This window comes from Petromyzon marinus, chromosome 17, assembly GCF_048934315.1.
Source record: "Petromyzon marinus isolate PM22_M1 ecotype Great Lakes invasive population chromosome 17, UKy_Petmar_22M1.pri1.0, whole genome shotgun sequence".
NCBI lineage: Eukaryota > Metazoa > Chordata > Hyperoartia > Petromyzontiformes > Petromyzontidae > Petromyzon > Petromyzon marinus.
Genome location: NC_133683.1, coordinates 10,613,480 through 10,819,379, shown reverse-complemented (window position 1 = coordinate 10,819,379; position 205,900 = coordinate 10,613,480). Strand labels below are relative to the sequence as shown.

The 205,900-nt window shown below is 51.3% G+C and overlaps 6 protein-coding genes across 22 annotated transcripts; 4 read left to right on the top strand and 2 right to left on the bottom strand.

Moving 5' to 3' along the window:
• Positions 1–15,678: 15,678 nt before the first annotated feature.
• On the top strand, positions 15,679–30,335 carry NPAS4 (neuronal PAS domain protein 4; the record flags this gene model as incomplete). The annotated part of the gene is made up of 8 exons (XM_076067747.1): positions 15,679–20,811; positions 21,462–22,582; positions 24,252–24,424; positions 25,311–25,410; positions 25,872–26,232; positions 27,789–27,898; positions 28,257–28,386; positions 28,886–30,335. Coding segments are annotated over exons 2-8 (2,628 nt in total), but the record flags the coding sequence as incomplete, so codon positions are not given.
• A 4,487-nt stretch (positions 30,336–34,822) lies between these two features.
• Positions 34,823–123,988, bottom strand: HECTD1 (HECT domain E3 ubiquitin protein ligase 1). 13 transcript variants are annotated; one of them, XM_076067608.1, is made up of 44 exons: positions 123,782–123,988; positions 112,526–112,701; positions 108,350–108,584; positions 101,806–102,033; positions 100,087–100,374; positions 99,612–99,882; positions 99,013–99,089; positions 98,592–98,690; positions 98,224–98,338; positions 97,464–97,638; positions 96,086–96,224; positions 94,987–95,157; positions 94,670–94,747; positions 92,399–92,624; positions 91,644–91,742; positions 91,295–91,558; positions 90,145–90,203; positions 84,753–84,887; positions 83,594–83,740; positions 80,291–80,385; positions 79,633–79,738; positions 78,393–78,527; positions 75,735–75,874; positions 73,809–74,132; positions 72,350–72,516; positions 71,647–71,823; positions 70,499–71,401; positions 66,914–67,138; positions 60,198–60,331; positions 58,999–59,155; positions 57,478–57,700; positions 56,413–56,470; positions 52,889–53,071; positions 50,488–50,701; positions 49,086–49,165; positions 48,101–48,228; positions 46,181–46,382; positions 43,958–44,092; positions 42,116–42,735; positions 41,258–41,336; positions 40,280–40,373; positions 39,634–39,784; positions 37,963–38,107; positions 34,823–36,639 (listed from the first exon to the last, which is right to left on the bottom strand). In XM_076067608.1, exons 2-44 carry the CDS (start codon positions 112,663–112,665, stop codon positions 36,502–36,504), a joined length of 7,959 nt encoding a protein of 2,652 aa, XP_075923723.1. In that variant the 5' UTR covers positions 112,666–112,701; positions 123,782–123,988; the 3' UTR covers positions 34,823–36,501. The 13 variants fall into 13 exon arrangements, with proteins under 13 accessions (XP_075923723.1, XP_075923721.1, XP_075923724.1 ...); XM_076067606.1 differs by having other exon boundaries at positions 49,086–49,168; positions 123,782–123,987; XM_076067609.1 differs by having other exon boundaries at positions 49,086–49,168; positions 66,941–67,138; positions 123,782–123,987.
• Positions 123,989–127,863: 3,875 nt separating this feature from the next.
• NDUFAB1 (NADH:ubiquinone oxidoreductase subunit AB1) lies at positions 127,864–133,194 on the top strand. The gene is made up of 5 exons (XM_032956191.2): positions 127,864–128,110; positions 129,086–129,208; positions 131,165–131,252; positions 131,721–131,833; positions 132,856–133,194. The coding sequence occupies exons 1-4, from the start codon at positions 127,940–127,942 to the stop codon at positions 131,810–131,812; spliced, it is 474 nt and encodes a 157-aa protein (XP_032812082.2). The 5' UTR covers positions 127,864–127,939; the 3' UTR covers positions 131,813–131,833; positions 132,856–133,194.
• Positions 133,195–135,191: 1,997 nt separating this feature from the next.
• On the top strand, positions 135,192–149,087 carry LOC116943357 (adenosine deaminase domain-containing protein 1-like). Of its 4 annotated transcripts, none has more exons than XM_076067602.1 (10): positions 135,192–135,592; positions 138,405–138,606; positions 140,563–140,736; positions 141,434–141,655; positions 141,854–142,030; positions 144,297–144,423; positions 144,678–144,839; positions 145,171–145,436; positions 147,080–147,320; positions 147,867–149,087. In XM_076067602.1, exons 2-10 carry the CDS (start codon positions 138,540–138,542, stop codon positions 148,159–148,161), a joined length of 1,731 nt encoding a protein of 576 aa, XP_075923717.1. In that variant the 5' UTR covers positions 135,192–135,592; positions 138,405–138,539; the 3' UTR covers positions 148,162–149,087. The 4 variants fall into 4 exon arrangements, with proteins under 4 accessions (XP_075923717.1, XP_075923720.1, XP_075923718.1 ...); XM_076067605.1 differs by lacking the exon at positions 135,192–135,592 and adding an exon at positions 135,639–135,732; XM_076067603.1 differs by lacking the exon at positions 135,192–135,592 and adding an exon at positions 135,739–135,878.
• A 3,319-nt stretch (positions 149,088–152,406) lies between these two features.
• On the top strand, positions 152,407–187,288 carry PNLDC1 (PARN like ribonuclease domain containing exonuclease 1). Its single transcript, XM_032956193.2, has 19 exons — positions 152,407–152,650; positions 159,288–159,339; positions 160,345–160,418; positions 161,126–161,165; positions 161,503–161,626; positions 164,780–164,868; positions 168,672–168,775; positions 171,682–171,758; positions 172,996–173,133; positions 174,415–174,484; positions 175,784–175,869; positions 176,497–176,561; positions 179,326–179,387; positions 180,269–180,322; positions 182,165–182,207; positions 184,009–184,108; positions 186,174–186,364; positions 186,645–186,743; positions 186,959–187,288. The coding sequence occupies exons 1-19, from the start codon at positions 152,572–152,574 to the stop codon at positions 187,026–187,028; spliced, it is 1,617 nt and encodes a 538-aa protein (XP_032812084.2). The 5' UTR covers positions 152,407–152,571; the 3' UTR covers positions 187,029–187,288.
• A 1,582-nt stretch (positions 187,289–188,870) lies between these two features.
• Positions 188,871–204,678, bottom strand: LOC116943134 (putative RNA-binding protein 46). Of its 2 annotated transcripts, XM_076067600.1 has the most exons (10): positions 204,548–204,678; positions 201,326–201,483; positions 200,570–200,868; positions 199,006–199,174; positions 196,462–196,790; positions 194,634–194,678; positions 192,688–192,838; positions 191,315–191,529; positions 190,179–190,284; positions 188,871–189,955 (listed from the first exon to the last, which is right to left on the bottom strand). In XM_076067600.1, exons 2-10 carry the CDS (start codon positions 201,420–201,422, stop codon positions 189,804–189,806), a joined length of 1,563 nt encoding a protein of 520 aa, XP_075923715.1. In that variant the 5' UTR covers positions 201,423–201,483; positions 204,548–204,678; the 3' UTR covers positions 188,871–189,803. The 2 variants fall into 2 exon arrangements, with proteins under 2 accessions (XP_075923715.1, XP_075923716.1); XM_076067601.1 differs by lacking the exon at positions 194,634–194,678.
• Positions 204,679–205,900: the final 1,222 nt, after the last annotated feature.

Sequence of the window (205,900 nt, the reverse complement as noted above, 5' to 3'; positions counted from 1 at the left end):
CAAATCAATTTATAACATTTTTGACATGCGTTTTTCTGAATTTTCTTGTTGTTATTCTGTCTCTGACTGTTCAAATAAACCTACCATTAAAATTAAAGACTGATCATTTCTTTGTCAGTGGGCAAACGTACAAAATCAGCAGGGGATCAAATACTTTGTTTCCCTCACTGTACATGGTGGACGCTGTTTGTCTCTTTTGCCGAGTGGGTTCCCTTAATCTTCACTGCGCCAGCCAGTCGCCATCGGTTGTGGCACTTCTTCACGTTCTGCTAGCACTGCGCTCAACAGCAGTTTTCCACCATCGGACGTGGTCTTCCGCCACTCTCCGAAATTGTGTACATATGTACGTTAAACTTCTTTCGCACCGTACGTAGCCAACCGTGCTAATCGGAGGTGCGGGGGAAGGACAACAACAACACTAAAACACAAAAAGCTGTTTTAAAGAAATGAGTCTTCAATCTAGAGTTAGAAAGTGCACAGCTCCAATGGGCTTCCTAATGCCAGAAGGAAGAGAGCGTTCCAGACGACTTCAGAAGCACATCCGAAAGCGCGGGATGCAGTGACCGTCTTTGTTCGGTGGCCTAGCCAATAGACGCTGCTAGGATGACCGGAATTCACTCGATGATGTATGTTCATTGATGAGATTAGCGAGGTATTGCACTTTGCGTGCAATGAGTGCGCCTTTGTAACACAACGCGCTGGCTTCATTCCATCCATTTCACAATTATCTCCAGCCTCTTTTGCTCAAGATATGGGCGCTCAAAAACGTGTTTTCCACCCGGCACTAGGAGATCCATGCGATAGACAAAGACACGATTTCCATGCAAAGCACCGCTGCATTGCACGGGTTCTTGCCGATGCCCTGTTTCAAGCAGCGAGGGAAGTGAGCACTCTCTCTGCTGCCCATACAATACCTTCTCAAGCCCGCTCTCCAGTGATGGCAACACCTTGCACACGACGGACAGCAACAGTTGCGCCTCCTGCACCTTCAAGTTCAGGATCTCCGGGAGGCGTTTGCATCTACATCCTCAAGCTCCCGCGGGGTAACCAAGGGGCCGTGCATAAATGATGTCACGCACCTAGGGGGGAGGGGGGGGGTCAGACATTTGTGACGATGTGTGACGAGCGGCGGGGGGGGCGGGGTTGAGAAATGTGACGTCACATCAAAATGCGCAACATTAAATAAATATAGACAACACGTTCTACTTAATTAAATAGACTTGTTAATACATGTTTTCTCTTCTTTGGTTCTTTCGGTAAAGTCACGTAGAATGAGAATAAAATAATAAATTGATAAAATAAAATAACACAATAATATTCTCACGACGTTTCGGCCACAACACAAGCGGCCTTCATCAGGTGAAGGGACGAGACTGTCTGGTAGGACAGTCTCGTCCTTATTCTCATTCTACGTGACTTTACCGAAAGAACCAAAGAAGATGAATAATTGCAGTCACGAAAGCTTTAAATCGAAATAAAAATGTTTTCTCCTACAATGACAATAGTTTAAAACGATTTGAAGCATGTTTTCTTTTGGGGGGGGGGGGGGGGCAGAGCTTTATGACGTCATATTTGAGAGGGGGGGGATCTGACTTTTTGTGACGCCGTGTGACGGAGGGGGGGGGGGGGGGTAAAAAAATCGTCCAAAATCGCGTGACGTCATTTATGGACGGCCCCCAACCCGGCAGCGAGATGCCAGAACATCAAACTGCCATCTTTTTTCTTGCCAGCTGGTTCGCGCGCCCTTGGGGTTTGACTCCAATGAATCCGCCACTGGATGATTAGGACGAGCTCCGCTTTACTCTTTGGTTCTATTCGGCAAAGTCACGGCACCTTAATCCCTCTCACACAGCTTAAAGGTCGCGGTCTGAGCTTGGCTCTGTCTCACTCCAGCGCAGTCTTCGAGACAGTCTCGTCCCTTCACCTGATGAAGGCCGCTTGTGTTGTGGCCGAAACGTCGTGATTTTTGTTGTTTTATTTTTTTACCTACGTGACTTTACCGAATAGAACCAAACAGCATGGATCCTTGCAGTCACGAAAGCTTCAAATCTAGAGCTTCACTTTACCCATCCGCTCGCTCATCCGCACCTCTTATTTCCCTTGCAGAGACAAATGCGGAAATGTTGGATGCATTTGTTGCAAGAACCAGGGGATTTACGCCCTCTGTGGATGCGCTTCTCTACTGCTGCCCTGCCCGAAGTGGGACCAGACACGGCGCATCGGCTTCTGCCTTCGCTATTCCCCCACCGGAATCTAAACCCACAACCTCGTGTCAACCAGGCGAGGTAGTTAACATCTCACCACCGTTGACATGGAACTCAACGCCGGCGTGTGTGGCGTGATTGCCACAGGGATTTAAAAAAAAAATCCTGGAAATACCATGAAACGGCACTTGTGTGCTGGGAGCACACAAGTGAATATATAACATGCTTCAGGGGGATACCCCAAGGGGTACGTTCAGAGCACATTTGCCATGGCTTGCCATGTTATGGCGCGCGATACAAATTGTCGTTACGATTCTCACCAGTGCCATTTCAGCGCTGTGACCTCTGAGCCAACCCATTCATCTCCAAAGATTAACTTGTGTAACAAAAAAATTATTGGAATTGGCCTTACACGACGCTAAACGATGTTAAATTTGATGTAAAAATTTAGGGTAAAAGAGAGCAGGCTTGGAAACAGCCACTTGAGAGTCGTCTCTTAGTGCAACGAGTCAACAAACTTAGCAGGCGAATAGACTTTTGTGAAGAGGTCAAGGAGCGTGTTTTGGTTCAGAACGCCGAGTGTACAGACGCGAACAATACATTAAAATGTAACTGGTCATTTATAGAAGGTGAGCACATAATGTAACCCGTTATTTTACAGCCATTTCCATTTGTCAAGACCGATCTATTGTTAGGCTGCTTTCATTTGCGCATGAGTCATCATGATGAGTCATAAGAACATCGAGTCTTTAATCCTGCATGCATAGACAAACACCCATATACGCACCGATACATACACATGCAGGCACACATACATATACAATGGAACCCTTTGACTGTCAGGGCAAGTGCTGTAAGTGAGCACTTGGGAAGGTCGGCACGGCACACGAGGAGGTGGGTGGCGAACACCACATCACCCAGTGGTAATGATTGTTTGTTGGTGTAGTTGTGTGTCGTTAATGTGATTATGTCTGTTAATGTGTGTGTAGTGGGTACAAATGGAGAGAGAGTTTTCTTTGGAGGCAACACGTTTATTATAACAATAACAGTAGCAATCCCTAACACAAAGGGGTAATGGCCCCTTCCACCCGATACCCTAAGGAGGTACCTCCTCCAGGCTAGCGTGACCTACACACTGGGAGAATAGCTCAAATAATGGTCCTCCAGCTAGCGGGACCTAGGGAGGCTATCTCTGACCCGACCCAGCCAAGGTCCTCGGGTCCTATCCACGGGGCTAATCGGACCTGACCCAGCCAAGGTCCTCGGCTCCAAGTCTTCAGGGTGGCTTCTTCAAGTCTTCGAGTGGACGACAACTGCCGGACCCGTTCAGGGGTCCGGCTTTTATACACGGTCCCAGCTCACTCCGCCTCTAGCCACGCCTTCCTTCTGGAGCCTTCAAGAGGGACCTGGAGTGTGACGTCATCCCCCCAGCCCTCTCTTTGGGGTCTGGGGTCTGCACCTCCGGTCACGATCCTCCCTGGGAGTTACCTGGGCCCAACGGCCCGACTTCGTCCAGACTATCTGGTTCAGCCTCTCTTCCGCCCCCTGTTAACACGGGGCTGGTAACAAGTGACCCAAATACCCCAGCCCACCTGTACAAAAAGTACACTATATACAAATATACACAAGAAGAACAATGGCGCACGCGCGACCGCACACGCCCCACCCCCTCAGCACACGCGCAAGCCATAGCAACGATGACGCGTCCGACCGTCAGCAAGATAAAGGTAAGGAAGGCCACCGACCGAGACGACCCGTCCAACGCGAAGGTAAGCGCGTGGTGTGGAGCGTCTGAGAGTATGGGGGGGGCCACGAAAACCGAAGAGTCTTAGAGCGGGTCCGCGTCGCTGGACCATCGTAAGAGTTAGGGGGGTTCGGTGGTGGGTCAACAGAGACCGGCCCTGCCCGGGGAACATCCGGCCGGGCGGGTGAACGCTCAATGAAGCCTCCGCGGCCGGCGTGGACGACCGCGGAGGCTTCATTCTTGCGGCATCTGGAGGTGCAACGACACGACTCTGCTGAGGGTTAGGCTCCGTGGACACGCAACCCGGCTCGTCGGACACATCACACACGCGGCCCCTGCGTTGTGGAGGTGAAGTGAGAATGCGCGGCACGATAAAGGGTTTGAGGCGCGACGGGTGGACATACAAACACCGCCTGCCCCATTGAACTTTAATACACTGGGGGCGGACAACCTGGACGATGTCGACAGCGCCCCCCCTGGGCCTGAGCCACTTTGGTGACGTCGCCAAAGGCCCCTGGGGGCAATGAAGCCAGGCCTTGTCCCCTTTGACCCACCCATGTCCGGATGCACGGAGGCCCTGCAACCGCTCGTTAGCCAGTTGCCATGAACTAGAATTTTCTTTGGCGGCCTCCCGTGCTTCGGCCAACTTTTGAATGTTCAACCGCATGTGGTCCATTATTTTTTACTTTGAGGCGGGCGGTTTGATGCGCAGCTGTACCTCCACGGGGGGTTGACATCCCTGCCGTACATCAAATAGAACGGCGAATAGCCAGTTTCCGCGTGAGTTGTCATCCAGTACGTGGCCAGGACCCCAGGTATCTGTAAATCCCAATCGAGTTGCGATTCGCTCACTTGATGGCACAGCATGGAGGTGAGCATCTTTTGCAGGCACTCAACCATACCATCCATTTGCGGGTGATATGGTGAAGTACGAATTTTCTGCATGCCCAGCAGGTTGTACACATCCCGCAGCAAGGTGGATGAAAAACATTTTCCCTGGCCGGTCAGCAGCCGCTCGGGAGCACCCTTGTCCAGGACATAGCCCGTGAGAAAGGCCTCGGTGATGACTGGTTGGGGAGTGGCCAGGCCATAGGCCAGTGTGTGAAATATTCCACCCCAACCAGCAGGTATTTGTTACCCCGAAGAGTGGCGGGAAAGAGCCCAAGGATGTCCATCGTGACAAGTTCATTGATGCGGGACACCTTAATGGACTGCAAGGGCAGGCAAGACGGCCTAACTGGCGGCTTCCGCCGTGCGCACTGAACGCAGCCCTGCAGAAAGTCGGCCACATCCCTTGCCATGCCCGGCCAGAAAAGTCTAACTGGAGCCTGGCAAGGGTTTTATGCACCCCTGTTCTGCCTCACGGCAGGTGTGGGGATGTGCGTACACAGGAATTTCCTGGATTGATGTTCAGTTTGGTCACGTGACCAGGAAGTTACGTTTTAAGATTCCCTAAGCCATGCGGCAGGGTATCAGCCATTACACAGAGTACAAAATGGAGGCACAAATAGCGTCTCAGTGGAGACAGGTGCATCTGTTCATTGTGGGACTTTAAGAAACATTGTCTGTAAGTTCGCTTATGTTCTTATAATACTGGGAATGCTGTTATAATGTTAGGATGGCCGTTATAATGCTGTAAATGCCGTTATAATGCTGTTACATTGATATGATAAATATGAGGCCTAGTTAACAACGAAGCCTGCCTCTTGCATTATTGTGAATGTTACTTGTAATTGAATAAGTCGAGTCAGGCTTGTACCCATGTAACTTTATTGCGATCTTGAGAGCAAGGATGACAAAATATCTCATCCACAGTTCAGTGTTATGTGCAGTGCTGTACATTTAGGCTTGAGTATGGTGATTAAATGATGTGCCCTTATTTAACAGAGTAGCTTATTCTCTTGTATAGCTATTCAGTACTAATGTAGGTGCCTGATCCATCCAGGATCTATTGTTGAGTTTCATGTTATCTAAGACAATGTTATGATGCTATAGTGCTCATTCATTGTATTGATATTCCAAGTATTAACAGATGCTGTATTTTGTGCTGTGTTTTTCCATCAGTTTTACCTCGTTCAATTCATAAAATACGTTTGGAGTCGGATGTTCACCCTGGCTCTGAAGGTTTATTGAATGCGAGGTTATCTACTTGTACAGTGGTGCAACGCAGCACACAGCAAGGCCGAGACAACCCCTAAGTGCAACAGCCGCTCGTGGATAGCCCAAACAGCCTTGCCCCGCAGGGCAGTAGGCACAACAATTTTTTATTGGCGCGAGCTGCCGTCCCATTTCATTAAGAAGCCGTCGCGCAGGATGACAGACGCAAAGCCTTCGCGACTCTTCACCCCATCGGACTGCCCGCCGCGGCGATGTAACTTGATAAGGTAAGTATCCTCCATTTTCAGGCGTCCCCAATCAGCGAGGTTCAGGCTGAGCATCGCATCCCGTGCGACCGTCCCGTCAGTCTCCACTGAGGGACCCACCCCTGAGGGAACCACCTCAGCCGCTGCAGCGAGGAGCGGGGGCAAGCTAACAACTGGCTGCCCGCAATGCCCCGAGCCCAGGAAACACGCGCACTTTTCGCCCGTCGGCAGTCGCGATAAGGCGTCGACATTAGAGTGTTGGGTGCCCTTACGGTAGGTAACCGTGAACGCATAGTCCTGGAGGACCTCGAGCCAGCGAGAGAGTTGACCGGATGGCTGGTCAACTCATAACGCGTATTGCAGTACCGCGTGGTCCGAGTGCACGGTGAAACGTCTGCCATTTAAATATGGCCGGTACTTAATATTCTTAGCTCTTTCGGTAAAGTCACGTTGAAGGGAAACAATAAAATAATAAAATATATATAAAACAAAGCTACCCATACGAATGCTTATCTGAAACCGGATTCCCACCACCATCCATCACAGAAGAATTCTCTCATCAAGACTCTGTACCATAGAGCCCAATGCATATCCGACCAGGAACACATAGGCAGTGAACTCAAGCACGTACACCAAGCTCTTAAGGCTAATGGTTACTCCGACTATTAATCCGCAAAGCTATCACTCAAACCATGAAGAAGGACCCTCTTGAGGAGCCTTTCAAAACCATCACTTTACCCTACATTGCGGGGATCACAAAAAAAGATCTCCAAAATTTTGAATAAACACAAGATCTAGGTCCGTTTCAACACATTACATAAAATCCGTGATCTGGTTCCATCTGTAAAAGATGTGATTCCGGACATACAGTACCCTGGTGTCTACAAACTAAGTTGCCTCTGTGGTAGTAGTTACATTGGAGAAACCAAACGCCATGTCTCGGACCGCATTCGTGAACACAAAGCAGACCTTAAACACGGTAGGACCAACACCTCGGCCGTGGCAGATCATTGTTATAATTCAGTAGGCTCACATGACATTGACTTTTCCAAGACAGAGGTTCTTTGTAAGCCATCTGGCTACCATGAGAGATTCGTTCATGAGGCTATCCACATATACAAGCACAGAGACAATTTCAACCGAGAAGATGGATTCTGGCTTAGCAATCATTGGAAAGATTTGATTAACCATTTCAGGTCTTAATTGATTGTTCACGCTTACAGTGGCTTTCAGACAGCATACATTAATTTTTCGTCTCCCCCCTCATCTTTTCAGAACATAGATAGACTAGTCCTTCTAAATAAACTGCCAAATCGCTGCGCGTGGCGCTGACGGTTTTTAATAAAGAAATACCTCGTTTTAAAAATAAATAAATTAATGCAAACCGACACACCTGATGACGACCGTTTGTGTTATGGTCGAAACGTCGTGAGAATTTTTTTATTGTTTTATATATATTTTATTATTTTATTGTTTCCCTTCAACGTGACTTTACAGAAAGAGCTAAGAATATGAATTACTGCAGTCACAAAAGCTTTAAATCAAAATGTCTGGTACTGTTGTACAAAGAAGATGATGGCCAGCAGCTCACGGCGAGTAACGCAATAGCGTTGCTCCGCTGGAGACAACACCCTGCTGCCATATGCAACAAGGCATTCGACCCTGTTGATGACCTGTAACAATACTCCGCCAATGCCGGTGTTGCTGGCATCTGTGTCGAGAATGAATGGCACGGAAAAGTTGAGGTAGCATAGGGGAGGGGCATTTACCAATGCGTCGCAAAGTGAGTTAAACGTGGCCTCATCCTCCTCCCCCCAATGGAACTTTTTCCCCTTGGCCATCAGCGCATGGAGAGGCTTGGCTATGGATGCAAAACCTACCACGAAGCGTCGATAATATGACGCGAATCCGGTAAAACTTTGCACTTCCCCCACTAATGTGGGGGTCGGCCATGTACGAACATAATTCGTCTTTTCCAGGTCAGTGGCAATGCCCGACTGGCTGACAATATGTCCAAGGTAACGCACAGATTCACGCAAGAGGTGGCATTTTTGTGGTTTGAATTTAAGGTTTGCTGCTCGCATTTTAACAAAGACGGCCCTCAAGTGCTCCAGATGTTCCTCGAATGTGCGGCTGATCATCTAAATATATTAGGTATGAGTCCCACTGAAGCCCAGCGAGGACCAGTTCCATCAACCGCTGGAACGTCGCTGGAGCCGAGTGGAGGCCCATGGGCAGCCGATTAAATTCATAAAGGCCCTGCGGTGTACGGAAAGCGGTCTTTGATTTTGATGCCTCGTCCAGGGGCAATTGCCAATATCCGGACAAAAGGTCCAACGTTGAAAAATAACGTGCCCCCGATAAGGCGTCCAGTGACCCGTCAATATGAGGAAGTGGATACGTGCCTGCCACCGAAATTGTATTCAACCTACGGAAATCTAAGCAAAATCTTAAGCTGCCATCATGCTTTTTAACGAGAACAATTGGGGCCCCCCATGAACTGGTGGATGGAGAAATGATGTCCGCAGCTAGCATGTCATTTACGGCCAACCGGAGATGCTCTTTTTCAGCCGGGCTCAAGCGAAAAGGGTTCTGCCGGATGGGAGCGGCGTCACCCGTGTTAATATGATGGCTCAGCAATTTAGTTCGCCCAATGTCAAATTTACTTTTACTAAAAACATCGGAAAATTATCGTAATAGCATGCGCAATTTACCCCTCTGGGAATCAGACAGGTTGCTAGCCGCCGAGCAAAGCGAATCCAACCATCGTTCATCGAGTGCGGTTGTGACCGAGGTACAGCTCCAACGTGGCCCACAACCGAATCCCCCTGGAGCGCTGGCGTTGCGTGAGCGAGCACGGTACCCTGTGGTATGACGGTTGTTCGCAACCCGGCATTCAAGACCTGGATGAAGGGATCCCTGTCACTAGATGCCAGAGTCTGTGCCGTGACCAGCTCCAACCCTAGAACCGCAGTATTTGAAGGACCAAACAGGATACCCCCCGCCGTCGCCCCCGAATCGAGAGGTTTACGTAGCCGAAGGGGAACTAACATCTGATCACCCGGCGGAATGCGCACCGTCCAGGATGACAACGCCTGAACGGTAGCGTAGGCCGTGCGCAACCGAGTGGAGGAGGGCAGGAATGACATACGCCAGCCGGAGAGGAGTTCAATGCAACCCTGGTCGATCAGAATTTTGATAGGCATTTTACCTAAGAGATCTGTTCCCAGTAAGCACGGAACGGCGAGGGACGAGGGGACTAGAATGGGGCCCATCAATTTTACATCACCAATACAAATCTCCAAAGTTCAACACACATACGTTGATTCTGAGTCGACGCGGGGGAGGCCCAGGACCGGTGCAGATAATTACCGTGACTGGTGTTGGCCTTGAGCGGGAATGGAACTCGTGTGGCCGGGTTCGTAGCGCTGACCACGACTACTACCGCTGCCCACACACGCATGCAAATCAAACGTCCACAGGGACGCAAGGTGGCATCCTGCCACTCTTCGATTCCACTGCTACCAAGACCCTCGTGCAGCAGTCGCCGTCGAGCTCACGACAAATCAGAACAAACCCCCGACAACACGATGAGCACGCGGCAATTCTCGTTACGGCCGGTGGCGAATACAACAAGAACACAAATCCCCGACTGAGGATTCACGCACATTTAGAAGTAACTTCTCACCGACAGACGTCGGCTCGTTATTCACGTCTGTGCACGACAGTCGGAATTTGCTGCTCTCATCGCTTTCTGGGGGACAGATAGAGGGCCGTCCATAAATGACGTCACGCGATTTTGGAGGATTTTTGACCCCCCTCCCCCCTCGTCACACGGAACACGGCGTCACAAAAAGTCAGACCCCCCCCTCAAATATGACGTCACAAAGCTCTTCCGCTCCCCCCCCCCCCAAAAAAAAATATGTAAAACATGCTTCAAATCGCTTTAAACTATTGTTATTGTGCGTATTTGATGTGGCGCTGCACTCTGATGTTGTAGGAGAAAACATTTATTAACAAGTCTATTTAATTAAGTAGAACGTGTTGTCTATATTTATTTATAAAGTTGCGCATTTTTACGTGACGTCACATTTCTCAACCCCCCCCCCCCTCGTCACAAATGTCTGACCCCCCCCCCCCCAGGTGCGTGACGTCATTTATGGACGACACTATGTGTGTGTGTACACTGTGTGTGTGTACTATGTGCACTATGTGTGTACTGTGTGTGTACACTATGTGTGTGTACTGTGTGTACACTGTGTGTGTACTGTGTGTGTACTATGTGTCTGTACTGTGTGTGTGTACTATGTGTATACACTATGTGTGTGTACACTATGTGTGTACTGTGTGTGTACTATATGTGTACTATGTGTGTGTACACTAAGTGTGTGTACTATGTGTGTACTGTGTGTGTACTATGTGTGTGTACTGTGTGTGTACTATGTGTGTACTGTGTGTACTATGTGTGTGTACACTGTGTGTGTACTGTGTGTGTATATACTATGTGTGTGTACTGTGTGTACACTGTGTGTGTACTATGTGTGTACACTATGTGTGTACTGTGTGTGTACTATGTGTGTGTACTGTGTGTGTACTATGTGTGTGTACTATGTGTGTACACTATGTGTGTGTACACTATGTGTGTGTACTATGTGTGTACTATGTGCACTGTGTGTACTGTGTGTGTACTATGTGTGTGCACTGTGTGTGTACTATGTGTGTATACACTGTGTGTGTACTGTGTGTGTACTATGTGTGTACACTATGTGTACTGTGTGTACTATGTGTGTACACTATGTGTACTGTGTGTGTACTGTGTGTGTACTGTGTGTACTATGTGTGTGGAGTGTGTGTACTGTGTGTGTACACTATGTGTGTACTATGTGTGTGTACTGTGTGTGTACTGTGTGTACTATGTGTGTGTACACTGTGTGTGTATTGTGTGTGTACTATGTGTGTGTACTATGTGTGTACTATGTGTGTGTCCTGTGTGTGTACTATATGTGTGCACTGTGTGTACTGTGTGTACTATGTGTGTGCACTGTGTGTGTACTATGTGTGTATACGCTGTGTGTGTACTGTGTGTGTGTACTATGTGTGTGCTATGTGTGTGGAGTGTGTGTACTGTGTGTGTACTGTGTGTGTACTATGTGTGTGTACACTGTGTGTGTATTGTGTGTGTACTATGTGTGTGTACTATGTGTGTACTATGTGTGTGTACTGTGTGTGTACGATGTGTGTGTACTGTGTGTACTGTGTGTGTACTATGTGTGTACGATGTGTGTGTACTGTGTGTGTACTATGTCTATACACTATGTGTGTGTACACTGTGTGTGTACTGTGTGTACTGTGTGTGTACTATGTGTGTGTACTATGTGTGTGTACTATGTGTGTACACTATGTGTGTACTATGTGTACTGTGTGTGTACTGTGTGTACTATGTGTGAACTGTGTGTGTACTATGTGTGTGTACACTGTATGTACACTATGTGTGTGTACTGTGTGTGTACTATGTGTACTGTGTGTACTATGTGTGTCCACTATGTGTGTACTGTGTGTGTACTATGTGTGTGTACTACGTGTGTACACTATGTGTGTGTACTGTGTGTGTACTATGTGTGTAGACTATGTGTGTGTACTATGTGTGTACTGTGTGTGTGTACTGTGTGTGTACTATGTGTGTACTGTGTGTGTACTATGTGAGTACACTGTGTGTGTATTGTTTGTGTACTATGTGTGCGTACACTATGTGTGTGTACTGTGTGTGTACTGTGTGTGTACTATGTGTATACACTGTGTGTGTGCACTATGTGTGTACTGTGTGTGTACTGTGTGTGCACACTATGTGTGTGTACTGTGTGTGTACACTATGTGTGTGTACTGTGTGTGTACTGTGTTTGTACTTTGTGTCTGTACTGTGTGTGTATTATGTGTGCACTATGTGTGTACTGTGTGTGTACTGTGTGTACTGTGTGTGTACTATGTGTGTACTATGTGTGTACTGTGTGTGTGTACTGGGTGTGTACTATGCGTCTGTACTGTGTGTGTATTATGTGTGTGCACTATATGTATACTGTGTGTACTATGCGTGTACTGTGTGTGTGTACTGTGTGTGTACTATGTGTCTGTACTGTGTGTGTATTATGTGTGTACACTATGTGTGTGTACTGTGTGTGTACTATGTGTATACTGTGTGTACTATGCGTGTACTGTGTGTGTGTACTGTGTGTGTACTATGTGTCTGTACTGTGTGTGTATTATGTGTGTACACTATGTGTGTGTACTGTTGTGTGTGTACTATGTGTATACACTATGTGTGTACACTATGTGTGTACTGTGTGTGTACAATGTATGTACTATGTGTGTGTACACTATGTGTGTGTACTATGTGTGTACTATGTGTGTGTACACTATGTGTGTACTATGTGTATGTACACTATGTGTGTGTACTATGTGTGTACACTATGTGTGTACTGTGTGTGTACTATGTGCGTGTACTGTGTATGTACTGTGTGTACTATGTGTGTGTACACTGTGTGTGTACTGTGTGTGTACACTATGTGTGTACTGTGTGTACACTGTGTGTGTACTATGTGTGTATACTATGTGTGTACTGTGTGTGTACTATGTGTGTGTACTGTGTGTGTACTATGTGTGTACACTATGTGTGTGTACACTATGTGTGTGTACTCTGTGTGTGCTATGTGTACTGTGTATACTGTGCGTACTATGTGTGTGCACTGTGTGTGTACTATGTGTGTGTACACTGTGTGTTTACTGTGTGTGTACACTATGTGTGTGTACTGTGTGTACACTGTGTGTGTACTGTGTGTGTACACTATGTGTGTGTACTGTGTGTGTACTATGTGTATACACTATGTGTGTACACTATGTGTGTACTGTGTGTGTACTATGTGTGTATTATGTGTGTGTACACTATGTGTGTGTACTATGTGTGTACACTATGTGTGTACTGTGTGTACTGTGTGTGTAATATGTGTGTACACTATGTGTGTACTGTGTGTGTACTATGTGTGTGTACACTATGTGTGTACACTATGTGTGTGTACTGTGTGTATACTATGTGTACTGTGTGTGTACTATGTGTGTACACTATGTGCGTACTGTGTGCGTACTATGTGTGTGTACACTATGTGTGTGTACTGTGTGTGTACTATGTGTACTGTGTGTGTACTATGTGTGTACACTATGTGTGTACTGTGTGTGTACTATGTGTGCGTACACTGTGTGTGTACTGTGTGTGTGTACTATGTGTATACACTATGTGTGTGCACTATGTGTGTACTGTGTGTACTGTGTTTGTGTACTGTGTGTACTGCTTGTACACTATGTGTGTGTACTGTGTGTACACTGTGTGTGTACTTTGTGTGTGCTATGTGTGTGTACTGTGTGTGTGTGTACTGTGTGTGTGCTATGTGTGTACTGTGTGTGTGTACTGTGTGTGTACTATGTGTCTGTACTGTGTATATTATGTGTCTGCACTATGTGTACTGTGTGTACTGTGTGTATACTATGTGTGTACTGTGTGTGTGCACTGTGTGTGTACTATGTGTCTGTACTGTGTGTGTATTATGTGTGTCCACTACGTGTGTACTGCGTGTGTACCATGTGTGTACTGTGTGTGTGTACTGTGTGTGTACTATGTGTCTGTACTATGTGTGTATTATGTGTCTACACTATGTGTGTGTACTATGTGTGTAGACTATGTGTGTACTGTGTGTGTACTATGTGTGTGTACTGTGTGTGTGTACTATGTGTATACACTATGTGTGTGTAGACTATGTGTGTACTGTGTGTGTACTATGTGTGTACTATGTGTGTACTATGTGTGTGTACTGTGTGTGTGTACTCTGTGTACTATGTGTGTGTACTGTGTGTGTACTATGTGTGTGTATTATATGCGTACACTGTGTGTGTACTCTATGTGTGTACCGTATGTGTACACTATATATGTGTCATGTATGTACTATGTGTGTGTACACTGTGTGTGTACTGTGTGTGTACTATGTGTGTGTACTGTGTGTACTTCGTGCTGTGCTATTCTGCTCTTTAACACGCAGTGCTTTCGCGACCAATATTATCCACAATGAAAGTTTTTGTTTGTGGGTTTAGATCGTGTAAGTATAAATCTGTCGTTAAACCCAGGAAGACTTCTTCACATTTCTGACCAGCGAAACGTCGGACTCGAATTGTTAACGTTGTTGGTTTACTCTCCAACACACCGGTGTGCTGAATTAGTAACTGACTGGCGCGTTTTGTTTAGTGACAACCCTTAACTGATGATTGGTTGTGTCGGGTGGTGGTGGCGGGGTTGAAACGACGCATTTATATTGACCCGATTAAAAAAAAACCTTCTATGATGGATATCGTCTCCTGCTTCAAGTTTCCCTGCTTGTAGTGTCGCTGGGACGGTTCGAGCAACAGCAGCAGCAGCAGCAACAGCTGAAGCCATAGTGACAGCTGCTGCTGTTAATACTGCGGTTTAAACGACCGCTTGCACGTGATGGCACTGCTGTTGCTGTTGTTGTTGAGTCGATTATGGTGATTTTGCTTGCTAGCAAAAGGGAGCTTTATCGCTCATCGGATTTCTCCGGGAAGAAAAAACGATCCTGATCATTCTGTTATGATGATAATTCTGTTGTCGCTGCTGCTAATAATGTTGCTGGTGATGATTATGACGAATCCGCTATTGCCGCTACTGCTGATGCTAATGCCGATGTTGTTGTACGCGTGTGATTTAAATTCCCTTCCCGTCCCATCTCACCAGACCCCCCCCCCCCGCACCACACTCCTCCCCCATCACCCCCTCACCCTCTTAATATTGTGAATGAATCAACCCCTTCCCCCCCCCCACCCTCTTAATATTGTGAATGAATCAACCCCTGCCCCCCCCCCCACCCTCTTAATATTGTGACTGAATCAACCCCTGCCCCCCCCCCACCCTCTTAATATTGTGAATGAATCAACCCCTACCACCCCCCCCCCCACCCTCTTAATATTGTGAATGAATCAACCCCTGCCCCCCCCCCACCCTCTTAATATTGTGAATGAATCAACCCCTGCCCCCCCCCCCACCCTCTTAATATTGTGAATGAATCAACCCCTACCACCCCCCCCCCACCCTCTTAATATTGTGAATGAATCAACCCCTACCACCCCCCCCCCACCCTCTTAATATTGTGAATGAATCAACCCCCCCCCTCACCCAATTTCCCACCCTGCGGAGGTCTCTCGAGAGGCAGTGACGCCCGTGGTGACGTAGGGAGGGGGGGCGCATGGCAACAGGAGAGGAGCCCCCACGCGTCTCTCCGTATAAAGCGAGACGTGACCGGGGGGATTGTGTGTGGCGCGCGCGCGGTGTGTGTGGTGTGTGTGGTGTGTGTGGTGTGTGTGTGGTGTGTGTGGTGTGTGTGGTGTGTGTGTGGTGTGTGTGGTGTGTGCGGTGTGTGTGGTGTGTGTGGTGTGTGTGGTGTGTGTGTGGTGTGTGCGGTGTGTGTGGTGTGTGTGTGGTGTGTGTGGTGTGTGCGGTGTGTGTGTGGTGTGCGTGGTGTGTGTGGTGTGTGTGTGGTGTGTGTGTGGTGTGTGTGTGGTGTGTCTGTGTGTGTGGTGTGTGTGTGTGGTGTGTGTGGTGTGTGTGTGTGTGGTGTGTGTGTGGTGTGTGTGTGGTGTGTGTGTGGTGTGTCTGTGTGTGTGGTGTGTGTGTGTGGGGTGTGTGTGTGGTGTGTGTAGTGTGTGTGTGGTGTGTGTGGTGTGTGTGGTGTGTGTGTGGTGTGTGTGTGGTGTGTGTGTGGTGTGTCTGTGTGTGTGGTGTGTGTGGTGTGTGTGTGGTGTGTCTGTGTGTGTGGTGTGTGTGTGTGGTGTGTGTGGTGTGTGTGTGGTGTGTGTGTGGTGTGTGTGTGGTGTGTGTGTGGTGTGTCTGTGTGTGTGGTGTGTATGTGTGGGGTGTGTGTGTGGTGTGTGTAGTGTGTGTGTGGTGTGTGTGGTGTGTGTGGTGTGTGTGTGGTGTGTGTGTGGTGTGTGTGTGGTGTGTCTGTGTGTGTGGTGTGTGTGTGGTGTGTGTGGTGTGTGTGTGGTGTGTGTGTAGTGTGTGTGTGTGGTGTGTGTGTAGTGTGTGTGTGTGGTGTGTGGTGTGTGTGTGGTGTAGTGTGCGTGGTGTGTGTAGTGTGTGGTGTGTGTGGTGTGTGCGGTGTGTGCGGTGTGTGCGGTGTGTGTGGTGTGTGTGGTGTGTGTGGTGTGTGTAGTGTGTGTGGTGTGTGTGGTGTGCGTGGTGTGTGTGTGGTGTAGTGTGCGTGGTGTGTGTGGTGTGTGTGTGGTGTGTGTGTGTGGTGTGCATGGTGTGTGCGGTGTTTGTGTGTGGTGTGTGCGGTGTGTGTGTGATGTGTGTGGTGTGTGTGGTGTGTGTAGTGTGTGTGGTGTGTGTGGTGTGCGTGGTGTGTGTGTGGTGTAGTGTGCGTGGTCTGTGTGGTGTGTGTGTGTGTGGTGTGTGTGTGCGGTGTGTGTGGTGTGCATGGTATGTGCGGTGTGTGTGGTGTGTGTGGTGTGGTGTGTGGTGTGTGTGTGGTGTGTGCGGTGTGTGTGGTGTGTGCGGTGTGTGTGGTGTGTGTGGTGTGTGTGGTGTGTGTGGTGTGTGTGGTGTGTGTGGTGTGTGTAGTGTGTGTGGTGTGTGTGGTGTGTGTGGTGTTCGTGGTGTGTGTGTGGTGTAGTGTGCGTGGTGTGTGTGATGTATGTGTGTGTGGTGTGTGTGTGCGGTGTGTGTGGTATGCATGGGGTGTGCGGTGTTTGTGTGTGGTGTGTGCGCTGTGTGTGTGTGGTGTGTGTGGTGTGTGTGTGGTGTGTGTGGTGTGTGTGGTGTGTGTGTGGTGTGTGTGTGGTGTGTGTGTGGTGTGTGTGTGGTGTGTGTGTGTGTGGTGTGTGTGGTGTGTGTGTGGTGTGTGTGGTGTGTGTGGTGTGTGTAGTGTGCGCGGTGTGTGCGGTGTGTGTGGTGTGTGTGTGGGGTGTGTGGTGTGTGTGTAGTGTGTGTGGTGTGTGTGTGGTGTGTGCGGTGTGTGTGCGGTGTGTGCGGTGTGTGTGGTGTGTGCGGTGTGTGTGGTGTGCGTGGGGTGTGTGGTGTGTGTGTGTGGTGTGTGCGGTGTGTGTGGTGTGGTGTGTGTGGTGTGTGTAGTGTGTGTGGTGTGTGTGGTGTGTGTGGTGTGTGTGTGGTGTGTGTGGTGTGTGTGTGGTGTGCGTAGTGTGTGCGGTGTGTGCGGTGTGTGCGGGGTGTGTGATGTGTGTAGTGTGTGGTGTGTGTAGTGTGTGTGGTGTGTGTGGCGTGCGTGGTGTGTGTGTGGTGTAGTGTGCGTGGTGTGTGTGGTGTGTGTGTGGTGTGTGTGTGGTGTGCATGGTGTGTGCGGTGTTTGTGTGTGGTGTGTGCGGTGTGTGTGTGATGTGTGTGGTGTGTGTGGTGTGTGTAGTGTGTGTGGTGTGTGTGGTGTGCGTGGTGTGCGTGGTGTGTGTGGTGCGTGCGGTGTGTGTGGTGTGTGTGTGGTGTGCGTGGTGTGTGTGGTGTGTGTGGTGTGTGTGGTGTGTGTGGTGTGTGCGGTGTGTGTGGTGTGTGTGGTGTGTGTGGTGTGTGTGGTGTGCGTGGTGTGTGTGGTGTGTGCGGTGTGTGTGTGTGGTGTGTGCGGTGTGTGCGGTGTGGTGTGTGTGGTGTGCATGGTGTGTGTGGTGTGTGCGTATGTACAGAGACCCACACCACACACACGCACTCACTCACGTCTCTCGGTGTGTGCGTGTGTGTGCCTTTTGTGTCCTTGTCAATGTCTATCTGCATGTCTGTTAAGGCTGTACGTTGGGAATCATTGTCAATGTCTATACTGTGTTTGTCTGCGTGTTGATGCATCCATATCTGTATTATACAAACACACACGTCTGTCTGTGTGTGAATGTGAGGAGATACAGACACATAACAATTGCGTTTCGGGAAATTGTCCTTCATTACCCGAACCACCGCAGCTACGTGCTATGAAGAAGGGCCATTTCCCGAAACGGCGACTATGTTGCCATTAACTTTGCTTCTGCACCATTGCCAACGCAGCACCCACAGCATCACCAACTCTGTATGTGTGTCATTTCTCGCTAACAGCACTTGCCCCAACAGTGTGTTAAGCTGCGTGTATGTCTGGGTATCTTTAAATATGTGTGTATGTCTATATAAATGTGTATTCAATTGTCTAAGCATGTACATGTACACATGTTAGTAGGTTTGTACGTATAGAGCATGCCTTTGAGTACAACTGAACTGTATACGTATGCTATTCATAGCTATATTATGTCTAAAGATACGTATGTGTCTAAATATATGTGTGTGTCTTCCATCATAGGTGCTCGCAAACAGCACTTGCTCAAACAGTCTGTTAAAAGGCTATACGGGGGATCTTTATCTTTGTGTCAGTGTGTGGGCGAGTGGTGGTGCAGTGGGCAGCGTACTGCACCACAAACCCGGCCACCCGAGTTTGATTCCCGCTCACAGCCACAACATCAGTGACGAATATCTCAACCGGTAGGGTGCCTCCCCCTCCCCCTAGGTCGACTCAGCCTTAAATAAATACCTGGTGCGTTGTGTGTAAACGTCAGCCACTGGAGAGACTAAAGCGACTGAGCGTTCTGCTGGCCACCCACCCCAGCACGTTACACTGCCCAGGGACATCAGCCATCCAGTGTTTTTTGCGGAAGCCTTAAATAGGTTCAAGACTCGAGGCGTCGAGGCGTCATTGCTGCCCCTGCGCTATCGGTGAAACTCAACGATTAACGCCCCGCGTCGTAATATTCGGGGTCTCTACAATCAGCAGAGTCCACTTCAACTTTCTTAGCACCTGCCCCTTAGAAACCATCTCTAGACCTTACCGCTCAAGACTCCTGCTTATATCGATATACAGACTACTGCTGCTGCTGCTGCTACTCCGCAGGTTGCTGTTAGCAAAGTACTTAATCAAAGCGTGGTGCGGTCACCGCCACACCACGCCCGACCGCCTTCGTCTCCCCCAGTGGCGATGACGTTCATAGCAGCAGCAGCACCGCCACGTTCTCAATTTAGGCTGAGTTGACCTAAAGGCATCACGAGCTTACATTCATATTTACATTTCCACCAGAGACAATCAGTATCGTGGTTCGGAATTGAACCCAGGTCACCGACTCGTGTCTTTATTACTGTGTCTGTTTATCGCTGAAGTTGTTGATGTTGTTGTTGTTGTTTGTGCTAAATCTCGCAACTGACAGCAACATGCCAAGCTGCCCACGGTTCTTTGCTGTCAAAGGTCGTATTGATTGACCTGGGTCCCTCGTGCTCACACCTACACAGACGCGAGCTCGCAAAGCAAAACACCGCGCACGTGTGTACAGGGCACGTGTCTGTGCGTATATCGCTAAGGGAGCGGTGGCGCAGTGGTTAGTGCACTGCGCTACCCACCCGGCGACCTGAGTTCGATTCCCCCTCACGGCTAACACCGGTGACGCTTATCTGAACCGGTCTTGGGCCTCCCCTAGGTCGACTCAGCCTTATATGAGTACCTGGTGCGGTGTGTAAACATCAGCACTGGGGAGATAAAGGTGACCTGGCGCTGTATTGGCCACCCAACTCCTTAGTGTGCCCTGTTGGCCTTTATAGGTTCTCGTTGACGGCACTTGCCCCAATAGTCTGTTAACGGCTATACGGGGGATCGTTCTATTCATGTGGATTCGTCAGTGTGTGTGTGTGATCATGTGTATCTGTGTGTACACGTTTTTATGCCACCATGCCAGTGTGTGTTGATGACTTATTGTACATGTAGGTGTCATGGAGTGTGTGTTGATATGTACGTCTTTGTTGTGTATGGATCAGTGGTTGGCTGAGTTGTGTTTATGCAATTGTGTGAATCTTACCAATTTAACACGTAGGCTTTCGCGACCATAATAGAGGGGTTTTTTTTAGGTTAGATCGCGTAAATATATAAATGTGTCGTTAAAACCCGCCACCACCCGACACAGCCAACTAGTAAGGGTTGTCACAGAAACAGAACGTGGCCAATTCGCCACTAGTACAGCACTAACCGGTGTGTTGGAGAGGCGAGCCACAACATTTACAATCTGAGTACGACGTTTCTGTTTACGTGACAACCCTTACCAGTTGGCGATTTTGGTTTTACGCGATCTAACCCCCCCCAAAAAAACCCTCTATTATGGATGAGTCATGCCAGTCTGTGCCATTGTCAGTGTGTTGGTGTGTTTGGGCAATTGCGTGCGTGTGTTATATCTATCCACGTTATGCATACGCGCGTGTGTGTGGTTATTGAGGTTCTCGCGCTGTGCAGAGTCAAAACGGTTATCGGAACCTGCGCCTGTTTCTCCCCAGCTTTACAAGAGTAGCGCGTGCGGCGCGGTGCAGATCAGCGCCGGGAAGACAAAGACGGCCGGGCGTGATGATGATCATACCACCGCTCCTCGCGTGCCATTTCGACCAAAATAGGTGCTCGCTGACAGCACTGACCTTGCACTCTTCAAGCCTGTGCTGACGACAATGCCGTGCGCGTGCCCCATTCAGCACCACGGACAGCTCCGCGCTGTTGGCCCGCGTCCTGCGATCTGTCTTAACCAGCGGCGTACAATTCCACGTTATTATGACCGGGGTACACTTATATTTTAAATGTCATACCACAACAACAACGATGAGTCGTAACGTTACAGAAGAGCGTTGTAACACAGCCTGCACCGGGAGAGTGCTTGTTTGACAAATGCGAAATTACGATAATGATGATGTTGGTGATGATGTTGGTGATGATGGTGATTTTGATCACGGGTGATGGGGCTTGCATGGACCTTCTCTGTACACGCTTGCGTGCCATGTAGCGGGTTTTTTCGGTATATTCCGATTCCTGCCATAGGAATGTGTAATTTCCACCACTCGACCTGGTTTTTTTTTAATCTTCCTTGTCGCATCATTTGCCTTTCGGCCCCATGTCTCCCTTGCAAAAGAGACCGCGGTCTGGAATCGCTGAACCTGATTTATCATTTGCGCTCTCTCTCTCACCTCTCGGTCTATGGGTGGCGCGATTCACACACAACCCCGTGCCCTGCCGCATCCCTAACTCCTTCACCTCCCCCACTCCACAATCACAGCTCGCGCCGTGCCCCCCCCCCCCCCAGCCCCGTAGCCGTCCTCTCCACGTAGCAGCAGCTCTCTCGTCATTCCTCGCTCACTCCCCACCTCTACCCGCCCTCCCCTCCCACCCACTCCTCGTGCAGCATCAACATCCCCACGTGCGGCTCCCACTATAAAAGCTCGGCCGAGCGCGCGAGCCCGGAGCAAGGAGCTGCATCATCGATATCGAGACAGCTGCACGCGAGACCCCCTCCCCCGACCCCAATGCGTAGACCGCGGGTCCCCTCCTGGTCCCCCTCGCTGAACGCGGCCTCCCACGAACTTCAACTTAGCGCAACCGCCTCCAGCCACTACCTAATAATAGCACAACCTCCACCCACTACCTAATAATACCACCACCATCTCCACCACCAACTACCTAATAATACCACCACCATCTCCACCACCCACTACCTAATAATACCACCACCATCTCCACCACCCACTACCTAATAATACCACCACCATCTCCACCACCCACTAACTAATAATACCACCACCATCTCCTCCTCCACCCACTACCTCATAATAGCACCACCACCCACACCTTGAATTACACAACCACCACCTACCAGCCGATGATACCACCACCAACTCCCGAATACCACCGCCTCTACTACCTTGCATCATAACACCACCACAGCTCCAACCACCACCTGCCCACACTCTTTAACTCCCGCCATCACCTCCTCCTTTCGAACACCGCCACCACCACCACCAACCATCGCCACCGCCGTCTCCATCGCCAGGTTCTCCTCGCTGCTGGAGACCTGGGCTCCCAGCGCAGCAGTCCCCATGGCCCGATCCCCTCCGGGTGCTCTCACTGTGCCCACGGCCATCCAAGCGCAGCCGGGAGGAGGGAACTCACCGCCGCAGTCTGAGCCGCCTCCAGTTAGGCACCACCACCACCAGCAGCAGCAGCAGCAGCCTCGCTCCACCAAAGGCGCGTCGAAGGCTCGCAGGGATCTGATCAACGCCGAGATTCGGAGAATCCGTGAGCTGCTGCCGCTGAGTGATGCGGACAAAGCTCGACTCTCGTACCTGCACGTCATGGCGCTGGCGTGCGTGTACACGCGGAGGGGACTCGCCTTCCCTGCGGGTGAGTGTGCGGGGTGAGTGTGCGCGGGTGAGTTTGCGTGGCGAGCAAGTGAGTGTGAGCGAGTGTATCGGTGAGAGCGGAGTGCTCTTCAGTGCTCGCTAACAGAACTTGCCCTAAACGCGTGCGAGCGGAGTGTGGTGTGGGTGCGGTGGCGCAGTGCTGCGGCCACACTCGGCGACCCCAGATCGATTTCCCGTTCACGGCCGTCATTGACCGATTACCCGGTGCGATGTGTAAACATCGCCATGAGGAAGACAAAGGCGTCCGGGCAAAGGTGTTGGGTCACCCACCCCCTCGTGCGCCGTGCCGGCCTTCATAGGTCCTCGCTTACAGCACTTGCCCCTACAGTCAGTGAAAGCCTATAGGGGATACCTTTGTATTTGTGAGTGTGTACATGAGTGAACTATGGGAGTGGTAGTGTAGCGGTTAGGGCGCTGCGATACGAACTCGGCCACCTGAGTTCGATTCCCGCTCACGGCGAACACCATTGACGATTATCTGAACCGGTCCTAGGCTTCCTCCCCTATGTCGACTCAATCTGAAAGGAGTACCTGGTGCGGTGTGTAAACATCTCCGCTGGGGAGACAAAGGCGGCCGGGCGCTGCCCCCTCGCGTGCCGTGCCGGCCTTCAGAGGTGCTCGCAAACAGCACTTGCCCCAACAGTCTGTTAAGGCTATACGGAGGATCTTTGTAATTGTTCGTGTGTAAATGACAATTTGGGGGGCGCGTGTGTTGGTAGGTGAGGTATGCGCACGAGGATGAGCACGCATTGGGTGTATGGGAAGTGTGAGGCGCGGTGGTGCTGTGGTTAGTGTGCTTCACTCCAAACTCGGCATTCAGAGTTCGATTCCCGCTCACGACCAAATAACGAGTGGTGAATATTTGAACCGCTGATGGGCCTCCCCATAGGTCGACTCAGCCTTCAATGAATACCTGCTTCAGTGTGGTAAACGTGAGCCCTGGGGAGACAAAGGCGGCCGGTCTCGGTGATTGAGACGTCACCCCTCGCGTGCAGTTTCAGCCTTAAGTAGGTGCTCGCTATCAGCACTGGCCCCAGCAATCTATGCAGGGTACACAATAAATCTTCGCATATCGTTTGCTAAGCGTGTAACTATGGCCGCGTGCTTCAGTGGGCACCTACTGGCGATGTGAGAGTCACTCAACAAGCCAGCCTAGCTGGGCACATGAGTTCGAATCCGAGTTTAGGTCACCCGCGATGAGAGCAAGTCGGCAGGCCCCCACTGCCGGCGACGAGCCAGGCAGGGCACGTGGCCACGTTTGTTGACGTGGCGAGGTGCTCTCCTCACCGTTCGCGAATGTAATTACACCCGACTGGAAATTCCACATTGCTTAGGTGAGGGGCCATATCCAGCATAATTGTGGTCTTCAAATGAAAATGATCGGCCACAGCAGATTAATGGTGGTGGTGATTATGATGCTGCTGAGGATGACAGTGTTGGTGATTTTGAGTATCATGATTACGATTGTCGTGATGCCGATGTTCATGGTGGTGGCAATGATAATGACAAACTCAATTGCTGTTCACTTTAATCAGCCAGACTCGGCTGGCTTGTCAATGCCCATCTCAATGAAAAAAAATATCAACGTGCTGCTATTCACCCCCCCCCCCTTCCCTCTATTCCATGCCTCCCTCTGGCTGACGGAGAAGGCTGGAGCGGAGAAGGAGCGAGGCGAGTTGGAGGAGATGGAGAAGACTCTGCATGGGGGGCAGTCGCTCCGGGATGGAGCCACTCGCTGCCCGGCTTCGTGCTCGTGATGACCCGGGAGGCACGCCTCATCTACCTCTCGGACAACGTGAGCGACGTCCTGGGATACTCCATGGTGAGGCGTCGCGTTTCCTCACGTGTAGGAGCCATCATCATCATCATCGTTATCATCGTCGCGTTCTCCATCGCCAGATCGAGCACGAGTTATCATCATATCTATGGGATACCATTTTGACAGTATCAAAATGATGAAGAAAAATAAGAATAGGTTTTTACCCTTTCTGGCAATGAAACAGGTGTTACGATGTTTAAAACACCAGAGAGAAACCTTTTGCAAGGTATCTATTGCACTGTTCGCCCTTTCGACGTTCTCTGGCCGAGCACCCGTGAGAGAGACTGGGTCATACAGAAGGTTGCCGTCTCTGGCGTAGCCCAATCGATTTCAAAGACAATGCCAGTACATTCTTATCGGAGCATGTTTCTTTGGACGTTTCATGTGTGGTTAATGCAGACTTGATGCCTTCCAAAAGGTTTCTATTTGCTGTCTGAACATCCGAACATCACCTGTTTTATTGGCACAAAGGGTAAACCTATTCTGAGTGTCGTAATTTGCGTCATCGTCAGCAGAAGCAGCAGCAGCAACAACAGTGTTAGTATCATCGTCAGCACTATCGACATGATTTTCATGAGCGGCATAAGCCATAGGTATCACCATCACCAGCATAAGTCACCACACCTGACCCTGTGACCCTTGTGACCCGAGTGATCCGTGTGACCTCCGTAACCCATGTGACCTCCGTAACCCATGTGACCTCCGTAACCCACGTGACCTCCGTAACCCATGTGACCTCCGTAACCCACGTGACCTCCGTAACCCATGTGACCTCCGTAACCCATGTGACCTCCGTAACCCACGTGACCCATTCTACCAATGGTACCCGTGTGACCTGTGGATCGGTGGAGCGAGATGCTGACCGTCGCGGCTGCTCTAACCCGTTCAGGTGGACCTGGTCGCACAGGGGGACAGCTTCTACGACATCGTCGACGAGGAGGACCGGGCGCAGGTGCAGGCCAAGCTGCAGGGGCACGGCGAGTGCACAGGTGAGAGAGCGACCATCGTCATCATCGTCATCATCATCATCATCAATGCTATAAACTTCATCCTCATGATCATTGCCATCAATCATCTCGAGTACCGCCTTCAAAACCGCCACCATCATCACCATCATCATCATCACGACCAAACAAAGACAAAGTTTCCCCCCGATAGCCTTAACAGACTGTTGGGGGCAAGTGCTGTTCGACAGCACGGTCGGTGGCCATCACCACGCCCGACCGCTTTCGTCTCCCCAGTTGGCGTTGTTTACAACACACCGCACCAGCGACTCATTTGACGGCTGAGTCGACCTAAGTGAGGAAGCCCAGGACCGGTTCAGATAATATAATCGTCACCAGTGTTGTTGGCCGCGAGCGGGAATAGTGAACTCTGTTCCCTCCGGGTTCGTGGGCGCAGAGCGCGCTAACCGCTGCGCCTCCGCTCCCTCGCCCTCCCTCGCACGCAGAGGTCTCCTTCGTGTGCCGCGTGAGTACGGCGAGGGCGCTCCGCCGGCAGGGCTCCAACCGCGCCCTTGCCGTGCGCTCGCGCTCGGCCCCCGCCCCGCCGGGCTGCGCGTGGCAGCAGCAGCAGCGGCGGCAGCTCCTGTGGCTGCTGTGCTGCCCGGCCGAGGACGTCAATGCCGCCGGCTCTCAGCTGCGAAGTCGCCTCGCCGCCGCCGCCTCCTCCTCCTCCTCGTCGTCGTCGTCTCCCCACGGCCACCAGCAGCAGCAGCAGCTACTACAGCCGCAGCCGCAGCAGCGGTGGCAGGAGAATGGCTTCGCGTCCAGTCACTCTCGAGACATGCGCTGGATCTCCGCCGAGCGCAGGTGAGAGAGGAGGATGAGGCGGAGGTACGCACATTCTGGGGATTCCCCACCGATCATCGTCTCTCGTTGCCGAGATCCTTCGACAAATAACCTTCGCTCAATCCGACAAACGTGTTGTTGTTGTTGTTGCGTACTCTTTGTCGATTACAATCGTTGACGTCGGTGCCGTTTGTTGCTGGCCGCGTGACGTGTTGGGCCATTGGGCCCTGTGCTAAGCAACTGTGTTAAACATTTTTTTTAACACATAATATATATACAGGGTGGCCCTAAAGTCAGGACACGTAGGTTTATTATATTTATTTTAACAAATGATCAAACTGACATGCATTAACATTAATGCATGCATGAGTTCTCTTTTGAAATTAATTTAGGACTTTTTAAATATTTTAACGTGAATAAATTCTTTATTTGTCTGCATTCATTCGGAGTTCCTGATCGAGTTTTGTAAATGTCATCTGAAGAGGAAGAAGAGAAAATAGATGTTGATAATGCGAATAGATTAAACATTAACTTAAAGAAGAAACAATTAAGAATGTTTTAATGCCAATGTGAAAATAAAGTAAACACCCTATCTGTCCTGGCTTTCGGACCATCCGGTATACACTCATACATTCACAAATACACACTGCTACACACACACCCTGGCCTGGTGTGTGACCTGGCGTGTGACCTGGCCTGGTGTGTGACCTGACGTGGTGTGTGACCTGACGTGGTGTGTGACCTGACGTGGTGTGTGACCTGACGTGGTGTGTGACCTGGCCTGGCGTGTGACCTGGCCTGGTGTGTGACCTGACGTGGTGTGTGACCTGGCGTGTGACCTGGCCTGGTGTGTGACCTGGCCTGGCGTGTGACCTGGCCTGGTGTGTGACCTGACGTGGTGTGTGACCTGGCGTGTGACCTGGCCTGGTGTGTGACCTGACGTGGTGTGTGACCTGGCCTGGTGTGTGACCTGACGTGGTGTGTGACCTGGCCTGGTGTGTGACCTGGCCTGGTGTGTGACCTGGTCTGGTGTGTGACCTGGTCTGGTGTGTGACCTAGCCTGGCGTGTGACCTGGCGTGGTGTGTGACCTGGCGTGGTGTGTGACCTGGCGTGGTGTGTGACCTGGCGTGGTGTGTGACCTGGCGTGGTGTGTGACCTGGCGTGGTGTGTGACCTGGCGTGGTGTGTGACCTGGCGTGGTGTGTGACCTGGCGTGGCATGTGACCTGGCGTGGTGTGTGACCTGGCGTGGCGTGTGACCTGACCTGGCATGTGACCTGGCCTGGTGTGTGACCTGGCCTGGCGTGTGACCTGGCGTGGTGTGTGACCTGGCGTGGCGTGTGACCTGACCTGGCATGTGACCTGGCCTGGTGTGTGACCTGGCGTGGCATGTGACCTGGCGTGGTGTGTGACCTGGCGTGGGGTGGCTCTGTCGCAGCGTGGTGTGTGACCTGGCCTGGTGTGTGACCTGGCCTGGTGTGTGACCTGGCCTGGTGTGTGACCTGGCGTGGTGTGTGACCTGGCGTGGTGTGTGACCTGGCCTGGTGTGTGACCTGGCGTGGTGTGGCTCTGTCGCAGCGTGGTGTACCATCTGGAGTACGAGGCCCAGGAGCTCGTGGGGAAGTCGTGGTACCAACTCCTGCACCCAGAGGACGTGGCCCACGCCACCTCCCAGCACAGCATTTTGGGTGAGCCCTCCACGGTCACCACACGGAGGGATTGGGACCCGTCACAGCAGCAGTGACCAACCGGGCACTGTGTCTCACTATCAAAACAGGGCTCTGTCCTGGTGTTGAGGCTGTGGGTCAATGTTGAGGCTTTTGGGTCAGTGTTGAGACTGTGGGTCAGTGTAGAGGCTGTGCGTCAGTGTTGAGGCTGTGAGTCGATATTAAAGCTGAGTCAGTTTTGAGGCTGTGGGTCAGTGTTGATATTGTGGGTCAGTGTTAAGGCTGTGGGTCAGTGTTACGGTTAAGCTGCCATTGGAATGAGCCATGTCTGATTTATTGACCTATTTAACTCTGGGATTGTACATTTCCTCTCGTTCAGTTCAGAGCCGCGACTCGTGTGAGGCGCGGATGATCGTTCGGCTGCAGAGGAAGAGCGGGGACTGCAGCTGGGTCCTGGTGACAGCTCAGCTGCAAGACGACGTCATATTTTGCGACAACCTCATGATCAGGTGAGAGCTGCACATCATCAAACCGCGGTGCTCTTGATCTCTTCCACGCCGGTATCCATTCTGACTTCCACTGAGTCAAAGGCGGGGAACATTTTGATCATCGAGAGCCGAATAGGACTTTGAAAGTAACCTGTGGCGAGCAAAGGAGGCATTTACACAAGTCAAAGGCACACACGCGCACACACAAAGACAAAGGTCCCCCGTAAAGGCTTAACAGACTGTTGGGGCGAGGGCTGAAGTGCTGTTCGCGAGCACCTATGAAGGCCGGCACGATACACAAGGGGGTTGGTGGCCAGCACCATGCCCGACAGCCTTTGTTATCCCCAATGACAATGTTTACACACCACACCAGCTGCAGATGAGCGTAGTTTGTGGGGCGTTTTTGAAGTGGCGGGCCTCGCGTGGCCATGGCCGTGGGCCGTATGCTGCCCCGCGGGCCCATCAACGCGACTGACGGCACCCCCCCCCCCCGCCCCTGCGCGCCCTCCTCCTCTTGCAGCGAGGCGGAGGCCACGAACCTCCGTGGTGCCGTCGGCCTGGCCCCGCGTCCCGTCGCGTTGGGCCCATTCCACGGCGGCTTCGGGCCATCGGCGGACGCCTTGGAAGAGCCGCCGATCGGCCCCGCGGGCGTCGACGTGGCGGCCCCGCTGATGGAGCCCCTGGCGGACACGCTGGCGGACACGCTGGTGGACGCGCTGGTGGACACGCTGGTGGACACGCTGTCGGAGACGTTGGCGGAGACGATGGCGGAACCGCTGAGCGTGCAGCTCACGGGGCACCAGGTCGAGACGTCGTCCGTCGTTTCCACCGCGGCGTCACTGCTGCTCGTGGCCTCCCCGGTTCCTCATCAGACTGCGGCGCCCTGCACGGCCACCGCCGCCGCCCCCTCCTCCTCCTCCTCCTCGCCCCCCGACGTCGCCGAGATCCTGCGCACCTTGGAGGTCGGCCTGCCCGGCTGCAGGAAGCGCAAGCGGTCCGAGGACATCGCGAACCCCACGCGCCACCACCCCGAGATGGGGCTCTACTGTCCGCCCCAGCCCCTGCGGAAGATTCGTCCTCAACTTCATCATCATCATCACCACCAGCAGCAGCAGCATCAGTTCCAGACCCCAGTGTGGAGCGAGCGAATGTTGGCAAGCGCGAAGCATCAGCCGGAGTCGTCGCCCGGCGGGCTGCAGTGCACGCCGCCCTACACCCCGGAGAAGGCCTCCACCTTCCTGTTCAACCCGTGCGACGTGGCCGCCCGCCAGCAGAGCTTCGTGCCGCCCTCGCCGAGCCCCGGTGTGTACGATCAGCTGCCCCCCACGCCCGACAGCCCCTTGACCTCCGCCGTGGCCTCGTGCCGCTCCCTGCCGCCCATCAGCACCTTCGGGGGCGGGCGGCGAGCGCCGGGCGCGCCGCACGCCACCCGCGGCCCCCACGCGTACTCCGAGGCGGAGAGGGAGCACATCAACGTGCTCGCGCGGCAGATCAGCACGCTGGCCGAGACCTTCGACTCGTACATGCGCGCCGCCGGCGGCGGCGGCGGCGGCGGCAGAGGGACTCAGAGGCAGGAGGGCGAGGAGCTGAAAGCGTCGCACACGAGGCTCTTCCTGTCGGGCCGCAGCTCCTCTCTCCCCGAGACTCGCTCCGGGTGGCGGGAGACGCAGACCGACTGCTCCGGGGAGCTCGCCGGAGTCGGCATAGGCGGTGGCGGCGGCGGCGGCGGCGGCAGTGCGCCCCCCTCGCTGCTGCTGCCGCCGCCGCCACCTTGCAAGCGTTGGAGGAGTCTGGACTTCTCCATAGTGCCCGAGCTGGAAGAGGGCCCCTCGTCGTCATCCGTCGACCGAGAGGTCGTGTTCGACGCTCTGCTCAAGGACATCGTGGACCTGCAGGAGAATGAAGCGGCGGCGGTGGAGGAGGAGGGGGTCGCGGGAATCATGTCGGCAGGAGGAGGAGGAGGAGGCGGGGGAGGGGAGGGGTCGGGTGGGCCGTGCGTTGTCGAGGAGCCCCAGGCCGCTGCAGCGAGCTCCCCGTGTTTTGGGCTTCGTGCGTCTGAGTTGTATCAACTCGCCGAGGGCAGCTCGCCGCACCACGCGCCAGGTCAGCCACTCGTCCGGTCGCGAGGATTCTGGGAAACGTTCAGAGCGGGGTAGGGGGGGTTCTTAGATTGGTTGTCATTCGAGAGCTGTATTTCAACCGCGCTCTCGAGAGAGATCCGAACACTCGCGTCGCAAAAGGGTTCGCGACACACATTGGCGGATGTTACCGTTACCGTGACATCGCACGCCCTATTCAAGGCCCAAGACCTGGAGGACATTTTCACAATTCTGGCAACTGCCTGATGATGCTGATTGTAACTTACCAGCGAAACGTCCGCAAACAATTGTTAAATGTTGTGACGATGCTCACCAACAACAGCACTACCGGTGGTGCTGATGCAGAATGGAAATATTTGTACTGGAGGAATCCGATGAGCTATAAAGCTCTTTTTTCATAGATGTCCAGTAGGGGCGGGTCAGAATGTTACAACAACAAACAATACAACAACACGATAGGGGAGCAAAGTGTAGGCAATGTAAACAAATCACTTTTAAAAAATATTAAAATAACAGCAAACCATTTTTGATCTTACCAGGTAAAGCCCACTGAGATATTCACTTCATTTGTTGTTCACGTGACAACTTTATTAATGGGCCCGTGTCGGGTGGAGGAGGGTTTTACGACGGGGTGGTCGAGGCGATTCAGCCGGATCCGCCGACAGATAAAAACTGGGGACTCAAGTGGCAACGTCCGCGTGGTTCGATGCATTTAGCGTGGCACGCGAGAGTCAAATTGAATCGCGCAGACGTGCGGGCAAAGAAAACTCGACAAACGCCGACGGGTGACGAGTTCAGTCCACATTCGTCCCCCATAGAGGTCGATCGGTGTGCGTGATGTCACGTGTCGGTGCTGTTGTTACCTCTTAAAAAGGTCTTCTGTTTTCAGACAATAATACTGACAATACTAATTCCTGTTTTTTTTCTTCTTTATCGTTCCAGGTGGAAGCCCAAAGGAACGACCATTCTGAAATAAGTCTCTTGACTTACAGGCTGTGGAGTATGGCATATTGCCATGGACTAGCAGACACCGGTTTTATCCCTGTGCCCTGGAAACAGTAGTTTCTGGTTAGGGAAATAGGGACCTGTCTGTACGTATGTACGTACGTGTGTGTGTGCGTGTGCTGCGTCTTTGTGTACATTGCGAGCTGTGCGTGCGGTGGTTGTGTTTTCGTAGGCTGCGTAAGGGTGGGCAAGCGACGTTAGTGAGCACCCATTTAGACGTTGCCAGCACCATTCACGCCCGGCCGCCTTTGCCTCCACGGTGTTGAAGTTTTACACGCCCGCCGCTTTAAGTACTCGGTTAAGGCTGAAGTCGATTTAGCAGAGGCCCAGGGTGAGTCCAAGACGCCGCTTGCCCACAGATGTCACCCGTGGCTGGGGAATGAGCCCAGCTCCTGGGAAAGCAGTGCGGATTACAAAACCGCTCTGGCGTAATTCTCTCCCATGAACTGGGGAATCTTTTGTCTAGGCGATCGCTGTCGGCCATTGCATCCCCTACTATGCAGTTCAAGACTTAAACAGGGAATATATTGTGTGTGTGACCGTTTGTCTTTATAGTCTTTGTGCAAGTTCTACTGCAACAAAACCACACACACACACAAAGCGGATTGTGTCAATATGTGCAGTATGTACATAGTAATTGACACCGTTTGTCAGTCCACTGCTGGATGAAAGTACGCAAGACGTATGTATAATATGAGATACCCTGATTATTGTGGCCGCATACGTACGCACGCACACACGTGCCCCGACACGCTGGATTCGTTTGGCACTCGATTGAGAGGCCAGTCGACACGTGGCGTATACGCGCTGCGAACGAACCGTGCGATTTACGCACGTGTATAGAACTCTACGGTCAACCGAATTTAATGCTTAACTTTTTAATATACATGCATAAACGTGTGTGTATATATAAAAACGCATTAACAAATCGTATTGAAATATTTTCAAGGATTTATTTATTTGAAAAACTATAAATAAAAAAAAACCCGCCCTCGAACAGATGCTGCTGCTGCTGCTGCTGCGTGGCACCGTAGACGCCAAGCCCCGGAGCGGGGAGGTCGCTATCGGATAGCGCTTTGTCGTCTCTCTCCGCTGTTCGGGGAGTGTGGCGGTGACGGTGGTGGTGGCGGTGACGGTGGCGGTGACGGTGACGGTGGCGGGTTCACACGCTCGCACACGCGGCTCGCCTACTGGACACCTGTGAACAAAGAGCGCTTCATAGCTTATCGGATTCCTCCAGTTGAAATCAACTTTCCGATTCCCGATTCGCCCTGCTTCGGGGGGGTAGCGCCGTAGCACGGCGCGAGGGCTCCGCTCGCCGTTTGTAAAAGTTCTAATCCTGGTACGAAGGTCGGCTCGCCATCCGACCTTATCATCATGATCATCAAACACGTTGGCCTTAGCGCATCAACTACGTGCTATGAAGCAAGGGCCATTGCCCAAAATGTCGCAGATTATACATTACGCCCTTTAAGGCCACACAGTGTTGTTGTTGTTGTTGACACGGAATGCGTCCATGGGTTTTTGTTATTTGTGCACCACTGCCGACTCAGCAGCAGCATCACCACCACCACCAAGTAATTTGTTTACTCATCCTTACAGGATTGATAGCATTGTGCGTGAGTGTGAAGTTAACACTTGGTGGGCTGGTGAGACTGGACACCCCTTTCCCGTGGCAATGTGGGGATCTCCAATTTTTTCCATGACAGTGCGTATAAGTTTGACGCGTTCAAAACATTCGAACCGCTTTCGATCGTTTCGGCCGATTGACACATCCCTCCGTACGCCATTCGGTTGCAATGAAACGCAAGTGCCGCGAGCGACTCCTCCGAGGCGAGTCTTGACGTCGCGAGAATGTGGGGCGACCCAAGGGCTTCGTAGCGTACAAGTGAAGTTGTTGGGTTAACCTCGTGCATTTTCACGTCCCGCTGTGGGCTGGCCAGCTGGCGGCCGCTGGTTCAGCTCCAGAGGCCGCATTTGCCAAAGGCGTCGCTCGTTTGTGCGCCCGAGCGGAAATATTTTGTGGACAGCCGTTCGGAGCGGTCAGGTGAATTCGAACTTCGTGAAGAAGACTAACCCGATGGCCGAGGGCCGTGCATCGACCCAATAAGCAAAACTCACAACTTGCCTCCGTGTTAAATAGTTCTTCGTGATAAGATATATTTTTTGTAAAAAAAAAGTGTAAATGTATACCCAAAAAGACTATTACGGACTATCGAATATTTTTTTGTTGACAGATTATCGTGGATATCGTATATTTATATGTATTGCCACATGGTGACGGATCGAAATAAACATTATATATTATGAACAAGCATGCGTGATGCAAGACTGCTCGTTTTAATTGTCGGTGTTGCATCGCATTTTGAGAGCAACGGCATGCTAACCGTAACCCAAAGGGCCCAAATGCAGCCAAATCGCCTAATTGAGGCCACGCTTACACAACCCCCGAGCATCCGGGTCTTGGAGGGGCCCCGAAACCTTTTTCCACTGCGCAACCGAGCCACCCCGACGCAGCTCGAGAGGCCAGGTCCGCTATTCCGCTGCAGGAGTTGCACTGCCGACGTCGCCCGCGGCAAACGAGCGCCGATGGGTGCAGGCGAATGCGGCGATGCCACGTCCTCGCCACACACCCACGAGCAACGAATGTGGTGTTAGCCCAGCGCCCCCCCCCCCCACGAGTCATATTTAGATGCCTTGATTTAGAGACCAGCGTGTATATCACGGCTTGGTTCTGGTTCGGCACGGCAAATAGACGGCGGGAAAGCCATCCCTGTACCGCGCAAGCGCCCTGCACAAGCGCGGCATGCATGTGGCCAGTGGGAATGGGGCAGGAGGCGCCACCACCTGCTTAGTTGTCCCCATCAGGCCACACCTGCAGCCGCCAGAGAATCTCTCTAGAAGGGCATGACCTATATGTCCAGGTCAACACATTCATCAATAACACTGTGGGCCCCATAATAATAATAATAAATAAGGTGACGTTTCCGGCACGGTGTTATTTGACGAATGCGTCTAGTTTTGTTGTTAATTGCGGCTGTGCACCCGTGCCAACCCAGCAGCAGCAGCAGCAGCTTAACCAAATAATGTTTTTGTTTCCGGACGGGCGCGGTTTTGTGACACCGCGCTACCCACGCGCGGCAGAGCGTTGGGTGATGGTGGCTGGAGGAGGAAGACGCCGGCGGTTAGAGTAAACACCAGGGCCGCCAAAGAAAAGCCTCCGTGCCGCCCCAGGCCGTCCCTTGTCCCACCGTTATATTCGGGCATCTTGAGGTGGCAGTCGTTATTTAGACGAAAATCACACATCCAAATGCTACTCTCTTTCACAAACGGCACAAAATCGGACGGAAAAGAACACGTTAAAGTAGTTTATTGCTGACAAAATACAGCAATCCCACTGTCAACGAAATGCAAATCAGTTACCACCATTCTTAAAACACATGCGAGTGTTGCGGCAAAAAAGCCCAAACGACTGATACTGTTCTGACCGTTCGTGTGAGAATATACGTTGGGGCGTCACGCTTTTTATTGTGCATTTGAGGTCACTGCATTCGTGTTAGCTATCCTAGTTTTAATACGCCGCCGTACTCGCCGATGTGGATGTCTTCTCAACGTCGAGATAACGAGACGGCGGAGGCCGAGCCCCTAATCACCGGCTCGCACTGCGACCAGCGTGGAACAGAATTCACAGGCACGCACGGTGGTGCCGCGGCTGGTGGCGCCACCGCGCAACGGAAAAAAAAAACATTTGAATTGCGTCGGTTCCGCGGTAGAGGTCTCGACTCGCAACGGGAAGAGGTCGGTCACAAGGTCAAATCCTAGATCTGGGATCAACTCGGCCTTATTGCCAATGCACCTCTGGGGGTTGAAATAATACGTACCAAATTAATTAAAACTATTTTTAATTTTACTCGGTAAGGCCCACTGAGCCTATGTAGCTCTTTTGCAGGAGCGACCTGGCCACAGATGACAGCTCAACTAAGTGGCTTATCAAGTGGAAATTTATAGCAGCCAAATACTCTAAACGCATATTTATTCTAAATGTGGAGGGAAAAACCGGAGGATCCGGATAAAAAATCCACGCCACCACGGGAAGAACACGCAAACTCCAAATATACAGCAGGTGCCAGGGTCAGAATCGAACCCACAACCTCCTGCATACCAGGCGAGGGAGTTAACATCTCCTCGCCACCGTGGCGCCCTTATTGTGGACAGCCAAGAGCGCTTGTCGCGTAGCTATACGAACGCTCAACCTGAGCGTGTCTGATTGCTACCACCGGCTCCAGGCCACTCCAAATGCTCACGTGACCACAAACACACCGTGACTTTACAAGCTCTTTGACATTAGGTACAGGAGGAAGGCCTCACCACTGAGCCTCAAGGCTTTCCTTAAAGTCTTGCATCAGGATGTTCCACCAATTTAATTTTCCATCGTCGTCGTCAACCTTCTACTTCTGAAGCCAGGTCAATAAAAAGAAATACCACCACATTGTGGGAAAACAACAGTGGTCATCCGATAAGCAGATGGTCTCCTGTCATAGAAACGTGGAGTTACCACCGCAGACTCAAAACCACCCAAGTGCTCAAATATTTTTGAGTATGGAGGCACTTTTTACTTTTTTTGAAGGAAACAATTTCGTGATTAAATTACGACGTCTAATGTAAACTAAACAAACGGCAAGAATGCGTGATTAAAAGGGACTTGGCAATCCCAGATAACGATACCGAGAAACAAGCGGTGAACAATCCTCAATTCTTTATAGCAGAAGGCGAGTGTCATACACATAACGGTGGGCGTGTGCACGCAGCCTGTATTGCCGTTCAAACGTTCAGGCTTGGACTGCGTTGAGAAATACTCGTGACGAGCAAGCCCAGGGCAACAGCTATCGATACAGGAATCCTACAGCAGGAGTTTCACCAGAGATACACATTCCCCACCACGCCCCCCCCCCCAACCTCTTTCTTTACTGCATCGATGATGACCCCTTCCCCACCACCTCCGCCATGTACACGCACCCCCCCCTCCCTCCCCTCAGTTGAGATGGAAACCCTTCTCGATGGTCGCCGACAGAAGCCTCTCCCGCATGATTTCCTCTGACGAATATTCGGGCAGTTTGAGGTAGTGGACGCAGGTGTTCACCGACGGGAAGCTGCCGTCCGTCGCGTCGACCTGCGCACGGAAGCACAGACGACGCACGGCTCTCGTGAGAAAGACAACAGGCCCACGGGGGGGTGAAGAAGTGCGGGTGGGTGGCGGCGGTGGCGGCGGCTGTCCGACGGAGAGACTCGGGGCCGTAGGAATGTGGAATTTCACGACTACTGGGTCACGGTGTGCCAGTGAAGGTGGGCATCGACCCATTGGTTCAAGTGAAAAAAGTGAGGTTTTAGTTAACGTCTTGCCTTTATTTGGATGAATGATGATGATCATGGTAGTTATTCCAATTAACAAATACAACTACAAGCTAGTTTTATTTCACCAGGTAAGGCCCACTAAGCCAATATAGCTCTATTGCACAAGTGACCTGGCTGTCACAAACGATAGCGCAACTAAGTGGTCTATCATGTGGAAGTTTACAGCAGCCAAATACGATAAACACACGTTGATTCTTTATATGGAGGGGAAAACCGGAGGACCCGGAGAAAATCCACGCAACCACAGGGAGACAGACGCGCAATCTCCAAATAAACAGCAGGCGTCAAGGTCGGGATCGAACTCACGACCTCCTGAATACCAGGCGAGGTAGTTAACATCTCGCCACCGTGGCGCCCATGTTGTAGTAATGAATCGAAATTCTCCCTCGGGAAAAAGGGACCTTGTGTCTAAATAGGCCCGTCAGCTGGCAATGGATGAGCTTATGTCACCGATCGTTCGGCCGCGGTGGCTAGGAGCGTTTCACGCTCTCCATTTGGAGCGGGTGGCCTCGCGGTCGGCGCTGGACGCACGGCTACTCGGCAGGCAGCCGTGGTCGTGCGGTTTCGCTTTCTGTGCGCTTTTGCGGGGGAAAAACCTGCATCGGTGCATCGTCAGGGTCGGGATCGAACCCACGAACTCCCGTGCACAGGGCGATGGAGATGGAGTCTCCTGGCCACCTTGGCGCCCCATCGTCCTAGCCCAGGAGCCGCAGATTGCCTGAAGCTTAACTATAATTTAAAGTAAAGATTTTTTGATTCATTATAGCAGGGAATGGGTCACTACGGAACGTCTTGGCAACGACAAAATGTACAGTCAAACTATATTGTTAAATAACAAGCGAGGGGAAAATACACGAAATCGACGCAGTTAATGCCATCACCCATTTTGTTTATTTAAATCGGAATTTGTTTGTCACCTGCCGTATACCCGCTGCGTTTGCGTCCGTGTACCAGGTAGCTCTGCTGGTGACGCGGCTCTCAAACAGTTCTTGGTCAAAGACAAAAACAAAATGCCTCTTCTTCCTTTAATGGTTTGTTGCCGACCCCCGTCCTAGCCAATGGGCTCTCCCGGCGCACTCACCTTGCGCACGATGGTGAGCCGGGGGTGCAGGTTAGCGAGGCCGCCGGGAGGCAGCGACGAGCAGCCGGTGGTGAACTGGAGGAACGCCTTCCTCTCTTGGGCCGACATTCCGCACAGCACGTTCACAAACCTGAGGAAGCCGGGGCTGCAAGGAGGGAGGACGGGCCAACGTTCAAACGCGCGTGATAACCGGGGATGGCGGCGGCGGCGGTGGCTAACGCTGCACGTGGCTGCCTCCAATCCAGCAGTGCGGTAGTAGCGGCGCGGGTTGGTGGATGGCAGCACGAATGATCAAATGTTGCGAGATTATCCTCCCCGTGGACATTGAGGAAGTGCCATGCCCTGGCTTGCCAGCAGAATGTATTACAGAAAAGTTTGGACTATTATCATCTGTCACCTTCTCTATGGGACATACAGGGTGGCCCATAAGCCTGGAATCGTAGTGAAAAATAAATAATTCATTTTTTTTTTATTTCTGCAGGCCCAAGATGTCTGAGTAAGCAAGAACGAGTCCAGATAATTCTACTCCTAGGAAATCGGAGTCAGGGGGGAGGTCGCTGTTGAATTTAACAGACTGCATCCAGACCGCGGGCCAATAACTCAAGAGCTGTGTTAGTCTTTCCTATGATTCCAGACTTTGGGGACACCCTGTAAAGTGTTTCCCCCTCGCATGCATTGGTTTTGTCCGGATGTTCTGGTTCTCTCTCAATGTAAAAAACCCTCACCATTGGCCAAACACCTCTTCATACACAGGGAACTACAAAGGAATCACTGGCGCCGACTTACCGACTTGGCAGCCTTTGCAGCTTGGATCTGCGGTTTCTACTCGGCAATTGTGAGACGCAATTTCCACGAGCGACGACGCTGCGTAAAATGAATCGTTATTTACTTTTTAACAATTTCGAACCGAGTGCGGCTACAGCTGCGGGAAGTCTGAATCTCTGCAGGTCGTTCGTCGGAACTGCTTTCAGGGTCCCGTGTGTTTTTCGGTCTCACGCGATTTTGCTTCGGATTTGCCCTGACGAACAGCCCCAAATAAAAATGTATTTCGTCCCGGGACGACGAACGTGTGACGCATCTTTGTCTGTCATTTACCAACCGTGTTCGTTGTTTTCTGTACTAACATGGGACATTGGCGTTTGCGACCAGAGCTTCCTCGTAAAAGAAACACGCATCTCAATGGGCATGGGCTCTAGCCGGGGGAGGGGGGGGGGGTACATTCAGTGGGCAGAGCGCACTGAACGTGGCGCTACAAGGTGGAAGAATAAGAAAATGAATCGTCATGGGATATTAGAATCAGAATATGTATTTATACTCGGGGAATCCAATGAGCTATGAAGCTCTTTTTCACAGATGTCCAGTATGGAGAGTATGTGGCGGGGGGGGGGGGGGGTGTCGAATCCCTTCGTGCGGAATGGTGGCGCTGTGGTTAAAGTACTTGAGTCGGAATGCGAGGGCTTACGAGTTCTGATCTTGGCCCAATCATCCCTCCAGAGTCGACAAAAATTCGTCCCATTTTGTGGGAAGTCAACGGCGGTCATCGGATGGATGGAGACGACAATTCCTTACCGCGGAACTTTTAACCGCTGCCCCCGCTGACCTCCAATGGAGGCGAGCGTCACCTCACGGCGGTGTGCGCAGGGCGGGGAGGGTGGGAGTAGACACGCTCACCTCTCCCTCGTGTATCCCAGCTTGGGCTCCGTGTAGTTGGTGATGTCGTCCGCCGTCCACGACGGACACTGGTCCCCGCACAGGATGAGCTGCACTTCTTCGGGGCTGAAGGAGCTCAGCTTCTCCATGGGGTACACGCGGTTGAAGCCGTCTTGCAAGGAGACACGGCGGCAGTGACACGCGCGCGCGCGTGCGTTGAGAACGACGCGACGGACAAAAGCGACGCGCGACGCTCGTAAAACTAACCGCTATTGTTTATTCATCATTTTAAATATTTAACTTGCTAAATCTGAAATTAATTGGCCGCATTTGTTCAGGCGACAACTTTATTAATCGGCCGCGTCGGTTGGAGGAGGGTCGACGACACAACACATTTTACTCGCGCGATCGAGCCAAAAGTCTGTGATGAATAGCAATACTGGGGGTGAAAGCCTACGCGTGTTGATCTTTAGTCACTTTCCCCTAAAGCTAACAACCGTTTAAAATTTACCACCAATCTTCACGCCACCTATCTCTCACCGTTTTATCGACGGCCTTCCGTCTCGTTGTCGGCAAGCGTCTTATTGACGCACGGTATCGTTATACTGTACGTGCATTGTCACGTCAATAATGGCATTAGCCTAGACGGACGAGCAAGAACTTATACCTCTGAAGGCGTCGACTTGTTTCCGAATGCCGGAGTGGAGGCAAAAGTCGAACATCAGGTCCACGTACTCCTCGGCGTTCTCCAACGTCACAATCTGCCGGGGAAAATTGAGATGTAACAATTATTGTTGCTATTATCGTACAAGTACGGTCCCCCCTCTTGTTAATCCACTCCCCATGTCACGCGGGCTATGGGGGTTTATTTGGCTGTAAGCGCCACGGTGGTTAATGCCGGTTGGCGACGGCTTCTTCTTCTTATCGTCGTTTCTTCTTCTTCTTCATCACCTTCTTCTTCACCTTCTCCTCCTCCTCCTCTTCCTCCTTCTTCTTCTTCTCTGTGTATGGAAATTCCCGAGGCCATCACATGGCTTACAAACTTAAACCTGGGCGTATAATTTAGACATACTTGCCATTTCTTAAGAACTGCATTTCCTTTAGAACCGTTTTTGTGTTTAGTTTGCTGTCCTTCCCCCGGCACCTCTGATTAGCACAGCTTGCTACCTACGGTGCAAAGGAAGTCCACCATACGTACATATGTATGCTCGAAGAAGGCTCTTTCTCCGGCGAAACTTGATCACGGCTCTATGTTGAGGTGAGACGATCGCTGCTGTTGCCGCTACAGCTGTCCCTCCGGGAGCTGCGTGCACTGGGCACTCGCTGGCGATGTGGCTCATGGACCGTGCCTCGCTGCGTTTGCAGAGCGGCAAGGTCCAGGATGCTCCCCACTTATTTTGGACATTTCGCCAAGGCGCTCATGCAGTTGTTCCGTTCTATCCATGCGCGTGGAAATGTGTTGTTGTTGTTGTTGTTGTTCAGGAGCTAATTGGCCAACGCCGGGCCCCGACATGACCCAGAAGAAACCAATTACGATTCATAACAATTGGTCGTGAACGCCTACGTAAACAAAATCAAAATCAGAGCCGTTTGCATTTTTTGAAGTTCATTCATGATCGCCGCCGCCGACGAGCGCCGCGCTCACCTCGTCTTCCCCGCAAGACTTGAGGTCGTAGGCGGCGAAGCCGTGCACCTTGGACGACGGGCAAAACTGGAAGTTTAACCTGCGGGGGGAGGAAACAAGAGCGGAGATTTTCCCAGTTGGCAGCAGATTGCACGTCGGATTTCGCGACCGACATCACGATCCATTGCCCAGAAACGACCAAGGGATTAATCGCCAGCGATTATGCTCTCAGGCCGAGGTCGAGGCTGGCGACTGAAATAGCAACGCAGAATTTCAAACCGGTAGCTCAGCTGCTTCAACAGGAGATGGGCGCTGCCCCCCCCAGTGCTCGCTTACGAAGAGAGACCGCTTGCACCTGGCCACCAAAAACAAGCACCCCGCACCTCCTCCGATTCCCCGCACCTTCGATTAGCGGGATTGGCTAGGTAGGGTGCGAAAGAAGTTCAACATACAGACATAGACTCACACAGAAAACCCACAGACTCACAGAGAGACCTACAGACTCACGCAGAGAACCGTAGTTTGTTGTCCTTCCGCCGCACCACCGATTAGCACGGTTGGCAACGTATGGTGCGAAACAAGTTCAACATACATTCAGCACATATGTCCCCGTCAAACATTCCTCACCGTCGTCATCTTCCACCCTATCACCATCCTCGCTCGCTGGTGCTTCCCCCGCCGCTGTGCCGCGAGTTGAATGATTCACTCGGAAATCTGGCCGAGCGGAGCGGCGTAGAGGGAGAACGCCCCCCCCCCCCGGCCCCCCCCCGCACCCCCACACCGCACAGCCTTAAAACGCCAAACCGCGAACGTCACGGCGAATGTAAACCGGGCACCGCGGGAGACACAAACAACTTTTTAAAAAATCGCATCTCGTACCCAAGGTCTTCAATGGCCACCGGAGTTCCCGTGCCCGTCGAGTTGTTGAGCATGAGCTCCTGCAGCATGGTGTTGCGCTCGTCCTCCGACAGGGACCTGTTGCCGAGGATCTGCTTCCGCTTGATCGCCAGCTCCTTGAGCTCCTTGAGGAAGCGCGCGCGGTGAGGGTTGATGACCGCCATGTCCTCCCAGCCCAGGATGCCGTGGAACCACGCGGGCGCACGCGGCTTCGGCGGGTCCAGAATGAACTCGGACTTGGAGTCGTCCTCCAGGCTGCCGACCGACAGCGTGTCGGGGGGACCCTCCTCGAGCGACGCCTCGGAGGCCACCTCGCACGGCCGGAGGTCGCCGTCGTGCGGGTCGCCGTGCTCGTAGAGCGGCTTGCACGCGGCGCCGCTGACGTCGCCGTTGCACATGAGCCTGAAGAAGGGCCGCGACAGGGGGATGTCCACCAGGCGGTTGTCCTGCACGCACTTGGCGAGGAAGATGCCGAGGAAGAAGAAGAGCTTGACGACGCGCTCCACCTCTTCGCTGTCCTGCGGGAGCGGCGCCGGGAAGAGGCCGCTCAGGTGCTGCACGTAGAAGCCCTGCGGCTTCACGCCGTCGCCGAGGTCCACCTGCTGATGTTGGGAGGGGTGGTGGGGGGGGCGCGGGGGGGGGGGGCCAACAGTGGTGAGCGACCGACCGCGGTGGATCGATACGAGCTCACCGTGTCAACGTTGTCGTCACCATCATCGTCGTCGTTGTCAGTTAAGAGGCGTAACGGATCCAGTGATTCCATGGATTAATATCATTTCGCTTAAGCTTGTGATGTACACACGTCGAACTGAACGTGTAAACATTGACGTCGTGAGATTTGTACGTTGTATGCAATGGGTTCTTTCGTGTTATCCCCACGGAAGCCTCTACAGGCTACTACTATATTCACTACAATGTTAAACACGGCACAAGCCCAACACTTAAAATAAGTAGGTTTTCTCTTAGTGTCACTGTTCCTCAAAAAGTGATGAGTAACCGTGCAGACGGTGCTGGCATTACGAGCGTGGAGACTCGCAATCGGATGGTTTCGAGTTCAAATCCTGCTCGGGGGTTGACTGAACCAATAATCATTCTTTCCGCAGTCAATAAAATAAACACCACTTTGTGGGAATTCAACACTGGCCCCACCATGGGAATGTGGAATTTCCACCAGAAGCTCTGCGCTGCCAATGGAGCTTGACACCGCGCCCTTGTCATTCGAGCACGAAGAGCTTCTTCGATTACCTCGGACAGCGCCCTCGCTCGTCACATCAAACCCTACAGGCACGGACTCGAGTTCATTCCCGACAGCGATTGGAACTCGCACACTTTCCACTCCGTGAGTCAAAACGACTTGACCACGGTGCTATCCAGCAGGAGTAGTGACTACAGCGTCGTCACACGTGTCATTCCCAATGCCGGGGGGGGGTCCAGAGCCTTGGATCTCAATCCATTCCGGTCCCTCGTTTTCTTGCAAAGTGCCATGCTTTGTCTGTTCCTTGCCAACCGAAGCACTCAAAAGTGCATTAAACCACAAGATGCTCACGTCTTTTTTCCTCCCTTTCCATTTCTTTTTTGTTTGCCCTCAATCTCACCAGCAGAAAGTTGCGCAAGACTTCGCAAAGCTCACCCGGGGGGTCTGACCGCAGGGCCCCATAAGCGTTGCCCTTCTTTATCGCTGTAAACTTTCTAAGCCGACGACGTTCCCCGAACCAAGCAGCAGCATCCACGGCCGCTTTGTCAAGACGCCTTCTGCATGCGGGAAATTATTAACGGTGGGCACAGGACGCGGGGGGGGAGGGGGGGGGAGGGGGGGGCACCTACCAGGTTCTGAGCATTGGCAAGGTCGTCGTCACACAGCCACATTCCCAGGCTCTTCCTCTGGAACTCTGCGGCCACGAGGGCGTAGAATTCCAGCGTGGGACCCAGCCCCGTGCCCTCCTCGCCAATGAATTCCACCTGGAGAAACGGAGCGAGTCAACAAGAGACCACGGTCACAGCTCAGAAACTCTTCGCACCCCCATGGCGCCGTCGAGACTGACTTTTGAGACGCGTTTCTCTGTGCAGTGATTACACTCGATCATCCGTGGTCATGGGGGGTCGGGGGAGCAGGGGGGCGGGGGTGGGGGGGGGGATATTGGCCCGCATAAAACAATTATATGGATATTACTAAAACGTACAGTTGTATTTTTCGGAACCCATTTGCGAAGAACACAGGAACAAAACAAGGACGTGACAGATAAGGAGATAAGGAAGTCAACGTTTCTTGAATTGAGCATGATTTTAAGAGCCCGGGGAAAAGCGACGATGGGAGGGAATTCTAATTAGGCTATAAAACGAGGTTTTGTACCTTTGTAAAAACTAGTTTCTATCGTCCATGCTGCTGGCCACCAGTCCAATGTCATTCTTAACATTAGGCCGGTGGCCTGCAGCATAGGACGAGGATGTTTATTGTGCAGCTTGCGTAGAATATCAACACTTTAAAGTTCTCGAACTGTTGACATGGCACGTGTATGTTTACTCCTGTAAGTTGGTGGTCTCGCGGACACGTGACGATTGATTGAGGGAATGAGCAAAAAAGAATCATTAGTCAAAGTGCACTCACTGGATTGTTACGTTATATTTTCTATCGTGCTATGTTTGTGGAAGATTCGTGCTTACTATTCCCGTAGGCTCATGGGTCAGACTGAATGTGACCGAACGATGGAGGAAAAGGCGTTGGCAAGGCGGAATCAACCGCGAAATTAAACGCAGTGTGCACAAGACGCAAACAAGTGAGGAGGGGTAAGTAACAAAAAAGACACGGGCAGAGCAGAACACACAGGCAAGAAGACAAACAAGGGAGTGAACCAGAATTGCGACAAATTCATCGACACGGAGCAGCGAAGTGGCGGAGAAGGGAGGGGTGGAACCGCTGGTGCCCACTTCCTGGAGACAGTGTACAGCAGTGTTCTTCATCAAGTATCAGGAGAGGCGGGGGGCACTTTCGCAGACAGGCCTACACATCGAAACCGTTGGGGTTTGACAACAGCACGACGGGGGTGTTGTCACGTGTTGTTGTTGTGTATTGTGTCGGGGGGGGGCGCACGTCAGGGGACCGCACTAAAGGCCACCAAGGGGCCACCAGTGGCCCGCGGGCCTTGCAATGAAGAACACTGCCCTACTGTCTCATCCGCACTGCGCTTTCAAGTATCGAGCTGCTGGTCATCTCACTCTTCTCCCCCCCCCCTCTGCTTCTTCGCCTTGCACAGCTCCACTCTGGAATTCTCTCCTCCTGTTATCGTCTCTTCCTCCCCCCCCCCCTACCCCACAAGCACTTATAATAACCTTGCGGAATTCACCAAACGTGTTCGATCTGATATATTACAACTCCGATGGTGCTTTAAGGACGCGTCGGCTTTCGCAAACAACGTCGTGGACCGCAACCCATTTTTTGGGTCGAAACGCACGAGTAAAATGTGTGTCGACACAGCCAATTCATAAAGCTGTCACGTGGAACAAAACGTGGCCAAATCGATCACCGCTTCGGAACGCGAGCGGTGCGCACAACGTTTAACGATCATTTGGATGAAGACGTTTCCGCTACGAGCTACACGAGGCAGTTTTCCCGCATTGTTGCCGGTGGTCCTGTATGTTTGCTGGCCCCCTTGACGTTGCATATCTTTAAGCCTGCGCTTCGACAGTGTTTAACCATAAAAGACTCAATGTTTAAACACGAGTCATCAAACAAAGACGGCCACCTCATTGCTTCGCTTTCCGATGCGCTCTTGCGGCCGCCTGGAACGCTCTTCCGTCGGACATTAGGAAGCCACTGGACCTATGCACTTTTAAATCATCATCATCATCATGTCGATTGACAAAACTCATTTCTTTAGAACTGCTTTTTTGTGTTTAGTTTGTTGTCCTCCACCCACACCACCAATGAGCGCGGTTGGCTACGTACGGTGCGAAAGAAGTTCCACATACATACAAGCACACTAGTCCGCAGCTAATAATGTCGTGTACTGGCAGGGGGTCCGGGGGGGGTCACGCGGGGTTGCACCGTACCTCCAACACGGACTTGCGCTCCGCGTGAACCTGCATGACGTTCTCGGCCCAGTCCATGAGGGACTCCCCGCGCGGAACCTTCACCCGCTCGTGCTTGAGCCGCCCCACGCGGAACTCGTTGGGGTCGTCGCGGCGCGCCGACGAGCTCACGCGCGCGCGGTCAACGGCCGACTCGCGCTTGTTCTGGATCCACACCACGGCCCTGCGCACAGCACGGCCGCCGCACGTCACTCACGGTCAACGCCGCCACGTCACTCACGGTCAACGCAGGCAACGCCACGTCACTCACGGTCAACGCCGCCACGTCACTCACGGTCAACGCCACATCACTCACGGCCAACGCAGGCAACGCCGCCGCACGTCACTCACGGTCAACGCCGCCACGTCACTCACGGTCAACGCAGGCAACGCCACGTCACTCACGGTCAACGCCACGTCACTCACGGTCAACGCAGTCAACGCCGCCGCTACGTCACTCACGGTCAACGCAGTCAACGCCGCCGCTACGTCACTCACGGTCAACGCAGGCAACGCCACGTCACTCACGGTCAACGCCACCACGTTACTCACGGTCAACACAGGCAACGCCACGTCACTCACGGTCAACGTCACGTCACTCACGGTCAACGCAGGCAACGCCACGTCACTCACGGTCAACGTCACGTCACTCACGGTCAACACAGGCAACGCCACGTCACTCACGGTCAACGTCACGTCACTCACGGTCAACGCAGGCAACGCCACGTCACTCACGGTCAACGCCGCCGCTACGTCACTCACGGTCAACGCAGGCAACGCCGCACGACACTCACGCTCGCTCAGGAACCACGGCGGAATCAGATTTTAAGGCTAAAACTGTCATCGCCCCAAACTTGTCTTTGGAGACAGGAGAAACAGCAACCAGCCATCTCGTTAATATAAATCACGTTCTCGCACATGTCCTGCTACGCACCGCAAATGTATTTCTTGAGGGAATAAAAAATAATTTGTACAATTTAAGGTGGGTGCATTACAAATCATCACCGAGCGCATATCATGTCTTAGTTATTGCGTTATATTTCCATACATAACGGTGTATGTTAAAAAAGCAGCAGCGTGTGGGGTGATCCGCAAAATGTCTGGAGGTTGAAAAGAGGTCCCCCCGAACACCAAAAAGGTTGGGAACGTCTCGGTCTAGGGAGACCACGAGAGAGCAATGTGACAGTCTAGTGCTGCCGTAGCCAATCCACCAGGCACTGCGATCCACCACAAAGCTATGACCAACAAAAACACAAGACAAAGTACTATCGCCATCTATTGGTAGAAGTTATTATTAGTTATTTTTATATACGAATTCTTAGTCGGGGATTTTTTTTTACTTGGCAACGTTGTCAGCTTATGTTGAAGAGTCCGTACACATTTGCCCCGAGATCCACAAAAAATGTTTATATATTTAGCAATCCGCGTAATAATGGCCACTGTTGGTCTAGTGCAGGCGTCGGCAAGCTGTGGCTCTTTTTAAGGACTGCTTCGTGACGTTATTTATGAAGGACCACCGTCGCTCGTATTCACGCACGCTGCAGCTCTTTAAATATAACGGCGGTTTTTTTTTTACCGAATTCGAAGCAAAAAAGGCTCTTCTTGTTATTTCGGTTGCCAACCGCCTGGGCAAAGTGTATTAAGACCCCCATCACAGACAAGTTCTATAACAATCGACCGTCTCGACTCCAAACTGACAGTGGTGGCAAAAGGGAACCTCCTCTAAGTCCCAGCGTTGTGGGACCCCCGAGAGTCTGCACGACTACGGCTACCAGCTCGGTCCAGCGGCGATGACACCACGAACGCGTGGAGAGGGGGGTGGGGGGCGAGCAGCGACTGCCGCGCGCCACGACGCAGATCTCCGATCTCCCCGCGCGACGGCAGTGGGCCAGCGCGACTCGCCTCGACACGCCGAACGCGGTGCACGTGAAGAAGAGCTGCCGCGTCTCGAAGGGGATGAGGAAGGGGCACTTGCTGGTCAGCTGCTCGCACCAGTCGGGCAACGCGCCGCTCGTCAGCGCCAGCGGCTCCTGCGGACAGAGACGGGCGGGGCGGGTGAGACCGGTGCCCGGCTGACAAAGCGGGCGCGTGGCGATTCACCCGCTCCTCGACGTGACCCCGGCGAACTGGTCACGGTCGAAGTCGTCAACGTTTGATATGCGAATTGATTTCGCCGCCTCGCCTGTACGGTGCGTTTCGTACATCGAGTCTTGGTCGTTCTATCTGGAACATTCGAAATGGTTGCAATGGATCATGTCGGCAACTTGGGTTAATGTGAGGACACGGCCAACAGATCATGATACACAGCCTACAGATCATGATACACAGTCACAACATTGCGCTGTTATTTCTCAAGTTCAATAAAACATTTGTTGATTTAAAAACATAATCAAATAATAAAGTCACCAGACGATGTTATTTTTAACAGACCACTCGCGGATCTCCCCGCACCTCCGATTAGCACGGTTGGCTACGAACGGCACGAAATAAGTTCAATAAACACACATACGGATCGAGTTATTTCTGAAACCTCGCGTAATCGGTACTCATAAAGCCACCCTGTAAACACTAAGAAGTGCGATTTAAATGCAATCAAAACATTTCATGACAAAAAGATACTATTCACAATTTCAAACATTCACGTAAAAAAAATATATATTTTTTTTGCAATGAACAGAAAACTAAAATAAAATGCACCTCCCTGCTCCAATGATATGGAGGGACTACCAAATCTTCTTGGCTGCTGGCCTTGAGCCAATGGTGGAAATTGCACATTGCTATGGTGGGGGTCCCATCTCTCTGTGAGGCGACAAATGTTGACGACTTCGCACAGAAGAAAACTGGGCGAGGGAGGTGGGTGGGTGGGAGAGGAGTGAATATCAGGCACCTCGATTTGTTGCAATATTTTGGTCGTTAACTTCTTACTCGCGAATTCTTCCGCAGACACGTTGAAGCTCTGGCCGAGACCTTCTGCAGGGAAGACGAAACATTTCGTGAAAAACGAACGTGGACACATTTCTGGCACACACAAACCCCCCCCCCGCCCCCGGACACGCGACGACGAAGCTTTGGCGCTCGCACTGGACAGCTCGGAACGAGCGGCCTTAACCCACATCGGCAAGAGATCGTCCGTTCAACACGTAGGCTTTCGCGAACAAACATTATTAATGAGAAAGGTTTTTGGGTTAGATTGGGTAAGTATAAATGTGTCGTAACCCACTACCTACCCGACAGCCAGTAAGGTTTTTCCCGTAAACAAATTTGCCAGAATTCTGGCAAATCGCCCGACGATGCTGGTTGATGTGATTACCAGCGAAACGTCGGACTACTCAAATTGTAAATGTTGTGGATTTACTCTCCCACACACCGGTGGGCTGAAGTAGTAACTAATCATCATCAGATGATGATTGCTCGTGTTGCAGTCGAAACGTCGTGAGAATTTTATTGTTTTATATTTGTATTATTTTATTGTGTTCCCTTCTACGTGACTTTACCGAAAGAACCAAGAATATGAATCCCTGCAGTCACGAAAGCTTTAAATTATAAATTTAATAATAATTATTTATTTCTCCAGGAAAGCCACACTAAGTTGTAGGAGTCTCTTTCAGGAAGGTCCTGCATTGGGCTTTTATTTCAAGACACTTTTAGCCAATTAACCGAAATAAAATCTAAACTAAAATAACTTTTTGGATGATTTTACCGTGTTATAGTTAAATAACTATAACACAATCCCCCATTCAGATGGAAACAGATGGAAAATAGTCCAACTGCTGTATTGCCTTCTCCTGGGGAGCCAGGGTGTGGCATCTCCTTGGCACCCACGGGAAGGGATTTTCACATTTGTGTGATCGACCAATCCTTGCTGCTGCCACCACAGTGCTGGATTACAGGCGACCACGTGCAGCAGCATAGCAATCAATGCATGGCACACGAAGCAGTGATTTTGGCTGGCACTGTGCCCAATCACCTTTGCCATTATCTTTCCACTGAACATTTTCTCCGGCCCACAGCCACATGTGCCCGACTGCCTACAACACAGACCTCACTGCAAGCGTCTCAGGCCTAACAAATCCGATACTCGAGGGAACATCCTGTCAAATCAAGGGCCCCCGCTTCATGCTCAGGTCCACAAGCGTCTATTTTTATTCAATCAATGGACAAAGCCGAGGTGTGTGCGTGACGTGTGGAAACCTTGATTCGGCCCTTAGTAAGGAGGACGTTCCCCCCACCCCCATCCTGGCCACGGCGCCGCACGGCCAGGTTTCCCGTGCCCGCCGCGTGACGCTCACCCATGCCGTGGCTGCAGCTGGAGTACGGGTCCTTGGCGATGCTGTAGAGAACTCGCAGGAGCTGTAGGACGTCCTCCACCGCGCACATGTTCTGACTAGAGCCGGCCTTGGCCTGAGGCTGCTCACAGGGAAGACTTAAGATCTGATTGTCGTGCAGCCGCACGGCGGGTTTGTGGGACGCAGGGCACGTCCTGTACGTCTGCCCACAAAACTCCTAGAACGGAGAGAAACGTCACAAGTCGGGCGGGCGGTCATCCCTCAATGCCGCACGACGCCGCCTTGATCGCCGTTCGCGAGCGCCACTCGTCAACACGGAAGCAACAAGCGGTGTAGCGCCGGTGCGACTATTGGGCGCCTCTTAACCCTTTGGACGCAGCCCTTCGTGCGAGCGACCTGGAATTATACCTTTGGCATGGATACACATTACATTACCTTGTACAAGACGGTTATCGTTTCATTACATAAAGCAATTGATAAGTCATCATTTCTGAGTGAATGCACATTGCTGCCGTGTACAGATCTTCCAGACCTGACCACGGAAAGCACGTGCAACAATGTTTCAGCGCTGCATGCGAGGGGTTAAAAGCAGGCTTGGACGCACGAGAAAAGCCATCGGGGCCCGGTGCTGCTGTTTGCACACTGCGCCACCAGGTGACCAGGGAGGGCACAGACCAGGTTCAGACGGCGCTCGCCACCGACGGTTACCCGTGGCCGGGAACCGAACCCAGGTTGGTGGATTAGAGGGACGGCGTAGGAAGCGATGCACTACCGCCGTGCGCACGCAAAAGGCACGATGGGGCAAAGGTTGCCCACCGGTCAGCAGCTGTAATGACGCGAGCGAGGGATGGCATGATAGATGCGTCAGCACTGTCGCCCAGCACACCCTGACACGACCAAGGCGTTGAATGAAACCGTTTATTAAAAAAAAAACTGTAACCTATTTTTATTTTTACCAAGTAAAGCCCACCGAGCTATATGGCTCTTTTTCAGAAGTGAACTGGCCACAAATGATAGAGCAGTCAAGCGGCTTGTCGTCACGTGCAAACTGATAGCCGAATATTCAGAACGCATGTTCATTCTAAACGTAGAGGGAAAAACCGGAGGACCCCGGACAGAAATCCACGCAACCACGGGGAGAACATGCAAACTCCAAATATACAACAGGCATCAAGGGTCGGGATCGAACCCGCGACCTCCTGCACACCAGGCGAGGTAATTAACATCTCCGAGCCACAGTGGCACCTCTCCTATGACGGTGTAACAAATAGGGGAGGGGGGCAGCCGTGTGTCGGTGGGACTGGCAGTAAGAAGTGTTTCTTTAGGGGAAGGCACTGAGAGGGTTTGGGAGGGGGGAGGGGAGGAAGCTAGAGCAAAGAGAAGCGAGATAAACGGTTTGGCGAGGGTATGATCAAGGATTTCGCAGAGAGACAATCATAGTAGGAGGAGGAGGACCCGAGACTTGGAACAGGGTGAGGGGATTTGGCGGTGTGAACAAGGTGCTTTACGGTAGGGAATTCCAGACGGTGGGTGGGTGGGTGGTGGGGGGGGGGGCAGTTGTGGAGAAGCAGAAACTTCCCGTTTGAGGAGCAGAGGCTGACCGAGGGTTTCGGTCAACCTCTGCATTTCACAGGTCCTGACACGCGCTCGGCTGAAGATGACCAAGCAGGGTCGCTCGTTGACGCGACCCAAGGGGCGACCCCGCTCGATCACGATAATTTTGCTCTTTGTTTTTTGTTGTTGTTGCTTTTAAACCTCGAATCCAGTAGATTCTGATTGCGCCACTGACATCGCAATATGACATGTGACGGAGACAGGTTTCAGGTTTCATTTGGAGCTCTCGCGCAGAGGCGGATTCTGTGGCAAAGCGACCGACCGTCATGAAACGATCTCCGGTGCGTGACGTGTGCACACCTTTTTAAAGTTCCGAACACAGACAAATTGCCTCTCTCATTCACATTGGTTGGCACCAGGGCTTAATTTCAGGTTGGGTGTGTCCGGGTCAGTGAGCCAGAAAAAAATCCCTTTCGACAGGCACACCGCGTCGAGTTTGCCTCTCGCTCTGGACGGCGGCTCCCAGTCACATGCCTCCCCCCTCCTATCCACTCGTGATCCAGAACACATTTAGTGAGAAATTAAGCCCCCTGGGTGAGAAGACATCGGCATTTATTCCAGTGCAAGGGGTGCTCGCCACATAGCAAATGAAACCTGACGTTTCCTCTTCTTGCTAATGACAAAGCTTACAGCTCTCGTGTCATGCGACCCCCCCCCCAGGCAGACACACACAGCCCGGCTACAGTTTATGTACAAGAATGTATTCACAAGAGCTCGAGCCGTTTGTTTTATTTACGTCGCTTCTAGCTTTAGACGTTATTAAATCAAGGACACGGTAGTCTTTTCATACCTTGTACGCGGAAATTAGCTGCGAGCAATTGCGGTTCTTTCGAATGTTCTTGCTTGCACCTGTTAACTTCCACGTCCGTAAAAAATGAGTGTCACAACTTTTCTGCAAGAACGTTATGAGTTCGTTTTTGGGGAGGTGATCAGTGCCCAGATAGCGCTCCACATATTCCACAGACCAGCAACCCTACGGGGGAAGACAACAATAACAGGCAACAACACGGCAAGAGTTGACAGCTGCTGTCAAGGGCTGGGAATGGAAAGGGAGCTCTGCGCCAGGAGGGGAACCACCCCCTTGGTTTGGCGCTGGGAGGATGGACAACTGCTGATGGCTGCTGCGCCTTCTACTCCTGCTATGTAAGTATGCTGAACTTATTTTACACCGTACTAAGCCAACCGTGCTCATCGGGGGTGCGATCTGCGACCACTCCGATGCAGTGTGGGTGAAATGCTCCCACGCACCACTTGACTTCCGGACCACCAGCTCCTGAACGCTATCAATCGCGCCGGGCCGGCAGCGTGTGCCGTAACCTGGCGTTTTTTTTTACAACACCTAAAGGTCAAAGGGCACCGAGCCACAAGACCCCCTCTCGTGCGTTACTTTAGTTCTCTTGCGTCTTGGCTTATTTCTTAGAGACGAGACGGCGTTTCTCCTGTATCTGGTCAGCGGTAATATTCCGCGTGTACGTACGCGTCTCTGCTGTGCGGAGGATTTCGCGTCCACAGGGTACACCGTGCGAATACCGATATCAAAAATAAAAGCTGTCCAGATGCATGAAAACTGTAAAAAAAAAAAGTTATTTACTTCTGTAGTTTTTTTTCTCTCTCAAATAAATATGCGACAAAGCGTGTTTGATGGAATTGATCATAATTAATCGGGGGCCAACAGGTTTGTGGGTGGGTGAGCGGGTTGAGGGGGGCAATGGAGGAGGGGTGGGGCTGGCGGGGGAGTGGGCAGGGCCAGAGGGAAGTGGGTGGGACTAGTGGGAAGTGGGTGGGAACAACAGGAAGTGGGTGGGGCCAAGAGGAGAAGGGGCGACGCCTGCTTTCAAAATCACGTGCAGGGGTACGCACTGTGTGTGCGCGCGCGTGCCACCGGTGACGATTATCTGAAACGGTCCTGGGCCACCCCTAGGTCGACTCAGTCTCAAATGAGTACCTGGTGCGATGTGCAAACATCGCCACTGGGGAGACAAAGGCGGTCGGGCGTGGTGCTGGCCACCCACCCCCTCGTGTACCGTGCCGGCCTTCATAGGTGGTGCTCGCTAACAGCACTTGCCCCTACAGTCTGTTACAGGCTACACGGGGGATCATTGTTGTCACATCTGCGAGACTGCAGAGAGGGTCAAAGTTGTGTGATAATGGCTGCGTCGGGCAAAAAAATACTAAATCATTCTATTTTACCAGCTAAAGCCCACTGAGCTAAAAGCTATTTTTCTGAGGCGACCTGGCCACACGCGATTGCTCATCGCAGTGGCTTTATCATCATGCGTGGGAATTTATAGCAACAGCCAAAACAATCCAATCGCATGTTTTTAAATGTTAGACGGCGAAACTGAGGAAAATCCATGTGGCCACCACAGGGAGGGAGAGAACATGCGATCTCCGTATACTTAGGCATTGTCTGGGTATGGGATCGAACCAACGAACTCCTGCGTACCAGGTGAGGAAGAAAACATCTCAGCACCTGCATGACTTTCTGAGCGGTAAACAATCATTCGGTGGGGTAGCGACACCAACGCTACCCCACCGAACCATCTGTGCGCCACTGTGGCACTAAGAGATGCGGTTGGTGGATTGCGAGATGTTTGGGATCAATGGATCTCAAAGAGATGGGAGATGGTGGAAGACTTAAGAGAGATGAATGGTGTAAATGTTCTGTGCATTACTAATACCGCCAGCACCACCAAGATAAACACCAGAACTAAAATGTATATGTTGTATAGCATAACTCTATGCTATACTGTACACAAAGACAAATATCCCCTATAAAGCCTTTTAACAGACTGCTGGAGCAAGTGCTGTTAAGCGAGCACCTATAAGTGGGAAAGGGCAGTGAAGTTTTTAGCGCTCTGCACTGCGAACCCGCGCGTTGAGTTGAATTCCCACTCACGAGCAATAACAGCGGCGAATAGTTGAAACGGTCCTGGCCCCTCCCCTAGGTCGACTCAGCCTTAAATGAGTACCTGGTTTGTTGTGTAAACATCAGCACTGGGGTAACAAAGGCTGTGGTGGTGGCCACCCACTCCCTCTCCGTGTGCTGTAGCAGCCTTTAAAGATGCTCACTATACACGGTATATGAACACTAATACCACAACATATACTTGCTTCCCGACGCTTGCGAAAAAACTTGGGATCCCTTTGGAGGAAAAGGTGTACCAGCTTTAAACATTCAGGCTTGGCCTGCCTACGATCCATCCAGGGTTCAAAGACGCTGGATTGTACAAAGAGCTACGAGATTGTTAAAACACCAGGACCAGTCCAATCAGGTGAGGTCCTCCACGAGGCGAGGCTCCGTTGGCTGGGTCACGTACCCCGCATGCCAAAGCAGCTTCTGTTTGGCCGAACGGAAGGGGCTAGAGAAAAGATGGGCTGATGTCGTTACGGGAACATTTGGAGTTGATTGGACTTTCCGAAGACTGGTACGAGGAGTGTCAGCATCAGCCTCTGTGGAGGAGGCTCGTGAAGGACGCTGCCACTGGGCAGTTGGAGGCAGCCGCCCTCCAACAAGAAAGGAGGGCGGAGGAGCGAAGCTCACAACAACGAGCGGAGCCACAAGGTGGCGAATTGAGAAGCACGGGAGTGCCATCCGATAGTCATCTCGGTCATCCAACCCATACCACCTGGGTCCGTTCCATAAATCCCGCGAGCCCTCGACACTTTCACGCGGCCTCAAACTGCAGCTAGCCTGGCACAGTTCCTGCAGAGATGTCACCGTCGCTTGGTGGCAAATGGCAGCTGGTGTTGCGTAAAGTACGTGTGCGCATGTCACCACGTGTCTGCCCGTGTACACGTGTAACGAGGGAGACAAAGGCGGTCAAGCGTGGCGTTGGCCACTCACCCCCCTCGTGTGCTTTTCCAGCATTCGTAGGTGCTCGCGCGAACAGCCCTTGCCCCAACAGTCTGTTGTTAAGGCTATACGGGGGACCTTTGTCTTTGTGCGTATACACGTCTGTATAAACGCATCTCAGACAGCGTGTGCATCGACAGGCGCGCATCGATGCACACAGACGGCGCGCGCCGAGGAGTGCGCGGACGGCAGATTCACCGGGCGGGAGGATGGTCAAAGGTGGTGGGGGGGGGGGATGGAGGAAGGAAAGGGGGTGTAAGGGTGGCACACTTCGGTTAAAGTTCAACTCGGCCTGCAAAGTCGTCAGTGTCCACGAGCACGCTCGGCAGCCCGTGCCTAGAGGGGGGGGGGGGGGGGGGGGGGGGGCGAGTAACAGGAGCCCGCGTGACGTCACGCAGCATGCCGCAGCTGCCTTGTGAAGCGAAACACGGGACACGCGCCAGCACGGGGCTACTCACGGATTTGTCCTCGTCGTCCTTGTCTTTGTTCGACGTTTTGAGTTCGCTGTACACGATCCTTCACGTGACGAGGAGCGGAGGGAGGGGGGTGGGGGGGGGGAAGAAACCGCACCTCCGATCAGCACGGTTGGCTACGTACGGTGCGAAAGAAGTTTAGCTTACATACAGCGAAAGACCCAAAGAATATGAACGTTACATGCATTTTAATACATCGCGATAATAATTACAACAAATGACAGCGACTTTCTACAAGGTACACAGATCGCTTTACATCACAAAATAAGTAAATATAACCGCTGGTGATGGTAAGAAGGCAAGAGGCGTCAGAGTGAATTTACGAACGCGGCTCTCGTTCAGTTCATGGAACCGCCCAATGCAAGAGAACCACGTGTGGCCACACCATGTGTGTAAGACACCGAGCAGGCGAATTCCTGCTGGACATCCGTGAATAATAAAGAGCTTCACAACTCATAAGATTCCCCCAGGCTGAGTAAAGATTTTGACTGCGATGTCACTATCACACGAGTTATGCGCCGCCCTCCCCTGCTGCTACTCTGCTGCCGACGGAGCAGCGGCCCCCCCCGATTGCTCACGATTCTTAATCGCTGCGGAGGATCTTTTGTCAAGCCGGCGCGAGAAAAGCCTCACTAGCTGATCGTAAAACGATGACAAACCACGTTAGTGACGGATCATTTAAATATTGGTAGCTACTGTGAGACTTCCAGGCTGTGAGTGGTGGCCCAGAAAAACGGCTGTTGCAGGGATGGGTTCATCAAACCAATCTGTGCGGACCGTTGCCATCCCCCCGCGTACGCGTCGCGAGTTTACTCCGTGGTATTCTGGCTTGCTCTCCACAGGCATTGAAGAGAAACCCTTCCCGAAAAAAAACGCGTCTTGGATCCCAGTGAGGCTTTGCTGCACGACCTATTTTGCTATTATTGACAACTCCAATGGCGGTTTTGAGCTAGTGGCGTTAAAGCTACGGCGCCGGCGCCACCCGACCGACCGCCTTGCCACGCTCACGAGCGTGGAAACGGGCGCGCTCGCACAAGCCGACACACGTACGTGTACGTGGGCTCCCAGATGCGTTTCAGTTTTTCCGTTTTGACGTCGCCATTGCTCGTCTGCTCCAGCAGCTTCTGGACACAGGCAAAGATGGTGGCTCTCGGAGACGAGAAGGGTAGGTCAATATCCTGGGTTGTTCCCAGGCCCGAGGCTTTCAAAGTGATGGCTAGCTGTGGAGAGGCGCTCGATTCCATCTCCTCGATCAGCTCTGAGTGCGGCGTGCCTGTAAACGACAAACGAAGGAGTTGCGGTGACGGCTTCGACACCTCGCGTACGTCACGCACCTCTCAGGCAGGCTTTGATGGGCGCCCACCACGCATGTTGAGCAGGTGCCCTAGGCTGCTATGGTGCCACGCTGTCAGCAGGAGGCTACGCAGCAAAATTAATTGCCGTCCACTATTATGCCCCAACATCTATGCTCCCATCATCTGCCAGGATAAGGCAAGGGCAAATAACCCCCGCATAGCCTGCACGGCATGGGGAGGCCCTCATCCAGCAGTGGACTGACAAAAGGGGCTGTACGTGTACATTCTCAATTCCATCGTACGTCTCAAGAAGTCTTCGATATATTATCCACGAGGCCAAAAATAGCGTGCGTGGCGCTATCACAGCTCCCGCACTATATACCAACTGTGAATACCCACGTCGTAGGGCTGGGGTATTACCACCTCTGTGCAGCATGAAACTCAACCGCCCATCGCAGTGTGGGCCCAGCATTCATCGTCGCCGGCGGCCCTTAAGCCTGGGGCATAAAATCCACATTTATATGGCGGGCATAATAAGGGAGATCAGTATCGAGTCCATCTGCGACCAACATTTTTACTCGCGGCCGTTCGTTTGACCGAGTCCAGGTTCCCTAATCACAGCTCCACCCGGCTGCACAATTTGTCCAGGCCAAACAATCCCAAGGCTGGAGTTGTGGCACAGCTGTTAGCGGCAATGCGCTACAAATCAGGCCACCCGAGTTTCGATTCCCGGCCATTGGCTATCCACCAGCGACGAGTGACATCTGAACCGGTGCCCAGAACATGAGCGGACACGACGAGGGGAGGGGCCTCCTTCGTCCAGCAGTGTTTTACCAATGGCCTCTAAATTATTATTATTATTACGACAGTAATTCCCAGGTTTATGTCATGGGTTGATGCGTTCCTGAAAGGTGCGACGGACGAATATCGAAACGACGTCAATCGAAAGCCATTTACAGGGTAGTGGGTGGAGGCGAAGGCCGAGGAGGTGACGGATACGAGAAAGGACGGACGATAATGGTGTCGGCGACGGAAGTGTGGGTTGAGGCGACGCAAATCAGGTCGTCGTATTATTTCTTTAGAACTACTTTGCGTGTTTAGTTTGTTGTCCTTCCCCCGCACCGCCGATTCGCACGGATGGCTCCATACGGTGCGAAAGAAGTTCAACAGGCATAGGTACTTACAGTAAAGTGACGTCATTTGCGAAACGACGTAAATCCGGGGTATTACTGTATTGTCACCATTACACAGGTCTAGATTGCACTGCGTCGGTTACCTGGAGGTGGGATTTCAAGATCCGTGGTTTGCTGAACGTTGGTGCGACCAGGCCTTGGATCAAAGGCCGGAACAAGGGCGGAGAACTGTCGCTTCAGGACAAAGTCGTCATCCCACATGCGTCTGCGTCCACTCCGCACCTCATATTCCTCCTCCTCCTAAAAACAAAACGGAGATGAGAATCTCACCGCGACAGACGGACCCGCTCAACAAGGTTTATTCATATTCTTTGGGTCTTTCGGTAAAGTGAAGTATATAGGTTCAAAGAAAATAACAAAAAATAACAAATATTTCTCTGGACCTATCTACGTGACTTTACCGAAAGACCCAAAGAATATGAATTCCTGCAGTCACGAAAGCTTTAAGTCAAGAATTCAGATTTATTCAGAATGTTGTAAACAGCCAAGCGCTTTCGTTATCATCATCACGATCCATGGCCAGCTAACCCGTAAGTGTCCACTGCATATTTCGTCATTTGTTTCCACTTTCCTCTGTCTTGTGCCAACATGCTCAAGTAGTGCCACATCTTTCTGGCACCAATCTCTCGTGTCGTTGTCAAGAGAGTATCTGTAAAAGGTCTCCCCGTCTTTTCCTTATCACCCAAAGTCAAAGTATCCCCCCACTCGGTGATACAAATAGGGCAAGTGCCCACATCGTCGTGTTACAGCCCTGGCAGCTGGTGGTGGAAATTCCACATTGCCATGTCAGAGGCCTGTCTTAATGTGGACGACTGTTGACTATTTCAAAGGTGGCAGTTATTTTACTGATCCCAGATTTTAAAAAACAAAGTGCCCTTTTATTATCACGATGCTGCTATTGACATCTGCATTCGATATGGAAAGTGTCAGACTGTACTTGGTAATTAACATCATAACGAGGAGACAAAGTTATACATAACGAGCATGAGACAGTTCTCATCTACATTTTTCGCCCTGAGGCAGCGGCGGTAATTCCACATTCCCATGACGGGGTGGGGGGGAGGGAGGGAGCTACTCCACAGGTTAATCGTTGCCATCTCACAAAGTGGTCCACTATTTTATGGACCACCAAAGGTGATGATGATGAAGATGACGATGGGAACGAGCCCTCAACGAGGATTTGAACTCACGACCTTCGGAATTATTCGTGAACTCTTAAACCACAACGCCACCTGGCTGGGACCGCATTTTGACGCGACACCAAAATATAAAACACACGCACCATGACCTCTTCGAACTCCTGGTCTTCACGATTCTCGTCCTCATTCTCATCGTCCTCCTCGTCTGGCTCTGGCAAATCATCCTCGTCCTCTAACTCGGCAAGCAGCGTGCCTGCACGGCAGCTGTCCAAAAAGTCTGCGGGCGGCGGGGGAGGGGAAATGCGGACAGGAACGCACACGGTGCGGTAAAGCACACGCGCGGGCTTACCTTGAACGTGTGCGATGATATCACGGCGCCGTTACACAGTCGCTCGGAAGCCATGTCAGGACATCACTATATACATATATCTATATTGAAAAATATAGCAACATTTTTGTTTTACCAGTCTCTTCCCCAGTCTCTTCCCCACCCCCGTCTCTCTCTCTCTCTCTCTGTCACACGCACAACACACATTCATCTCCCGTACAGCCCGCACAAAGGCTGCTGGGCTAAGCGCCGTTAGACTGCACTTCTTGAAGCAGGTACGGCACCGTGAGGGGAAGGTGATGTGGCCAGCAACACAAACTGCCGGCTTTGTCTCCCCCAGCGCTGACGCTTAACACGCCGCACCGGGTACTCATGCAAGGCCGAATTAATCTAGGGGAAAGTCCCAGAAGACAGTTCTGATACGGTGGCCAGGAGTCAACCACGCGCACGCACCCACCCACCTACCTACTCGGACACGCACACACACACAGGCAGCCTCGGGCACCCACCCACCTGCACAGGTATGCACACACACAGGCTCATGCACGCACCCGCAAAGCGATAACAGACATATAGGAACAAGTGGCTGGTTGCATGAAAGACCTTAAGTGATTTGTATCACTAAGCTGGCACTGCTGTGTCTAATTAACCGAAGTAATATTACTACACGCCGTCTGCTTGACAGTGGACGTTAAAAATCCCTTGACGTCGGAGCAGGCCATTTGGGTGGCCAGCGGGCACGGTCCAAATTTGCCAAAAATTCGAAAAATCGCCCCACAGAAATCACTGCCCCCTCCCTTCCCTCATGGCAGCCCGTCACCTGCAGGCCCGGCGCCGAGTCGCCTTGTCCCCGCGCAGGGACAGCTGTCACTGGGGGTGCCCTTTAAACGTCTGAGATGCGATTTCAAGGTGTTTTTGAGTCCCTTCGGCATTTTAGCGAGCGACGTGTAGTACATGCTCAGGTTGCTTTACATTGTCACTTTACTTATTTACTTCTTCCTCGATTTGCATTTCCATGGCGACGTTGTTGTCACGTGACGAGGGATTTCCGCTCCGAATTCTCACAGTGAGCAGAGGGCAGCACACCGTGTCGGAGAGCGGCCCCGAAAGACGGCGCCACAGAACTAGGAAGAGAAGTTAACGGGCCTCGATAACCACACCAGCGCCTAAACCTTTCACGTGCCCCACATACAGCGAGGGGAAAAAAAAGTATTTGATCCCCTGCTGATTTTGTACGCTTGCCCACTGACAAAGAAATGATCAGTCTATAATTTTAATGGTAGGTTTATTTGAACAGTGATAGACAGAATAACAACAAAAAAATCCATAAAAACGCATGTCAAAAATGTTATAAATTGATTTGCATTTTAATGAGGGAAATAAGTATTTGACCCCTCTGCAAAACATGACTTAGTACTTGGTGGCAAAAGCCTTGTGGGCAATCAGAGGTCAGACGTTTCTTGTAGTTGGCCACCAGGTTTGCACACATCTCAGGAGGGATTTTGTCCCACTCCTCTTTGCAGATCTTCTCCAAGTCATTAAGGTTTCGAGGCTGACGTTTGGCAACTCGAACCTTCAGCTCCCTCCACAGATTTTCTATGGGATTAAGGTCTGGAGACTGGCTAGGCCACTCCAGGACCTTAATATGCTTCTTCTTGAGCCACTCCTTTGTTGCCTTGGCCGTGTGTTTTGGGTCATTGTCATGCTGGAATACCCATCCACGACCCATTTTCAATGCCCTGGCTGAGGGAAGGAGGTTCTCACCAAAGATTTGACGGTACATGGCCCCGTCCATCGTCCCTTTTATGCGGTCAAGTTGTCCTGTCCCTTTAGCAGAAAAACACCCCCAAAGCATAATGTTTCCACCTCCATGTTTGACGGTGGGGATGGTGTTCTTGGGGTCATAGTCAGCATTCCTCCTCCTCCAAACACGGCGAGTTGAGTTGATGCCAAAGAGCTCCATTTTGGTCTCATCTGACCACAAAACTTTCACCCAGTTGTCCTCTGAATCATTCAGATGTTCATTGGCAAACTTCAGACGGGCATGTATATGTGCTTTCTTGAGCAGGGGGACCTTGCGGGCGCTGCAGGATTTCAGTCCTTCACGGCGTAGTGTGTTACCAATTGTTTTCTTGGTGACTATGGTCCCAGCTGCCTTGAGATCATTGACAAGATCCTCCCGTGTAGTTCTGGGCTGATTCCTCACCGTTCTCATGATCATTGCAACTCCACGAGGTGAGATCTTGCATGGAGCCCCAGGCCGAGGGAGATTGACAGTTCTTTTGTGTTTCTTCCATTTGCGAATAATCGCACCAACTGTTGTCACCTTCTCACCAAACTGCTTGGCAATGGTCTTGTAGCCCATTCCATCCTTGTGTAGGTCTACAATCTTGTCCCTGACATCCTTGGAGAGCTCTTTGGTCTTGGCCATGGTGGAGAGTTTGGAATCTGATTGCTTCTGTGGACAGGTGTCTTTTATACAGGTAACAAGCTTGTTACCTGTATAAAAGACACCTGGGAGCCAGAAATCTTTCTGACTCAGAGGGGGTCAAATACTTATTTCCCTCATTAAAATGAAAATCAATTTATAACATTTTTGACATGCGTTTTTCTGGTTATTTTTGCTGTTTTTCTGTCTCTCACTGTTCAAATAAACCTACCATTAAAATTATAGACTGATCATTTCTTTGTCAATGGGCAAACGTACAAAATCAGCAGGGGATCAAATACGTTTTTCACTCACTGTACGCTGTTTAATGTAGATCAAACAAACCAAATTCATTCATTCCTCAGCAGTGGAATATTCCAATTTTAATACGTGGAGTCATTAAGTGACCTCGCTGAGACTATTAATTCTAAACATTTGGGCCAGCTATAAAATTTAACACAAAGGCGGACTTTCACTGCAGGTATTTATGCAAACAGCCACGTATTACGTACGCATTTGGCGAATATTGTGACATCAAACCCATCCGGCAAGCGACACTGCGGTTACAGCACTCGACTCACAATAACAAGGTTATAAGTTCAAATCCTGGGTCAGGGGTCGACTACACACAACATCCCTCCGAGATCGATAGAATGAGTACCACCATTTACAAGGTCAACAGAAGTTGCTTTATGTAAAGACCGGCCCCTGTCAAGGGAATGTGTAATTTCCACCACTGGCTCAGGGCCACACAAATCGAAACTAATGTCACCGGCGTACGTTGCTTGAGCAGGAAGACACTCTGACTTCGTGATAAATCCCGGCGAGTGTTGGTTCGTCTGAGGGAGCGATATCTCAACGCAAATCCAAGCACGCTTAGTGGCTCGCGTTAAACCGCGTTGCTGTTTTTGCCCGGGCATGAATCTCAGGTCACACACGCAACAACGGGGCAAGGCACATTTTTTTTTTTTAAATCTAGATTGAAAACTAATTTATTTTTCTGTTTGGTTTCGTGTCCTTCTCCCGCACCTCCGATGAGCACGGTTAGCTACGTACGGTGCGAAAGAAGTTCAACATGCATACTCACTTCAAATGACCACACTCGTAATCTGAGTCGAAGGGGCCACGTTTTTTTCCATAGCCGCGAGAGGCCAACAGAGAAACCATGCCGGATCAGCGCAAAACGCTTGTTTTTTGTTGCGCAACATTAAGCAGAGACCTACGGGCAAATAAACCGGGAACGTGCCCACTAGCGTCAGATCGAAGCTAAGCGAGTTCGAGCCCGCTACCGCACTCGGATGGGTGACCACCGTGCACGCCAGCTTGTTTTTCACAGCAGGCGGCGGGCTTTGAGGGCCGAGCTACGTTGTGGGACACGGAGGACGTCGCAGAAAAAAAGCTATTGTTGCTCCGTACTTATACGCTACCCCGTCTGCGCAACTGCCTTCACCTTCCGCACTGCCCAGTGTTTGGTGAAGTATGGTTAAACAAATCTCCGCACCCCCCCCCCCCACCCACCCATGCCCGCCACAGCATGTGGTGACCTTCGTCCGGAAGCGGACCGACAGTTTAGTTGTGGAATATGCGACGGGCAGCGTTCGCCGCGCTTGAGCGGAGACCACGACACTAATTCCCGATGGTGTTTTCTGTGCCGGAATTTCGTGTGGAATTCATTGAGCTGCTCACTGTGGAGAGCCTGACCTTTGCGGAGAGAGACCCAGCACAAACGAGTCTGAACACCTTGTCGGCACGTATAGCCAGGGCATCGCATAAACAATGAACAAAGCGATGTTACTTTCAACAAAATCTTGTATCCGACAAGAGTGGACGTCACATTTGTTAAGAAATTAACGTCAATGACGCTGAAAAATCGACAAGCTACTCAAAGGTCAAAGTGTCTCTCGGCTCAAACGAGCAATGGAAGCAGCCCCCTCTGGCGGTAGGCCTCAGCCAGTGGTGGACATTCCACATTCCTATGGAAGGGGCCAGTGACTCCATAGGACAACCACTTGCCAACAGGTTATCGGCGACCCTAAAATATCAGACGATACCTGTTTCAATGAATAGCTGTGGCAATGTTGCATAAAATCCAACAGCGATTGAAGCAGTCATTTAATTTTATATACCCTTCCTGCTCACCATTACTATTACAATTATAACACTATATACCAAAAGCTCAAAGCTGTCCTACACACAAGCACTTTCAATTCAATCGAACCTGTGTGCATCCATCAGCGTTGCAGCGTTATCATTTATCACGATATGATATCAAGTTTCAAGATGCCAGGATTATCGTTATGTCAGTTTCCCATAACTTTGTGATCAACTAATTTTTTTACGGCAGTATTTTTGTGCTTTGCTGGACTTCCAACGCAAAGAATTAGAGAACCCTTCAAAGTTTTTCGATTGCAGTTAGCTCAACGTAATCCTGCCCAAAGCATTTTAATCGCTGCAAATGTAGCGCCGATAAAAGGCGGTGAACAAACCCGTAATTATTTAAGAGAATTGGTTAAGAATTTGACGACGCCAATCTCCAATTGCTCAGCGCATATTAAAAACGTCAGCAAAACCCTAATCTATCCAGCCGGGGTGCCTCTGGTGACTCTCACGTGGGCAAAAGTTTACAAGTTCACATCCCAGTTCAAGTTCTCCCTGCTCAAGAATACAAACGGGGGCACCGCCCTATCCAGCCATCCTATTGTTGGTTGGTTGGTCCTGAACTGGTGGTGGAAATCCACATTCCCGTTGTGGACGCAAAGTGACTTCGCTTCGGCCAAGTGGTACTCGTTTGATAAGACTCCGGAAGGGCGTGATCATGATGGTGGTGGGCCGAGTTGACCCGTAACCGGGATTTGAACTTGCAACCTTCCCACCGCTGAATTGAAAGTGGAACGATTTTAAAATGCACAGTGAGAACATTGCATAGAAGTGCTTTCACCGCCGCACTAGGGTTAAGGCAGCGGTGGGCTCAAGTGGACCGCCGAGCTGTGAAGATGTCACATCTCCGTAGGCATTTTCCGCTTACATTTATCAGTATTTTATCGATGCCAACACTCGCTGCCATTTGAGCAAAAATTGTTATCGGTTAAATTCACCTGAAGTACTTCATGCTAAATAGTAATTGTGAAGTCGTACAGATTACGTTACGTGCGGGATTAAAGTGAATTACACCGCCTCGAGCAATCGTTAATCACGGCGATCACTTTTCAAGAGCAATGATCCCAATACTGGCAATGTGTGATAAAAATACAATTAAGTCTGAAGTATGTGGACTGCACCACCTTCAGTGGGTAGAGTAACGTGAAACTTAACGTCAGTTCGATATCATGTGCATCGCGGCACACACGTGCATTACAGTGAAGGCGGAATTGAAGCTTTAATCGTTGGTTTTAGTGACGAATGGGTCAAAAGCAATAGAACTTAAACCACGCGGCACGGGGCCGAAGCTCATCTCCAATTGACGACCCTGAGCCAGCGGTGGAAGATCCACATTCCCATGGCGGAGAGCCAGTCAAGCCATGGTACAACAACCACTGCTGACTTCCAACAAAGTGGTAATGGACTTTAAGCAACCCCGGAGGGCCGACGTTGGTGAGTTGGCCCAATCGATCGGGACTCGCAACATCTATTAATACGAATAAAAGTGCCAATTGTTCACTCGGTAAAGTCTCAGAGTCCCAAGACAATTTGTCAGGAGGGTCCCGCAAGTGGAATGTTTGGCCAGCATCATAAAGGAGCGTTTGGCTCTGCGTGGGATGATAACCGGAGAACCCGGAAATAAACCAAGCATGCGTACGTGGGGAATGCCACTCCAGTACTGCCATCTCCTGACCACCTCGCGGCCCTACAAACTACAACACCTGGCAAGCGCTGGTGGTCACCCATCCAAGCGCAGGCTCAAATCCCAGCTTAGCTTGTGAAATCCGACGAGATCACGTGCAAATCAGGGCGATTGGTTAAGCAGGCTCTTAAGCAGGCGTGCCTACGAACTGGCACACGGCATTGGAAGAAGGCAATGTGGTTTTGTATCGGGTACCAACAGGAGAGAGAGAGAGAGAGGTAATATAAAGAGAGTAGGTGTATCGATCCTAGACGGAGCCTACCATATAGCGAAAATTCGGCTTCCTGACCTGTGTCGCTCTCACTAGAGGTGGTGGACGTCAAACTTGTCGTCAGCGTGTTACTGAGCGACTGGCTGACTGACAAACCTGTGGGCGCAGCCGTTACATTACTGCTGCTCGTCACGCTAGTGGTGGACAGCGTCACAGTGGACGTTGTGCCCGCAGCAGTTAAATTTGGAAAGCTCTGGGCTCCGCTAAGGGGAGAAGCTGCAAGAGAAGGAGAACACAAAAAATACGTGTTTACACGGGCTCGCGTCACGCCACGCGTTCTCGACACAGAACCAACTCGGCGGCAGTTGCGACACAAATCGGCGCGCGCGCGCGACATCACCGATTAATAATGGACTCGCGCAAGGGGGCGGATGGGGGTGGGGGCGCGCGACCCCAACCGGCCACCGTTAAAAAAATATATATGTGTATGTATTCACGAGCGATTTAACTACGCGCAGGAGACGCCACCCTTCAGGCTAACAAACAAGACGGGACGAGTCAGAACGCACGAGGACAAGACGATACGCAAACGAGGCAAAAAAATAATCAAAATCTTGCAATCATGACATCGAGTCGCGGTGGCGGACAGGGGGTGGCAAATCATTACAATGCCCGCAAGAGCGATTAAAATATATCACCGACGTGGCCCTTAAACGTTCAAACAGATTACAAGTCACCAGAGTGTCTTCTTGCTCAAGCAAGCAAAGGGAGGGGGGGGGGGTTATAAGCAGGCACCAAGTCTGTGGTGGAAATTCCACATTCGCCAAGGCAGGAGCCGGTATATATATGGAAAATAACCACTGTTGACGTCACACAAAGCGGAACTCATTTTAGGGTCCCACAAGAGATAACTGGTCGAGTAGATTCCCCATCAGGATTTGAACTCTCAGCTTTCCTATTTGAGTTAGGGGTATACACGCATATAGATTTCCATAACCACGTACATACAATCACATTTAGTCACAGCGTCACTCCGATCAAACAAGCACAGTGCAGCACTCATTTCCACAGGTGACCCTGAGCCTGTGGTGGTAAAATCCACATTCCCACGGGTGAGGGCCAGTCTCTCCGCAGACCGACCACTGTTGACTTCCCGCATTGTAGCACTCATTATATAGACCCCACCCCCCGCCCCCCACCACCAAAATGGCAGCGGTGGTAGCTGTGTCAATACAAGCACAGAAACAGCGGGTATATTTATTTTACAGAGAGAGGCAGTCGGCCTTGAACCCGAACAGGGGGGCAGATGACAGGTCAGGCGACGGAGGGAAGGGAGGAGTTCCAGTGTCTCAAGAGTACACATTACAACGGGCAACGCGCGCACCACTAGGACGGGGAGGGTAGGACACTCGCAGGAGCGTATGCACGCAGACGCCGCCGAACGGGCGGATTTTGACCGCTGCTGCCGCCGCCGCCTCGTGTTGCTCGTACAAACACACGGTGGCGGTGAGAACATACGCGCACTTCGCGTAGCTGCACGCCCGGGCTGAGCGTCGCCGGCCGTCGCACCCCAAGCCACAGCCACTGCGGCACGAACACTGATGTCACTTGCTGGGCTACGTTAATGGGCAGCTACGGGCAGTGCAGAAACATCCAATCGTTGCACTGTACTTCTACGATGCTCGTGTTCAGTGTGGTGAAGTTGAGGCAAAATGAGCCACACGAGACGTCATCTCCAAAGCCAACGACGCTAGAGGTCGTGGATTCGATCCCAAAACCTGACGATGCCCATTGTGGTCGGGCGGATTGCCGCCCGGGTCCTCCGATTTTGCCCTCCACGTTTAGGAACGGCATGCGTTCAGATTTTTTTGGCTGCGGATACAAATTCCCATGCGTTTATGATGCAAGCCGCTTCGATGAACTATCGTGTGTGGCCTGACCACCGCTGAAAAATGAGCTACAAATTAATACCAAATCGGCCAAGATCAAGGGGTCAACACGGCCGATGCCGCTGATGCTTGCCTTCTGCTACGAGATATCTCTGGTCAACCAGATGCTGCCCGATCTCCCCCAAGGCACTATTATAACCTCACATTCCACCGCTGGCAGGGCTTGAGGTCCTGCCACTTGGTCGCCAGCCTCTGGGTGCCCCCATTCCAGTGCCCGTCTCGGCCAAGGTGCCCTACAATGGCTGCACTTCACGAAGATCGTCTACGGCCCTGTTTTTCGGCCGCCACGATCATTTTGTGAACGTCACAGCTGCCGGCAGAAATAAGGAACGCGACACTTGCGTTTACCGGGAATATACATTAAAAAAAACTCTTCGGTTGGGGTATGTCATTGATACGCACGGATGACGCACGCGAGCCTACGAGTTATTTATGTAGCGGCAAACATGACACGACTGAAATACGGTGCCTTGCCGCTCAATAAAAGCACGGGCCGGGGCGCTTACTTCCATCGGTGGTCTCAAGTCAGTTGTGTAAAACAATCCACATTACTATGGCAGGAACAGTATATCCAGTAGGGAAAAAAAACCCCCACTGTGTTCACATCCCAATGGCTCGAGCAAAAGTAAGAGTGGGTTAAATCAACCGTGGAACGAGATTTGAATTCGCGACTCCCATTGGTGCGAGTCTGGCACAGGCCCGCCAAGCCCACGCGCGTGGCGATGTTAGAAAACACGCTGACCGGAGCAGTCGTTAAGAGGAACTCACAGCTGGAACTAAGTCCATTCAAATCCCAGCCAGGATAAATTCAGTTCTGCGGAATCGATAACAATGAGCACGACCCCCCCCCCCCGCCCCACCCCCTGCAAGATGTCAACAGTGGTCAGATCTTAAAGAGATAAAAGACCGGCCTCTGCCATAGGAATGCGGAGTCTCTAACACGGAGATGACGAGTGTTGCCCTCTTGCTCAAGTGAACAAGGGAGACATTGTTTTATTCACCTGCTACAATAACCTATTGAAAATCAAATTATTAATACGATGCGGCAACGAACATGACGGACAAACAATGTGCTGGAATAAATCACGTTATTCTGAAAGCTGTAAAAGCCTCGCTGAGCCAGAAACCTACTGGAGGAGGACCCTGCATTGGGGGGCCCTGCATGTGGGACACAGGCCCACCTGCTGTAATCCCATCGTCTGGGCACGTCGCAGCCCAAATGGATTAGAATCTCGCATAAAACCACGTCCTCTGCATGATACACCAACCCTCGCCTCCAAAGCGCTGGGCCACATGACGCACAGCTCATTGGCTTGCTTGATTAAATCCTCGTCTATTTAGTGTCACACTCCGCGGAGCCACTGCGGGTCAACATTCAATCTCATCTGCACTTCCCACGGCAGATCTGCCCACTACATTTGTAAGTGGAAATTCTCGGTCCAGCATGCGATTGTGGAGACACTGACCAGATCATCAAGCACACAGTAGTCTACGGGTGTCTGTGCAAACCTATGGAACCAGTGAAATCTGAATATTCAATGGAGGGGGGCATTGACGCAACCTGCCGCACATCAACCGAAGCCATGTCCTTGCTAACCAATCCGACATTGCCTTGCAAGTCGGTATTCATCAAGCAACACACACACACACACATAGGCACATCCCAGTCGCGTACGCGCCCACTCACTTGCTGCACTGGTGACGTTCCTGCCCAGAGTGTTAGTGGTATTGTCACTGCTGCTGCGACTCAGGTTCATGTTGTTGGTGGCGTTGGTGCGGGCAATGTTGGCCACCCTGCGCACGAACGACTCCATGAGGCTGGAGGCCTCGCGCGATGACAGGTTGGGCACGCTGGCGCTGGAGCTCATGGGTGCCCCGGCCGCCATGAGCGCGCTCACGGACAGCCGGTTCGTCACGAGCGAGCCCAGCGGCCGCTGCGGAGTGCCGCCCTCCTTGTTGGATGGCTCCGACACGGAGCTCACGTCGGGCGAGCTCACGCTCACCACGTTGAGCGCGATGCCGCTCGCCTCGCCGCCACCGCGCTCTCCGGCGTCGATCGCCCCCTCGTCGCCGCCGCCGGCGGGCAGGCCAGAGCCTGTCGTCTCCTGCACCGTGTCCGCCGACGCCTCCGAGCCGGTCTCCGACACGGGCAGCGACTCGGTGCTGGACAGCACCACGAAGGTCTGGGGGCCCTCGGTGCAGGAGACCGCGAGGAGCTCGCCCGAGCTGCCCTTCCGCTCCTGAAGCTCGGCGGGGCACGGCTTGCCGTGACGCAGCGCGGAGTGCGTCATCTCGTCCGCACGGGCACCCATCCCGCAGGCGGCGGCCAAGCCCAGCGCGTCGGTGCTGCTGCCGGCGCTGCACACCGAGCTGCCGCTGCTCTTCCGGCTGCCGGCCATGGCCGACTTCTCCTGGCTGTTGTTCTTCAGGAGGTTGCTCCACGACTGCGTTGCCCCGGACAGCGCGAGCAGCTTCGGCGACACCGAGATCTCCGGATCGTAGCTCGGAGCCAATTTCAGGTCGAATTTCCCCTCGGCGCCCATGCGGTACGAGTTGGATCCGCCGGCGTCCCACGTGACGTCAATCCACCCTGCGGAGTGCAAGGCCAAGCCCGGTTACGGATGACGTTTCACCAGATTTCAAGCTAAGGAGGCCCGAGCCTCAACTTTGCTTGAATGGGTGATAAAAACGTGCATAATGTGGCGCGTCATGGGGCTTTGGTGGATAGTTGGCAAAAATTGCTATTCAAGAAATAACAAAAAGGTAGTTTTGAATTTTAAGAGGGGCGGCGGGATGATGCGAGGCGATGGCGGGGGCCATTTGTCCGCCACGCACCGTTGTGGAGCTCCCCGGTGACGGTGCCATCCCCCGGGGGGTTGCCGTCCTGGTCGCGCCACTTCCAGTCGATGCCCCGCACCACACGAGCGCCCGGCACCAGGTACTTGAGGATCTGAGACCTCAGCAGCCGGCGCTGACGCCTAAGGTTGGCCTCCTGCTCCTTCGCCGCTTTGCCTGCGCCGCAACGGAGCCACAGAGAGACGATGACGCCGGTCAGTCTGGCCGGCCTCTTCTGCACCGAGCGTGAATCGTCCCGCGTTCACAGCCCTGAGATGAGCGGTTGATATTCCACACTCTCATGATAGGAGCCTGTGTCTGCCACTGTTGATAAAATCGATTGACTGCAGAGAGGGAGTCAAGTGCAACAAGAACTCCCCTTGAAAGAAATTGGACAAACAACCCAAGGCAGGACTCGCACAAAGCACGGCGTTTCTTGTACGGATAGCTAGGTACCGATAATAACTAATTGATGACAATTATTGTTGCACAGGAGCTGAAGATCTGAACTTTATCACTCATCGGATTCCTCCAGTACGAACGTTCTTATTCTTCAGTTGAGCGAGGTTATTCGACGACTGTGTACGGGGTTCACTTGCAAGTTAAGTAAAATTAACATCGCGGTCTGCGGCACGCAGGATCTCCCCCCCCCCCCCCCCCCAAACGAGGCCCCTACCCCCCAGCACCCGGCTTATCCACTCACCCAGCTGATCCTCGCACACGCCTGTGACCGTGCCGTATATCTCGAAGCCAGACAGGGACAGGTAGTGGGTCTGCCCGCTCGCGTTCTTCCCCATCTGCTTCAGGCGAACGTGCCTCCAGCCCTGCTTCTCATCCTTCGGAGACTCAAGTGGCCAAGTGGCTGTAGACCTGGCAGGAACAGACAGACAGACGTGACGACCGCGTTATTATTAATACGATCACAATGCACGCGTCGTGAAGCCAACGCCGGACGACAGTCTCCTCGCACCATATCGGGCACGGAGGTTTCTTTCACCCTACCTCACCATGTCAGGGTTCTCCGTCCAGGTTGGTGAAGGTGGGCAGCATAGACGCTGGAGCAGAGTACAGTACAACAACGGATGTTACTGCATTGTCCCTGGCTGACAACGTAACCCCGCGGGGCTGCCTGTAACGCCCGTTAGGGCATGGTGGTCAACCCGTGCGAGCACAAGCGAGGCTCAACCCCACTCAGCTTCCGAGAAAAAAACACACGTTTGGGCTCATTCAGGATGGAACGCTCCATAGCAGCAGCAGCAGCAGCAGCACGACTCACAAACCTCTTCTCTACACCAAGGACCAGGACCGTTATTGCCTTGGCGTCGTTTCGCCACGGCTGCCACCGTATGCATCTCCGCTCCTATCATCTTGCACTACTGCTCATGGTGGGACTCTCCACCGCAGCAGCAGCAGCAGCGTGACTCACAACCTGCTCCTCCTCCTCTCTACAACAAGGACCGGGACCCGTCACTGCCGAGCGTCTTTTCTCAGTGGCAGCCCCCGCCGTCTGGAATGCGGCCATCGTCGTCATCATCGTCGTCATCATCGTCGTCGTCATCGTCCCACTGCTGCACGTCCGCAGCAGCAGCAGCGTTAGATGTGCACCGAATTTTAAGAGACACTTGAGGGCCCCACAACGTTTGCCCTGGCTTTTGAGTGACGCCGAGCTTGGCTCCGCATCTCAGTCACAGTCATTTAAGTCCGTGAAATATTGTGCACATTCAAAATTGCATGACTACTCTGGAAATAATGAGAACCGGGAATGCATTTCGGACGACATTTCACCGCGATGAGCAGCGTGAATCGGTGAAGGAAAAGCACGACAACCCGGTTCACATATCAATCACTGCGGAAATTAATCAGGAACGGAACCTCAGGTAACACTCGGTCCACAGTGCAGTGCACTAATAACCAGCGGTGCTAACGGACACTACAAAACTCCCAACGCATTATAATGGGGTGCTGCTGCTACTGCTGCCTCCTTAGCAGTGGTGCGCAACTCGAATAACAAAAACACCCAACGCATTCGTCAATAACGGGCAAACGATAATCAAGACGTGGCGGACGGTGCAGTCGATTACCGCAGGTCATACGGCGCACATGGCAGCAACGCCATGTCGCGGGAAAAGAAGTTCAACGTACATATAAGCGGGACCCCTTACCCTGGCTCGTTGAGTGCGCAGTCGTCACTGTGGGTGTAGAGCGTCGTCCAGTTCTGTCCGTCCTTGGACACCTGGAAGAGCCAGTTGCGCAGGGCGGAGCGGCCGTAGCCCCGCGCGTGTCTCAGCGAGTACGCCGTGGGGATCAGCCAGAGGCCCAGGTCGATGGCAAACCAGGCGCTCTTGTCGTCGTTGGTGTGGCAGTTCAAGGCCGAGCTGTCCCGGTTGAGGATGTCCTCCAGGCGGCCGTACGGGAGGTTGCGGCCCTCCGACGAGCTGACCACGACCAGTCCGTAGGCGGCCGGGTTCACCCACTCGTAGGCGGTTCTGCCGCAAGAAGATCGGGTGGCACGCGTTGATTTGTTGATTAAATCCCCATGAGAATTTATTTTTTTCACGACATATCATTTACGTGCACTGCATCGCACGTGCAGGGTTTTTGCTGATTCGATATGCAAATGTTACCTTGAGTTAACTAACATACAAAATGCACAGTATTTTGTATGAATAAAATATACAAGTATTTTATTGACCAAGTAAAGCCCACCGAGCTATCAGTTATTTTTCAGAGGTGACCTGACCACACATGATAGCTCATCCAAGTGGCTTATATAATCATCACGCGTGGGAATTTATAGGAGCAGCCAAATAATCTACACGCACATTTCTAAATGCGGAGGGTAAAACCGGAGGACACGGAGGGAAAAAAAACAACACACGACCATGGGGAGAGAGTGAACACGCAAACTCCAAGCATACAACAGGATTCGTTAGAGTACGGGATCGAACCAACGATCTCCTGCGCACCAGGTGAGGGAGACAACATCTCGCCACCGCGGCGTGACCCCGTGCAGTAGAATCGTGACCCAGTATCGTTACAATTCCCAAAATTGCCAGGGGTGGGAATGTTGCACGCCTGCTGTTCACCCTATTGCGCCTAGACACGCATGTAACTGCTCCAAGAGAAATCAGGCAGCACCTAATTAAGGTGTTATCGCTGGGGTTGCCACCCCTGAGGTACAACAAAAACTGGGACATGTCATGGGAAGAAGAATCATCTCACAAGGCCGGAAGAAGGGAGACCAACGTGCTAATGCATCGCCGCGTTATTGTTACACAACTGAGAAAAACAACTGTCCCAGGAAGACATTGAGATATCCCTGAAATGGCAGCTGCCTCCTTAATCAAGAGGATGATCCTGCGAGAATCAGGATAGGTGGCAACCGCAGGTGGTAGTAGAATGGCCGTATTTACCGATACGCTTTCACCGATTTTTACCTGCAAACTCTTGACAGGACCGCAATCCCTCCACTACGATTCATTTGAAAATTTGCCAATTCAGATCGATGCGTGTTTCTTCATGCGGTTACCGGTAATGGGAACAAAAAGGTCACTCTCGCGGGGCGGTGGTGGCTACGCTGCACATGGCCCGCAATTGTCTAGCACTGTGGAGGTAGCAGCAAGTTTTGGTGGATCACACACAGATGTTGTGAAACTCCTTTCCCGTGGGTGCCAAGGAGGTGCAATTCTCCTGGCTTTCCAGGAGAAGGCAGTGCAGCAAGTGGACTAATCGCCATCTGTTTCCATCCGCACGGTGATAGTGTGTTGCCCCCTTCGTGCAAGGCGCGGGTTTTCCCCCCACGATCCAGTTCCCTCCAACTTGTATAAAAAAACGCAACTCGTCATTACTTAGTTAAAAACATCTTTACGAAACAAAAACCCAATGCAGCGCGAGCCTACTGAATAACAGTCCTACGGACTTCGGTGTGACTTTCCTGGATAAATACGTTTAAAAAAAGTTCCAGCAACTGCCATTTTTGGCCAGGTTTGCTCGCCATTGCCAAAGGGATTCTTAGCTCGATGAGCCTCACGCGAAATCATCCAACCGACCGGGCGACCGATTTTAAACCTCGCACGTTATAACCTCACCTCGCGTTGGTGCCGATCCAAAATACGATGCCGTTCTCATCGAAGTCGTGCTGGTGCCTGAAGACGAAGGTCTGCCCCTCCCGTAGCTTCCGCACAAACGCAAATGAGGACCTGTCGTAGTCATACCACTGCTTGGCGACCTGTGGGGGGGGGGGGAGGGCGGGGGGGTAAAGGTCGCTTGCTTAATCCGAAAACGCACGAACGAGACATGCTCAGATACACATACACACAAAGATCCCGTGTAAACGCCTTAACAGACTGCTGGGGCAGGTGCTGTTTGCGAGCACCTATGGAGGCTGGAACGGCACGCGAGTGTGGTGGGTGGCCAGCACCAAGCATGGCCGCCTTTGTCTCCCCAGTGGCGATGTTTACACACCGCACCAAGTACTCATTTGCAGGCGGAGTCGACCTAGGGGAAGCCCAGGACCGGTTCAGATAATCGTCACTGGTGTTGGTCATGAGCGGGAATCAAACTCAGGTTGCCGGGTTCATAGCGCAGCGTGCTAACCACTACACTACCGCTCCTCACTAGATATATATTAGATAAATACACATCTAGTGTATATATAGATATATACACACAGACATAAGAGGAATCCTCCACCCCAAGTTGTTGCTGCATTATGCATTGTTTTGCATAATCATCCTCCATTAATGGGTAACATATTTCCTTAGAAGTCTAACGTTTAGCATATGCGTTCTTTATTAAAATTACGCAAAACGTTTCTGAGGGCAATTTTTTAACCAGGAACGCACACGGCGCAAACGGAATATTTTGCAGCGCAACACCACACTGTACGTGTGAAGCAGTGTAGCAGCGTGGCACCCAAAATCCAAATGCCACGTGGTCAGCCTCTGTCTGCCAGCCCGCCATTGCGTGTGGTTCTCATAGCGTTAGGCGATTGATTTAAAAAGTGCAAAGTGCCTAAAAGGATGAGTGCAAAACGCACAGTAAATGACGATGTTGCCTCTGGCAATAAAAGGTGAAAGGAAAAGTATTCATCTAGAGGTTTTAATCAGAAGTTTTAAAGCGGGTGCAAAGGCAGTCGATATTAGCCAGAATGCTTGGCCTACCCTCGACCTCAGTGGGAACTATTTCAGCTAATGCGGAGAAAATTCTAGAACGTGCTCAAAATGTGGCACCTTTAACTGCCAATAAATTAACTCAAACCGCAGATGTTGAAATCTGGAAAATAAGGAAAGACTTTTAAAGTGTCTAGAATGAAGATCAAAATCAGCGAAGCTCTTCATCTCTGATAAGTTTTATATAATAATTTGTACTTATTATTCGCTACAATGTTAAATTTATATTATATGCATTTTTGTACACTTCATGATATTTAGTCACTTTCTTTTCAGAAATGTCAGCATGCAACGCAATCCATGATTTTAACATTACGTCTATAGGAAATTAGAATTCGCTTTTAGAAAATTCGAAGTAGCATTTCCCAGGAACGCATCCCATTGCGCATAGTGGGAGAATTCTGTATATTATAGACAAATTCATCTTTAAAGTTGCTACTGTGACACAATGCGTAGAGATGGTACATCTCAATGGACAGCATGGACAGCATGGACACCATGTTCCCACGACTCGAGTATGGGTTATTGCGATACACCACACTGCTGCACAGAGGAATAAGTGCGTCCTCAACACAAACACAGCCTCGATGCTGAACCACAGCCTCAACGCTGGCCCAGTCTTAATATTGACATACAGCCTTAACGCTGACAATAACCTGAGCGCTCACCCACAGCCTCAATGCTGACCCACAGCCTCAACACTAACTCTTAGCCTGAATGCCGACCAATAGCCTGAACAATGACCCTGTCTCAACAATCATCAATAGCCCGTGCTAACCCATGGCCTCAACACTGACCAATAGCCTCAACACTGATCCACAGCCTCAACACTGGCCCACAGTCTCAACGGTGACGCACAGCCTAAACACTGATCCACAGCCTCAACACTGACCCACAGTCTCAACGGTGACGCACAGCCTAAACACTGATCCACAGCCTCAACACTGACCCACAGTTTCAACGGTGACGCACAGCCTAAACACTGACCAACAGCCTCAACACTGACCCACAGCCTCAACGCTGACTCACAGCCTCAACGCTGACCCACAGCCTCAACACTGACCCACAGCCTCAACGCTAACCCACAGCCTCAACGCTGACCCACAGCCTCAACACTGACCCACAGCCTCAACGCTGACCCACAGCCTCAACGCTGACCCACAGCCTAAATGCTGACCCACAGCCTCAACGCTGACCCACAGCCTAAACACTGACCCACAGCCTAAACGCTGACCCACAGCCTAAACGCTGAACCACAGCCTAAACGCTGACCCACAGCCTAAACACTGACCCACAGCCTAAACGCTGACCCACAGCCTAAACGCTGACCCACAGCCTAAACGCTGACCCACAGCCTAAACGCTGACTCACAGCCTGAATGCCGACCAACAGCCTCAGCACTGACCCACAGTCTCAAAGCTAAGACAGACAACACAAACGTAAGACTGAGGCAGAAAATAATCGATTCGAGTTGAGCTGTTGACATCGAATCGCTAACGGTAGTGGAGTGAGAGTCGCGAAAATCTCCGATCTGCACGGCGGACCGTGCAGCGCTGCGCTCAGCTGCCGTGTTACCATCTTGAGGAGGTATTGCTCCAGACTCTCAACGGTGGCCAGCGGTTCCATCTTGAGCATCCGTCCCGTCCGATCGATCAGCGACGTCTCCCCGGGCGCGCGCTCCAGGCGGAACCTGAGACGCCGGTTTAATACCTGCGTGGCAGCATAGGGAGAGACGGGGGAGATGCCCCTCAAACTTAATAACCAGGCGAGGGCCAACTGAGGCCAGAAGCCTCCGTGCCGTTTAAAAGAACTCAACACGTTAGTCAAGAACGCTGCGTGTTGGCCTAAAAAGGTAAAAAATATAACAGGCGACGTCTTTGGCAGTGGCCCTTCTTCATCGCACGTGAATTGTGCTTGTGCACCGCTGCCAAGGCATCAACAGATCATTTTAATTTCCACACAGTGCTGCTTCTTTTGCACTCCCTTGCCCAGCTCTTGCATCTCATCTCACTCTGCTCACCTCCACACGCTTAAGTTTGTACAATATTTTTCATTGCCGCACTTTATCAGATGCGCTTCTGCGGCCGTCTGGAGCCATGTCCTTTTTAATCATCTAGATTGAAATTTTACTTCTCTAGAAGTGCGTTTTGGGTTTAGTTTGTTGTCCTTCCCCCGCACCTCTGATGAGCACGGTTGGCTACATACGGTGCTAAAGAAATTAAACACATACATTTTATTTGTTTAGCTTTTGTAATTTTGGTGACCGAGGTCAACCCTTGCAAATGAGACCATCCTGGTCTCCAGAGTTCTCAATCTGGTTAAACAAAATTGACTTGCCACTCCCTGCCCTCTCAACCTCTCATCTCAATCTACTCCTGCTCTAGTAACCAAGGCTTTCTGTTGAAGCCCCAACTTTTCTCAATGAGAGGGTCACTCAATCCACTGCTGGATGATGGCCTCCCCTAGCCATGCAAATCGTGGGGGTTAACTAACCATACTTTCTGCCAGTCACCTCGTGACAGTCAACCCATGGCACCAGGGTCTGTCCCGTGACCTGCTTTCAGCGTGCCTTCCAACGTTTCTGGTGGCCTCAAAGTGCAGCTAGTCTGGCACAAACGCCGTGGTGATATCACCGCAACTTAGTGATGAATGACTGTACATTAACACGCAGAGATGTGGAAGCATCGAAGTTCAATAGAATGGATTTTTATGCACTGGCCCTTGCTGCCCGCTGTGTAAACGTGCAACTCTGCATACTCTACACGTACCCGTAGTCTAATACAATCTACTATTTACAAATGAGAGCGTCCCTTACCTGAAGATTGTACGGTGTTCCAGGAACATCGTAGAGATACAGAGGCAGCCTCTCGATGGATTCCAAAACGGCGATCAGCTTTCGCACCAAGGCCACAGCCAGATGGCTGCACACGGAAACACAAGACCAGCAAGTAGCAGGGTTACTTAAGTTACTTACTCCTCTTCACTCCCTGTGGAGCTTAAGGCTGCAACAAAGAAACGCCATGCCGGACGGTCTTTAGCAGCTTTCTCTAAGTAGCAGGGTTAGCTTCAAGACAATCCAATTGGGATAATGCGAGAACAGCAGTAGCTATATGCAGGCATGCGACGCGTACAGACCAAGGTAGAAACTGGAGCGCACAGTGGTCACCAATCCAAGCACTATCCAGGTTCAAACCTGCGTAGCCTCCGAGATCTGACGAGGACCGTCAAATTCTCAGCGATTTGATTGTAGGTGCGTAAATTTAATATCGGTGTTTTGGGGTTAAAACTGTCTACCCGCAAGACAACCACTGTTCACTTCAGCCACAAAGCATTATTCATTTTATCTACCTTTGGAGAAATCATGGGCCTAGCCAAATAGGATGCGAACCGTCCAATCGCGAGCTGCTCGCTTTACACCCGGGGCCACCCGGCTGGTTTTAACGACGACGAAATAACAAAACAATCACTGGCACCTTTCGTCATCGTCGTTCCTCTTGAAGGCGGCCTTGAAGATGTTTATCCTCTCAATGATCTGCTTGCAGCTGTGGCGATGCTCCTTATTCACATTCTACGGAGGCAAGCGCGACACGCGGCCAACGAGGCACCGTCAGCAGCGGACGTTCGGCGCTCCCCGTTGGGAAACGCGTCACAGCAACCGCCGCTTCCACGCTTGTCATCACCAGTCCCCCTCCCGACGTCACTTGCATTTGCGATCGCCAACGTGAAGGTCGATAATAGGGCAAAAAAAAAAAAGAATTCCGTCCAAACAATGGGCTGGTTTAACTAAAAAAATTGTTACATTTTTTTTTAACTATACTCAGACGTGGTTCTATTCTATTTTCAACGGTTGGATTTAACTGCACTTGTGTGTTGTCGTGCTCAAATCTTGTAATCAAAAGTTAGTCTACTTCCTGTTGTCCAATAAATTCCAAATTTTGCACACGTACTCAGATCCGGAGACAATGCAAGCCTGTATAAAAATCGGCATCAAATAATCAATTAATTGCCTCATTTCAAGCAATACATTTTTTTTGTACGGGCGGCTTATTAAATATATATTTTTGTGTGGGTCAAAAACGCCGCGGTCCCTAAACTGTGGAATTGGCTCGCACACAAAGCAGGCGCCATCTCAGGCTCACACAAAGCAGGTGCCACGTGTCTCAGGCTCACACACAAAGCAGGTGCCACGTGTCTCAGGCTCACACAGAAAGCAGGCTCCACGTGTATCAGGCTCACACACAAAGCAGGCTCCACGTGTCTCAGGCTCACACAAAGCAGGCTCCACGTGTCTCAGGCTCACACACAAAGCAGGCTCCACGTGTCTCAGGCTCACACACAAAGCAGGAGCCACGTGTCTCAGGCTCACACAAAGCAGGTGCCACGTGTCTCAGGCTCACACACAAAGCAGGTGCCACGTGTCTCAGGCTCACACACAAAGCAGGTGCCACGTGTCTCAGGCTCACACACAAAGCAGGCGCCGCATGTCTCAGGCTCACACAAAGCAGGTGCCACGTGTCTCAGGCTCACACACAAAGCAGGTGCCACGTGTCTCAGGCTCACACAAAGCAGGCTCCACGTGTCTCAGGCTCACACACAAAGCAGGTGCCACGTGTCTCAGGCTCACACACAAAGCAGGTGCCACGTGTCTCAGGCTCACACACAAAGCAGGTGCCACGTGTCTCAGGCTCACACACAAAGCAGGAGCCACGTGTCTCAGGCTCACACACAAAGCAGGTGCCACGTGTCTCAGGCTCGCACACAAAGCAGGTGCCACGTGTCTCAGGCTCACACACAAAGCAGGTGCCACGTGTCTCAGGCTCACACAAAGCAGGCTCCACGTGTCTCAGGCTCACACACAAAGCAGGTGCCACGTGTCTCAGGCTCACACACAAAGCAGGAGCCACGTGTCTCAGGCTCACACACAAAGCAGGCGCCACGTGTCTCAGGCTCGCACACAAAGCAGGAGCCACGTGTCTCAGGCTCACACAAAGCAGGTGCCACGTGTCTCAGGCTCACACACAAAGCAGGTGCCACGTGTCTCAGGCTCACACAAAGCAGGAGCCACGTGTCTCAGGCTCACACACAAAGCAGGTGCCACGTGTCTCAGGCTCACACAAAGCAGGTGCCACGTGTCTCAGACTCACACACAAAGCAGGAGCCACGTGTCTCAGGCTCACACAAAGCAGGAGCCACGTGTCTCAGGCTCACACACAAAGCAGGTGCCACGTGTCTCAGGCTCACACACAAAGCAGGTGCCACGTGTCTCAGGCTCACACACAAAGCAGGTGCCACGTGTCTCAGGCTCACACACAAAGCAGGTGCCACGTGTCTCAGGCTCACACACAAAGCAGGTGCCACGTGTCTCAGGCTCACACAAAGCAGGAGCCACGTGTCTCAGGCTCACACAAAGCAGGAGCCACGTGTCTCAGGCTCACACACAAAGCAGGTGCCACGTGTCTCAGGCTCACACACAAAGCAGGCGCCACGTGTCTCAGGTGCCATTGACGTCCTTCTCAGAGACCGCGAGTTAAACGAAGTTGTCAATAAAACCTGTTGTTTGTATGGCCACAATATGGTCAGGAGCTGAACGTCAATGTTGCGAGGTCTGCTAGCCACGAGAGGGCTTCAGCAGAGAGAGTTTGTATATTTCGATTTAAAGCTTCATGACTGCAAGGATTCATCTTCTTTGGTTCTTTCGGTAAAGTCACGTAGAATGAGAATAAAATAATAAAATAAAATAACACAATAAAATTCTCACGACGTTTCGGCCACAACAAGAAGGCCACTTGTGTTGTGGCCGAAACGTCGTGAGAATTGTATTGTGTTATTTTATTTTATTTATTATTTAATTCTCATTCTACGTGACTTTACCAAAAGAACCAAAGAAGAGTTTGTATATTCTCGCTGTTCCTCCTCTGCCGAAGAAGAACAAACCACAGTGGTTCATGACATGGTCCAAGGAGATGTGTGCATCGGCCTGAGAGGTGGTAAACATTTGAAAAAGCGAATTCCACCTTCAGGGCTAATGTTGTTGTGTGATTACGTTGACAGGAAGGGAAATATGTTTGACTCTAAAGGAGATGGGCGCGAAAAACCCAAACACTGAGTTATTTATAGTTCTTTTTTCAGGAGCGACCTGGTCACAAATGAAAGCTCAACGAAGTGGCTTATCACGTGGCAATTGATAGCGGCCAAATACTCTGAATGCGTGTCGATTTTAAATGTGCAGGCAAAAACCGGAGGATCGAATCCACGACCTCCTGTATACCAAGCGAGGTAGTAAACATTTCCGAGCCAACGTGGCGCCGTAGCAATCAGGACGGCCGTTAATTTCGAACCGGGAAACTCCGCAACCAGCGGCAAGCGGCGCCACTGCTGGGCCACGTCACCGCCAGTTCAGGCGCTTGTCTCGCTGGGCCAAATGCATTTGCACCCGATGCATCACGTAGACTAGCCATGAGCGTCATTGTGGGGAACCATGAGCAGCAACGGAATAAATCAACAGACGATTCGCCCCCTTCCCATATTTGTACCACCACATACAAATGGAAGGTTTTTTTGTTTAACACATCTCAATTAGCCACACAAACTAGGCCTATCCCCTCGGCCCTAACCCATAACTTCGCAAGCAAACTCTAGATGCCAAAACTGGTCCCGGCATGAACCGTGATCCCACAGGAATCGAACCAAAGGTAAAACGGTGCAGTGTGCCAACAAATGCAGCACGGCTCCGCCCACAGAGATCGCTTAATACGGGACAATAATAAATAACGTACATTGTTTAACACAGTAAGAAGCGCTTGTATAAGGCCGCTGCTGCTCATCTCGTATGGACTGATAGTGTTTTCATCTTTCAGCAGCAAAGTTAAGTCTTCCAGCGAGGCCTTCATCAGCTCCACCCAGTTGTTGTCGGCTTCATGACCCTGGAAAACAAAAAAAACAACACCGCTTTTATTCGGCGCATGACGACGCAGTCACTCGACTTAAAATCGAGCCTCGTGCTATGAGCATTGATACACACAAGAACGCATGAGTTACAGATCATGAAAACGGTGTTTAGGCCAAGGTTATGGGAACATGTGGCGGCCTTGTGTGCCGGAGCCAGCCGGTGACTTAATTTCACACGGCCCACGATCGTGAAGCCACGAAGACTACGACACTGAAATGGCTTGCAAGCGACATTTAACCACCACTCCGAGCATATTAGCCGCATTCATTGGAAACGAGATGGGATTTTTTTTCCTTTCAACTTGGCAACACCGTTTGTAATTTTAAAGCACGATCAGGTTACTCTGAGAGTGCAGTGACAGAATTAAAATTTCAGATTCAAATTCTGGTGTCACAACAGGATTCAACACCTTTTAAAACACACCAATGTGGCCTATTGTAGGCCTATATTGTAATCGAAGGTTCTAAACATTTTCAGCCTCATGTTGGTGTTGCGAGTTTTCTGGTGAGATGCCTAGAATAGAGAATGGTTGTATCAACTTTCAGCTATTACTCCCTTCTAGAACATCCAACAGAAGTTACTCCAATTATTAACGCCCTCAAAATTGGCCCAATTTCAACTACGTACCTCAAAATTACTCAACTGAAATAGCAGCAATCATCACTCGCCCCTACTGTTGCAAAACCCTTGGCAGGACCCTCCTGTAAGAGTCAGTGAGGCTGTTCCTGGGTAAATAAATGCAATGAAGATAACAGGAGCTCATTTTCTGCAGTGTAATTGCCGGGTGAGTACCCGGCTATTCCTGTAAACATGCAAAGCACGGAACGGACACTCGCCATTTGTATCACGACACTTGGTAGTCGTGAATGTAACAAAAAAATCCGGACCAAGCAAATATCTGTAACCGTCGCCGGATGGCCATGAAATCGGCGAGCTGATCAAGCTCATCGAGCCCCTTCCTGCCGAGATCTAAAGACTCCCCTCACCCTGCTGTTGGAGTGCAGCTCCCACGACGACTCGAGCCGCGTAGCGATGTTGCGCAACGCCAGCACGGTGCCCCGGGGCATGCTCTCCACCGCCTTGAAGTGGTTCTCATAGAGCTCCTTCGCCATGATCTGCACCTGTAACCGCACATACGTTTAAAACTGTTTTCCGCCAAACGGTTGCCACTGCACGTAGCTCTTCACTCCCTTGCGCGTAATAAATGACGATCGCTGGGCAGCGTCGCTTCTAAACCGACCCGGAACGCTTTCTGTGAAGGATTTTGGCGGGTACTGTAATACCCAGATTTACGTCTCCCCCTTTCACGTCGTTTGGCAAATACGTCGTTACTTTATTGACACCGCTACCCGATTTGCATCACCTCAACACACACTTACGTCGCTGACAGCATCGTCATCCATCCTCTCTCGTAACCGTCGCCTCTCAGCCTTCATTAGCCTCCACCTGCTACCCTGTAAATCGCTTTGATTTGACGTCGTTTCGATATTCGTCGTCGTATCTTTCAGGATCACATCCCTGACGTAAACCGGGGGGGTATTACCGCACCTCTCTCGCTCTCCCTGCTCCCGAGTTAAGCGGTGGAATTTTCACCAACAGGGTTGAGCACTGATTGAGCAGGGAGAACACTTTGATTTGCAAATGCGTTGACCTTCAATGCATGGATGTTTTGAAAACTCAACACTTTAGTCAATAACACCGTGTAAATGTGTGGCCTTAAAAAGGAAAAATAAAAACAACATAAGCCTCTGTAATAATTGTAAATTAAAGCCCTTTGCGAATCGAATGTTGGATGTAGGACCTCCCACACTCTTAGTCATTTCACCATACTACACCACGCTGATCAGTGGTGGGTTTGTTTCCAGTGGAGGGCAGTCCGGATATTCACCCACCATTGGTGTAAGATTTAACAATTTGAAAGGTGCTTTATCTTTTTTCTTACCTATGCCATTTCTTGTCTGTGTGCGCGTGCGCTTGCGAGGCATTTGGCTCTCAAACGGTGGGGTTTACGTAAAAAAATAGCCAGGTACCACGCCGTAAGCCTCACGGTGAGCAAGCGCTAATCCTTTTTTACATCTGTCAACTTTAAAGTACTTTATTTCGCAATCTAGTACGATTTTTCTGTATTTATTTAAAAACGCCACTCGGCTGACCGGGGGTTGCCCCTGGCAATGCACACGCGTCATCAGTGGAGGGGTGGGGGGGGGATTTCTCTTTCGCCTTCATAATGCAAATAAACGCTGAGGTTAAATCTTCAAAGTTTCATGTCCCCCCACCCCGTTGCGTGCAGTTACTACTATACAGTCGGTAGATATTAATATTATCGCGCTTACATAGTATTATTGTAGCGCGGGCGGGGGGATGGTGGGGGTGGGGGTAGCGGCCCAGCCCCCAGCCTGCCAAGGTGCCATCTAGGCCGGCTGGGCAATCTAGGCGAGGCTGGGGGCTCTGCAAGGAACTAGGCCTCACCGTGCCAATGTTAAGTACTAATTTCTTGTTTCTTTCACTAAACTCACGTACATAGAAAATTATTATTACACAAGTTTGGAAATATTCAAATATTAATGTTTGTGTGTAGAAAACTAATATTTCAACATTAAGTAGCAAAATATTATATTATTAACGTGTTTTATGAAGTTGCGCCAATCTACTGGCAGTCTGTCATGTGGCCTGTTGCCTGCTTATTAATGAAAGTCAGTGCACTGGAAGTCTATTATCTACACTGTAAACATTGCTTTCTGGCCAGGGTGAATGGATGCCAGCCTATAATCTGTTGCCTGCTTCTTTACCTCGCTCGGTGTCCTGCCAGCCTTTCATGTCGACTTTAGTATCCTGCTGACCGTGTTGCCAGCTTATTATGTCGACTGTAGCAATGCTGAGGTCATTGAGTCAGCGTACTGGCAGTCTATAATCCAGACTGTCGCCTGCTTCTTAACTTACCTGTGCGTACTGCTGCTCTATAATGTAGACTCCTTCTAGCTTCTTTCTTCAATGCGTTTCTATTGTTTGGTTTGCTCACGTCACGCTATTTACTGCTATGTAGTACTGCGATGCGGATTTCTATGTTATACTTTCTTAGCTACAGACGATTGTATTTCGTCTATCATTTTGTTATATTTGAGGGAAACTCAACCATTTTACATTTGCCGTCCTACACCTTTTCTTTTGACCCAAGCGGGGAGCACGCAGGGAGGTTCAATGCCCCAACTTTTGTTGAGCTTGCCGTTCTTACGGTGGGTGAGGAGCATGGTAAGAGAGACATTGTGCTTCGATACCAAGACAACACCATCAAAGATTCCCTGACGCAGCATATGATGCCCTACACAATACCCCATTTTACTGTGGCAAGGCCAAGATGGCTACCACGTCCAGATTCCTCAAATTATATTTATCAAAGCTACAGGACAAAGACATCCTCACAAAACTGGTCTCCTCTAAACTATTCCTTCGTGATCATGGACAGAGGCGAAAACCACATTACAGTGCGCCAACCTTTTTCACCAGTATGTTGTCGATGAGTATGCCAACATTTAGAGTGAGTGCCTTCTTTACATTCAACCGAATCAAAAATGCCTGCGTGTTGAACAGTACGCTCATCTCTGAGACGCTATCAATGCCGACGGAGATGCAAACGCTCAGAATGTGGCCAGAATAGTTGTTTTGCCTTCATCCTTCACAGCTGCACCAAGATACATGCATGAGTGGATTCAGGATGCCATGACGTACATCAGCCAATATGGCAGGCCCAATCTCTTTATCACCTTCACTTGCAATCCAAAATGGAAGGAGATCCAGGTTGAGCTTTATCCAAACCAAAAGCCAACAACCACACATGAAATCTTAGCAAGGGTCTTTAAACTCAAAGTTGATGACCTCATGATGCTCATTACGACTAACGAAGGCGGCATCTTTGGAAAGACAAGCAGTAACTTGCACACCATTGAGTGCCAAAAATGTCGTCTTCCTCATGCTCACATTTTGCTATAGATGAGGGAAAAAAATTAATGCAAGTGACATTGACACATTTATCAGTGCTGAGCTACCTGACCCCCATCAAGACCCTGCCCTATTTGATGTGGTCTGCAAGCAAATGATCTATGGCCCATGTGGGCAGTTCAATCCAAATTCGCCATCTGTGCAAGAGCGCAGGTGTACCAAGAATTATCCACGAAACTTCTTCAAAGACACTCAGTCGGTCCGCGATGGCTATCCTCTATATCGTCACAGAAATACTGAGCATGGTGGATTTTAAACAACGCTCAGACCTGCCACCAACACTCAAATGAAGGTTGACAACCGGTGGATCGTTCCCTACTGCCCTCTGTGCAAGATCTTCGAGGCATACTTTAATGTGGAATTCTGAAATTCTGTGAAAGCCATCAAATATGTTTGCCAATACATCAACAAAGACTCTGACATGGCTTCTTTGCCTTACAAAACAGAGGGGCCAAGTGTGGATGAGGTTAAACATTTTGTCCAAGGAAGACACATCAGCAGCAATGAGGCCATTTGGAGAATTTTTGGCTTCCCCATCCATGAGCGTTCCCCCACATGCATCCATTTGGCAGTTCACCTCGAAAATGGTCAACGTATCTACTTCACCGAAGGAAATACCCAACAACAAGCCCTGGCTGCACAAAATACCACCCTGATGGCGTTCTTTGTTTTGTGCCAAAGTGACCGATTTGCTGCCAACCTCCTCTACCTTGAAGTGCCCTCCTACTATACATGGAGTGCTAAAAAAAATGGAAGCGACATGCTGCTCATGGTGAATCTGATGCGTTACGAAGAGTCTACACAGTTCATCCCAACAATCAGGAGTGCTACTTTCTCCTAATGCTTCTCCATGTTGTCAAACGGCCTAAATCTTTCCAAGCCCTCAAAACAGTGGGAGGAGTTGTCTGTCAAACATACAGGGAAGCTTGCAATATTCGTGGAATTCTTTAGGATGATCAGCATCTTCAAGTTTGCAGCCCATCTAACCCCATGGGACTCTGGCACAAATAGAAAGAGGGCATGAGTGAGGACATCCTCCACAGAGCTCAACGAGAAAATCCAAACCTCGACGTGAACGTTTCTGATGTCATCTTCAAACAGGCTCTCATCCTCCTTGAGAACAAACTGCACTCCATTGGTGGAAAAGACCTCACGTCTATGGGACGGACTATCAACACCCGACAGGGACAACCTGCATGCCCTTGCTCAAGAGGTCGTACGTGAAATATCCTATGATGGTTTAAAGCTTCTTAAATGTATTGAGAAAAATTTACCAAAGCTGATGGGTGCACACAGAGAAGCCTACACGAAAATCTTGGAAGACATTGAGACAAAAAATTGAGTCATTTTTTTTCCTGGCGGTACTGGGAAGACCTTTGTTCTCAACCTGCTCCTCGCTAAGGTTCACCATAGGTAGACAATTGCCCTAGCTGTGGCATCATCGGGGATTGCTGTGTAAGTCGATGTGTGTGTTTGAGTCCATATGTGTGTGCGTGTAGGTTGATGTGTGTGGGTCGATGTCTGTGTATGTGTAAGTCGATGTGTGTCTTTTTCGCCCGGGAAACGCCGGGTACTTCCCGCGAGTATTTACTGTAAAAATGGCCAACGTTAACAGACCTGCAGGTCGCCTGAGTAAGCTTTACAAAAGGCCAACGCAACGCACAAATGTTAACGGAAAAAAAAATAAACTCTAAGTATCTCCCTTCTCAAAACACACATCCGGCGGCTGCACCCATCTGCGTCCGGTCGTGAAACAACGCGGAGACGTCAAGCGGACAACGTCGAACAGCGGTTGGAAAATGTGCCCCCTCCCCCTTCCCCCCCTATGAGTGACATCATCTCACACAGGCCCATTGCCGCACTAGGCCGTGAACCACTTCAAAGGGGCCCCCACAAACGATATTTATATCCAATTAACACGTAGGCTTTCGTGACCAATATTATCCATAATACAGGTTTTTTTTGGGTTAGATCACGTAAATATAAATGTGTCGTTAAACCCGCCACCACTCGATACAGCAAATTAGTAAGATTTGTCACATGAACACAACATGCCAATTCATTACGAGTACAGCACACCGGTGCGTTGGAGAGTAAATGTTATGGATATTTATATCCGTCACGGGCGAGCAAGTTGGCAGCTCTAATCGGGTACGATAAGGGGAATATTTTCGAACTGCCAACAACACCGTTCATTAATTTTAGTGCCGCGCTTGGCCACTTTCGCCACTGCAAGGCGGCACGCCAAGGGGGTATTGATTGGAAAGTCCGATTCAGCTCTCAGCAAGGGGGAAGGCTTCTCTCCAGCCCTGATGAGGTTTCCCCAAGGTCGCTCGCTGCTCCACTGACCCCGTGCAGGTCACGACGTGCACCACTACCCACCTTCTGCTTTGTCTTCTCCAGCTTGGAACGCAGCTTTTTGCTTCGTTTCCCCGTCCACCCTGCAATAAATTGACTTCCTAAAATGAGAACATTTTTTATAAAAGTGAAGGAGCATTAACAAAAAAAGCCCCGGGTATATTTACACTCGTCTCCAATGGCACCATGAGCCAGAGGTGGACATTCCTCATGGTGGGGTGAGGGGGCGGCTAGTCCAGTAGTAGGACAGCTGCGATTTGACTTTTCATTATTCAAGAGTTTAAATTCGTCGCGACGGGTCCGTACGTACATAGTTGGACTCGCTGCCTCAATCCAGTAGGGACATGCAATGGGCGTTTTTTTTTTTAAAGTGCTTCTGTTTTATCGACCGAGTTATGGGAATAAGTAGAGAGTCAATTCCCAGCCGGGATTTGAACTCACTCACCCTGTCCGATAGTGCGTCAAGTGCTGTAACAACACATTGCCACCCCCCACATCTGGAAGGTTAACGAACGACACAGGATTGAATGAACTACGCGGGGGCGGGGCGCTATGCACATGCCCGTAAACGCACGTGCGCGTTCACACACTGGCACAGGCGCCGTGGTGACATCACCATCACTCAGTGGCGAATGACGGGTATTGGTATCGCTGCAGGTTCACGAAACAGAGAACGGAGAATTTCAACTGAGAATGATTAGTCCACCATATTTGGAACAAAGAAAAATGACAAGCTTGGGAGTCCATCAAGGGAGCCTCTCTGTTTAGGGTCGGGGGAAGCGACTGTGCACATAAATGTGTGCATGACAAAGCGCAGCCGCACGTGGACGCGAATGCACGCGAGGCGTACGCCGACAACCCAAGCACCCTCGCTTCTCTATCACCTCTGCTACACGGCGGCAACGTGAGGTTGCTCGCCTCTCTGAAATGTATGGCAATCTTGCCTTGTGTTGGTAAGCCAGATGGGGCAAGTTTTATGGTAAAGATTTAGCAGTTCTGTATTTTCCATGAAAGTGCGCGAGGTTATCCTCCGGGTGCACACATGGAACGGTCAGAGCGGTCGTAGAAACAAGCAGCCAATCAGCTCCCTTGAAACTGACGAAAGACGTCACACCTCGCGCGACGGAATCGCAATCGTACGCAAAACGAAACCGCCACAGTTTAAAGGCCTCACCTAGGGATGTCTCGGCTGTGAAGGAATGCTTCGTGCCGCGGTTCGACTCGAACACGAAGCCCGGCAGGTCCTCCTTCAGGATGGTGGCCTGCTGCCCGTCGCAGTTGTGAATTGCGATCTCCCCCTCCTTGAGGCAGGTCAGGGTCCAGTTGCCCACGACCAGCTTGCTCGGGCCCGGCACGGACAGGACGGGCTGGCTCGGGGTGCCGGCCTTCACCTGGCCACGGGCTCGCTGCAGCTTCTCCAGAAACTCGCTGCGGCTCTCTGAAACGCAAGATCAGGGCGTGGGTTTGTGAGTTACTGACGAGGCCACGCGGCACGGTCATCAAAAGCATTCGCGTGGCGTGACCTTTTGAAGGAAGTTGCAACAAGAGGCTGTTGGGTGGCTCGGGGGTCAGAGCACTGAGCCGGCACCGTTGAAATCCCGGGTTCGATTCCATGCAGCCGCCTGTGAATAAACCGGGTTCTGAAGTGTAACGGAGTTTGATGGTCTCAGCCCAGTCACCAGTGACCGCATAAGAAATTCCATCGTATTAAATTTGGTTTTGCGATTGATTTGGACTAAACTTCAGCTCGGAAAATGACAATTGTTTTATTGGACAGCTCAGTGACCTTCCGTCGGCCATTTCCTAACACGGCGCGATGCACTGCTCTTGACAGATTTCTAAACCTAAACGTCGTCTCATAACTTTGACACCCATGGAATTTTTTTTTAATATAAAATCGGGGAAAACAAAAAGAGTTATTTTATCATGGGGGAAATGCGAACGCAACACCGTGTCGGCTTCCATCTCAATCACCCGTCGCAACGCCACGGTGGCTAGGAGATGTTAACTACCTCGCCTGGTATACAGGAGTTCATGAGTTCCATCCCAACCCTGACGCCCCTATATTTGGAGTTTGTGTGTCTCTCCCTGTGGTCGTGTACATTTTTCTCCGTGTCCTCCGGTTTTTCCCTCCACATTTAGGATTAACATGCGTTCAAGAGTATTTTGCTGCTGTAAATTTCCGCATGATAAGCCCACTCTCCGCTGAGCTATCATCTGTGGCCAGGTCGCTTCTGAAAAAGAGCTGTGTGTAGAGCTCAGTGGGCCCTTGTTTTACCTGAACTGTCGGATCCACCTTCCGGGTTGCCGCTGGAGTACATGGTGGCGAGCTTCCCGTCCAGGATGAAGCGGAACCATCCGTTGGAGCCGTTTGAGAGCTCCAGGGCGGCTGCGTCGCTCCAGATGTAGAGGCAGTCGCGGCCACGCACCACCGACCAATCGCGCCAGTGGAACGGCTTCCCCTGCACCAGCTCCTTGGCGTCTTCGTGCAGAGGGCTCTCCTGCTGGCACGGGAAGACGCGACGCGACACGCCGGCCACCATCAGGCCACCGGATCAAGGAGAATCGCACGCACCAGCTCCTCTCACCTCGCGAGCAAAGCAGGGTTATTGTTGTTGTCGTGCCTGGTCAAAACGATTCAACTGAACTGTTTTTATTTTTGCCAGGTAAGGGCCCAATGAGCTGTGCAGTTCTCTTTCAGAAGTAACCTGGCCACAGACGATAGCTCAACAAAGCGGCTTATCGTGTGGAAATGCATAGCTGGCAAATACTTGAAACGCATGTTGATTCTAAATGTGGGGGGGGGGGGGGGTGGGGGGGGGGGGGGGTGGGGGGGGGGGAAACCGGAGGGGACCTAGAGAAAAATCCACGCGACCAAGGAGAGAACATGCCAACTACAAATATACAGCGGCACCAGGGTCAGGATTGAACCCACGACCTCCTGTATACCAGGCCACGTAGTTAACATATCGCCACCATAGTGTCACCTTCGCCACCGTGGTTATTATTGGGTAGTCAGGAGATTCTCGGCCACGGCTAGCATCAGTGGCGAGCGATAGCAGTCATGAGCCCTGCTCTTCACCAACCTCACTGACCGGGGTGGTGAAGCATGGCCAAACAACCCCTATTGGACCAACACGGCATGGAGAGATCTTCATCCAGCAGTGGATTGACAATGGGGGCTGTACATTTGAAGATTGCACCTCCTTCACATGAGAGACGGGAATAGCCGTTACTAGTCTGCTTGCATTAGAAGGGTTTGTCTGTTACTCTTTAGCTACTTTTAGGTAAATATTCACACGTCCATTTAAAACTGGTCGTCATCAGAAGACACTGGGAAAAAAAAATTGAGTGGAAGATGGCAAGTGAGAAATCACGACGAATGCCACCAATGCGGCGACCGAGCATCGAACATCAATCTTCTGGTCTCCAGAGCAACAACACAAGACATGCCAACAGCACACTTCAGGGCCAAACTACAACGCACCAGAGAGGCCCTGGGAGAAGGATCCTCCAACTGTGAAGGAGACATCACAGCCGATATACTCCGTTGCTCCTGACGCTGTTATCTGGCTTGACCACCTGAATGCGAATTCGTAGTTGTTGCCCTGCATCTACATCAGCCATTTAAATCTTATCGGGATCCCATGGTGTAAAGTGCATTCTGCAACTCTTATTCTGCACTCTGTCTCTCTCGCCTCTCTATTCGGGAGCTATGAAGAGGGGCCACTGCCTCTATCCCTTGAAGAAGAATTGGAATAGGTGACGGAGCCTTTGCCGTTGCAGCGCCAATGTTTTGGAACAACCTTGTTTCGTCTCTTAACATCATAAATCTTCCTTCAAAAAATACCCTGAAGCAGGAGATTAGTGCTGGGTGCAACCACATTTGCAACTTTGATCCTTACCCATGTACACACTGACGGAGCCAGTGGGGGGGGGGGTGGCACGTGCCCCCCCAATGATCCAATTGAAATCCCTAATTTAGATCGGATCATTGGGGTTTATTGGTAATAAATCGGCATTATGCGACCCCAACTGCCACTGTGTAGCATATTACTATGTGGCAGGGACTCTATGAGATGATAGGACAATAGTCTGAGTCCATGATTGGCTATAAGTAACGGCAAAGCGGTTATAAGTGACTCAGAATTGTGCCCAGTTGCGTGTACAGGTACACGACTTCCCTGAAGGCCTTCAGCGAGTGTGATGCCGATCACACAACGCGGTTCAAATTCGCCGCACACGCGTCGAATAAAAAGCAAGGGACAACTCCTTACTTACTAACAACTCCTTACTCACTAACAACTCCTCTATCATTTTTCATTGCTGGAGGGGTTTCCCCCCCTACCTGAAAATCCTGGCTCTGCTATTGCATGCATTTCATTGGGGGACTTTGTTGGCTTGGTGTGGTCTGGGACTGTTTTTGTTGTTTTGCTGCCTTGTCCAAGCTTGCATTTAGCATTCTAAAAAAATCGACAGTAATTTATATACAATTTGTACTATGTACTTTATTTATATTTATACATTTATTATTTTGCGACTTGCTTACCTTTTCTCTACTTTGCACTCCTATCGTGTTTTTGTACTGTTTGCTGTTGTGACTTGCCGATCCGCCCCTACTGGACATCTGTGAAAAAGAGCGTCACAGCTTATCGGATTACCTCCTGCAGTCTAAATAAAGATTCCCATTCTGAGATTGTCTTTTGTGGGGTTTTGTTTTTTTCAAATAATAATCATCATGCCCTTTCTAGTCACAAAAGGAGCCATCCCGGAATTTGTACGAATAGACAAGAGCTTTCGCCCCCCCCCCACACCTCCCCCCCCCCCCTCATTCATCAAAGTCATCACCGTCCATCCGTACGTTACCTTGTCCACCTGCGCGTCATCTTCGTTCTCGTCGTCGGAGGCCGTTCCGCCCAGGCTGGAAACCTTGCTGATGACGCCCAGCCTGGCCAGCTGATCCACAAACAGGTCCCCTCCCTTCTCCACGAGGTCATCGATCATCTGCAGCGCCAGCAGGTGACCGTCGTCGTCATCCTGCCGAAACGTCGCAGTCGGGTGGGGGAGGGGGGGTGGGGGAGGGTTTAGGTGATGGGGGGAGGGGCGGGCGGGGAGGCAGACCCCATCCGCAACGAGACACGCACTGACAGGGATTAGGGGGGGTGCCGGGAGACGGGGATTGAAAAAGAGGGGGTGCGTGTCGCACCCTCAGTGGTTTAGTGGAAACAAAACTCGGAATAGTGGAAGGAAAGCATAAACACCCATTAGCCGCACGCAGGGTATTTGATTTTAGGGATTTTCTTTGTTCCCTCCCTCCCTTCCCACTTCATCTTCCCTTGGCGAGACCAGCAAGGTTTTGTGGTTCATTGGTGGCAAGCACTTTGTGTGTAACGGGGTGCGACCTTATAATTAATTCGTTTGGCAACCGGAAGCCAAGGCAGCTCGGCGAACACTTTCCCTTGGTCGCCTGCTTAGTGGCGACCACTCCGTTTGCCTTGGCACAAGCGGCTGCAGTGAATCAATAAACATTGTGTTGGGTTTGGAATTGAGCCGTCTCACTGCCCACTCCATCCCCCTCCCAGCCCACCGCCTCCCCCAACCCCCATGGGCTCTGCGCCCACCTTAGTCTAACGTGATGTTTGGGGGGGGGGGGGGTAATGACAATGCCATTGAACGCAATACCCTCGCCAGTCAGAACTATCACATGTTCAATGAAAGCGCTCAACTGTTGGCATTAGTATTTCATACCTGTGATTATGCGCCTCCGATTAGCACGGTTGGCTATATACGAAAGAAGTTCAAGTTCAACATTAGTGTTCAATTTTGCCAGGGGCCCTGCGTGCATTCAGATGATCTTTATGGAGGTAGAAAGGAGACCGGGGTAGAGCACTGGTGGGGGGGGGGGGAGGGTGCCCTTTGAGCCACGCAGCCTTTTCACTGCGGTTCCACAGTCAAGGCTCCTTACCTCGTGATCCAACACGGCCGAGGTGACCTCTGCGAGAATGATTGGCAGATTATGGCCCAAATCTGATCCGCAAACTTCCTTTAAAAGTGCTTCAGGGCAATAGTGCACCATTTTTCTGATAAGTGCAAGGCTTGCTTTCCTGTTGAGAGAGAGAGCGGGGGGACGGGGGAGGGGGAGATTCGGGGCTGACGTCATTTACTGATCATCGAGAAATCCGCTCACAAGTCACGACACCACCTTGCAAAATCAGTTAACAGGACGTTCAAAATAATAACAGATCGTCACAAACGTTGTTACAGTCAATTATATTCAACTACAGTCATACCTCGTTATACGGAAACACAACATACGGAATTTCGCTATTACATAACATATACATTCGGGGCTAGATTATATATACGTTATGTTAAATTTGCATACACGAAATTAAGAATCTCTAAAAAAAAATCGAACAACAGTTTGTCATTTGTTCTCGTGCGCATTTCACTCTGTACTGGATTCCCGCTGCATTAGCAAGTGTAATTTGATGAAGGTCTCCAATCATACAATGCAAGTCAGTGGGAACATTTGGGTTCCATAAACGGAATTTCACTGGACGGACAACTTTCCAGAAACGTATCTGTTTCGTATATTTTCGAGAGATGCCCGTACAAGGCCGGACTGAGCTGTGTTTAGAGCGCGTGATTCACAGCTGTAAAAACTCAAGTAAAGGGCCGACTTGGCCTATCATCTGTCTGGGGTTGATAAAAAAAAGAGGACAGTCTGTTCTCCTAAAATGCGGCTTTAGTTGCGTTCCTGACGAAAACCGCTTTATGGTAAAATTGCGTGAGAATAAATAATATTTCACTGTCTGTGACAATACGAGAGATGCGTAAGCAGGCTGAACAAAAGCTGAGGCGTGCGGGCAGCATCTAGAAGCATCCCGCCTTGTGCAATGCTAGAGCTGGGGCAGCCGTACGACCGCTTAGTCCCTACTCGCGCAACGTCGTTCCATTCGCTCGATCGCATTGTATCCAATTCGCATCCGCGTTAGAAAAATATCTATTCCCTAATACATTAATCACGTTATATCCGATTCGCGTTGTGAGAACAACACGCGTTACAGAAGAACTGACTGAACATATTTTTTGGGCAGGTCAACAGTGGTTCCTTCCGCCTGCATTGAGACCGGCACCTGCCGTATAAACGTAGAATGTCCAACAGTGGCTCTCAGGGCTCGCTGGGAAAAAAAACTAGCCGGACACCGCGTGGCTCATCAAGAGCAGTGAGAGGGGGCGTTCACGCAATCACCGTCCCCCGCTGGGTTCAAGCAAACGGGAACCCAAACCCCAACTGAACGGTGGCGGCGGTGGCGGAGCACGTGAAACGGACGCCCTACCTCACAGAGGGCATCATCGTTTGCTGGAAGGTCTGGGCGAAGATGGGCAGCAGGCGTTTCAAGTAGACTGGCGCCATCTCTGGGTCGCCTTTGGGCTCGTTGAGTTCCTCCTCTTTGTGGCCACAGTCCTTCTTCCTCTTCTCGTCGTCTTTATTCACGGGGCACATCCACTCACCTGATGGGACGAAGGCGCGCAAGCGACAAAAAAGTGTTAACTTTGCAGGTTGGGCAATAGGGCGCGCGCGTGCGAGTGCGTGCATGCGTGCGGATCCCATAACGCAGCGTGCATTTTCCTGCAGAAGCGTTGAGTTGGCAGGCGGGAGGGCCTGCCGGGTAGCTCACAGGGCGAAACGTGTCGGGCTCATTTAAAAATGGTCCTCCCTTGCTTTCATGGTTTGTGTCTCCAAGTTTTGGAAAAAACACTTCGATCGGTTTGGCCGGTTTTCAAAAGGCGAAAGTCCCTAAATAGCAGCACAACTTTACGTTGAAGTTTATCTCACATGGAATCACATATTAAAGCTTAGGCATAAAGGTTTTCGACCTCAGTTCAAAAACTCTCAATAAAACCGTCTCATAACGCAGACACGTACGTATAAATCGGCTGACATTCGGGTGCCGAATGTTCAGGCAACTGCGCATTAACCACTGCAACGCCACTGCACCACCCGGATAAAAGGAAACAGCCCCCTCCTATGACCCGGCTTGTCAGCTTGCGTTACACGTCGGATATTCTCGAAAGAAGGCCGGCACACGCACGCACCGGGAGACTGCAGTATGGAGACCACCTCGCTGTGTCCCCTCTCCCTGGCCTTGTCCAGAGGCGTCTTCCCGTCCTCGTCACGCAGGTCTGGGTTAGCTCCGTGCCTCAGCAGGGTCTGTGCACGGAGGAACACGCCGTTGTGGTTAACTACCGCGGCACAGCGACGGCAGGAGTGGCAGCAAGTGGTCAAAGTAGCCGTGCACACAACATCGGTAAACGTTCGCCGGCTATTCACGTGGATTATGGCTCATAAAAAAGACACAGACACACACATTGCATTGATGTGTTACACCTTTTACAGTGGCAGAAGAGGACCTCTGTATGTTGTTTTAAAAGGAGCACATTTAAAGCAGCATAACAATGCTAACCTTTGCCACTTGCGGGCGACCGAAACAGGCTGCGTAGTGTAGGGAAGACGACCTCTGACCTCTATTCACATCAGCCCCTCGTTCGCACAGAAACTCCACCTAGCAGGGAGGAATGGGCGCAGGGGTCACACACAAAACGCGTCTCAGCCCTCGTGATAACTCTGCGACTGCATCGCTGCTGTTTTGGGAGAGAGCGGCTGCACATCGCTGAGCCATTACGACCACAGATTAATCATTCACACGGAACAAACCCGGTAATGCCTCTACAATCCCAACCTAAATTTCTCGAGCCACAGCCCGTGACGACTCGGGCAACAAGGAAGTTCGTCAACAACGTTGTCGCAAGCGACCAGATGTTGCAGAACGGTGGCAAGATTTTACGTCAGATTAAGGTAATTCATTGTGGGTCTTTATTACTTACCATCTCCTGAGTGCCAAACGCAGAGGCCCAGTTCAGCAACGTCTGTCCGACATCATCCATGAAATTGACTTCAAACGCTGCGAGGAAAGACAAAGTAACATTAATAATAATGATAATAACGCTTGCATTTACATCGCAATCCACGATGTAACAAAACGTCTCGGAGCCAAAAGTTTCTTGAGCCTGGGAGATGCCCGTAATGGGCCCACACGCGAGCACTCGTCTGAAGGTTGGGGAAAACGAACTGTCAATAAGCAAATCAAGCAATCTACATTCAGCACAGCGCCCTTAACATTTTAACACAACGCTTCACAAGTAAAGATAAACAAATTAAAGTTGCACAAAACAATAAAAAGTACACACAGAGATCGTAAAATACATCTTTAGCCCGATTTTAAAACCCTCAACAGCTTCCTTATCAGATGGTGTTCACGGTGCACTCCACATTAACACAACGTCCAAAAGCTACACGAAAACCATCCAACTCTCTTGATCCGTGCTATGGCGAAAAAGGCAGCCGCACAACAGCCACCAAACGGGCGCAGCCCCCAACGCCCGGGAAACACTCGCAGCTACGACGGCGACGGCGCCCGGCTCACCGCCCGTGTCGATGGCGTCGATGAGCGCGTCCGTGTCCTTGCTGCGGATGCAGTCGATGAGCTGCCGGTGGGAGCGCTCGCCGGAGCTATCGAGCCGCCGCAGGCCGGGGATGCGGCTGCTGAGGCTCGACGTGGACTTGGGCAGCGCCCTGCGGCCCTCGAAGAGCAGCACGAGCAGCAGGTCGACGAGGCGCATCGTGTCGAGCGAGCAGCGTTCGTCGCCCTGCACCGCGCTCTCGATGGCATCCGGCAGCAACGAGCGCAGCAGGTCCTGAGACGACAAGCACAGCGACGCAAGCGCGGGGCGCGCCGAGGTCACCTGGCGCGGTTCACGGCGGGGACAGCAGCCACGATAGAAGAGCGATAAAGAGGTGAGTGCTCCGTTGCGTCCAACCGCATCGGGCGCAGCGTGGCGGGAAACACGGGGGCGCCCCGCCCACGCGTGGCAACGGCACCGAACAGCTGGCGCGCTCACCCTGGTGACGATGGGCGAGCCGCGGCACAGGGTGGACAGGAGGCTCACGATGGTCGACACCTGGCTGACCATCTTCGAGTCCGGCGCGGCGGCGATGGCCGACGACGGGGGGCCGCGGGCGGCCTTGGGGGTGCCGGACGTGCCCGCCGCACCGCACGCCCCCGCGGACGCGAGGCGGGCGAGCAGCTCCAGGGAGAGGCCGTGCTTGGCCAGCGGCGCCGGGTCGACGCCGCGGCGAGTGAAACGGTCGGCCAGGGACGCGAAGCAGCGCAGCGCCCCGTCGGACACCTTGCCCGCGTTCAGCGGCGCGACACAGTTACAATGGCAAGCGACGTCGCGAGCATTAAGCAAGGCGCGGTGCACGCAGAGAGACTGCGGCACGCAATGTACAAAAATACGTCGAGGTACATTCCTATTTGTGTGCTGAAATCGGGTTAACTGTCAGCGGTTCTCAACCGGGGGTGGTTATGCGAACCTCCAGGGGGGGCAATGGAACATTGCCACGTCGCAATATAAAATAACTACGATAACATTTGCATCCATATGGTAAACGATAGAACGGTATAAAAGACCTTTCTAAATTCGTTGATCGCAAACAAAGTGGTTTCCAAGAGTAACCAGCGACAACAAGTTACGTTAAGCATGCAGAGCGTCCGTTGATTCTTTGTCCGCTTACTCGCTAGTTAGGATACCTCACAAAATGGACTAGTTCAAATATTGATGTTCATTCTTCACACATTAATCTCTCAGAACCATGTTGGGGAAGGCAAGGGGGGTAACTCCGTTGAAACACAATTCAATAAGGGGTACAGTCACCATAAAAGATTGAGAACCACTGGCTAACGTAACCATTCCATCCACTCGAGGCCGCTTTATACAATAAAATATAGCGGCCTCTAGCAGATCTGCAAATGTAATCACGACCCTGAATCATGACATTATATTGACTCACAAGGCAGGTGAATCATAAACCCAGGACCGGTTTAGACATTGCTCTCCACCGATATAAGCCGTGGCCGGGAATGAAAGTCAGCAGATTCGTGACCCACTATTCACAAACAGGAGCAACCATTCTTACTACTCACAAAGGGGCCTCCTGGTAGGAGCGCGGATATATACGTTCTCCTGCATATTTCACTCTGACCACAACCAAAGTTTAAAGTGTCGGTTAACTATTCGCTCGCTCTCGTAGAGAGGGGCGCGAGGAGGAACCATAGTACAGGTGTTATCGGGCAATGAGTGAGAGTTTATAGGTGGGAGGAAACCAGAGAAACCCCACGCGTGCGAGGTGTAAACACTATCCCCACGCGTGCGAGGGGTAAACACTATCCCATACAGACGGAACAGGTCAAGTCCACATTGTACTGCTCTCTCCTGGCGAGCCAGGTGGTACGGCACCGCCTTTACACGCACGAGAATGTACGGTGTGCTGAACTCCTTTCGCACCGTACGTAGCCAACCGCGCTAATCGCGGGTGCGGGGGAAGGATAACAAACTAAAAGACAAAAAGCAGGGAAGGGAGTTTCTCAAACATTCGAGCGGGGGATCCACGACCCTCGCTGCAGCCGCCTCCACGGCGACGCATTGCAGACAGGCACGCGAGCGCAGCCACCGCCGGCACGGCCGCGTTTGCGTTGCATCCATCCCCGTAAGAGAGGGAGGGCGAGCGGGCGATCGAGCGAGCGAGCGAGCGGGCGAGCGAGGCAGCCGCCACCGCACCTGTGGGTCCTCATGCTTGAGCATGACGGAGAGGGCTTCGACGCAGGACTCGAGCGAAGCGTCGTGCGGCTCCATCTTGCTGCACAGCCGCGACACCACCGCCATGGCCGAGTGCAGTGTGTCCTTGTGCACCAGGTGGCCCGAGTCGCGGATGAACTGGAGGACGCAGCTCAGCCCACCGGCCTCGAACACGGCGCCCGACTCCCGAGTGCAAATCAGTTCCAGCACCTAGAGGGGGGTGGGGTGCAGCAGCAGGGGAGACGCGCTGATGAAGTCGCAAGCTTGATTCATCGTTTTAAGCACAAAGGGGTGGGGGGAAGCTCTTCCTTGCCGAGGGCCCATTTCACCACGGTTGGAGAGATGTTAACTACCTCGCCTGGTATACAGGAGGTCGTGGGCTCGATCCCGACCCTGACCCCTGCTGCTGCTGCTGTATATTTGGAGTTTGCGTGTCTCTCTCTCATCATCATCAGAGTGGCTAGGAGATGTTAACTACCTCGCCTGGTATACAGGAGGTCGTGGGCTCAATCCCGACCCTGACCCCTGCTGCTGCTGTATATTTGGAGTTTGCGTGTCTCTCTCTCATCATCATCAGAGTGGCTAGGAGATGTTAACTACCTCGCCTGGTATGCAAGAGGTCGTGGGTTCGATCCCGACCCTGACACCTGCTGCTGCTGCTGTATATTTGGAGTTTGCGTGTCGCGTCGATTTTTTCTCTGGGTCCTCCAGTTTTTCCCCTCCGCATTTTATAATCAACATCACACGTTTAGAGTATTTGGCTGCTATACATTTCCACACGTTAAACCACTTCGTCGACCTATCAATTGTGATAGCCAGGTCTGAAAAAGCTACACAGCTCAGTGGGCCTTACCTGGCAAGATAAAAATAGTAAGTTAGTGACATGTTTATTTATAATTTTATTTTCTTTGTTATCCAATAGAGCCGCACCGAGTCTTCCTAGAGGGTCCACCTCCTTGAGAGAGAGAGAGACAATGACCACCTCATGAACAATCACATGGCCACCAAAGTCAAACCATCCTACTTAAGCTCCAACTGAGAAAACACACAACTCGGCGCGCACAAAAATTACCCAATTTATTCAAAGAACGCAAGTGCGAAACATTACACTTGAGGAAATGCGGTTTCCCCAAGTTAGTCAGCAACGTATATGCCAAACAACGCATAATGACGCTATTCCGAGCGTGGGATTCCTGTATTGCTCATCAAGTGAGCTGACTTGTTGCGTCAGGCAGGCTCCGAGTGCTCTGCTCGTAAACTAAGACTTCGTCGAGTTACTGCACAAGGCATAGTTCGCGAGCAGGACCGCTCGCAAGTGAACTTTGCGTCGTGCAATAAACGAGTTTTTCAACATTATTATTATAGCGCTCCTATGCATGCTGCGAGCTGCATTATGATGACAATGCACATCTTCAATCGTGCTTATGATGTAGAAACATTTAGTTGATTTGAAAAACCAAATCAATTGGCATATTTGCCCACGTGACAACTTAATTTGACTGCCTATGTCAGGCGGTGGAGCATTCAATAAAAACAATTTTTATTATATTTGCACACCAACCCAAAATAATCTAAATATGAATCCCGTGAAACCAAGCTGGCCATGTTAGCCACTACTATGCCGGGCTACTTATACGGCAACGGGGGCCACAGAGTGGAATGAGATGGGACAAATGAGACAGAAAATGCAAATGGGATGATGAAGACAAAACAAAAACGGATGGATTACCTAGCTAAGGTGCGACACAGGACCAGCGATGATTCCTCGTACGCCACGGAGCAAGTCAGGCACTCGGCATATGCTTAGCTCACACCCAGTGCTGGGGTGGGGCCCTGCGGTGGTGAGATGTTAACTACCTCGCCTGGTATACAGGAGTTCGTAGGCTCAATGCCGACCCTGCCGCCTGTTCTCCCCAAGGTGGCGTGGATATTTTCTCCGGGGCCCTCTGGTTTTCTTTCCCTCCACATTTCGAATGAACATGCGTCTGGAGTGTTTGGCTACTGCTATCAATTTCCACACGATAAGGCCACCTGGTTGAGCTATCATTTGTAATTGCCAGGTCACTTCTGAAAAAGAGCTACATAGCTCAGTAGGCCCTTACATGTAAAAATAAAACATAATTAAATTGTTTAGTTTAAATGCCAATTTGAGCAGGAAATTACTTTGAGGGAGGGGGGGGAGGACTCGCCCACCCTCCCCCCCATCATCAACATACCTCCGTGGGCCTGTACAAGTCGATGTGAAAAATCAATGTTGTTGGTCTAAATGAGATACTGGACCCTTGCCAACAGGGGCAGGAAGAATATGAGCGCTGCCTCTCCCCCTCCCCACCCACCCCCCAAACACGCACGGAGAGTACAGACGAACTCTGAAGAGAGTTTAAGAATGTAACACAAACACAGAGCGCCACGAAGTTCATCGCAACGATAAAATTATTCCCCATTTATCAAACGAGTCGAGGGTCGGTCACGTTGTGCGGAGAGTCAAGAAGGCGTTTTCGTGAACAATAAAGCTGGGGCAATGAAGCCAACCGTGGTGACCGCACATAACCAAAGGACCAAGTGGAACTTCAGTGACGAACCCAATCCTAGTACTCGGTGGGATTTTTTGTTGTTTGGTGAAGTCACCGGAGACCAGGCTGAGGTCATCAGCTCGCTACATTTGAGAACCCAGTTTAACCACGGGCTGACTCAAAAAGCCAGGCATCAGTGGAAATGTCCAACAATGAGGGGCCATTCGTGGTGTCGCGAGCACTACGCCAGTCCTCATTGGGCATTTCACTTTGTAAATTCACGCGAGGGCGCTACTTCCACGCAAGACGTTATGATGTTACTGACATTGTCATCCAAATGCAGAGCCCTTTGTCAATCCACTGCTGGATGATGAGGGCATCCCCCACGCCGGCAGGGTTGATTGACCATACTGCTCAAAGCTGGTCACAAGTGTGGGTTTGTAAAAGTGTTCGGCGGGGGGGGCGCGGGGGGAAGGGGGGGGGTTGGTTGTGCCCAGGACTGGTTCGGAAATGGCCCGGTTTGCCATGCTCGCCTCTCAATCTGCCTCCCGCTGTTGCGCAATCACCGAACTTTAACGGTAAACAAACGAGCTCGATGTTAATAACCCGACACCCTACGCGTCACAGGCGCGGGCGCGTGTGCCAGGCGGGCTAACGTCTCGTGACTACTACGCATGGAAGAGGCCGGCAATATTAATATAGTCGGTGAGAGAGCACGTCGGGACATGCCCTTTGAGTTTCACAAGCAAGAGACGTTCAGCTACACACGAAAGTACAGTCATCACCGTCACCATCAAGTAAACGTACGATACGCGTACGGTACGTGTCCAGCCCTTTGTCAATCCACTGCTGGATGAGGCCATTCCCCCCCCCCCCACCACCACCACCATGCAGGTGGTGGGGGTGTGATTGGACCACACTTCAGGCGTGAGGACATAGACGTACAGTACAAAAATGTGATTTCATGCACTGCCTGCTGACGATACCAGCTCACAAAATGGATTACCGCAACGACAACAGCAGCCACCATTTGCCACCGAGTAACGGTGACGTCACCACAGGCCGCTTGTGCCAGGCCAGGTGCACTTTGAGGCCGCATAATGTGTCTGAAGCTTGCTAGCAGGGGGGCACGGGACAGACCAGAAACAAAGACAAAGATCCCCCATATATCCTTAACAGACTGTTGGGAAAGTGCTGTTCGAGAGCACCTATGAAGGCCAGGAAAGCACAACGAGGGGGTGGGGCAGTCAGCACCATGCCCGGGCCTCCTTTGTCTCCCCGGTAGCGATGTTTGCACACCACACGAGGTGCCAATTAGAGGCCGAGTCGACCTCAGGGAGGGCCCAGGACCCGTTCAGATATTCGTCACCGATGTTGGCCGTGAGCGGGAATTAAAAAACTCGGGTTGTTGGTTTCGTAGCGCGGTGCACGAACTGCTGCACTACGGCTCCCACCACGCACGCGCACGCACACCACTCACTGATCTCTACAGCCCGCGAGTGAACACCCATTAAAGGCCAATGTGTTACACACAAGCACTCATTACATACAAAGTGCTTGCCACAAATGAACCACAATACCTCGCTGAACTCGTCAAGGAGCGTGAACCATCACGCAAACTCCGGTCATCCTCGCAGCGACTTTTGGCGAACCGTCGAACAAAGACGGTCACCGCATCGCACGCGCTCAGATGCGCTTCTTGCGGACGTCTGGAACGTTCTTCCTCAACGATATTATGAAGCCACTGGAGCTATGCACTTTGAATGTAGATTAAAAAATTTGAATGTAGATTAAAAAACGAATTTCTTGAGGACTGCTTTTGGTGCTAGCTTGTAGTCCTTTCCCCGCACCTCCGATTAGCACGGTTGAATACGTATGGTGCGAAAGAAGTTGAACATACATACATAGTGCAACCTTGCACGGTGATATCACAGAGCACGGTTAGAGCACACTGTGATGCCACAACTTAAAATAAACATTTCGGTGATGATGGGGAATATAAATGACACCAATAAGCAGCCAAAACGTCTCCCTCAATCATCTATCTCTAGCCATATAGAAAATAAAATGTATTTCTTACACAACCCATCAGTCACACAGCCTTTTGGAAGTGCATCATTGCCTCCCTCTGGGAGTAGATAATTGTGAGCCACGTAAATGGAAGATCAAGGACTCGCCAAACTGCGAATGCTGTCAGGTGCAAACCATCAGCCGTCAATCACTGATAACTGCCCCTGGTGAAACAAGCGGACTCCTAACAGCTACCCCAATACAACACTAAAATTCTGGTGGAACAAGGAGATTCCACACAGCCACCCCAATATAACACTACAATTCTGGTGGGAACAAGCCGACTCCACTCAGCTGCCCCAATACAACACCCGAATTCTGGTAGGAAAGCATACTCTACTCAGCTACCCCAACGCAACATTCAAGTTCTGGTGGAATAAGCAGACTCCACACAGCTACAACAATGCAACATTCAAATTTTGGTGGAACAAACAGACTCTACACACAGCTACCCCAATACAACACTCAAATTCTGGTGGAACAAACAGACTCTACACACAGCTACCCCAATACAACACTCAAATTATGGTGGAACAAGCAAACTCCACACAGCTACCCCAAAACAACACTCAAATTCTGGTGGAACAAGCGGAATCTACACACAGCTACCCCAATACAACACTCAAATTCTGGTGGATCAAACAGAATCTACACACAGCTACCCCAATACAACACTCAAATTATGGTGGAACAAGCAGACTCTACACACAGCTACCCCAATACAACACTCAAATTCCTGGTGGAACAAACAGACTCTACACAGCTACCCCAATACAACACTCAAATTATGGTGGAACAAGCAGACTCCACACAGCTACCCCAAAACAACACTCAAATTATGGTGGAACAAACAGACTCTACACAGCTACCCCAATACAACACTCTAATTCTGGTGGAACAAACAGACTCTAAACAGCTACCCCAATACAACACTCAAATTCTGGTGGAACAGACTCTACACAGCCACCCCAATACAACACTCAAATTCTGGTGGAACAAACAGACTCTACACACAGCTACCCCAATACAACACTAATTCTGGTGAAACAAACAGACTCTACACACAGCTACCCCAATACAACACTCAAATTCTGGTGGAACAAGCAGACTCCATACAGCTACCCCAATACAACAGTCAAATTCTGGTGGAACAAAGAGACTCCATACAGCTACCCCGAATGCCATGGAATGGCTACAAGATTCAACGTACAATGTGACCCGCTGTTCTATACAAACGCCACACAGAAGAAGAAGAAGACAACTGTGATGTCATATATCAAATTTTTACATCAGGCTAATGGTCAGAATGGAAAAGAATGAAACAAGGAGAACCAGACGCCACAAAACGTACAAATGAGGTGGAACAAGACCGCATGCACGAGGCGGACAATACATAGAAGACGAACAGCAGAGTACAAACAAAATGGAACAACACAAACAAGATGGTGGAAACAAAAGAACGCTTTATGAATCGAAAGGCAATCCCCCAAATTTGTGACAATTCATTGCTCATCGCGCGTGGTAGCGGGGGGCCGTGTGAACCGTTAAGCGGTGCCAATTTGGTGGCACACTTGGCCTGTAATCCAGCACTGTGAAGGCAGTAGCGAAGGTTGGCGGATCACCACACGAATGTCCTGAAACTCCCTTCCCGCAGATGTCGCGGAGGTGCCAGAAGGCAGTACCAGCTCGCGAACTAATCGCCATCTAGTTCCATCCATGCGGGGATAGAGTGTTGCCCCCTCGCGCGTGCGAGTTTTCTCCGGGTGCTCCGGTTTCCTCTCCCTTAAAAAAACGCTCATTAAATCGGCCAAAAATGTCTTCAAAGTATTAATCAAATAAACCCAATGCAGGACCCTATTAAAAAACAAAAAAAAGAGTCCTACACCCTTTCCTGGGTATTTAAGTAAACTTCCGGAGACCGCGCGAGCAGCCTCGCGTCCTACCTTGACGCACTGCTCGGCGAGATCGCGGCTGGTGCGGTTGTTGAGCTCCACCACGATCAGACGGTTGCACAGAGCTTTGATGGCACCGTCCACGGCCACAATGCGGCGCGTGCATTCGGCGGAGACGTCCAGGTAGTAGGTGATCGCTCGGGCGGTCACCTCCAAAACATTGTCCGGCGCGCACTCGTCCAGGAAGATCCTGCACAGGGCCGGCAGGAATGTCCTAGGAGGACATCTGAAAGCGAAGAGAAGTTAAAAAAATGTTACGTTCATAATAAAGGTTTGTTTGGGTTATATCGCATCGTCGGATGATGCCGGATGTAATTACCAGCGAAACGTCGTACTCAAATTGTAAATATTCTTTGGGTCTTTCGGTAAAGCCACGTAGATAGAAAAATTATAAAAATAACAACAATATCACGACGTTTCGATCGCAACACGAGCAATCGTCATCAGGTGAATAATATAGTGGGAGTGCTGCAAAGGCAGGAAAAAATATATGGCGGGAGCGCTGCTAAGGCAGGGAGTTATAAAGGTTTGAGATGGGTGTAGCTCAAGGGTCAGTGGGCGGGGCTAGAGATTAAATTTGCATGTAAATGTAAGATCGGAGAAATCTTGACAAACGAAGCTGTGGGGGTGGCCATTATATTGTGAGAGATTAGCATGTCAATGTAAGAGATTAGCATGTCAATGTAAGAGATTAGCATGTCAATGTAAGAGATTAGCATGTCAATGTAAGAGATTAGCATGTCAGTGTAAGAGATTAGCATGTCAATGTAAGAGATTAGCATGTCAATGTAAGAGATTAGCATGTCAATGTAAGAGATTAGCATGTCAATGTAAGAGATTAGCATGTCGATGTAAGAGATTAGCATGTCAATGTAAGAGATTAGCATGTCAATGTAAGAGATTAGCATGTCAATGTAAGAGATTAGCATGTCGATGTAAGAAATTTGCTTGTAAATGTAAGCTCGAAGAGAGCTCGGAAAGAGCCATCACCACACGGAGGAGGACAAGGATGGCAAGCCGCCATTTACTAACACAGCTAACGGTGGCTGTGTTAGTGAATGTAACTCAGAGAGTCGAAAATAACTACGAACATAGGTAGGTAGGAAGGGAACAACACAGCCGGTTATGACCTAAACTGATTAATAACGTCCTTCCAATGATTGCTCAGTTAGTACCCATCGTCTCGGTTGAAATTGTGTCTGTGTTTATATATCTGGATGGCTTCATGAACAAATCTTTGCCGATAGCCAGTGGGTTTGCAGAGTACCTTCGTCTTGGCCTGACCCAACATGGTCCCGAGATATAAACGTATGCATAATGAACATCAATATATTTAACCAATTGTCCATTTTGTGAGGTATCCTAACTCGCTAGTAACTGCAAGCGGATGAAAACTAATTCAACGGACGCTCTGAATGCGTAATGTAATTTATTCGCACTTGCTGGTTACTCTAGGAAATCACAGTTTTAGATCAGTGAGTTGAGAAAGGTCTTTAATATCCTTCGAGGTTACCATATGGATACATTATTTATCGTAGTTATTATATATTGGCAAATTCATACTTGATTATTATTCACCAATGACTCTCATGCATGACATAATTTTACGCATTTATAAAGCACCTCACGTACCCCCTGGGCATTGCCACGTACCCCCACGGAGTCCGCGTCCCCCCCAAGTTGAGAAACACTGGACTAGGGGACTTCAAATGTGTTTCACGACACGACAATTTATGGCGATATCAGTTTCCCAAAACGTTGCAATTGTTATAAAAAAAGTTATAGTGGCTGGCGCGCCCATGTGCCGTGATGATGTCACCCGCATCCCACACCGTTGGAGCCTGGTTCATCCATCGCACTGGTGTCATCACGGCTCACGCCCACCCACTCTCCAATGACCCTTCTTCACAGCATATTCATAGAACACAAAGAAGAGCCTCATTTCCCATAATGTCACCTATTATATATCCATAGAGGTTTTTTTGGGTTAGATCGTGTAAATATGTCGTTAAACCCGCCATCACCCGACACAGACAATTAGTAAGGCGCGTCACGTGCACAGAAAATGCCAATTCCTTACCAGTGTGTTGGAGAGCAAAGCCACAACATTTACAATCAAATACTGTCGAAACGTCATACTCAGATTGTAAATGTTGTGGATTTGCCCCTCCAACACACCGGTGTGCTGTACTGGTAACGAATTGGCACGTTCTGTTGAAGTGACAACCCTTACTAATTGGCTGTGTCGGGTGGTGGTGGTGGTGGTGGTTTTAATGAAACATTTATATATTTATGCAATCTAACCCAAAAAAAACCTATATTATGGATGATATTGGTCGTGAAAGCCTATGTGTTAAACTAACCTATTATACTCTTTGGTTATATTCGGTAAAGTCACGTAGGTCCCGTCACCTGATGAAGGCCACTTGTGTTGTGGCCGAAACGTCGTGATTTTTTTTTACCTACGTGACTTTACCGAATAGAACCAAAAAGCATGGATCCTTGCAGCCACGAAAGCTTCAAATCTATAACCTATTATATATATTTGTTCATCATTCAAGGCCACAGTGCTATTTAAAAAATGTGTTGCGTTTTATTTGCGAGTCAGGGCACTAGCTCACCCACATGAGCCCGCAATGCCCAACGCGCGCGCACGTGCGCTTGCATGTTTCCATGCAACACATTTCTGTGTGCAGGTCATATCCCCCGACAAATCCGAGGCTCCCTGAATAGACTGCCTCTCCAGATTGTTTTTTTTTCCAATGTGCACCACGTGTGCTTGTGGAGCTATGTGGTATGTGGAACTATGTGGCATGTGGAGCAACGTGGTATGTGGAGCAACGTGGCATGTGGAGCAACGTGATATGTGGAGCCGGGCATGGTGCCCCATGCCCCCCACGCTCCAATGTTTGAAGTCAACGGTTGGTCGATCGTGCTGACCTGTAAAATTCCCGAACACGCTGGCCCTAATGTACAAGGTGTTCGACATTTAGCAGTACAGCAAGTGGGTTATTTAACACAAATTTCGATGGATTTTGAGCGTTATAACCCAGTACGACGGAGCCTTATATTTGCAAGGGTTTCCAAATACTCGAACACATAACGCTCCACAATCGATTCGGCTAAACATAAATTCAGGACCCTCATGAAATTCTGGAGACTCAGGAAGCACCATATCTCTGAAAAATGTGCGAAATTAAAAACACGACAATTAAGGTTTACAATAAATTAATATTTGACCATTGAAACAGAATGAATCTGCTGCATCACAAACTTAAGCTAAGCCTGGACTATCGAAATACAGTAGTTTCATGAAATTATTATTCAATTCCAACGTAACCAGCAAGATTATACAGACTGCAAAGTTGCAATGATTAAAGGACGTAAGTCAGGCGTATGTGGAGTGAACTGCAGATTAAGATAATTCTCGTATATCTTTATTCATAGTGAAAGCATACCAAAGGACAAAAACAAGACAATAAAAAACACAATGCAATCACAGAATTATTGAATAATGGCATTGCGATAATCTTTCATTACGTTAAAACTGATATTGTACCTAACACGTCGTATTGACAGTGAATGGGTTGGCGGCAGGAAATGGGGAGAGGGGGGCGTGACGGAAGGTGGCAGCACAGACCGCGAGGGATGGTGACGGCATGGGAAGGCCTTCAGCCGGCAGTTGATTTTTTTTATCTCTGTTGCCCAGCACAGGTCCAAAGGTCCAAATTGTCAGGCAAGCGACAATAAACTGCTGCACATGTAATGCAAAAGAGCAAATATGTCTGTTTAACCCGTAGGCTTTCACGACCAATATTATCCATAATAAAGTTTTTTTTGGGTTAGATCTCATAAATGTTTCACTTCTTCACAATTCTCGCTATCACCTGATGAAGCTGGCTGTTATCACCAGCGAAATGTCGTACTCGAATTGCAGATGTTGTGGGTTTACTCTCCAACACACCGGTGTGCTGAAGCAGTAACTAATTGTCACATTTTGTTGACGTGACAAACCTTTACTAATTGGCTGTAATATGCTCCTTGACGAGAGTGGCAACAACGGACGAGGACAGACAACAGAAAGGCGATGGCAGAAGGGGGCAACGATGATCGTATCGTCAAAACAAAAACACACACGACATCGCAGCGCGGGCGGGGCCCACTCACGTCTCGAAGCAGCGGTCGACGTTGTCGGACATGAGCAGCAGCATGCACAGCTGCTCCAGGGCGATGAGCTGCATGTCCCTCTCGTCACCCTGGCCCATGTGCAGCCACTCGAGCAACGTGTCCGGGTCCACCTCCGCCATGCTGTCGTTCCCCAGCGGCCGCCCGCCCGCAACGCCCTGGGCACATGGAGCGAGACAGAGAGCTGTGAGCGGAGAGTGTGCGGTCAGCATCACGGAGGGAAGTGGTCATCACGGTAAAGGGTGGCCAGCTGCCACCACAGGTGACAAATCGTCGCTAAGACTCCTTCCTTCTCTGCCCGATCCCAAAGCAACTGTTGCTTCCTCTTGGTACAGGCGACATGTCCGTCAAGGATGGCTCTTACGGTCTTGCATCAACACCGTCACCTGTTCTTGGGTTTTCCTACTCCATGGCAACCTCGTTAGATCTAATCCTGATTAAAGTCTCAACCACCACCACCCACTGGCTCAAGGTTTTCACTTGTTAGAGGCAACACATGCTTCAAGGACTTTTCTTATACAGTTCACCAAACCCCCTGATGTTAGTTCATCCGTTTATTCGTTAATATATATATCAAGGACTGCTCTTACAGTTTCAACAATTCCACCACCTGGTCTTAGGCCTTTCTATATTCAAGTTAAAGTTTACTTTGTTTGACCAGGTGAGATCTCAAAGAGACCAGGATAAGCCTCGTTTGCAAGGTGACCTAGGCATTCGTTTGCCAGTAAGCAGGCAATGATTGCTGTGTATAATCCCAACTGAGCAACTTGCCGGGGTAATTTTTTTATTTGGTAAAAGTGGACCCTCACGGCCTCCTCTTGCGAATTACGTCAGGGGATCTTTAACGTCCAGCGAGTTAAGCAGAAGTCCCCTCGCATCACGACAGTTATTAGACACCACAGTATATATGTATATTGAACGTCTTTCGCAATGTACGTAGCCAACCGTGATAATCGGATGTGTGGTAATAATCAGGGCAGGCAGCCGCTGGATTCGAACAGTAAACCTCTGCAACGAGCGGCGGACGCACTATCGCTGGGCTGCGTCACCACCCCATTTAGAACGCACGTCCTGTGAGGACTGACTCTGGTCTCATTACCACCACACCACCACCACCCGGCTTCAGCTCCTCCCTGTGTTACAGTCGACACGTCCCTCAAGGACCACTCGTGCACCAATAATTGCTTTTGGGTCTAACCCCTTGTTATACAGCAGAAAGCATGTTCTCTTACAGCATTGACAGCAGCACGCAATAAGATTTTGGGACCGAACAATTTACCTTCCAATTTGACATTATGATGTGATTCATAATAAAGGTTTTTGGGTTAGATCGCGTTATTTATAAATGTGTCGTAACCCTCCACCACCCGACACGGCCAATGAGCAAAAAAGTGTCACGTTGACAAAAGACAAATATTTCACTACTTTAGCCCACCGGTGTGTTGAAGAGTGAATCCACAACATTTACAGTTTGAGTACGACGTTTCGCTGGTAATTACATCCAGCATCATCGGGCAATTCGCCAGAATGGTTAAAAAACTGTAAATGTTGTGGATTCACTCTTCAACACACCGGTGGGCTAAAGTAGTGAACTATTTGTCTTTTGTCAACGTGACACTTTTTTGCTGATTGGCCGTGTCGGGTGGCGGAGGGTTACGACACATTTATAAATAACGCGATCTAACCCAAAAACCTTTATTATGAATATTGGTCGCGAAAACCTACGTGTAATAACTGATTATCATGTGAATTGATTCTAATTTCTGGCAGCAAGAAAATACAATAATACCTTCAAGTCATGGGTAAATTTATACATATACTGTACAATCTGTAATGCTCACTTATGGAGTTACGCATAGAGTCTTCAATTTTAACTGCCATGTTACTCTGGTCTAATGTACAAAAACGTGGTCTTACAAACCTAAGTGGGAATCTTTGAAAAATCGTGACTTAAAACATTTTTTTAAATCTGAAACGCAAAATAAACCCTTCCCGTTCGCCACTGTGATAGATTCACATTTGTTGCAATTGAGCACGTTCTGGTACCGATAGTTAATTTCCGTAAGTTAATGTATTGCCCAAGCACCTGCTTTAGAGGCTATGATGCAAGTACTATGTTGAGCTTCTTTCAGCACCGTACATAGCCAACCGTCCAAATCTTATACCGGTGTCCAAAGTTGACATCTCCATCTGTTTCTATCTGCACGAAGATAGACTGATATCCCTCTTTGCGCATTACGAGTTTTCTACTGGTGCTCTGGTTTCCTCCCACTTGTATAAACACCGGTCATTAATTGACTAAAATATCTTTAACAATTATTAAATCCAGGACCTTCCTGAAAAGGAGGGTAAATAAGTAACTGTTATTAATATTAACATATTTCGATTTAAAGCTTTCGTGACTGCAAGGATTCATCTTCTTTGGCTCTTTCGGTAAAGTCACGTAGAATGAGAATAAAATAATAAAATAATAAACTAATAAAATTCTCACGACGTTTCCACCACAACACAAGTGGCCTTCTTCAGGTGAAAGGAACAAACCTGTCGGGAGGACGACAAAGCTACAATCTGTCAAAGAAGAGTATTAATATATATTTACTATCTCCTAAATATGTTAAATAACACTCTTCTCTACGAAGACCATGTAATAATAACGATTCCTATGACATGGCCAATCATTACTTCACAAGGGTGCCGCGTAACTGACTGAGATTTTCCCTCGACCTTTCTGGCACTTTTTATAGTCCATGGACAACTGCAGAAATTGGTAACCTCTTTTTTTAGGTAGCAAAACTTTCGTCGTACCGATATATTTAAGCACTTAAGAAGAGTAAATTACTTGTGATTTGTTTAACCTTCGACGTGACTTTACCGAAAGAACCAAGAATATAGTAAATTACTTGGTAACCCACTCAGTTTAAGTGGTTATCACATAATTAACTGCTTGTTGGCAACAGAAAGAAATTGGAACCACGAATGTGTTCCACCCCAGGTGGTACCGACAAGTGAAATGTCTGGTCTGGGCTGATGGAATGATTATTGCAAAGGCCACTCGATCCTCCTTGCGAATCTCCACAGACAGCCATGTCAGCGTATCCAACACACGCCTCTATCCTGGTTCCCCTCTCACCTCTCAGCCCACAACCCTCCATGCCCAAATGAGGACTGCCTCTGAGAAACCCCCGTGCTGAGTTGTGACATAAGGCTCCATCCTAGGCCCCCTCTCGACTCAATATATCTCCTCCCTCTTGTAAACATCATCTCCCCTCCACACACTCTCCTTACCTCTCCCCTCCATCTCACTCTACTCCCCTCCACACACTACCTCACCTGTCCCATCTCACTCTACTCCACACTACCTTACCTGTCCCATCTCACTCTACTAAACACGCTACCTCACCTGTCCCATCTCACTCTACTCCACACACTACCTCACCTGTCCCATCTCACTCCCCTCCACACACTACCTCACCTGTCCCATCTCACTCTACTCCACACTACCTCACCTGTCCCATCTCACTCTACTCCACACACTACCTCACCTGTCCCATCTCACTCTACTCCCCTCCACACACTACCTCACCTGTCCCATCTCACTCTACTCCACACTACCTCACCTGTCCCATCTCACTCTACTCCACACACTACCTCACCTGTCCCATCTCACTCTACTCCACTCCACACTACGTCATCTGTCCCATCTCACTCTACTCCACACACTACCTCACCTGTCCCATCTCACTCTACTCCACACACTACCTCACCTGTCCCATCTCACTCTACTCCACACACTACCTCACCTGTCCCATCTCACTCTACTCCACACACTACCTCACCTGTCCCATCTCACTCTACTCTACACGCTACCTCACCTGTCCCATCTCACTCTACTCCACTCCACACTACGTCACCTGTCCCATCTCACTCTACTCCACACACTACCTCACGTGTCCCATCTCATTCTACTCTACTCCACACTACCTCACCTGTCCGATCTCACTCTACTCCACACACTACCTCACCTGTCCCATCTCACTCTACTCCACACACTACCTCACCTGTCCCATCTCACTCTACTCCACACACTACCTCACCTGTCCCATCTCACTCTACTCCACACACTACCTCACCTGTCCCATCTCACTCTACTCCACACACTACCTCACCTGTCCCATCTCACTCTACTCCACACACTACCTCACCTGTCCCATCTCACTCTACTCCCCTCCACACACTACCTCACCTGTCCCATCTCACTCTACTCCACACTACCTCACCTTTCTCATCTCACTCCCCTCCACACACTACCTCACCTGTCCCATCTCACTCTACTCCACACTACCTCACCTGTCCCATCTCACTCTACTCCACACACTACCTCACCTGTCCCATCTCACTCTACTCCACACACTACCTCACCTGTCCCATCTCACTCTACTCTACTCCACACTACCTCACCTGTCCCATCTCACTCTACTCCACACTACCTCACCTGTCCCATCTCATTCTACTCCACACACTACCTCACCTGTCCCATCTTACTCTACTCCACACACTACCTCACCTGTCCCATCTCACTCTACTCCTCACTATCTCACCTGTCCCATCTCACTCTACTCCACACACTACCTCACCTGTCCCATCTCACTCTACTCTACTCCACACACTACCTCACCTGTCCCATCTCACTCTACTCCACACGCTACCTCACCTGTCCCATCTCACTCTACTCCCCTCCACACACTACCTCACCTGTCCCATCTCACTCCACTCCACACACTACCTTACCTGTCCCATCTCACTCTACTCCACACACTACCTTACCTGTCCCATCTCACTCTACTCCACACACTACCTCACCTGTCCCATCTCACTCTACTCCACACACTACCTCACCTGTCCCATCTCACTCTACTCTACTCCACACGCTATCTCACCTGTCCCATCTCACTCTACTCCACACACTACCTCACCTGTCCCATCTCACTCTACTCCACACACTACCACACCTGTCCCATCCCACTCTACTCCACTCCACACACTACCTCACCTGTCCCATCTCACTCTACTCCACACACTACCACACCTGTCCCATCTCACTCTACTCCACTCCACACACTACCTCACCTGTCCCATCTCACTCTACTCCACACACTACCACACCTGTCCCATCCCACTCTACTCCCCTCCACACACTACCTCACCTGTCCCATCTCACTCTACTCCACACGCTACCTCACCTGTCCCATCTCACTCTACTCCACACACTACCTCACCTGTCCCATCTCACTCTACTCCACTCCACACTACGTCACCTGTCCCATCTCACTCTACTCCACACACTACCTCACCTGTCCCATCTCACTCTACTCCACACACTACCACACCTGTCCCATCTCACTCTTCTCTACTCCACACGCTATCTCACCTGTCCCATCTCACTCTACTCCACTCCACACACTACCTCACCTGTCCCATCTCACTCTACTCCACACGCTATCTCACCTGTCCCATCTCACTCTACTCCACACACTACCTCACCTGTCCCATCTCACTCTACTCCACACACTACCTCACCTGTCCCATCTCACTCTACTCTACTCCACACACTACCTCACCTGTCCCATCTCACTCTACTCTACTCCACACGCTATCTCACCTGTCCCATCTCACTCTACTCCACACACTACCTCACCTGTCCCATCTCACTCTACTCTACTCCACACACTACCTCACCTGTCCCATCTCACTCTACTCTACTCCACACACTACCTCACCTGTCCCATCTCACTCTACTCCACACACTACCACACCTGTCCCATCTCACTCTACTCCACTCCACACACTACCTCACCTGTCCCATCTCACTCTACTCCACACACTACCTCACCTGTCCCATCTCACTCTACTCCACACTACCTTACCTGTCCCATCTCACTCTACTCCACACACTACCTCACCTGTCCCATCTCACTCTACTCCACACACTACCTCACCTGTCCCATCTCACTCTACTCTACACGCTACCTCACCTGTCCCATCCCACTCTACTCCCCTCCACACACTACCTCACCTGTCCCATCTCACTCTACTCCACACACTACCTCACCTGTCCCATCTCACTCTACTCCACACACTACCTCACCTGTCCCATCCCACTCTACTCCACTCCACACACTACCTCACCTGTCCCATCTCACTCTACTCCACACACTACCACACCTGTCCCATCTCACTCTACTCCACTCCACACACTACCTCACCTGTCCCATCTCACTCTACTCCACACACTACCACACCTGTCCCATCTCACTCTACTCCCCTCCACACACTACCTCACCTGTCCCATCTCACTCTACTCCACACGCTACCTCACCTGTCCCATCTCACTCTACTCCACACACTACCTCACCTGTCCCATCTCACTCTACTCCACACTACCTCACCTGTCCCATCTCACTCTACTCCACACTACCTCACCTGTCCCATCTCACTCTACTCCACACTACCTTACCTGTCCCATCTCACTCTACTCCACACACTACCACACCTGTCCCATCTCACTCTACTCCACACACTACCTCACCTGTCCCATCTCACTCTACTCCACACACTACCTCACCTGTCCCATCTCACTCTACTCCCCTCCACACACTACCTCACCTGTCCCATCTCACTCTACTCCACACTACCTCACCTTTCTCATCTCACTCCCCTCCACACACTACCTCACCTGTCCCATCTCACTCTACTCCACACTACCTCACCTGTCCCATCTCACTCTACTCCACACACTACCTCACCTGTCCCATCTCACTCTACTCCACACACTACCTCACCTGTCCCATCTCACTCTACTCTACTCCACACTACCTCACCTGTCCCATCTCACTCTACTCCACACTACCTCACCTGTCCCATCTCATTCTACTCCACACACTACCTCACCTGTCCCATCTTACTCTACTCCACACACTACCTCACCTGTCCCATCTCACTCTACTCCTCACTATCTCACCTGTCCCATCTCACTCTACTCCACACACTACCTCACCTGTCCCATCTCACTCTACTCTACTCCACACACTACCTCACCTGTCCCATCTCACTCTACTCCACACGCTACCTCACCTGTCCCATCTCACTCTACTCCCCTCCACACACTACCTCACCTGTACCATCTCACTCCACTCCACACACTACCTTACCTGTCCCATCTCACTCTACTCCACACACTACCTTACCTGTCCCATCTCACTCTACTCCACACACTACCTCACCTGTCCCATCTCACTCTACTCCACACACTACCTCACCTGTCCCATCTCACTCTACTCTACTCCACACGCTATCTCACCTGTCCCATCTCACTCTACTCCACACACTACCTCACCTGTCCCATCTCACTCTACTCCACACACTACCACACCTGTCCCATCCCACTCTACTCCACTCCACACACTACCTCACCTGTCCCATCTCACTCTACTCCACACACTACCACACCTGTCCCATCTCACTCTACTCCACTCCACACACTACCTCACCTGTCCCATCTCACTCTACTCCACACACTACCACACCTGTCCCATCCCACTCTACTCCCCTCCACACACTACCTCACCTGTCCCATCTCACTCTACTCCACACGCTACCTCACCTGTCCCATCTCACTCTACTCCACACACTACCTCACCTGTCCCATCTCACTCTACTCCACTCCACACTACGTCACCTGTCCCATCTCACTCTACTCCACTCCACACACTACCTCACCTGTCTCATCTCACTCTACTCCACACACTACCACACCTGTCCCATCTCACTCTTCTCTACTCCACACGCTATCTCACCTGTCCCATCTCACTCTACTCCACTCCACACACTACCTCACCTGTCCCATCTCACTCTACTCCACACGCTATCTCACCTGTCCCATCTCACTCTACTCCACACACTACCTCACCTGTCCCATCTCACTCTACTCCACACACTACCTCACCTGTCCCATCTCACTCTACTCCACACACAACCTCACCTGTCCCATCTCACTCTACTCCACACACTACCTCACCTGTCCCATCTCACTCTACTCTACTCCACACACTACCTCACCTGTCCCATCTCACTCTACTCTACTCCACACGCTATCTCACCTGTCCCATCTCACTCTACTCCACACACTACCTCACCTGTCCCATCTCACTCTACTCCACACACTACCTCACCTGTCCCATCTCACTCTACTCCACACACAACCTCACCTGTCCCATCTCACTCTACTCCACACACTACCTCACCTGTCCCATCTCACTCTACTCTACTCCACACACTATCTCACCTGTCCCATCTCACTCTACTCCACACACTACCTCACCTGTCCCATCTCACTCTACTCTACTCCACACACTACCTCACCTGTCCCATCTCACTCTACTCCACACTACCTTACCTGTCCCATCTCACTCTACTCCACACACTACCTCACCTGTCCCATCTCACTCTACTCCACACACTACCTCACCTGTCCCATCTCACTCTACTCTACACGCTACCTCACCTGTCCCATCCCACTCTACTCCCCTCCACACACTACCTCACCTGTCCCATCTCACTCTACTCCACACACTACCTCACCTGTCCCATCTCACTCTACTCCACACACTACCTCACCTGTCCCATCCCACTCTACTCCACTCCACACACTACCTCACCTGTCCCATCTCACTCTACTCCACACACTACCACACCTGTCCCATCTCACTCTACTCCACTCCACACACTACCTCACCTGTCCCATCTCACTCTACTCCACACACTACCACACCTGTCCCATCTCACTCTACTCCCCTCCACACACTACCTCACCTGTCCCATCTCACTCTACTCCACACGCTACCTCACCTGTCCCATCTCACTCTACTCCACACACTACCTCACCTGTCCCATCTCACTCTACTCCACACTACCTCACCTGTCCCATCTCACTCTACTCCACACTACCTCACCTGTCCCATCTCACTCTACTCCACACTACCTTACCTGTCCCATCTCACTCTACTCCACTCCACACACTACCTCACCTGTCCCATCTCACTCTACTCCCCTCTCCACACACTACCTCACCTGTCCCATCTCACTCTACTCCACACACTACCTCACCTGTCCCATCTCACTCTACTCCCCTCCACACACTACCTCACCTGTCCCATCTCACTCTACTCCACACTACCTCACCTGTCCCATCTCACTCTACTCCCCTCCACACACTACCTCACCTGTCCCATCTCACTCTACTCCACACACTACCTCACCTGTCCCATCTCACTCTACTCCCTTCCACACACTACCTCACCTGTCCCATCTCACTCCCCTCCACACACTACCTCACCTGTCCCATCTCACTCTACTCCACACTACCTCACCTGTCCCATCTCACTCTACTCCACACACTACCACACCTGTCCCATCTCACTCTACTCCACACACTACCTCACCTGTCCCATCTCACTCTACTCCACTCCACACACTACCTCACCTGTCCCATCTCACTCTACTCCACACACTACCTCACCTGTCCCATCTCACTCTACTCCCCTCTACGCTCTCCTACTGCCCCCCCCCTCAACTCACTCCACTAGCACGCCTATCTCTCCCCTCTCAGCTCAGCAACAAATGAATTATTTATTCTGCTCAGTGGGAGGTCGCTTATTCCCCTCTGCCGCCGAATTTCCTACAACGCTCCCTCTCTCTTCCCCCCATTCCTCTAGAATCCATTGCGCCCGGCCAAGTCCTGTTGTTGGGGGGGGGGGGGAGAAGAGAGCTTTATAGCTCATCGGATTCCACCAGTTTAAATATTCAAATTCCGACTGGCGACTGCTCCCCCTTCTCCCACAGACTCGCACACGGCGATCCACAAATACACGCGGCGATAAATCCATCGAGACACGCGTGGCGGGATGTGGGGGTGGGGGTCACGCCGACACCAAGGTGCTCATCAAGCCCCGTCGCTTATCATTATTATTTATTTAGCGTTTAAAGACGCGATACGAAGAGGGGAGAGAGGGGAGAGAGGCGAGGTTGGGTAGGGGTGCGCGCTCGTTCGCGTCGTACATTGCGTGCCAGACTCGAGCCAAAGGCGTCGTCGCTACGTGCGTGGCCACGAGGCTTGCTTATTATTCAAGCTACGGGCACCCCCAAGCTACGGGCCCCCAAAGCTACGGGGCCCCCCCAAGCTACGGGCCCCCCAAGCTACGTGTCCCCCCAAGCTACGGTGCCCCCCCCCCAAGCTACGCCCCCCCCCCCCAAGCTACGGGCCCCCCCAAGCTACGGTGCCCCCCCAAGCTACGGGGCCCCCCAAGCTACGGGGCCCCCCAAGCTACGGGCCCCCCCGAAGCTACGGTGCCCCCCCAAGCTACGGGGCCCCCCAAGCTACGGGGCCCCCCCAAGCTACGGGCCCCCCCAACCTACGGGGCCCCCCAAGCTACGGGGCCCCCCCCAAGCTACGGGGCCCCCCAAGCTACGGGCCCCCCCCAAGCTACGGGGCCCCCCAAGCTACGGGCCCCCCCCAAGCTACGGGCCCCTCCAAGCTACGGGGCCCCCCCAAGCTACGGGCCCCCCACCCCGAGCGGCGTCGTCCTCCACGCAGCCATGACCTGCGGGGCACCGCTCGCAGGCGGCGTGCTGCTCGTGCTGCCCGTCCGTCCGTGCGAGCGAGCGAGCGAGGAACGCAACAAGCGGCAAGCGACAAGCGGCACCGCGTCCACGATTGCCAACTGCGAGGCGGCGTTTAATCGTTGCGCAAGACGGGCAGCAGCAATGAGCGCCGGCTGATGTCATCGTCATCATCATCATCAACAACAACGTCGTCGTCATCGTCGTCGTGGTTGGTGGTGATGGTGGTGGTTGTTGTTTACCACTCGCAAGGCGCTAAGAATAACCCGAGTAAACATCGCTGCTGCTGCTGCTGTTGTTGTTGTGGCCGCTAACGCCGCCGTCGTCCTAAGCGCGTGGCGGAGTCTCCCGCTACAGCCCCTCGACTCCTAACTCTCAAAACTCCCCCCGCCGACTCGGGAGTGGCGCGAGGGGCCGGTGAGTCGATGCCGCCTCGGGGGCCGTCTCCTTTGTCTCGCTGCGGGGCCCTCGCGGCCTAAGCCGAGGGCCCCGCAGCGGCCGCGGACGTCCGCGGCGTTCGCTGGCGCTCGGTCTCTCATCCCGCCCGCCCGCCCGCTCGCTCACCCCGCAGAGAGCTCCACGCGTGGCTCCCTCCTCGGCGCGGAGTTCGTCAACGAAGAGGCGAGATGACGGACAGCGAGAGGAGAGGAGGCGGCGGTGGTGGTGGTGGGGGAGATCAACGCGGCGATGACGGCGAACGCCACTGCGGGGTCATTGTCGGCGGGGGGAGCAGGGGGGGGGGTGTGAGACTCGTGACGCAACCTCCGCGCGTGACGTCACCTCTATTATGATGTCACTTCTGTCGGTGGTGGTGGTGGTGGCGTTACAACCCGCATCGCTTGTCAAATGACGTCAAAAAATGTCACTTCTGTCTGGTGGTGGTGGCGTTGGGGGCCGTCCATAAATGACGTCACGCGATTTTGGACGATTTTTGACCCCCCCCCTTTCGTCACACTGCGTCACAAAAAATCAGACCCCCCCCTCAAATATGACGTCACAAAGCTCTGCCCCCCCCCAAAAAAAACATGCTTCAAATCGAATTTTGATTTAAAGCTTTCGTGACTGCAGGGATTAATATTCTTGGTTCTTTCGGTAAAGTCACGTAGAAGGGAAACAATAAAATAATAAAATATTAAAATATTTTTTTATTTAATTGATTCATTGGTGTAAAATAAAATGTTTCGCTCCGGATGACGCTGCAAAGTATTATCTGTATTTTGATTTGGCGTGCTGATCTTAAAGGTGCATTAAAAAATGTGATACTCCGACCAATGCTTCTCTCTGCCTCCCTGTCCGTCTTTCCTCCCTGCTTACCTCTTGGTGGACTTGTATATGTATTTCTACTGACCGTGTACCTCGTATTTTTCATTCTATCTATGCTGGTATGTGCAATCCAAAGGTTGGACACGAAATTTAACACTCTTCTGAAATTCGTGGTCCGCCAGGAAGTGTCTAACTGTGTTGTTGGCCTGACTGGATGTGCTTCACATAATGTTTTTTCAGGTTTGTTGAATTCTCGTCTCTCGTCTTTTTGTTGTATTTAACTCATGCAGCCGGCTGTGGCTCTAGGATTTGGTGTTACATGTTATTTATGTAGTTTATTGTAAAAAATCGGTCACAGTCCCTGTGATCACTGTTACGTTGCAATTATGGCTTTATTTTTTGGTGATTTCGAAAACGTTTTTTGGTTTGGACATGCTTGTTTTGTTGTAGTACGGAGTTAGACTGATGGCCTTAATCTAAGTGGTCTTGTGGTTGTTGTTGTTGTTTACTCTTTGGTTCTATTGGGTAAAGTCACGTAGGTAAAAAATAAAATAACAAAAATCACGACGTTTTGGCCACAACACAAGCGGCCTTCATCAGGTGAAGGGACGAGACTGTCTGGAGGACAGCGCTGGAGTGAAAAAAGCCACGCTCAGATCACGACATTTAAGCTGTGTGAGAAGAAACAAAGCGCCTTGACAAAGGAATTAGCATATAATTTAGCATTGAAATGGCTGAGTGATTAGCTTGTGACTGGTCACAGAAATGGCTCTGTTAAAGTTAAAGCATACACATCCGCAAAGGCACCCCTTGACAAAGGAATTATCATATAATTAAGCATTGAAATAGCTAAGTTAAAGTATACACATCCGCAGAGGCACCCCTTGACAAAGGAATTAGCATAGAATTTAGCATTGAAATAGCTGAGTGATTAGCTTGTAACTGGTCACAGAAATAGCTATGTTAAAGTCAGAGCATATACATTCACCGAGGCACCTAGTACAAATCAAACAGGAGAATTTAGCGAAACACAACCACGCTCAGACCGCGGACCTTTAATCTGTGCAAGCAAACAAGGTGCCCTGACAAAGAAATTAGCATAAAAATTAGCATTTGATTGGCTGATTTTAGAAAAGAGGTGGTGTACGTGCCGGTGGACTTGCCGTTTGGCGCGGGGGGGGGGGGAGTTTACCTATTGATGGTGTGAAAAGGGAATTTATAAGAGCTGCGAAAGTTTGGGGTACCACTACTTGAAAAATATACTGTACCATTGAAATTAGTTTAATGTTTAGTTCGATTTAGAACATCTTTCCAATGATTGCTTAATTTGAAACCATCTTCTCGGTTGAAATTGTGTCTGTTTGTAGATCTGAATTGCCTCGTGAACAAGTCTCTGATAAAAACCCGTGGGTTTGCAAAGAACCTTGGTATCGGAGAAAATTATATCGTGATCACCCACAGCGTTGTAACAGTGATCAGCCACGGCAGAAGAATTCGTTTTGCCGTGTTTCAAATCTGATTTGTGCTCGCGAATTCGGTCAGAGACATGTCGCTTTGTCTCCCCGATATAGCAATCACCGCAGGTACAACTCAATTTGTAAACCCCGGGGTACTGTAAGTCAGGAATGACATCCTTCACGGATGGGATCAGATCACGAATTTTGTGTACTGTATTGAACCGGACCTGGATCTTGTGTTTATTTAGAATTTTGGAAATCTTTTTAGTAACGCCTGCTATATATGGTAGTGTGATGGTTTTGACCGGAGTATCAAGTGGTTGTTTCTGTATGGAGGGAGAAACAGCTTGGCGGATGGTACGGTCAGAGTAACCATTCCTTTTGAGGGCCAGGTGTACATGTTTTAATTCACTGGTCAGGTGGTGTTGGTCCGAAGTGCAATGAGCCCTATGGTATAAAGTTTTGATGAGAGAATTCTTTTGAGCTGGGTGGTGGTGGGAATCAAGTTTCAAGTAGGAATCTGTGTGGGTGGGTTTCCTGTAGACAGAATGCCCCAATGAGCCATCAGGTCTCCTCTCAAACAGAACATCTAAGAATGGTAGCTTGCCATCTTTCTCCACTTCCATGGTGAATTTGATGGCGGGATGTCTGGAATTGATGTGGTGTAGGATAAGGTTCAGAGCTGGGAGGCCATGTGGCCAAATGACGAAAGTGTCATCCACATATCTCTTCCACAGGGAAGGTCTGAGGGTGGAAGTCTGGATGGCGTCTGATTCAAATTTCTCCAAGAAAATATTGGCTTTCACTGGTGACAAGGGGGATCCCATGGGGGTACCCTCATTTTGTTTGTAGGAGCCATTCCAAATATGGATCCTTGCAGTCACGAAAGCTTTAAATCTAGAATTGTTGTTGTTGTTTGACTTGCATCCCACTGGGATTTTTTGCACACAGCGTTGGTGTACGGTGCTATTTAAGGAATATTTTGCTGGTTTTTAATGGATTTTCTGTTTGCACAGTCACATAGTCACTTTAAGCTGTTTTCGTGTTCGTGTTTTTTGTTTGTTGTGGTTGCACCCGATTCAAGAGCCGAATGGCTCACAGGGCTATACCAAAATAAAATAAACTTCATAGTTCATAAAACTGAACTGAATCCTGTCGCTCTGGTGGAAGCGTCAGGCTGTCTCTCTGTTTATGACGTCATCATGTCGCTCTCTGGTGGATGCGTCAGGCTGTCTCTCTGTTTGTGACGTCATCCTGTCGCTCTCTGGTGGAGGCGTCAGGCTGTCTCTCTGTTGGTGACGTCATCCTGTCGCTCTCTGGTGGAAGCGTCAGACTGTCTCTCTGTTGGGAACGTCATCCTGTCGCTCTCTGGTGAAGGCGTCAGGCTGTCTCTCTGTTGGTGACGTCATCCTGTCGCTCTCTCGTGGAGGCGTCAGGCTGTCTCTCTGTTGGTGACGTCATCCTGTCGCTCTTTGGTGGATGCGTCAGGCTGTCTCTCTGTTTGTGACGTCATCCTGTCGCTCTCTGGTGGAGGCGTCAGGCTGTCTCTGTGTTGATGACGTCATCCTGTCGCTCTCTGGTGGAAGCGTCAGACTGTCTCTCTGTTGGGAACGTCATCCTGTCGCTCTCTGGTGAAGGCGTCAGGCTGTCTCTCTGTTGGTGACGTCATCCTGTCGCTCTCTGGTGGAGGCGTCAGGCTGTCTCTCTGTTGGTGACGTCATCCTGTCGCTCTCTGGTGGAAGCGTCAGGCTGTCTCTCTGTTGGTGACGTCATCCTGTCGCTCTCTGGTGGAGGTGTCAGGCTGTCTCTCTGTTGGTGAAGTCATCGTGTCACTGTCTGGTGGAGGCGTCAGGCTGTCTCTCTGTTGGTGACGTCATCCTGTCGCTCTCTGGTGGAATCGTCAGGCTGTCTCTCTGTTGGTGACGTCATCCCGTCGCTCTCTTTCGGTGACGTCATCGCCACCCGCCGTCTCTCCCAGTCGGTGGTGACGGCACGCGGCGCGATGTCGGCTCCTCTCGCCCCGCGCGGCCTCCGCGCCCTGAGTCGCCTCCTCCTCGTGGCGGCTCCCCCGCCGCGCTCCCTGCGCCTCGCCCGCTCCCTCGCCACGGGGGTCCGCGTCTCGGCGCTCTGCGGCGCCAGCGAGCGGCAGCAGCCGCGGCGGCAATGGCTGCAGGTAGCGCGAGGATGCACGGGAGGTGTTGGAGGGGAGGAGGAGGAGGCCCCAAGGTCAATGAAGCGGCGAGCCGAGTGCGGCCACCCCCAGCGCTAGGGGACGCGGGCCTCCAGTGATGGCTGTGCGGAGACAAAAATTCCACGTGTAGCCTCCACAGGCTGTTTGGGAGGGGGGGAGTGCTGTTAGCGAGCACCTATTAAGCCCGGAGGTGGTGTGGCAAGCACCACGCACGCCCGCCTTTGTCTCCCCAGTGCTGATGTTTGAAACCCCTCACCCAGGTACTCGTTTTGAGTTTGAATGAACCTAGGGTGACGGGTTCGGATGTAAACCGACCGCTGATGTTGCCCTTGGCCTGGAATGGAACTGGGACCGCCGGTGTTCGTAGCGCGGTACGGTGAGAATAGCGAGCTCGTGACCCCTTGTTGGCAGCCACGGAGACAGTCGCCTCCCAGCAACAGCAGAGGGCAGAGGAGCGACGCTCACAACAACGAGCGGAGCGCCGGGCGGATAAGCCGCAGCGAGTTGTCACAGTGCAGCACTTGAGTTTCTATCGTTAAAGCAAGAGGGGGAGGTTCGGGTTCTTGCCGCATCACCCCCTGGTGTGCTACACACTCTAGGGTTGGTGGATCACACAAATGTTGCGAAACTCCCCCGTGAGCCGTCTCGGGTGTCATAACCCGAACTTTGCCAGGGAGGCAGTGCGGGATGATATACATCGTCCTCACGCGTGGGTTTATCTCCAGGTGCTCCGGTTTTCCCTCCCACATTGTTAAACGCCCAGTAAATTGGAGCGCGGAGCTTTGGCTAGTCGCCGACACCGGCCCACCCGCGTGAGGCTACCGGCCCCACTTGGCCGGTTCCTGGCGCCCGAGCCGTTCTCTCTGTTCTAGAGCGAGCGACATCCCTTGGATGCTCGCCACAACCGCAGGCTTGTGAGGGTTAAGCGAATGCTGTCCGTGCTTGTGGCCCGTGCAGGTTCGCATGCCGAGCGCGCAGAGCCTACGCGGTTACTGCGACGCGCCACCGCTGACGCTGCACTTCATCACGGAGAGGGTCATGTACGTGCTGAATCTCTACGACAAGATCGACCCGCAGAAGGTGTGGCGGCCGTAGCGGGCCACAGCGCGGCTCAAAAAACAACGGCGATACTAACAGAGTGGATCAACGCGAACGTCCAGAACAAACACCACGTTTGAGACCCTAACGTCGCACCCCTCCAGGCTTTGGCATCCCTCCTCGAACGTGGTGTCACCATGAGCGGCATCAAAATATCTACAGGCCGATGCGCATGAATGGCACAGTAAAGACATTCCACAGTGGTGTGATTTATATAGTAAACCCATATGAACACAGGTATACATAGCGACCCATCGAGACGCACAGAGATGCATTAAAGACAAGGCACGGTCGTGCTAATTGTGGCCATGCAACCAAAAACTATGGACCATAGAATAAACCACTGTGGTCTGCACTCCTTCAACGGGGGAGAAACAGCCAAACTACACGAAGTCTCTGCTGAAGCACCCTCGTGGCTAACAGACCTCGCCATTGGCATTTAACTCATGAGCGTATTGCCATCGTATGCAAGAATTGAATGCATGACAAATATAACGCTTGAAATCTCTCCACTTAATTCCTCCCAGTTGACCGCCAAACTTGTAATCGTACGACGATTGCGACTGAAATCCTTTTAACAACCGCAATGCCACTCGGTCACAACTCTGTGGCACCCAAAGTCTCTTCAAGGAGAGTTTCAACACCGTGACTCTTACACCCAGGGCCTTAAGCTCGCAATTTGAAATATGTTCTGGTCAACTGAGAGCTGAAGCCAGTGGCTTTACGCATTTTGGCGAGGCACGATGTGCAATAGAATCGTAACCGCAGCCATCGGTCAACCGGATGTGGGGTGTGCCAGGTTGGCTTGTAAGCCCTACGATCTGAGGGCTTCAGAATCATTAAGCACTTTTCAAATGAATCTAAAAACTAACTTTTTTAAAACTTGCTTTTAAGTCGGATTTTCTTAAACGCGTTATTGTGATTACTCGCTTGTTTGCCCGTCCTCGGGCGAAAGCTGTAATATTTTACGAAAACATTCACCAGAGTATAATTGTATCTTGTGTAAATTTAATGCCGGTGAATCTTGCACAAAAGTACGTCATCGAACACGTCACTGCATTTCACTGTAGCACTGTATTAATGGCAGTGAATCTTGCACAAAACTACGTCATAAAACACCTCACTTCATGCCACTGTAGCACTTTATTTAACTGACCTTCAAATTGTTCAAATTCACTGCTTCCATACTTTATTTTCTTTTGCTTTCGCTCGCTGGGGTTTAAATAAATTGGAATTCGAAACAATATCCGGGACATCACCGAGCAATGTCTATTTTATGATACATCTTCTTTGGTTCTTATTGTGTTATGTTATTTTATTTTATCAATTTATTATTTTATTCTCATTCTACGTGACTTTACCGAAAGAACCAAAGAAGATGAATCATTGCAGTCACGAAAGCTTTAAATCGAAATTTATTTTATGATAATTCAGAAGCATCAATTAGACTTACCTTTTGTCTCAAGTGCTGAATAAATAAAGACACCAAATCGACTTTGTTGCTGTGTAGAATTATTTATTTTTATCACTTTCAATAAAGAAACGTCAAACTTAAGGCGAATTTGCGGGGAAAAAAAAATGTCTTTCCGCTCGACCTGCGCGAGTGTAAAAATCCACCCTCTAATGATTATTAGTGAGGGGGGGGGGCCCTCATGTGGAGGACCCCACCTGTTCATGATTATTAATGAGGGGGGCTGGTAGACGTGGAGTGACGTCACGCGCGTTACACACAGACATTCTTGGCTCATATTAGTAATGTCTTTGCTCGAAATTTGTAACGGCGTGATTTTATTTTGCCCACAAGTTCACTTTTATTGTTCATGCCTGTAAAGCACTATGTATTGCATTTTTTTGCATGAATAGTGCTACAGAAATTACGTTTTATTGATTAAACTGAAGAGAATGCTGTTAACAGACGGTGCATTTTTTTGCCTTCAGTTAAAACTGGAGTCACATTTCATGAAGGACTTGGGTCTCGACAGTCTGGACCAAGTGGAGGTGATCATGGCCATGGAGGATGAGTTTGGTGAGTGGAGTTCTGGTTCAATTTCATTGTCTGCACCGACTCGAATCGGTGCAAACGCTGCCAGTGATGTGGATGGACATCGCCCTCGGCCAGTCGTCCCTCTGGTGTCCGTAAAATGAGTATCACTTTGTGAGAAGTCATCATTGGTTTTAGTAAGAAGAGCTACCATAGGAATATACTAATGAGGATCCCATGGGCCTTCCAGCAATATGTTTTCGCAGATAAACTCTGAGTGTGGCCTGTTATACAATTTATGCCTAAAACTCGGTCGAAACTGATGTGAGCATTTTCCCCACTCAAAACAAATGCTGCTGTAAAACATCGGTCCAGAAGGCGCGTTGTGCCGATCACCCTCAATGCTGTTGCTCTCTGGCTGCGCGCCCGTGCTGTCTATTTGCCGAAACCACCTCAAGTGTGTCGAGCGGTTTTCAGAGCGGTTGACGAGATGCGGATTTTGTTGTTTCAAAGGCTTCGAGATTCCAGATGTGGATGGGGAGCAGCTGTTAACGCCGCAGGATCTGATCAATTACATTGCAAACAAGCGAGACGTGTACGAGTGAATGCGGCCATGCTGCCTGCAGGTTCGCCGTTGTTCACACACACCCCCTTTCCCCATTTGGAGATGCTGTGATATTGAGTAAACGTGTGGCAACGAGTTCGTACAGTGGCTGCGATGGCCGCTGGGTGGAGCGTCTTCTTTCCCTGCGGTTAAGTGAAGTCTCACGATTTGATTCGAGGATCTATTATTATTTTGTGGTGTTCTGCCCGATACTGCCTGCCTTGTTTGTAACGTCTTAATTGCTTTTGATTTAAAGCTTTCGTGACTGCAGTAATTCATATTCTTAGCTCTTTCGGTAAAGTCACGTTGAAGGGAAACAATAAAATAATAAACGTGACTTTACCAAAAGAGCTAAGAATATGTCTTAATTGCTGTCAATGCATCTCATCTTTAGGGACTCATTTGATTAATGTTTTTGTTCCATTTGGTCGTCGCAGTGACGAGATGTTAATTACCTTGCTAGGTATACACGAGGTCATGGGTTCAATCCTGACACTGACGCCTGCTGTATATTTGGAGTTTGCGTGTTCTCCCCGTGGTAGCGTTGTCTTTTCTCCGGGTCCTCTGATTTTTCCCTCATTTAGAAACATGCAATTAGAGTATTTGGCCACGATACATTTCCACGTGATAAGCCACTGTATTGGGCTATCATTTGTGGCCAGGTCGTTTCTGAAAAAAAAGCTATTTCTCTCAGTGGGCCTTATCTGGTAAAATAAAGAATAGTTTAGTATTATGGGTTTTATTTGCCTAAAGAATGATGATTGCTTGTGTTGCAGTCGAAACGTCGTGAGAATTTTATTGTTTTATATTTGTATTATTTTATTGTTTCCCTTCTACGTGACTTTACCGAAAGAACCAAGAATATGAATCCCTGCAGTCACGAAAGCTTTAAATCAAGATTTAATGTAGCATACTATTTGTATCAATAAAATGTTAGTTTTACAGGTGCATCACCTGATAAGTATCATCGGCATAAGAATACATTTTAATCCTTCACATGCGCACTCCTTCCTAACCCTATTGTGTTGTGTGTCTTCCCTTTAGGTGTGCTGAGGAAGTGATGTCACGGTTCTTTATAAGATGTACCTTTATGGAAGTGGCGTTTGGTTTTGGTCAACAGGGAATAGTTTGCTGAAGCTTTACTCATTTCAGTTCTCGGATCTAAGTGTCTGGGCTCTTTGCCCGGTCAATAAAGACCGTCTAATACAACGCGAAAGCCGATTGACACGGTTAGCAAATACTTTGTGGTCATTGCCTCAGGCCTCGTGGTTCACATGGATGGCACGGTGGTGCTGGTGGATCATCGGGTGTCAATGCAAGTGTGAGCTGCGCGTGTGTCTTCAAGTGCCGGTTCAACCCGCGCTCAATAAAAGGCTAAAACTCTTCGACGTGATGTCGTCTCTTGAATGCTGCAAACCCTTTGGCCGAGCGGTGTCGTTGAGTAACAATTCACGTTCGTCAACGCGCCGTTTGCTCAAAGCGGCAGAGGCCTGCCTCTTCGTAGCCCTGTCGGCACTGCGCCCGCAGCCGACGGACGTCTCGGGGAAACCGCACGGTTCGCGCTAACTCTTTTTTTTGTTTAATCCGTAAATTATCGTGCGCGCGTGCGTGTGTTTTCAGCCCCCCCCCCCCCCCCATGACATGTCGCCACGAAAACGCCCAGCGATAAAATTGCAAACGGAAAACAGGACCCCCGCCCACCCCGAGATTTTTGTTTTTATCTTTTAAACACCGTCACTGAGGACGGGGCCCCCAAAAGGTCAAGCGGCCATCGACAAACGGCCTTTCGGTTTAACACGGAGGAGGCTTCTGCGACCAGTATCCATAATACAGTTTTTTCGGGGTTAGATCGCGTAAATATATAAATGTTCCGTTAAACCTGCCACCACCGGACAGCCAATTAGTAAGGTTTCTCACGTAAACAGAACGTGCCAATTCGTTACTAGTACAGCACAGCGGTGTGTTGGAGAGTAAATGTACAACATTTGCAATCTTGAGTACGACGTTTCTCCAGGAATTGCAACTAGCATCATCAGGCGATGCATGCAAGACAATGGTATTTCAATGTCCCCCTTTTTTATCACAGCCTCCATTCTGTGATGTAGGCCACACTCATCAATGCTGCAACGTGTTCAGTCCATTCACACAAGGTGTCCGATTTTACATGAAGGTCGCTTGCGTGCTGCGTTCGATTATGCCACATCGATTTACATTTATTGTTGAGGATGCGATTGATTCCGTGCACCCAAACCATGTGGAGATGTCCAAATCCATGCCAATGTTAAAACTTCGTGATGGGGTCTGTGGAACGCACAGGCAGGAGGACATCACATGACTACAACTTTGACTTTTTAGTGTATTCTACACACTATCATCTCACGTATTCTATACACTGTCATCTCCCGAGATGCCCTGCAGCACCACAATGCGTGCCTCAAGATTTGGCAATGCCAACAACAACAGCGGTGACCTGTGCAGAATATTGGGCAAAGACTAGGTTGGACAGGAGATGAAGAAGAAGACTTCATTGTTAACGTGTTGAGAGCATATACGTTTCAAACCGGATTCTGAGATCGAGCACACACGCACACTCGGCGCCGGATTAAGCTAGTGCGGGGCCTGTAGCATATGCTATCAAGGGGCAATAAATAAGCACATTAAAACTAAACAATGTTACTGGCATAGTAAAGTAATTGTATTTTTTCATTTGCTATACAGCCAGATAATACGACAAATCGCTAACATTAAACACCCAGTCGTTCAGAAAAGTTGAAGGCGGTATAGTACTATAGTAATAGAGCAAGTGCAGAATCACTGAACCGGAATTGATAGCTTGAAAGCATTTAGCGCGGGGCCCTTGAAAGTGCGGGGTCCGTAGCTACTACAACACGTGTAGTAGTAGCTACTACAACACGTGTAGTAGTAGCTACTACAACACGTGTAGTAGTAGCTACTACAACACGTGTAGTAGTAGCTACTACAACACGTGTAGTAGTAGCTACTACAACACGTGTAGTAGTACTACAACACGTGTAGTAGCTACTACACGTGTAGTAGTAGCTACTACAACACGTGTAGTAGTAGCTACTACAACACGTGTAGTAGTAGCTACTACAACACGTGTAGTAGTAGCTACTACAACACGTGTAGTAGTAGCTACTACTACAACACGTGTAGTAGTAGCTGCTACTACAACACGTGTAGTAGTAGCTACTACAACACGTGTAGTAGTAGCTACTACAACACGTGTAGTAGTAGCTACTACAACACGTGTAGTAGTAGCTACCTGGTCTGCACCGTGGTCTCTCACCTACCCCGGCACATCAGTCAACCCGTAGTAATAGTAGCTACTACTACTACACGTGTAGTATTACTACACGTGTAGTAATAGTAGCTACTACTACACGTGTTGTAGTAGCTACTACTACACGTGAAGTAGTCAGTCAACCCGTACCACCTGGGTCTGCACCGTGGTCTCTCACCTACCCCGGCACATCAGTCAACCCGTACCACCTGGGTCTGTCACTTGATCACAAAGGTGCACCTAGCCTGGCACAAGCGCCGTTCGCCACTTTGCCGCTGTTGCGAGCGGCGAGGGATCACATTTGTCTCGCGTGATTGACAACTTTATATATCTGTATTGGGGATGGGGTGTGGTGTAGTGCGTCTTATTACCCGGTAATTAGTTGCCGTGTCAATGTTAACGTGTTGTTATTGCTGTTGTTGTTGGCGGCATTGATGTCTCCTCGCCATACTGCGTGCAACTCTCTCCGCTTAACCGGTAAGTAGTTGTCGTGTGGAGGCTTTCGCGAGCGATATCATCGATAATATAGATTGTTTTTGTTGGGGGAGGGGGGGTGAGGCTAGATCTCGTAAATATAAATACGTCGTTGGAACCCACGCAGCCAATGTGAGAGGCAGGTTGGTCACGTAAACTATGAACGCGACAATTCGTTACCGCCGAAGCAACACCGGTCTCCACTAAACATTTACAATCTGTGAGCGCGACGTCTCTCTCGCTCTCTCTCTCTCTCCACGGTGATTAGTAACGGGACTCGTCGCCACTGGTGAGTTCGTCCATGAGTAACGGATTACTCCGTCCGTGGCGGGGATTACTTTCGGCTACGAATTGGTGAGGACGTTAACCGAACGCGACCAAGCCACCAATCAAGAATATTCGTCGTGAGCCTCGGCCTCCCACGTGGACCCCGAGGCCTTGGGGCTCCCACGCGAACCCCGAGGCCTTGGGGCTCCCACGCGGACCCCGAGGCCTCCCACGCGGACCCCGAGGCCTTGGGGCTCCCACGCGGACCCCGAGGCCTCCCACGCGGACCCCGAGGCCTCGGGCCTCCCACGCGGACCCCGAGGCCTTGGGGCTCCCACGCGGACCCCGAGGCCTCCCACGCGGACCCCGAGGCCTCGGGCCTCCCACGCGGACCCCGAGGCCTTGGGGCTCCCACACGGACCCCGAGGCCTCCCACGTGGACCCCGAGGCCTCCCACGTGGACCCCGAGGCCTCCCACGTGGACCCCGAGGCCTTGGGGCTCCCACGCGGACCCCGAGGCCTCCCACGCGGACCCCGAGGCCTCGGGCCTCCCACGCGGACCCCGAGGCCTTGGGGCTCCCACACGGACCCCGAGGCCTCCCACGTGGACCCCGAGGCCTCCCACGTGGACCCCGAGGCCTCCCACGTGGACCCCGAGGCCTTGGGGCTCCCACGCGGACCCCGAGGCCTCGGCCTCCCACGCGGACCCCGAGGCCTCGGCCTCCCACGCGGACCCCGAGGCCTCGGGCTCCCACGTGGACCCCGAGGCCTCGGGCTCCCACGTGGACCCCGAGGCCTTGGGGCTCCCACGTGGACCCCGAGGCCTCGGTCCTCCCATGCGGACCCCGAGGCCTTGGGGCTCCCACGCGGACCCCGAGGCCTCGGCCTCCCACGCGGACCCCGAGGCCTCGACCTCCCACATGGACCCCGAGGCCTCGGCCTCCCACGTGGACCCCGAGGCCTTGGGGCTCCCACGCGGACCCCGAGGCCTCGGGCTCCCACGCGGACCCCGAGGCCTCGGGCTCCCACGTGGACCCCCGAGGCCTCGGGCTCCCACGCGGACCCCGAGGCCTCCCACGTGGACCCCCGAGGCCTCATCCCGGATCGAGTTGAGGCTGATCGGTTGCAGGCCCTGGTCGATGTCATCACATGCGTAATTAAGTCATAATAAACAACATTTGTGTGTCTGTGGGACTTTTAATTTTGCCAGTATCCCAAGACGATGAAAATCGCGACTGTTTCTTTACCCTCTCGGGCAATAAAGACATCACAGGAGGCGTTAATAAGACGTCCAAACACCAAATAATGCGTCGAGTCTGCATTAACTACACGAACTTGTGCGTGGAACACTTCAAACAAACATTCTCTCATCGTATACGGATTCAATCTTGATTTGAAGCTTTCGTGACTGCAGAAATCCATAGCCTTTGGTTATTTCGGTAAAGTCTCGTAGGTAGAGAAATAAAATAATTAGTAGCGACACGGGACAAATGTGATTCTCGTGATTTAATAAAACTCGTGGTGTAATCGAGTTGCCGGCACGTGTCCGTCTCCCTTGCGTCTCTCCACCGGCCTCGACAGTGTACTCTGAATAGGGGCAGTTGCCTGGAACGTCGCCTATTCTGTAATAGTCTCGTTCAGGCCACAAGTGTTAACTACTGCAGCATTTGCATCCATTTGTAGTCGTTAACAACGTAGTCGAATGTTAATAAAACGCGTCGTGTTCGTGATGAAGCGAAGTTGTGACTTGTCTATTCCATTATTTTCTTTCCACAACAACAAATCTCGCATACCCCAGAAAGGGCTTCTCTCTCTCACACACCCAGGGGCCTGCGTGATGCACCCCAGGTGAAGATTAAGAAGAACCACTGCTCCTAGGAACAATGCTTTTAGTTTTTAACTAGACGACCAGTGTTGCGTTAACCATGAGTTTAAAACTGTCCGTCGTGTCCGTGATAACTGTCAAGTGTAGTTCTGTCCCAATGTAGCAGCAGCACCACCATCAGTAGCAGCAGGGCAATGGGCTTGCGACTTCATTGATAACGAGGCCACTGGTAAAACCAGGCCGGGTCAGTCTGGACACACCAGGAGGGTTGGTAGAGACAACAAGACTTTGGTTGGGTTCCATCCCCCTCCGATCGTGTTTTAAATGAGAATAGGTTTGATCCCTTTTTTTGTGTTTGGAAACAGAACCGGCGTTAAGATGTTCCACAAACACCAAATGGATTCCTTTGTTGTTGTTAGGAATCATGGCTGCATTAACCACACGTACTTGTGGCAAAACATACAAACGTGCTATGATAATATCTGCATTGTCTTTTAAACTGATTGGCCTGCACCAGAGATGGCCTTCTTCAATCGATTTCTTGTAATCAAGAAATCGATTGTTGATTACAGCACACGCATTCAACACGCCCATGTCTGTGTGTAATCATATTACAAGGAATCAACCTGAAAATTCACAACCATGAATGTAATCAGATTACAAGTAATCAACCCTAACATAATCACGTGACGACGATGATGATGTTGCTGATGTTGTTGAGAGAGAGTAAAGCAGGTCCGGAGATCACTCGTTCACTGAAGTGGTGAGCCCTGGTGTCTCTTGAAGACACGGTTACAACCACAACCACCGTGCCCACAACAACAACAACCACCACCAGCACGACAACAATTACCGGCGATGATGGACGGCACTCATCTCGACCGTAAGGCCGACCCCACCACGCCCCGGGTCAACGTGGCCACAGGTGAGAGCTCATGACCATCGCAAAACCTGTCAACCCCTTATCAGTGCCCTACATTATTACAGACCAACTCAGACATTATTGGTCACCCCGTGCCCCTTATATATCTCAACGGTCATCCTACAAAGTCCCATCACAAGGGAGAGACACAAACAAATTAGATAATTTATTTTATTGCCCGCATTGAAACGACTGTACGCCGTATGGACCTGAAAACTCAATTTCCCTCTACACGAATCTGGAGTAAACCGTGTGGCTTGACAGCTGTGCCATCAGCTGAGCCGCTCAGTGCGGGGAATCGGAAAGCGGGTTCGCAACTTGACGTTGCTCTCTCTGTCTTTAACTTTATTTCATTTGTCGCACGGATGGTCCCGTTTACGACGGAAATCTGTGGTTGCGTGAGAACAGCAGCGACTAAACAAAGACACTTTATGGGTCTCTATGAGGCTGTTAGTCTGCAAGGGTCTCTGTATCTCTATCTATAGGTCTGTATCTCCATCATTGTCTCTGTGTATCTTTATGGGTCTCTCTTGGTATCTATAATCCCGGGATCTCTCTATCTGTCTCTTTGTATCTACTTAGGTTTCTGGGTATCTGTACTGCATCGATATATTTATCTTTCAGTCTCTCTACGTGTCTCTATGAGTCTCTGTGTATCTCTATGGATCTGCATTAACCACACGTGCTTGATGTAAAAGATGCAAACAAATATGCATTCATAATAATGAACAACGTATTGTCCTTGAAACAGATTGGCCTACACCACAGGCAGCCTCTATTATGGCCTTGCCTCACCACCATTGTTAGACTAGAGAACGTCAACAGGCAATACAAATATCAAAGCATTAATAGCTCGGCTCGAGGAGTTATAACTACGGGACCCATTTTGCCGGTATCGAGATGATGACCAAAATTAATGGCTTTACCCTTTCCGGCAAGAATTCAGGAGGTGTTAAGATGTTCAGACACCAAATAGACACTTATTGCAAGAACCCCAGCAAAAAGGTCCCATAGATATAACTGCCCAACCCGATTTCTATTTACATTGCCTTTGCGGCTGTTTGCCTTTTGGGGCCGTCCATAAATGACGTCACGCACCTGCGGAGGGGGGGGGGGTCAGACATTTGTGACGAGGGGGGGGGGTTGAGAAATGTGACGTCACGTGAAAATGCGCAACTTTAAATAAATATAGACAACACGTTCTACCTAATAGTTTAAAGAGATTTGAAGCATGTTTTATTTGTTTTTGGGGGGGCGGGGGCAGAGCTTTGTGACGTCATATTTGAGGGGGGTCTGACTTTTTGTGACGCCGTGTGACGAAGGGGAGGGTGGGGGTCAAAAATCGTTCAAAATCGCGTGACGTCATTTATGGGCGGCCCTATCACTGGTGGTGACGCAAGGCCATGAAGGAGGCCGTCCTCTGGTGTAGGCCAATCAGTTTCAAGGACAGTGCATGTACATGATCAGAGTATGTTTGTTTGCATGTTTTTGCCACAGATATGATGTGTGGTTAATGCAGACTCGAGGCCTTGTGATAGGTGTCTCTTTGGTGTTTGAGCATCTCAACACCTCCTGTATTCTTGCCTGAAAGGGTAAAGCCTTTTTTTTTCCATCTTCATACAGGCGAAAAGGATCCCATAGATTTATGGGTCTGTCAGTATCTCTATCATGTGCCTGTGTATCTATATGGATCGCCTCTGTATCAATCTATCGCTATAGGTCTCTACGTATTATTTATAGGTTCGTCTGTGTCTCTGTATCTCTGTATCTATATCTCTTTGGATCGCTGTATCTCTGGGTCTCTGTGTATCTCTGTGTCTTTGTATCTCTGCGGGTCTCCATATTATTTTGGTGACCCAGGACACTCTTGCGAATGGAACTCCGCCTCTCTAGAAGTTGTCACCTGGTCACACATGATCTACATGACACTGACATGGCTTCACCCACACTGGTGTGCAGACTCCACGCTCAAACCTCATAAAGGTGGCGGTGGCGGAGGGATTCACTTTGGCCAGGTTCCCCAATGGCTGGCGCTTCAATTTGAGTCTGGGGCCCTGCACGCCGTATCAGCGCTCACGCAGTACAGCCAGACTTACGGGTTGACGCTCCGCCTGGCAGAGGTGGACTCAGTGGGTGAGTAGAGGGGCAAGCGGGTGAGTGGCTGAGTTTGTGAGTGTATGAGTGGGTAAGCGAGTGGGTGGATTGGTGAGCGCATGCGCGCATGGGTGGGGGAGCTCAGCAAGTTGCTGGGTGGATGGGTCAGTACTGTATGAGTGGGTGAGTGAGTGGGTTTGTGAGTGTTTGAGTTATATTCTTGGTGTGGTTTTCACACCTGATGATGATTGCTTGTATTGCAGTCGAAACGTCGTGAGAATTTTATTGTTTTATATTTTTATAATTTTATTGTTTCCCTTCTACGTGACTTTACCGAAAGAACCAAGAATATGAATCCCTGCAGTCACGAAAGCTTTAAATCAAAATTTCAATCAAAATAGTTTGAGTTGTTAAGCGAGTGGGTGGGTGGGTGAGCGAATGCATGCGCGGGTGAGTGAGCGAGTGAACAGGTGGGTGAGTAGCGTATAAGTGGGTGAGTGAGTGGGTTTGTGAGTGTATGAGTGGGTAAGCGAGTGGGTGGGTGGGTGAGCGAATGTTTGCCAAAGTGGGTGAACGCGGGAGTAGGTGGGTGGATGAGGCCGTGTACGAATGGACTCGTCAGTGGGTGAGTTGTGTTCGTGCGTCTCCTTCCCGCGTCTCCTCCCAAACATTATCTCCCCGCGTCCTGCATGTCTCCCCCGCCCCATGTCTTCCACCCCCCTCCGCCCCATGTAAGACGGGGTGCTTGGGCATCACTTCACGGTGGCCGCGTTTCTGAGTGGCGACCGCGTCTCCGTGGCCGTGGGGCGCAGCAAGAAGGAGGCGCGTGAAGCGGCAGCAATCGCCGCCATGAAGCTGCTGCTAGGCTGGCAGGGAGATTGCAGCGGTGGCCAGCAGAGGAGGCCGGGGCAGCAGGCGATGGGGGCAGCTGAGGCTGAGAAGACTCGGGGATGCACAGGTAAAGCAGCAGCAGGACTCTTGTAACACGCGTGGGTTTTTCCACCGACACACCTGAGCCAGACCAGCATGTGTGGGTGTCGCTGCCCCATGCTGCCCTGTAGACTTGTGTCGGTGACGCTGTCCCTGCCGCTCTTTGCTGCCCCGTGCTGCTGCTCCCGTGCTGCTGCGCCCCGCCGCCACTGCTGGTACCCGGTAGAGGTGACGGTGCCGGGGCCGCTGCTGCTGGAGTTGGGCATGGGGCCCGAAGCCCAGGAGGCTGTGGCGAGGGCCGTGCGGGAGAAGTGTGCGGAGCTCGTGGAGATGGGGGGACGCTCCCTCGTGGGGGGCAGTGACGGCGCAACCCCCCGGCTGGCGGCGTTCCTTATCAAGCGCGGTGCGGGTCACACACACACACTCATACATACTCAGTTGTCCACTCATAGACTCGCGCACACACACACTCATACATACTCAGTTGTCCACTCACTCAGACTCACGCACACACACACACTCACTCATACATACTCAGTTGTTCACTCACTCATAGACTCACACACACACACTCATACATACTCAGTTGTTCACTCACTCATAGAATCACGCACACACACACTCATACATACTCAGTTGTCCACTCATAGACTCGCGCACACACACACTCATACATACTCAGTTGTCCACTCACTCATAGACTTATGCACACACACACACTCATACATACTCAGTTGTCCACTCACTCATAGGCTTACGCACACACACACTCATACAACTCAGTTGTCCACTCATAGACTCACACACACTCATACATACTCAGTTGTCCACTCACTCATAGACTCACGCACACACACACTCATACATACTCAGTTGTCCACTCACTCATAGACTCACGCACACACACACACTCACTCATACATACTCAGTTGTCCACTCACTCATAGACTCACGCACACACACACACTCATACATACTCAGTTGTCCACTCACTCATAGACTCACGCACACACACACACTCACTCATACATACTCAGTTGTCCACTCACTCATAGACTCACGCACACACACACTCACTCATACATACTCAGTTGTCCTCTCACTCATAGACTCACGCACACACACTCACTCATACATACTCAGTTGTCCTCTCACTCATAGACTCATACACACACACTCTCACTCATACATACTCAGTTGTCCACTCACTCATAGACTCACGCACACACACACACACTCATACATACTCAGTTGTCCACTCACTCATAGACTCACACACTCACTCATACATACTCAGTTGTCCACTTACTCATAGACTCACGCACACACACACTCATTCATACATACTCAGTTGTCCACTCATAGACTCACGCACACACACTCACACACTTGAACACTCACTCTTACATACTCAGTTGTCCACTCACTCATAGACTCACGCACACACACTCGCACACTTGAACACTCACTCTTACATGCACTCACTGATACACACATTTGCTCACTCACTCACACACACTCATTCGCACACACTCACAACAACAACAGCCACCATTCGCCACTAAGTGGCGGTGACGTCACCACGACGCTTGTGCCAGGCCAGGTGCACTTTGAGGCCACGTCCAGTGTCGAAGACTCACTTACAGGACGTCACGGGACAGACCCAGGTCCCATTGGTTGACTGACTGAGATGACTGGCAGTAGCACCAGCTGTGCCCCCCCTACTGTAGCAATTTGCTGCATTTTAGCTGCCCAATGCTCTGCCCGTTGTGAGCATCGCCCCTCTGCCCTCTGTTGTTGTTGGAGGGCGACAGCCTCCAACTGCCCATTAGCGTCCTTCATGAGCCTCCTCCATAGAGGCCGATATTGACAACATTGGGACCAGTCTTCGGCAAGTCCACTCAGCTCCACATCCTTCTGTACCACATTAACCCATTTCTTCTCTAACCTGTACTGCACCCATTTAGCCCCCTCTATCCGGCCAAACAACAGCTTGGGCAAGTGGTGGTTGTGCATGCAGGCTGTTTCAAGGTGACGCAGATGTTCCTTTAAAGTGGTCCACGTTTCGCGAGCATAGAGAAGAAAGGGGTATAACTGTGGCCGAGAAGACCCAAAGTCAGGCAGCTTAAATGCAGCGAGTTGGCACATTGGGAAGCACACGTGATGCATCTGCCAGTGAAATCGATAAACCCATAACACCTGGGTCTGTACCCGTGACCTGCTAGCAGTGAGAGCTTTCCACTCTTCACGTGACTTCGAGGTTCACCTAGCCTGGAAAAAGCGCCGTGGTGATGTCACCACTTAAAGGTCGAACGACAGCTGTTGTGTGTATGTAGGTATGTGTTTGTGTATATGGGGAGTGGTGGTAGAGTGGCTCGCGCGCTGAGCTACAAACCTGGAAATCCGAGTTCCATTCCTGCCCGCGGCTAACACCAGTGACGATTATCCCAACCGGTCCTGGGCTTCGTCGAGGTCGACTTGGCCTCAAACGAGTAGCTGGTGCAGGGTGTGGTAAACATCGCCACCGGGGAGCCAACAGGCGGCCGGATGTGGTGCTGGCCGCCCACCCCCTTCAAGTACCGGGCCGGCCTTCATAAATGCTACTCACTAACAGCACTTGCCCGATCAGTCTGTTAAAGGCTACACGGGGGATCTTTGTCTTTGCGCAGTGGGGCACCCGTTCCGAGTGGTCGCCGTGGGAACCGGCTGGGGCATCTGCTCCGAGACGCCCAGCGGCACGGGCCGAGTGATCCTCGACTCGCACGCCGAGGTGACGGCACGCCGCTCCCTTCAGCGGTAAGCCCCCCATATCCGCCAACCCCCATATTCCCCATATCCACTAATCCCCGTATCCGCCAACCCCCATATCCGCCAACCGCTATATACGCTATCCCCAATATCCGCTCATCGTCACCCACGAAAGCAGACGGCGCGCGGCACTCCCTAACAACGGTAAGAGCCCCGATATCTGCCATATCCACTATCACATTAAATGTCTTGCGAGTTGATGTTGATGCTGTCGATGACGTTGATGTCGATCTGGGAGGCAGGTACCTCTACCGCCAGCTCCTGCTACTCCAAGCCGGTGAGGGGACGGTGCTCTGCAGCACTACCGCTGCTACCCCCGCTGGCGGGCGGCTGCGCTACAGTCTGCAACCGGGGGTCACGCTCCACCTCTACCTGGACCAGCTGCCCCGCGGGGCTGCCCTAGCGTGAGACGCCGCCCCCCACTGCCCCTCACTGAGAAAAGGAGATGCTGCTGCCCCCCCCCCCCCCCCCCGCTGCCCCTCACTGGGGTGCTGGGACGCTGAGATACTGGGACACGGAATCTGAGACGCTGGGACACTGAGACTCTTAGTCTCCGTGTAGGTGTGCATGTGTGTGCATGTGTGTGGACGTGTGTGCACGTGTGTGCATGATGTGTGTGCATGTGCGTGCACGTGTGTGCACGTATGTGCATGTGCTCCCCTCTCTTTTTTCTTCCCCCTCTTCGAATATTTCCTCGCCCTTCTCTCCCCATCCTCTCTCTCCCCGCACCTCCAGCTACCGCCACGGCTCTCAGAACCTGCAGCAGGTGCTGGCGACGGGAGAGAGACACCTGATTTCGGCCTACACGGCCCCACCGGCCCCACCAGCCCTGCAGACCCCGCAGGCCTCGCAGGCCACGCCAGCCGCGTCATGCCAGTCCCAGCTACCGATAGCCGTGATGAGCGGCAGTGACAAGCTGATGCGCTGGGAGGTGCTGGGAGTGCAGGGCAGCCTCCTCAGCATCTTCCTTGAGCCCGTGTACATCAGCTCCATCACACTGGGTGCGTTTTCGCCACCACCACCACAACCACCACCACTCTCACCATCACCAGTAACACCACAATCACCACCACCGTCACTGTACATCAGCTCCATCACACTGGGTGCGCTTTCGCCACCACTACCACCACTCTCACCATCACCAGTAACACCACAATCACCACCACCGTCACTGTACATCAGCTCCATCACACTGGGTGCGTTTTCGCCACCACCACCGCAACCACCACCACTCTCACCATCACCAGTAACACCACAATCACCACCACCGTCACTGTACATCAGCTCCATCACACTGGGTGCGTTTTCGCCACCACCACCACAACCACCACCACTCTCACCATCACCAGTAACACCACAATCACCACCACCGTCACTGTACATCAGCTCCATCACACTGGGTGCGTTTTCGCCACCACAACCACCACCACTCTCACCATCACCAGTAACACCACAATCACCACCACCGTCACTGTACATCAGCTCCATCACACTGGGTGCGTTTTCGCCACCACCACAACCACCACTCTCACCGTCACCAGTAACACCACAATCACCACCACCGTCACTGTACATCAGCTCCATCACACTGGGTGCGTTTTCACCACCACCACCACAACCACCACTCTCACCATCACCAGTAACACCACAATCACCACCACCGTCACTGTACATCAGCTCCATCACACTGGGTGCGTTTTCGCCACCACCACAACCACCACTCTCACCGTCACCAGTAACACCACAATCACCACCACCGTCACTGTACATCAGCTCCATCACACTGGGTGCGTTTTCGCCACCACCACCACAACCACCACCACTCTCACCATCACTAGTAACACCACAATCACCACCACCGTCACTGTACATCAGCTCCATCACACTGGGTGCGTTTTCGCCACCACAACCACCACTCTCACCATCACCAGTAACACCACAATCACCACCACTTTCACTGTACATCAGCTCCATCACTTAGGGTGCGTTTCCACCACCATGATCACCACCTTCAGCGTAAATACCACTATCACCACCACCATGATCACCACCATCATCACCATGTACATTTCCATCAGGCTGGGTTTGTCTCCGCCACCACCACCTTAAACACCACTGTCACCACCACCACCATGTATGTATGTTGAACTTCTTTCACACCGTACATCGCCAACTGCTAATCTGGAGGTGCCAGGGAAAGACAAGAAACTAAACACAAAAGGCAGTTCTAAAGAAATGAGTTTTCAATTTAGTATGTAAGCCCCATCATGCTCGATGGGTCTCCTCCACCATCACCACCATGACCACCGTTACCAAAACCATTACCACCATTACTGCTGCAATCTGCACGGTGTGCCATGTTGCCCAGGTGGACGGGTGAGTGGGTGGGTGACTGGATTGGTGCGTGAGTAGATGAGTGGGTGGGTGGGTGAGTGGGTGGGTGGGTGAGTGGATGGGTGGGTGAGTGGATGGGTGGGTGAGTGGGTCATTGGATTGTTTCAGTGGGTGGGTGAGTGCGTCGGTGAGTGGGTGATCGGGTGGGCGGGTGAGTGCGTGAGTTGAGTGGTGGAGCGGGGGAGCGGGCGAGCGAGCGGGCGAGCGTGTGAGCAGGTGGGCAAGAGAGCAAGCTCCTGCGTGTCGCCAGGTGGAGCGGAGGCCTCGTGGAACTGTGTGGAGTCGCTGCGGTCGGCGGTGCACGGCCGCGTGTCGCTGCGCCTCTGCGCTGAACTCCCCGGCGCCTACCTCACCAACATTGCGCACATCGGCCACGTGCCCCCAACCGGGGGACCACGGAGGAGGGGGCCAGGGGAAGAGGCCGTGAACTGGAGCGAGGGCGACAGCAGCGTGGAGGTGGTGGAGCCGGCGACGGGGAGAGAGTCGCCCACGTGAGTCGACTCGCTCCTCACTGCCGCCCGCTCACCGTCGCTCGACAACACTCGAACGTGGCTCACCATCGCTCACCATCGACCACTCGCCGGCCACTCGCCTTCACTCGGAACCATCACCAGCATGACTACCACTATCGCCAACATCACTAATACCACCGCTATCATCACCACCACGATCTTTATCATCACCACGATCTTCATCATCACCATTCTCGCCCAAATTCTCGCCTGTCTCTTCACCCGTCTCCACCTCACCCGTCTCCACCTCACCCGTCTCCACCTCACCCATCTCCACCTCACCCGTCTCCACCTCACCCGTCTCCACCTCACCCGTCTCCACCTCACCCGTCTCCACCTCACCCGTCTCCACCTCACCCGTCTCCACCTCACCCGTCTCCACCTCACCCGTCTCCACCTCACCCGTCTCCACCTCACCCGTCTCCACCTCACCCGTCTCCACCTCACCCGTCTCCACCTCACCCGTCTCCACCTCACCCGTCTCCACCTCACCCGTCTCCACCTCACCCGTCTCCTCGCCCCCAGGTCCCCGTTTGTGTCGTCCCAGCACCACGCGAGTCGTCTGTGCAAGGCGGCCATGCTGTCTCGCCTGCGCCTCGTGGCGTCTCGCTCCTCTTCCTCCTCCACCTCCTCCACCTCCTCCGTGTCCACGGCACCGGCCGTGTCCGTCCCGGCGCTGCTGTCGCTGTCGTACAGCGCGTGCAAGGCGCTGGCAAGCGACTACCAGCAGGCCAAGGCCGCTTTCCACCGCCACGCTCACCACCTCGGCCTGGGAGCCTGGCAGACCCGCCCCAGCACGCTCACCGCCTTCACCCGCTGAGCGCTCGCTCAACGCTTGCTCAGTCGCTCGCCACCACCACGCTCATCACCATCGCGTCCACTCGCCACGCTCGTCACCGCCGCCACGCTCACTCGTCACAGCCACTTTCACCGCCGCTACGGTCGCTACCGCCGGACTCGCCACCGCCACGCCCACCTCCACTATGGTGTCCACCACCACCACCACGCTCATCACCCCCACACTCGGCACCATCACACTCGCCACCACTCTCGCCACTACGCTGACCACCATCACGCTCGTCACCACGATCGCCACCACAACGCTTGCCACCAGCAAACTCGCCACCACGCTTCCCAGCACCACCACCACCACGCTCATCGCCCCCACACTCGGCACCATCACACTCGCCACCACTCTCGCCACTACGCTGACCACCATCACGCTCGTCACCACGATCGCCACCACAACGCTTGCCACCAGCAAACTCGCCACCACGCTTCCCAGCACCACCACCACCACGCTAACTTTCACCTGTTGATTTGTGTTGCCGCATTGTGTTGGTACGAGGAGGTTCATAATAGTTGTCAAGTTCACGGTGGCCATGGCAAAGACACTGAGCCAGCACAGCTGAGATCCTGGGCCCGAGCCCTGGGTGTCTCTCGGGGAGTTCATGATGGCCGTGTCGCAGAAACCAAGCCAACACAGCTGACAACCTTAGTTTGATTACTTTCCAATGGGGTTCACAATGGCCACGTCAGGTTCATAATGTCCGTGCCGGTGCCACGGTGGCTGCGCGTTCCACCGGTTCCGTCTACAAGTCTTCACTCTTCGTTTCCCTGTGCCCTCCGCCTCCAGTTTGAGGCCTCCACCGTCTTGTCCACCGTGTGCACGCCGTGATCTGCAAGGCCACTGTCGGCGCTGCAGTTTCTTTGCAAAAAAAAATCAATAAAACCGCACTGCTCAAACGCTCGCACCGCAGCCGTGCACGCGTTCGTGGGAAGGGAACGAGGAGAAAATAGGAACTAGGATGGGAAGGGAGCAGAGAAACGTGAGCAAACGGGAAGGGGGGGGAAAGAGGAATGACCAGGCCACGGTGTGTGGGGCTGATGAAGAGGGTGGTTGACGGGTCATGATTCGAGCGGAGGAGGGAAGAGAGAAGGAGCGAGCAGACATGGTGAGCTGCACAGAGGAGCAGCGACGTCGGGTTTCACGGGGGGGGGGGGAGGGCGGTGGCGTGGAGGAGAGGGATTCAAAGTGGGGGTGGCTGCACACAAAGTCGCGTCATTCACAGGAGGCTTGGGCCGGTTTACAAATAGAGATGGAGATCTGTGGATGAGAGGGGAGGGATTCGGTTGGGGAGGTGGCTGCGCATAGGTCACGTGATTTACGGGAGGCTCGAGCCGACTGAGATGGGAGAGATGTTGGTCATCATCTCGATTCGTAACGCCGCCGCACGGCGGTCGCACGCTCATGGAGAGAGAAGAGGAACGAGAGACGGGCGGGGAAGGCAGAAGCTGCAGCCCACGTGTTGAGGAGGCGGCGCTACCAACAATTGCCCAAGCTCTGCGGTCTTCTACTGGTGTTATTTGGCCCAGTTAATACATTTATACGTGTGGGACGAAATCGGAGCAAACTGAATGAAAGTCTGAATTTAATGATTACTTTAATCGTGAATGATTGGTGGTGGTTCTGGTGGTGATGTTGATGGCGGTCCTCGTGGTGGTAATGGTGGAATTGGTGGTGTTGGTTGTGGTTCTGGTGGTGATTGTGGTTTTGGTGTTAATATTGGTTGTGATGGTGGTGATTGTGGTTTTGGTGTTAATATTGGTTGTGATGGTGGTGATTGTGGTTTTGGTGTTAATATTGGTTGTGATGGTGGTATTGGTGGTGGTGATGGTAGTATTGGTGGTGGTGATGGTATTGGTGGTATTGGTGATGTTGGTAGTGGTCATGGTGGTGGTATTGGTGGTGTTGGTAATGCTGACGGTGGTGGTAATGATGGTGTGGATATTGGTGGTGGTAGTATTGGTGGTGATTGGTGGCTTCGGAAGACAACGCAGTTGTAACACACCAGCAAGGTAACCGGGATCAAATCCCAACTCGGGCGCCTTTCTGTGTGAAGTTTGTTCCGTTCTGCGTGAAGTTTGTTCCGTTCTGCGTGAAGTTTGTTCCGTTCTGCGTGGGTTTCCTGCGACGTCTCCACTTTCCTCTCTCAGCTAAACCTCCAAACACAGCGGAACTGGTTCAGTATTGGCCAAACGACACCGCCAATGAATGAGAAATCGCCTGCACGTCACTCACTAGGGTTCACACAGCAGCAGTAGCATCGCCTGAAAACAAAACCTGGCAGGACCCTCTTGAACATTGAGTCCTGAGAGTCGGGAGAGGCTTTCCCGGGCGAACGAGCGGAATCTTAAACTGGTGGCTTTCGCGTGAAAAACTGGTTCCTGGTCAAAACCGGTTAACCCGTACGCGCAGGTCGGTGAGATGTCATGGCGATGATTATAGACCGCCGAGGTCGCCGATTTGACTCAAAAATCCCGGCGTGGCAGTTGCAACAACGAATGGCGCAGGTCGCGTGTGGTGGTGGTTGTTGTGGTTGTTGGTGGTGGTGATGGGGTTAAAGTGCGTGGGGGAGCGGTGGTGCAGCGGTTAGCGCGCTGCTGTGGCTACGAACCCGGTGACCCGAGTTCGAATCCCGCTCACGGCCACCAACAACCAGTGACGATTGTTTGAAATCCGGTCCTGTGCCTCCCCTAGGTCGACTCGGCCTCAAACGAGTAACCTGGTGCGGTGCGTAGTAAACATAGTTCATAGTTCATAGTTTCATTTATTTGGTATAGCCCTGTGAGCCATTCGGCTCTTGAATCGGGTGCAACCGCAACAAACAAAAAAACATGAACAAGAAAACACCTTAAAGTGATTATGTGACTGTGCAAACAGAAAATACAGGAAAAAAATATCAAAATATTCCTGAAATAGCACCGTACACCAACGCTGTGTGCAAAAATCCCAGTGGGATGCAAGTCAAATAACAACAACCACAAGACAACTAAGATTAAGGCCATCAGTCTAACTCCGTACTACAATAAACAAAAACATGGCCAAAATCACCAAAATAAAAGCCATAAATCCAATGTAACAGTGATCATAGGGACTGTGATCGAATTTTTAACAATAAACTACATAAATAAATTATAACACCAAAATCTAGAGCCACTGGGGGAGACAAAGGCGGCCGGGCGTGGTTGCTGGCCGCCCCCTTCGTAGGTGCTGCTGCTCGCTAACAGCACTAGCCCCAACAGTCTGTTAATGTCTAGATTTGAAGCTTTCGTGACTGCAGGAATCCAAACTCTTTGGTTCTTTCGGTACAAGTCACGCAGGTAGGGAAATAAAATAAATCACGACGTTTCGGGCGCAACACAAGCGTCCGTCATCAGGTGGGAAAGCGTTGGTCTGCTGCTGAGGCAGACTGTTTTAAGAGGCTACACGGGTGATCTGTGGGGGGTAACGCGGGGGTAGTCGCCCCTTGTCGGTGTGGAAGAGGGGGCCCACGTCCCCTGCGGGCCTCCGTCTCGTGCAGGAGGCCCCCCACCCACGAGCGAGCAGTTGCAGGGGCTGCGCCTGTGCCTACGGATCGTCGCGCACAGCCGAACGGCGGAACCGGATACGAGAAGAAATCTGAATAAATTAGGAAATATTAATAAATTATATAATATTACAAATTTATATATCAATACATTATATAATATTAATACATTATATAATATTAAAAATTTATATAATATTAATAAATTACATATTACAAATTTATATAATATTCATACATTATATAATATTAATAAATTAGAAAATATTGATAAATTATATAATATTAATAAATTATCACGGTCAATTAGTTGATATGCATAAATTCGCAAAACTGAATAAATTAGATGTGAATAAATTACCAAAACAAAATAAATTAGCTATGCTTAATAAATTTGGTCATTTTGATGACATATGCTAAACTGAATAAATGAGATAATATGAATACATTTGCAAAACTGATTGAATTATATCAACTAAATTAGCAAAACAATAAATAAGCGAACATTTATGAACAAAATATGACTTACCAAATGCATTCTCAAAACCGATTAAACTGGCAAACACGAATTAATGAGCACTTCTGAATAAATGAACACTCGGAACAAAATCAAACTTTATCAAGGTAATTTATAATGAAACGCATTAACCACTCGTGAATATTAAATAGCAAGGGTTGATAACGGGGCCCCACCACGTGGTCGCGTCACGTGGTGCGACCACGTGACGCTCAGGCCGCGCAGCCATTGACGATCTGGTTCGACTCCGGCTGAAGTTCCCGTGAGGAGATTTTTTTATCTCTAATCTCAAATCTCTCGTCTCAAGCCTCCTCTCACCCCGCTCAGCTGAGACTCCCCAGAGATGTGCGACATCAACATCGACAACTTCTTCCAGAAGCTTCCGGAGATGAGAGAGGCGATCTTCCAGGCGGACTTCATCGGTAAAGTTTTTGGGTGGTTTTAATCTTTTTTTAAACAAAACAAAAGCAGGAATGACATGATATAACGAATGTTTTCACATTTATATGGGACTATGGTTTTTAATGGAATGACATGATGACAAATGTAATGTTAATAGCTTCAAAAGGAAAGTTTCTCTCTCTCTTCGTTCGCCATCGTCGTCAACGCGCGTCTGGAACTTTCTCCACGTGGATCTACAGAGGGCCGGGCAGAAGTGTTTACAACAAAAACACTTTTTTGTTTGAAGCACCCTGTTTATTACTACGATATACGTGGACCCGCGGTGTAGAAGGAGGTGGTGGTGGTTAAACACCAAACAAAAACACGTGAATTATTATTACTATTTCTATTAGCTCGTTAGGTAAAGTCACGTTGCAGGGAAACAATAAAATAATAAAATATATATTTATATACATATTTTATTGCACAAACAATAAAGTAATAAAATATATATAAAACAATAAAAATTCTCACGACGTTTCGACCATAACACAAACGGTCGTCATCAGGTGTGTTATGGTCGAAACGTCGTGAGAATTTTTTATTGTTTTATATATTTTTTTATTATTTTATTGTTTCCCTTCAACGTGGTGACTTTACCGAAAGAGCTAAGAATATGAATTACTGCAGTCACGAAAGCTTTAAATCAAAAATGTATTATTTTTATTATTTCAACACTAAACCCCTACAGAGGTGTGGTGACCCGTTTATCTGTAACCACGGCGGTCAGTTAGTGGACACCTCCTTGTTGCGGTTCGTGGGAGGGAGGCGAACGTTCCGTCCTCGCTGTAACTACATACACTGTGTAACAAACATAAACATCATTGGAAACCTCATTTGCCAGTAACAAAATATGATAATTGGTTTTTTTACCCTTTTATCTGGCAACAAAACTGACACCTTTTTTTTACAAGGAGTCATGTTTACATTGACCACAATACCTGCGGTCGGAACGCAAACACAAAACAACTCTGATAATGCGCTGTCCTACCAGACAGTCTCGTCCCCGTCACCTGATGAAGGCCGCTTGTGTTGTGGCCGAAACGTCGTGAGAATATTATTGTGTTATCTTATTTTATCAATGTATTATTTTATTCTCATTCTACGTGACTTTACCTGAAAGAACCAAAGAAAATGAATCCTTGCAGTCACGAAAGCTTTAAATCGAAATGTATGTGGCACTGTCCTTGAAATTGATTGGTCCACACCCGAGACAGCTTTCTTTAGAGCCTCGTCTCGGGTGTGGACCAATCAATTTCAAGGACAGTGCCACATACATTATCAGAGTTGTTGTTTTGTATTTGCGTTCAGACCGCAGGTATTGTGGTCAATGTAAACATGACTCCTTGTGAAAAAAAGGTGTCAGTTTTGTTGCCAGATAAAAGGGTAAAAAAAATAATTATATTTTGTTACTGGCAAATGAGGTTTCCAGTGGTGTAAATGCTTACCCCGAGCTCTCATACTCTGATGGTGCATTGTCTTTGAGTTGTGCGACGCCTTTTGGCGTCTTCTGGTCCAACACCATGTGAGACGAGGCTCTAAAGAAAGCTGTCTCGGGTGTGGACCAATCAATTTCAAGGACAGTGCCACATACATTATCAGAGTTGTTGTTTTGTTGTTTGCGTTCCGACCGCAGGTATTGTGGTCAATGTAAACATGACTCCTTGTGAAAAAGGTGTCAGTTTTGTTGCCAGATAAAAGGGTAAAAAAACAATTATCAAACATAAACATTACTTGTTCCTGGGTACTAAGTGTTATTTCCCAATTGCTTATGCCTCCAAGGTACAGAAAGGGGCTATCATTATTATTCCCCACAAAAACTTGGGTTTTGTGACCAGGACATTTATATTTTTAAATTGACCTATTTGCAATGAGAACACGTGGTGTGCATGTGTGTCATTGCTTGATACAAAATCCTGGTCACAAAAGCAAAGTTTGTGTGGAATGTGACATTTATTATATTACACGCTTTAACTCTGTTGTATCCTCAAATCTCGTAACGAAATTTTAACCCACTTCCCAATGCCGCATCGACTGCAAACGTGGTATACGTACGTCATACTGATGACAATACTATATTCTATCATTAAAAATAAAATATTTGTTAACATTTTTTTTTATATGTTATATGTTCGGCTTGGCTGTAATTGTCCACGCTCCCCCTTACGTCTTCCTGGAGTCGTGGAGTTCTGACGTTACTAGTACAGTACATTTCATTAAAGCGTGGTTTTAAACAAGTGTTTTTTTATATTACTTATCCTATACTTTTGAGGCATGAACAATGATAAAATAAGACTTCGTACCCAGGAACAGAAATGGTGTTACACAGTGACAATATTCACACGGAGGCAGCGCTGCGTTCAACGCAATTTGATCATTACCGTCACGAGGGCCCTCCCCAAATGCCTTGGTGCCGTATCACGACTACTCGGCCCTGCCCCTCTTATTGATGTGGACACGAACAAGGGCCATTGCACGAAACGTCGCCCGTCACGTGACAGGTTTTTTTTTTCCCTCTCCCTTCTCTTGTAAGGCTGCAGCATTTTTTGACACGCGGCGCGTTTTGAGATTTGCCTTAACGCACAACGTTGCAGCTCTGAAGCGAGAGAGAGGCACGCGTTGTGTGTGTGCGTGTGTCGTCCGTGTGTGTTGTGCCATTGGTGGGGAGCGGTGGTGTAGCGGTTAGCGCTACGCTGCGCTACGAACCTGGCCACCCGGGTTCGATTCCCGCTCAAGGCCAACACCGGTGACGATTGTATCTGAACCGGTCCTGGGCCTCCCCTAGGTCGACTCGGCCTCAAATGAGTACCTGGTGCGATGTGTTAACATCGCCACAGGAGAGACAAAGGCGGCCGGACGTGGTGTTGGCCACCCACCCCCTCGTGTGCCGTGCCGGCCTTCATAGGTGGTGCTCGCTAACAGCACTTGCCCCTACAGTCTGTTAAGGCTACACGGGGAATCTTTGTTGTACCAATGCGGTCACGTTGCACCCTGTACGGCAGCGAAGGTGACCTTGAAAGCATTGTCATCAAGACAATGTGGGGCTTCCACAGTCAACGTGGAAACGAAATATCGGGGCAACGTTGGGTCAAGGTTAGACCAACGTTGGGTCAAGGTTAGACCAACGTTAGATCAACGGTGGCCCAACGTTGACATGTTTACTTGCATAAAGCGTCCATCCCACCATCCGAAGGTGGTAGAAGTTCAGGTTGACGAGACGGCATCGGGGTGATGGACGACCCAGCACTCAGTGATTCACTCGCCCACTCTTACGGATGCACTCACTCAACCACTCACCCACCTACTCACTCTTCAACTCGCTCACTGGCTCATCAACTTACTCAGCCACCCACTCACATCCATTCACACTACCCTCTCACAACTACCCAGCCATTCATCCACTCACTCACTGATCCACTGCAGTCACTCACCCATCCACTCACTAAACTATTCACTCACCCATCCACTCACTAAACTATTCACTCACCCATCCACTCACTAACCTATTCACTCACCCATCCACTCACTAACCTATTCACTCACCCATCCACTCACTAAACTATTCACTCACCCATCCACTCACTAAACTATTCACTCACCCATCCACTCACTAACCTATTCACTCACCCATCCACTCACTAAACTATTCACTCACCCATCCGCTCACTAACCTATTCACTCACCCATCCGCTCACTAAACTATTCACTCACCTATCCACTCACTAACCTATTCACTCACCCATTCACTCACTAACCTATTCACTCACCCATCCACTCACTAACCTATTCACTCACCCATCCACTCACTAAACTATTCACTCACCCATCCACTCACTAACCTATTCACTCACCCATCCGCTCACTAACCTATTCACTCACCCATCTGCTCACTAAACTATTCACTCACCCATCCACTCACTAACCTATTCACTCACCCATCCACTCACTAAACTATTTACTCACCCATCCACTCACTAACCTATTCACTCACCCATCCACTCACTAACCTATTCACTCACCCATCCACTCACTAAACTATTCACTCACCCATCCACTCGCTAAACTATTCACTCACCCATCCACTCACTAAACGATTCACTCACCCATCCACTCACTAAACTATTCACTCACCCATCCACTCACTAACCTATTCACTCACCCATCCACTCACTAAAATATTCACTCACCCATCCACTCACTAAACTATTCACTCACCCATCCACTCACTAACCTATTCGCTCACCCATCCACTCACTAAACTATTCACTCACCCATCCACTCACTAAACTATTCACTCACACATCCACTCACTAAACTATTCACTCACCCATCCACTCACTAACCTATTCACTCACTAAACTATTCACTCACCCATCCACTCACTAAATATGCACTCACCCATCCACTCACTAAACTATTCACTCACCCATACACTCACTAACCTGTTCGCTCACCCATCCACTCACTAAACTATTCACTCACCCATCTACTCACTAAACTATTCACTCACCAATCCATTCACTAAACTATTCACTCACCCATCCACTCACTAACCTATTCACTCACCCATCCACTCACTAAACTATTCACTCACCCATACACTCACTAACCTATTCACTCACGCATCCACTCACTAAACTATTCACTCACCCATCCACTCACTAACCTATTCACTCACCCATCCACTCACTAAACTATTTACTCACCCATCCACTCACTAAACTTTTCACTCACCCATCCACTCACTAAACTGTTCACTCACCCATCCACTCACTAAAACTAAACTATTCACTCACCCATCCACTCACTAAACTGTTCACTCACCCATCCACTCACTAAACTATTCACTCACCCATCCACTCACTAACCTATTCACTCACCCATCCACTCACTAACCTATTCACTCACCCATCCACTCACTAAACTGTTCGCTCACCCATCCACTCACTAAAACTAAACTATTCACTCACCCATCCGCTCACTAAACTGTTCACTCACCCATCCACTCACTAACCTATTCACTCACCCGTCCACTCACTAAACTATTCACTGACCCATCCACTCACTAAACTGTTCACTCACCCATCCACTCACTAAACTATTCACTCAGCCATCCACTCACTAAACTATTCACTCACCCATCCACTCACTAAACTATTCACTCAGCCATCCACTCACAAAACTATTCACGCACGCACTCACTGATCCACTGCAGTCACTCACTGGTGTACAGTCGTCACCTTATTTTTCCTCGATTATTGCTACCACAATTGTCACCATTCCTGTGAACTTCACTCTGAGTCCTACTTCACCGGACTTGGGTCTACCAGACACTGTTTCATATCATCCACCACCACACTGCAGGTCACAACTCACTCAAACACGCAGTCAACCATTGGCTCATTCACTCACCCACACATCATGCACACAATCACTCGCCCACCCACTCGCCCACCCACTCGCCCACTCACTCGCCCACTCGTCCACACACTCGCCCACGCACTCACCCACAATGCACGTCACCTCACTTCCCTCTCTGCTTTTCCCCTCTCACTGCTCCACTCTGGGAATCCCCTCTCCCTACTGTACCACCGTCATCATTGTCCCTCTTCCCCCACGCTGTCACAACAACAACAACAACAGAAGCAACAATAACAGACACAACAACCACCACCATCTCTCTCGGTTCAAGGAGTGTGCTTAATTGATGCCCATTACAAGTTTGATAACAGTGCTGCTTGTTGCTAACCGCTTGGGGTTTTGGAACTTTGGGCCTTGTGCTCAACAACTGTCAAAAAAAAAAGCAAATGCCTGTTCCGTCAGTATTCTTACAGATCCCATCAGCCACACACAGCCACCTCCATCTGGGATTAGTGATCCTTGTGGCAGCATTGATTGAGAACAGTATCTCATTAGCAGCAGTCAGGCTTTGCTTGAACCAGTGCTGGTGAACTTCCAGATGTTTCTAGACAGGGACCGGTTTTGACATTCTGCGTCTCTTCAGCAGAGATATTCGCCAGATTTGAAAGATGTACACCGTAAATCACTTGTTGGCATCAGCCGCAACCGTCGCTCCCTGCCGGCAGCAGGCCGATGCCCCTGGTCACTCTTGAAGATGAGGCTTTGACCGGAGTTCGCGTGAGAGTTTATACTCCTTTGACGAGATCACCGAGGTATTGTGGTTCATTTGTGGCAAGCACTTTGTGCGTAATGAGTGCAACTTGACAATGTATCCGTTCAGCAGTCGGAAGCCAATGCAACTCAGCAAGCACTGGGCGGACGTGGTCGGATCTCGCAGTACCCGCGACGACACCTGTGCACACTGTAGCTTGGTAATGTTCATGGCGGATGTCCCGTAGAGTAGCGAGTTGCAATTATCGAGCCTTTGTCGATACTACGCTACACGCCATCGTGTTGGCTATGTCACCACTCAAGTGGTCTCTATGGGTCTCTATGTATCTCTTTTGTATCTCTCCTGCATATATCTCCATGGATCTTTATTTTTCTCCATGTCATCTCTCGGCGCCCAGCAGCGCTGACGATGGTGGTGATGATGTCGTTGCTCATGTGGCTCGCTATGTTAATAGGTGTGCATTAACTATGCTAAGTAATCCACAGCTATCGACACGGAGCTCAGTGGACTGGACGCGGGGCCTCTCTCGCGCTTCAGGTACCCACGATCCGCACAACGACCCTTTTTTTTCCACTGGCACAACCACGCCGTGCCGGCGCCAGGCTGTTTTTCTTTTTCCACTGCAGAAGCCGTGCCGTGCCGTGCCGCTGACATCACATGCAGAGAACGAGTCGAGACGCGAGCACACACGCACGTAGATTAACTCTGCCACGGCCATTATGATCCTCCCCCCTGAGAGGGAGAGGCCCGTTGCTCAAACCCAGGATCTCGGTGTCTCCGACGTGACCAGGATGAACACCCTGAGAGAGAGCGAGACACCCAGGATCTTAGCAGTGCTGGCTTGCTCGTTGTCTCCACCGCAGCAATTATAAACCTACTGAACCACGCGGTGTAAATGATACCCATGCTGTTTTGTGTGTGTGCGCGCATTGTGGATTATGCCGATGGTTAGTTTGTGTTAAATTGACCATAGCCCACAACAGCTGCGCCACTGCGCCCCCCAGATACACAGACGGAGATCCCCCGTATAGCCTTAACAGACTGTAGGGACAAGTGCTGTTGATGAGCACCTATGAAGTCCGGCACACATGGCGGGGTCGGTGACAGCACCACCCCAGCCACCTACGTCCCCTTAGTAGTGACGTTTACACATCGCACAAATCACTCACTCAAGGCGGCGTCGAGGTAGGGGAGTGTTCTTCACTAGTTTTGCCGATAAGGCTTCAGTGTGAGGGCCGCCACACATTTTAAACCATCGGGGTTTGTGTATTGTCGCGGGCTGGGTGTCAGAGGCCACACATGGAAGGCTACCAGAGCCCGCCAGTGGCCCGCGGGCCTTGCGGTGGAGAACACTGCGGTAGGAGATCCGCAGGACCGGATGAGATGATCGTCACTGGTGTTGGCCTTGAGCGGGAATCGAACTCGGGTCGCCGGGTTCGTGGCGCCCCACTACTCCTCCCCATTGCGAAGACAAAGACACGGGGCACTCACAGGGGTCGTGTTGCTGCTGCTGCTGTGTGTGGCCGTGTGTGTGCGATGAAGTCTGTTCGACTCCCCGCGAGACCACTACACCCGGAGGAGGGAGAGCGCCCTGGTCTACTCCATCGTGCAGCTTGGTGAGGCCCCTACCGCCTCCTCGTACTCCCTCCCCTCCTCGCTGCCCTCCTCACCCCCCCCTGTCCACCCGGTGGTGGCGCTATCGTTCACCGCTTTTGTTTCGGAAGTTCACGGTTCGATTTACAGCGGCAGACCGCCCTGGTTAATACCGTGGTGTTTTGTGCGTCGCTGAGTGGGTGATCGTCGTCATCATTATCATCATCTCTTTACCATCTCAATCATCTCTATCATCACCACAGTCATTATCATCATCAGCAGTAGAATCTACATCCCTTCATGGTGACATTTCGCAGTGGTGAGATATTAACTACCTCGCCTGGCATGCAGGAGGTTACGGATTTGATTCCGACCCTGACGCCTGCTGTATGTTTGGAATTTGCGTGTCTCTCTCTCTCCGTGGTCGCGTGGATTTAATTTCCGGGTCCTCCGGGTTTTTCCCTCCACCGAATCAAGCGTTTAGAGTCTTTGGCTGCTACACGTTTCCACGTGATAAGCCACTTTGTCGAGCTATAATTTGTGGTAGCCAGGTCGCTTCTGAAATTGAGCTACATAACTCAGTGGGCCTTACCTGTTAAAATTACATTGTTTAGTAGTTCAGAGCATCACGTGTGCAGCCAGTAGTGATAGTTGTTCAGATAGACTGGCCTTGTCATGAGAATGTGGAGTTGGTAATGTGTTTGTGTTTGCGCCATGCGTTTCTTTGCAGGATTGTCGGCCTTCAAACAGGACAATGAGGTGGAAGGCAGGTGGGTGTCGCATCATCATCATCACCGTCACTATAATCGTCACCATCGTCATCATCACTTTCATCATTGTCACTATCATCATCACTATCATCGTCATCACCACTCTCATCATCACTTCCATCACAATAATCATCATCGTCATCAGCATCACGATTCACCGTCACTATCAACATGATCATCACCACCATCGGTTACAAACTGGATAACGATGGTGGTGATCTTATTGATGCTTCTTCTGATGTATGCGATGTTTATCCTGATAGTGGTGCTGCTGTTGCTGCTATTGCTACCGCTACGACTGTTACTGCTGCTGTTACTGCTGCTACTGCTGCTACAGGTTCAGTGTGCGCACGTACAATCTGTACCTGTGCCCTGCTGCGGTTCTGGGCTCCGGTTCGAGCATCACCTGGGAACTCCCGGCCCTTATCTTCCTGCGCAGACACGGCTTGGATATCGCCCAGGTACACTTCGCCACAACCACCACAACCACCTCTCACTCTACCAGCCACAACCACCACAACCACCACTCTACTAGCCACAAGCACCACAACCACCACTCTACTAGCCACAACCACCTCTCACTCTACTAGCCACAACCACCACAACCACCACTCACTCTACTAACCACAACCACCACAACCACCACTCTACTAGCCACAGCCACCACAACCACCGCTCACTCTACCAGCCACAACCACCACAACCACCACTCTACTAGCCACAACCACCACAACCACCACTCACTCTACACCAGCCGCAACCACCACTCACTCTACACTAGCCACAACCACCACTCACTCTACACTAGCCACAACCACCACTCACTCTACACAACCACCACCACTCTACACCAGCCACAACCACCACTCACTCTACACCAGCCACCACCACCACTCTACACCAGCCACCACCACCACTCTACACCAGCCACAATCACCACTCACTCTACACCAGCCACAACCACCACTCACTCTACACCAGCCACCACCACCACTCACTCTACACCAGCCACCACCACCACTCTACACCAGCCACAACCACCACCACTCTACACCAGCCACAACCACCACCACCACTCTACACCAGCCACAACCACCACCACTCTACACCAGCCACAACCACCAATCACTCTACACCAGCCACCTCCACTCACTCTACACCAGCCACAAGCACCCCCACTCACTCTACACCAGCCACAACCACCACTCACTCTACACCAGCCACAACCACCACTCACTCTACACCAGACACAACCACCACTCTACACCAGCCACCACCACCACTCACTCTACACCAACCACAACCACCACCACTCTACACCAGCCACAACCACCACTCACTCTACACCAGCCACCACCACCACTCTACACTAGCCATAACCACCACCACTCTACACCAGCCACAACCACCAATCACTCTACACCAGCCACAACCACCACCACTGACTCTACACCAGCCACAACCACCACTCACTCTACACCAGCCACGACCACCCCCACTCACTCTACACCAGCCACAACCACCACTCACTCTACACCAGCCACAACCACCACTCACTCTACACCAGCCACAACCACCACTCACTCTACACCAGACACAACCACCACTCTACACCAGCCACCACCACCACTCACTCTACACCAACCACAACCACCACCACTCTACACCAGCCACAACCACCACTCACTCTACACCAGCCACCACCACCACTCTACACTAGCCACAACCACCACTCACTCTACACCAGCCACAACCACCACTCACTCTACACCAGCCACAACCACCACTCACTCTACACCAGACACAACCACCACTCTACACCAGCCACCACCACCACTCACTCTACACCAACCACAACCACCACCACTCTACACCAGCCACAACCACCACTCACTCTACACCAGCCACCACCACCACTCTACACTAGCCATAACCACCACCACTCTACACCAGCCACAACCACCAATCACTCTACACCAGCCACAACCACCACCACTGACTCTACACCAGCCACAACCACCACTCACTCTACACCAGCCACGACCACCCCCACTCACTCTACACCAGCCACAACCACCACTCACTCTACACCAGCCGCAACCACCACTCACTCTACACTAGCCACAACCACCACTCACTCTACACTAGCCACAACCACCACTCACTCTACACAACCACCACCACTCTACACCAGCCACAACCACCACTCACTCTACACCAGCCACCACCACCACTCTACACCAGCCACCACCACCACTCTACACCAGCCACAACCACCACTCACTCTACACCAGCCACCACCACCACTCACTCTACACCAGCCACCACCACCACTCTACACCAGCCACAACCACCACCACTCTACACCAGCCACAACCACCACTCACTCTACACCAGCCACAACCACCACTCACTCTACACCAGCCATAACCACCACCACTCTACACCAGCCACAACCACCACCACTCTACACCAGCCACAACCACCACCACTCTACACCAGCCACAACCACCAATCACTCTACACCAGCCACAAGCACCCCCACTCACTCTACACCAGCCACAACCACCACTCACTCTACACCAGCCACAACCACCACTCACTCTACACCAGACACAACCACCACTCTACACCAGCCACCACCACCACTCACTCTACACCAACCACAACCACCACCACTCTACACCAGCCACAACCACCACTCACTCTACACCAGCCACCACCACCACTCTACACTAGCCATAACCACCACCACTCTACACCAGCCACAACCACCAATCACTCTACACCAGCCACAACCACCACCACTGACTCTACACCAGCCACAACCACCACTCACTCTACACCAGCCACGACCACCCCCACTCACTCTACACCAGCCACAACCACCACTCACTCTACACCAGCCACAACCACCACTCACTCTACACCAGACACAACCACCACTCTACACCAGCCACAACCACCACTCACTCTACACCAGCCACAACCACCACCCACTCTACACCAGCCACAACCACCACCACTCTACACCAGCCACAACCACCACTCACTCTACACCAGCCACAACCACCACTCACTCTACACCCGCCACAACCACCACTCACTCTGCACCAGCCACAACCACCACTCACTTTACACCAGCCACAACCACCACCACTCTACACCAACCACAACCACCACCACTCTACACCAGCCACAACCACCACCACTCTACACCAGCCACAACCACCACTCACTCACTCTACATATATATGGTGAGCGAGTGATGAGCGTGTGTGGTGAGCGTTAGTGGTGAGAATGAGTGGTGAGCGTGTGTGGTGAGTGTGTGTGGTGAACATGTGTGGTGAGCATGTGTGGTGAGTGTGTGTGATGAGCGTGTGTGGTGAAAATGAGTGGTGAGCTTGTGTGATGAGAGTGTGTGGTGAGCGTTAGTGGTGAAAATGAGTGGTGAGCGTGTGTGATGAGAATGAGTGGTGAGCGTGTGTGGTGAGAATGAGTGGTGAGCGTGTGTGGTGAGAGTGTGTGGTGAGAATGAGTGATGAGCATGTGTGGTGAGCGTGTGTGGTGAGCGTGTGTGGTGAAAATGAGTGGTGAGCACGTGTGGTGAGCAGGTGGTGAGGAAGGGAGTCCCGTATCTCAACTGGGAGCAGGAGAAGTCTCTGGCTCGGGAAGTGGAGTCCAACCCCACAGCACTACTCTCGTGGGTGTGGACACCCCACTATCATCACCATCAACACCATCAACATCAACACCATCATCACCATCACCACCATCATCACCATCAACACCATCATCATCATCACCATCATCAACACCATCAACACCATCATCATCACCATCATCATCATCACCATCAACACCATCATCAACACCATCATCAACACCATCATCACCATCAACACCATCATCACCATCATCACCATCAACAATCATCACCAACACCATCATCAACATCATCATCAACACCATCATCAGCATCAACACCTATCAACACCATCATCACCATCAACACCCATCAACACCCATCAACAGCATCATCAACACCATCAACACCATCATCAACATCATCACCATCAACACCACCAACACCATCATCATCACCATCATCATCAACACCATCAACATCATCAACATTACCAACATCTTGATTTAAAGCTTTCGTGACTGCAGTAATTCATATTCTTGGTTCTTTCGGTAAAGTCACGTTGAAGGGAAACAATAAAATAATAAAATATATATAACAATAAAATTCTCACGACGTTTCGACTGTAACACAAACAGTCATCATCAGGTGTAAAAACCAACGGCAAGAACATTTGAAAGAAGTGGTGGTTCGCATTTATTTATTTTTAACCGTTAGCGCCACGGATAGCGATTTGACAGTTTGTTTAGATCAGGGGTCACCAAACTTTTTTCACAGCGGGCTGGATAACTGATAGAATGACGATTGCGGGCCGCATAATTATCCCGTTCAATACTTGGGGGCGGGAAAGATGCGTGTTTGTGTGTGTTGCCACGGAAACCATGGCAACGTGTTGCCATGATGTTGCCATGGAAACCATGGTAACGTCAGAGCGTAGGCGGAGCTACCACGAGCCGGGGAAGGACTTGGGATGGCGCGAAATAAGCAAACATTACAATAAACACGAACATCTAGATACAATAATTTAAAATAGTAAATTTAAGGCACATAGCAGTAAGGAGGTCTCCGCACGCGTGAAGATCTCCCAGTATTCTAAACATAATATTTAAATTGTATCACAACGTCTCGTGTTCCATACGTTTTATCAACCAAATTCAAGTACCGTCGGCGGGCCTGATGGACTGACGTCGCGGGCCGGATTCGGCCCGCGGGCCGTAGTTTGGTGACCCCTGGTTTAGAAGGACTAGTCCATCTATATTCTTAGTTTTTTCGGTAAAGTCACGTTGAAGAGAAACAACAAAATAACAAAATATATATAAAACAATAAAAAATTCTCACGACGTTTCGACCATAACTCAAACGGTCGTCTTCAGGTGTGTTGGTTCGCATAAATTATGCGAACCAACACATGCGAACCAACACACCTGAAGACGACCGTTTGAGTTATGGTCGAAACGTCGTGATAATTTTTTATTGTTTTATATATATTTTGTTATTTTGTTGTTTCTCTTCAACGTGACTTTACCGAAAAAACTAAGAATATGAATTACTGCAGTTACGAAAGCTTTAAATCAAAATTTAGTCATCTATGTTCGGAAAAGAGGAGGGGGGAGACGAAAAATTAATGTATGCTGTCTGAAAGCCACCGTAAGCGTGAACAATCAATTAAGACCTGAAATGGTTTATCAAATCCTTCCAATGATTGCTAAGCCAGAATCCATCTTCTCGGTTGAAATTGTCTCTGTGCTTGTAAATGTGGATAGCCTCATGAACGAATCTCTCATGGTAGCCAGATGGCTTACAAAGAACCTCTGTCTTGGAGAAGTCAATGTCATGTGAGCCTACTGAATTATAACAGTGATCTGCCACGGCCGAGGTGTTGGTCCTACCGTGTTTAAGGTCTGCTTTGTGTTCACGAATGCGGTCCGAGACATGTTGTTTGGTTTCTCCAATGTAATTACTACCACAGAGGCAACTTAGTTTGTAGACACCAGGGTACTGTATGTCCGGAATCACATCTTTTACAGACGGAACCAGATCACGGATTTTATGTAATGTGTTGAAACGGACCTGGATCTTGTGTTTATTCAAGATTTTGGAGATATTTTTGTGATCCCCGCAATGTAGGGTAAAGTGAAGGTTTTGAAAGGCTCCTCAAGAGGGTCCTTCTTCATGGTTTGAGTGATAGCTTTGCGGATTGTATAGTCGGAGTAACCATTAGCCTTAAGAGCTTGGCGTACGTGCTTGAGTTCACTGCCTATGTGTTCCTGGTCGGATATGCATTGGGCTCTATGGTGCAGAGTCTTGATGAGAGAATTCTTCTGTGATGGATGGCGGTGGGAATCCGGTTTCAGATAAGCATCCGTATGGGTAGCTTTCAATGAGCCACTGTCTACAGGAAAGCTACCCATACAGATGCTTATCTGAAACCGGATTCCCACCACCATCCATCACAGAAGGATGTTCTTACCGTTGGTTTTCACACCTGGTGATGACTGCTTGTGTTGCAGTCAAAACGTCGTGAGAAGTTTATTGTTATATATATTTTATTATTTTATTGTTTCCCTTCAACGTGACTTTACCGAAAGAACCAAGAATATGAATAATATCAACATCATCACCATCAACACCCATCAACACCATCATCACCATCAACACCATCAACACCAACACCATCATCAACATCATCAACATCACCATCAACACCATCACCACCATCATCACTATCATCACCATCATCACTATCATCACCATCATGATCACCACCTTCACAATCATCAACATCATGATCATCACCATCAACACCATTATCACCATCATCGCCACTGTCATCACCACCACCATCATCATTATTACAGCGCTTCTCTCGCGACCCCCCTGTAGGGGCAAGTGCTGTTAGCGAGTAGCATCTATGACGGCCGGCACGGTACGCGAGGGGGTGGGTGGCCAACACCACGCCCGGCCGCCTTTGTCTCCCCAGTGACGATGTTTACACATCGCACCGGGTACTCATTTGAGGCTGAGCCGACCTAGGGGAGGCCCAGGACCTGTTCAGATAATTGTCACGGGTGTTGGGAATCGAACTTGGGTCACCAGGTTCGTAGCGCAGCACGCCAACCGCTACACTGCCACTCCCCACCACCATTACCACCGCTATCAACACCATCACCAACATAACCATCGTCATCATTGCGACAGTGCTACTCTCGTGAGCATGGAGGCAGCATCACCACTGCCACTCTCATCGCCATCATCACTCTCACCGGCAATGCCATCAGTATAAACACCAGCCCCACCATCAGCACCGTCATCAACATCATCATCACCAGCACCACCATCAGCACCGCCATCATCACCAGGACCACCATCAGCACCGTCATCAACATCATCATCACCAGCACCACCATCAGCACCGTCATCAACATCATCATCACCAGCCCCACCATCAGCACCGTCATCAACATCATCATCACCAGCATCACCATCACCAGCATCACCATCAGCACCGTCATCAACATCATCATCACCAGCACCACCATCAGCACCGTCATCAACATCATCATCACCAGCACCACCATCAGCACCGTCATCAACATCATCATCACCAGCCCCACCATCATCACCGTCATCAACATCATCACCAGCACCACCGTCAGCACCGTCATCAACATCATCATCACCAGCCCTACCATCAGCACCGTCATCAACATCACCAGCCCCACCATCAGCACCGTCATCAACATTATCTTCACCAGCACCACCATCTTCACAATGGATATTAATATTGATGATGCGACGTTGGTGATGATGATCATGATAGTGATGATGTAGATAGTGATCACGATCATGTTGTGACGCAGGCTGGAGTGGGGCGAGGAGGTGTGGAATGCCGTCACCTCGTGGCTGTCAGAAGCCAAACCCGGAGACTCCACTGTGCTCACTGAGACCGGGGTCCTGCCACCCGGTACTAACACCCACCCCACTAACACCCACCTCACTAACACCTACCTCACTAACACCCACCCCACTAACACCCACCCCATCTAACACCCACCTCACTAACACCCACCCCACTAACACCCACCCCACTAACACCCACCCTACTAACACCCACCCCACTAACACCTACCTCACTAACACCCACCCTACTAACACCCACCCCACTAACACCCACCCCATCTAACACCCACCTCACTAACACCCACCCCACTAACACCCACCCCACTAACACCCACCCTACTAACACCCACCCCACTAACACCCACCCCACTAACACCCACCCTACTAACACCCACCCCATCTAACACCCACCTCACTAACACCCACCCCACTTACACCCACCCCACTAACACCCACCCTACTAACACCCACCCCACTAACACCCACCCCACTAACACCCACCCTACTAACACCCACCCCACTAACACCCACCCTACTAACACCCACCCCACTAACACCCACCTCACTAACACCCACCCCACTAACACCCACCCCACTAACACCCACCCCATCTAACACCCACCTCACTAACACCCACCCCACTAACACCCACCCCACTAACACCCACCCCACTAACACCCACCCCACTAACACCCACCCCACTAACACCCACCTCACTAAAACCTACCTCACTAACACCCACCTCACTAACACCCACCCCACTAACACCCACCCCACTAACACCCACCCCACTAACACCCACCCCACTAACACCCACCCCACTAACACCCACCTCACTAACACCTACCTCACTAACACCCACCTCACTAACACCCACCCCACTAACACCCACCCCACTAACACCCACCCCACTAACACCCACCTCACTAACACCCACCCCACTAACACCCACCCCACTAACGCCCACCCCACTAACACCCACCCCACTAACACCCACCTCACTAACACCCACCTGACTAACACCCACCTCACTAACACCCACCCCACTAACGTGCACCCCACTAACACCCACCGCACTAACGCCCACCTCACTAACACCCACCTCACTAACACCCACCTCACTAACACCCACCTCACTAACACCCACCCCACTAACGCCCACCCCACTAACACCCACCTCACTAACACTCACCTCACTAACACCCACCTCACTAACACCCACCCCACTAACGCCCACCCCACTAACACCCACCTCACTAACACCCACCCCACTAACACCCACCCCACTAACACCCACCCCATTAACACCCACCCCACTAACACCCACCCCACTAACACCCACCTCACTAACACCTACCTCACTAACACCCGCCTCACTAACACCCACCCCACTAACACCCACCCCACTAACACCCACCCCACTAACACCCACCCCACTAACACCCACCTCACTAACGCCCACCCCACTAACACCCACCTCACTAACACCCACCCCACTAACACCCACCTCACTAACGCCCACCCCACTAACGCCCACCCCACTAACACCCACCCCACTAACACCCACCCCACTAACACCCACCCCACTAACACCCACCCCACTAACACCCACCTCACTAACACCCACCCCACTAACACCCACCTCACTAACACCCACCTCACTAACACCCACCCCACTAACACCCACCCCACTAACACCCACCTCACTAACACCCACCTCACTAACACCCACCTCACTAACACCCACCCCACTAACACCCACCCCACTAACACCCACCTCACTAACACCCACCTCACTAACACCCACCCCACTAACACCCACCTCACTAACACCCACCCCACTAACACCCACCCCACTAACACCCACCCCACTAACACCCACCTCACTAACACCCACCTCACTAACACCCACCCCACTAACACCCACCTCACTAACACCCACCTCACTAACACCCACCTCGCTAACACCCACCTCGCTAACACCCACCCCACTAACACTCACCTCACTAACACCCACCCCACTAACACCCACCTCATGAACACCCACCTCACTAACACCCACCTCACTAACACCCACCCCACTAACACCCACCTCACTGACACCCACCTCACTAACACCCACCTCACTAACACCCACCCCACTAACGTGCACCCCACTAACACCCACCTCACTAACACCCACCCCACTAACACCCACCTCACTAACACCCACCTCACTAACACCCACCTCACTAACACCCACCCCACTAACGCCCACCCCACTAACGCCCACCCCACTAACACCCACCCCACTAACATCCACCTCACTAACACCCACCTGACTAACACCCACCTCACTAACACCCACCCCACTAACGTGCACCCCACTAACACCCACCGCACTAACGCCCACCTCACTAACACCCACCTCACTAACACCCACCTCACTAACACCCACCCCACTAACGCCCACCCCACTAACACCCACCTCACTAACACTCACCTCACTAACACCCACCTCACTAACACCCACCTCACTAACACCCACCCCACTAACGCCCACCCCACTAACACCCACCTCACTAACACCCACCTCACTAACACCGACCTCACTAACACCCACCTCACTAACACCCAGAGCTAACTCGACCACTAATTTTTTCTCACTGGGTTCTAACAACTGTGTTCTCACTCTTAACTTCTGTAGCGCTATGATACATGCGGGTGATAATGTTGATTCTAATGTTGATTGCGATATTAATGTTAACGGCTATATTAATGTTGATGGCGATGTTGATGCCGATATTGATGGTGGTAATGTTGGCGATGATGTTTATGACGGTGACGATGTTGACAACGATGTTGGTGATGTTGACGGTGACGTTGATGGTGATGTTGATGGCGATATTGATGGCGGTAATGTTGTCGATGATGTTTATGACGGTGACGATGTTGACAACGATGTTGGTGATGTTGACGGTGACGTTGCAGGCCCCTCAACTCGCCTCCTGCACTGGGTTCTCCGTTCCACGTTCCCCTCCATCTGGACCTCGGAGAAAGATGGCCAGGTGACCCCTGACCCCCCCCCCCAACTGACTCCTCGACCTGACCCCACCCCCCACTGACCTCTCCCCCACTGGCCCCTCCTCCCCTGAACCTCCCCTCCCCCCCCACCAACGTCTCCCCCCATGACTCTGATAGAGCCAGAGGGGACACGGCCATCAAAGTAAAAACTATTTTGTACTTTACCGGGTCAGGGCCCCCACTGAGCTACGTAGCTCTTTTTTTTCAGAAGGGACCTGGCCATCAAAAATGATAGCGCAACCAAGTGGCTTGTCATCACGTGGACATTTATAGCAGCCCAAATAGTCTATAACACGTGCTAAGTCTAAATGTGGAGGTGAAAAACCGCAGGACCCGGAGAACAATCTGTGCGACCACGGGGAGAGAGAGAGAGACACCGCATACTCCAAATATACAGCAGCAGCAGGCGTCAGGGTCGGGATCGAACCCACGACCTCCTGTGTACCAGGCGAGATAGTTAACATCTCATAGCCACTGTGATGATGATGAGAGAGAGACACGCAAACTCCACATATACAGCAGCAGCAGGCGTCAGGGTCAGGTGATAACCCACGACCTCCTGTGTACCAGGCGAGGTAGTTAACATCTCCTAGCCACCGTGATGATCATGGGAGAGAGAGACGCCAACACCAAATATACAGCAGGGGTCAGGGTCGGGATCGAACCCACGACCTCCTGCACACCAGGCGAGGGAGTTAACATCTCATAGCCACCATCGCGCGCCCCATTATGTGCCTGCACGCCGGCACCGTGTCGGGTGGCTTTAAGCAGGCTCTGGCGGGCCGCTCTGCTTAATGCTGCAGTGGCGTGCGCATTGAACCACCACGATGATCGTGCTCCCACCCCGTGCCGCCGCCCACTTCGCTAGGAGTAATTCCATCGTTGACCGGCGTCACAAAAACTAAATGTTTTTTTAACACATTTTAGTATTAGTTTGTTGCCGTTGACCCAGCACCTCCGATTCGCGCGGTTGCGGAATAAGTTCTACATCCAACTTTGTACAAATTTGAATAGTGACTGCGCAAATTAAAAAAAACTACTCGTTTGTTATCACACGCATCAACAGCATCACCACCCCCCCCCCCCCAGTGCAAACAAAACCTGGCAGGACTCTGCTGAACATGGAGTCTTGAGACTCGGTGAGGGTCTGCTGGATGAATGAGCAGAATCATTGCCATAATGTGACACGCACTCAAACCTCCCTCCCTGCTTCCCTCTCAGCTGCTGCTCATGAGGGTCACTCCATCGGGCCGCGAGCAGCAGGAAGCCTCCACGCCCGGTGACCTTTGCCCCCTCGGCCTGATGCGAAGCATGCTGGGAGTCACCTCTGTGATTCGCTACCTGGTGGAGGCACAGAAGGTTTGGAGAGGGGCTGGGGGGGGATGGGCACCCTGGCTCTGGGTCTCTGTCTCTCTCTGAGGGGTTCTTGATGGCCGTGTTACAGACAATGAGCCAGAACCATTGAGATCCTAGGTCTGGTTCCCACAGAGCCAGTTTGATTCCCGCTCACGGCCAACATGGCTGACGGCGAATATCTGAACCAGGTGCTGGGCATCACCACTTGGTCCGCTCAGCTTTAAATGAGCACTGGGTGTGGCGTGTCGGTCAGAATCGGAATCTTTATTTTCCCTGGAGAAACGCGATGCGCTTACGAAGCTATTTTTCACGGACGTCCGGTAGGGGTGGATCAGAAAATTACATCGGCAAACAATACAACAAAGCGATTGGAGTGCAAAGTGCAGGAAAGGTGTTTAGAACATTAGTGGCACAAGGGAGACAAAGGTGGCCGGGCGAGAGTGGTGTGCCTTCACTGGTGTTACTTGCCCACATGCCTAGGAATCATAATGAATAGTTAATAATAAAAGTCATTATTTATCCAGAGAGCCACACTGAGTGTGAGTAATACGACTCTTTTTCTTCAGGAGGTTTCCTTGCTGCGACTTTGTTTCTTAGTTGCAAGATCCTTTGCAGCCAGTTAATGATGAGTCGCGTTGATTATGCACGTTGGGAGGAAACCGGAGCGCTCTCAGAAAACCCACTCCTTGCGCGAGAGAGCAACGCTCGATCCCCGTGCAGACGGACACACAGATGGCGATTAGTCCACTCATTTGTGCCCTCTTCTCCTGGCGAGCCGGGGTATGGCGGGTCCTCGACGCCCACGGGGGAAGGCAGCTTCATGACGTCTGTGTGATCCACCAACCCTAGCACTTGCCCCGACTGCCCTATGTGCGCTACATGGGGGGACACACACCTTTGTCTGTATGTGTGTGTATTTGCGTGTGTGCGTGTATGTGTGTGTATTTGCGTGTGTGTGTGTGTGTGGAGTGATAGTGTAGCGGTTAGCGCTACGCTGCGCTACAAACCGGAAGACCCAAGTTCGATTCCCGCTCACGGGCAACACCAGTGGCGATTATTTGAACCGGTCCTGGGCCTCCCCTAGGTCGACTCAGCCTCAAATTAGTACCTGGTGCGGTGTGTAAACATCGCCACTGGGGAGACAAAGGCGGCCGGGCGTGGTGTTGGCCACCCACCCCCTCGTGTGCCGTATCGACCTTCATAGGTGCCCGCGAACAGCACTTGCCCCTACAGTCTGTTAAGGCTGCATGGGGGACATTTGTCTGTGTGTGTGTGTGTATGCAGCCTCTGGTCGGTCACAGCATGTACCTGGATCTCCTTCACGTCTTCCAGAGCTTCATTGCCCCATTGCCAGGTATCCAACCCCACTGCTTTGCAAGCCTTGGTTCGATCCCTGAGACTGGCATGTCAATGTGAGAGACTAGCATGTTAATGTGAGATACTAGCATGTTAATGTGAGATACTAGCACGTTAATGTGAGAGACTAGCACGTTAATGTGAGAGACTAGCATGTAAATGCGAGAGATTAGCATGTTAATGTGAGAGACTAGCATGTTAATGCGAGAGACTAGCATGTTAATGCGAGATATTAGCATGTTAATGTGAGAGACTAGCATGTTAATGGGAGAGACTAGCATGTTAATGTGAGAGACTGGCATGTTAATGGGAGAGACTAGCATGTTAATGTGAGAGACTAGCATAATTTTTACCTGGCAGCCCTTTAATTGGTGGAAAGCCCACCACCGTCGCCGCCCACCACCTACATTAACATAAGCTACCCCACCCATGCTGCTGACATTTGGGCTACGCCCATTTCAAACCTTTATAAACAATTTGCCTTTAGAAGATAACCCCCTTTTCCTGATGACGAACGCTTGTGTTGCGATCGAAACGTCGTCGTTTTTTGTTATTTTTCTTTACGTGACTTTACCGATAGAGCCTAAGAATATCCCAGGGGTTCATAATGGTCATGTCAGATGCACTGGGGTCCTGGGTTCAAGTCCTGTGTCTGGCTGTGGTCTCTCACAGGGGGTTCACGATGGCCGTGTCAGAGACCCTGAGCTCCTGGGTTGGAGCCCTGTGTGTGGGAGTCTCAGGGGGGTGGAGGTTCACGAAGGCCGTGTCAGAGACCCTGAGATCCTGGGTTGGAGCCCTGTGTGTGGGAGTCTCGGGGGGGTGGAGGTTCACGATGGCCGTGTCAGAGACCCTGAGCTCCTGTGTTGAAGCCCTGTGTGTGGGAGTCTCGGGGGGGTGGAGGTTCACGATGGCCGTGTCAGAGACCCTGAGATCCTGGGTTGGAGCCCTGTGTGTGGGAGTCTCGTGGGCGAGGTTCACGATGGCCATGTCAGAGACCCTGAGCTCCTGTGTTGGAGCCCTGTGTGTGGGAGTCTCGGGGGGAGGGAAGTTCACGATGGCCATGTCAGATTCCCTGAGATCCTGTGTTGGAGCCCTGTGTGTGGGAGTCTCGGGGGCGAGGTTCGCGATGGCCGTGTCAGAGACCCTGAGCTCCTGGGTTGGAGCCCTGTGTGTGGGAGACTGGGGGTGGAGGTTCACGATGGCCGTGTCAGAGACCCTGAGCTCCTGGGTTGGAGCCCTGTGTGTGGGAGTCTCGGGGGCGAGGTTCACGATGGCCGTGTCGTCGTTGTCGCCGCAGAGCCCTACGGGAATTTCAAGCGATCGCTGAGCGAGCTCTTCCCCTCCGTGTACGACACCAAACACATGGCCCTGGCGTCCGAGAAGGTGAGGGGGTGGGGCAGGAGAGGGGGGGGGGTGTAGGGGGGTGTAGGGGGGTGTAAGGGGGTGTAGGGGGTTGTAGGAGTAGAGTCGGTTTTAGAGCTGCGTTTGGAGTAGGGGGGCTAGTGTGTCGGTGTTATTGCCAGCATTACCGTGTGTCACTGTGTGTTGCTACGTGTGTCACTGTGTGTTGCTACGTGTGGCGAGCGGTTAAGACACGTGCACGTTGAACTTCTTTCACACCGTACGTAGCCGACCGTGCCAATCAGACGTGCGGTAGGGTGGTGGTTAGCGCGTTGCGCTACGAACCCGGCGACCCGAGTTCGAATCCCGTGCACGGCCAACACGAGTGACGATTATCTGAAACGGTCCTGGGCCCCCGCTAGATCGACTCGGCCTCAAATGATTATCTGGTGCGGTGTGTAAACATCGCCACCAGGGAGACAAAGGCGGCCGGGCATAGTTCTGGCCACCCACCCCCTCGTGTGTCCTGTGCCGGCCTTCATCGGTGCTCGCAAAAAGCACCTGCCCCAAAAGTCTGTTCAGGCTACTGTGTGCGAGTGTGTTACTGAGCATGTGTCACTGTGTGTGTGTGTCACTGTGTTGGTGATTGTCACTGTGTATGTGTCGCAGATGCTGCTGAGGAATGATGTGTGTCATATGGACTCACTGGAGAACCTTTACATGGCATTCAAGAGGTGAACCGAGTCAGTCCGCCAATGAATTAATTCAGTCATTCCTAAATTATATCAGACTGTCATTCATGCGTTGATTCATTCTTAATTCGGTTTGCTCCGGTTTTGTCCCACACACATCAACGACTCATTCATTGGGCCGATAACCCCTTCATTATGTAGGGGACTGCAGAGCTTGGGCAATTCTCGGTAGCACTGGCTCCTCACCAGCGAGTAGCTGCTGCTTGCTTGCCATCCCCACAGCTTGTCTGTGGTTGCTCCCCCTCTCTGCCTCCAAGCGGGGTCACGAGTTGAATTCGTACATCAAGCAGCTCGGCACGCTCGCCACTCCGCGGCACTGTGCGGGCGCACGTGGCTTCTTCCTCCCCATCCTCGTCTCTCCCGAACCCCCTCTGCTCCCGTTTGTCCATCCCGAACCCATCCATTCCTTTCCCGTCCCTCTCCCTGTTCCCTTCCCTCTCCCTTTTCCCCGTCCCTCTCTCCCCCAATCGCCGTATCCCCCGACCCCGCTGCCCGCCCCGTGGTGGAGCCACCGCCGCCGTCGGTTCATCGGCCGCCCCCTGTGTCTCACGCGAAACATTCTCAACCGGAGCTGGCGCATTGCATTGTGGGTAGAGTAGTTCGTGTGAACGCCCGACGCGGGCAGCTTTCCTGTGTGGCGTTTGGAGTTTGTTCATCCCCTGTTCTGCAGAGTAAGTGCTACAAATTCCCACGTGTTGAAGCCACTTCGTTGAGCTATCATTTGTGGCCAGGTCGCTTGTGAAAAAGAAGCAAATAGCTCAGTGGGCTTTAGCTGATGAAATAAAAAAAATTAAAGTGTAATTTGTATATTTTTAAAGTGATTTGTTTACCTTTCCTTTACATTGCACTCCTACCGTGTTTTTGTATTGTGTTTATTGTCGTTAACGTTCTGACCTGCCCCGATTAAGCTTTATAGCTCATCGTATAAATATTCTGATTGATTTTGAGTGAGTGTGTGGAGTTTTTTTCTCACCTTGTTCTGCTGAGTGAGCGAGGGTGAGTGTGTGAGCGAGTACATCTTTGAGAGTGTGAGCGAGTACATCTTTAAGAGTGTGAGTGAGTACATCTTTAAGAGTGTGAGCGAGTACATCTTTGAGAGTGTGAGCGAGTACATCTTTGAGAGTGTGAGCGAGTACATCTTTGAGAGTGTGAGCGAGTACATCTTTGAGAGTGAGAGAGTGAGCGAGTACATCTTTGAGAGTGAGAGAGTGAGCGAGTACATCTTTGAGAGTGAGAGAGTGAGCGAGTACATCTTTGAGAGTGAGAGAGTGAGCGAGTACATCTTTGAGAGTGTGAGCGAGTACATCTTTGAGAGTGAGAGTGTGAGCGAGTACATCTTTGAGAGTGAGAGTGTGAGCGAGTACATCTTTGAGAGTGAGAGTGTGAGCGAGTACATCTTTGAGAGTGAGAGTGTGAGCGAGTACATCTTTGAGAGTGAGTGTGAGCGAGTACATCTTTGAGAGTGAGTGTGAGCGAGTACATCTTTGAGAGTGTGAGCGAGTACATCTTTGAGAGTGTGAGTGTGAGCGAGTACATCTTTGAGAGCTTGAGAGAGTACATCTTTGAGAGTGTGAGCGAGTACATCTTTGAGAGTGAGAGTGTGAGCGAGTACATCTTTGAGAGTGTGAGCGAGTACATCTTTGAGAGTGAGAGTGTGAGCGAGTACATCTTTGAGAGTGAGAGTGTGAGCGAGTACATCTTTGAGAGTGAGAGTGTGAGCGAGTACATCTTTGAGAGTGCGAGTGTGAGCGAGTCAATCTTTGAGAGTGTGAGCGAGTACATCTTTGAGAGTGAGAGTGTGAGCGAGTACATATTTGAGAGTGTGAGCGAGTACATATTTGAGAGTGAGTGTGAGCGAGTACATCTTTGAGAGTGTGAGCGAGTACATCTTTGAGAGTGTGAGCGAGTACATCTTTGAGAGTGTGAGCGAGTACATCTTTGAGAGTGTGAGCGAGTACATCTTTGAGAGTGTGAGCGAGTACATCTTTGAGAGTGTGAGTGTGAGCGAGTACATCTGTGAGAGTGTGAGTGTGAGCGAGTACATCTGTGAGAGTGTGAGTGTGAGCGAGTACATCTTTGAGAGTGTGAGCGAGTACATCTTTGAGAGTGTGAGCGAGTACATCTTTGAGAGTGTGAGCGAGTACATCTTTGAGAGTGTGAGTGTGAGCGAGTACATCTTTGAGAGTGTGAGCGAGTACATCTTTGAGAGTGTGAGCGAGTACATCTTTGAGAGTGTGAGCGAGTACATCTTTGAGAGTGTGAGCGAGTACATCTTTGAGAGAGTGAGCGAGTACATCTTTGAGAGAGTGAGCGAGTACATCTTTGAGAGTGAGTGTGAGTACATCTGTGGGCGCGCGAGCGAGTACATCTTTGAGAGTGTCAGCGAGTACATCTTTGAGAGTGTGAGCGAGTACATCTTTGAGAGAGTGAGCGAGTACATCTTTGAGAGTGAGTGTGAGTACATCTGTGGGCGCGCGAGCGAGTACATCTTTGAGAGAGTGAGCGAGTACATCTTTGAGAGTGAATGTGAGCGAGTACATCTTTGAGAGTGTGAGCGAGTACATCTTTGAGTGAGAGTGTGAGCGAGTACATCTTTGAGAGTGAGAGTGTGAGCGAGTACATCTTTGAGAGTGTGAGCGAGGGTGACATTTGCCTGTTGCCCCCTTGTTCTGCCGAGTGAGTGAGTCTGTTGCGAGTGAGCGAATGAGCGGGTGAGTTGTGTCTCGCTGGTGTGGACTCGTCACAGGATGATGCCCTGGAAGCTGTACGCTCCTTCCATGGTTCACGCTCCGGGGTTTGAGAAATACAGTGCGTGACTCACTTAGTCACTCACCCACTCACTCGCATAGTCACCCACTCCCTTACATAGTCACTCACTCGTACTCACCCACACTCAGTCAATCACTTTACACTCATGTACTCACTCATTCACTCACCCACCCACTCACATAGTCACCCACTCATAGTCACCCACGCACACTCATATACTCGTGTCGGCATTCACTCACACACTCTTTCACTCACCCACTCACTCGCATAGTCACCCACTCACATAGTCACCCACACACTCATATACTCGTGTCGGCATTCACTCACACACTTTCACTCGCATAGTCACCCACTCCCTTACATAGTCACTCACTCGTACTCACCCACACTCGGTCAATCACTTTACACTCACGTACTCACTCATTCACTCACAGTCACCCACTCACATAGTCACTCACACACTCATATACTCACGTAGCCCTGCACCCAGCTACTCACTCTTTCACTCACCCACTCACTCACATAGTCACACACTCACATACTCACACACACTCACATACTCGTGTCGGCATTCACTCACACACTCTTTCACTAACCCACTCACCCACATAGTCTCTCGCGTACTCGCCCACTCACTCGCTCGCCCACGTAGACATTCACCCTCGCGTACACGCGGAATTGAATTCACTCGCACCGTTAACGCGCTCGACCTCGGGGGAGACGCACAAATGGTTGAGATAATTGCCACTGGTGCTGGCCTCGATGCTAACTAACACTCGCGTGCGTGCGTGCGTGCGCGTTCAACGTGCTCTCGACTCGGAGGCAGCGCCCAGCCAAGTGGCCCGAGCTCTGTGGCCCTGTGTTGGGTGTGACGTTCTTTCCGGCTCCACTCGTGACGAGCGCTGCTCTCTGCTCCACAGGGGACGGAGGGAAGCCGCACGAGGCCGGCTACGACGCCTTCATGACCGGCTCCGGTGAGTCACGGCCGCGTCGCGAGCCGTGGCGAAGGCCTGCTGCCCGAAACGTCGCCCGTTATTTGTGTTTTAAAGGCCAGGCGTGCGCGCGCGCGCCCCCACCGGCGGGGACGTTGTTGATGCATACGTCTCGAGTCTTTGGCTGTGTGTAGACCAGAGTGTTTGTGAGTGTTTGTGAGTGTTTGTGTTTGTGAGTGTTTGTGTTTGATTGTGTGAGTGTTTGTGAGTGTTTGTGAGAGTGTGTGTTTGTGTGTGTTTGTGTGTTTGTTTGTTTGTGAGTGTTTGTGTGAGTGTTTGTGAGTGTTTGTGAGTGTGAGTGTTTGTGTGTGTGTCTGTGAGTGTTTGTGAGTGTTTGTGTGTGAGTGTTTGTGAGTGTTTGTGTCTGAGTGTTTGTGAGTGAGTATTTTGCGAGTGTTTGTGTGTTTGTCTGTGAGTGTTTGTGTGTGAGTCTGTTTGTGAGTGTGAGTGTTTGTGTGTGTCTGTGAGTGTGAGTATTTGTGTTTGTGTGTGTCTGTGAGTGTGAGTGTTTGTGAGTGTTTGTGTGTGAGTGCGAGTGTGTGTTTGTGAGTGTTTGTGAGTGAGTGCGAGTGAGTGAGTGTGAGTGTTTGTGAGTGTTTGTGTGTGTCTGTGAGTGTTTGTGTGTGTTTGTGAGTGTGTGTTTGTGTGTGTCTGTGAGTGTATGGGGAGCGATAGTGTAGCGGTTAGCGCGCTGCGCTATGAACCTGGCGACCCGGGTTCAATTCCCGCTCACGGCCAACACCAGTGACGATTATCTGAACCGGTCCCGGGCCTCCCCTTGGTCGACTCAGCCTCAAATGAGTACCTGGTGCGGTGTGTAAACATTGCCACTAGGGAGACAAAGGCGGTCGGGCGTGGTGCTGGCCACCCACCCCCTTGTGTACCGTTCCGGCCTTCATAGGTGCTCGCTAACAGCACTTGCCCCTACAGTCTGTTAAGGCTATATGGGGGGTCTTTGTCTGTGAGTGTTTGTGAGAGTTTGTGAGTGTGTTTGTGAGTGTTTGTGTGAGTGAGTTTGTGAGTGAGAGTTTGTGAGTGTTTGTGAGAGTGTGTGAGTGAGTGTGAGTGTTTGTGAGTGTTTGTGTGCGGGGCGGTAGTGTAGCGGGTAGCGCGCTGCGCTACGAACCCGGCGACCCGAGTTCGATTCCCGCTCACAGTCGATACCAGTGACGTTTATTTGAACCGGTCCTGGGCTCCCCTAGATCGACTCTGCCTCAAATGATTACCTGGTGTAGTGTAGAAGTATGACTACTGGGGAGACAAAGGCGGTTGGGCGTGGTGTTGGTCAAACCGGCCCTTCGTGTCCCGTGCCGGCCTTCATCGGTGCTCACTAACAGCACTTGCCCCTGCAGTCTGTTGAGGCTATACGGGGGATCTTTGGCTTTTGGAGCAGTGGTGTAGTGGTTAGTGCTGCGCTGTGAACCCGACACAGACACGAGTTCAGTTCCTGCTCATGACCAACACCTGTCAGTGAATATCTGAACCTAGTCCTGGCCCTTCCCCAGGTCTACTCGGCCTTAAATGAGTACCTGGTGTGCCATGCCGGCCTTAGGTGCTGCTCGCTAAGTCAATCGGTGGGTGGGTGATTAGGTGGACGAGTGGGTGGGTGTGTGGGTGGGTGTGTGGGTGAGTAGGCGGACGAGTGGGTGCGTGTTTGTGTGAGTTAGTGGGTGGGTGAGTGAGCGAGCAAGTGAGAAAGAGTGAGAGAGTGTGACAATCCGTGTGCTGTGCCGACCTTCATAGATGCGGCCTGCTTTAGCTGCACTTGCCCCAACAGCCTGTGTGGGCTACACGGCGGTGGACTTTTTTCTGTGTGTGTTTCAGTGTTCCTCATGATGACCTACTTATCAGTGATGGAAGGCCTCTGGTAAGGATGTGGAGTCTCCTGGGAGTCTGCACCTGTTCACAATATCCGCAAATCACACAGGCACAGGAGTGTCTCCCCATGTACGTTGAACTTCTTTCCGCAGCCTACGTAGCCAACCGTGCTAATCGGAGGTGCGGGAAAAGGCCACAAACTAAATGCTCAAAGCAGTTCTAAAGAGATGAGTTTTCAACCTAGATGATTTAAAAGTGCGTGGCTCAAGTGGCTTCCTAATATCAGAAGGAAGAGTGATCCAGTAGGCGGCAGAGGCGCATCTGAAAGCGCGCAATGCGGTGACCGCCTTGGTATCGTCGTTAGCCAAAAGCCGCTGCTGCTGCTGCGAGAATGACCGGAGTGATTCCTCTCGAGCAGCGGTTCTTAACCTTGACTGCAGCCTTGCAGCCCTTGGGCTCTAAGTCGTAAAACATAATGATGATGTGAATAAACACGTAGGGGTTTCGATGTAAAGCTTTCGTGACTGCAAGGATTCATCTTCTTTGGTTCTTTCGGTAAAGTCACGTAGAATGAGAATAAAATAATAAATTAATGAAATAACACAATAAAATTCTCACGACGTTTCGGCCACAACACAAGTGGCCTTCATCAGGTGTAAGGACGAGACTGTCTGGAGGACAGCTAATTCCTTTGTCAAGGCGCTCTGTTTCTTCTCACACAGCTTAAAGGTCGCGGTCTGTGCTTGGCTGTGTTCACTCCAGCGCTGTCCTCCAGACAGTCTCGTCCCTTCACCTGATGAAGGCCGCTTGTGTTGTGGCCGAAACGTGATAATTTTATCGTGTTATTTTATTTGTTTATTTTTTTATTTTATTCTCATTCTACGTGACTTTACCGAAAGAACCAAAGAAGATGAAACACGTCGGGGTTTGATGAAACAAAGTATTTGTGCTCGCGTTGCCCTGCTTAATTTGTCTTTCTGTGGTTTACCTTGGAAAAGAAATCTGGCCATGTCTCGCATACCCCAGGAAAGGGAATCACCCACCCCTGCGTAATGCACCCCAGGTTAAGAAGAATAGCCAATACTCTAGGGTAATTCGCAACTCGGAATCATCGCGCACGTCGCAAGTGGAGAATATAAATAACAGAAGAGACGATGGGACGATGTCTCCTCCTCCAGTCAGGCTGGCATCAACCAATTCTGGTGAACTGCCCAGATATTCACAGGCAAAGGACTGATTTCGATTTTCAGCATCCCATCAGCAGGGTCAAGCAATCCTGACTGCTGATGAGACACCAAATTGTCAAAACCGTTTTGACATCGGCCACGTACACACACAAACGTGTGTGTACGTGGCCGATGGGGTGTGTACACGGAGAGAGACGGACCCATGGAGGAGGAGATGACCTTTGCTCTGCTCATCTTCCCTACAGTGACGCTCATGATTGGTTATGGCTAATGACTACTTTGCATATTACCCCCTCCCCCGTTTGCCCCCCACCACCACTGTGTGCCCCCCACCACCACTGTGTGCCCCCCACCACCACTGTGTGCCCCCCACCGCCACTGTGTGCCCCCCACCGCCACTGTGTGCCCCCCACCGCCACTGTGTGCCCCCCACCACCACTGTGTGCCCCCCACCACCACTGTGTGCCCCCCACCACCACTGTGTGCCCCCCACCGCCACTGTGTGCCCCCCACCACCACTGTGTGCCCCCCACCGCCACCGTGTGCCCCCCACCGCCACTGTATGCCCCCCACCACCACTGTGTGCCCCCACCACCACCGTGTGCCCCCCACCGCCACCGTGTGCCCCCCACCACCACTGTGTGCCCCCCACCGCCTGACTAGCGGCCGTCTCCAGGCGAGGCCGCAGCTGAGCGACTACCTGTGGGCCGCGCAGCCATTTGTAAACCGCGTCCACATGATGCGCTCCTACACAGCCTACATGGTGAGACCAGGCCTCTCTATCGCCTCTCTCTCGCCCCTCTCTCTCACCCCTCTCTCTCTATCGCCCCTCTCTCTCGCCCCTCTCTCACCTCTCTCACCCCTCTCTCTCTCTCGCCCCTCTCTCTCACCCCTCTCGCCCCTCTCTCTCACCTCTAATCCCTCTCTCTCACCTCTCTCTCACCTCTATCGCCTCTCTCTCTCTCACCTCTCTGTCACCCCTCTCTCTCACCCCTCTCTCACCCCTCTCTCACCCCTCTCTCTCACCTCTCTCTCATCCCTCTCGCCTCTCTCTCACCCCTCTCTCATCCCTCTCTCTCATCCCTCTCTCTCTCACCCCTCTCTCTCACCTCTCTCTCTCTCACCTCTCTCTCTCACCCCTCTCTCACCTCTCTCTCTCACCTCTCTCTCACCCCTCTCTCTCTCACCTCTCTCTCACCCCTCTCTCACCTCTCTCTCACCCCTCTCTCACCTCTCTCTCACCTCTCTCTCTCGCCTCTCTCTCTCTCGCCTCTCTCTCACCCCTCTCTCTCTCACCTCTCTCTCACCTCTCTCTCTCACCTCTCTCTCACCTCTCTCCCTCGCCTGTCTCACCTCGCGGTCTCTCACCTCGCGGTCTCTCACCTCTCATCTCTCGCTCTTGCCTCTATTACCCCTTTCCCATTCCGATGACGTACAGTGTACATCACCAGTGTCGATTCCGTTCCGATGACGTATGCGTACGTCATCAAAACGAAACCGGAAGAAAAACTGAAATAAAAATAACTTTATCGGTACCGAGGCTCCCACAAGGCCATGGAGGAGGGCTCGCGGCACAGTTTGGCGCCAGCTATCATATCGTGCGGTCGTGTTGCTATGGTTCTCGGCGGTGAGCACTATCTTTAAAAACAACGGCGCTACACCTCGCTAAATGAATTCAACGCTGAGCCACTTGCGTGTTCCTAGATTCAGAGGTGAACGGGACACCCACCCTGCAACTTGCAGACGTCTTAGAATGGAAAAGGGTTTCGATGATACCGCTTGCCTACCCTGGAAAGCCTCACCGAGTCTCAAGATCCTTTTTTTAGGAGGGTCCTGCCAAGTTGTCATGGTGGAGGGGGGTAATGCTGCTGCTGCGTGATCCCAATGGAGTGATTTTTTTTCGCGGAAAATAAGTCAAATTTTATAATTGTGAGGGCGGCACACGAGATGGCCTTACTCCTCTTGTGAACGGCGCTATGGGGGATCTCTGACGTCCATTGTGAGTGAAGTAGACAGTGCAGAGTTAGTACAAGTATTGTTATCGCTTAAATACGCACCGCAGTATTAACCGGGGTGGCCACTGGCCTCGAACCACGTAGCTCTGCAACGAGCGGCCAACGTGCCACTGCTGGACCCCTTCACCGCGCTTGTTGCAGAGGTTCGTGGTTCGTATCCAGTGGCCAGCCCTGGTTAGTACTGTGGTTGTGTGCATTAAACGTGTGGGGGACTGTTTATCGGGAGTCATGGTCGGGGCACACGTCGAGATACAGTGGACGCGTAGGCGTGGGAAACTGTACGGGGTAATAGCGGGGAACGTGCACGTTGATTTAATTCAGAATGGGTGGCCTGTCCACGTGGGGACACAGTCTGATTGGGGGCGGGGCCGATGGAGGGTATATAAAGAGGGAGCCTAAACTCAGTTCAGGGCGCAAGGCTGGGACGAGACTGAAGAAAGACGACCAAGGCAGTGTGCAGCTGGGCTGGCTTCAACAGGGCTGTACCGACTCTCTGTTTGTGAATAAAGACTTACCCTTGTTGAAATGGAACTCCTTTACACACGGAACAACACTGCTACTGCACGCCGTCTGCTTCGCTCGTGGAGGACGTCAGAGATCCCAAGATACTGTTCGCAAGAGGAGCAGGCCATCATGTGCCAGCGTCACGAATCCAAATTTGTATTCACCGCAGATTTGCTAAATTGATGCTGGCCACCCATCCCCTCGTGTGCCGTGCCGGCCTTCATAAGTGCTACTTGCTAACAGCACTTGCCCCGAAAGTCGGTTCCAAAGGCCAACCGGGGGGACCTTTGTGCGTGTGTGCGCGTGCAGAACCTGGCTGGCGCTGATCCAGCAGCGCGGTCCTCGGTGATGTTGGTGGTGAGCGAGAGACGCGGTGGGGGCGGCGGCGGCGGCGACGGAGTCTGTGCGCGCGTCGCTGCGGCCGTTCGTTCCAGCGCCTCCTGCGACGTGCGTCCGCTGGGACCGCGTCGGGCGCTCGTCTGCCTCACGGGACTGCGCGGGTACGGCACCCGCACGGGGGCGGCTACCGCCGGCGGTGCCCCGAGGCTCGGCCGCACAGAAGGAATCAGTCGCCCCCGACTGGCAAACTAATGCACAGGGACAGCTGTCACTGGGGGTACCTCAGGCTAGAAGCACAGCAATAGTGATTGTGGTGGTTGATGGCGTTTATAGTGCGATGTGTGGTGGTGATCGTGATGTCGATTATGTTATTGATGGTGATGCCGGTGATCATGTCGATGATGTCGGTAATGGTGGTGATGATGGTGTCGGTGATGGCAGGCTGCGGGATGTGAAGTCGAGGCTGCTGGACACCGGGAGGTTCAACGTGCGACGTTACAGACCCTGGATGGACTCCAGACTCGCGTCCACCCTCTTCTGGTGAGGGCTGTGGAGGTGGTGCCATGTGGTGGAGATCGTGGTGATGCGGTGGTGGTATTTGCGGTACTGGTGTTGTTGATTCTGATGCAACTATTGTTGGTGATTGATATCGTGCCATTGATGATGATGTGAAATGTTATGATTGGCATCATGCCAGGCGCAGCTCATGGTGCTGATGGTGGCTGTCGTTATTGTCGTCGTGTGGTGTTGTGCAGGGGCAGTGGATTGATAATGGCCATGTCTCTCTTCTTGTGGCTCGTGCCCGGTCCCAGCAAGATTCAGTGACTCCACCAACTACCACCAACTCCATCTCCACCACCTCCTCTTCTATCTCCACCACCGCCACCTCCTCCATCGCCAACTCCACTAGCACCATCACCTGGTCCACCATTTCTCCCTCCTCCACTTGCTCCTGCATCTCCCCCCTCCACCACTTCCACCTCCTCTACCTCCCCACTCAACCTGTAAGCCTTATTCTGAGCCCCGGGGAGAGCCCCCCCCCAGTGCCAGTTTAAAGTTGAATAAAATTAAGTTCACTCCCCGTGTGAGCTGTGTGCATTGCCTGTGTGTGTGTGCGCATGGGAGTGGGTGCGCAGTGGTTAGCGTGCGGCGCTACAAAACTAGCGACCTGAGTTCGATTCCCACTCATGGCCAACACCGGTGACGATTATCTGAACAGGTCCTGGGCCTCCCCTAGGTCGACTCGGCCTCAAAATGAGTACCTGGCGTGATGTGTAAACATCGCCACTAGGGAGACAAAGGCGGTCCCGCGTGGTTCTGGCCACCCATCCCCTCGTTTACTGTTCCGGCTTTTTGTAAGTGCACGCTAACAGCACTTGCCCCAACAGTCTTTAAAGGCTATAAGGGGGATCCGTGTCCATTTGTGTGTACTTGTGCGGGGAGCGGCAGCGTAGTGGTTTGTGCGCTGTGAACCCGGCAACCCAAGTTCGATTCGTACTCACGACCAGCATCGGTGTCGAAAATCCGAACTGGTCCTGTGCCTCCCCTAGGTCGACTCGGCCTCAAATGAGTGCTTGGTGCAATCTGTAATCGGGCTATGGGCTGGTGTGTGTGTGTGTGTGCACATGGCGCCCACCTCAAAATCCATCTCTGCATGTGAATTGATAATGAAGATAAGCGAAGTGACCAGTGGATTACCGTATGGGCCGGAGGACAAACATTTCTAACAAAACCTTATTTCTCAGATACTCAGAGGGGAGCCCGAACCATGCCGGGATTTAGTCCACCGCAGAAAACACGGCGAATTGTATCACGAGCTTAACTCGTTAGCCCCGGGGCAGGGCGCTGGCTAATTGGCATCGTGTGCGCCTTGCCAAAACGTGCCACTGCGCTCTGCGCCATGGGCATGACACGGTCGACCGCCTGGCCCTCTGCACTCTCTATGCAAGGTAGAATCCCCTGGGCCATTACAAACGTGCAACGAGGGGCAGATGCAATCGGATGGTGGCGACGATACGTTGAAAGAGTGGGGAATTTGGAAGTCGGGCGTCGTCGGCTTTGCGACATCGCAATTCACCAGAAGAGATGGCCAAGTGTGGTCAGCAATCATGACGTTGGTCTTGGTTTGTACGTGTAGTGGCATCGTGGGATGCCACTGCGTGATGCGTGAGCCGGGCTGTATCAAGGATGGATGGCACTGCACGTGACGTGCAGTGCCAGCCTCCAGAAGCGAGAGTGCCAGGCATGGTGGAAGGGTTCACAGGGGGCCGTGGCACTCTGTATGAACCCGGAGGCCTGGTGACCGGAGGTACCAGCCTGGGGGCCCCCCAAAGAGGGGGGCTGGGGAACCACGGGACCAGGACCAGGTCCCTCTCGAAGGCTCGAGAAGGGAGGCGTGTCTAGGGGCTTGGTAATCCCCGGGACTGACAATATAAGCCGGACCCCTGAACGGGTCCGGCTGCTGTTGTACACCTGAAGCCGTCGCCCTGAAGAGAAGCGCCGAAGACAAGACCCGAGTCGGGGTCCTGTCTCTGATAGCATCCCCAGTTGTGTTAGGGCCTCGTCAGCCCAGAGGGACTACCTCCTTCGGTTACCTGGTGGAAGGCGCAGATACCCCTTTGTGTTGATCACTTGGTTCCCAACTGTTGGCCGTACATGACAGAGATCGACTTTTCAGGACTTTATTTCCACTCAAACATAAAAAAAAAACAATTACAGGAAAAAAACACCTACATGGTAAATAAATAAAACATCGAACTCTTAACAGCTTTGTGTGCATGAAACACAAGGTACCAGGATAGAGCCTGTGGAAATGAACTGGTGCACGGTCATCTCCGTGTGTAGCAAAATTGCTATTTTAAAGGATTTTTCAATCCTAATAAGAATCGAATGTTTTAACATCAGAACGCGATGTGAACAAGTGTGTGTTTTTTTCTCCCCTACATTTTTAAAACGAAACCGCGTTGACGCGTCGGACACAACGTGAACATCTGAATTTTATCTTGGAGGTGTTGTCGGTTTTTATCAAAGTACTAACAGACTATGCGAACAAGTATTTTTTTTTACGTTTACCATTTTCAAATGCTCTTTAAAATATAACTCTTTAGTGCATGAAACTTTGAAAAGGGTAAAGCAATTAGCAAAAAATAAAATGACATCGTCTAAACTAACCGCTAGTTTTGCCATGAATGGCTTTGAAAACCAGAAATTTGGGCAAAAATAGCCCGCACGGTCGTGAGATTGAGATGTAACCATCATGAAGTAAATTTGTCAGACGTGCGTAGTGAGCGAGGGCATGGCGCGTGGTCCAGTGAGAAGGAGTGAATGAGGACACACGCGGGGCGATGGGGTGACGAGTGAAATGAGAGCGGTGCAATGTGAAGTCGGGGGTTACTCCCCCCTGTACGAGGGAAAGGAAAGGGGGCGGCTGGCTGAGCACAGCATGAAGCTCGGAGGGAACGTGAACACTGGGGGCGAGTAGCCGGGAAATTTGTGGTTTGACGCTAAACACTGCAATGCGTGCAGGGTTCGGAGTGAACGCCAAGCGAGGTGGAACATCGTCGGTGCTCTGACGATGAACGCAGCTGCAATGGATGTGCACTATGGGTAGGTGTAGCTGTTCGCCAGATACATGGTGACCGGCTGCGGGGTCATGGGGAAGGAGCCAGGGTACGCCGAGAAGGCCTGGACGGGGCAGCTGGGAGGCAGGGTCGCGGCCGGGGCTGGGCACATTCTCAGAGGACGCGCCTTGCCTGCACGCCGCACACGGGGGGAGGGGGGTGGCAACAGGTGAGGTGGGAGGCAACAGGTGAGGTGGGAGGCGGCTCCGGAGCACCGCTCGGCACCACGGACGTTTTCCATCGCCCGACGGGGGGGCGCCGCCGAGGCTCGGGAACAAATGAAACGGTGAAGACGAGACCAACGAGAGCCGGACGGGCAGCACGGGGGAGCGTGTGGCGGGCGTGGAGCTCTTACTGAGGATGTTGTAGACGTGCCGACTCGCCACCTCCCGCGCTCCCACCTCGCTGGAGCTCAGAAGTTCGGGGAAGAAGCCGCCTTCTCCAATCCCGCAAATGGAAACCTGCACCGTGGAGGCGGCGGTGAGAGAGACGCGCGTCAGGGAACTCGCTTCGCAAGCGGAGTCGCGCGCTACCGGCACTTGCCAAGTGTCGGCAACCTGTCTCCCGTACCTCTGGAAGAGCACAGACACCAGGAATGGCAAGCTGGTGTCTCAGCCTCCTATAGCCTGCCCTGTCTCCCCACCACCTTCACATCCCTCAGCGCATCACCATCAACGATATCACTACAATTATCTCCACCCCAATAAAAGACTTCCACCCTCAATCCTCTGCCCACCGAACTCCTCCCTCACCGACAACTCATCCTGGCGCCTGCATCACCAGTTTCGTCATTGCCTCCATCTCATCCAGCAGCGTTCCCTCAGCTCTCGAGACTGCTGCTGTGACATTCTGAATCGACGTGGTCTCGTCTGCTCGTTGGTTATAACTCCCTTAAGCTGTAGCCAAGAGTGAAGCACTCCTCATCGGCAAGACACAACTTTGGAGTAAAGACCCCAGCTTCAAAGTGCACTTTTAAACACTGCCACTACACTGGCCCCGATGCTGACCCACAGATACAACACCAGCGCACAGCCCGAACACGCCTTTTAACGATTTGAACAAACGAATCGGTGCATTTTTACATCCTGACCATTCATGTACTAAAGCTCACACCCAGACGGCGCTGCTGCGCTGGCTTGTGAATGTGACCGCACCGGGCGCACACGTGCGGCGAGTCGGCACGGGTGGATGCGTGCGTGAGCGCGACGGAGGGGTTTGACTTGCGACCGGGCGTGCTTGACCGTAAAACAAGCGCCGTCTGATTCACGGCGGACTTCAAAGAGTGGGCGTCGCTTGCCGGCGTCACGGTCAACATTTTATAACGTCGCTCTCAAATTACTTATTTGGCAACATCGCCCCCAGCTGGTCGGTTCCGCTTACTCTTCGCGCCGCACAGGGACAGCCGCCACCGGGGGGGGGTCCGCTCCGGCCAGACTGCCACGGGGCAACGGGACGTGCGGCGGGAAACAAAGCGGCGACGACGGCGAGCACCTTATAGAGGAGGCCCACGGGTATCCCGCACTCCGAATGGGCGTGCAGCTCGAAGGTCGCGTCGCCGAGGCCGGCGCGCCGGCACAGCGCCCGCAGTCGCACCTCCCACGACAGCACGGCCGCCTCCGGCAGCACCTCGAAAGCGATGGGCACGGGCTGCAAGTGGCGCGGCACCCAACACAGCTTCGTGCGAGCCCCCCAGCCCTCGAACAGGCCTGGGACACGAGGCGGGGTGGGGGGGGGGTGGACGGGGCAGGGCGCGCGGCGGGTTCACGAGGGCCGTCGGGACGCGACTCGCGGCGACGGCCATCGTGACGACTTTACCGGGTGTCAAAGTGATTCAGACGTACGCCCCGACGACACAAGTGACGACGACGACGACGACGATATTACGAGCAGACCTAACGTGTGAAGGAATTAACCGGCCTCGACGATCGGAGATGAGAGGACGACGGGTAAATGTTTGCATCACAGCGGCAAACAAGACTGTGTCCATGAAGAGTTTGCAGCCAGCAGGGACAGGAAGATAATGACCACCTCTGTAACAATGAGTCGAGACAATGGACATGGATGCTCTCAAATGGAGACAGAAATTAAAATTACTTCATTCCCATGGACACACCTCAGAGGTCTCCGCAAATTCAACACAGGAAGTGATCACAGGCTGGTGGAAGAGAACAAAACTTCAACATTGCCAAAGAGAGGGCAGATACATTTCACGCAACAGACAGTGCACGTCGAAAATCTCGTTGAGGAAGTAGAACTAATACTCATTCTTACCAACAGATTTACACCTCTAGAGCTTATATAGAAAGATAAATGTCCCCTATGCAGTGTTGTAGACTTTTGCAGCAAGTGCTGCCTATGAGGGCTCACATCGACGAGCCGGTGCAAGCCGGTTTGACGGCACAGAGTGCACAGTCCCTGTTGCCTGCACCTTCACAGGCCCCAACTCAACCCAGCCCAGCATCCTTCGGGGGTCAATTAAATGACCGTTGCTTTGTGGGATAGTGACAGCGGCCGTCACACTCTCCACGGCCAACACAAATACGGAACTTCCACCGAGTCATCCTGAAGCGGCTCACGAGGCGCCAGGTTGTTTTTTTCCACCGCAGAGAGCCGGGCGGTGCCGCTAACGCCGCACGCGATGAACGCGTCACTGGCAGAGCCCTTGCCCTGCCGAGCCCCCGCCCAGTCAGACTCGGATGCGTCGTCAGCCCAGAGTCTCGGGGTTCGGATCCGACCCTGCACAGCAAATGGTCGGTTGAAAACCACCGGTACCGTGAGGGCCCCGCACTGCCTCAGCTCGGACACGCCAGTGGAAAAGGGGAGAGCCTCGCGAATCGTCGTCCCGCACGACCGTGAGCCCGTACCGTGTACACCGTCTTCCTGCGCAGCGGGGCCAGGGAGGCTGGCCGGTCGGCGGCCGCTGCTGCTGCAGGGAGAGGAGGAGGAGGAGTTGGGGTGGGCAGGGAGTCCCGGCCTTGGGGAGACTCGGCCAGCACCCGCACCTCGTTGTCCTCCCTGCACGCACACCCCCAGTGTCTCAGCACCCACACACCGAGAGTCTCGGCACCCACACACCCAGAGTCTCAGCACCCACACCCCCAGCGTCTCAGCACCCACACACCCAGAGTCTCGGCACCCACACACCCAGAGTCTCAGCACCCACACCCCCAGTGTCTCAGTACCCACACACCCAGAGTCTCAGCACCCACACCCCAAGCGTCTCAGCACCCACACACCCAGAGTCTCGGCACCCACACACCCAGAGTCTCGGCACCCACACACCCAGCGTCTCAGTACCCACACACCCAGCGTCTCAGTACCCACACACCCCAAGCGTCTCAGCACCCACACACCCAGAGTCTCAGCACCCACACACCCAGAGTCTCAGCACCCACACACCCAGAGTCTCAGCACCCACACACCCAGTGTCTCAGTACCCACACACCCAGCGTCTCAGTACCCATACACCCAGCGTCTCAGTACCCACACACCCAGCGTCTCAGTACCCACACACCCAGAGTCTCAGTACCCACACACCCAAAGTCTCAGTACCCACACACCCAGTGTCTCAGTACCCACACACCCAGAGTCTCAGCACCCACACACCCAGTGTCTCAGCACCCACACACCCCAGTGTCTCAGTACCCACACACCCAGAGTCTCAGTACCCACACACCCAGCGTCTCAGTACCCACACACCCAGAGTCTCAGTACCCACACACCCAGCGTCTCGGCACCCACACACCCCCAGCGTCTCAGTACCCGCAGCACGAGCGGCACCGGTCCCACGGGCAGCCAGAGCCGATGGTTCGAGTTTCCGAGCGTCGCTCGGTGATGAGGCCGCTGGCTCAGGGGCCTCGTGCGGTCAAAGCGGTGTTGGTGTGGTGTGGGTAAGCAACAGAGGATGCGTCGGTGTTCTCTACGTTTCTTGGCTCTCAGTGACATCTCCTACCTCACGTCTACATCTCTCTCGTCTTGTCTCACACCACATCCTCCTCTCAGTCGCTCTTCTCACATCACTTGCATTGCGCCCTTGGCTGTCTTCTCTCATCTCAATACATCCCCATCTATTTGCTATCTCTCTCATCGCACGATATCTCTCTCTCTCTCTCTCGTCTACTCTCACTACATCTCTATGTCTAGCCTCTCATCACATCTCTGTTGCAGGTAGTTTACATGTTATAATGGCAGCATGTGTAGAGTGTGTCTCTCACCTTTCTGAAGAGATGCCGCGACTCTAAGGTAATACCAACCGCATTTACACTAACCTCAATGCTAAATTATATGCTAATTCCTTTGTCAAGGCACTGTTTCCTCTCACGCAGCTTAAAGGTCACTCCAGCGCTGTCCTACCAGACAGTCTCGTCCCTTCACCTGATGAAGGCCGCTTGTGTTGTGGCCGAAACGTCGTGAGAATATTATTGTGTTATTTTATTTTATCAATGTATTATTTTATTCTCATTCTACGTGACTTTACCGAAAGAACCAAAGAAGATGAATCATTGCAGTCACGAAAGCTTTAAATCGAAATGTGTAATGTAGATTAGTACACATCTTCTGAACACACTAACTCAATAAATGTTTGCGTTCCGTGGCTCTTCATTCAATCCGGGCCTCGGTACAAATCGTTTGTCCACCTCTAGTTTGCGGTTAACCGTGGCAGCTGTTGCTCAACTATTACAACTCCGATAGGGCTGCTTGTTGCTGGCTGCCCGATGTTTTAGGACTTTGGGGCCGTGCTCAGCAACTTTGTTTAGAAATTACAGTGGGGGGGGGGGGAGAGGGGGGTGTAAGGGGGGTGAACACAAACCTGTGGATGTTCGTCCCGACCCAGCGCAGCGTAGGACAGCTCCACCTGCAGCACAACACACACACCGGCCGCCCGTCAGCCCCCTGCCCCCCCCGTTGCATTCGCGTCGAGGTCACCGCCACCGTCTCGTCGGCGGCGGCGGCAAGCGCAGAGAATCTGAGGAGAGCACTACACCGGCTCTGCGGATCCCACATTCAGTCACCCTCTCTTTGTCGATAGACATTGTGCGCGTTATAATTTGCATTGTTATTGTTGTTGAAGGAGTCCAACATTGGTCCGCTCTTAGTTATTAAATGTTGGTGTGACAGACGCCACCATTTTTCCTCCCCCAGTATTATCAGGTCAGCCACCGATTCACCCGATTCCGTTCGTACCCAGCCAATTACCGTCTTTTTGTCTTCCTCAGTGCACCGCAGTGCCTCGTAACGAGACCAGATCACCTTGGTGTGCCCCTTCATTCAGAGCGGTGACCTCACCTCGTCGCAACTGTGCACCGAACACTGATCAGTAGTCGCTCGATGTCATCATCACTCGGTTATGTGACTAACATAAATAACAGGTAATCGGCAAATATTTCCATCACTAATTTCGTGAACAAAATCAACGCTGCTTCTGACCCTGTGACCGCGTTGTAAAAAAAAAGTGTCCTGCTGTGAACCGTGTCGCACGAAGAATGATTTCCAACCGGAAAGAGGTGGCACTTTGTGTGGTAATTAAAATGTTCTCACCATTTACAGTACAATTGTGCTCGTGGCACCAGGAAATTTCCGTCGGTAATACTCGCAGAGGAGGTCAGAGGTCAGAGCATCGAGCTCGTGCAGGTGACCCCCAACATACGACGGCTCGACTTGTGACCTCCCCCCCCCTGCCGCTTTTACGGCCTCTCTTATCGTCAGTAAGACCCCCGCAGTAACCACCAAAACGCGTATCTACGACCGCCGAGCGAACGCAACCGACTCCGTGTCGATTAGCGACGAGTCTGCGCATGTCAAGGGCAAAGCGCTGCTTTGCTGTAGTGCCGTATGTAGAGTATAGCCCTACAGTCTGCAGCTGTAGCGAGAATGCACGCAGCGGTGTCTCTTCCTCGGTGCTCTTCACTTCTTTGTAAATATTCTACAAATAAAAAAAGATTTAGCCTTCCGCTACGTCTGAGAAGAGGAAATGTGACGCACGAATTTTCAAATGCGTTTGTTTTTACTTAATGTTTATAAAAGTTACGTTGAGTTACAATAAATGTTTGTTAAGGTTGTTTAAATTTATTTTCGTGGTAAATTTTGGTATTTTAATGGTATACTCTTTGGTTGTTTCGGTAAAGTCACGTAGGTAAAAAATACAATAAAAATAAGAGATAAAAATAGAAATAAAAATAAATAAAAGTAAATCTAATCACGACGTTTCGATTGCAACACAAGCAATTTCATTTATTTTTTTACCTACGTGACTTTACCGAAAGGACCAAAGAGTATGGATCCTTGCAGTCACGAAAACTTCAAATCTAGAATGTTAATGGTATGTAATGGGTTTCCAGGAACGAAAGCCCCAATGTATAACGTAGCGCCCTACGGGAGACGAGGCTTCGGCTCGCGATGACTCGTCACCGTCGTCCAAGGACCAATGAGGTCGTAGGTGCGGGGGTCTCCTGCACCGCTCAAATCCTGCGATCGAATCCGGGCAGCCGCTCGCGACGAGACCGGGGCCCCGACCGGGCCTGCCGCGTCGACCGTCCCGGCCCAGTCGCCGACGACCCACGACACGCAGAACCGCCGCGCCGCGTTGCAAACGCCGGAAACCCCCCGCCCCCCTCCGGCTCGGCGGCGGCCGCCCTCACCTGCGCCCCGAGCAGGGCGGCCCCGCGCAGCGTACGCAGGGCCGCGGCCGCGTCCCCCCGCGTGCCGAAGTGCAGCAGCGCGGCATCGCCGGCGCCCGCGCGCTCCGGCTGCAGCGGCTCCGTCGCCCCCTCCACGGCGCCTCGCGGCGCCCCGTCGGGGGCCCCCTCGGGCAGGCGACGCAGCGGCGGCACGCGGCCCCCGCGCGAGCCCGGCGCCCCCTCCTCCTCCTCCTCCTCGTCTTCCGTTGCCGCCGCAGCCGCCACTGCCGTGTCCCGCTCCGGGTTGGCCCAGTCCACCTTGATGGTCTGGCCCCAGAGCTGGAAGGTGCCTGCACGGAGCGGCGCGCACACGACGGGGAGATCGCGCAAACAAAGTTCCGATTCACGCGTTTGGCTACGTACGGCGCGGAAGAAGTTCAACGTACACACGAGTGCGCTCATCAGCACCGCGTCACCAGAAACCACTCGTGACTATCGAGGAGCGCCCCGCCCTGTGCTACAGAGCAGCTCCCGTAATGAGATACCGCCACAAAACTCTTTCTGACGTACCTTCAAGTGACCTCGACGTTTCGCTGGTGATTACAACCAGCATCATCAATTCTGCCAAATCGCCTGATTTAAGCTGGTTGTAATCACCAGTGAAACGTCGTGCTCAATTTTTTTGTTATAAATGTGGGTTTACTCTTCAACACACCACTGCGCTGAGCTAGTAACTAATTGGCACTAGAGACCGGCCGAAATTCGGTTTTGGCGCCGAAAGTTGGCAACTGGCCTCTTTCGGCATAGTTTCGGCAGAGAGTTTATTTTTAACTTTCGGTCTGGTTTCGTTTTCGGCCGAAACCAGAAATTCAGTTTCGGTCGGCCTCTAAACTACGCGCGCGCGCGCGCGCATGCGACTCCGGGCAGCAGCGGCGGTGGTTGATGGCAGACGCTCCTCACTCTCTCCGGCGATCGCAAGCAGCGCACACACGCACACTCAAGCAAGGATGGGGGTCAAAGGGGTGTGGTGGTGGTGGGGGGAGATAAGACAGACGACGGAGAAGAATAAGAAAAAAAAATCACTTCCCCCGCCAAAACCACCAAACTAGCGAGCAGCAGCAGCAAACAGCACACGCGTAGCCAGCACACACGTAGCCAGTACACACGTAGCCAGTACACACGTAGCCAGTACACACGTGTAGCCAGTACACACGCGTAGCCAGTACACACGCGTAGCCAGTACACACGCGTAGCCAGTACACACGTAGCCAGTACACACGTGTAGCCAGCACTCGCAGCAGCAGTCCACCAGGAGCACTTTTGTTTGAGGGGCTCAGAGGCTGGGCTCTCACAGGCAGCTCGAGGCATGCAACACACACACACACACGGGGGCACGCACAGCACATTGAGCAGATTATAGCAGCGTACTGATGCTAAGAATGTGCATGCGCGCGCGCATACTCACTCACTCATCCGCCCACCAGCCACACACACACCATCCCACCCACCCCTCCAATGATCCAATTCAACCCTCCCACCACCCCATCCCACTCCACCTCCTCCTCTACATGGGTTCTACACAGCAGGAGGGGGCTTGGGTCTGCGTGCGTGCGAGTCTGTGACGCGTCTAGAGGCCGACCGAAATTCGGTTTCGGCGCCGAAAGTTGGCAAATGGCCTCATTCGGCATAGTTTCTGTTTCGGCCGAAGCCAAAAAGTTAACTTTCGGTTTACTTTCGGTTTCGGCCGAAAGTAAATTTTTTACTTTTGGTTTCGGCAGAAACCAGAAGTTCAGTTTCGGTCGGCCTCTAATTGGCACATTTTGTTTGCGTGACAAACCTTAGTAATTGGCTGTGTCGGGTGGTGGTGGGTCAACAATATATTTATATTTACGCGATCTAACCCAAAAACCTTTATTATGAGTCTCATATCACTTGTAACTGCTGCTAGCCATAGCTGGTCACAGAGTTCATAAGCACAGCATGCTAACCACTGTGCCATTGCTCCACATACAAAACAACTACAACAGCTGCCATTCTTCACTAACTAGTAGTGATGTAACCACAGCATTTGTGCCAGGCTAAGTGCACTTAGAGATCACGTGAAGTGTCGAAACTCACTGCTGGCAGGTCATAGGCAATGGGGTGACTGAGATGACCAGCAAACATGTACACATAGACCCACAAAGATCCCCAGTATAGCCTTAACAGACTGTTGGAGCAAGTTCAGATAGCAAGCAACTATGAAGGCTAGCACGGCACACGAGGGGGTGGGTGGTCAGCACAATGCCCGGGCGCCTTTGTTTCTCAAGTGGCAATGTTTATACATGCACAAGGCACTCATTTAAGGCTGAGTAGACATACACACCCAGGGCCATGCACACACACCCACGGACAAGTACACACACCCACGCACACAGACCCACGCAAAAACCCGCGTGCACACACTGGAGTGGCACAAGTGACCCCCACCCATGGGCATGCACACACAGCCACGGACATCCACACACACGCACACATGCCCGTACACAAACCCACGCACACGCAGAGGAGTGACCCCCACCGGACCTGGAACGAGCTTCCTCCGGGCCATAGCGGCCGCGCGATGGCTCTCGTACTCGACGAACGCGTAGCCTCGGTTGCGGGTTTTGTCGGTGGGACAGACGCTCATCTTGACGTCCACAACGCCCATCGTGGCGCAACTCATCGCCAACATCACCTCCTCTTGCTTCTTGTCCTGCACGGGGAGGAGACGCGATGCTGAGGCACCAGCACTCGTTCACCGTCTCGCGGTCGAGGGCGGCCTGCGACCTAATCACACGGAATGCGCCTGAACTCGTCGGATCTTGGAAGCTAAGCAGGGTGGAGGCTGGGTAGCGCTTGGATGGGCGACCAGCATGCGTGCCAGGCTGCCATAGGCAGCTGTGGAACTGTACTACGTGGTGGTGAACCCAGCAGAGAAATCCAATGTTGCACTGTGCTAAGAGACTCCCGGATCAACGCTCCTCGCCTTCAACCTGCACACACCACCGTGGTGAAGTATGGTCAAACAGCCCCCACTATCCACTCAGCGTGGCGAGGCCCTCATCCAGCAGTGGACTCACAAAGGGAGTTTACATGCACGTGAGTAATCAACAGTCAAAGTGAGTGCCCGGCTCGCCGCTTATCCGAGCAATGAGGCGGTGCATTTCACCAAAGGTGTCCCAGCTCTGATGTTCACACTCCACGTTCCCATGCCGGATGCCAGTTTCCCTCGAGGTGGGGAGGTGGGGAACCTTTTTCTTACCGAAGGCCAAATAGGATTTTGAAAAACCTACAGCGAGATACCACACATATCGTTGACAGAAAACTCTGATCATGCAAGGACTGTACACACTGTGAGAACTACCGTACTTGAAAAAGAGTGTTGCCTAAAATTATTAGTGCCACCAAGATGCTTGCAGTGACAGATATAAAAATTGTTAGCAACCCGTTTCCAAGCAGTAGGCCTCACGTAGCCACAGGCCGTGGGACTGAGCCGTGGGCCATGTCCAGCCTCTGGGGCGTAGGCTCCCCATCCCTGCTGGAGGAAAAAACAATGCTGGATTTCCACAAATTGGTGCTCATTTTATCCAACCCAGACGTACGATGGGCTCTGCTCACCCATGACCGAAATTCGAACTAACAATAAATAACATTTCCACACACAACTAAAAATGCCTCTCCTTTTACTCGAATGCTCATGAACCCACTGTTCTCCACAGCATCAATCAGATGCTATATAAATAAGACTTGTATTGCAATGTACGATAGGATTGTATGGTCAAAAAAGGTCAAGTGATTTCTTGCTCAAAGAGCAGTGAGGCAGTGATGGAAATGGCAGAGGCGAGTCCCTCCACATCACAACCACTGTAGACTTCCACGCAATGGTACTCATTTTATTGGCCCCAGATTTTATGATGGGCCGAGTCAACCCCCCACTAGAAATTTAACTCGCAGAGCCTTCTGATCACGAGCCGTTCACTCTCCCACTGAGCCACTTGGCCTGCTTATTGTATGATGTTATAGATTAATATTGTTGCATTTTATATTGTGGGTTATAATTATTATAGGAGTGCTGTGGGAGAGATTAGCTCCCCCGGCCACGCCGTACCTTTGGCAGCCCCCCAATGTAGAGGCGGCAATTGTCCACGCTGATGCAGACTCCGAAGGGGTGTCCGGGCCGGATCTCGAAGTTGTTGAGCTTCTTGATGGCGGCCACGGCGTGGGTGCGCGTCGTGTAGGTGGCGAACGCATAGCCGCGGTTCTCTCCGCTGAACTCCATCATGAGGCGGAGCTGGTAGAGCCTCCCCACCGTCTCCAGCACGGGCACCAGCTCGTCCTCGTAGAGGTCGCGCGGGATCTTCCCCAGAAACACCTCGCAGCCACGGGCGGGCGGGGGCCCCTGCCAGTCTGAGGTTGGGGACGGCGGGGAGGGGTGGCGACGATTCAGTAATTTCAAGTAATCAACGCAGATGCAAATGCCTGCGTGTGTGCATCTGTATGGTGAACGGTAGTGTCGTGGTTAGCACGCTGCGCTATGAACCAGGCGACCCGAGTTCGATTTATGCTCATGGCCAACACCAGTGACGATTAAGTGAACCAGTCCTGGGCCTCCCTTAGGTCGCCTCAGCCTGAAATGAGTACCTGGTGCGATGTATAAACATTTCCACTTGAGAGACAAAGGCGTGGTGCTGGCCACCCACCCCCATGCATGTCATACCGGCCTTCATAAGTGCTCGCTAGCAGCAATTGCCCCAACAGTCTGTTAAGGCTAGACGGGAGACCCATGTGTGTACCAGATGTGCGCATGTATTTGTGTGTGCATAGCGGCCGAGACTGTGCGCGAGTCTCTGTGCATCTCGAATACCAGGCGGTGGTCCGAACTTCCTCTGCCCGTTCTCCTGGATCATGTTGTACCCTGTGCGCAATATGAGGTCCAGCAGGGCCTCCTCGTTACAGGCCATGCCGAGCACTGATGGTTTGGCTATGGCGGTGCTGGGGCAGCAGATTGGGGTACAGGGAGGCCTACGACATCCAGGGGACAGAGAACGCACATCAACAACAACAGTTTATGAATGTATCCTTGTAGGGCTTCAATGTCACTCATCGTCAACAACTGAAAACTGTCAGCGGTTTCAACGCACCGCATGTTGAGCATTTGCTCAACTCTGAAGGGTCATTGCCTGAAACATAAGCCTAAAGTATCGTTTTTTGTGAAATCACAGTAGTTGGGAGTTTTTTTTTTTATGGGAGCTATTAAGCTACTGATTGCAAGCTCTTGGATGTTTTACGCCATCTGTCTATCCACACCACCTTCTCCGTTTTCAAGGTCACTACAAATCCCCTAAATCAATAGCTGAAAAACGAACCACGTTGCCCGCCAATGACGCTGCCCAGCGTTGTGGAGATTTTGAGCCAATTACACAACCAAAATACAGGCAGACCTCGCCTAGCGCTCAGGATGCGTTGCTAGACAAGCGCTAATCGAATCTGTGCTAAAAAGGGGTCAGCATACCAATACATATTTGGGGATGCAGTCCCGGACAGCGTTATTTATTTCGTACAAGCAATATATGAGGGCTTCGTTCAGGTATCGGCATTGGCGCTTATAATAATGATGGTAAAGATTATATAAATAAAAAATAACGTGTTATAATAACATCATTAACATGTCCTGCACTCACAAGTGCATTCTATTGCACTGCTTCTACATGGCAGCGGTGGCATATGAGGGTTGTAAGGAGCTGCTGAGCTCCCAATACGGATCATTCTCAGAGAAGAGCTCCAGCAAATCCGTGATCTGAGTGATGCCCTCAGTCAAAATTTATGTGGTGATAAGCTAAAATAAAACAACTATTTGTTTTTAATTTACCAGGTAAGGCACACTGAGCTAGCTATGTAGCTCTTTTTTTCAGAAGCAATCTGGCTCTCACAAATGATAGCTCAGCTGATTGGCCTATCAAGTGGAAATCGACAGCAGCCGAAGACAAACCATTCAAAAAGGTATTAGTGTACTACATAAACTCAGCATGTTAAAGGTCTTGCTGGAACATTGAATCATCGTATATTTTAATGAGTTTATTTAAGAGATACATTTTGTCTTCTTTGGTTCTTTTGGTAAAGTCACGTAGAATGAGAATAAAATAATAAATTGATAAAATAAAATAACACAATAATATTCTCACGACGTTTCGGCCACAACACAAGCGGCCTTCATCAGGTGAAGGGACGAGACTGTCTGGAGGACAGCGCTGGAGTGAAAAAGCCACGCTCAGATCGTGACTCTAAGCTTAAAGGTCGCGATCTGAGCGTGGCTTTTTCACTCCAGCGCTGTCCTCCAGGCAGTCTCGTCCCTTCACCTGATGAAGGCCGCTTGTGTTGTGGCTGAAACGTCGTGAGAATATTATTATTTTATTTTATCAATTTATTATTTTATTCTCATTCTACGTGACTTTACCGAAAGAACCAAAGAAGATGAATCATTGCAGTCACGAAAGCTTTAAATCGGATACATTTTTATTATATAGGGGTTTGTCTGTTACTCAACAGCTACTAGTGCCCATTTAACACGGTTCATGAGGAAGCGTTTTAAAAAAAATAATTTAGTTCTCATCGGGCCCCGTGGTGTAAACAAGTGCAGTCTCCACCTCACGCTCTCCACTCTGTTGTCCCCTTGGCCTATGGAACTTTGAAAGGTCTTTTCCCGAAACGTCACCCGGTGTATATTTCATGTTGTTAATGCCAATGTTCACGATGAACGCCGTGGTTAATCGAGACTGTTGCTGCTGACACACGAGACCAGCGGGAGGCGCGGTTACCCGAGTCCACAACAATATCTACGTAATATCTACGCAAGGAGATGTTAACTCCCTCGCCTTTTATACAGGAGGTCGTGGATTCGATCCCCAACCCCGCCTGCCTGACGCCTGCTGTATATTTGTGGTCTGCGGTGTCTCTCTCGCTCTATCCCCGTGGATTTCTCTCCGGGGGTCATCCTGTTTCAGTTCCCCCTCCACCTTTACAATGAACGCCACGCGTTTAGATTATAATTAATTATTCGACTGTTACATCTCCACGGCGACATAGCGCACCGCGTCGTCGGGGTTTATCGTTCGCGATGTCTTCTGAAGGTGGGCTTGCCACACGTGGCTCGGCGCGGGCGGGCCCTTACGTGGTGAGAGATAGAACACAAACTAGTTGTAAGTGATATTAAGTGTAAACGTTTAGCGCCTTCACCACTGTCAGCTGTTGCTGCGGGTGACGCAATTACTGCTGCCCCCGCTCCCACCCCATCAGCCAATCGGCTGCGGCGGCGATTTTGGCGCCAATTTCTTTTTCGCGGGAACATTCCCTGGTCAGCCAACCATCGGTGCGGCGGAGACGATAACGACGATGATAACGATGATAATGATGATGAAGTTGGGACGCCGACAGACCTCGTTTATGACGAGGCTGGTTTGGGCATCCACCTGAGGCCCCGGAAATTCCACATTCCCGCGCCCGGGGGTCAGCACGTCCACGCGAATTCCCAACGAGAGAGAGAGAAGAGAGGGGCCAACTTAACGCCCGCTTGAAGCTGCACGGCTATAACGCGGGGGATAACCCCGACAGCCGCCGCCGTCGCCACTCTACAGACGCCCGGATGGGTTCAATCCCTGAGCCAAACATACCACCACCCCACCTGGCAGGGTCCCTCTTCGCGATCGACCCTGGTAAAAAAAAACTAAAACCCTCGCCTCGGTTCGAGTAAAAACACGAATCGTCGGTTCTTCTTGTTGTTGTCATCTCTCGCGCCATTCGACGCGCGGCGTTTTGTCTGGTCAGCTTGGCAGTGTCCCCGGACAGCTGTTTATAGAAAAAACTAAATAGCTCCCCGTTGAATAGTTGGGTGTGGAGAAGACAAAAAGAAAACAATATACAGACGCGTGATGATTTAGATCATGGTGTTTCTGTGTGAAAGAGAGGTTGTTGAGCGTCAACAGCGTGGCCCTGTCATGCGAATGTGGAATTTCCATCACCCGTAACCGGGTCCACTCTCGGCACCTGGCGAGCCTCGCGCAGACCCAGCAACCCGCGCGGCGACTCTCACCTCGAGACTCCGCGCAGTCGCCTCGTGCCGACAAAGTCGCGGAGGGGAACTCGCTCGGACCGAACCTAGAGGGCCAGCAGTGGAGAGAGCCTGATGGCGCCAAACAACGACCCGCGTCACGTGACCAGACACCACCCCCCCCATGGCCCCTCCCCTCCGTCCACCTCCCCTCCACGTGACGAGGCCGGCCCTCACCGCGACCCCGTTAGTAAACACTGCACGTGTGTGTGTGTGGCCTGGACAGGAGACGTATACAACAGGCGACGTTTCAGGCAATGGTCCTTCTTCACAGCACACGGATAGAATGGCCAGGAGGACAAGAGTTGAATAATGGTTGTGCAGACTGCCCTCTACATGGAGGGTTGCCAACCCTCCCGTTAGCCGAGAGTCTACGTTGATTTATCATTCATTGTTTAAACATCTCCCGTTTTCGTTTCATCCGATTGCGTTTTTCTTTATGTCGGAGTTGGTAACCATAACTTTATACAATGGGCCCTGACAATAATGATATTTGAAATTGGTAATACAGGATGAATATTACTCTTTGGTTCTATTGGGTAAAGTCACGTAGGTAAAAAATAAAATAACAAAAAATCACGACGTTTCGGCCACAACACAAGCGGCCTTGTATGGATCCTTGCAGTCACGAAAGCTTTAAATCTAGAAAGGATGAATATTCGTACTATCCGTGGATATTGAGAAACATTCCTCATTAATCACAAATGCATTGATACACACACTGTGACGTGGTTGGAACAGGACGTGCGGTCAGAGGAGGCAGAGCCTCACCTGTCATACTGCCAATGAAAATAGCTGTTAAATTTCGATTTAAAGCTTTCGTGACTGCAAGGATTCATCTTCTTTGGTTCTTTCGGTAAAGTCACGTAGAATGAGAATAAAATAATAAAATAAAACAATAAAATTCTCACGACAGAGCTCTGTCGTCCCGACAGGTTTCTTCCTTTCACCTGAAGAAGGCCACTTGTGTTGTGGCCGAAACGTCGTGAGAATTTTATTGTTTTATTTTATTATTTTATTCTCATTCTACGTGGTGACTTTACCGAAAGAACCAAGGAAGAAAAATAGCTGTTACGAAAAGTAAAAAAAGAATAATCAAATAAAATAATATTAAGATTTTTCCACTGATCTGTGTTATGTAATTTCTGTACGATTCCAATCATTTGTATAGTCAAAATCGCCAAATTTGCGGAGCTCCGCTGCAAATACAGGAAGAGGCGAGACATGAGGCAGCGGCGAGCTCAGCCTCCCCTCTGATTGCGCAACCCCTCAGTAACTGGATGGAGCGCGGGCAATAAGCGTGTGCCTGTTACTATCTCAGCATGTCACCAATGT

What these genes read in the sequence shown, in the direction of transcription:
- HECTD1 (XM_076067606.1), bottom strand. Translation starts at nt 112,665, where the DNA reads ATGGCGGAGGTGGACCCGGACACGTTGCTCGAGTGGCTGCACATGGGC. An exon ending in TGCGCACTCAACGAGCCAGG is followed by an intron (nt 72,517 to 73,808) that starts GTAAGGGGTCCC and finishes TGTTCCTGCCAG; the next exon opens with GTCTACAGCCACTTGGCCAC. An exon ending in AGCTAATTTCCGCGTACAAG is followed by an intron (nt 50,702 to 52,888) that starts GTATGAAAAGAC and finishes TCTCCGTTCTAG; the next exon opens with GAGTTTTGTGGGCAGACGTA.
- NDUFAB1 (XM_032956191.2), top strand. Translation starts at nt 127,940, where the DNA reads ATGTCGGCTCCTCTCGCCCCGCGCGGCCTCCGCGCCCTGAGTCGCCTC. An exon ending in CGCGGCGGCAATGGCTGCAG is followed by an intron (nt 128,111 to 129,085) that starts GTAGCGCGAGGA and finishes TGGCCCGTGCAG; the next exon opens with GTTCGCATGCCGAGCGCGCA. An exon ending in GGCCATGGAGGATGAGTTTG is followed by an intron (nt 131,253 to 131,720) that starts GTGAGTGGAGTT and finishes GTTGTTTCAAAG; the next exon opens with GCTTCGAGATTCCAGATGTG.
- LOC116943357 (XM_076067602.1), top strand. Translation starts at nt 138,540, where the DNA reads ATGATGGACGGCACTCATCTCGACCGTAAGGCCGACCCCACCACGCCC. An exon ending in GGCGTTCCTTATCAAGCGCG is followed by an intron (nt 142,031 to 144,296) that starts GTGCGGGTCACA and finishes GTCTTTGCGCAG; the next exon opens with TGGGGCACCCGTTCCGAGTG. An exon ending in GCACGCCGCTCCCTTCAGCG is followed by an intron (nt 144,424 to 144,677) that starts GTAAGCCCCCCA and finishes TCTGGGAGGCAG; the next exon opens with GTACCTCTACCGCCAGCTCC.
- PNLDC1 (XM_032956193.2), top strand. Translation starts at nt 152,572, where the DNA reads ATGTGCGACATCAACATCGACAACTTCTTCCAGAAGCTTCCGGAGATG. An exon ending in GACAATGAGGTGGAAGGCAG is followed by an intron (nt 161,166 to 161,502) that starts GTGGGTGTCGCA and finishes CTGCTGCTACAG; the next exon opens with GTTCAGTGTGCGCACGTACA. An exon ending in CGCCTTCATGACCGGCTCCG is followed by an intron (nt 180,323 to 182,164) that starts GTGAGTCACGGC and finishes TGTGTGTTTCAG; the next exon opens with TGTTCCTCATGATGACCTAC.
- LOC116943134 (XM_076067600.1), bottom strand. Translation starts at nt 201,422, where the DNA reads ATGGCCTGTAACGAGGAGGCCCTGCTGGACCTCATATTGCGCACAGGG. An exon ending in GAAGTTCGGACCACCGCCTG is followed by an intron (nt 200,869 to 201,325) that starts GTATTCGAGATG and finishes CCCCAACCTCAG; the next exon opens with ACTGGCAGGGGCCCCCGCCC. An exon ending in ACATTGGGGGGCTGCCAAAG is followed by an intron (nt 199,175 to 200,569) that starts GTACGGCGTGGC and finishes CTCCCCGTGCAG; the next exon opens with GACAAGAAGCAAGAGGAGGT.